Here is a 267271-nt window from a genome sequence, read left to right on the forward strand (position 1 = left end):
TTTGTTGTTGTTTGTTGGAAGAAGAGTTTAGTGCTTATAAAAGCACATTGGCATTTACCACTGTTTCTATGTTTGATGCATCTGCATATTCAGACTATCAAAAATAATATTCCTATATAATTCCTACATGCCAGTGAACATTATGTAATATTAATGTACAGTATTGTACACTACAGAGTACGGCCTGTATGTATATGCATATGATTTCATTGCAGGCAAACCCTGTTCCTCACTGTCCACCACAGAACAACAGCCTGCTCTATCCACATGACCACACTCTGTTGTCTTCTACTGGAACAACTCAATCACTATGCTGTAGGCTGTGTTGAAATTAGTTTTAGTTATTATCTCATATGTTACTGACAGAGATAAAGATCATAAAAGGCTTTCAATAGTAGCCTCACACATAGAGCTCCACAAGGCCAATTCTTTTTTGAGTTCTGTGATTAATATATTTAAATTTGTGAACAAACCACTTATTTTTGTCATGTCATGTTCTTGTCTGACCAAGAGGGAACAAAGAAAGAAAAATAAATTCTGGTTTGCTGCGTGTAGACTTCCTTGTTAGCGTTTCTATGGCTACCGGTGATGACTTTTAGAAGTCCCTCCCTCCAGGTTTGCTCCGTCAGTGCTCAGTCAAATTCCTGCACTCTCACCAGTTGACACTTATAAACAGAGAACTTCGCACAAAGCGGATAAGGCTGTTAGAGCAAGTCAATGAATTCCTCCGAGCTGAATTTCACTTTTACCGGTACGTAACCAACTTTTGTTCCCTGCTGGGCCGCTGGCTACACCAGTGAGCACTTTAGCTTAATTACCCTGACAGCCTGCTCTTTGCTGTTGACGTTAGCCTGACGTTACAACTACTATCTACTGGGTGTTTTAGGGAAGTCCTTTCTGGGTAAAGTTAACTTTGAGTTTATGTAAAACGTGTAATAGCACAATGTCAAAGAGGCTTTATCTGTCATAGGAAGTTTCACAATAGAATAAAAAGCGTGGCTATAGGGAAGGAAGTGGACGTTTTATCCTGTTACACGTGTTTTGTGAAACTGGAACCTGTGGCCCTCATCTGACTATTGTTTTCCTTGTCACATGCCGTTCTCCTTCTGCTGATATAATATTTACATGCAAGCACTTGTATTATTTTTATGACATTTCTGTTGTAACAAGTAAGCACTTGACAGGTGAAACTTGGTGGTATACAGTTATTTAAAGGGTGACCCCCGGTAGCTGCACATGACTGATGATTTTTGTCATATGTGAAAAATCGCCGTGACCACTCTCCAGGAAATGGAACTTGGCGACTTGACTTGTTATACCTGAAATACCTCCAGCATGTCAGACAGATGTGTAGTCGGATTAGTATTTGGGTAAAACTTAATACCCTCTGTGCATCATCTCTCGACAGATTTATTGTGCTGGGTTGGATACGATACTGCAGCCCATAGCGTTATGAAAAGCTTGCGCGATTTGACAATAGACAGACACAACGATGACCCACTGAAGTTAGGAATCGTCTAACAAAAGCAAAACAATGCAATTAAAAAAAAGTGTGCGACAACATGAACACGTAACATACCTTTTTCACTAAAGGTGAGTTGAAGAGACAGGTGTCACAGCAGCTCCGTCAGTTACTCTAGTTTTTTCAAACAAAACAGGCAGCATGTACAGAGCGTTTCATGCTTTCTGAACAGCCCTGTCATTTGTTTTCACAGACAGACACTTAAAATCAATTTTCATCTGAGCAAATCTATGCACACTGTTCATTTTTGGAAATAATGAATGCAATGTAGCTCAGTGAGTTATTACAGCTGGTTTTTACTCAGTAGTTGTCTCATTTTTAAACGGTAACCAAACTGATATTTGACTGCAGAAGACACAGGCAGGAGTGAGAGATGGCAGATATATAGATGGCAGATATATAATAGAAATTATGCCATAGAAAGTTGAACTTGTCACTCTTTATTGTTTTCAATAGAGACTTGGTGCAATGGTGATATTTTTCAAGCTGGTGTGGTCACAGCTATAGACCACAACCTAAATTTGTTTCTCTGTAGTCTTCACCACAATGTCAGTTTCTACTTCAAATACAGCCACTCACCTGTGTGTTCAAATAGACAAGAGAAACTCATATCTGCTGAGCACATTGCATTTCATTTGTGTATAGCCTGTTGAATGTAGTGATTATTCATAACTATGATTTCACTGCTCCATTAATTTGCGTCATGTTAAACACAGTTTGAGTTTCTGTTTGAACTCATTGTGCTTAGCCGGTAAAAACTGCAGTAGCTCTAACAGCTGTTTCAGGTCAAACCCTAAAACAGATAAGGTAACTGTATGCAAAGCGGTGAGCTCCAACATTCAACCATAGATCATAGGAAAATGAGACATAGTTTTTTTTTTAATGCAAATATTATTTTATTCCCCAAACTTATAATTGACCGCAGTTTAGTAAAGTTAGACCAAATATGTGAATGAGTACTAACTCAACACTACACATGCAGACAGTTTAGCAATAAATCATGTGCGAGGTGTGGTCTCTTGACAAAATGTCCTTCTCTTGTAGTATCTGTGTCAAGGCAAGTATCCTGGCAAACGGCATCTGAGTGTTTTTCTTGTCTGATATCCTTCTGCTGTAATCTTAGGTCACTGGCCACCTGTCTCAACAAACTAAACCAAGTTTTAACAAAGGAGCCGTAAATGTTTGGCTTCTAGCCCATGGAACAGTCTGTAAAGATTAGACAAATATTATGTATTAGAATTTGTCTAACACTACATTACTCTGTCCAAATAGCAATAGTTCCCTTTCTTAAACCCCAGCTGCTTAAAGTTTGAATGTTGCTTATTTTGTGTTGGTGACTTCCCTCGTGAAGTTTGTCATGCTTGTAATACGTTGCACAATGTGCAGGCTCACACTTACAAGCATGACAGATTCAGAAATAGCAAATATTTCATAAAGTCCACATCACTTATACAACAATAAATGTTTACGCCAAACCAAATGTTTTAATCGAAATATTTAATAAACATAAAAATTGATTGATAAAAGTTGATTTTATTATATATAGGTTCAGTACAGCTTTTTAGAAATGAGAGATACAGATAGTAAGATTTACAAGCAAAAGATATAGATTATACTTGTAGTAGTAGCAAAGTTAGAGGGCTTATAGTCGGTTTGTGCACGTGTGTGTAATGTCTCTGACCCCATATTTTCTCCTGGCCTTCTACCTGCCCACATGCATGTCACTTTTTTTCCACTGTTTGTCTTATACCAGTCCCACATGTCTATATTTGCGTGGGTCAACACACACACACACACACACACACACACACACACACACACACACAGATGTCAGATGCTCTTGTTCATGAATCGACTGAGCCAACTCATGATGCACAGCAGCCTCCGGAAGCCAGTCTTCCAAACCAGTGCACAAAGAACTGTGCTGCGTGAGACCCACCACTAAGTGAGTTATATCAGTCAATATTTCCAGGCAGACAGGACCCCTCCTCGTCATACCACAACTTTCTTTTCACTTTTGGCTTTACTTTTTACTTGTCAGATGACATTAGTCTCAGCAAGAGCCGTACCTGAAGTGAAGTAGAAGAGCAGCAGTTGTTTTAGGTGTGCAGCACACAGTGGGCCATGTTTAATATTGCATCTCTAGTTATATCAAAATTCAGATTGATAATGTGTGTGAAAGAGTGGCAGAAAGAGAGAGAGCAAACATACAGGTGCTGTATAATTACAAGCGTATTAACATGCCCTTTTTCAACACAAATGTACTGATCAGATTCTCTTAAGTTTCATCTCATAATCAAGGTTATAATAGTTTTGGAATTTTCATCAGTTTTTACTTTTAATTTGTTTTGACTTTTTGCTTTCAGTTTCAGTTTAGTTTTAGGTTTAGCAGGTTTGCTCGTTTACTTCAGTTAAGTTCACACAAAACACTCAAAAACCCCACACACACTGGAGGTTCCATTTATTTAGAAGAACCAACTCAAAATGAACTGGACTGTCCAGCACTTGCCTAAGGTGCTACATGTACTGGTTGTACACTGTGAGCCAGACATCTGGAAGGTACTGATCCATCTGGCACAGCTAAAAAACTGGAACATAGATTTCATATCCCATACCCAAAATACTGTAGGCTGATGTATGAAATGAACTGACAAACACAAATCTTAAGACATTTTCTCTATAATTTTATTTATTTTTATTTATTTTATTTTTATAAAGCTTTTTTTTTTTTCAATGAACAAAAATGTTTTTTCATTATTTCATTAATTTTAGTTAACAATAATAATATTGCTAATAATACATATGTGTTATTGTGTTCTTAATGTGCTGGAGACTGTACTATATCCTTTATTCAACTATCTTTCTGATTTATTAGGTTTAAATAGTACTATTTGATGTACATACATTTAGAATGTTGTTATTAGCTGTACTCAATGGGCAAGACTGTACTTATTTAAACTGAAGACTCTACTCCTATCTCTCTCCTAGGTTTCATCGACTAATTAAAGAGGTGGTTGCTAAGAGATGGCAATCTGTGACATTGGTGAAAGCGTCTGATGTACAGCAGCCTGAAGCTCGACTTCTCCAGGATCTTTTTCCGCTACACGTCTCTCTGTACCTGGCTCATGTGAAGGACACGGGAAACGCTCTTCTATCAACAGACTCATAAATACCATGGCAGCTTTTACTGCTCCTTGTGCCATCTCCAATACTACGACCTCCACGGTGGCCCCGACTGCATGGCAAAGGCAAGGAAGCGGCGAAGAGGAGGGGAAATATGAGAATGGGGATGTGGGACAAAACACTATCGTGGAGAAAACCCACGAGTTCTTCCAGATGTGTGACATCGAAAACAAGGGCTTCATCACCCGACGTGACATGCAGGTGAGGTTACTGATACAATGATATGTGCTGTGTCTGGACCCATTAAGCTCTTTTTTCTGAAAAATAGTGTGAGGACTGATCTTTGTTTTATACAAGTAATTAAAATTGGAGAACTTTTTGATTTTATGTTAGCATAGATTAAATATAGTGGCATATTACCCTGCAAAGTAATAGAAACATGTTGTTATAACTTAGTAACTTGTGAAGAAGCCTAATCACCAAGTATCAACGCTGATTTTTAGCATCCACAGTGTACAACGAATTACATTCACATTTCTTCATTTTTAGAGATAACATTTATCCAGAATGGACATGAAATACAGGGACGGTTTGTGCACTCATTAATGATTCTGAACAGGACACGAATAGAGCATGTGCACCTTATTCAAAGCAGCATAAAAGAGACCGAGACACAGTGAGCCATACGGCAGCTTTGTCACGCAACTCCTCCACTCACATTATTGTGCAGATTCACTTGTGCTTCAGATGTTCATCCCTGCCACAGCTAATCCTTTGATGAAGCACTTGTAGGCTTTCATTGCGAGGAGCATAAATACATAGAGGGGAGGCTTTGATCTGGTGTTTATGATAATGGATTGGAAATTAGATGGCAACCAGGACAGTGGTGCACTGAACCGGTTGTATAGAAGAGCACAGACTGTAGCAGCAGTTGATACTGTTACTGTCAGTTTTTTTACACTTTCCTTTTGTTGGCCGAAGCTTCTAGATGAGCTAAATTAGCGGTACTTCTTACATTTGTTTGACACAGTATTTTCACAGACTATTTCACTATCACAATATCTTTTGTTGGATCTTCACAGCTTAAAATTTGCTGCACACCATGACCACCAACAGACAAGCTTTACAAGCTTTACTTCTACTGTTTGCTGACATAAGGGATATGTTCTGCCCAGATAACACATTTCACAAGAACAGCAGATAGTCTTACACTGATGCTATCCTCTCCCTGTCCCTCCCCTGGATTGTATGGGTTGCCTCAGTCAACATTTGCAGCAGTGTAAACACAATATAAAAACCAAGCTGCTTACAGAGGTGTGTCTGTGTTGGCTTTTTAAATGGTCCAGCAGTTACTGTCATGGTCACACAGTTTTTTGGGAGGGTCTCACATTGGATTACTGAAGGAGCAGCTGTCACTCCTTTCAAGTGCTATCTCTATTTATCTACTTTGGATCTTTTGTCAAAGGGCTCACTTGAGCCAACATCTGTTCCAATGGAGCTACCCAGGGGTTGAAGACAAACTACACTGGGAAGTTCCCAGGTGTAAATGTGTTAAACTATATGAGTGTGAAGCACTGTGATGCTGAAGAGGATGCATGTTTGTGCATTAAACATTTTGGTTGAAATGAGAGTTAGAAAGAGGTTATTTGGAATATAACTCACGTCCTGTGTTATTAGCGCTAATTTACTCTAATTTAGACCGTCAAGGGTTAAAACTATTGGGGACTACCACTAATTGCTCTGTAGCACATGATCGCCATTGCACAAATGACTGTCCTTATGAGTCTCAAGTAGCAGTTGTTATAGTTACAGTCTAGTTAATGTTCTTGAGGCTTTGTTCTTGTCAATAGCAGCTGTGTTTTGTGTCTTGTTAAACAGAGGCTGAACGGCGAGCTCCCTCTCAGTGCAGAGGACTTGGAGAACGTATTCGATACCCTCGATTCCGACGGCAACGGATTCCTTACCCTCGATGAGTTCTCCTCAGGCTTTAGTACGTTTACAGTCTGTTTCTACTTGTAACAATGCCTCCAGTGTCATCAGTAATCTGATGTTTCGATTGTGCTTTTGATTTTTCTAGGTAAGTTTTTATTTGGCCGGGAGATTTCTGTAGAGGAAAGCATGGAGGACAAAAACCCCTGTAAGAGCCCGTCAGAGGTCCTGTACCAGACCCACTGGGAGGAGAGCCGAGCAAGAGGAGACGAGGATGAAGAAGAGAAACACTTCTGCATGTTAATGGAGAGCCTTGGAGCAAACAGCGTCTTTGAAGAGTGAGTAGTGTGTGTGTGTGTGTGTGTGTGTGTGTGTGTGTGTGTGTGTGTGTGTGTGTGTGTGTGTGTGTGTATGAAATGCGAGCCTTGGTAGGTCTACTTCATATCTTTGCACACTTTGTCAACATTTCCTACAGTAGACTTTAAGCCTGAGACTGTAATCAGCTGTGCAAACTACACAAGAGTTGGCAGTTTCCACCAAGCTGTTCCTGTGCTCCCTCTGTGAACAGTCTACTTAAACTATCAAGTTTTTTTGATAATGTTGCATTTGAAACATTGAAATTTCTATTTAAATCTGAAGAAGCTTTACCTCTAGAAAACATTCACCCTTAAAACACCTTCACAGGCTTCTAAATCATTACTGTGAACTTTCTCTGCGTTGGTATTTCATACAGGTCATTAGTAACTCTCCTTGAGGCCTGTTTAGACATTACTTTGTTAGACTGAAAGATATAAATATATAATAACAGGATCTTATGAAATGCATGACTAGACTCACCTTTAACAAACAACTCCAACTCAATATAAGTAAACAGTAGAGGAGGTGGATGCCAGATTTACACATCCTATTGGCTTCCACCCACCTGGTTAGAGCCTGAGATGACATTTTAGATCAGATCAGTTTGTGCACCACTAACTGATATTGATGCTGGCCAGACTTTAAGGATAAGTATTTGTAACTGTTGAAAAGGCTTTTAGGGATTTGTTTGATTTTCCTTACCTTATCATAGCTCTCAGCCACATTACACCGTTTCTTGTGGAAAGATAATTACATCATTGTTCCATTTCTGTCATCACACTGTTCTTTATGTCTTGCAACTGATTTGAATGCAAATTTCACAACTTAAATCATTGCTTATATCCAGTGTTTTACTCGTGCTGTCTTGTGAGTGTATTGGTAGCAGATCTTGGAACACAGAAAAGCAGTCATGACTAGTGCCAGATTGTTTATACTGTGAAGATTAATTGATTTTTCAAGGCAAAGAACATCATGTCTTGCTAAATGCCACTATAATCTGGTAGCTGAGCTACCCTTTGTGTTTGTGATTGTGTCGGATTGTGCTATAATTGTGCTATAATTTCCACCAATGTCCTCACCATATTTTTTCTACTTTTATGCTAAAATAGGATCATCAATTCAGAGTGAAACCCTGTGACAAAGACTGCAAATGCCATTAAAGAAATTGACTGCAATGCTGCACTTAGTTACGCCTGCTCCTTCATTCTGTCCCATCAGTCCTGCTGAGGTGCGCAGTTTGTGGGCCCAGCTGCGCCGGGATGAACCACACCTTTTATCCAATTTTGAGGACTTCTTGGCCAGAGTGACATCCCAGATCATAGAGGCCAACCAGGAGAAGAGGGAGATGGAGAGCGCTCTCAAGAGGTCAGGGCGGGGCATCTTTGTGTATTTGGATAACAGACAGTGTGGAAGGTTCAGAGATAATTAGAGGTTTATTGAATTCTTATGTCTCCACTGAGGAGTATTTGGCTGACTAAAGATGAACTCTGAAGTTACATCATTGCAAATCATCATCATCATCAGAAGTTGCTTTCATGCTTTGTGCTCTTGAATGATGGCTTTCATAGACCTGTTGTTTTTAGGGCATATCAAAGGGATTATTCACCTCTATAAATAAACAAGATTACTTAAATTGTGTCGACCTAGGCAGTTGTTTCAAAAACATGTATTATGTGAGGTAAATGCAGTACATAGCATGTTATCACGTCTGAATTTTATCCATACAGAAAAGCAGCAACACACGATGATGAGATCCAGCGCCTATATGAAGAAATGGAGCAGCAAATAAAAAATGAAAAAGACAGGATTGTGCTGCAGGTAAACAGCTGCTAGTAATGTCAAACAAGTTTTTCACTTTGTTGTTAATTCTATCAAATACTGTACATCTGCTTCCTTCTCACCCTTTCGCTTTGTTCGCCTCTTCCCTCCTTCTTCTATCACTGGACTAAAGGACTATGAGCGGTTTCTGTCTCGGAGTCAAGACCTACAGCTGCAGCTGTCCAGTAAAGAGAAAGAGCTGGAACAGCTCTTCCAGAATAAGAGAAGGGTGAGTGAGATCTATCAAAATGATTTCCCCCAGAGTGCACTGCAGTGTTCACAGTCTATGGCTTTACATGCACACTGATTTCTTTCAGTTTTCCTATGAGGAAATTTTGTCAGACTGTCAGAGCAGCAACACACGTGAGGCACATTAAACAAGATGACAGATAACACAGTGCTGTAAAAAAGCTAATAAAGTGATTAAATACCACTCTAACGTCAATGCACCTATTGAAATGCCATTGAAACACAATGATAAATATGTTTGCCCAATGCTTACTGATACTCAGATAAATTTTCTTACATGTTCAAACTCTGATACACTGTCTAATACAAAACATCAATGAGAATTGGAAGTATTTAGTTATACCAAATGATAGCCAGAGGATCACTGGGTTTACCCCCTAGACTGAGACCAAGCTCGCTAATTTGATATACTTGATATGTTCAGTATAGCAGCATTAACCTTTAATCCTCAATTATATGGTGTTGTTATTTTCAAACTGATATCAAACACAGTGTAACCAATGATTCTCCAATGAGCTTCTTCTGCAGAAGCAACAATAGCTTGTGTTGATAGGTACTGATAGATGTTAATAGGTTTTGTCACAGCTTTATTTACAGACTTACAGTCAGGCTTTTAAGGCCAATTAGTGAACTGAAATGAATTCTGGTCACGCCAACAAGGACTTTTCTTCTCTTCACAGCTCCTTAACACCACTAATTAATATGTCAGCTGCTTGCCAAGTGTTTACTAAGTTTCCTGTTTGTGGAGAACAGTGGTCCATACAGTGGTATAACTGCTGGCACAGCTTTAAAAGTACTTAGTTTGTTGAAAAAGAGCTGTCAGCTGCTTCCAACTTGTATTGTGTCTTGATATCACACTGTGAATGTGTACCACTAGGAGTCGCCCACGTCCGACACTTCTGTCATCCTAAACACAGGGATTTAAGATTAACACAGGGATTTAAGATTAAGAAATACATTTCAAATGTTACAGATTTTATTTATGTTGATGTGATCAAGGAGGCAATGCCTGGCTTATCCAAAAAGTATTTAGGTATCTTATCTGAGATGTCTTCACTTCTCTTGTTTCCTTTTTGACCTTGGGTCTGTCTCCAGCTGGAGCTTCAGTGTCAGGACCTTCACAGCGAGCAACATGTGACCAAAGTAGAGAACGTGAAGCTGAAGCAGACAAATGACGAGTTGGCGCGGGAGCTGGAGCACACCAGCCAAGAGCTGATATTGGCACAGGAGCAGCTGAGTCTGCTGCAGGAGCAGTCCACACGGCTTCATGAGGAGAAGGAGATGTGAGTTATACTGTAGCTAATCTTAGTTACTCAGGTTTCTTTATATCTCCAGGCCTGATTGTTTGGCCTCTCTGTTTCTTATTTCTTTCTTAATGGTTAGGATGCAATCATATTATATTGCTTCAAACAAATAGAGAGGCAGTAAACATGGCAATGTGTTCATACACAATTTATATTGTTAGTGAGCAAGAGCTGAACAGCTACCTTGAAATTTGTGTGGCGTGTAATAATAGTATCAACTGACTCTCACATTTCACAAGTGTTTCTGTTCTCACCACCTGTAAAACTATTGAAATCATTTACGTGTTGATGCTGAGTTGCTGTAACCCACAAATTATTTCTGTGTGTCTCTTTCTTATGATTCCTCAGAGGTTTATTTTCTTGTACTGTCCATCTACATCCTGTTATAAAGACGGGTCTCATGTTTCAAATGCTGTGATACCACGAGTAGGCAAGAAAAGAGCATGTGTCTGTATCCTATTAAATCACTCATCATTTTGCCTTTCTTTGCTCTGGGTTATACTTTCTTGCCAGTTTTTAAAGTGTAACCACTCAACGCACTGTGTCTACTTAGTCACAGTCATTAGTAATAAAGGATGCATTGTTTTTCAACACAGGGAAATTTACAGAGTGACTGAGGGACTGCAGCGGGAGCGAGCAAGCCTCCTCAAACAACTGGACCTATTGAGGTATGATCAGAATAAAAATAGAGGTACGGCTTAGATATTGTAATTGTAATGTTTTTCTCTTCCTTTTTATACTTTGAATTATATGATGAGTTGGGAAGCTTACTCAACAAATTTGAAAAAGTGGGTAATGAGAAAGTGTTTTGTTCCTTAACTTGAGTAATGTTATTTTGTGGGGATGAGGGTTGAGGATGATTCTGACCTTTAACTGAGGGAGGCAGAATAGGTCATACCAGGCATCTTCCCCCTGTAATAGATATTACTGGTGTAGTCTCATTATTTTTGTGACATATTACTTATAGGTGCCACATCATTACAGTATTGGTCAGACTAAATCATCATCATCATCACACCTCAGTGGGTAATTCACCTCATATTAGTGCAGTGGTCACAGCACAAAGCAGGACGGATTGCTTACTGAGCTTAAAATCTCAATTAGAAGGAAGACTTGATGAGCATTTAAGCTCCTTCTCAGAAATGATCTGCTTCAAAATCAATGACAGTGATTCCCACCTGGGAAGTCCTCATTCTACAGCCTATCCTACAGCCTTTACACCACTGACATCATGTCATGATTAGCCATGCAGAGATGTGTCGCTATGAACCTGAGAGAGAGCTGTCAGTCATTATGGCTAGAAAAATGGAACAACAGCAAACAGCATAATTGATAGTGACTTTGGCCTGTCACACAATGCTGAAAATTGTGTAATAGTTCAATAGTATAAAAAGAAGGTTCTCACAGTGTCTTCGGTATCTTTATTTCTTTGTTGTATCCAGGGAAATGAACAAACATTTACGGGATGAAAGGGACATGTGCTATCAGGTGGGTGCCGTTCATCATAGCAAAATTAATTCTCATTTCTGCACCTCGTGTCCTCTTTTTAAAAATGTGAGGAATAGAAAAAATGTAATGTAATAGCAATCCAAAAATGTTGACTCAACCCTGAATCTTATTCCACAATATGAATTAAAATGTCATATTTTATTTCTGCAGAATCCAAAGAACTCCAAGAAAACACCATATTTAAAGCAGAGGCCTTCAATCAGTGTTGTGAAACACACAAACACAAATTTCTTCAAAAGGTAAACCATCACATTCATTACTTTTCTCTTAAGTCACAGTATGTGCTGTGCCTGCTCATGCCTTTATTGGTTTTATCAGATGTATTGGATCTGCTTTGTTTCCATTAGTCATGTGGGCTGTAATATTACTTTGTGTCTGCAGTGGGGATGAGGAGGAGCTGACCTCCAGCTTGATGAGGCAGAACCTAGCCAATGAGTCATGCCAGCCATCTTTCCCAGTTGAGAAAAGAGGGCACCTTCAGAGGATCATCTCCATCGAAGAAGACCACCTCCCACACTTGCTCCAGAATGACTGTCAGGCTCAAACTCCTCTCCAGGAGTGTAGTGAAGGAGAGGAAGCCACTGACAGTGAGGAGAATATAGACTTAGTGATGAGTGACATTTACCCGTGTGCGTCTTCTCCCCAGCAGCAACAGTCAAAGGGAAATGTGGAGAAAAGGGAAACCCCCACATCTCCAAGGGGTCAGCCTGTTGGCAAGGAGACCAGCATAAGTGTAAGCATGTGGACTGAGAATCAAGTAATATACTGCATGTAAGAATAGAATAATAGATAATATTAATAATAATAATAGAATAATGTTTCAATTCTGTTATCAACATTGAAATACTACATTAATACATTTACTGTAAGTCATTAAATGGGTTTCTTTTGTTTATTGGAAAAATAGCCTTTCCAAACAGGTAGTATACTGGAAGGAGACAGGTGTTACATTTCTCAGTGAGAGAAATCATTACCCTGTTGTAGCCTACCTCACACCAATAAGAGCCAGCCACCTGACTGATTATTTAAAGGGAGTTCCTAAAACCTTCTTCCAATATCTGCTCCCATCATTCCTCTCTTTATCCAGGATGAGGGCAGGCCCTCGCCTCCTGATCGCCTCTTCAAGATCGTTCTAGTGGGGAACTCTAGTGTAGGAAAGACCTCCCTACTTAGACGATTTTGTGATGACTGCTTCTACCCTGGCACTTCTGCCACTGTGGGTATGTACTGTACACTGCAAACACACACATACAGAGTCTGAGCTCAACCACAGGGATGAATGTTTTTGATGCTTTGACTCACTTCCTGTGAGCAAAGGCATCAAAACAGCTAGCCCTTTGGTTGACCTCAGACTCTGTATGTGTTTGCCTACAAAAAACTTTATTCTACCTGATGGTTTTAACACTGAAAAGAAAGATGAAAAAAGCATCACGTTTTGGTCCTGCAACCTTGAGCATAGTGAAGTATTTTGTTTTGATCACATATTTTCGATTTTGCATGTAAAGAATATAAATCTTCGCTCTTTTTTAAAACATACAACTGTTTCTAGGATTTAATTTTGATTATGTTTAGAATTAGCACACTTTGTGTTGTATTCATCAATAAAAGCCTCCATTTTCAGTTCTTTAATTTTTTCCATTGATCCGAGCATTATTTTATATGAACATATTCACACTTAGAATTTGTTAGGATTAGCTCATTCAGGTCATTGTGTACATTTCCATTTGGTATATCTTCACATGTCTCTATACTCATTTGTGTCATAGAAATATATATGATGTTTGTTGTTGATTTTCTTATCTGTATGTGCAGGTATAGACTACAGTGTAAAGACAGTAACTGTGGACAACAGCCAGGTGGCACTGCAGATGTGGGACACAGCAGGACAGGAAAGGTGTGGTTTTTCAGGGTTTTCTAATATACTAGTGATAACATAACTTCCTCTTTTGCCTGATTCCTCCTCCTCCCACTGCAGGTATCGAAGCATCACCAAACAATTCTTTCGCAAGGCTGACGGTGTGATTGTGATGTATGACATCACAGCTGAGCAGAGCTTCACAGCTGTCAGACAGTGGCTGACGAGTGTAAAGGTGACACAGTAACATTCGCCACAGAAATACTGAGCAGATGATTATTGTTTTGCTTCAAGTCTCTGTGTTATTTTGAGTCCCTACAGTAGACTGAAATCAGCTCTCTAAGAAACAGAGTGGGTGTATGTTGAATATTTTCCACAGTATAATATTGTAGAAAATATAAGACAAATGTAGGTCAGTTGCTGTATCTATTAACAGTGATGTGTCTATTCACTGCTGACTGGTTTTCCATTTGGGAACAAAGAGCAACAGGGAAACTGGTGGACTACAGTCGTCCTTTAACCACAGTGGACTCTCTAAAGATAATTTCCTTGTGTTCTGTGTTCTTTCCTTCTCTTCCTTTATAGGAGGGTGCAGGCGAGGACATTCCTATTATGCTTTTGGGAAACAAAACAGACAAGGAGATTGAGAGACAAGTTCAGAAAAGAGTGGGTGAAAGACTAGCCAAGGTCTGTGCGTCTGTCTTACTTTGCCTGGCTCAAAGTTCTGGGCAAATCGGTGTCAGTTACAGACCAGAGTCATAAAGTGGTGCTTTTTTTAGTTGTAATAAATGAAAGAAACACAATTACTGTTGAATAGAGTTTTATGTGGAGGCAGTATAATTCTGTGGGTGTTTTATCTTCATCTTTTGTTCATTTTTTTTATTCCTCTAGTCTCTGTTGTGCAGTGTAGTTTCTATGGAGACTGGAAAGAACTCTGTGAATTTACTTAAATGTTTCTTGATAGGCCTACACTCATCAGTGTGTAGTTGAAATTGGTCAGACAAACAGTGTATTTTAATCACAGGAGCCTTTCTCTTTTGTGGTATCGACAGTCATCATTTTCATTTGGCTCTTTTTCAGGACTACCAAATGACTTTCTATGAGTGTAGTGCATGCTCCGGACACAACGTGGTGGAGTCCATGGTGTATTTAGCCAGGTGAGCATGTAGCTGTGTGGTGTGTGAGTGTGTGTGTGTGAGTGAGTTTATGCAACAGGAAAACAAAGAAACAATAATTGTGTTCGTCTAAATATGGAGCAATTGTCTGCTTGAACAGCTTTTAAAGTGGGATTATTTCTGCGCTGAAATAAGGCAATTCATAGAGAGCCAAATGTTTAATTTGTGCTGTGTTGGAGGCACAAAGGACCTTTTCTTGTAAGCTGGTTCTGTAGAGCACAGCAGGAAACAGTTACTCACAAGTGAAAATATCTGGTATTGTTCACAATTTAATTGGTGTGAAGTGCAAAATCAAATGTTCATGTGATTATGTGCACCATATTGTTTCCTCTGTCTGTGTGTGTGTGTGTGTGTGTGTGTATGTCACTGACTTTCTTTAATTACAGACCTATTGTCAAACTGTGGTGCAGTGTGCTTCATTGTTTTGCATTAGAAAGCTGCACAAGTCCCTTATTTAATCTATATTACTGCTAGAACTGCCAGTAATCTGCTCTCACTGGCATTTCTGCATCGAATAACCACACGGTGCTGTTGCAAATGACCTGACATCATGGTTCTACAATGTTTGCTACATGACAAATAACAGCAGGAAGTGCTGCAACTAATCCCTCAGTGAAAAAATGACACTGCAGGGTTCATGCAGACCTGATACAACTTATGCAGGTTGAGATGCAGTAGCAGTTGCAGCCACAAAACACACATCAGTTTTCAGAGCTGAGTGTGTACAAAGGTCAAAGGACATTATGATGCACATTAGGATGTCCTGTCATCGCTGCTTCATGTGTTTATATCTTGTTACATTTTTCCAGAATTCTGAAAGAACAAGAGGACAGAGAGAAGGAGAAGACTGTCCAGCTGGTCAGCATCCCTTCAGAGAAGAAGAGATCCTGCTGCTAACAGTCAAACAGTAAACACATACGCAGTAGCACTACCCTTTACTCACATACACAATGTTAAAGTGTGACCACATGTATCAGTGAGGGAACCTTATTTTAAATGTCAGCTTTTCACCTATTCTTCAGCCTTGTAGCAGTCTGGGTAAACCCAACATCAGAATATATACTGTGACGTGTCACACATGTTATTGCACTATTATAACAGTCTACTCTATATGATTTTCCAAGGTTGTATTTGCAGTTTACAAATAACCTTGAATTTATATTTTATGAAGATTTAATAAAATAATAATATAAACATTAATAATAATGTAAGAAAAGTTCAAATGTTCCCTTTGAGGTTTTGAGGTAAAAATAACTGAACAAATTTGTCCCTTTGGAATCAAACTAAGATTTTTTCATTTTGTAAATGTTGAATACTCTCTCAAATTCTGACTGTAACTCTCAAATATTTATTTAGCCTCCAAAGGCATTTTTACTGTATGTATTAATATAGTCATTCAGTGTTATGTGTAATATTTTTAGCTGTTTTGCTTTTCTAATTTTTGTACACATTCAGTGGGGTCCAAATGCCTTAGACAACAAACTTTTGGAACCCACTGTATATGAAATATATACATAGTCACCTGAACAACTGTAAAATGTAATGCATATTCAAACAGCCGTGCAGTTATCACTACTTTAGTTAAGCTTCTGATGTTGACATTATGTCAGAGAGGTGTTAATTTAATTCAGTGGTTATTTGATTTCTCGTGGTTATGTGGCACTGCTACTGGCTATGCAGTATAAACTATGAATATTGTACAGGTGTCTTCACCTGGTGGACAAAAACACTAACTATCATGCAGCACAGTGCAGAAGCAATGTAGTTCCACTGAATAAACAATAAATTATTGTGGACTTCAAATGAAAATTATGAGCTTCAAATGTAGTGTTTCCTCCCGGGCTGTTATATTTAGTGTTAAATTTTACAGGTGTTATTTTGTCCGCTCTGTAAATTGTACAGTAAGTGAATTATAATTTTGTGTTGTTTTTGTTGTACAGAAGGTTGTTAGGCTGGGAAGTTGGCTCAGCTGTGTTGTGCTTTTTAACAGTTAGAAGACAGTACAGACCAAATGACGTAGAGTGCACAAAATATTTATTTCATGTCACCTTAATCTGCCTCAGTGCCAAGTATTTTAATAAAATAGTGCCACTGTAACATGTTAAGTAAATTATGTTATCTGTATGTTACAGGAGGGTCACAGTTGTAGAAGTTTTGGTAAAACGTTCAGATTTTACTGTTTGATATTGCACTATTATCACTAATAGTGCTTCACTACTGCCAGTGTCTTGCACATCACTTTAATGTAAATATAAAAATGTAATTAGCGTAAAACAAATGAATAAACGCTTGTTTATGTGTATATTATATGTAAAGCACCTGGTGACTTATTCATCTGTTCCTGGTACAGTGAAATTAAAATAAGCTATACAGCATCACCCGGTGACATGAGTTTGGACATTGCTGTTTATTCAATTTTTCAAGTTGACATGACAATATTTGAAACAACATATTCAATATAAGTAATACATGTGGAATCAACATGCCAATTTATTAGAATCTTTATGATTTATAAATTATATGGCAATCTAGATTTGTGTTTAATTAGAGCAGCTTTGCTCCGTCGTGTTTGTGTGGACAGATTCCAAAGGTGCTCTTTCAATACAATTATACAATTATTCTAAATAAATAAGATTACTTACCATGTATAGTTGATTGTAAGTATTAATGACTCTTAACATTGTATTGCTTTTTTTTATTTATTATTTTGTACCAGCCGGTGCCCTGCAAAATGCACAGGATAACAGAAATAGTCAGACTTTCTGCTCAGAGAAAGCAGCGCTCAGTTTGAGACTGCACTTTTTGTTGATTGTTATCAGCAGTAGTTGCTTTCTTTATAAATGACAGTCAGTGTCCACACTGTACATTTTGGTTACAGCCCTGAAAAGATTCAGTAGGGGCTGTGCATGTTGTAGACGACATAAGAACAGAGGCTGGTTCTTGGCTGTTTCTGGACAGGACAATATCATAGAACACACAGTTACAATCTGGAAAAGAGTTAAACTCTTTCAAGAAAAAAAAATGTATTTTTTATTGTAATCCTTTGTAGATATTTGAGGCTAATACTAGGAACATTAAAGTTATGTTTTAAAAGTATTTTCAGGTAGTCTTTGCCCAGATCTATATGTCTTGATTGAAGAAATTCCTTCAGTAGGTACCTTGGCAATGACATTAGTAAGAGCATAGGTGAAGTTGAAAGATTTTTCATCAGCTTCAGTAAACCATGAGACTGCAATACTGTCTGTAAACTCCAAATCCACATCATGAAGCTTATATAAATGGCTCAGGAAACATGATTCCTGATCTCATTAGACATAAAGATCAGCACAGGAATACTGCGGGTCTCCAGTTTTCATCATCTTCACACTCACTCTTACAAGTACTTCCTTGTTATCTGACATCAGAGCTAGTCACTGGCTAAAAAGGCTTAGAAACAAGCCATGTCAAGGAGCACAACGTCCAGGTACAAAGGAATTCATAATATACTTAGGGTTAGAGTGCTTAACGTGAATTATGTCCAGATGTAGACTACAGAAGCTTCATGGCTTGTGTTTTTAAGTAATATCTAGTCTCAAACCAATAAATGTTTGGTTATTATCCATACGTGAAACTATAGAAAACCGCTAAATGCATCAGTGCGGAAAAGAGTTGGGTAGACTTCGGCACTTGGTCAAGGCATTTAGGATGGGGGAGGTGTGTTATTGGCATGTCAACATCACAGCTCAAACTTCCGGAGTCCAAGCTGTGCAACACTGTGAGCTTCGACACCTTCTATTACACACTCACAGAAAGCTACTAGTACACTGACTATGCAAACACGTTACCTTTCACATTACACATACAGTACTGACCTACGCAGGTTTGTCCTTGGCTGTGGTTTTCGATTGTTGTCAATTTTCCAACATCGCTCAATTGACACAGCTATAAATTAGAATGTTTCTCTGACAATCATTCCCTACAGTACATAGTATGACATAAGAACTATGCCTTAAATTCATCATCTATTTATAACAGAATGTGGACAATACAGTAATTCATCGGATGAGCTCTACTGTTTTTTTTAAAAAATGCCAACTCTCCCTCCTTAAGATCCAAGTCATTGTGGAAAATTAATACTGAACAAAACACACAGGTACATCACTCCATCTCACACCACACGTACATCAATAATCTATAACATTCATCGAGACTAGAAAATATTCCTGACCTCTTTTTTTGTCAGTGTTACATTCAGAACTGTTTAACAGTCAGCATCAGTAACTTCCTGCTTTCATCATACACTGTAGTGACAATGGTGATATTGTCAGTGGGGCCACCTACTGCCTGGTCTTTGGCCTGGTCTTCCCTCTTATTGTTGGCCCCTTTTACATTACTCAGTGTGTCTGTCTGTGGTCATGGGAGTGTCTCTGTCTCCCTCTGGTGCTCAAGGGTTGTACTTGATGGGGCACCGAGGTCCCCGCAGTCAAACTTAACGCATCTTGTAGTCATGCGATATGGCTGCTTCACACAGCTGTCCTTTAAAATCCAGCTCGAAGGTAAAGTCCAAGTCACGCTGCAAGTGAAACAGAGAGAGAAGACTAAAAATGGTTTTCAGAACAAAACAGGAAGTAATGATTGAGCAAACATGTAGCCATAAGTGAGAAAAAAAAAAAAGTAAGGTGAGAAAGTGCTCTCTGGTTTTGTATTTTGACCTGACAGCAGAATATGGTATTAAATAAGCACAGATTGTTTGAGTCAGGCACCACCTAGAGGGCTGGGAGAGGACACTGACAAAGTCAACAATAGATTCTGTTGCTATTTGTCTGAAAGTCACTGTAGCACTGCTGCCTGTTTGACCGCTATCCAACACCGAGGAGGAAACAACCTGCCGTGGGCACGCAGCTCAGGAAATGAGTCATTTCTTAGCCGCTTAGCTATATATATATATTAAAAAAAAACATACTCAGATGCTTAAAGGCAGATTCCATTATCATTAGTGTTGGTTATAATTCCGCCGACTACTAACACAATATGAACATTAGCGTGTGCAATACTCACAATGTTTTTCTCATTAGGTTTCATAGCAATGCTGCCAACAATCTCCTCTCCTCTCCGCACCGTCAAATAGTCCTCCAGGTAAAACACGGTCTGCTTCCAGTGGGTGTACGGAGCATCTGGAGCTGGGACAAACGCACACACAGAAACACACTTTTATTAACCCCAGCCATTTCAATCTTTCGCAAAAACTGTACCACTTTCTATTAAGGCAGCCTTTATAAAGGTTTAGAAGTTGTATGTAATAAGAACTTTTCGCAAAGACTAGTAAATCGTGCACTGCTTGACTGATGCTTCACAGATCAGATATAAGCCACTGGATCAAAATCATCTTTTTGAAATCTATAACTTCAGATATGATGGCTTATTTTAAAAAAGGTGCTTAATAAAGATGTCATATTTAGTACTGACTGAGAAACCAATGAGTATTTATTAATGATTACCAGCATTTTTGATTGCATAATTACTAAATAGCACCATTGTATTTTTCTGCAGCCACACAACACAAAAGTTGCTCTCATTAATGGGTTATAACTGATCTATGAAGAAATACCAAACAATTTATTAACCATTTAAAAGGCCATTAGTTACAATATAAGCTCTTACAAAGATTGCCTTATAAGAAAGTTGTACCAACAAAGTTTTAAACTTTGGCAACAAACGAACTAAATGTCTCAGAGGCAAAGCAACAGCAAATACGTCAATGAGGCCTAATTTCTCCACCCAGTTAACCTCCATTTACTGTGGCCAAGGATGTGATGTCTATTCAAGTATAGACTGGGCAGAAGGCGCGGGGGGGGGGGGGTTGGACAGGTTGTCAGGAGGCCAATGAGGAGAGACAATTATACCTATACAGTCTCCTATCTATCTGACGTGAATGGTGAATGCCAGGAAGAGAATAAACAAAATGTACAGAGGAAGGGCAGAGGCAGAGAATAGTCAGTGTGCTTGTTGTGAGGAACAGGCATCTCCTCTTGAGTTCACTATGACAGCACTGAAGTCAAAGGCAGAAAACGCATGACTGCATTCTTGACCTCTCCCCTGCTGCTCGAGTCAATCTGCTTTCATTAACATTTCACGTTGTGTCTGTTGAGCTACCTTATGTGCATTCATCTGTCCGTGTGTGTGTGTGTGTGTGTGTGTGTGTGTGTGCGCGCATGTATGCCTGGAAACACAGGTGGGTACAACGTGAAACCCAAGCCCCAAAACAAGTGTGCGCATTCCCCAGTGGCCTGACCATCACTGATCGCTTGGCCACGATTCAAAAGGTCAGTAGCACTTAAATCCAATTTCTGCCAGCTGTCCTGGGGCAGATTGGTGGCTCTGCCTTTATACACAAGCTCTTTGTGAGTCCATAGATAAAAGAGCCTGCCAATCAGCATGGCTGCTGCACAGGCCTGGCTCTAGGTTTATGGGCATAGCTCAATAAAGACACTGACAGGTTAGATGTGTTTCTTATGCTAATTCAGCAGATGAGATGGCATTTCTACTGTCCAGCATGAATTGTAATCTTTGACCCCCTACCTGCCTTTTTCCCCTTGGCTGAGAGTCTGACTGTATGGGGAATCAATCAAACACTTTGGCTCTTTGTGTGCAAGTTTAGATCCGAAGCTTAAAGTTTTGGCAGTCAAAGACTCTTCAGGGTTGACACTGGAAACCTTGCTTGACAGACAAACTTACAGAAAGAGTGGAAGTGGGTAGGGCAGAAAATGTTGAGGTTAGGAGGTGATTTTTTATATATTTCTTTAAGTGAAAGTGGTGATGGCATTATTCTGAAAGCAAATATTCAGTGGTTACACACAGTTATCAATACCAGAGGGCCAAAACATCAATTGCTCAAACCAGCATTTGAAGCGATTCATTCTCCTTGACATCTCATTTCATTATATGGTATTTTTTTCAAAGATGTTGTTCACTCCAACACCACTAGATGTCAGTCACACACAGATTTTGACACATCAGCTCGGAGGCCAGCCATACAAAATCACTCCAATCCAGCACTGTTTGGATCTCATCAGGAAGCCTGATCTGAACTGCTTCTGATATATGGCGATCCTTGCCTTTAAAGCCTCATCAAGGACCACATCAGAAAACTGTCTTTCATCTATGATTAGAGGTATTTCTAATCATCTCGAGGGAAGATGGCAGAGTGAATTCACTCAAAACATAGCCAGACTTCTTACCTCTCTCTTGTCTAGGAGAAGTAAGCAGCTAACAAGGTTAGTTATTAGTATGAAAGCCACCCAGGCCGGGATGAAACAGAATGAGCTTTGGATTTTTGTTGGGCCACTGTCATGCTTTGCGCCTGTTACTCCCATTTTACTTCAGCTACATTGATACTGCAAGTAACTAATGAAGCTGTCCTGGAACCGGGGGACTGTACTTCAGGCTCCCGGGAGTATTAGCTCCCACATTAAGTGTTAAGTAATAATGTTAAAATGCCGACATTGCTGGACATAAAAGTCCAACAATATATCCTCCCTTGTTCCCTCATTTTGCTCCCCTGCAGCAAGTGTATACTGTAAAGTGCTTGCAACCAGTAGGAAACTGTATCCCAAAATTAACAGCGATGTGATGTTGGACACCTTTGGACACTCTCTCTCAAACTGAGGTTAAGACAGTTCATTAATGTGGAGCCAAAAGCAGCCACAGCTTCAGTAAAGTATCCACTCTACTGTACTGTCAGTGGCCTTCAGCAAGATACAGACTCTGAACTCTGGAGGGCGCTGTTTTATTTCTGAAGTTTCACTCATACCTCTCTTTAAACCAAGTTTGAGATTATCATTACTGTCATTTAAATAGATTTAATGCATCTTTAAGGATGCAGCTGTAACATATGAGAAAGTGTGAGGCATCTTACCGGTGGAAAAACCAGTTTTCTTATGACACTTGGTGAACTCGATGTTGAAGTAGGTGACCAGTGCATGAATGTAGTCATTCCTCTGGATCTGAAGGCAGAACGATGAGGTGAATGAGAGGTCCTCAGTCTTCACTGTGTAGATGTCCACCTCCTGAAAGAGTAAAGAGATGGCCTGTTCTCACACGTCTGGACTACATAAACAAAAGTCTGACAGTGTAAGTCGTTAAGGATATTCTTGTTTGCGTTCTTGCAAAGAGTTGAGCTGAGAAAATACTGCTCTAATGCTATGATGCTTCTGCAGAGCTGCTGGTGCAGAAACAAATCCAGAAGATTTGTGATGTCATGTACAAGACATAAAGGAGACCAAAAGAACGACATGAAGTAAAGTACAACTTCCACCTGCGAAAAAATATATTGTCACCACTAAACCTCACTCTGACTGTGCCAAGATCCTAATACCCATCAAGAATGAGGCCAGTAACCCTTATATATAGGTGGGACAAGGAGTCATGCTTGTGGGAACACTGTTGTCGGACTGCACGTTATTCATGTATGGTGTTTACAAGCCAAATACTGTATGTGTATGTCCCCTGGTTTCAGCCAGTTTAACAGGGTATCTGATACCTCCTCGTCCCTCTAGGCCATGTTCAGAGAAGAACATGTTGTTCTACTCCCTGGTTTGCTGTCATGAACAGCACTGCGTCACATATCATGTTAGCTTTTTTATTTTTTTTATTTTTTTTGGGGGGGGGGGCAGCTCACCTGAAACCATACACTGCGGGGTAAACATGTAGGCAGAGGTGTGATAATCGTGTTTCATGTACCGTCGATGCTAATAGATATTCGCTGCTTGCTCATTGGCTTTTGGTGCCAGATGCCACATTTGCTGTGGAGGAATGAGCCTTATGTTTGTTGGCAATAAAAACATGCAATATTAATGTCAGATTCCCCCTGCTGTCTTTAAAAAATAATTACTCCCATAAACACGTTTTGAAGATATTTACTGTGGTCATGCAGTACAAACTTCTCAAAGTCACATTTCAAAGTTTAATACAGCGATGTAATGCGCTGCAACGTTTACCCTCTCGCAGTTACTCTAAAGGCAAAATAAAAATTTAAAGAGTATTATAATGCAGGTTGTTAATGTTAAATAAATTATTTTCTGCAGGATTATACTGGGTAATGATCCTCACTGAGTATTGTTAGTTTCAAGCAGCAGCGTAATAACACTGGTCCTATGTGTACCATTACTGGGCTGTACACCTTTAATGAGGTCATGCAGTAATCCATTTAAAGACTATAAAGCTTGTCAGCAGGGTAAAATTGTTGTAAAAGTTTAATGCAATTTCTCACTGCATTTAAAATGAAAGTCTGACTGATATGAATGACAACACAAACAATCAGCAATCAGCGGCAAAGACGTGGAAGTCGAGGTATTGTCACGATCGCACAGCAATTTTCCTCCAGGACAGAGGTGAGACAGGCCAGAGCTGTCTAATCAACGCCAGCGATAAGAAGGTCAGTATGACAAGGAGCACAATCAGGACGACTAGACAGGCTGCTATTGACATGCATGGCACAGCTGGCAGATCAGTCTAATCCACACAGTGAGATGCACAGACGGGGCAAAGGCCACACATCAAGGTCAGACTGGGGCCGCAGCATGTCACACAATATGTTTAGCTATCAATCAGTGTCTGTGAGTAGTTATAGTAAAATTTGTGTGTGTGTGTGTGTGTGTGTGTGTGTATGTGTGTGTTTGTGTGTGTTTTTGACCACTGAAATCATGCCAGCATCCCCGCAACAATTTATAATACACTGAGACTATACACTCAACGCGGTAATCACTCGTAATTAGTTACTATTGGCCTAGTTTTCTCTGAAAGTGACAAGTGGACTGGCATCATAAAATGGGGGTGATAATGTGTGTGTGCCATTAGCACCTTGGTAATAATCAGTACTGATGATGATGTTGATCTCACCATGAGGTGCATTCATGGAGCTTTCAGCCACTTTTTAAGTGATCTTGTGGTGAGATTGTTGTCTTTACTGCTACTCTTTTGCATTCTGCTGTAAAGTGTGGGAATACAGTTATATGGTTTAGTGCAGCAGATAAGATAAGCTTGTATATGGAATGTTATTGTGCATTTTATGACAAAAGCATGACACTTTCTTCAGTGTTTCTATAAAATAAACACATAAAACACAGATGTAAAGGCATTTCAGATTTGACCCCTTGGACATGAGTGTGGTCCAGACCAAGCTAGCATGCTAGTTTTTGATGAGTGTTTTCACCAATGTGCTAGCTAGTCATGTAATTCCATGGAACAAAAAGCAGAAGTTGTCAATGTTTTTAACAAGCTGTAGCTACATTAACACCAGGAAATGGTGGACTTTTCAGTTCCCCTGCAAAACTGGTGCCCAAAGCAAAATTATGTTACATGGTGATAGCAGCATCTTTATTAGGTGTTTACAGTGCACTTTTGGCAAAGACATACATGATTGTAATAAAGAAATGTTGCAAAAATATGCTGAAACTTTCATGCTTTAGTCATAAAAGGCACAATTAGTTTTCCTATCTGCCCCACTATTTGTAGTTTACGAGAGGTGATTATGCCGTAAAACAGTTCAGTGCTTTGGATAAAACAGCGCTAATAGGAGGTCAGCACAGTTTGGATCGATAAAAGTTTTTGACTGTGTGATATCCAACGGATTTACCGCCATCAGTATGTAGAGTAGGGCTGAGATGTGAGATTGGATCACCTGCTTTGATGCTTGTATACACATATAAACCCTTGTTCAAGTGTAACAACATTGGGTTTTCACAATAAGCTTGGATTTAATTCTGTGTAACACGGGTCAAAACAAGATACCCTGCAGACTAAGTGGTCTAGGAAGTTGGAGCATAGTAAAACAGCCATTACAGTCTCCATTACAGAGTTTACTACTGTGTACTGTGTGTATCTTGGTCACAGAATGATGGAGTTAACAGCCCACTACTTTATGATATTATGACAGAACTCGGCCTTCTCTCCCCTGCAGCCAAAATATGATCAACATTTTACTAACCTTCACCAAGCAGGAGTTGGTCACCACCTGTTTGTGGTCCACCACGTCCACCAGTGGTTCCTTCATCGCCACGTTACGGATACAGGTCATGTCAAAGCCATATACATTCTCCCACCCTGTCAAATACATCATCATTGAATTATTTCAATATATTTTTTATCTGTTATTTGTCAATTGCAAACATATGACACACTTTTCTTCTGTCCAAGTTTTTATTCAGTTTGTAGGATGGGAAAAGCCACAGGAGGTGTAAGCAGTTGGGCTGCAGCTGCAGTTGGGCCTTTATTTACAGAGCTTCCCAGAATCATCTGATCTATGACCTTAGAGTTAGACTTCCTGGTGTTTTGGAACAGTTTTCATTTTGACGGATGAAAGTCATATTGTATTGATTTGTAAATATGACTCTCCTTGAACACAGAGTCCACTCTTGCCCGGGATAGCCTCGCTGCTCAGGCTAAACCATCCCATACATTATTCATTAAGCTCCTGAAAATAGTGCGTGAGCAAACATCTCTGTTGTGACCCAAACAGAGAGAATTGCTTGAGTGCGTCGAGAGCTGGTGATAATGAACAGGTCACAAACCACCGGGGATTTTTGTAATGTACTGTATTTGCATTTTTTGCTGCCCACTTAACTCAGGCAGTGTGCAGCCCAGAGTAGCACTAATGACCACAGGATGCTCTTAGAATACCGGACTATCTCAGAGGGCCGCTTCTAACTCAGTCTAAAGGTCGTCTCTGGCCATCTGCCTGGAGAAAAAGGAGTATGTGGTCAGTATGTGCACTTGTCTCACCACTCACTTCAGTCATGTGTAAAGTTCTGAAATACAGAATAATGGCAGACTAAATTGAAGTATCCAGACGTGATAGGAAAGCCTGCGACGCAGCGAGACAATGTGATATGACTTTCTGCGGATATTATCTGGTGCGGTGTGGTTGTATAATTTCCCACATGTATGGGGGAGTGTGAGTAGGAGGCCCATGGGCTGTGGTTCTGTTTGCCTTTTGTCATCTAGGTTGTGCACTGGCTTAACATTGACTTTGGCGCTGTTCTTATGCTTTGTGTCCAACAGCAAAACATCGCCCACAGTCCTCCTGGCGGGTTTTAGAGTGGGATGATACAGAGATGGAGAGGCTTGTTGACTTATAATATCAATTATCGCCCCCAGTGTTATGCCTGAGGAAAAGTTCAAAATCATTTGCAGTGCTGGCAAGGCTGTGTACTGTATGAGTGCGCCCACAATTGTGTGAGTGCAGTGCGGAGGTGTGGATGATGTTCTACATCCATGGTTCATTTATAATGTAGAGACATAATCTTGGTTATAGCCACCCAAGAGCTGCGCCGAGTACACCCGGCACAGTACAGGTAAGTGGCATCTCACAGTACAAGTTCACCTCCCACACACACTCACACACTCACACACTCTCTCACATTGAACTTACAATGTATTTTAAAGTCTTTGTACTGCCTGTCCTCGATGGCCACCACGTACAGAGAGGCACGGTCAGGAAACATTAATCCACCGGGTTTCTGTTTGACAAATGAGGCGAGGAAATAACTCAGCAATTAATCCTGAACACATTATAAAATGTCCACATTACAGCACTAGTGACATTTCATTCCTCAACCAAGAACAAATTGAAATTATTGAGGTGTTATTGTTCCGACTGTGTTCACTGTTCATGATTTATAACTACAGGACTATAATTATAACTGATAATACAAATTATTAAGCAGAAACACGAGGTAGTAGTTAGTAATAATTTAACATCCCAATAACATTATATTAATGTAATAAAATCTACCATTGCATTGTTTTATTTCTGTAATTTTTGCACTATCGAGTTTAGCAATTAGTAATGAAGTTAACTCATCTCTGCTTTTAGCTGTAGCATCATGTAGCTAATGAGCAACCCTTTAAAAGCAGTGGTTCCCAACTTGTTGGTCAGCACCCTGCACAAGATCAGTTTGGGGGGGTCGTGAGATGGATTATTCATGTTTAAGGAGAAATTCTGGTACTTTTCAACCTGGCATATTTCCCATAAGTGTGGTCACTGTGGCTCCTTGGGTCAAGCTAACTTTGCTCTCATCTCTAAATCTATGAGTTCTTAATGACATCATACTAATTACATACAGTTATCTGAATATTAGTGAAAATTTGTGGAAAAAACATTAAGAATAATGATAAAAACCTTTATTTTGAAGTGGCAGTAATCGGCTTCCTTATAAACAGCAAAGCAAAGAAGTAAAAAAAACATTTCTGCAACAAAAGTTGAAGTTATTTTAAACTTTACTGATTGTTTTTTTGTCTTGGATAATTTTTCATTTTTCGGGGAAATTATTCGCATTCAATATGCATGAAAAACACTTTTTGCAAGGACACAGTGCTTCTTTTCAAGGGGTCATAAACTGAAAAGGTTGAAATTCTCTGTTTTAAAGAGCCACCGCTGCTAATTGAATTTAGACTGTTATGAGGTTATCAGTTCAAATTTTTTTTAGAGCTAGAAATCTTCAGCCAAGAAGCCTTATGTTGGGGGGGGTTATGAAACTATTTGCTAAAAAAAAACAAAAAAAATCCATTTATGGTTTGTTTTGTCCCAGGGAGCTAAGACCCTGATGTTATTACAGCATACATGAACAAACAGTATCATGCCACGCACTCACACAGACTCCATACATCATACCAGCCACTTGTCCCTGGCAAAGATGACGGTGTTGAGCATGGATTCATAGAAGAGGCAGTAGCCCATCCACTCAGATATAATGATGTCAACCTTCTCCACAGGAAGCTCCACCTCCTCCACCTTGCCTTTGAAGATGGTGATCACTGAAACAAAGATTGTATTTTTTAAAGCATAATTAGCGCTCATATTTTGGCATGAAGAAAAGAATCTTTACAAACCAGATAATACTGAAATTCAGGACTGATCAGGCCTAAAAATGTGAGAAAGAAAGAAAGAAAGAAAGAAAGAAAGAAATCCGTTGGTACAGTATGTGCTACCATGGCAGCCCTGCTTTTCTTATGGTAATCAGCCCAGCTGGGACCTACTTCACAATGGAGGAGTGGATCTTTGTCCTGCCTGTGATTAGCTGACTTCAGCTTTGTTTGCTCTGCTTTGGCAAGAAGTTACTGAAGAGTTTCCCTAGTGATACAAGTGTCTGCTGATTGCTTTTTGCTTATTCACTGTCCAAAACTCGGACTGAATCTACTGTGAACTCTACTCTCAGTTACTGTTATTTGGTAGATGCACAGTCAGTAGCTTGGCTGTAAATTTGTTTTCGAACTTGCAGAGGTGTTATATGATACGACATACGCTTTGAAGTTCCATAAGTTGAAAGCGTGTTTATGCAAATGAAATACAAATGAGCCGGCCCAGTGCAGTGAGGAATGGCAAACAGACTCTGAATTTGACCGTCCCCTCAGATCAGATCCTGAACGGTGACCACCCCTCCTCTTCATCTCTTCATGCATCTCCTCTGCCAGCCTTCTCTGCTTCCTCTTCTTCCTTCCCTCTGTCACTACCGTAACCTGGACTGTTGCTCCCTTCACTGAGGATGAAGTGCAGTGTCATTAAAAGGGAGAGATGAGGAGCGGCTCTTACCGCTGTCGAGGTGGTTGGACTTGATGATCCTCTCTGAGTACTCGGATATACTGGAACATTCAATCTGGAAGAAAAAAAAAAAGAGAGAAAAACCAATTCACTGATTGTACACGAAGAACTGTGATATTTCGGGAGGAATATCTTTAACGGCACATCATGTCTGTCCAACACTGCAGCCACCCATGAGGTGAAACAAGATCACCTTTACTTTGTCTCTCTCTTTGCACGACTTCCAGTCCAGTCCTGAATACAGCACCGTTGGCCTGCACCCGGTTAGAAAACCTTCGACACACTTTATTCCTTTAAACCGAACAACTGCAAAATGGAAAACCGGGCAGCTGGATGTTTGCCAGCTGGTGGAGGTGAGCTAATGAGCCGTGTTTGATGGCAATAAGCAGGTTTTTATCGCTTACAGTACGTTTGTGACTTGTGAGCCTGAGGGCAGCAGGGGCTAAGAAAAGAGGGATTATCATCTGGCATCCTGCACTGTGGTGAATTGAGAAATGCATGAAGTGTCCTGGAGTCAATTTGAAAATAGTGGATGGTTTAAGATACAGGGACGGAATTCACACTATCACTGAAGCTGAAGCGCTGCCACAGCATTTTATTCAAATGTAATTACAATGACGATTAGTCACTGCTCATCTGCAACCAGCCATTTAGCTCCAATGAGACCTTCAACTTTACTTTCATTACTCTTCTGACATTTTAAATTCTTTTAAATGATCCTTACCCCACTGCTTCTCTCCCATTTCTCTCCTCCTGAAATGTCTGCATCTCTGTCACGTTTTCCTCCCTGCTCTCTCTTTCACACCTTTTCTTTTCTGCCCTCCCTTCTCTGAATCCTGAAATCCTTGCCTGACATTTTCTTACTTCCTGCTCTGCCCACCAATGCACAGCTCATGACTGATTTATTCAGGCGCCAGCAGTAACAGAGTTATAAAAAGAATAAACTCCGGACACTTTCGTAAGCAGTGTTCAAACAAAATAAGGACATGATTCAGCAGGAGGCATTTGTGAATACCAAGCTTTTACATTATCAGGCATAGTCAGGAAGAGGGTATAGATTTTCACCTGAGTGTGTACGCTCTGCTCCACTTTCCCCGGGATTCTGTTTGTCAGAGGTGTGTGGACTTATTCGTGCTGCCATAGAAATCCATCTGGTCGTAATCAAGCAGAGGACTTTTGAGTGAACTCTAGGTGCTCTGGATCATAAAAAAAAGCAAAGCCAGGCTGGGACCCTTGTCAAGAGAGCGGGCTTGAAAATTGAAGCGCTCAGCTGTGCCTCGGCTTTCATGGAAGAATGAGGTCTATAGGGTCTTTTATTTTGGGGGGCAGGAACTGATTAGACATGCTTTATGGGCAACACACCGACTGTGAGCCAGACAAATAAAGGGATCTTTCTCGTTTTTGTTGCGCGGTGCATACTGAAATTAACCTGAGCTCTCTAGCTGAGGTCTCCAGTTTCCCCACTCAGCATGCATACAGAATGCAGGACTTCACATTAGCTCTGCCTCCCTGGAGCAGCCCTATTCTCTGCTGCCTATTAGCAGAGGACCGGTCAGGAGGCTGCTGGTGGCGCCCACAGCCTTCTGACACAACACCGATGCAGCTGCCCATTAAAAATCAGGCTGTGTCAACTGTGTAAACAAACAGCAATACCTATGGTTATACCAGCTGTAGGAAAGCGCGCACTCACGTGTGTGTGTGTGTGTGTGTGTGTGTGTGTGTGTGTGTGTGTATTGCTGTGCTTTGATAGTGTGTGATAATAGGGCTGCCAACGCCAGCCCTCTAATTGGCGATGATTCCTGATGTCTTGCTGAATCTCAGTGAGGAGAGACAGCCATTAGCCATGTGTCCATCAGAGTCACGCTTCAGTGGGAGCACTGAAGCCCGGAGGCGTGTTTACAGTCAACACCCCCTCACACGATGCCTCTTGCACCTCTCACTAGTGTCAGGAAGAGTCACTGTCACTGTGCTCATCCCCGCGGGCTCCCACTAGGCCTCCTCTCCGGAGACACAGCAAGTACAAGTTTGTAACTTCACCCAGGTGTCATGGCATTTCTCTCCTCGGTCTGAGCTGTTAACCTGCGAGTCACACAGTGTGTTGGGAAAAAGTAAAGTAAGAACAGAGTCAGTCTTGTATAAATCATGTGCTATAGCCAAAGTTGTTTTCCACTAAAGCAACACTAGAGTGAAGCTATAGGAGCCAATCGGGCTCATTTGCCTAATGTTACATGCAGGAGAAACAAAACCTCGGGAGCTGTGTTCATCTCACCTCAACACATTTATGGTGTATCACAAGTATCTGGCTCTCTTCACTGTTGCCAGCTATTTTCAGTGAAAGCAGCTGAAGCCTACTTCAAAATTGTCTGTGTGTTCTGTGAGTGGAAGAGGGCAGAACCCGCTTCAGAGACACAGCCGCGCGAGAGGACACACTCGCTGAGAAACGCTGGCGACGTTCTTCAAGGCAGAGGAGTTAATGTCTGCCCAAAGGAGGTCTTCAAAGTTACAAAACCTGGTGAAAGTTTCCAAACAACGAGACCCTTTAACTCCAGTGAATGAGCTGCAAAATGATTTGTTGAGCCAAGGCTGGATCAGATCCTGTCTGTAAGCACTGCAAACAGGCATCTGAGCCTACCCAGTACATATTAAACCACCTGTTTAAGCTTTGGTCCACAATGATCTTAGCCTCCTGGTTGCCCCTGGGTGCTGCGCCTCTGGTTCTGAGTCCTTTTGGGTGTTTTGACCCTGATAGACCGGCTTGCAAGTCTAGTTGACATTGGTTTTCTATGATTTCAAGCAAGGCAGGTATCATACTGTATACTACAGGCTGTCCACGGTTTTCTGGTGACTTAACTATATGGACTGACCACGCTAAACACAAATGATTTACTCTCCGTACTCGCCTCCTTGCTACAGGTAAGTCCTACAAATGAAGCCTAGCGAAAGTTCCTTCATCTCTAAGTTACAAGCACCGTTTCCCGCTGTCTCTAAGCTCCACCAAGCTCATTCTTGTCTTCATCCAATCACAACCTGACATGCTGGCCTTTAGCCAATCACTTGTAAACTGTCAAACTTTAAACGTGTGATCTCATGTTGCTGTAATTTCAGCACCTTGAACATTTCGTGACCCACCTCCACCCCTCCACCACCTCAGGCGTGGATGCCTGACCATCTGCGATCAAACCATCCCGTCAGAAGTTTCCCTCTCACGAAGATGTCCCCACCCTTGAGCTCCATTCCTTATCACGAGCCGCAGTGTCTAGGCTCCAGGGGAAGTTTCCTCTAATTGGAAGGAACTTAAACCTATGGACTGCTTCCCATGGCCATCCACTTCCTACCGGGGGGGGTAGGAGGGTGCCTTCAAATTTCTCATACTGTTTTGATCCTCTTATTATTCTCTCCTGATTGAAATAAAATTAGCATCAGCAATCGGTTGCATGTACTGCAGATTGTTTGAGTGCAAATAAGCAGTATGTTTTACTTCCACGCTGTTGAACTTGGAAATTTTCTGTTACGTAATCAAGGAGAAAATAAACAAAAACAAAAAAGATTGCTTTAATAATATCAGTTTTTAGGTGTTATAAATATAAATGAGTTTTTATGTTAATCATTTACTGATGGGATACAAATGTGGGCTCATAAATGTGGGCATAGTGTATCAGGATGTATAGCTGTCTGACATATGGAATTTAGTAGCACCAAAGAGTCTTTTATTGCTACTCTGTGGATCCGGAATTGAAGTCATCACTTTTCTTTGGTCTCTAACGACGTCCATATGACAGAATGATGTTCCTGTTGGCCCGGGGCCCAGTCCTTCCACCTCTCAGGCCCAACGTTTATATCAAGCTTTATAAGCTTTAGGTATGATAAAGGTATGGGGTTTGGCGCGGACTTAAAACTGAAGGGATCTAAGTCGAAAGTGAACTAAATCCCTTAAATCTTAGTCCCATTTACGCTGCTAAAACCCTGCCAGACGGACAGCAGCAACACAAATGTGAGCTAAAGCCTAAACTGAAGTGAGATTTCACTTTAAAGTACATAAAGCAGGAGGAGAGAGAGAGAGAGAGAGAGGGAGAGAGAGGGAAGGAGGCAGGGAGGGAGAAAGTGAGTGAAGCAGCAGAGGAGGGAAGACAAACAAACACAAGACACGAGGCGAAGTCACACACACATAAACACATAATGTCAAGCAGTAGCTCAGGACAACTCTCTTGGCAATTCCGAGTAAATCATTCCTCCCCTGAAGCAAATATGGGCTGTCTGAAGCAAAAAAAACTAAAATAAGTTCCACGTGGTTATCCCAAGCTACTGGTGTGTATCCGGCATGTATCCTCAGACTAGCAATTACTTCTACACGATAACAGTGAGAGCTCTCAAATCGCCACGGCTCGGGCCTGTCAACCTGCCTGAGAGGCCACACAGTTTTATCACCTGCCTGTCAGACGAGAGAGTCCTTGAAGACGTAGAGGGCATCTGAGGCAGATTGGTTCAAATGCGTGTACAGATACACAAAGAAACCGGCCACTCACGCATCCTACATGTGTGAGCAGCTTGTCAGGCTGGTCTCTCTGCAGTGATCAGACCTTGATGCTTCAGCATGATAACACTCCGCTGTAAAGAAACACGTCTTACCCCATACACGTGCTTTGCCCCCGCCTTGGCCGCGAACATGGACAGGATCCCAGTCCCGCTCCCAACATCCAGCACTATTTTGTCCTTGAAGACGTGCTTGTTGTGGTACATGGAGTTCCTGTAGGTGAGCGTCCTCACTTCGTCCTTCAGCATCTCCTGGTTTTAGCATATGACAAATAATATCATGAAGACGCTGGCACGGCTAAACCCTGAGGAGAGTGACAATTTGTTTTGTTTAGAAAAAAAAAAAAAAAGGTTGGCTGGACATCGGGAGTCTGGATTTGCTGTGATATCTGCAGTGGAGCAGTGACAAATAACACACAGGCTTCGCCTAATCTCATCTCAGATATATGGTTCTACATTCAAATCCATGGTTGGTGTTTCTGAATAAGCCCCATGAGCCTGCAGGATCAGCCTGTCTGCACCTGTTTTTTTTTCTGTCTCTGCCTCTCTCTGTGCATGAATGTGAGTGTGAAAAATGTTCAGAAATGACAAAAATACACCTGACCTACATTCCCAAAATATAAAAAATTCATTTCGCAGGTCACACGAGAAAACGTGTTTCTTTTTTATGCCGCCTCGAACACCTTCTCTCTCCTCTCTTTAGACTGCTGCTGAACCCTGAGGGAGGAGGCGACCACATAGAGACGAAAATATCAGCTCCTGAATGGTGGGAATGCGAGATACATAAAGAAAGGTGTTAAATAATGTCTCACTGTTGAAAAACTTTCAGGAGTTTTGAACAAGCGCCAGTCTCCAGCCACTCTCCGCCATGCCCACACTCCGTGTAGAGCTTAAGCATGGCATCTGCCCTGAGCTGAGCCTCCCAGGCAGAAACTTCTCCCAGACGGGGGTTCATATCTCCTGTCCTTTGATGGGATTGGCTGACCGAAACCCCAACCACGGCCCTAACCATTTATGACATAAAGCTCTTGGTTGTTAGAGGTTGCTGGGGCAGTACATATCAAGAGGGTGAGCTAAAAGTCACACATCGTTAAATCACCATCAGAGTAAAACAATTATGTCTAAAGGAGGAGGAGAAACAAAGGAGAAAAAAAAGACGTGGACACCAACATCAGCATAAAAAGAAGGTAAATATTAGTGTTGCTTTTACAACATCTAAAATCTGCATTTGTATCTGCATGTGAGTTACATTCATTTTTCTTTCTTTTTCTTTCTTTTTCTTTCTTTTTGAGCTATTACAATTTTAGACATAATAGACATAGACATAATCATTATTTAGCCATCACTCCTATTGGTTATCATGATGACATCTCATCCACAGAGTTCATAGCTGTGATCTGCAGTCACTGTGACTCTGCGAGAGGTTCACTGAGAAGCCAAACCAGTGATCAAACAGGAAGTCAGAGGTCTAACTGTATTATCTGAGCCATTTATGGGGGAAGCGCAGAGGCCATGTAAATGTCAACTACATCTGGTTCAATGTTAATCTATTGCGTCCCCGAACAGAGTTTTATAAATGCAACGCATGAGAACAGGTGCATTCACTGCCGTTGACTGATTCACAATGTGAGAAATAAGTAGTTGGCACTATGACACTGCTTCAGTGAACATCTGTGGCATACAAGAGTTTTAATTTTGACTCTATGCTGTTGCAAAAACTCATAGTTTTATATGGAGCTGTGTTGACCATTACTTGAGTGTGTCAGGGAAGATGCATATTCCACATGGTCAAGTATTGTCTACAGGTGGTGCGAGAGCCCATGAAAAACAGTTAGCATGCATGATTCACGTCTGTCTGTCACTGGCGATAACAGATACAGGAATAAGGAGAATTCTCACAGTGATAGGACGTACAGGCGTACCTCATGGATACCAAAATGAGCATAGGAGTCAAAATAGTAGTCCCGTGAGGTCATCTCCTCTGGATTAAGGAACTTGGACATCTTGCCCCGCCCCGGACAGCTTGGGAGGCTGGCGGCGTGGGGCGTGTGCGGCGGGAGAGGAGGCCGCGTGGCATGCTGGATGGAAGGCACAGGCTTGGGCAACGAGGTGGGCTGTGCCGACTGGGATGGAATTATGCGGATTGGCTGCGGCTGTGGCTGCGGCTGTGGCAGCTGGAGAGGGAGAGATAAAGGAGAAAAAAAGTCTTTATTAAGGCTGGAGACCCTGGACTTCAGTCAGTCTAACTCCTTTTGGAGTAAGAAGCAAAACAAGGATGTGACAGCAACACCTCAGAGGGTGTGGTTTGCATTCAAGGACAGTAATTGGCTCAGACTCATTATCCATTCCCCTTAATATTTTTATCTGCTCTCATGCCTCTCAGCTCATCTGTCAGCTCGCTGCTCGGCCAGACCAGAGAGTCCAACTGAGTCTGGAGGATCACTGATCACTGACATAGAGTCTGTCAGCAGAAGGCAGAAAGCAAGAGTGCTCTGCTCTGCACAGAAGGTACATCCATAATGCCCTGATTATCACCTCTAAAGCATGCTGGGAAGGTCTAGTCATGGAGTGTGTGTGTTGGTTTGTGAGTTTGAAAGAGAGAGAGAGAGAGAAAGAGAGAGAGATGGAGAGAGGGAGAGAAAGAGAGAGAGAGAGAGAGAAGGATGGAGAAACAGCATCTCAGTGTTGAGAGCCAGGAAGCCGTTCTGGTGTTTATTCTCATTCCAACTTTCACGCTTCTAAAAATACATAAAGGTGGACAGAAATATGTGTTGCTGGACAGTTAACAGGGATATTGCAGTATTACAACAGTATATATATTGATATCCTATCTAGAAGATAAAACATTTTAGTTCCTGAAAGTGTGGCAAAAACACATCTTTTCTTCACATCTTTCTACTGTTGTTATCGCCTCTTCATCTCGCATCTATCAGCCTGATCTTGCAGCGCATTATGTAACATGCTGCTGCTAGAATTTAAAGCATTTCTTGCATGATTACATTTTGCTTGTGTACTTTTCAGAGCTGTGTTTTATGTGTCGCACATATCGTCACCTGTAAATGAGGAATTCCAACTTGTCTAAGAGCAGCTTCATTCATTAGGCTGCGGCTGAAGTGCTGCAATTACAACAATAACCTGCGGTAGCAAGTGAAACCCACTCTGATTTCAGGAAGTTTCAGTTAATTGTTTCGGTTTCAGTTAAATGACAACATTTGTCATTTATTCTTCAGTTTAATCTAATAGGACTGACATACAGCAGAGTGAGTGAGGGGGGCTTCATTAATGGATGAAGTCGTACTGCTGTGATTTGCAGCAACAGCACTGTGGCACATAGATCTGCTGGACTTAAAGCCAGATTTCTGTCAGTGGAATTGATTTTTCCTTGTGCAAGTCGATTGCTCTTCTGTTCCCCCTTCTTCTCCTCTCACCTCTATCTATCTCTTCAAAACAACCGTCACTGAGTATTTATTTTCCTCTTCCTTTTTGCTGCAGCACAGACCGGGACATGGTGACCAAGAAAATGATGCGTGAAAATACCTGGTCGCAACATGGTGCATCCAGGCTGCAGCTGACCTGTGTCAGAGTAGAAGCCATGCTGTGTGTAGCTCTATGGCGATGTCTGTCTGTTGGTTCAGACTGGAATATCTCAACAGCTATTAGATGATAGATTACAATGAAATCTGATGCAGACATTCATATTCTTGATGATCTGTGGTCATGTTGGTGATCCCCTGACTTTTCATCCAGCGCAATCATCAGGTCAAGATTTAAATTTGTCTTTGGATCATGAGCAAATACCTGCATAGCTAAAGACATCAGCCTCAGATGCACTTTGTGTTTAGTGGCAAGTAGCTGAAGTAAAAAGTGAACATGGTAAATGTTGCAGCTGTTAAACACTTCTCACTGTGAGCATGTTAGCATGCTGACATTAGCATTTACTTTAAAGCACCACTGTAAGCGCAGAGCCTGCTAGACTGAATAAATGAATTCATGATTGAATAAATCAATAGTGAATAAAATCATACAAAATGTAAACCTTAAATTGTACAAAAATTCTATTTGAAGTTGACTGGGATGAATAACATCAGTGATAAAGCATCTGAACATGAAAACTTTTTGAAAAAGTCACATGAATGCAGAGTAACATTCACTCTTTAGCAACCAACTGCTGGGAAAAGTGCTCGGTAAAGTTCAGAGTGTTGTGATGGTTATATAAAAGATGACACACTTAATGAAGGTTTGACTTTTAATTTAGAAGCAAAGACCAACTGTTGAACTTCTCCTAATCCGTTAAGCCATGGTGATGATCTGCGGAGGCTCAGCACACTGCAGCCTACAGTATTAACCCACTATTTCTGTTATAGATATTCACACAACATGTTAATCACTGGGGTCATCGAGGTAACTTTAATGTCACTGCCTGAATTTGTGCTTTAATTGATGCTTTTAATAAAATGTTTCCATTGAGCAACTCATCTCTAACCCGGGTGTAAAGACCGCAGATCAGATTAAATCTTGGCATCTCTAAAAAAACAAAAAAAACAACTTACAACAGCAAAAGCAATAAATAAATAAATAAATAAAACAGCATTTGACAAACAGCTGGCAAGAAGCCAACACTCAGAGTCAATAATTACAAGACAGGGCCACCGAGGAGATGATTAAGGATGCCAAGTTTAATACAGAATCAGAAGTTGCAGCGCAGAGAAAACAAAGTCACTACAGGGTGTCATTAATGGATGGATTAAAGTCGACCTGGGGAGCAGCTGCAGTGAGTGTAACTGAGATGCCCTGACACAGGACGGAGAGGGTGGCGCACGTCCTTGCTGCTGACCCTCAACACAGATCAACACGTCTGAGGTTCTATTTCAGACTGGATCCTCATCTCCACGCTGAAGTGAGACGTGTTATTTGAGAAGGACATTGACTCGGTACTTGTCAGCGTGAGGGGACACACTCACTTTGTAACTGTCTGACTGTTGACGTTGACCCCTCCTGTTTGTGTATTGTTAATTCTGAAGTCAGTGGTAATGTCAGGGGTTGGATTGTGGGTAAACTCTATGTCAGCGCTGAAGGATGTTTAGTATTTTACTGCAACAAAAAAAAATCACATACAATACATATTATGGCCTTCTGTGGGGAAGGTGTTTTCTTTAGTAATCAAAGGAAATTGGCATCTTAATTTTTCATTTTGGTCCTCTGCCATTACACCTCTTAGATGGTTCTGACAACCCCAAACAGCAGACAACAGCAGCAGAAGAGAAAGCTTCATCCATCTAACATCCAACCAGTGTCCTCTTATTATCATGTATCAGGTTCCATCTGCCCTCAGATGTATGAGCCTATTGATAAAACACTGAGAGTTTGAGGTGGAGGGCTTCTGCCATGAATAAACTTGCTTTGAGGAAACGTTTTCTGATGAATAATGTATAAGGAAGCAACACGAGGCTGTCTACAACTTCACAGGGTGTTTGAATCCTCTAAGCAGTACTTTCAAATAAATCAGCAATCTCTCCTCCAGTATCCAGCCACATTGTGAATACAGATGTGGCACAGGACTCAATAAAACATAGGGATCATGTTGTGCTGTGCTGAATGTACACCCCCCCACCCAGCACCCCCCACACCACCACCACCACCACCAAAAAAAGAAAGGAGCCAGGGTGGATGGATTCCTCGCTGTGCATTTGGGGAAATTGCAGTACAAGATTTTGGGATGGAGTGGCTGTGAAAGCTGGACTTAAACTAGCACCTCCCTCCTCCCGGGGATCCCCAATTTAGACCTCCCATCGTGTCCATTTGGGAAGCCAAAGACACAGCACGTCTTTTGCTCACCCTACTTTCTGCAGAATTGCTCTCCACATCAAGTCCCTGCGCTCTCCGCTCCCTCTGCAAGGTGCTGCAGTACCTTGGACAGCGCAAGGAATTCCGATCTCAGCGCAGCGTCAGGCAGCAGCACTCCCTCCCGTTCCAACACATATTTCTCACAGGACACTCCTCATTCAAACTGCTTCTTTTTCACGTGCTTTGACCGCAAATACATGTAGATGTTATGAGACCTTTACAGAGGGATCTCTACCCCGAGAACGGATGGGAGGGAAAGCAGATACTTTTTTTGTTCCATCCTGTCACTGCTCTGTCTAGTAGAATAAAAGTGAAACCGTAGGCTACTCCTCCTCCACAGCATCCTAACCTTGGGAGATACACGGGAAGAGAAAAAAAGAACAGCAAGACTGCATAAAAATTTCTAAGTGCACTCGATGTTGGGAACACTCACTTCTCTTGCGCCTGCTCGGCACAAAATGCCTGTTTTGTCGAAGGGGCTAAACATCCTTACCGAGACTCATTACTCAGATTGCTGTCTCACTATCCGGACAGTCAGCATACTGCATTTTGTCCGGGATGCAACTTCTGTTAAAGGTAGGACACTTGCTGCAGGGTGCATTTAGGAGGACTCCAAAAAAAAAAAAAAACCCAAAAAACCCAAAAAACCCTTAGCTGTCATTTTAATTAGGGAAAATCAAAGGTGTCTGTCACACTTACCTCACTGCTCTCAGACTCCGCCATTTTTCTCCTGAGGAGCATGCAGCGGGACGAGTGCTTAATTCCCATAAGAGCCAGCGAAAAATGTGCTTGCACTTGATAGAAGAGAAAGAAGAAAGAAAAAAAACCAACACGCGCCTCCCGATTCTCAGGCTCTTTTGTTCTTTATCATCAAATAATTCTCATTCACATCCCAAACTGCAGTGTTCTTTAAAAATTATAAGACTGTGAAGAGACACTAAAGTACAGGAGGTCCCAAAAGCATTGCAGCCACTGTTGCCATAAACTGTAGCGTGTCCCATGGTGCAAAAGTTTGCAGTCCACCGGTTCCTGGAGAGCATGAGAGGAAAATGGATCATTAGGCATCAACTGAGATTAAGGAAAAAAAGATATAAATGTAGGCTAACGTCCTATCCCATGACCTGGTAAGCGCAGATAGGGATCTCAGAAGACTGCAGCACCAAAGCCGATTGTCATGAAAACACTGTTTTAGCCCCAGTTTGATTGATTCCTCTACCGCAACATTGTTGCTAAAAATAGTACCAATGCAGCCGCTGCTGCCTCACACAGTGGAAAGACTTACTGCTGAGTACATGCACAGAAATCTGATGACTCTCAAAACGTGCCCACGGATTTCTTATCAACACATGCCACCATTAAAGTCTTCATGTGCTCATCATCTTTCAGTGGGACCCCTCTTTGCGCCATTTATTCGCTCTCCATCTCCGCAAAGTGCTGACCGTCGCCGGTCCAGAGAAAGTTGGAGTTGGGAAAAATGAGGACGCTCTGTGCTCAGGTTGCACACACACACACACACACACACACACACACACACACACACACACACACACACAGAGTGTACAGGGGAGTGACCACTCCTGTCTCACTGGCCAGAGAGGCATTATCAGTGCTGGCTGCTGTTTGAACGCCAATTCTGTGGCTCACCTGCTCTGTTCACTCCAGGGATGAAGCAGGATATCCTCCACATACACATACGCACCCTTTTCCTTGATGCGTCTTTCTTCTCCCAGCTGCTACATCCATGCAGTATCTCTCTAATGAAAATCTCTCCTTGCACTTCACTCCACTGTAATGTGCTGACGTGGTATTATTCTTTGCAATTTTAATCTTTCTTGTTTGACTTTTACTCAACCAGAACGATCTCTGGAGATCTCTTTGGAGCACCTATAGGATTCTGCTCACACTGCAGTGGTTGTGATTTTGTAAATTACTGCAGAGTGCCATCGCTGTCAGAACTGTGCTACTGTATCTTGTCTCTGAAGTCTTCAGCTTTTGCACTGGAGTCTATTTTGAGGAGAGGCCATCCCTCTCTACCACCCACACCACTCACCACTTGTTACATTATTCAACAGGGAGGGTAGGCAGACACTCACCGGGCAGTAAGCAGGCACCAAGATAGAAACCTGCCCCGGTGCTCTTTTTGTTGCCTACACATTGTGCCATCTTATATGTTAATACACCTGTTACATGCACACATGTAATGCATGAAAATATGCATGTACACATGCACTGTAGAAAAATGAACATGGCAGCCTCACAGAAAGCATGTAGATTGCATGCAAGCAAATAAAACTGCAGCCACATTCGGTGGAGCTCTAAATGCTCATTTTAGCATGCTAGCATGATAGGAATGAGAATGCTTGCATGTTAATGTTTATTACCAAATGATTCATCATCTAAGGGCCATGAATGTATAAAGATTATAGCAATTGCAATCCATCTAAAAATAGTTGAGATATTTCAGTCTGGACCAAACTGGTGAACCGGCACTGACATCATCTCTACAGCCACGCTGCTAGCATGACCAGAACATCTGAGAAGCCCACAAATTCTGGATCTTACTAGAGCATGAGGATCAATATTTCATCACACAGACAATTGATCATGCAGTCAAGCAGATTACTGCTAAAATGTTCTTTGATCTCAGTGTAATTACTCTCCTATAATGTGCGGTATATCATTTTCTGACGACTGTGGATGAGTTGGCTCTCTCACTGGGTCATCGCTCCTTTTCTGTCTTCACTGCGAGAGGATCAGAATCTGAGATGCACTGAAATCACTTCAATTATCTCGTTTTGGCTCCCTCTGATGTGTATCTGATGTGTCTTTTATCATCGCACAGCTGATTGCCGCTGAAAATACCTTGTTACTTTTTTTTCTGATAAAAGAGCAATGCTAAGATCAATGGTAATAGCCCATTGTCCATAGTTACAATAATTGCTTCCTCCTCTGGTGTAGTGAGGAGCTGTGTTTTGACTCTCTCAGTGTATGTGTGTGAGGAGCTAGTCATTATCTTTGAGAGGGCATTGCAGCCTTGTGAAGCTTAATTAGGCAATTCTGCATCTTTCATTTTAACATGAACTTCCTGAATTGTAGCTACACACTTACAAACATGCACAAGTAACAGAAGCATCAAATCACTTGGACGTCATTAACCTCAATGTAAAATGAGAGCCACAGGAACAACTGTCAGATGCTTAATTATACAGTTTATGATTCAGCTTGGGCAGCTGTAAAAAGATCAGCATACTTGTATTTGCCGCTTTACTTATACATTCAGTTCACGGAAAGTCAACTTTAATAAATATTCAAACTGTATTCCATTTACCCTGCACCCGCTCACCCTCTCTCCCGTGCTCTTGTTTGATTTCGGCTTAGCATTTGTTCTTTCTATGTCTGTTTATCTAGAGTTCACGGTGGGTTCATCTTCAGCTGAGTGAAGGGATTTTTCAAACTGCTTCACATACATTTCCTGGTAGAGAGTAAATATACATTTTCATACATGAATTGTGGTGCTGTTAGAACATGGAGCAGATGTTCCCCACAGGTTTACATGTCTGGTGTAACTATGGAGCTTTAATAGAGAGTGCTGAATTTTGTCTACTTTTACAGTGTAGAGAAAAAAGGTTGGCTTGGCTGGGAGCTTTTTATTTTTTATTTTATTTCAGTTAGTTGTCATTGTCATTTCCCATTTAACCTAACATCTCTTTCCCAACTGGAATGCTATTTCTCTGATTCAGTTTTTAAAAAATAGCCCAAGGTCTTATGGGGCTATTGATGTCCTTACAATGCAAAAGCACTAAAATTACAGGCAAGCAAAATTTGTTGGAGGGTTACCAGTTTTGACAAAAAGGAAAAAAATATAGGATTTTAAAAAGACACTGAGGGCTGTGGACCTGTAGATGTGTAAATTTCAAATGTTTTTCGCCCCCTACCTAGCTTGAATACCTTTGCTGTAACGTGGCTTTGATGATAACACTAAGACTGAAACACAGTGCCATGCATGGTTATTTATACTGTTTAACATTATAGGGAAATGATAAGATAATGAGATAAAGAGAGGGCTTATGTAGAGACCTGCAAAATACACCTAAATAACAGTGTTTTATGTTTTATGAATATCCGGGTGTCATTATACTGTCTTTTTTCTTGTAATGCTAACATTAGGGTTCATTCTTTTCATACATATTTGTTAACCGTTCTTCTTCTATCCTATTTTACTTGCGTTTTATGGCCGTTGTTTGCCATTTTTAACGCTTCCGGGCGTCCCCTGATAACCATGGTAACCCCGTGTCGAATGTCACAACGCTATGAACTTTGGGTAATACCCTCAGGCAAAGTCTGCAGAAATGCGGACTTACGAAAAGTCTGCATAAAGAGCTCAAATTGTCTGCTAGAGAGCCCTCATGCCCTCCATGGTTTGACAGTGGGACAGCCCTAAGCCCTCACCAACTCACCGGGAACGCGCCTCCAAGTCTGTGAGTCTGTGAGGGGTGGGGCATTGGGATTTGGCCAAAAATAATTTGTTTCGGGAAGAGCTACACTCTTAGCCAATCGGAGATCAGCTTAGAAAAAATATAGGTAAGGAGAACGAGGAACACATGTTGAAGAAGAGAGGTGCATCATAGCCAGCGCAGCGGTGGAAACTAAGTGTCTTTTCGCGGTGATTAATATTTGTAGACTAAAATACTTCTATAGTATCGGCACAAGTATTATCATATAACGTGTTTTCCCTACGTTCAAAGTGAAAGTGTTGCCAGGTTATCCGCGGTTTGTTGTTTTCACTCGCATTGTAAAAAGTGTAATTTGGACTGTAAAACATGGACGTTTAAGCTAGCACCGTCGTGAGGGACAGTCAGCTGTAAACACCAGCCTCATTTTTCGCTGAGGACTGGAAGGAAACGGACGTGCTGGAGCACCGTGTTAATTGGCATCTGTTGCTACTGCTTGTGAGGACAGACTCAGCTACTGCACCAGCATCTGGATACAGACAACTAACTACCTGTGCACCTCGCCTGCTGCTACATCATCTACCAGCTAATGGACTCTTCTGAACTGCATGTATTGTGAGTAACTGACTGTGTCAGCGGTGTGTTACGGATCTACAGATTTAGTTTCTTCTTATTTGCACCAACTAATGGGCCCCAACAGTTAGAAATCCAAGTGCTTGGTAATAGTCAGTACTGCTCTAAAGGTTGAACGGTCTAACCACAAATTTAATTGATTTATACTTTTCCATTGTGGTGAATACAATTCCGGTTACAATATTATCTGTTTGATATGATTGATAAATAAGCTCATTCACACAAATACACTCTCACCAACACACACACACACGCACCTATACACTGATAAACATACACATAGGTTTTTGGTTTGTGGCATATTTTTCTGTGGGAAAAAAAAAGAAAAAATGTTAATTTTGAGGTGTGTTTAGTCTAAATCTTTTGTTTATTAAGTATTTTTCATAGGGTCAATTAAAGTTCAAAGGGTACTTACCTGACATTTTATTTAATTTTACATTTTTGTTTAATTGCTCTGGTATTGATGTTGTGTTTATTAAATATTGTGAAGCAACAGAAAAGAGGTGTATTTTTAACATAATCTATAGCACTTTGAGAGAGTACCAGTGAAGGAAAGTATTTTTGAATACAAAATTACAGAAGAGAAACTAGAATAACAAAATAAATATATTTTTGTTATACATTTTTACAAATTTCCCTAAGGTTTATTTACATTAAAGATACTTACCATTGTTTCTGGGGGAATACAAACATTACTCGTAATATATGAGTGACATAGTCCCACAGTGGAAGCACTGCACTATTTTTTATTGAGATTGTTTATTTTGTGGTTACATATGTTTGTTTGTTATAAATGTTAGGATCCTGTGTATACAAAAGACCAGTTTAATATTTTACATGCAGTGGGGTGACGTCAGAGCGGTTACACTATTCAGCCATACAGCGCAATAAAAAAAGCAATATACTCTGGTGTGATGCTGCGTTCATGCTGTATCTGGGTTATCATGTTTAACAGTTTCCAACACCTGCCTCTGAAACCCACTAATATCTGACTTGATTCCCTAAAACCAGGCGGATATGGACGTGTCATGACAGCCAGCATTCAACATTCAAATCCAACATTCAAGGCAGTGAAACCCACTTAATGGATATAATGCTTTATTGTCAATTCGGAATATTTCTTTAACCCTCGCATGACCTGTAACTCTGTAATCATATAACCGTCTGGAGTTTTGTTTCGTGAAGGCTCGCATCCACTCCATATGACATGAAAGCAGCATAAGGTTTCATATATCATTATAACTAAAGGAAGTCATACTTTTTTAGATTCTGCGGCCGTGATTTCCCACACATGAATTCTGGGTCAGCCACAGGAAAATCATGGTCATCAAACTGCTGTAACTGCTGCCTTTTTTATTTTTTTATTTTTTTTTATTTTTTTACAGATTACTTTGGAGGAACATGATTCTGATTATCCACTGCTGGTCTGAATTATACTGTAACTATTTCCTGGAAACTGGAAAATATGACTTTATGAGAAATCTTATGAGACTTCATGAGAAATTTGAGGCTTTTGATTAGAAACTAGTTAATTTTACTATGAACCATTGGTTGGAGAGGCTTGACTTTGATGTTGTATTGCTGCCAGTGGATCTGCTAATTGCAGTGTACCGTATTTCTGTGTGTTACAGTATGAAGTCCAACATTAAATGGCAGAGCAATGGAAGTAATGACTGACTAGCAATGTTGACCATGACTATTTGTATAATGCCAAGTATCTCTGCAAAAATCTGTCAAAAGTAATTCTTTGACATCTCCACCAGAGACTTTCACAGCCTCTCCTCTGAAATATTTCTCCCTCTCTACTTCTCAGTCACCTCATGATAACAACATTTTCACTTTAACTTCCAGACAACTCACCCATCCCTCAGAACACATCTCTCTTTTGAAGTATTTGTTCTGTGCATATCCCCGTGTCATCATCCGCTGAGGGCAGATGGGCAAGTTCTGCAAAGATGTTCTTCACATTTTGATCATTTTCCAACCTTTATCAGCTGATCAGTCATTAACATGTGATGGTACCGCATATGTCATCCAATTATGTTTGCCATTCATTGGCTTTCTTCCCACCTTATGTAGCTGATTTGATTTGGTTTGGGATTGAGATGCAAATAGCTTCCACTTTACCATGCTACTGTGTAATTTCCACCAGAGGAGGGTAGCACATAAACAGCCCTCATCCACTTTGAATCAATCAAATATTTTGCATATCTTATTTCATTCTTTCAACCATCTGCTTATAAATAAAGTTGAAAGTGCACATTTGTTTGGTCTGCCACATACACATAGGCACACATAACTATCGTACAGTACCTACATGACTCCTTACCCAGACAAAGTCAAACCTTGGGCAGTGGGCTCACAGCCTGACAGGTACCCAGGTGGATCATTGGCCTTAGTGTGGCAGGTAAGCCTGGGACCTCATTACTGCTAGTCATCACTGTGTTGTTTTTCCACCATGAGGCCCCAAAAACTGATAGTGTTCTTTTCACAATTCATCAATCTCTCCCTGACAGTTTGCAACACAAGCCTTTTTATTTATTCCCCCCTCGCTTTCCCACAAAAAAACACTGATAAGACAAGAAGCAACAGTAGACCTGATAGCTTTTATTAAAAATTTGTTCCCTTGTAGTGATCGTCTGCAATGTTTGCTGTCAGTCATTACAGTGTTAGGACAAATGCTGAATATTTTCACATTAGTGGTGATGAAATACAAAAGATAGATACAAAATGCTTTCATATGCTACAGTTAAAGGCTGTGGCTGTTCTTAGCATGGTAGCTGTGCTGTTTGGCTCTTTTTTTGTTCTATGTTGATTAGACCCTTGTGTTGTGAAATGAGGCTGAGGATAAGAACGGATGTAGCTGTCATTCATGCCTACTACAGCACAAAATGTGATGAGATGATTGACAGATCAAAGGTTGACTGGGAACCTTATTGTGTGTTGTGGTTAAATTTTGCCTGATTGTACGAGGCTGGCTGTAGCTGGTTTGTTAGATACCCGGCAGTCATGGATTGGTGGCGGCGGCTTCTGATGATGAACTGTGTTTACACAGGCATTTAAATGAGTCATGGTGATGTTTGTGGTTTACAGCAGTTGATTTAGCCATTTGCCTTTGGAGGCTAAAGCATTGCATTGTCCCTAAAAAGGGCTTGGTGTTAAGCCAGAATCCTTAAGTTGGAAAGGGTAATTAATCAAGGCGTGTATAGTTATTATACCCCGATAGAAGTTAGATAACATTATAATTCAACCTCAAGATTAACTCCCAACAAGACGGGGATCGAATTAATGTGAGAAACCATAAGAAAGTGATAACCACATCAATCATTCCGTACACTCAGTGATCATTGGCTTGAGGCACTGCGAGTACGAGCTGCATGCTGGTGTATTTTTGTATTCCTCAGACAGAGAACTTCGCCAAATTATGTGCATCATAGTTTCACAGACTTTTGCTCACATCAGAAGTGTTGTTTCAAAGAGAAAGCCTTGTGTTTCCGCCTCATTATCAGCTGCTCCACGTAGCACTCTGTGGGATAGGTCTCTGCATTGGAAATGGATCAAATGGAGCCAGCTGAATTAATTCACTGTCGTGTGTGTTTTGACTTTGATGAGGTAAGGTGGTAGTTTCAGCAGATTCACAAGGGAGCAACAGGAAAGCATGTACAGTCCATGTTTGCGTACTAATAGACAGGCTCACACAAATACTCCTCATTCCTTACCATTCTCCCCCACATTCGCACATACACACACATTGTCATTCCAGTGTCATTCTAATATCCTTTGCTGTTGCCTTTTTGAAGGGACTGGAAGATACTTGATAAACTGACAGGCTCTTTGTTCCATGTGGCTCTGAAGATAAAACAAACAAACCTGCTGCTGTCAAATCCATATGACTGACAATATGTGACAATATAATAGTTAAAATGGAGACAGTGACGCAGAAGAATATTGTGTACCAATATTGTTTTCTCTAACACAGTATTGTTTTTCTTTTGATGAGGTTATTGACATGAAAGCGAGGATGAAGAAGTGAGGTACAGTGAGCAGAAAAATGTAATCAATTAAAATTTTAAAAAATGGGCTATTACTTTAGTAATTATTCAATAGAAAAAGTAATTTGTTACATTACTTGTTACTCAGCACAGCTCTGTCAAATATGGCTTTAAACAACTCAAAAGATATGTACTGACCAGTAACAGCTAGCTCAATTAATATAACGCCATGTTCACATTATTTGGGAGGAAAGATGACGATGGGAAAGATTCCCATGTTTATGATTTGCGACTTCGGTCATCACTGTGTTTACAAGACAAGATATTATAATACTCCCTCTGAGCATTGCTACTTCTTCAGGGCAGATTGGAAGCTACACTGAGTTGCTACCAGAAAGTGACGAGATCAGCCAGGGCTAGCTGGTTAGCGTGCTAACTTAAGTAGAAGAAAAGATGTGATAGAGACAAGAGTTAACATTGACATTGCTCTCCACTGCTGGAGACCGCTCTTGGTGAGTAAAGGAATGAAGTTTGATGCTGAACTCACAACGTTTCTTCTGGACTGGTACATAAACAGCTGTTAATGCTACCACTAACACTGGCTATGTAGAAATAGCAAAACTTACAAATAGCTCCTTTTAAGAATACTGTGCTTGTTCAATATAGTTCTGTAACTACTAAATTTCAATATTCAATTACCTATAACATTTGACTTCAGCAGCACTCATAATTAAAACTCAGATGTTGACGCGAATGCTCTTTACAAGAGGAAACTGGTAACATTAGCCCTGGTTACTGAAGTTAGCAGCACCCCCCAGTAAAGCTGCATTGTTAACACACTCTCCAACTCTGACCCAAACCATGTGATTCCTGAATGTAGGCTTACCTGTGGCTAATGTTATCAGGAGAGCTAAGACGACACAACATGGAAGTAAGACGCTAGCAATACCAGGAGTTACAGTCCTCCTCCTTTAGTAGAAACTAAGCACCCCACGTGCCAAGCTAATAATTAGCCTTTCAGAAAAGCCTTACACCTGAACCAGGTCAACCTCTTGTCAAACTCCCAATGAATCAAGGAACAAGCCAAACATTACTGGGATTAGTAAAAGTAATGTAAAAACTGAATTTCAAATTTTATTGTAAATTGCTGCATATTGTGCTAACTCTTTTCTCTCACTGTCTCTTAAGTTTTTAAACAACTGACTTGTGCCGCAGTCACAACAATTACAATGGTTGTGCTTGTGCGAATTGAACTGTGAGGTTAAGTGGCAGACACATTTGAGATACATGAGACATCTGAAATGACAAGACTTAATTTAGTCTGTATACTCTCACCACAAAGGAGACACAAGAACCTTATGATATGATCATTTTTATATAAATTCAGCAACAAGAAAAAAGACAAAATCTCCCAGAAATAGATACTCAAAAGGCTGAGTCACTCTGAGCAAAACCACGGTCACTGTTTCTGTCTTCCCCACAACCCCGCTCTGCGAGAAATTGAGGTTATGCTGAGCGATGAGGGGAGTAATCTTATTGTGTCGTAGGAGGGCGTTGGGGGCATGGCCTACATCCTTTGGCCTAGAAACAAACAACTTGAGGGTCTTGAGGTATGAAAGATTTTGAGTAGGAAGATCATCAGATGTCACATGTCATTTCTGATGATTTCACTCCCACTAAAACTGTAATCACTCCACTGTCCTTTGTCATTTAAGTATCATCTTACAACAGTCTTAGGATATCTGGCACATATCAATGTGTTTCATGAGCAACTGAGTAAAGAAAATTGAAAACAGAGACGAATATTAACACAAAGCATAAAATAAAGTCCACAAAGGTCTTGGTAAATGCGAAAGATCAGAAGGACTGCAGTGTAATGTTGGTATCAAATCTTGCCAGGGAACTGAGGGTTAAATGTTTGTGCCTTGTTGCAGTTTTCTTGCACTCAGCTCTTGCTCTCTTTTTTTTTTTTTTCCACCCTCCTGTTTCCCTCTCTCCCTCAAGTTCCTGCAGTTGTGACATTCTCTGGGGAGAGGATCCATATTTAATGACCCAGCAGAAGCTGCATGGAAATGGGCCACTCTGGAAGCCAGCAACAGGCCCACCGGCTCTTTTTAATGCAGCACAGATATTTTAGGAAGACAGTTAACTTTATTAATGTTAATGAAAACACATCCATCCCCTGGTGGGACAACTATGGCAGGGTGCTAACTAACCTTTTCAATGGGTCATTGACTTACATTGCTAAACAGCTGAGGAGTACATAAGATGGGAGACTTTCGATGTTATACTTCTGTTGTTAACCACCAGAGACAGTGTCCGCATATGGGGACATTACATTCTGGGTTTGATGCACCTTGCATTTCATTTTGCTTAACTTATACTTGTTGTCCTCATTAGTACACAGAAGACAGCAGTTTCACAAGACATTGGCTCAGGCATACTTGAGCAAGTGGGTCAATACAGGAAGAGAATGCACACCTGGTCAGCCTGAAAAAACCCAGTGTGTTGCAGAGAAAAATGCTGCTCTAGGAAATCAGTGTGTGACATGTAATCTGTGCCTATGCTTGCAAACTGAACGCATCTGTTTTGCAGCATTTCACACAGGCCGATAGGTGTGACGAACAGTCCCTACAGACGAAAGCACATTCATAGTTTATAGAGTATGGAGCAAGGAAATTTTATAGTTACTAAATTTTGAATAAATCACAAGGCTTTTACATGTGGTGCATTGTTTGCAATTTTGTTTTTGCACAGCCATGTTCAGGCATTGAAATAAAAGTTGTTTATACTTTGTTACACACCGGTGACTTTATAAAGTATAATGAATAAAGTGTCCCCATATGAGTACACCATTTTTTTTCAAAAACTACTTCCTGTTCAAGGACAATGCTTAGTTTTTATACTTATCACGTCCTACTCAGGTGCCAATTAAGCACAAAAGTCTGGACCTTCTTGCTGAACATGACATGACCTAGTTTATCCTGATGCACTGCATTAGGATATTTGTAGGCTGCTCAGGTGCAATTTTCCTCAGCCACGTCTTAGAGCTTCTCTTGACTGGCCTGTGTTCGCATTTCAATCTGACAATCCTGCTGTGCCAGAACAAGACATCCATGAACCAACGCCAAAATCACTACTGGCTCCATTTAAAAGACTACTCCACCGATTTAGCATTTCACCTCTGTAACATTGTCGGACTCTGATTTTACCTGATATTGGATTTTGAAACTATACACCCTATCCCTAGATGTCCTTCAGAATAGTATAAACTGGTAAATAAAGAGTTATACTTTTAGTCTCAACTTTTATATTTTTTTATTTTTTTTATTTTTTACAAGCCCTGAACAGAGCCCATTTGGCTGTCGCTAATGAAACTATCTGCCTTTGTTCTTGTGATCATTTTTGCCCTCTTGAACAAAACTCTGAGATGTTCAGTTCCCAACCTGCAGGGACTACAAAGAACTATGCCCCCTGACAGGGCGACACTGATCTTCATCACAGCTGCACTGTATTTACCTACAAACAGCTCCAAGACAGGCAGGTGAATACAACCTAATGAGGTCATCAGAACTATACTACATTTAACTTTCAGCTAGAACTTGTAAGCTGCCTCAAGCCAAACAACATATTTCCTTCATTTGTGCTCTTTTGGTTAACTGGTGATGACTCGATTCTTAGTGAGGAACGGATGATGTAGACACTCAAGTTCTGCATTTCGTAGTATTTTGTGCAATTAATCAACTACAGAGTAGACAATGTTGTGCATGCCCAGTGTACATGAATGGTCATGTATGTATTTGCTCTCAGGTATGTTAGTATGGACGCAGATTGTTTTTGATACGGAGCTAAAATTATTGTGTGGATGGAGATAGTTTTCGCCTTTAAACAGCGTTTCAAAATGAAAACCCTTTAGTGTGGCCATAGCCTCAGTGGACTGGTACTCATACTATATGATTTGTCATTCGGATAACACTTGTATTATTTCCAACTTGTTGAGTGGATGAGATTGGTGAGGCAAAAGGTTGACTGTTCATCACTTTTCATATCTGAAGTATAGTAGAAATAGAACCTCTACAGCTGCCTCACTGTGCTGACCTGTTATTGTTATGAGTCTTCATAATAAAGCTCATATCACTCCCTCATTTTCAATAAGAGCTGTCGTCTGCGCGTGTGTGCGCGTGTGTGCGCGTGTCTCGGTCACAGCTGTTTGTTGTGTTAGCCCTATCATCGGCGATCTCCAACTCATTATAAGGAGCCCAGAATGATGCACAATGTGTCTTTTAAGCTAATGTAGTGAAGCAAACGTGTGGTGGCTTGGATCACAGGCAGTCTGCAGAATATGAATTGAACAAAACACTACACAGAAAACATTTAACTAACTAAGCAGACACTAAACTTTAAAACCAGAAGAACCACAGTTGCAGAATTAAAGGTTAGCCCACTGGTTCACTTTCTTTGTTCAGAGCTACATATCTTTATAGAGGCTAGAGGATTTCGACTTTGAATTTGTGTCATGCAATAATGCAATAAATCATTTTGTGGAAAAATTGTTTGACAGTGATCTTGGCCACATCTCTCATGCAAGATTCATCAAGCACTTCCCATGAATGTACACAAAGAGACCATGGAATAAAATGTGTATTGAATTAGTATTTATTGAGCAAATGTTATGAGTGATAGAGCAGCTTAATCAGTTCTAGTGTGTTTTGTATGTTAACATGGCCATTATTTACTATCCTTTGATTTTATTTCTGTTTTATTTTTTTCTCAAACTGATTAAATTTCCATTTTTGAAACACTGGCATTTGGGATTTTTAGCCTATAGGTTGGACACAGCACCATTTAGTCCATGTGTGTGTGGGTGTGTCTGTGCGTGAGTGTGTAGGTTTTATGTATATGTGTGTGCAACTGTGCATAAATCCTTCCAAAGCCCAAAGGCGGGCTATGAAACCTATTTCACGTATTCAACAGAGCTTGACGGAGCTGCAGGCACTCGCCATGTTTGTTATAACTCCTGGTGGAGTCATTTAGCATTAGGCTGAAACCTTCCTGTTGCGTCCTCAGGCCTAACATGTTCCCTTTAAGATTAAATGCAACAACTTAAACATTGAGAAAGGCAGGAGTCATTCCAACCACCTCGCCTATCACTCAGAATGCCACAACTTGCACAAGTCAGCCTTTGACTTTTAACATTTGTCTTAACATAACATATGTCTGAGCTGGTGTGAAAGAGCTAAGCTAATCAGCTTTAATTTAGAGTGTGATTATCACCCTTTCAACATGGTGTAGAATCTCCATCAATGTACACGGACATCCATCAGGCTCTAAGAGGCCATTGGCCCTGCTTGGTATGCAGGAGTGAGGAGGGCTATAAAACAGCTCATTGCAGGTGACATCCTCCTGAGGGCATTCTGCCAATATAAAGGCTGAAAACTCATTCATTCTGGAGCACCAATTCATATTCATTAGTCTCTCACATCTGCGGGAACATGACAGATTGATTGAGACTGCCCGGAAATGCAGACCCAAACAGTTTCTCGGTTAGCCAACTTTCAACCAGCAATAACTGCATTCCTGTGTGACTTGATTAATTATCGCTGGTGTCTCGGGAGCACGGCATCAACTGGAGGGGTCCTGGGTGAAGACGGGATGAGAATGACGAGGGTGAAGATCAGGCCACAGTGGGTCATCCTCAAAGGGGGGTAATGATAGCACGTACAAGACCGGGAATGGAAAACTGTGATGGAGAAAGAAAGATGATGAACAATAACTTATTCACTCACTTGCATTTAATTACAAGTAAACGTCTTGTAATTGGAAGGATTATTTCAAAAATATTCAGAAGTAAAAGTAGTGATTTGTGAGTATAATATTAATATGTACAATGTTATTGGATTATTATTACCTCCACCAAGTAAGGTTATGTTTTCACCCATGTCTGCTTGTGTGTTTGTTTGTGAGCAGGATTACACACAAAGTACTGAACCAATTTTCACCGAACTTGCTGGAGGGATGGGTCATGGGCCAGAGAAGAACACATTACATTTTGGGGCACATCCGGATTATTTACGGTTAGAAAACTTTTTTCTCTAAAGTCTGGTGTCGATCATTTGACATTGGCTTTGGCAGAACATGAAATATTGAATAAAACTTGAAATATTGCAAAAATTGTGATACTTGGCTGAAGTGGAAAGGTATTGAGAAAAGTAAAACAATAAAGTGCAAGGAAACAGACAGTGAATTAATCATGACCTACATGAACCATGTGACTAAATGTCCACTGAAGCTTCCAGTCCACTGGAGAGACTGAAAATAGAGGCAGAGGAAAACATTGCGTCTTTGTGGAGCGATGAGGAGACCTGAAATTAATACCTGAAATAAATATAAACCCTCCTCTTGTGCAGTGGTTTAATGGCACCTGACTGGAGAATGAGCACCATCTGTTTATCTCAACTGGCATAACAGTTATTTTATGGATTGTATCGCAAACTTTTAAACTTGCACTGAAGTATAATACTTCAGTAAATGTAATTAGTTACATTGCACAATTGTTAGACTGTGCATCTGAAGATTAATAGCTCTACCACATATTCCACTTCATTTCCTGAAGGAAAACAATTACACCCTCTGAAAGTTTTTGTTTAGGGTTTGATGATATAAATAAAGCTAGAATGCAATAATACGTGCTTTGGCTGTAACATCTGAATACATGTTTTGACGATAGAGATCATAAATCCCGGTTAGCGACAGAACCACTGATGTGTGTATTGATGGGACTCTGTTTGCCCATGGAGAAAGCGAAGATGGTGGCTGTCTATCTAGGCCCAGCTGTGTCTCAGCAAGATAAGAGCTACCTCGCTGCTATCTTCCCGACTTTGATGACTGTCAATGACAGGGGATGATGGACAGCAAACCTTATTATGGATTTCACATTCAGATCAGGGGGATCAGAAGTACAGACGCACAGCCTCAGAGGGCATTGACCGAGGCCGTCTGCGGTCCTGACTGTCTGCTTGAGCTTTGCGTTTGTATAACAGGGCTCTGCGCTTTGCTTCAGTCACATTGTCACATTGTTCATTGATTCAGATTTCAGTGATATGAGGCCACACAGACAAAGTTAGTAGGTTTTGTCAATGATTGAAAATGAGGAATCTTTCATAAACGCAAAAGCTCACTCTTCCAACAACATAATGCTCATTTTATAAATTTGATTGTGAGCATTATTGCTTCTCTCTGGATATTCATATTAATATAGTCAGCAGATGAACAGCATGAACCTTCTTTCTCTTTCCCTTTCTCTTTGTTCTTTGTATTGGACTGCACAGGCTTGGATATAAAGGATTTACATGAAAGCTGGTCATTCATCTTGAGGCATCAAGATGCCACTCCATGGCTCTTAAATCTGATCTTGGCACTGTGGGCTTTGAAGATAAAGGCCACATTCCTGCCAGGTAACTGTTCTCATAAAAGAAAAGTAGAGCCTGTGAATCAATGGTGGTAGCTCCAAGGACACCTGACCTCAATCGTCTAAAAATAAGTTGATATTTCCTCCTCTGGTGACACTTTAAGAACTTCCCTCATAGTGAGATGCATTTGGCAGGGAATTGGGAGGTTAAAATGATAAGGAAGTTGAGGCTATTCAGTCAGCCTGACTTAAAAATGGAGGATAGGAACACCGAACTCTTCCTAACTTTGCTGTCTCTTTTGTATTTGACATCAGTGTGATATCCACTCTTTAGAAAAATCCAAGACTGAGAAGACACAAATTCTTATCTGCTGTTCCCTATTTTAAAATGTGCATTATTCCGGGGCATTTTTCCACATATATTGAATGTTAAACATATATTTTTCTCAAATAAAAATAGTGATAGTAACCCTATATCACATACTGTAATGTACTAGAATTGTAAGTTCACAGTTATAAGTAGGTTTCTGCAGACTGGATACTGTAAGAAATTTATTATTTGAGTTCTGCAAGTTAATTTAAAAATGTCAGTTTGAAACTCAACAATTGATATTGAGCCTCTAGCCACTTCATAAATGGTTTATGGTGAGGTAGCCTAAAAATAAAAGACTAGAGTCAAATATTTCATTGTTTTTTTTACAGTGTTGAAAAGTAAAGCAATAACTACTTGTCAATCAAGGTAAAAAAAAGAAGAAGAAGAAAATATCACTTGAACTTCAGTTAGTTCTGTTGCTGACTTCTGGGCATCTTGAGAAAATTTATTGTTCACTACAGAGAGCCGAAATCATGGCGTCACGTCCGGGCAAGCCTATTCTGTTAGCATCTTTAGCCCAATGTCTCTCATTCAGCATTTCTTGATTGGTCTTTTTGAGAAAATGACACGTGATACTGAGGTTTATTTTCCATATTCATAGGATTCATACATAGACAAAACTACAGCTTGCATTGAAAAAACTACAAGCGAGGCAGTTTGGTTATTATTATTTTTTTTAACTTTCTTCAGCTGTTAAAAGCGACTTTTGCCTAATACAAATGAAAAGCTGTTTTATCTCAGAACCCCCAGTTTCAAATACTGGATATCCTTGACATGCAAGAATGAACAGCTTGACAGGCTTAGCAATAGTAATTAAAGGGGCAGGGCATAAGGAACTTCAGTTACAGTCGTCCATCTTATTAAGTGTTAATGGCAACATCCTCTCTGTATTTTGCATTTTTCTTGCTTTGTATTTGTTGGTGGTGATGTGAAAGTTAAACCATGAAAAGGACTGATCATTCTGTGCCTCCCATTAGTCCTTAGTACACCTGGAGGCAAGCTTTACAGCAGTGCATTGACATAACCACAATTCTTTTCTATACGCATATTGTCCATCTGGAAGTGGATTATTTTCAAACAGACCAGAACCAAAACATACTGTTCACATGTAGGCACACATGCAAGCATGGGTCTTACTTGAATTGGACATTAGTATCCAAACCGTAACCGACAGAACCCCACTTCACCCTCGAGTTCACCCTCCCACTAAGGATTGTTGGTCTAGACTGAATCATCAGGCTCGAATCAGCCCAAAAGTCCACCCTGCTGGTCTTCACACACACACACACACACACACACACACACACACACACACACACACACACACAGACACCCACAGGTTCTTACAAGTTAATTAGAAAGTGGTTCTGATGGGAAAAAGAAGAGCTCTGAGGGCTGTTTCACCATCAGTGGTTCCTAACCAATCTTACCAATCTTCTTTAATCAGGTTTAACCCTGTCAGCCTGTGAGGGGGAAAAGGAGATGGTGACGGTGAGCTTGTGATTTCTCAGTCAAAGCACTCAGACTGAGTGCTCCTACTTCCCCTGCTACCTGCTGAGGATAATGCACTTTGTTTGTAACATGATTAAAGCTCAGGGAAAAGCTTTGAAGCTGCATCTGAATTCACTCTGTGGTTGGGGGAAATAGATCCTAACTCACACCGGCTGTGGAGCAGACCTTTGTGTTTCAGAAAATGGGTATTGAATATTTCACAAAATTGGTAATTGTTAGAGCTCATTGCTCAAATTTAATGTAATACTGTACACTCCCCGAGATGTAAACAGTGAGATGCAGGAGATTATTGTTTTAAAAGTGGAAACAGCACATAACATGGATATTGACTTTTCTTAACAAAATTCGCCTCACATGCTGCAAGACGCATTTAAATTCTCACAGATTACAGTAGATAAAAGCAACACTGATTTTTGATTTAAACTTGTCACACATGCCTTATTTAAAAAAAAACAAAAAAAAAAAAACAATTTGACATTTTCTGAAATATGATTATTCCTTTTCTTACTGAGAATTAGTTGAGAAGATAGATGACGCTCTTATATAGTCCGTTATGAAACTAGAGCTAGGGTCACGTAACCTAGCATAAAGGCTGGAAGCATGAGGGAAATAGCTAGATAACTGTAAAACTGCAACTTGTCATTACATGTTGGTTTTTGTACAGTTTAAAGAAACCAGATTTTATTATCTTTGGATATGCCCAAGCTAGCTGATTCCCCACATTTCTTGGCTTTATGCTAGATCAATCTAACTGCCTGCAGTTAGCAGTTAGCTTCATGTTTAGAACACAGATTTGAGAATATTATCAATCTCCTTATCTTAACTCTCCACAAGAATGGAAATAATCATATAGGCCTAATCATAAAATAATTACATAACTGTTCCTTTAAATACCCTTTATTTAAACAGGCTCTAAAAGGTTCAGCAAATGATTATCTTTCATTTCATTTCATTAAATCTGTTCATTGTGATACTTGCTTTGCAGCACTTTGGCCGCAGCATCTGCCAGGGGCCACTGGGTAAGAGGGGGGCAGGTGGCTCAGAAGACCCGGTGGTGGTGGACGTAATGTTCGTCGTGTCATCTCCATGTTGATGCATCGCTTCACAGGACGCAGCCGCCGTCTGCTGAGAGGAACAGTTAGGGTACGGCAGATGCTCTCTCATCTCCACTAACAGGGAGGACTTGCCTCAAACACACACACACACACACACAGACACAAACACATTCACACACATACAGATTTCCCTCAGCTTTCATGGCTGCTGTTCCGATAACTCCTGCTAAGTTGAACAAATCCATCAGACAGAAGTAAGTGAAGGGATGACAGTGGCTCATTTGCTGCGACAGTCATGTCTGTTTGCCAGAGTGGCACCATCACACGTTGATTTCACAGTAAAGTCAACAGGAGAGAGTCTGTGATGCATTCCGTTTATTTGAAAAAACACAGGACAACCCAAATGACACTGTCTGAATACATGATGAAAAAATGAAGATATGTTTACCATCAAACAGAGAAAAAAATGTTTAAAATGATTTCACAGTGCATACAGCAAAGACAAAGCAAACTGTTTATTATTTATGGAGATCGCAACAGCTGAAGCAAACAGTTAACAATCAGATTACTGCGGTTCCACAATAACTGCGCATTTGTCACATTTCTGACAATAGTGATTAACTTTTATCTCACGAGAGAGTGCTTTTTAATGTTCACCACCAAGAGGAGGAGGAGGAGGAGGAGGAGAGGAGGAAGGAATCCAATTTCCATCTTCTGCATAAAGCTATTTCCAGAAGTTCTCAATCCGTTACTTTTCTAATTAATCTGAATTTATTGCAACGTAAAAATAGAAAATGTGTGTGTGTGTGTGTGTGCGTATGCGTATGCGCGCAACTGTGTGTCATTGTGTGCTTAACATGAGCAGATTCGTTTAACCACATCTTATTGCCATGAGCAGCTACATGCTCTCGTTGTAACATATTGGTTTCTGTTCTGCTGTCATGGGGTATTTGCTTGCGCTGTGGTCCCAGCCACCAGTGTATTTATGCAATAAAATAGAAACTCTTTCTCCAGCTGACCCAGGAGTTAATGGTAGTGCTGGACTGTGCCGGAGTTTGGCTGCACCAGAAAGCCTTCTGTCAGTATTTGTGGTGTGTGTTTATGTGTTGTGTATGTGTGTGCGCACATCCATTCCTGTTTACACCGCGTGGAGATATGAAGGGTGAAAGATACTTGCAGCATCATTAGAGACACTCGGATGACAGTCGTAATGAGTCAGCCATCACTCAGCGATTAGCACCATTAACCTCTGCTGCTGCTGTCGCTTCTTCAGGCTTCTGTGGTATTTCAGACATGAATTTTTGCTCTGGAAAGAAAAAGAGTTTCCCATTTTTATCTTTGTTTATTATATCTTCCACACTCAATAGCAGATAGTAACTGGTTAGCATTATTTTGCATATTTTGGAATGACTCAACGTTTTTGAAGAAGAGTTCTGGTTTAATACTAAAGTCATTCTGTAGTTTAGGGCACAATATCAACTCTTTATTCAAAACATATGTATAGGCCTATGTAAGGGTTAGGGTTTTGCCTAATAATGTCACAGGGAAATGGTCAGGACTTTGACACTAGAGACTGGGATTCATATCTGGCATCTGGCAAAAATGATAAACTGTACATAGTAACATCATTTTGATTAAATGTTAAAAACATAAACATGTCCTGTATCATTATTCAACTGTATGTTGGATTATTCTGTATTTAATCTTGCCTTAACCAAGCACCTTGTTGCCTAAAATAATCATAAGAATGTTAATCATGCTTCAGCTGCCAGGAGGGAACACTGAGGAAAATGGACAGTGGTTTTTTGCGGATAGCGAATTTGCAGATATATTCATTAAGAATCTTCCCTTATTACACTGATAAAATCCAGGTGATCCAGGTTGCATTACATTCCTTTCAAAACATATTTGCAAATCATTAGTATATGAACATATTTTCGGCAATGGGGTTAATTGTGTATATTGTGATGATAACTCACTGAAGCCATTGCTGAGAAAGGAATATGCCAACAGTATCATGTGCGTAATACCTCACTGTGCAAGTCACTTGCGCTATGGCAAACTTTCTAGGTCAAAATTGAACAACTGTGTGTTACACAGACTTGTTCTGTTCCAGATAAATCGACCTAAACTGTAATTTTCTATAAAAACCTGTATGAGTTTTCTTCTTCAGTCTGATTTCTTTTCAGCAATGTTGCCACGTTCCCAGATCTCAACAGCTATTCTGGTGCCTCCAATTTTGTTATTATTAACAACAGCAATGATGGCCGAAGCTATAAAAATAGGATTAAGGCTGTAATAAACCAGAATTATCCTTTAATACTTTAAACCTGTCCAAGATCTAATTTTAATTTTTTGTTTTTTCCCCAGAGGGTAGGGCAGATTCTATGTTATCTTTCCTTACTCATGCATCTGCCTCAGGCTTTTCTCCCCCAGTGTGTCTCATCCATTCTAACCTCATGATACATTCTCTTAGCACATTGTTTGCCACCAGCTTTGCCCAGAGATTTAAGACCCTTGGTCCGACCAGAAGGTGATGTCCACGGTGCCTGGAGCTCCCCATAAACACTGACCACTCATTCATTTTCACCCTGTCCCCCAAGCTCCACGCCTGTATAGCAAGAACCTTGACAGACAGACAGCCAGGGGCCTGGTCTCAGGCCCTAGGTCCCACAGCATCAGCCGCTCAGCCCTGATAGCATAGAGAGCTGCACACGGGCTGCCAGCTGATAAATGAGCTGACAAGCCTTCTCCCCGTTACTCATTTCCCTCCTGAGGGAGGTACAGAAGAGAGAAAAAATGGGAGCATTAGAAAAGGGAGAAAGGGAAGAAAAAAAAAGAGAAAGACGGAACGAAAAAAAAATGAATTGACTTTGCAGCAGGGCTATTTTTAGTAAGCCTGTAATGTGCTCCATTAGTTTGAGAGGATACAAGAGGGAGAAGAGGACTGAGGGGGGGGGCTAAGGAGGGGGACAGGTGCGAGACAGGGATTGAGTCGAAGATAAAGGGACAGAAAACGTGAGGGGCAGCAGTAAAGAAGAGAAGAATGAGATTGATGCAAGAAGGTGAAAGGATAAAAAGACAACAATGAAAAGGAAAAGGAGAGATAATAACAGGCATATAAAAAAACCACAGACCAAGATAACTGTGCACATGACGAGAGAGTGCATTGTGTTTGCTTACAATCATTTCTTGAATTAATCGCCTCTATCTGCTGCTCCACAGTGACTCCATCTGAGCATCCAGAGTCTTATTTTTCCTCTCTTGTTATAGCTGAATTCTAATTTTGTGCAGCATTGTGCTGTTGCTGATGTATGTAAGGAGTGTGGTAAATAGACCTGACAAAAAAATAGCTGTTAGGTCTGTTATCTTCCATGGCAGGTAATTACAACAGACAACCTCTACAATGTCTTGCGTAAAGTGTTTTTGTGCATTGTTCTGTCAGTTTCCATTCCTACACTGTCAGTGATTTGTCTGCGAAAGCACAATGTTTCCGTCAACAGAAAACCTAAATCTTTGTTGGGTGACTCTATACAACTGATTCCCTTCAGTGCAACATAGAAGAACAGTTTTGAATGGCAGCTGGCCAGGAATCTGTGACCTGACACTAAGTGGTTTTAAAGGACAGACAGGTTTGACTTCAATCTGCCTGATACTTTCCTAAACTTGCTGTTAGACCATGATAAACCATGTGGCCCCAGTCAGCCATTTTGGCTCTGTGCAGCCTACGTGCAATTTTACTGGCAGCCAAGCACTGCAGACACATTAGCAATAAATAATGTGTCATCCTCGTCATCCTCTTGACTCCAGTGGGTCTTAAAATGGGAGTCTTCATCGTCTAGGACTCAGTAACATGGGTGAAACAATCCTTTAAAAGCGCTTCTCATTGAGATAGGGAGAGGTCAGGAGAAATTTATGCAGGTATCGAGTGAACTTTAATGCTTCCCCAACATCTATCATACCGGCTTTTACAATACGCACTAGTTACCTATTCAGGGTGAGAGGAGAGAGCTTCAATCTGTTAACAGAAGGCTCCACTCCCTGCCCTCCACAGCCACGCTTCATCACCACAATTCATCTCACAGTGGAAGGAGTTTGGACAAACATATTTGGTGCCAGTTTTACCACCCCAGCCACAATTTTACAGCTTTACTTTGATCATGTGTGTTTGAATAACTAGCTGCCATTCCTATTGTTTGACCACAGCAGTGTGTTTAGCTGGTAACAGAAAAGCAGTGGGTTGAGGGAGAGGAAAATTGAAAGAAAGGAAAAAAAAGAAAATCTGCTTATGTAAGATGTTTTCAGTTACAATCAGGCACACAAAGATGTGGTGTGGTCTGCTGCCCACAAACACAATGCAGTAACCTGTCAAAGTGTCAAAAGCTGGATGTACGCAAACAACAAGCAGCCTCATGCTCTAATGAACCTGAATGAAAACACATTTCTCACAGTGTTTCTATCATCACTGCAGGATGCAACAGGGTTCATTTAACAGCACCAGGAAAATGAATTTCTAAATACTTGTGTATTTTATCTACATATCACGATTTACTACAAACATGGGGCCATGCAACTTCATATTCCATTTACAATATTTAAACCTGCATTCATCAAAGTTGGTACATTAACGGCCCTGAGAGAAATGATTTTTCTCAATTTATCTTTTATCTTTTACTATGATTGATAGGCTCTTACATAAACACATTATGTGTTCCAGGTAGAAAACAGATTTGGTCATTTCACATTCGAGTTTTCTGTATTTGTGCTTTTGTCCTTGCGTTTCTCACTGATATGACACGGGCGTGATGACGTGTTGACAGTTGGTATGTTGCTTGTTTATATCGTGACTGCTGTCGATGCGATCAGATCAAACCACACCCACACACTCGTAATGAAGCAGGTGAGCTGAGTTTTTGAGTGTTAAACTTTAACAGTGTGTGAATATCAACTGAGGATATTTTTGTTTTTTTTCAAACTGTAACTTAGATTGTTTCTTATTTAGTCATGAATATCTAATCAATATCGTTTTAAGTGTATGCTATATTTTGAATATTTTCACCGCTTGTCACCAAACAGCCCTTTCCTTTGGAACTACATTTTCTCAACCGGCCAACTACTGTATTCCTCCGCCCAAGCGCTTTAGTGTTTTTGGTACCACATAAGAACTTGGTCAACTAGACCTTAACCCTATTGTTTTTTTTTTATTCATAGTTATTACACTATTTATTACACCGTCACAGAGGTGTGTTGTTACACCATTGTAAATATGTTACATCTTGATTGTGATATCCAAAGTATTATGAAATGATATGTGCCAGCAAATCCTTCCATAGGTAACACACATTAACATAAAGTAATGGAATAAAATCATTATTCAGTAAAGGGTTTCCATTTTAATATTTTAAAATGTCTGCTCTTTTTTCTTTTTGCTCTTCTTGACAGGATAAGTCCCTTGATTCTCTCAGCCAGTCATCTATTATTACAAACACTTCTGGTTTCTGAGAGTTACAGATTAAATGTTAACACCCTTATTTATGTTTTTCCTTTAGCCAGCCAAGAAACACTAACTTGTTTCATTTGTGGTGGTTAGGACAGTGTGTGTGTTAGTCAGATTACAATGGCTGTTGACATCATGTTTATCCTTCTCTCCTGTAACCATGGACTTCTCTTTTATTTTGCCCATATTCGACCCGCAGCTTGGCGTATAACGAAGGAGATTTAAAGAGTCATTTAATTGTCTGTGCAGGCTGGAAAATTACTGTCAGTAGCTGTGTGGAACTTTTGAGACTGCCGGAGTAGAAAAGGACAAAAATCATTCAGGATCTCGATTAAATGATGATCTTGCAGGGCCTTTGTAAGTAAAAGCTGTTTGTACATGTTACCAGATTTTCTGCTGCACTGCGTAAAAGTTAGAAATAAAGAAAAAGTATTTTCTGCTGCTCCCTCCCTCGCTCCCTTTGTATTTTCTTTACATCTTTTTGCATTTCCTAAATTAGTGCAAAAGTGGAGATCAGTCCACCCACCACCATAGAAAGCTGCACCATGAAAGGCATTTTACTTTCTCCTGTAGGTGGTGTGAATTATGTATTTCTAAACAGTGGAGGTAATGCTGTGGACTGTTGGACACTAACAAGCAGTAACCCCTACAGGGTGGTGCAGATGGAACTGGCATCATGGTCATCAAATGTGTTTAAATTGGACCATGAGAACTGACTGGCAGACACACAAACAGAGAACTGGAAGGACGGGTTTGAATGGAGGGTATGGAAGAATGGCGGACTCTGGGGTCGGCGCAGTGTAAGACCAATTTACAGGCTGCCAGTTCAGCAGTCTGAAGTAGCACAATGAAAAAGTATATTCATCATCACAGCTTTAGAACAATGACCTTTCCATTGATTTTTCCATTAAGATATTTTGGTAGACATGGAGTATAGTTCAGCTCCCTGCCCTGAGCATTATATTAATGATTGGGTTTGGCAGAAAATCATTTTTGAATCAAACAAAGAACATATCATTTCCAAAAACCCATCCTTATGTAGCAGCTGGTGAAATCAAAACCATGGAATACCTTGAAACAATGAAATTTCAAATCAGAAACAGGCTCAGACACGTGTCCTCGAGAAGAGAATACAATTCTTTTCTCAGTTTACCCTCACAGCCACGATAAGACCCATCATCAACCCGTCCCCATTCCCTTTAGCATCACCTGGTAGCCAATTTGAAACACATTGTGATTAAATCTGTCCTTTATCCTTGCTATTTCCATCCTTGTTGCCACACCTGTCTCCTCCTCTCTGTTTCTCTGTCTTTGGTGTGCTCTCTATTTTCTGTTTACTCAGACTATCCAGCCTTTTCTCTGTCTGGCACGTGGGATGAAATACTAATGTAGCAGTCTGGATCTGTGTCATTTGCTTTGTAAATGACAGCACCATGTGTCACTTAGGTGGCTGCGCAGGACTGGGAGAAGGAAAATATTTCTTTTTCAAGTTGTTCATTAGACACATTTGTTGGTGTATGTTTTATGGTGTTTTGATTTTCACTGGTAAGAATCGATGCACAGATATACCTGCATTTAAACACTAGTCAAACATAACTAATGATATGATAAATTGTGTCTTTCTGTAGGCGGCATTTCACATATTTCTAATGAGCCGAGGTACAAATGATCTTGCGCTGCTGGTTTATTGGCTGTTTTCATTTCCTTTGTGCTGGCTGGCTGGCTGGCTGCCTCTCTGTGGTTTGCTCGAAGGTTATCTGAAGCGCTGCCTAATTGGTACAATGGAAACAAAAGTGGTGATGGAAATTTTATAAACAACAAACAGTGGAAAATAAGACCAATTTCCTTCGTAATTCCAGATGGCACTTGAAACATACATTTACAAGTTTGGACTCACAGTTGATTGCAGATTCAAACATCCACAAAATCCATGCATACACCAGTTTTCACCACTTTTCTCAGCTCAAGGAGATACTTTTAAAGGTTTTAAAAGCTCCAAAGGTGAAAGTATTCTGGGATGAGGCAGAATCAGGTAATGGAATTTGGATGTGAGATGCTTTGACCAAAGTACTAGCCTGAAGCACACAAGAAGATTTGTTTCTGAACTGATGGGGGGCAGGTTCGGTCTGCATTTAGAATAATGCTGGAAATTATAGAATCTACTTCAATTATAGTACTTTATGCAACTCCATCCATAGAGCCTTGCATTAATGTGCTTCCTTAAATCATTGCTGGGAGAATTCAAAGCATTGATAAGAGCTGTAATCCAGAGCTGGGTTAGGTGTTAAACAGCAGAGCTAAATTTGAATTTGCTATTTTATGATGGCCTATTCAGAGGGGAAGATCTGCATTATTTATAGCCACCCATCAGCCATAGATGAAATGTTTTCTGTACCACAAAGAACTCTAGGAATACGTGCATAATCCTGAGAATGGCATCTGTGGCATTATAATATCTCTGTCTATAAACATGACAGCCTAAAGTAAATTGATTTCAAATTAAATCTGTCCCTGTGCAAGAGGGTTGAGACGGAAACAGTGTATGAAGCCATATTTTTGTTGAAAATGTAACTGCTTGTAGTTGCAGAAGAAGTTCACCCAGACTTATAATCTACAGCCATATAAGCAGCTCTGTGAATGTCGTGCTTTGGCACCACGTGTGCTTAGAGCTAAAAGCTAACTTCAACATGTTTATGTGCTCAGGTTTGGCATAATATTCACCATCTTAGTTTACTGTTTTAGCATGCTAATACTTGCTCATTAACACTAACACACAAAGTCCAGCTGAGGATGAGGGTATGATTGGTCTTTGGTCATGATCCTAGGTATTTTGACCTATGTCACCAAAATTATTACAATTCATACCAAGGGGCGCATGTATGTCTGTACCAAATCTGGTGGCAATCTGTTCAGTGGCTGTTGCGATATTTCACACAAATGTCAACCTCATGGAGGCGCCACAGGAAAGGTCTGGGGATTGCTAAAGTCAATAGGATTCATCCTTGGAACCATGAATGTCTGTACAAAATTTAATCGCAATCCATCTGGACCAGAGGGGTTCTTCCAAAGGATCCATGTGGCTGTCATGGCTAAAATAGAAGTATGGGAGGTTCGAGTGTTATGTCGCTTCATTATAGTAGTTTCACATGACACACTAACATGACATGCCAGTATCCAGTTAAAGGGAAACAATATGCTTCATTATCATTACAAAATATTCAGCTATATGCCACATAAGGCTGATAATTGTATTGATGCCATGTGTATATTATTATTACAGTAAGTAAACAAACCTACAGACTTGCAGGCTATGTAGACCATATTGACAGGAGCAGGAATAAGAAATGACCTAGAGACAGAAGTATTTAAATCAAAATGCAAAACATTTATTAACACTAGCAGCCACTGTCAGTTGTTTTAACCAAACAGGCAGCAGAAATCAGGAGTAATATCCACATGCTAACAGGCTGATAAGCACTGCGTCTCCTGTGACTCGGGTACATGAACAAATCTGGCAAACCTCAAAGCTCCCAAGCAGTCTCTTTGTCATTCTTTGGTGTATGAGCTGCAGAATCACGTCAAGTCAAATACACTTGTTTGTAGCACTGAATGGTCTCAGCAGCTACGGTAAGCCCTGAGGGGAAAAACCTTAGTCAGTCATCACCTGAACTGCCTAAAGCTAAACTTTGTCACACAGTACTCAAGTGAATTAGTCACACTATTTGAATCTGTAATGCTTTCACTGATGTGGCTGGCAGTTAGCTTGGTAACATATGAAACCAGAGTAGACAGGAGACTTTTGTCACAGTGGACATGCAAGAGTGTGAGCATATGGCTACTTCCTGGAGGCATTACGTACCAGAGCAGATGCTCTATGTATAAACCTTAAAGAAATACAGAAAGTGCGAGTTTTAATGCTTTTTTTTCCACAGTTAAAACTGGTTGTTATTGAAATTCATTGTAGCTGCCATGAACACAAGCTAACCACAGCCTGTCTTCTCCCCGAGGAAGCAATCTACAAACATTTTACAGCCTTCTTTCAAGTCTAGGGAGTGAGTTTTTTTTCTTACTCAAAATGTTGATTTTGGGCAGAGGATCACAACTCCTGTTCAGTGAATTCGTATGCATAGAAACTGAGATATCCGTCTTGTTCTCTGGAGTGTTTGGCAGCTGGCTAAACAGAAAAGTATCCAAAGCCATTCTGTTAGACTGTGTTTATGCTTCTAGTTGGTCATAGTGTCGGACTTGCCTCCAGGCTCCACTGGAGCTGCTTGGTTTTCTGTGCACTCCAACATCATACAGCTGCTCGATAAATATAGCAGCCGGGGCTCCGCTGGGTCACTGCAAGGGCGACTGCAGACAAGGAGCTGCAATGCCAAGCATCTCCCTCAGCCTCTCCCTGCCTCTCCCTGTCTCCCCTGGACTACCACTGTCTCCAACTGCATCCTATAGTCTATTACTGTCCCCAACTGCCTCTTCCTTCCCCTCATCTTTCTGTTTCCCCTGGTCCATTGATGCCTCTCCCTGTTTCCAGTCCTTCCCTCACATCCCTCTGGCACCGAATGTCTGATGCCTGTTCTTGCTACTGTTTCTACAGTGATTCTGCTGCAGCTGAAATGTTCAAATTGCTGGCATATGATCCTGTTTTGAATCCACAAGATAGATTGGAATTTGGGTCAATTAACCCCAAGTAGATCACAATTAATACTTTGAATTTTATGCAATAATAAACAGTTTACCTAACCCAACCCCTAACCCTCCAACTCAAGGTTGAAAAGATTCCTTGTATTTCTAAGCTGATTGGCATGTGTACTAACACAGGATAATGGTGTATACAGGTGTATTTTGTGTACAGCTGCACATGGAAAAAGCCTGTTGTGCTGTTATACACTTGTGTAACCTCATCTGTCAGACAGGAAGAGAACCGTTGCTTTAAGTGTGGAATAAATCGTATGGCGAAACTCCATTCACGTGGATGAGTTGGGTGAAATATCTCTGTAGCCCAAAGCTGTGTCTTTATCTGAAGTATTGCACCGATCTTCACACGGAGCCTGTGGGGAGAGCAAGACTTTTAAAAGGAGTGAAGTGTCTTTATTATGGAGCAGGAGGATAAAGCCAAAGAGCACTGACCATGAAGAAACATATGCACATTTTTCCACATGTATCATGAAGTTTAACTCACACTTTTCTTTAATGAGCTCCAGAATTCGTGTTTCAACTTGGTTCTTAAATGAACTATGTGGTCTGTCACATATTGCCTGTTAAACCCACTGTACTTTTGAGACAATAAGCTAAAAAAAAAGAATATCTCTACAGCACGCTCACATACTGCAGATCAGATGATATTAATGGAGTTTAATGGCTTTGTAATTTATTTACATTACGCCTCATCAGCCTCAGAGAAAAAGTGAGTCAATCTAGGAGGCCCCATGTGTAAACAGATACATTGCTGCTGCGTATGCAAATGTTGTATGAGTGCAGAGTTATGAGCATGTGTCTTTCTGTTTGTGTGTGTTGCTCACTGTTTGAACAGTCAAGTTCACTCAAAGCCTAATGGAGGGTGACTGTGTATAGTTTGTGGAGGAACTCCCAAGGCTCTCATTACACAGTGAATTTACAAAATGTCATAGTCACTCACACTTTCATAAAGCACAGTAATGAGGTGGGTCGAGGTAAAAATTTAATATCCCTTATCGCTTTATCTTACTGAATCTATATAGTTATACGGACATATAAGTTGGAGATGTAGACCAAGAGAGACGGACGATTCAGAGAAAAGCTTTTACACTCATATGAGACTCTGGTGGGAAATGTAGAATTTGCTAAAATACATTATTAAGAAGATATTAAGATGGTAGCAACATGGCTCTAGAGATGCCATTGTCAGTGTGTTGGTTTGGTCCACACTAAAATATCCCCAAAACTGGATGGATCACCCTGGAGTTCAGTACAGATATTCATGCTCCCAGAGGGTGAACTCTTTTCCTATAGCACCACCAACAGATTATATCTTTTGGCTTTTTAGTGAAATATGTTGACAACTATCAGCTGGAATCGCCACAACATCTTGTACAGACACCCACTGGGGCCCCCGACGATAAATCCTAACGACCACAGCAAGTTATCTGAGTTATCTTCTAGCAACATCCTGAGAAGGGAATGTGGCTTTGAGTGAAATGATAGCAATCCGACGTTAGCACTGAGCTGCCTCACAGAGCTTCTAGCATGGCTGTAAACTCTTCGTCTTGTTATAATATTTTTTGTTTTTCTGTGAGAAAGTAAAAGAATAATCCTAAGAACTTCACAGAGCCTGTTGAAGCCTCTTGGATGAGAGTTAAATCTACAACCAAGTTGCCGTCGATTCAACTTTTCTTGGATTCACAGAAATGGCTCATTATATGTAATGCCCAAAACAGTATTGTGGTCCACAATAATACAAACAATACTGTTTTGATTTGTTTGTCGGATGTCAGAGGGAGTTTTACTCTAATAGAAAGCCTGGCGTGAATTCTTGAAAGTATTTCTCGGGTTTCAGAAGGATTTTTAAGGATTCTCTCACATCCCATAAGACTCCTCAGGAGATGCCTGACATGCTGAACTGGACTGCTTTCCTTTGCCTCTTCTTTCTTCTTCTTTTTGAAACCAGGATTCGCTAGAGGTTATAACACTCTCTTCTCTAACAGACCTGAACTCCTGTTTGGCCTTTATTAGGCCCTTAAAGACTTTTACCCTCTAGCACTTTAATGTTTGTCAGGTGATATTTCACTAAAGCTAGTTATGATTACTTTTGTGTTTCAAGTGTTCTATTTTTGCTCTCAGAGCTGCCTTGATCTTATCGTAGCCCGCACCGTTTCATTAAACTGATGTGAAGCAGTAGGCTTCTGGGTTCTTTCTATAGTGGTTGTTTTTTTTAATTGTATTAAAAGTGTCTGAAGGGATTCATTGTATATTAAATCACTTTCTAGTCCTATATATTTTAGGTTTTACTTTTCAGCTTAAGTCAGATGGAAATTGAATATGCTTGCCTCTAACGCTTCTGGATTATACACTTCAGGTAATACCATGGAGAAAAAAAACAGGTCCTCTGTTTTTTCAGTTTTGAATTTACACCCTCTTGGCTGATACGGTGATCTTACAGAAATGGCATATGCAGCCATTTTGCCTCATATAGCCTGTGTTATTACCCAGGTGATATGAGTCAGACCACTTGAAATGGAGGAGGTTTAACCTAGCCCTCTCTTCCTGGCCAAGTCACATTGCCTGCCAGTAACACATTTTAATTTCACATCCAAATGACAATAGGCAGCAATGTGATATATGGAAACATGCACTCACTGCTTCAAGGTTGTTTTCCTGCAGCCTGGCAAGTGGCTGCGCAAAGCAGTCATCAGCATTCATGTCAGGAAATTAGAAAACTGGGACTGTCTCGCAGCATTATGAATGAGAGAGAGCAGATTTCTCTCCATGGTAAATACTGGGCAAGGGAACCATAAATGTTGACAGACAGAGAAAAGAGAGAAACAGAGAGAGAGAGAGAGAGAGAGAGAAAGGCTGAAGACTATGCGCTGGAGGAAAAGCTGTGAAAGAGTGGCTGATTACCAGTGCAGACACTGAAGGGCTAGATGGTGTTGGGACGATAACACAGTGAGTGAGAGGGAGTAAAGCAAACATGGGCACAGAAAGCAGACAAAGAGAGAGCTGAGAAAACAGCTTCGGGTCCAGAGGTCTTTGTTACTAGAGACCCAGAGCTGTAGCTCTGTCAGCACAGACTGTCGGACCTGCTGGCCCACCAGCAGTTACAGCCCTCACCGGGGAGGTAGCCCTCTCTGCAGCCGGGGTGAACTGCCACTCACACACATGCACAGCTAAACCTATAGGGCCAGGCAGGGAGAATAGGTTTTTTTCATAAAGGGACATTCCAGCTCTTTATATGCCATGTGTGAAATATTTAAAGACAAGTGCATGTTTCTTTGATCATTAGTGAGGTAATACTGAGTTCACCAGCTCTTCTCCTATTCGGGCTCATGGCAGCGTGGTGAAAGATGAGAATACTGTGAGGAATTTAAAGGCTTAATCTGCAGGATGTCACAACATATCAGTGTGAGGCACAGTATATTGACATGAAGCCAAATGAGAGGAGTAGAGTTATGTATGGAAAAACTATCACACATAAAAAAAAAATCTAGACCTATTTCATTGTAATGTTTTAAATTATTTGTGACATTAGCAGAAAAAAACCAGTTAATTCAGAATTAATAGATAATTAATAGAATAGTTTTACCACATATTTAAAGATCTCCAAATCAGTTTGTGAGTGAGCATCAGTTCAAACCTTGTGTTTAGATTTTTGGAACTGAGGACAACTCTTTTGTTTTGTTGTCTTTTTAAGGATAATGCAGTCTATACATTTACAGAATGTATATATATAGAATAATAGTTAGTGATCATGTTCAATAAAGTAATTCCTCCCTGCATACACTGATTAAATACATAAATGATTTAAAGGCATTTTTTAACATTTTGGGATATAGGCTATTTGCTTTCTTGTGGAGATTTAGATGATTAACACCATCTACTGTATAGCTGTACAGCAAATATGAAGCTATACTACCAGTGACCAGCTAGCGTAGCTTAGCACAAAGACTGGAATCGAAAACCCCCCTAAAAAGCATTGGGCTGCTAGCCAACCCTGGTAGAGTGGCTACAGCCAGGAGTGCAGCATCACGCGATGCACACCTGACTGTTTTCCATACAAAATCACACAACACAACTTCTTAAATACAGCCAATAGATGTTCAGTGTCACAAACACCTCCGAGTCTAGTCCGGTCTACTCTGAACTCTAAATCAGTCATTATTTAAAGTGCTTGAAAGGAGAGTAAGGGCACCCTGCAATGAATGAGGAGCCTTCTCGGAACATAAAATTGAGTTTTCTTAATACATCAGTGTTGGAAACAGGGGGAAACAGCTAGCCTGGCCCCGTCCAAAAGTACCAAAACCTGCCAGCCAGCATCTCTAAAGCTCACTAATTAACACCCTGTATTTGTTTATATGATATGAGAGAGTGTAAAAATGGCACTTTCACCCACAGCGTTCATACAGACATGAGAGTGTCAATCTTCTCAGCTAACGCTCAGCAAGAAAGTGAATAAATGTACTGGGAGTGTGGGTTATTTATATCAGAATAGATGGACATATCAGTTTTGGATGAGAGCACCATAAATACAAAAACTGGAAAATGTTACAAGACAATCCTATGTAGCCTGTGAATTTATATACGTTTCTTGGAAAATAACACCAATGGACTTTCTCCTCACTTTGTTTTTTTCTTTTGTCAAGGACGTTCCAGTAAAGCAAAACCTTGAGCCATCTGGTCTTCAGCCCTTAGCTGTGGGCAGCCTGGTTTGACTGTAGAGCCGTCACATGGCAGGTACAGTCTATCACACAGCACTGCTGGATACAGCGGGCTGTTTAGCAAAAGACAGCATGCAGACAGACAGTTATGTATCTTCCTTTTCTCGACTCATCACAAGTAGAGCACGATAACTTTTACCAAAAGACGTGTAAACAAAGTCGTTTTCATCAGTCAGCGTTTTAAAACAACAAAAATTTACGACAGCCTGCAACGTAGGTGGAACAACCTAGTCTCATTCAAGCTGTTAATAGGTTTATTTACTGCTCTGTAACAATCATGCAGATGCTCTCGCACTCAGCGTTGTAAAACCTCACTGTGGTTGGAAGCTCTTTCAATTCTGTACTTACATGATTAGATGTAATATTCAGCACACAGAAAAAAAACAGAACCATAAAACAGCTTTTATTATGGAAAATTTGCATCCAGACATAAGCTGACACCATTTACTGAATCATTAAGTGTAATTCATTTTATTTTATTTGGTAAAAAGCCAAAGTGATTGTATTTTTGCTGTTGTTTCTTGAACAAAGTGCGCCTCATCATTGCATATTGTAAAGGTAAGATTACAACTATCTCTCTGACATAAGACCTAAAATGTGTGTAGATTTATTTAATTCAAATACTTTTTGCTTGATTTTTTTTTTTAATAACACAATGAAACTGAACTCGTAGTACTACTACGGTGGTCTGTTACCTGTTGCAAAAAGCCAAGTGAACAAAATTAGGAGAAAAAGTGTTAACAGGGGTGACTCGTCTCTTTTGATTGTTTCACAGGTTTGACCCATTGACCCCATTCAAGCCTTATAGAAGCATTTCACAAGGCCAGGTCAAAGCACTCATGTTGTTTTACTCATCAGCTCGACCATCGGCCTCTGCCCAGTTAAATTTGTCAAATTTCTCAGGTTTCACTGTCCTAAGAGTTCTTTTCAACAGCAATACATTGACTTTGATTGAAGATACAATATCACATCCTGTTGTCTGTTTGTATCTGAAATAAATGAGTGCTCCTGAAGATGGATTTTAGTAGTTTATCCAGTGTGCGAGGTCGCATCATCATTCACATCAAATCAAACATCACAGACACTGCTAATAAAGTTGAAAAAATTGACATTTGCTGCCCCAGCAGGGTAGCTAACAGCATTTTTTATGTTGTCGCTTAGAGCAAATAAGAAATATCATAGTTTTCTGTCACTGAACAAAGAGGAACATTGATGTTGTGTTCATACCACGAGGGTGCAATCAGTCACGGACAGAAAGAAGACATCATGATTAAAAGAACACTGGTTATATTTCACTTTGAACGCCTGTCTCAGTGCTCCTACAAAGGATCAGAATGAGTTTGGATAAAGCATTTAAAAATACAAACTGCGGAACTGTTTCACGAGAAGATCTTTAATTAAGCCTTAAATCCAAATAAACCTTTAGCCAGGCACTGTGGCTATAAAGCAGTCAAGTTATATGAAGTGGATTTGCTTCATATCCAGGGTTAAACCATGGAGTTAAGTCTGGCTTAAGTGATCTAAATTTTGTAAATAAATCTACAGTAGTAGTCTTCAGAGTTATATGAGAAGATTGATGCTACTCTCATATTTGCACGCTAAATCTGAAGCTATAGGAAGCAACCAGTTAGCTCAGCTTAGTTTAGCATAAATACTGGGAAGCAGGTGGTAACAGCTAGCCTGGTTCAGCCCAAACTTTGAAAGAATCTGCCAACTAGCACCTACAAAGTTTACTAATTGCCCACCTTGCATCTTGTTTGCTTAACTGGAGACTCTGTGAAGTAGCTTGTTTTCCGTCTCTAGGCTGTATGCGAAGCTAAGCTAATCAGCTGCTGGCTGTACCTTCATATACAATACAGACACCAGTGTGGTTTTAATCTTCTCATCTAACACTAAATAAGAAGAGACAGAAAGCATATTTACCAAAATGTCAAACTATGTCTTCAACAATCCTGTCCTGCGTAAAGGTAACCTTTACCTTTGAAGAACAAATCCATTCATATTCATGTGATTATTCACCTCTCAGAGCTTTTGCGGACAGCTCCGTATTTTATTCCACCAAGGTGAGCAGCGTGGCCTTTTTCGGCTGAAGGTGCAAAAATAAAACTCTTCTTGGAAGGCAATCTCTCCCATATGTCTCCACACTGATTCATCATGTTGATGTAGATAGTGTGGGCTCTGGCTGGCATCCATGTTGTTTGTTATCAAAACTATTCAGCTCACATGGATTCAATTAAAGGCCACTCTGTTCCTCAGCAGGACTTAATGCTCTATTTAAACTTTTAACAAGCGACTCTGTGGATATGAAACTGCTTGTCAATCTGATCGTATTCTTCAGAGTGGGGCTAACAGCCCTTAGAGATGACAGCGAAAAAGTGGAATAGATTTAGCGATGATAAAGGCATCTCCACACTCCGGTCCAAGGTTTTGCACGTCAAATTCATCTGAAATTTGCGTGTTTGTATTTTTGTGTTGATGGTTTCCACATGGAGGAGGAGACCATGTGGAGTGGCTGGTATGGCATTGGACGACTTTGTGGGGGAAGGGAAGCCTGCTACTTCTGTCTTTCCTCTGCTTGGCTCTGTCCCTCCAATAGCACCTTTATCGCGGTAAAACACACACTCACACACACACACACACACACATACGCCGCATCACTGTCACCAGCAGATGGGAGCTGAGCAGCTTCATTAATCCTACTCCAGTAGGATCAGATAATTAGACACCTTAATTGGAGTGTAAAGACTTTAATAAGTAAAATGCCACTTTTCGTCTCCCACATCGTCCCTGCTGAGGCAGTTCGCGTACTCTGTCCTAGACCGTCTCATTCTCACACTCTCAGCGAACGACTCGTCTGGCGGGAATGGAGAATGAGCTGGTTGATTAGTTCCACATTTATCACTGAGAGCACTGTTGTTGTTGTGATGTATTTTATTACCATTAAAAACATAATCTTCGAACAATAATACTTAGCAAATCCCAGAAGGCGATTTATGAGATTAAACAGGGTTTAATGTGATTCAAATGCTCGTTGTTACACATTCTGTTGAGGGCGACTCGTTTGCCAATTTGTCCATGGTCTCCTTCCTGTCAATCGGAGCAATTTAAACTTCCATCGTAATGAGTAAATAAAATGGAGGATCACCTCTGGTGTTGTTCTTGCATGCACAAGAGCAGAGATACAAAGGATTAAATGAAGAGAAAAGTTAACAGACAACCAGAAAAACTTTCTTCCCCGCAGGTACATGTTAATACAGGAGCAAATATACTGCAGGCTCTATGTGTTAGCTCGCTATTGCTCCCTCTGTATTGACAGGGGACCTGGAGGAACCTCACTCTGCTCTCTGGTAAAAGACAGCCTCTCTGCATATTACACTGAGACACTCCTTCAACAACAGAAAGAACAAAGGAAACAAGTATGACACTGGAGGACAGAGATTTTATGGTATATGCATAATGTGACTGAATACAATGCAGTGACAAACATAACTCCTGTTCAGTTCATGCACTCAATTTATTTTCACTCAATATAAATATAACTATTTGCCATTTACTCGAAGTGGCTGCTGCCACACTAGTAATATTGATAAGAATATAAAGCTTGGACTTTTTTATTCATTTCTAATTTTTTTTTTATGCATTCATCATGGTTTGATGAATGAGATCCATTGACTCACACAGGTGATTGATGGCATTGTCACTTGAGAGGACATATAAACAGACCTTTGTCAGACAGTGAAAAATAGCAACTCATATCCCTTTCATGTTGATCTACTTCACTAATCCCTCCTGCCTACATGCTAAAAGACTATTTTAGAGTATCATCATCTCATTTGGTTTCATTGCTTTGAGTAATTATATGTAATATAATTACAGTGCAAGTAAAATGGCTCTCAATCAAGTATAAAAATGTATATTAAATCAGTTGATTTTAATCACCAAGTGGCGTTTTGAGAACTTATTGCAATTCTGTTTAGTTCTGATAATCATGAAACTGTATTTGAAAGTGAATTAGGCATCCTGCTTGTTGTGGCAGTCCATTGCTCTAAATAGCAAACAGTATGTCAGATTTCTACATCTCAATATGCCAGCCGGTTTAGAGGAACAGAGTAATGAGATACATATTTAATAGAGTAAATACTCTGCAGGAATCAGAATGCAGCCAGAAACCATCCAGGTCCGCTAACAGCTCCTCCTTTGTGTGCCAGAAGTGTCTTGATTTGAATCCAGCTGACATCTGCTATGTCCTGAGGTGAACGCTGCGTTCATGCAGTTGTTTGGTGTAACTTAACCACAGTGTCGTGCTTAATACAAATGTTACTGCGGGTGGGGTGGGTCTGCACTAATTAGCAATGGGGGAGTGGGGTGGGGGGTGTTAATATATACCAGAATTAATCAGCATGGTTGTTAATTTTTTTGCACTGTGCATGACACTTTGGCAAATACACACCATTGTGCACACATGCATTTTTATTGTTACTTTCAAAGCAATGTACGCACTCTTTTTTCATCTCACTGAAAGTCATATATATGCATGGCAATCAGATGTGACTCAGTCGTTTGTGATTACACTGGTGTCCACTGCTGCTCCAAAATCAATACACAGTTTACCCTAGCAGGAGCAGAAAATCTGCTTTGGCAAATGGTAGTAATTGTTAATGATGTGTGTAATCAGCCGATCACTCAGTGTTGACATAACTAATGACAGTGAGCAAAGGAGTCTTGGAGATGATTAGTGCATGTGATCATGCAGGTAATCACTAGCATTCACTGTATCAGCAAGGTCTGTGTCGAGCCATGTGTCAATGTTTAAAATCGAGTTTCCAGATATTAATGTGATGAAAAACAGTGCAACATGTGGAAGACTGTATATGTGAGACATAAGGGAGATTTTCCAACCCATTTGCATTGTCATAAAATGAGTGCCTACTGACATATATAACTGGTTCTGCACTGTTATCAGTATGCAACAGAAGTCAAATTGAATTTGTGTCCATTTCAAATTTTTAGAGCAGCCCAGTGTGTGACATTGTCACAAATCAAGCAAATCTCCCAAACATGCAGCTTTCCAAATCAAGTAAAGAACAGTTTATTTTTTTCTATGGGCATCTAGTAAACACACAGCTAGGGGTGTAATTCAGTTTGCAATAGACAAGATAGCTCATGCAGGCTTTGTCTGCCCAGTTTACCACAACCATTCACACCACTGTTAGCAAAGGTAATTCTATGTTTGCCAGATTCCATGTTCAATCAGTGCAAATCATGAGATACAATGAGTATTTATTTATAAGTAAGTTTTTAGGATGGTGAGGATTCTCTGTGTAATCAACATGGGATTATGTCAAGCAGTCAGTTCATGCAGTCATAAAAAAATTGTGTTTATTGTCCTACAAGTTACTGTAGTAACTTGCACATAAAATTATTGCCTTTGCTCACTTGCATGGAAAACACGGTGACAAGGATTTCAGTGTCGCCTGAAAAATGAATTCAGCTTCAAAAGATACATCATCCACGCTTGCCAAAATTTCTGAGTGCAGTGTATTTGCATTTTGACGTCTGCATATTTGTCCAACTGCCCAACAAGGACTCTGTCTAGTAGGAGGAACCCTCTGGCCTCTTCTCTCTCTTTTACAAAAATGTACAAAAGTCAGCTTGTTATGGCAGGGAGCTGGGCTGCTGTTCGAAGGGGTGAGAGGAGCTGATTGGCTTGGCCCACCTGCTGATGGTGTATTGCTTCTAATGGTGTATTCACCCTGCTCCTTTCCCATTTTTTGATTGCTCTGACATGAACCACAAGAGAGAGGTGCACTTGTTCCTGAGTTTGCGCTTTTGCCAGGCGCTGTGAAAAAGAAGTGTGCTCTGTTGATAATTGCACCTTACCAGACTGAGAGGAAGAGGGGAGGAATTTAGCATCAGAAAAATGTTCTTGAAAGCCACAAGTACGAAGGAAAATTTACATTATTGTTGGTTGTGACAGAATTTTTTATTTCTTGTTGTGTTGGGAGGACAGAACTATGCTAATAAAGAAGTGGGGAGATCAACTCTACAGCTCTACACTCTACTCTACTGACATACAGCACTCGCCCAGTAAGTCCTTATTGGTAAGTTTTCTCTGCCGCCAAACATGTTTTTTTGCTGGGAGGGGATGGTGATGATTGTCGCTTGAAAAGAGCTTTGGCCATCGTTACGTTTCCAAAACGAGGTTATGATACGCCCTCTGAGCAGTGCTAGATTTTAAGGGTAGATTAGAGATTACAGTGAGTTGCCATCAGAAAGTGATGAGATAGGCCAGGGCTAGCTGGATAGCGTGCTAACTTCAGTAGAACAAGAGATGTGATAGAGACAAGAGTTAACATTGGTGTTGCTTTCTACCGCTGGAGACAGCTCTTGGTGAGTAAACGAATGAAGTTTGATGCTGAATTCGCAACGTTTCTTCTAGACTGGTCAGTAAACTGCTGTTAATGCTAACATTAGGTATGTAGCAATACCAAAACCTACAAATAGCTGTTTAATATAGGATCCACTTCTCAGACATCATAAAGCAGTAGACCCTCTACAGCACCTCCGCCGTTCGTCTGTCCCAAACACTGTTTCAAAAAGCCTTTTAGCAACCATCCATAAATAGGAGGAGCTTAGTCTGATTGAGACTGTAAAGAGCTCCACGACTGTCACTGAATCAAAATAAACACTGTCATGCCAGAAATGTTCAAAGTGCCCCTCAACTCAAAAATGTGTTTTGCTTATTGTTACTTCACTTGGATGTTTCTCCTTCACTGTGCAGAATGATCACATCTTGTTCGGAAGCCAGTGACCTCTGTTATGTTTGCTGTTCATTGCTGAAGGACATTGTGACCTCATCTTCCCTAAAAGAATTATAGTTTTACTCTTCAGTTCTGCTCTCGTCATTAAACCTAACAATATTTTTAGTTGAGAATCCCATATTCCTAATGTGTTATCCAAAATCAATACCTCTTTAGGTCATTCTGCAGTGTATTGCCAGGCACTGTGTAATATATTTCTACCATTATAATGCTATTATGAGTCTGTCTGGGCTCTAATGTGCCTAAACTGAAGGTCTTGAGTCATGGGGGATTTCTACAGTGTAAGAAAGGCAAGGGACAGCTAATCCTGTCCTGTTACAGAAACTAGGGGCAGATGATTTGTTGTAGCCTGCAAACCTTGGCCTTTTATCATCACGTTTTTAACTACCGATGTGGACAAGTCATATATTATGTGATTCTTTCCTAAAAGTTTCAGGACAACATCCTGTTTTGTTTTTTTTTTTACCACTGAGTTGCTTTATAGCTACAGCCCCTCCAAGTCTTTCGCTATGTGAGAGATTAATCTAAACAGACGAGCTCTGACAACTTATTATCTGGCCGCGCCATCTGTATCAAAGACATGGAGATTGTATGCTGCCATCCTCAGGCTGTAGCAGCAGACTCATTACGGCTTACATATACACTACTGTATGTTTACAGAGGGTGATTAGTGGGGCATGGCTGCCAAGGTACACCCCTGTGTTCCAGATGGCTGGGTTTCAGATGCTCCTTATCATGTGCACTCAGACACTCGTCATAGGGGCCCCTGCAGACAGACAGACAGACAGACAGAGAGACACCCAGGCAGCGCTCTGACGATGTCAGCCACGAGGGATCCTTCTCAATGCACCGTAGATGTTTATAGTATTTGCATCATCCCTCAATTTGCAGCACAAAGAGATGGAAGTTTGGTGATAATGTCACAAAATTATTATCTAAGATAGTTCAAATTCTGCCCGGGAGCTTGATTTGAAAATGGTTTCATAGTGATGATGATCTCAGTTTCAGTGTCTTGAAAGTGCTTTGATGTGTATTTTATGTAAGGTGGATGGTATTTACACCCGGGGTGGATAACAAGTGTGGCTATTTACACCTAGATTTTAAGCTGTCCTGGACCACTTCAGTGAGTCATAGAAGAGAGTTCTAGCAGGCTTTCTAACACATGGTGTCCATTGTGAAAGGGTCTATTTTAACCCAAACCACAATCTTTTCCTAAACCTAACCAAGCAGTTTTGGCGCCTAAACCTAACCAACCTGCAACTGAAAATACTATATACTGTGTATATTTCATTGTTTTTATTCCACATAGGGAGTCAAACACAGGTCTCATGGAGGAAAGACCTGTGTTTGACTTTGTTGCTATTTATATTATCTTACCTGAATTCCTAAAGCCTTTCTGCTATAGTGTTTAATAAGCGCCTGATGGCAGATGTTTAGAACGCCACCTGGCATTTGGCGCCTATTAAATGCCGCATTGCAACAATTTGTGATGTCCTCTACACTGATTTTTTACAGTTCAAAAAACTAGGCGCTTATGGAGCCATTGGGCATTCCATACGGGTGTAAATAGCTGAAAAGCTGCCGTGTGACTATTTTCACCCAGGTGCAAATAGACATTTATTTAATTTGATGGTTCTGCAGCATTTCAAATATTATTTTTACAACCATTCTGTGGGAAAATTTTCATTTCCTTCATTATGGCAAATGACAGATGTTGCATTGCCTCGAGTACTTGATGTGCTTAAGCTCTCCTGTCATTCTCAGCTCTCCCTGTGGTTAGATTAGCTTGTTTGCTGACATATAAGAAAGAAGACAGAGCTGAGATGATCAGGTGAGTCCTGAGAAGGCAATAAATGAACAGTGGAGCGTAAACTGCAACAATCTGTCATGACTCCTAATTAGCCCCGCAGTGGGAAAAGCAGGTTCACCCTTCAACCCTCACCTCGCACCATAATTGTTCTAACACGTGAACATATATGCACCACACTGCTCACGCCTTATGTGTGTGTTCACCACTCTTTCTTTTCTCCTTAGTTTCTCTTTCTTAACAACCTAATTACTGCTCCACTGGAATAACCACAGAGTCCCAGTTCCCATAGTAACTATGATGTGCAAGCTTTAACGCCATAAAAAGTCTCCCCGGTCACCCACCCACCTCATTTTATGGAGAACGCTGGCTTTCATGGCGATGTGATAGAGATCAAATTTTACATGGAATTCATGGTGTGTTGCTCAGGAAATACATGGAGCTGTTTTTACAGTGGAGATGTTATAGAGGAAAACCTGCTGGGTTCAGAATCAGGGAGCTTCAGTAAGCTGTATGATTCAGCTGACTTAACCTTGTTGGCCTCACACTTTGTCTCCTCTGGAATTTGACAAAATGCTGAAGTTTCGAACAAACTAAACCTCTGTCATGTGGGTAATTGATATTTTAGATTCCTTGTTGCTGAGTCTCTGTTGATCTATCAGACAATTGATGAGCCTAGTTAACATCTTCAGGGAGGCCGCGTCCTGCCACAAGACAGAGTCACCTTGCCAAGTCATCTGTTGTTTAACAGAAGAAACAGTGTCCACAGATGATTGATGTTGATGACGCATTTTAATTACGTCTGAGTCATTATGCTTCTCAGAGCATCTTTACAAGGTCTCCAAACAGAGAGCTGAACCTCTGCTCTAATTGCACAACGATGGTAGAGTGGATGTTTGTTTATTTGAGGGCTGGCTGTTGGAGGGCTGAGATGTGTTTATTTGTTTTCACTCAACCTGTGTTTATATCTTTGCAGTACCATGTGGTAGAAATACTGTATCTCATAAAATGTGGATCTGTTCATTACCGTGACTTTCCTGGCACTTGCAGGAAGAAAAATAAACAAAAAAACTTTGCTTAAGTCATTTCACATCACTTGTCTGTAACATTCAAAACTGAATCCGGCGTCAAAAAAATAAACAAAAATAACCATGTCCTGTTTTGTGGACACCTTTTTGATGCAATTATCATGGTGACAAATAGACTACATCGTGTTTCATGGTTAGTTTAGCCAGCAGTTGGAAATGTTTGGCTAGCATTAGCATTAACTTAATACAGTTACAATATAGCATTAGGAAAGTGAACAGCAAACAGTTTGGATGATATAAAATTAAATTTTTACAAACTGCCCCCATGATTATTGTCACAAATCAGAATGTGATACCTTATTTCCTTATTCCCAGTAAAGCTCATTGTAACGATCACACCAGCAGAGTTGGAATCCGGCTCATGGTCTACATACTGTAGATTGAACCTCTGGGAAATTCTTGATCTTGACTCACTGGGCTATAGTTGAGAACCAGAGACCTTGAGATGCTGCCTGTCCCTCTGTCTAATCTCACTCACAGTCAGTCCGTTTTCGCTCTGCTGTGTTTCAGTGCGCCAATAAGCCATGAAAGAGACGCCGCTGTGCACATACTGCAATAATAAGCTGAACAAACAGCCATGGCTGTTCTGTGTTCCTGTGTGAAGGTCAGAAAATTGCAAGAAAACAACCATTCACGGAGGTCTCAACTCTGTTATTGCAGTTTACGGAATAGTGTCTTACCTCTCTATGACAGCCCGCAGAGGATCATTGTTAAACAAACTCTGCTTTCCGCATCAATTGCCGTTCATTTGCAGGTGTTTAATGGTGGCTTACGGCTGCTCAGAGGTTTCTCTCGAGGGACAAGCCTGTTATCCCCAATCAAACTCTGCCACCAACTAAGCATTTCATTCTACTTGAAATCAGCTTTGCTGTTTAAAGTGGAGGTGTCAGTAATTGCAGGTAAAAGCAGGTAAATTGTTTTAATTCTGTTGCACTCACCTGAAGCTGCATTAAGCGATTTTGTTTTTTCAGCCAGGCAACAAAAAATAGACTCCAAAACAAACTCACAGCAACAAGGATAAAGTGTGTCAACTTAACAGAATGTGTCCATTGCACACTGAGTGGAATAACAGATCGACATGGACATGGAGCCCACTTTACTGTGACCATTTTTTTATTGAGCATTTTGGTTCAAATACAGATAATAATGAATCGGTTGTTGCCAAATGATGTGCTGTATTCACTTAGCGTTACATCACTGCATGAAAAACACTGCAAACAGTACAACACAATAAATTCAAGAGATAATCCCACCTTGCTGCCTAAACCCACCCAAATACCACTCACTCACATTCCTTCACATTTGTATGATGCTGTGAAATATTATAGTTGTAGAGTTCAGATTGTCTTCTCATTTCAAGATGCGAGGTTTGTTTCTTACAGCACCTAAACTTAATAATAGAAACCTTTCAATAATTACACACTTGCATGACAATGATGTTCTCCACGCCCATCCACCACCCTGACTCCTACACTTTGATACATACTGTAAAGGACACACTGCCTGCATGGCATGAAGCTCTGGCATTGGACATAAATCGTGAGTGTCAGAATTGCCCAGTATTCCTACGATACTCGGCTGTAAAAAAAAAACAAAAAAAAAAAAAACAAGCAAATAAAAATAACAAAAATGGTCAAATTCATACAGTACAGGGTTCGTAACAGGGTTCGTAATGAGAACATAGCTCAATCATTTGGATTTTTTGCTAACATGGAAAGCAGTAGGTAAATATGAATTGAGCCCCCCTTTATTTTCCACATGTATCAACATTAACATGCGTACTGAAACAAAACAGTTTCACTCTTTCTCTGCTGCCAGCATCACATTTTTTTATATTCTGTCTGTCCAGCTAAGTTGGCATCCTAATGCAGGATCGGAGCAGGTGGCTGGTGCAATGATGAAAACCAAACATTGGATGGACCGAGGTCGATGGCAGAGGGAAACCAGGAGCAGATGCAGCATCTTTATTTTCTTTTTCTTTTTTTTTTTTTGCTTTATCATGCGGCTGGTGAAGAATTTATCAGCAGTTTGCCACATCGAGATCCAAGTCCTTGACCTCTCAGCTGGACTTGACGGCTGGCCATTACTGCAGCAAAATGAATGAAGTAGACGCTCATTGCGAGTGGTGTCACATCGCTGGAAGGCTGTCTTCGGGAGAAAACGGTTTGTTGCAGTTATATGTGCTGTTTGACTGTTAAGCTGTATGTCATCTTTTATTGCCTGTATTAAAAACACTAGTTTAGTGAATGTCAATTACACATGTTCTGAAGCCCAAAAGGCATATAAAGGGCCACAATTTTCACTTACCTCAGGGCTCATTTGTGACCATGATGAATGATGTGTATTACTGTAATAGCTTTTAAAGTAGCTTCCCACAGTGGGAGTGTCAACTGTGAGCATATAGAGCCTCGTTGTTCACAAACTGTTGGATGTTAAAAAACCAGCGAAATGCGGCATGTAATCTAATATGAGCAAAGCTATTTAGGATACTATATGAGCTGCCATGGTGAGGTCCCTGTTGAGATTTTGAGTCATAAAACCAAAGCCCTTTTCCACCCTGCAATCAACAGTTAGAGCGAGCGTTTCACTACTGGGTGAAAGCCCTGGGCCCTTTGATCCCCAGGACACTCCCAGAGAAGGGAACACTTTGACATATGGACATGCGGAAAAGCCAAGTATTTGCAGCAAAAAAAAAAAAAAGAATGGATGAAAAAGCCCATCTCTGTTATTTTTATGAATTGATGCTGTCACTTTCTCTGTGTGACATTTGCATAGCTAGTTAAGAAAGTGAAGTATGTGTTATTATTTGTCCCCGAGTTCATCTCACAGACAATTACACCGCTGGGGTGCTCAGCGCCACACACTGTGCTGGAGACCTAAATGTGTCCTGAGCCCAGCTGTGATTCTGTGTCCGTCTCCTATTGGACACTGCAGGAAATCTTCAGCACTGAGGGAGCTGATAGACTATTGACCCATTGATTTGCACGCCACCCCGCAGTGACCAGTGAGGGCTGAGGGCTCTTTTCTCATTCAGCTCTGCTGAGCGAGGGGCATGATACTGTTTTTGATGTGAGAAGCTTGTGCTGCAGATACAGACGTGTTGTTTGAAGGGCATTGGTTTAGACAGCTGAGGTGTATCGGTAGCACAAGGCTCAGTGAATAATTTATAACAAGGTTTCACTGAGGCTTTGATCCATTGCCAGTCGCACAATGTCATGTCAGATAACAGTTATTTGGAAATAGTGCAGTGTTTATTAAACTGAACCATAGGTCGTATTATCCTTTAAAGTTTGGTCTATTAAAATAGCCTACATTATGACCCTGCATATAATTCATTTTAGTGTATAAGATTTTCTTATTTAAATTGAACCAAATATTTTTTAGAAAGTGAAATGTCTCTAGAAAAATTGTTTGTTTTTTGACCTTTTAGAAAAACAAAACCAAGGGTATGAGCTTGTCTCCAGCCACACACCACATTAATCTCACAGCTATCACTCACCAAATTAAAACACTCCTCAGCATGCGAGAAAGCAGCTAGGACTTAAACAGAAACAAGACAAATAGCCGAGCATTAAGACCTGAGCAGAGTTAGAACTCAAGTGTCTCACCGCAGTTTGTTCAAGGTCCCCTCTCCTGTCTGCGCTCTGACAAAGCCGGTAAGAAGATCATCCACCTGCACAAGCCACCAGTCAGCGCTGACGGTCCTGCAGCTACAACAACAAACACACTCTGATTGGACAATGACTGACTCTGAATTAATGAGCTACACCTAACGAGGTCTGATTAAGACCATCGGCTTGTATCTGTGGAATCATTTACTGTAATCTGCTGATGTGTTCTGTGAGTTATAAACATCTAAGTGATGTGAGACAAAGGACTGAATGTGAGTTCTTTCCAGACTGGTATCAGAAATGAAAGTCTATGCATTGATCTGATACCATAGAATTTACTAATAAACTTTATAGGCAACGTTTTAATTTCAAAGGGGTGGCGCTAGTGTTATAGGACAACTAGTGTAGGAACTGTTATTTATTCCTAAATTTATAATTTTATGACTGACAGTAAAATTCGATAATAAAAGGCAGATTCTATGGCAGTTGTGTATTTGTTCATGTTTTAGGGTTAAGGGTTTAACCTGAGACTTGCCAAGCAACAATGACAGCAATCATATCACTTCCACACGGGGTTAATGGGAAACAGCTGTTAACATTCCTTTAACGCAATGGTATCGGCTGATACACGAGTTCAGGTGTATCGGCCAGAGAAGGAAAAATTGATTTTGCAACGTCTCTAGCAAAAGCCCATCTCACCATTGCAACACAACTTTGTTCCTTTACATATCTGAAGAAACAAATTGGGCACTTACAGCATGTACATGTATTACCAAGTATGAAGCAACAGACAGGACAGTTTTCCTAGTGTTCAGTGCTCCATTTGACACATATTTCAGAGCAAGTATACATTGTTAAGTTCAGCAGTAAAATGGACAGATGATGACGGATGAAAAAAAATAACACAAGGATTCGAGGTGAGACACTGCCTGAGCTGCTTTTGGCATGAGCAATACTTGTTCCAACGAGGTGTTTTGAAGAACATTGTTCTGTAATCATCATTATCTAGTCTTGAGTCTTAGTTCTATAATGATAATAATATCTTACAACTGCTGTTTCTGCTGTTCAAAATCTTCCCCACGTTGTCTTATACCAAAACCAGCAAAGTGTAAATTACACATTTGGAAAAAAAATCACATTATGATTTTTTTTCCATATTTGCAGTAATGAATGACTTATGCCATTTGCCAGACATTGAAATGATGCCTAAAGAGAAATCCACACTCATAAAGTGATCGACAGAGACCTTGTGTCAGGTTTCTCCAATGTCTGAATCCAGTTTTCCCAGCATGCTGTTCTGTTTTTTTTTTTTTCTTGGTGCGAGTGATTTGCACGATAGGCTTCACTGATTATCACGGGCGTGCAGGTACTGTAATTAGTTCAGGTCTGGCTCTCTTCCAGGTGCGTCCCATGCTGGCTATTAAGTCATTAACCCAGCATGCTCCACCTGGGCTGCTCTCCCATGCTGTATATATTACTGCTGCTGCGAGGACAGGCCAAATGAGAGTCACATTATGACCCCTGCTGTGATGCAGATTAGCAGCCATATCAAGATGCACAGTTTTTTTTTTTTGTTTGTTTGTTTTTTCCACTGCATGCTCTCCCCTCACTCACTATAGGGAACGACTGTGGAATGCATGATGCATAACTCTGGGAATTGTCATTCCTGACTCAGAAGGATGCCTGACCAAACCCTGGCTGGGAATGTTTGTAAGCTGCAGTGATTCCCGAATTCATGAGATACCAGCAGAAGGAAAGCAATTAGATACTGGACTTTAAAATGAAAACCCCTGAGCTTAGTGTCACGCGTCTGTGGAAAGTGTTTGCTTGAAAAACTTGCAAAAATGGGAGCAGAGTTCTCAGCAGATTTATAACACTTTACAAGATTTATAATAATGAATCTACTAGTATCTACATGAGATCATTTTGATATCTACAACAAATGGATACCAAAACAGTAAACAGAATTGTTTGACATTCTGGGACATACACTTCTTCACTTTCTTGCTGAGGGTTATATGAGCTATAGTCTGGTTCTGTCTGAAGGTAAACACAAAAGTAAAAGTGACAATGTGCTGTTTTAATTAATTTCACTTCGATTTGCATGTCAGTTAGCTCTAGAGGTGCTGTGAGGTGGATTTTGATACCATTAGACAGAGCCAGGCTAGCTGTTTCCCCCTTGTTTCCAGTCATGACGCTGGGCTAAGCTAACCAGCCTCTGACTGTAGCCTCATATTTAATGGGCATGTATGAATTTGGTGTTAAACTTCTCACCTAACTCTTTGCTAGAAAGCGAATAAAATGTAGAACTATTGACATAATAGTAGAATTACTACTAGATTTTAAACAACGCTGATGGGAGAGTCCAGCACAGAGAGGAGCTTTTAAGTGCAAAGCCATTACACGAGGTTTAAACACAGAAGAAGATCTGCTTTCTGCTCAAATGATCCCATCCATCAGGGGACCAGCATGTGCAGTTTAATGATTATGTCTTTTAAATTGGTCTCAATAACACTCAGTTAATAGCAATGTAATCATGACAACAGGGGGATCCACAGACACTCATGATGGCTCCAAGTTTTCCCACCCATACACTACAGCAAGTTTTTCCCTTCTCCTGGTGTTCTGTATAGAAAAGTCTCCGTCTAGAGACATACTGACACACGTGCATGAAAAACTGGATTTTAATGGATAAATAAATAAATGGAAACTTGAAATAGTGGGAATGAGTGTTGCCAGGTCTGCAACATCTGTGTGTCTTTTTTTCCCCCACAGTATTTCCTTTTTTCGTTTTCTTTTTTTAACCTCCTCCTGTCCTGTACTCACAATAATAAACTTGCCTGAACAGACTGTGTTTATATGTGCTTCCTCACTCCAGTCAAAGCGTTTCCCCAAAGGAGGAAGAGTTTGGGCTGACATTTTGGCTTTGAAGCTCTCTTTGAATTTCCTCTTTATACCTTCTGCTCACTTTAATCTGATAATTATACACATGGCAGCAGAGGGAGGAAAAATAAAAACCGGATGACTGGCTAAAACACCAAGCATGTTTGTGAATTGGACACATGAACGCTGCATGGTCTTGTCTTGATAGTGATGTTTTCTGGCTGCTGCTGCTCTAGTGATTCATGAAGTAATTAAAAGAGACATCAGGGAGTGAAAAATACCAAATGCTGCTTAAAACCCATCGGTGAAGGATGAATTCCTGCAACCGAGCATCAACAGCTAGTGTCCACATTGAAATGAAAAAGATTTATTGATGCATTGTAGCCCCCATTTGCATTTTCTTTTTTTTTTTTCTTTTTTATATCAATTAAGAGGGAATTAATTTTCCCCAAGGTATTAACATTACACTGGTCTCTGTGGTGAGCTGTCAAAACTTACTTTTTTATAACTGCCAAATTATTGTAATATAGTTCAACCTCTGAGACTAATGATAATAAATCAAACTGCTTTCAGTTTTTATGGGCTCTGTGTAATTCTCCCATAAAGATCCGAGGCTCTGACGCGCCTGTAGGAGTCAGTAAGAGCCCCCTCTTCTTCTTCTCCGTCCTCAAACTTCATTTCCTCCTTGTCCAACCAGAAAACTCAGTCCCCAATTCATCAGCAAACAGAGACATAAAGCGGGCACCGAAAGTTGTCAGGAAGAGAAGTCCGGTTTTTTGGAGGAGGGTGCGATCCCAGAGAGGCTACTTTTTGTTTTTTTATTTTTTTTATTTTGGCAGGACAGAAGCGGAAAAGAAATCCAAACCCGGTCCGGCTCGAAAGTTTTGGGAGGTGTGTGTGTGTGTGTGTGAAGCTGTTGCATCGAAGTTGGGTGGCCGTGATTGTCTGCCCTCCCCCCCCCCCCTTGTCGACTGACAGGTAGCAGCCACTGAGCAGTGAAGTTACCTCACAGGAGGACGCTGAGCAGGTAAGAAGCTGTTTGTTTGTTTGTGTGTGTGTGTGTGTGTGTGTGTGTGTTTGTTTATTGACAGAAGCCATTTGTTAGTTTGTTTGTTGCCAGGCCACATTCAACGCTGCGTGATGACACCGTCACCGAAGTTTAGTGTGCCCGTCAAACTCCACTGTGACTGTGTGTTGTATTAACGTGATCTTTTTTTTGCTGCTTGTCCCTGCTGGAGGATTTTGACATGACTACCTTCATTAAAATGAAACAACCACGACATGCTGTCTGTATAATGAGCAGGGGAGTAACCGTTGCAGTAGCGACCTTATGGTGTTTTAACTGCTGTGGGAATATTCCTGTAATAATAAGTTGTTGCAGTGTGTCTGTAGAGTTTTAAGTGGCTTTGATATCCTTTATAAACTCCTGTTAAGACTATCATATTCCCATTACTGTAATTTTATGACCATCAGCTACTTATTTTTGGCAGGGATCATGACTGTGTCACATGCCAAGAAGCTTTGAATGTGAGCTTGAATGGTGACAAAATTTAGGCCTCATACAAAGACATAATTTCATCTCTTCATTCTGTCTAAACACGTATCAGCAGTTGCTCTATGACACCGACAAAGTCCTTTTTTGTGTTTTACTTTTTTAAAATGAAGTTACTCTGTTCCTGTTCAGTATCAATGAAACACTTGGCATTCTGAGCCTGTACATTTCCTGCATGAGTTACATTATAAAGTTGATCTCGTTTAAGCCTGACGGAATGTCAAGAATCAAAAGCACATAAACTCAGAGTCCTGTCAGAGGCGACAGCTGAATGAGATGCTGCTGTGATCCTTGAGAGCGACACGCCTCGCTCAACAATAAGCTCATCAGCTCAGCTCCTCACTGATTGTCCTTTCTCTTCATCCTTGTTCAGCGTGCGTCTGTTTGAGCACAGACGCTCTGATGAGCCCCGATCACCGCGACTGTGTGTGTTTGTGAGTTCAGCTTCACCTAAAGGTGTCTGGTAATGTGAATTTAAACCTGATCACTGAGGAGTGAAGCTTTTTTTTTTTTTTTTTTTTTTTCCTCCAACCACAGACCTCACCTCAGCGCTACCAGCTGTGTTTCCAGTTCTGATTTCAATTTCCTCTGAGTTGGCCACCGTGGTTAGAAAGCTCCTGTAGAGCAAGAGTGGTGACTGAAAGTGAGAGGTGAGTCACGTTTTGTGATGCATCCCGTTCTCAGATGGATTGACCAGATGCGGAAAAGACAAGGTGTTGTTGGCTCATTTCATTAATTATGATTTGACTTGAAGTCATAAGTTTCTGTCCTCAGAACAATGACCACTCTGTCTTTTTGATTTATATTTCTCACTGCCCCGGGGGGAAACTGTTGAATTCACAGCGCACACATTTTGAAAGAAATACAACGCTTAGACCCAACACAGAAGTCAAGTGGGGCCATATCAAAACAGCAGCTCCTCACTATGGTGGAGTGCTGTAGATCATGTCTATTCTGGTGTGTGGGACGGTCTTGCACCGTCTGACCCCGCATTCCTGCTTCTCTCGTGGCATGAGGTCAGTGCCCCACCACCCCCTTCTTCTCCAATGACCTACTGTTGCAAAGAAATATGTGAATTTTCCTCCAAATTTCACTCTTGTGGTTGATTATTTTTGCCAGCTTTAGAGGCTGAATTGCCTGCTTGGCTGAACGTGCCTTAATCATAGAAATCTGTCATAACTTACTTTCTTACAAACAGGGGATTTCAGTTGATTAGATATTTAAGTGCTGGGTTCATTTCCCAGCAGGCATATCTACTAGACGTGCCCACCAGCAAACTTCACTCACTCAAAGGGGGGGGGGTGAGTGGTTTGAACCCTCAGCTGCTTCTCATTGTGTGGAGCCCTTCTGCGAGGCCTCGGTTTACATAATGAAACCACCACACAGTCACTGACATCAAAGGTTGCCAACAACAGCTAACTTTCTCTATGACTATTTTCAATCAGTAACAATCACGACCTTTGTCAAGAGGTTGTTTTTTTTTTTTCCTCCGGGACGCACTGGCTGATTCTCTGCGGTGGTAAACAAAAGCAGCAATGTGAGCCTCCAACTGTGTTTACTTCCTCAGCTTTCTCTCTCTGTCCCACACAGTCACCATAGAGCTGGAGCTCTATGTTCTGTCCCTTCATGAAAGTTCCTATTCTGTGGGACGGGGTGGTGGTGTGTGGTGGTGTGTGGTGGTGGGGGGGGTTGGAGCACGACTGTCCGTGCTGGGCATATCTCATTCCACTGGGCCTCACAATGGATGAGCTGTGCTGCTATATCAACATTTTTTTCTCACTTGTCCCCCCCCCCCCCCCGAGCCCCATCTTTCTTTTTCTGCTACTTTGATCACATCCCTCCGGGCCAATCAGAAACAGGAAGAGCAAGGCTGTGTGTTGCCGTCTTTGTCTGTGTGAGATATCTCTGGCTGACCAGTGGGTGCCATGACTCACTCTGACTTTGCATCTTGTGTCAGAGAAGCCTTTATTGCACCCCTTACTTCAGGCTCGCAGGGAAGGCAGGCTCCCCATTTTTTTTTTATGTGGCCTACTCAAGCTGTGCATTCTTGACATGCAGCTCAGATATCTAACTCTCAGCCGTATATACACTGCTAGCAGAACATTCTGTGCCTATATTTTGACCTTGCTGTGTGACTGACAGGCGGTTGTTTACAGTCAGGTCTATTTCCGAGCTGGGATCCTGTCTGCTCGGGCTGAGAGGTGTGGCAGATTTCTCTTACCGAAAGTAAATTCATGCCTGAATCTGTGTGAGCAGCGGCAGGTGGTAATCGATAATTGATAATTGATAAATGTTTGTTGATCCGTACAACTTTTCCAAGACAGTAAAAGAGCCACTGATTAAAGAACAGAAATCAAACTCAGTGTGTGGCATGTTAGAGTGCATGCCATACACGTCCTCTTGTCTGTATATGTGGAAGTGAGGTCTCGACTGCTGCTCTCTGCTCTGCTTTCACACTCTATCATGCTGTTTTGTTTAGGTGCCGTGCTGGATTTGTAATGTCAGACTTGTTGACTTTAGCTGGCAGAGCTTCCTCTCCTGACGCCCTGTGTAACTGCGGCCTGTGTCGCATGCCTTTGTCTGTGTTGTTGAGGCTGTTGGTGTGTGGGAATTCTATTTTCCATATGATTTTTATGACATGAGCGATCAATGGTGGCAGTTTAGAGAGCTTTGCATACCAACATTTTCTCCAAGAGGATGTCCCCTCAGTAACCTGTAAACACTGCGTAGAAATGAATTATTGGCCAAAATGCCACTTTTTAATTCAGCTCAGCCTTGCATTACTACAAAAAATATTCATAGAATATGTACTTCGGCATGTGATGCGCTTTTCCCGCCTGTCTTATCAGATGATGTTGCACTGGGTCGTTGTGTTTTCACAATTAAATAAAGTGGCCGGGGGCTACAACATTTCTCTTCACCACTAACTTATGCAAATGGTGCAGCTCAAACTGCAGCCCTATAGGTCTCCTCCAACTTTATGCTTCTCTGTATTTTTGTATTCTTTAGATTCCTTCAGACGTTGCAGACCTGAATGTTTTTCTGAAGCATGAGAAAGAGAGAAGACAGTCAGCACATGGTTGGAATTAATGAAACCTTTGTCTTTTTGAATCGCATAAATTCCCGGAGATATGGTCCTTGTCCACTTCAGTCATAACCAGTGTTGTAAGTCATAGTGTGAGTGTTGTAGCTGAGCTGAGCTGAGCTGTGCAGAGTTTCCTCTTGAAGGGAATGGATCACATTACTGTAGCCATATAGCACGCTTGATGGGATGGTGTTGATTTTATTCATCATTAGTTACTTTAAATTTGGAAGGACTCTTTTACTTGACTGCCCATATACTGTATTTGACTCTTGTGGCCTGTTAAAAATACTCCTAAAGGTCCACAGCTGCATCTGGTCCAGGAGTGGGGTGGATCCCATTATCCTGCTCCAGACCATTTTGACCATTATGTGTCATCATAAACAGGACTTCACAGAACATCTTTGTACATGTGATGTCTTCGCTTTCAGCATTTTAACTGTATAACCACGCTGCATAAAATGTGACAGTGTTGACGTCATGTTCTGGGAAAAGGGACCGAGCACAGGACACTCAGTTGTTAGCAGCACAGGACTTTCTGGCATTTAGAATGTATTACATTAGACTGCACTCTATTGTTGTTGAAAATTTGGCTTTTATCACAGCTATGTTCTGCTTCACACAAGAGGGAACAAACATACATCAAATGCATACAGTTCAAGGTCTCACATACAGAGATACATGTCCACCAGCATCTCCCTGAGTGCACCAGCCTTAAAAGGCCTTATGAATAACTGCACATGACCTGTAGAACAATATTAGCTCGCTTTTTTTTTTTTTTTTTTTTTTTTTTTTTTTAAACAGGAAACAGTTCTGCAGCCTGTTATTCTAACTTACGAAATCCTAAACGGTTTCATAGAAGTCATTAGATGATATAATCCATTCCAACACCACAAACTAACATTAAAGATAACCAGCCAGTTGAATCAACAACTTTTTGACGAAAGCTTCCCTGCTTCCCAGATCATAATTCACAAGATAAATTATGATGAGGGAAGCAGGGAAGGTAACAGCTCTGTTTTTTCTTTCTATTTTTTTTTTGGTCATTTTGTGACCAGAAACATTGGCACTGCAGCCGTGAAAGGTTTGTTTTGGAAGGATTACACTGTTATTAGGTGTGACAGAGGCTGGCATCAATCATTCCTGTTTAAATCAGCTCCTCTAATCCTCCTCAGAGGCAGTGCTCTTCTGTACAAAACAGACCGTTTTGTAATGGAAATTCTAGAGGAACTCTTTTCTCAGTGAGGCAAGGTGCTAATGCTGTATATGAAATCACACATTATCAACGGTGAATGAGGTCCTTCTTTATGTTGAACTGAGGTTTACGTAGCATGTGTTTAATGATGTGTGTCGACAATCCACACATTCATCTGCTCTTTATCTTGTTGATAACATATCTTGCAGTGGATAAATTCAGCTCTTTAAATGCAATTTTTGGGAAAACTTTCGGTTTGGTTTCAGAAATGGGGGGACAAAATTACGGAAAAAAAAAAAATGATATACTGTATATATTCTCTTGCATGATTTTCAAGTGAAAAGAAAAACTTAACCTGTATTTGTAGTTACAGTTACTTTTTAATCAGTCTAGCACATAAGAAATTATGAAAAAGTTTGTTGTGTTTTTCCTTGATAGAGATGATAATGTTAACAGTGTTAACTTTTACTCTGTAGGCACTCCTTTCAGGCTGCATACAGCCCCTACAGCCTTCACCAACAAGGTAGAACGGCTAGTGTGCAGCCTGAGAGGCAAAATCTAGGCCAGTACATCTAGCCCATGTTGACACGGCAGTAAGGGAACACTGTTGAAAGATTTTAACTAAAAACCATAAACATGAGGGTGACAGAAGTAGGATTTTGAAAAATGTGGGGTCACATCACCCCTTCCTCAGTGGATGGACAGTACACTAAGTTGTTGCATTCCCAGCAGCCTTAGGAAGGAAGTTCAGAAGGAGTTCAGTGAATTACCGCAGTGACATGGGTAAACAACTTTAAAGTATCTGGAAGATCTTTGATGGGGCTGGGCGTCCAGTCGCTGCTCCATGTGTTCTGGTGATTAGCAGTGTGGCTATTTGGAATCATTATGTGTAAATATAGTCACATTTGCCTACATACTTTTCTGTCTTTGTGAAGTCCTTTCATGTGTGTGTCTAATAAAGGGCCACACACTATAAATTTAAGAGAAAGAAAGACAAATGGACCAAACCCTTCAATTTAAAGGCTGCAGATGAAAGACCCACCTGTCCTGCCACCCACAGACAGCCAACAACATTTTACCAAACCAATAATCCTTTGCACTAAAATTACTGCCGCACCTTCCTCTTTACCTCCCTTCACGCTGCAGTCCAGTCACTTTCATGGTTAGTCACCAAAATGCCAAAAGTGCGAAGGCGGGAAAGCAGCCTGTGCTTGCTTGATAAAAAACATCTCTTTTGACAGTAAGCCATGCCACGTATACCGTTATCACTTCAGAAAACTGAGCCCATGGGATTTGTGTTAATATAAACCCTTGCTACCAACCACATGACATTAATTTTACTTAATAAATGATCCTATTAACAGAACATGAATGAAATACTGATCATTATATTGACTACCAGCAACGCAGACCTTGTTCCTTTGGGGGTTTAAGGCATCTTTGGATTTTACTTGGAGAAGCACTCCAAGTTGCACCAACCTACATGTTCTTTGAGAGAAAACAAGAGAGAAAAGAGAGAAAAAAAAAAATCAATGGCACATTTCCTGTTCTGACACCTTTGCTGGCACAACTTCGGGGGGTGGCCTCTCCTGCCCTGTCATGTCTGATCTCCTAAATGCTTGTTGGTACAATAAAAAAAATCCCGAATGACTAATTCGTTTACCAGCTTTGAACCTGCTGTGATTAATTGCACACAAGGGAACCTCATTGGCAAGGCAGATCCAGCTCTCCTCTCGCCTCATGCCAATGCTCTAATCAAAAGCACCTTTGTAAGTCACAACAGAGCCTGGTGCTTCTCGGATTGAGACCTCAGCATGGCAAACATGGTCCTCTCTGCTTTAGATGCTCAGTGGACACTTCACTGGAGACATACTGTTTTGAAACCTGGCTCTTCCTTTGGTCAGTGGTAAATCATAATAGGGAAGAGGTCAGCAATAAGTGATACGTCCACTTGTTACTATATATGTTTGAAGTCAAAGTTAAAATGATTCTTAAACATGCCTGATGCCTGATACATATACAAATATGGCTTATTAAAACAAGGAAACCGCAATGTCCAATGATGCAGTTAAGCTCATTGCATCCACAAACTTTCAAAGGCTACTAAATAATGTTTGCTTTTGATGCAAAATCCATAACAACCATCAAATATTCCATAAAACCTGGAGTGAATTTCTGATTCAACTGTGTCGTTAAAACGCTTCTGTATATTAGACTGCCAACACACTGAACACTGAGGAAAACATTTCTCTGTGCTGCCAAATGCTCTGTTTTAATGATACATGAAAAGATCCCAGATGGACATAAAAATATATTGGACGTAGTTATTTCAGAGCATCTGGGGCCATACAGCACTGAAGGCTGGATTTTCTCTGGCCACTCTATACCATCAGCGTAATATAGGCTTGTGTCTCATGGGTCATTTAGTTCTCAATTTCACTGATTTCTATTCATGCCATGTTATGGCAAGTTGAACTTGTGTTGAAATCATACATACTTCTGCACCTTTTTTCGAGTTGACTGCTCGTAACAAGTTGGTGGAATGATGCAATCATGCACTGACCAAGGCTGCTTTTCTTTCTCTTACTATTAGTGTTTTTTAAGTCACTAATTTTGGTTCAGACATTCATGGTTCCCAGATGATGAATCCTGATGACTATGGTGTTTCCCAGTTTTTTCAGGGATAGACTTCCTGATGGACCGCAATGAAATTTGGTACACCAATAGTCGTGTCCCACTTAGAGTGAATTGTAATAGCTTTTGTGATCCTCTGACTTTTAATGTATCGCCATCATCAGGTCAAAAATTTAATCTGTCCAATACTTTGGTTTGTGACCAAATTCCAGCAAATCTAACATCCGTCCCAGTTCAGTTGTGCTTTGTGTTTGGTGCTAATTAGCAAATGTTTTCATACTAAAATTCAAAAGCAAGATGTTTGTATACTACATAGTAATGCTGGCTTTGTGTTGTAATGTTTAAACTGCTAGTATTAGCAGCCAAATGAGGGGGGGGAAAACATTTAAGACACCAACAATATTTCCCATTTGGTGAAAAGACATGTCAACAAACTGTTGGCACCACCACTGGCAGTTATGTCAAAATAGAATCTAATATTAACATTAATACAAACCATTCAGCTCATTTTATAGGAGCTGTAAACTGGTTGTATCTGGTTTCTCTCAGTATCAAACTGCTCCAAATATGTGACACAACAAAAGTCACTTAAGTTTAGCATGTAGGACTAACACCTTGGAATAATGTGAACAATCCCATGTTGGAAAGAGGTGTTTTTCCTGTTCTTCTCTTTCTGCTGACATTGTGTGAATGCAGCATAAACTTTAGCATTGAGTTGAAAATACAATCGTGCCTGCCTAATCACAACCTTGTGGAACCACTGAAGAGTCTTCTCTCTCTCTCTCTTTCTCTGACTTGCTCAGTCCTTGTATGACCTGTAAACATAGATGCCCTCATTTCCCCTCAAAGGATTCTCAGTAAATAGTTTCTTAATAGAGATCACTTGAATCCTTCTCATTTTCAAGTGTCTTTTGTGTACATGTATATGTCTTTGATAAGGGAGACAAAGGGAACAAGTATGAAACAGAATCTGAAATCAGCACAGAATGAAAATGAAAGCATCTGAGACTTGACATGTGAATGATGTATTTATTTACCCAGTAGAAGGTCGCAAGCAAATCATTTGGTGAAGTTATTCCTGAGCTTGCACATCCTGTAGCCTCTGACCTCAGAGACAGGAGACATTGTTTGACAACTATGATGCTCCGATGAGTCGGTGACAGTTTACTCAACCTTTTACCATTAGAAAAAAATGGGGCTTGACGTGGATATTTGATAGGTGTGGTATTTTCATCTTGCCATTAAAGCTGACATGTTTTGAAATTCTCTGAAAAGCATCAGGGACGGAAAACATTTCCCCAGGATTAACTTAAGTTTATATTTATCTGTGCCATGTTATTACATATACAGAGGTTTCCCAATTTCCTGCTTAGTTATTTGTATTTACACAAAAGCTACTCAAAGAATTTGAAATGTTTATATAAGGAGAAAAGAAAGTATTTTTGTAGTTCACTAACTACATAATAGTCCAAACAGACAGTTTGGGGGTATTTGAGGTCTTTGCTTCCGAATGGAAAAATGTAGTGACTCAAGAAACATCTGTGCTACAGCTTGATTAGTGTATCTCTGGACTGATTTTGAAATTAAAATCTTTATTTTCACATAACAGATATATTCTACATTTGAACCTTGAAATTTACCTGGAAAAAGTATTTGAAAAGTATTATTGTAATTTTTTTTACCTCACCCTTCTTTGTTTTCCAGGACAAACTTTTTGTATTAACTTGTATCACCCAGGTCTGAGACCGAACCCTGAGTAAGCACCTGAAATGGCTCGAACGCAGAATAGTATTTGAGCAGAAACACAATAGTCACATACTGTGTGTACATTTTGGCCACGTTGTTGACAGGCACGCTGATTTCTGAGTGTTCAAAAAGTGGATATCTCAGTTTCTTTTCTTTGTAGGAATGCATTCAAATCTCAGAGTGTGAGTGCTATTTTGAGAAGCAGTGATGCCTGTCGATTGAGGCCAATGAACCAGAGTGCAGTGTTGAATAACTGGCACTTTCTTCACAGTGTTGTTGCAAAATGAGATTCTTCAGCCAAGCATGCAGGGGTAGCACATACAGAAAACAGACAAATTGCACTTTTAATGCTTGAGATAGACACGCTCTCAATGTGTTATTATGTTGTGTGGAATGAAAATGACTGAGGACTCAAAATTGCCAACCCGTTAAATCCCTTTTACCTTTTTGCCAAGGACGTTCAGGACATCAGAGCATGCTTAGTTATCCAGAATGGTTAGGAATGGTTGATTTGGCAAAGAGTACAACCTCCCTCTCTCAATAAAACAGTACCATTATAATGCATATTGTGAAAAGCTGCACTGGGCAGCTTGCACACTGTTAACCATAAATGGTGGCCACTGTCATTGTCACTGTTTGAGAAACCTGACTTTGAATTGCAAAAAGTCATGTAACGTAATTTCAATAAACTGTAAGATATTTAAGGAACAGGTGATTTAAGATCTAATGCTAACGAATGACGTTTGTTGTATAGGTTAAGAATTTGGGCTAGTTGAGTAAAATGCAACTAGTCAATGTATAATGTTTAAAATTGATATATTAGGTCAAACATATTGTAAATCATAGATTTCAACATAATCAATTTAAACCCACATAATGCAGTTTACCATTGTGCCACCAGGGGGTATTGAAGCTTTATTGATGACGACTCTTCAAGTGCCTAGCTAGCTAATGTATAGTTTCAAGCTAGCTAAGTTGCTAGTTTAACTGATTGAAAGGAGAAGCTACTGCTCAACCCTAGTGCTCCTGAGGTGGTTACGCTTAAAATGTTGATGTGATGTCTTTAGTTTAAATGTGAAATTTCACAGTTGCTACCTAGCTAATGGCTATGTCTTGAATGAGGCTAGCTAGAACCCTGCTAACAGCCGGCTCACAGAGTGAGATGGGTGTTTTTCTTTACTTCAAAAAACTGTCTCTGATCTAGCATAAAGTTAGACACCAAGTTTGATTTTGTAATTTAGCTAACTCACTGAAATAACCCTCTACTGACCTTTAACGGACCTTTTAAGGAAGTTTAGTAAAAAAGAACATTATTAACTGATATTAATAATCTGTTAAACTAAAAACACAACTTAGAGATTCTTTTAGTCAGCAGAAATGTGTCTATAGATAGGCATACATAGGCCTGTAGGGAGAACAAAGTTTCCAAACCTTGGTGTAAATAGGCCTACAGCTGTCCTTTCACAGAATTTCTTTTTTTTTATCAGAAATCAAGAACTGCTTATACACACACCACAACTACAGTTGAAACAGTTAGCCAATGACTTCATGTTGATTGAAAAAAAATTAATCAGCTAGTATTCTGATAACTGTGTAATTGTTGAAGTTATTCAAAAAAAACCAAGTGGTGCCATGTTAAAAATGTCATTTGCGTTTTGGACATATAAATCCCTGAAAACCTTCGTTGTGTGATATGAGAACATTACTCGTGCCTTTAGGGTGCTGGTGGTGCTGGCAGGTGTGTCATGCACACAGGACGTTCTTGTTCTTGCTGTTCTCGCCCACAAACTGCTTGGCGTTTATTAAAGTGACGCAGTCTGCTTGACCCATGGACCTCTTCCCTCCTTCTCGCGTTGCCTTCTCTCCAAACGCCACTGGGGGGCGGTAACAGAGGAACCCTCTGCCCCTGCTCTGAGCTTGTTTGACACATGCATTCACATATTTTGAGAGGTCCCCGTTTAACTTGCAAATCAGATGGACTCAGAGCATGCATGCTGAATAGACTGGCTTACACTGAGCTCACTGAAGAAAGCAGTTTTCAGGTTGACGATTGGGGCTACAAACGGGACAACCAGTGAATGAATGTGCTCATTGAGGGTGTGCGGACACTTGATGAAGTATAGGCGAGATTCCTTTTAAGATCTGTATTTTCCTTTTTTGGAGAGAACACAAACGGTAGCCACAGCAGGCCATGCAGAGTGGCACTGGTTTCTGCCTGAACTGTGTGAAAGTTCTGGACTGAGAGTTTTTCACTGATGTATTTCTATGAGCATTGTTCTTCTATTAGACACTGTGGTCAGGAGCGATATCCCTTGTGTCTGGCTGACCACACTGACTAAAGCTCTCAGCTGTGAGAGTGCTGCTTGTCCAAGCTGTGACTGATACAGCCCATGTGGGATGAGAGCTGTCCCCTGCTGTCTGGCTCTTGTTAGTGTCTAAATGCAGTAAAGACAAGGGATAGTATATGTTGTAACTTTAACATCTTTCTTGTATTGTGTTACTTAAGTTTCTTCCCAGAAAATTGTAATTGTAAACAGCCTGATGTAGCACTGACTGCTGCTCTCTCTGGGTTTGAGATTTAGGGGATTGCCTGTGAGCATGAAATTGGTTCTGTGGCAGGCCGGCCCTTCTAATTGTATATCAGAGGTGTTTGATTTCCATTATGATCATGAGGCCTGAGAAGAGATAGCAATTACAAGAGTGTGTGCAGAATTTATGCTTCTATTACAAGTCAGCTGTCACACATGAGAGTCTCCTCTTAATATTTCTCTCCACGTCTCATAGAGTTTCCATGGTAATTACGTACAGAGTACTCACTGATCTTTCCCAAGCAAGAAGCTCATACAATTCGCTCTTGGTGTTTGGAGGCAAGTCCAGCTTTGGTGAAGCAGTTTGAGTGATTCAACGGGAGAAATGTTTCTCACGAGAAGTTCACAGTGGGAGTGCTGTTCGAAGAAGTGATGTTTACAGATGTTTTCACTAGCCTCTATTTCACAATCGAGCTGTGATAACTCATACAATCAAAGGACATAACTGGTGTCATAGAAGATGCACTGCTGTGAGGTTTTGCACAATAGCACCCCTATCAGTTTCCACTGCTGACTTAGGTTTGATCTGATGATTGGGTTTGTGGTAGAGTCAGGCTGCTGTTATCGTCACAGCCCTCACTGAAGCCTGTGGTTCGGGCATAATACTGACACACAGGCTTATGAGTGAGAACTTTTCAACAACTACGCCTGTCCGTCCAGGGTAATCACTGTGCTGTAATAATACCCTAAGGAGGACTTGACTCAAGACTTGGCTGCTCCTGACTCTGTAACTGTTAATGCCCTGTGACATCAATAGGAATTCTGATCACTATGTGCATACATGTTCCCATGTTACTGCCTAGGCTCACTGTTTATTATGCATCTAATGGGATTTGGCTGCTTCATATTCTCAGTGCATTCATAGTTACATATGTTATTCCGTCTGTCATGCATTATTATATTTATGTGTGTATGTATTGAACACTGAGGCATCATTAGTTCCAGCCAATGTGATCGACTCAGCAATTTTTAACTTTCACACTTTTTTTTTCTGTAACAAAGAACTGGCAGCTGTTGTTTATGAACTGCTTTTCTAGAAGAAATTTTGGATTTGTGTGTTTTTTATTTGCCATATCATTTTATCCGAACATGTTCTTCTCATTAGCGCTCATTTCTGCTTCAGATTTGGTTATTTGAGTTTTTTATGGTAAATACTTTCATAATGAAAAAGAATAGGCACACCAACAATATTTTGCAATATAATTCACTTTTTGTGCAGCTATTATTGAGCTGATATTGAGCATTATACAAGTGAGCATAATACTGAAGTCATCCACATTGTAACACACGGCAGTTACGGAAAATTTCCATTACACATTAGATATGGACTCTAAATTATTCCATTAGTGCTTGTGTTGCAAGTTTGAAAAGCTGTTAATAATCATCATCAACCCTTTAATCACCGAGTTGTGATTGTTTTAAACGAATCTGAAGACAAACTTCCAAGTTGTTGAGTCATGAGGTTGTTGACTCATTAAATTTTGTTCCCATTAACATTAATGCTTCTAATAAAAAGCTCATATTAACAAAGATGCTACAGTGACAAGCTCCGGGTGTGAGATGGAAAAGAGGGAGAAGCAACACTCACTCGACAACACTCTCAATTGTATGATACTGTATCAATCACATTTTATTTTCTTCTTAGGGTTTAACAGCTGATGATTTGTTAATAGATTTCATCCCATCTCATGTCAATATTAATTACACACCTTTTGCAAACTAATTCCAGATCAAAGCTACAAAGAAGTCATCAGTCATTTTTTTTTTTCTAAACATATTTAATACAGTGTAAACAAGTACCAAACATTCTTGTCATTCTGTCCCGTTTTCACACAGTCTCTAAAAAACAGCCCAGAAACTGATGGTATGATACTGTGTAGATGTGTAGACCAGCCAGTTCTCTAAGTGCTTAAAGCCTTTTTATAGACACACCCACTTTTGAAGGAGAGCCCAAAAATAAAGTGCCTAAAATAAAAAGGTTGTTGTTCTTCAATTGTTTTGATTTGAGTCGAAACCCTGGTCTCCTTTGAAAGTTAACTCTTTAAATTTTACAACCAATGAGACCCTAACCGAAGTTACAGAAGCGCAGACATGGTAGAAATGCACCTTTTTTGTTAGTTTGTTTTGCCTTGCCTATTTTTTTATTTTTATATTTTATTTTAGCATAAAAAGATAATGTAAGGCATGTATAGAAACCAATTTACAGCCTTAGCCACAAGTCTGAACCAATGCTGCGTCAACAACTGTTGCAGTGTTATGGGGATGGTGAAGCGTTTTGCACAGATGGAATCAGGAGACTTAGAGCTTCCAAACAAAGTATAATTTGTCATGGTTGTGTGAAGTCAAGGATAGGCCAAAACACCTAAAGTAGGACTGCCAAGGACAAAGGATCCCCCGGGTGGGAAGGTGTGTGATCAGTAACAGCTGTGTGACATTTTGTATGTGTGTGTTTGTGTGTTTGTGTGTTTGGGTGTGCGTGTGTGTGTGTGTGTGTGCGTGTGTGTGTGTGTGTGTGTGTGTGTAAGTAATAGGGGTATGATGATTGGTGCAGCCTGTTGAGCTCTCATTATGTTACCAATGTAACAAAACAACCTTTTTCACTTCACAGTTAACACTGTAAAACAGTCAGTTTAAAGTTGTGGCAAACATTTTGTAAACATTACACATCACACCTATTTTATTGTCTTCCAACTGCATCTGTCATGTGACCATTTTGGTCACGTCATGATCAAGTTACCGCACCTGCAGTAAAAGTTCAGTTAGTGTTATTGGCTCATGATGGATAATAACCCTGAGATTGCAGACGCCCCCCGACATATTCAGGTCAGCAGTGTGGGAATATTTTGGTTCAGTCAGATCCTGGAGGCCTAGATAGAAACATTGTTCACAGAAAGCAAATGAAATGCTGAGTGACGCACCAGTAAAGCAGAGGCTTTTTACAGTGAGGAGTTCAGATGGACCAATCAGGTCATGTCCCGTCAGGCTGACAACAGAGGCCACGAATGGCTTCGGGCATCAATTAGGTATTTCCTGTTCACCCTTCAGACCTGCTGTGACCCCGTCTTGTGTTTTTACTTTTCCTTGCCCTCACACACACATGGCTGTATTAGACAAGCTCAGTGTGTAAAGTAAAGCTGCAGCAGCAGCATGTGATCCAAAGGGCCATATGTACAGAGGAAAGTGCAGTTTCTAAGTTTAGTTATTGTATTTCTCTAGTTGCACTCTCGGCATCATGATCAATTATTAATGGAAAGCAAATTTCCAGTAATTGATCTAAGTCGTATGCCGCTCGTGTGAGTACTTATAGCTGCCAAATGCTCTCATTGATTGATCACCACCACATTTGTGTTGGTGTTCATCCAAAGCTGTGTGTGTGTCCAAGCCCCCTCTCCTGGCGTTGACTGTGTGTCATTAAAATAGAACGCCTGGCTACTTGAAAAAAGCTGTAACCGCTGCTTGAATGTAAATCAATGTTTTGTGCTTCCTTTGTAGCTCTCCATCGTATAGCAACACACACTCTGCGACTCATACTGTTGAGAGTGAAAACTCAAACGAGAAATGTAGCTGTGTGACTGTGATGTTTCAAATTCATGGCTGCTGTGCATAACATCATTTGCCCCGTACCTGTCGTTCATCATGTTGCGGTCTGATCAGGATGCCTGTCTGGGAGAGTATAAATAGAGTTTTATCTCCCCTGATTCAGTCTTCCTGTTTGGACTCTTCCTGAGGCTGGAGGGCTGTCTGGCTCAAGCTGGCCGCACTGCAGTACTTTCTCAGGGTAAAATTTCACTCACAGTAACCTCAGATGTGCAGGCAGGCTGGTGGTGCTCACAGGGACTGATGCAGATAGTTTTGTAGATGGGAGAAGAATACAAACACAGTGGCTACAGAACAGTAGATGAGCGGGGGGGAAAGTCAGGCAAGCAGGCAGGTAGATATCTCTTTCAGTGAATCTGTTGTGACCACAAGACCACATTACACAATGAAAGGCCTAGACCAGATTTACATATTGTATCCAGCTGAATGGAGGAAAGAGAATCATGATTAAAGGGAGATACTACTATATTTTCTGTGGTTACTGTCTTCCTGTTGCTATCACACTTTCACTATTTGACTGATCAATGTGCAGAATATGTTCAGGCTGCAAGTAACAAATTCGGTTCAGTCCTTCTACATTTACATTTTTATTATCAATTATTTTCTTAGTTAATAGTTAAATCTATAAAATATTAAAAAATGGTATAAACTGCCCATCACAACTTCCTAAAGACTACTGTGACATTATCAGATGTCACATTGTCAAACCAACAGTGCAAAGATTTTCAATTTAATATCAAGTAAGTCAAAGAAAAGCAGCAAATCTTTACATTAGAGAAGCTGGATTCAGAAATAGTTTGGTGTTTTTTGCGTGAGAAATGTGTTCAACGATTAATAGATTATCAAAATAGTTTCTTATTATTTTTCTGTCAACTGATCAAACAATTTAGATCTCAACATTTTAGCTCTAGTGCGTATGTCTACCAAATAATTTAACTGAGTAAATGAAAAATTTTACACTGTGATCTACAGTACAAAGGTTTGATAATAAGTCTACACAACACTAATTCATCCGATTGTATTGTGAAGTTGTAAAGTTCGTCGTAGATGGATTGAAACACGTCACAGACAAAAAAAAAAAAAAATACTGATATTCAGTTTCCTACTCTTCCCAGTTCTTTATGTAGCTCAGGTGTTGTGAACCCGTGCTGTCAGATTCCAGTGTCACCGGGAAATTGAAAAATAAAAGATTGATGGGCACAGCCTAAAAAAGACGCAGTCCCCTGGGATGTAGACAAGGGAGAGCAGGGAGGCAAGAATGGAGAGCCAGCACTAAGAATATACTGAAGGAGCTTCTCACGCTTTTGCCTTTATCACAAGTAGCTACAGTCTCAGGGGGGAAAAGCCAGCGGACGTACTGCAGCCATCTATACTGAGAGATCAGGGGTCTGACTTTCAGAGTGCTGTTAGTATTAGAAAATCACAAGCATCTCCATGTTAGACTCTCATGTCTAATCTTGAAATATCAGCAATAATTAGTAAAAGCGTAACCGAAAGTTAGGCTTTGATATCCAGGCAGATCTGACGTGTGATTTGCAGACGGTGTAATTATAGCAAGAGTCACGGTGAACCTTGAGTCGAGATGTGCTGCTGCTCGGCAGATAAACTGTCAGGGTCGTTCCTAACACATCACACAGTTCGATGTGGATGCCAAGTGAACACTTACAGTACACAGCCTCAGGGCAGGTTTTTCTTGTCATCTGAAGTGGCTGTTTCAGATGTTTGACTTCAGACGTGTTTTCCTTTTTAATATTTTTATTCTGAATTGGTCCCCAGTGTCAGATATCCGAGATGGTGCATTGATTCACCAACCAGAGTGACTTTTAAAAGAGAAAATATCAGCGCGGTGCTGTGTATCATAGAGCCACGTTGAGCAGTAATTGAGTTTTTTTGAGATCAATTTTTGTCCCACAGCCCCTTAATGAATCAGCTCACAGAATCTAGATTAGATGCTGTTCACCGAGGTCTGCTAAGTGCTGGCTCCAGAAACAAAAGCAGCGGAGTGTAGTCTTTGTTCTTTGAGGAAAAGAAAACATTTTTTTTTTTTTTTTTTTTTTTTTTTTTTTTGTTATCACACATGGAAGATTGGAAATGTAGAAGGGAAATGTCAGTTCCTGCCCTTATTACTTCTACACCACGAGCTTATAGTTGTGAAACCACAACAGAAAATGAAAATGAATGAGTTGTTGTTGACTTTGCGTTTGGCTAAAGCCACAGCAAAACTGAGTATGTAAATGCCATGTCTCCAGCTGGCATTTGCTCCTTGTTTCATTTTTTCCCCCTGCCTCTTTTCATCCTGTGCGTCCCCTCCTGCTACCCTTCTCCTTCCCCTTCATTTTATTTTTTGTCCTCCACTGATTCTTTCCAGTCATCCATCTTCCAGCAGACCCAGACAGTTAAATGTTAAGTGGAGCATCTGCCTTGGCTTTGTGGCGAGCAGGTTGCAGACCCCCTCGGCAGCTTTGGAGGCCACTGGTTCTGTTTTTTTTTTTTTTTTTTGACATCAAGCGAGTTCCACAAGAAAGCAGACTGAGTGGCTGTCTGGTTCAGAGTCTGTCACAGCAGACAGTCGCCCCCGTAATCTGTGGTTTAGCGTGTGCTCATGTGTGTCGTCTGTGCCGTCAACCTGCAGTTTCCACGTAGACACACGATGAACACAGCGTCCTGCCGTGCTCATTGTGGGTCACCTAATGTATGAAACGCACTGTGATTTACACGTTAGCATGCTTAAAATAGTTGTCTATGTCTGAAACTATGATTATCAGGCAGTAGGACTATTTGATGTTGTGACAGTTACTCATATCCATAGTGGTGAGAAATAGTATCATTGGGAAGCGCTATGACGTGAGCTATAATTTTCCTGTCTGCTCAGTTTATGCTGTCATCATCTCCAATGGCAAAGATTTGTCCAGAAACTAAATGTGTGGTCAGTAGTAATGACCCTGCCTCACAAGGAAGGAGTCATATGTCTTTTTCCATGTCTTGGTGTGGCATTGTGTTTCAAAGACGTCTTTTTCATGGGAATGGAAGTCGTGTCGGTGTTGTTGCCGCTGTGGTGTTGAAAAGCATTCACCGCTGTGCCGCTCTGTTGTTCGCAAGCATACATAACCGTATAGAACTGTCACTTAGCTCGCCCATTTCTCCAAACATCTACCTTTTAACAGCCCGCTTTTTAGCTGCATGCTGTGTCAATAGTGTTTTTTTGTTTACCAATTAGCAGACGATCTCTTTCTCAGTCGCTGTTTTTCTTCCTCTTGTTTGACAGGCTGTCACAGGCGAGCCAGAGAGCCCACTGCCTCCGTTTGCGACCACATCTGAGCCGGTGAGAAATTGTGCCACGTTCCAGCCCCACTGCGGTTTATACCCTATCAAACTGCAAGTAATTGTTTGTTTTCGAAAAGGCTTCTGTCAAGTGAACCATTTCCTTTGGGCCACTCAGTGTAACGCAAGGTTTGGAGAATCAAGAATGGATGACATCATGGAATTCAGGAAATGAAGACGTATTAAGGAATAAGTCAGACAGCTTTGTTCCCCTGTAGTGTGTCGTGGTGGGCGTTTTCCCAGTTTGCTCTGGGGTGTTCGAACAGAAAAGACAATAGACGTCCAGGAAACACGCTCCTGGGACTAAATTACAAATTGTTCAGAACTGACTTGCTGCTCTGGTATGGGTGTACTTCCTGCCGGCCTACCTCCAAACATTGGAGTGGATGACTGCAGGAAATAGCCCCTTACACATACACACACTCTCACACACACACTCCCACACAATCCTTACGCCTTAAATTTCAATTTCAGTCACATAACCTGCATGACCTCCAGTACTGCCTGCCCCAGTAATTGGTTATAGGAATAAATTATGTCAGACTATAAGGGTTGCAGACACACATGGAAAAGCAGCCAGAAGTCTTCTTACAGTATGTGGTCATAGGGTCACTCAGTGTCAGCAAGAGTAGTGAGTGTTAGCACTCATTTGCTTAAGTTTTAAGTATGCATATGACCGAGCCATTTCTCTGTAAGCACTGTTGAAGTTACATCGAAAAAGAGTTTTCAATCACACCTGAAAACGTATTTTACCAAGTGCTTACTACACAGGATTTTGCTGTTTCCACTGTAACACAACAGCAGTGGCTCTGCCTTGCTAATATTTCAGCATGCGTCAGAGTTTGTGGCATGAGTGTTGCTTGTGTGAAAGTGTGCAAAGATAATATTGCATGTACTGTCTGTTTTCTTTCTGAAAGACAGCTGGTTGAATAGCAGACCACTGTTAGGCTGCTTGTATCTGAATGTTTTATATGCGGTGCACTTACCTCATATTAAGAAGTCTCGCCGGTTCTGTTTGATCAGCGCCTTCCAGCTCTGAGCTGTATAGTGCTTGCAGAGAGAGAGAGAGAGAGAGAGAGAGAGAGAGAGAGAGAGAGAGAGAGACACATACCTGAGTATGTTTGGAAGCACACATCAGTAATACAGCGAGACATAACACAGAAGATCTGGCCTTTAACTTAAGCTGAGCCAGCCTCTGGTTAAAAAAACGCATACGACATGTCATGGTGGCTTATGGCAAATAATAAAGACACCATTGAGTGTAGCAAACATTGGTTAGGCTGGGTGGCTGGCTGGCTTTGCAACATCTGATCCATAACACCTAAAGAAAAACCTCAGTATAATACATTTCAATCCAACAACTCCACTTACAAAGGACTAAAGTTGTCATCTCAGCAGGTACTCAACATTTCAGTGTGAAGTAGAATTTATTGCAGTGCTGTTGCATAGCATCACAGTACCGGAGTTTCCCTTTTTTTTCTTTCTTTTTTTGGTTACCCAGTGCATATTATACGAAGGCTAAAGCAGGGTAACGACATAAGCTTATGACCTCTTTCATGCTGCGATCCCGAGGCTGAATGAGGCGTGTTAACATGAATCAGGAAGCACTCTGGATCATGACTATCCATGTAAAACGGGCACCACCAGGTGCCAGCCGGCAAAGGGTGTGAAAGCAGGCTGCTGCTTTTCACTCTGTCTCACAGTGTTCGGGACGAAGCGCTCTGGCAGCACTAAGCAGCAGCGAAGCCTCTAAGGATCCTTTGCTCTAAAAACTCTGTGTTCCTTAAACGTCCCGAGCTCGGGTCAAACGCTTTGATTATACTCGGGCTCAGCGTCTTCGGCTGTAGTCGGTCAGTGACGATTGCGGACTGTGCAGTGTGGCAGCGACCTCTGGCAGGCGCTGTCGGCTCTGCACTCAGTCGTATGACATCTACCAATTTCCAAATGTGTGGAGGTGTAGTTGCAGAAGTGTTGTACAGTTTTTAAACTGTTTCTGAAGGAGACATATCATCCATCCAGACTGCAGAGAAAATCTTCATAGACAGCTGCAACTGTAGAACATTGCTCTTTTCTATTTTAATTCAAGGGCAGCAACATCTGGGCTCTAAATTAGCTCAGAATACTAAAGAAAGTGATCCATGGTCCATGGAGACTGGTTGGTCTGAACAGGCTTTTTCTGGAGGGAAAAGGAGGAAATTAATAGCCCAAGGTTGTCACTATAAATCCCTGTGAGGCAGGCTAGTTACTCGGCTTCAGGAGAAGCTCTTTTTTTTTTTTTCTTTTTTGTGATGCTTATTCGCTTTGCTTTTTAAATTCCGCTCACCGTTTTCTCTCTTGTAGAGGGTCCAACAAGGACAAGAGTGAAGTCGTATTTTTATATTCAAGCTGAATTCCATCACACTGCTGTTTTTAAATTGGCTCGCTCTCTCATTTGCTGTAATAAGGGAAATCCTTTTTTTTAATCTTGTTCTCCCAATGCAGTGCATCGCTGAGACTATACTTGGTGAACATCTTCAGTGATGTAATTTACATTCGTTTACACAGGTGCTTCACACTGTCTGTGCCTCCGCTGTGCTTTCAGCTCGCGTTTCATTTTGTTTCATTTGTAAGTGAGACTTCCAACAGATGCTGCACAGAGCTGAGAGGTGACAGCACAGGTTAAATGAGGATTGAATTGTGAGCTTTCTCTGATTGGAATCCGTTCGAAATAGTTGATTGAATTGTATGTAAAGGATATGTGATGATACTAGCCAGCGCCTGATTGATGGGAGCTTCCCTGTGTGTATATATATATGGTGCACAGCTTGTCAGGATCAGCTGTACATCCTCACATGCTGCTTTACTTTCATCGCTCCAGCTCAGCATCCATCCTCCTCTCTGCTGCATCTGTACTTTGTCAGCTTCAGTTTTTCATTTCTTCTGCGGCCTAACATCGCAGCAGAAGTTGATAAACTAGCTCCTAAGCTAGCACACCAAATTATGGCTAAAGACTTCAGACAGCTGAAAGTGAGAAAGTACAGCTGGCACTGGTTAAAACAGAGATAAAGCAGCTGCTGTGTTAAATTGTCCTCCAAAGGCCACTGTAGCTGTGTGAAAGTTCAAAATGCTGCCTTCTGGTCCTTTTAATCAGGAGCACAAAGGAAAGTTGTTTTGTTTTTGTTTTTTTGCTGAATTATTCATGTTATGGTACAGGTTATTTTTTATTCTGACCCAAGCTGAATTCAGTCCTTTCAGTCAGTGACATTGCTAAGGGCGTCCTCTGTCTTTTTAGTTTGAGGAGTAACAGGTTGAGCTGAGATGATGAGTGTTGAGGGCTTTCAGGCAATGCCACTCAGTACACAGTAAACCCTGAGTGTGGAGAGAGGGTGTGGGAGAAGAGGAGGATGAAGCAAGCGGAGGTTGAAGGAGAGGGAAAAAGGGCACTCTATTTCACAGCCCTGGTTATGTTCCTTCTGTAAAAACATCAAGGCTCTGCTTCACTGCGCTTCACAGCACGGCTCCCCAGCCTCCGTGTTTGATGGCTGTGTTGGCACTCCACAACACAACACTCTTTGCTTTGGCGGGGTCAGACGGGTTCAAAGAGGATCCTGGCCTTTAATCAGACTATAAACGATGGTGTTGACTGCTGACAAAGATACGTCTCGATAGCACAAAGCCGGTTCATGAGATAACATTTCAATTTGATCTTTGAGAGTCTGTGGAGTTAAGTGATGCATGTTTGGATCTGTCATGGCTCAATGTCAGGGGTGTTCCTGTGATTTTAAATTGCTTGTCAAAGGTAATTTATCTTAGGTGACCTACTGACAAGAATATTTTTAGCCTGTAGAAGCTCATAGAGGTTGAACAAGTTGACCTTGAATTGAAGAGTGTATCTTTATTCTGATGAAATTGGACATTGACTTTTTTATTTGACTGTGTATAGTTCTTTAAAATGTGCTTATGTCACTTTGTTTTTGGTAAAGTTCTCCATTTTCCTTACATACATCAAGAAAAGCAAACATCAGTTTGTGTCCTGCTGTAAATAGCTCACTTGTCCTACATTATTCTGCTAAAATTATATGGAACATAAAGTACATATCAAAGTTTGCTGATGTTGGTTGATTCACAAACATCAAACTGGATCAAACCAGTATTTCTTTGCACTGTTGGCAACTTTAGATGATGATGTAATGTAAGTAAGTTATAATTCCATATCTTCAAGCATGCCTAATGAGCTCTCACAATGGACACAGATGAGCAGGTAATAATCTCCCTCAACTGCTTCGGCTAATTTTGTTTTTTATCAAGTGACTGATTATCTCTCGCTTCCTCTGCAACAGAAACAGTTTGCTCTTGAAGTGCCCTCTGCAGATTTGACTCCAATTGGAAAGAGTGTTTACAGTTATGTGTTTCAAAAAGCATTTAGGGGAAGATTAATGTCCTGAAGGAGGAGCGATAAAAGACTAAAGCATATATAAAATGAATGAAATAATATAAAGCGGATGCGTTTAAATTGACTAAACTGTCTATTAAAGTTTATCGTTGGCCAGTGATAAACTTTAGTGGTGCCTCTTCCAAACTCGGCCTCTGGAGACTTCCTCTGACAGCTTGTGTGCCAGCTGTGGTTGTTCAACATTTAGGCTCGGTCCCCTGTGAGGACCTGAACAGCAGACGAAAGCCCCAGAGTCACTGATGAGTAACGTTTTAGTGGCTTGTGGAGAGCTCTTAACAATACCTACGAGTATTTCTCTCCTGCTCTCTGTCTCTCGTTTTTCTCTATCTCACTGCGGTAGAGAGAGAGAGAGAGAGAGAGAGAGAGAGAGAGCGAGGATTAATGTTCACGCTGACTGTGTCACCAGGCCTCCTGCACATTGCCTGTAAATGCTAATATTGCGAGCTTTGCTAACCATGACCTAATGGCTCTGCTGTCTAGTTCTGTGAGAGTCTCAAATTGTGATTAAACCCATTCATGTTTAAGACACTGCTTAACCGGTCTAACTCCTGACATGCTATAGCAGCAGAAAAGCTATAGATTGTTGACGAAGCAGTCCGTGTTGAATCCTGCTCTCCTGACCGGTTTCTTACCAGTGGCACAAGCTTAACTGAAAATGGCATCGGAGACGGGGTACAACAGAAAGCTTATAATCAAATCTGGCCCTAACTATGCTGCATGTTGTTACAAGATTCCACCCAGACAAACAGGGAAACAACCATATAAATAACAGTCTTACTTAAATTACACGTGGATCCTGAGGAGGCAACTCCTTCTAATCAGAGACATTCATAATCATGCAGCCTCTTAGCGAAGAAGTTACTGCTCCGAATCATCTGGCAATATTACTATAACTTTGCCATCAGCACTGCCATGCTAATGTAATTATGCCCACATTTTCTGGTAGACTTGACATTAATAGTGCTGCAAGCTGAGTGGAGGAGACAGCCCCTCAACCGTGGAACGATGACAACCCATATATATATATATATATATATATGTATATATATGCACAGATTCTGCTGTGGCCATGTTGATTTGTACCAGTCACAGGACAATTTAAATGGGCCAATGTTAATATGTGGTTGACAGACCTTTCTAATAATCACAGGTCTGCAGAGAGGAGAGAAATAACTTCGTACCTCTTAAGTGCTCAAGGTGGAGATATGAGAATACATGTGATATAACTGATGATTGGGCTTGGAATATTTGGCCATATTATAGCAAACCTGATGTTGAAGGAACAAGAGCACTGATTGTGTTTCTTTGCAGTTGGCGCCATCTAGTGAATCTTGAGAAATACAGAGACATGTATGGATTTTTCCAGCATAACTAATGGCCTACTATTTCTGTGGCACTGCTTTTGCTGGTATGTACCTCATTTACATGATGACTATATAGTAGATTTTTTAAACATCCATCAATGCCTCTCATTATAAAAGCACAGCACAAGCATACAGACATAATTGGAAAAAAGGGAAGGCAGTTTACAGAGTTAAATAAAGAAACTCTTGCGTCATGAGCAGCATCTCTGAAGAAATTCGATTTTCAGATGCTATCCAACCCTCGAGGCTCTGAAGTTGTTGTTTAAAAATATCTCGTAATGCACTCGGCACCAAACCTCCAACTTCATTAAAACAACACCAAGAAGAGGTTACACTTTGATCCTCCCCACTGAATAGAGTGGCTCGAAGTCCTGTCAGGGTTTTGTGGTAGGTGTAACCCACAAAATCAATAATGTTCAAATAGACAATTTCTAAAGGTATCTTAGGGGAGAGATGAAGTGGGGGAGGGGAAAAAAAAAAAAAAGAGGGAGACTGGGAGGGGTGGAGAGAGCGAGGGAGAGGAAGAGAGAAAGAGGTATTGTTCACCAGTGGATAATTGGAAAGCAGGGAGGCTGAGACTGCAGTTCACATGGTGTTGAAACAAGCCGTTCCCGGCGGCCATTTATCCATATCACCTGAGAGGCACTAGACCAGTGTCACTGACTTAAAATCAATTTTCTGATGAAATTACTTCAAGAACAAATTATCTCTCTTTCATGGCCTGCTGTCATGAGCCCTGTGTTCCTGTTGACACCACTAGAGGTCAGTGTGACCCTGATGTGCGCACATGAGAGAGGGAAGATGTCATGTACCCTCTGGATGGGTAGGAGGGGAGTTTGCAGCATGCTTTATGGTCATGTCTGCAGAATGACTGCATGGTGCAAAGCTTTGGTTGTTTTCTGCTTCCAGCGAAATCGCTTTCTCTCTCTTTCTCTCTCTTTCTTTCTCTTTCTCTCTCTTTCTCTCCGCTTGCTCTGTTTCCTTATCTGTCCCTTCCTTTGCATTTCAACCTGGGATGTGTTCAACCTGTTTATGCAATTTGCATAAGCTGGCTTCAGAAATCTGTGCTTACCCCAGTGTATTGCTCAGTCAGAGTGAGTTGGCTGTTCAGAGGGAATAGCTAATGACTCCATTGCCCTCATTGACGCATGTCAGTCTATTTCAGGCTCAACGGCTAACACTCTCATACATGGCCAAGTGAGAGCTGATGATCTGCGTGCTGGATCAGCCCTGTGATGTCAGCCTGCCACTTGGTTAGTGTTTTTTTTCAGCAGAGCGTTGCACTTTATCCTCATGCCTCTGAACCATCACTGAAGTGTATATTCTAGCCTCGTGTCACGCTGCTGACAGCACTCCACCGATGGAGGAGACGTACTGGGATATCAAACATGTGATTTGACCTGATGTGGTTGCAGTGGCATTTCCTCACCCCAATCCTCCTCCACCTCTCTGCCCATAACAGGAGCCATCCTTCACCCCCGTCGCCTTATTGATCCCTATTTGGCTGCCGTTCATTCCCCCTTCTCCGTTACCCACCATCAGTCTCCGACCTAAGCTCGTCCGACGCTCACCCCTGCTCTCAGGATGAGCGGAGCTGTAATTGGAGGGGAACGAGGTTGAGAAGGTAGGGGTGGGGGTGGGGGGTTGAGATACAGCCATACAAGGGGCGAGAATGAGCGAGGAAGAGTATAGATGAAGAGACAAGAGAAAGTGCGAGAGAGCGATTGGGCAGCTGGGTAGAGACGAATGGCATTAACTGGACTGAATGTTGAATGCAGGGGCAGGAAGGGCACTGCCAGCCGTGGAGGCTTGTGGCCGGCTTTCACATGACTCTCTGTATGCTGGGACGCAGGAGAGTAATAGAATCCCAACGTGATGTGCCGGGATGCTTGTGGAGGAGGGATTAAATTTAGCCACAGCCGCAGGCAGGCAAGCAGGCAGGCAGGCAGGCAGTCAGTTCTGCAGGGCTTGTGGGGGGGGATGTTCGCAGCTCTGGGGCCTTCTCTGGCTACCCCCTCTCTGGTCCGCTTTACCCTTCTGAAAGAGTCATGGAGGGCACTGCTGCAGTCACAATATGAATCACCTCCTTTCCATACCTTAGCAGGCTTAATGGCCAAATGGTGAGATGTATCACATTGCAATGTGATGGCAGTGGGGGGTAGGGTGGGAGATAAGTCAGCCACAATTTATTTGCAGGCTCTGTTAGGGTAGCATCTGTTGGCTTGTGCAGCTATTGGGTTTCAAAAGCAATAGTGCATGTCATAAACTAATGTTCTATGATAGAATAGATTTTACATGATAGATTTACAGATGTTCCTCTGATGCCAGTCATTCAGGCAGTTAAGTTACAATGAGGCAATTTTTTTTTTGCTACCAAACATGCAGCAAGAACAACTTTACCCTTGTTAATACCACCTTAAGCAATATCAGTATCAACAGAGGACATGACTTTGGAGTGCTTGTGTCCAAGTTCATGCACATATGTTGTGCACTCTTCTCTGTACAGAACCATTCAGTGTGTGGACAGTTGATCATTTTTAACGCTCTCTCAAACGCTGTAAGTGATTTTGATAGATTTGATATGAATGTGATGAGGAAACATTTATTTGTGAACTAGGTTTCTACAATAAACCATTGCTAAGGAGTGGCATGCCAAAATAAATGCCTGTTGTCACCCAATTTAAAGGTCCCATGTTGTATAATGTGAGATTTCCATGTGTTTTTTGATTATAAAGCAGGATCTAGGTTCTGTATTAATACTGTGAAAGCATCAAAGCGCACAGTCCACAGAGAAATGCACACAGCCCATATTCAGAAATTGAACCTTAAAACGAGCTGTCAGGACTTCTGTCACTTTGTGATGTCACATCCCAAGCATGGCCCACCTTGACCCACCATCCAACCTTTGAGGATTTGGTTTCTGTGAGTGTTTACCTGAAATCTGCTATATTTTTTTTGTTTTAGAAAACAGTCAAACAATCAGAAGGAAGGCTCAGAGCCTTCTCACTCTCTTCTGATTGGCTCACTGACCAGTTTTTGCCGGAGCTCCAGAGAGAGGCCTGAGAGAAGAGATGTAAAACTACACTGAGATTGTTTTTGTTACTTAAAACCACAAATGTATCTTCTTCTGTATATCAAAGCTTCAAACAAAACATTGGAAAATTGTCAAATATGGAACCTTTAAGTGTTGTAGTAGATTTCTTTTTTTCTTTTTTAAATCTGTTGAGGGAGGTTAAAACATACTTTGTTCAGCTCCTTAAAGAAGTCAAAGCATGCACCTCACTGATGCAGTAAACATTAACAAAAAGCCCATAATTAGCTCAGAGAGGTTTTCTCCTCGCCAGTTTGTATTTTTTTTAATGATCATTTATCTTTACGATTAAGCTTTAATTACTTTGCTGAAGATCAAGTAGCAGAGGAGGCGATAATATTTCCCTCAGTGATAGCTCTTATCACATAAAGCTGGCAGTTTAACAATCAAACATGTATCATTTTTTCAAAAGATTCCTCAAACTATAGAACATCTGACCATGGTACTAATCAAGTCCTTTGAGACGGTTACCGTTGTGTTCATGCTCTTAATAAGATTTCCATTTGTGGTCAATCATCCCCATGGTATTCTTTTTCACTACCCATTGGCAGGATGTGATGCTTGCTGTTTATAATAGCAGGTTTATGGTATAGCTATATTATCTCAGATGAGGGCTGCAGTGCTGAATAACAAAGATTGGCCATCTGTGCAGTTTGTCTCAAACTACGGCTCAAACGATTTAGCCATTCACAGCCGATAGTACTGAGGCCGTAAAAAGTAATTCAGTGTTAACCAAATGTTCCCCACTCAGAGAGGTAAGGATTCGGACGTTGAAATGGCTCGAGGTTTAGATGAGAGACACTGTGTGTGTGTTGTGTGAGTGAATGCAGTTTCAACAGCATGCTTTATTTCGGTTCTTATTAGTTTTTGGCAGGGCCGAGTATTTTCTTCCTTGGCCGGAATCTTAATTTCAAATATTTGTGACAGCACTGAACAATAGCCAGACTTGGCTGTTTGGAATCCCATTCATTCATTTAAATACTGGCAAATTCTTGTTGGAACTAAATGATCATGATTTGGCTTTGAGAAATAATGATTCAAATAAAAGGTAGAAAGTAAATCTGAACTCCGCCTGCATTCTGTTGTAATACACAGCCATGACTGATTTGCTTGTGTAATGTCCTGTAATCCAGTTTTGTGATGAACAGATGATGCAAACACTTAATTACAGGTGGATTGAAGTATCTGGATGGGAAAAACTAAATCCCCAGTCCACAAGAAACACTTTTTTTGATGGGTTGCGTTACCACTAATCTACAATATGTTCGCTCACCAGTTTTGCTGCTGTGTTTTAAATTTGTCTTTAGAGGGTAGGATCAATTAAATGCAGAACATCTTTCAAATATTTTCTTATTATTCAGATCTTTTAATAACCCACAACAACAACATAAAAAAAAGTTTTGACCCTCAGGAAATAAGTGTAATCTCTGCCTTCCTCAGTGTTTGACACATTTAGTCCGAAATAAACAACGCACTGAGTGAAGATAATGCATTCCAGATGTTCTGAAGATGCGTCTTAAAGTGTTATTTCCGCAGACCAGTGCTTGTGTTCAATTCTATTTAGTGACAGATGCATAGTGATTAAAATCAGTCTGCGTCTTTAGGAGTGTGTCTTTGGTGTGTTCAAACCCTCTGACGCTGCATTATCAGTCATACTGACACATCAAGCAAGTGTTGAATGAGTGTTTTCAATTGCGTGCAAATGTTGTTAAGAGCAGACATGCAAATTACACAGAGGCAGTATAGTAAACATAGTATTATTCCGTCTCCATTTGACCAGAAATCATGTCATTGATTCACTTTTACATCAGCCTTGTCAGCCCAGCCAGTTTTTGCGGCATTATTTGTTGAAGTGATGCTTTTAGCCTTTTTCCTAATGCTCCTGAACATTGGTCTAAGCTATTCAGTGTTGAATCTTTTATGCATCATTTTTTTTGTTTTTAACAGAAGTTCTAAACCGTGATTCTAAGCTCTTAGTGTGTCTCATTTGTTTGATCACCAGTGAGATGTATTTTTAAACATAGTGCAGACTGTCTGCTGTGTCTATTAGGACTAATCGGCTCCAAAGTCCATAATGTGTTTAGATGGCAACACAAGATCATCATTATAATATTGTTAAGATGGAAACTCCTGCTCTTCAAACGTGACGAAGCGTCTAATTGGAAATAGTTTAGAACTGCAGTGTCATTTTCATGTTGATTATTGTAATATGTTCTTATCAGTGGGAATATAACACTTGAATTCTTGTATCTTGTGCCACACTGGTGGACCCAGTTGCTTCCAACCAGATCTGAGTCATCAGTCTAACTAGTGGGAGGCCGTCGCAAAAGCTGTCGTAGAAGCCGCGATTGCACAGCTCATCATCAGCTGCCTTGTTTCTGCTTTTGTCCCTTCCATCACACCATAAGACTGGCTAATTCCCCTAATAACTCATTGTCTAGACTGACTCATCCAGACTGTCCGTTGTGGCCTACACAGCTCTTGAGCCACAGGTGTGGTTGACTCTTTTTTTAGACGTCTCCGGCTCTCTCCACTGCCTTGCTGCACACGGTATGTGGTCAGTTCCTGGGTGGTCAGCGATGGTCTAATTGGAATGGATCATTGGTTTTGAGGACTGTCCTTAAGATGCAGCACAAGGCTGTTCATTATCTCTCTGGAAGTTAAGGTTGCAAGGCCGGCATATGTTTTGATAGCATTCACAAAGTCGATCAAAACAAACCTACAGGAGATACTGACCTTTTTATGTCCTAGCGGAGTTTGTGAGCTTAGTTTACAAGCTGAGAAACATGAAGGTTAATGACAAGCAAACAAGTACTAGACTGAAAGATTATTCACAAAAGCTTTGGCCTTTCACAAACAGTTTTGACTTGGTGTAACCTCTGTTTGCTTTTTTGACGAATCACTTGGTTCCATTACAGGGGCGACTGATCAACAACACAAAAATGCTGTAACTGGAAGGAACCCAGGCAGCATTTTAAATGTGTTGTTATTATCTGCTTAAGCTTAAGCCTGTTTTACACAAGGACGGGAAGCTTTCCATGCAAACCTCCGTCTTATTTTTAACAGTTTGGCCCCCAATCTCTGCCTTGTGTGTCAGTGCCAGACAGTGAATTAATATGCATTAAAGCTAAGCGCTCAGGTGTGGAAGAAGAGACCTGGCACTTTGTGGAGAAAGTGGGCCGTGAGTGATGAGGGATGGGACTCATCCTGACACTTGGAGTCAGGCTTTATTCAGTGTGCAACTTCTGTCATCATACACCCGCCACTTCTTTCATCTCTGTCACGCACTGAATGCCATAACTGCGTTACTGACACCCACAACAAATACAGTCGGGTCCTCCCTCAAAACGCACACATGCACTGAACTGTGTGTACCTTTCAATACAATTGCCTAACATCTGGGGGCCACTATTGTATGGCGTTTTAATGGATAGTTGTAACACTGTGATTTACACACTCGGTTCTTTACTGAATTGCCATTCAAGAGATCCTCTAATAGGTTGTTCGTGGCCAAACTCTAGACCTCAGAGAGCATTTCTTGTCTCCATATGTCATCTTAACATTCATTTTATTCCCTCTTTTTAATGGCTCCAACAGGTATTTTACCCCCGAGGCTTTCTCTTACCATCACCTAGGAGAATTTGCAGGATACAAGACAGAATGATGAAGGTGACACTTGGCTTGACATTGAATCCTTTTCAATGAGAAAAACACTTCCACACGCACACAGACGTGCACATCTGGAGAAAGAATAGTCAAATGCTAGTAATAGTCCCAGTGCTGCACAGGACAGTGTATGTAGAGTAACCCCCCTCTCCCCCCCCCCCAAGCCCCTCTGGAGCTCAGAGAGACATTTTTAGTCACCAGGACACCTAAAGGACAAACAATGGCCAGGTGCCAGGGAGACGGCAAGGCGCCTAATTCATCTCCCTGCTCCTTGCTGAGCGACACACTGGAATGACACTCGCATAGAGTTTGCGGCACACATGCTTTGTCTCTCCACGTCTGTCTCTCATTACATGGAATGGCATGGAGAAGGCTAACATGGCAATATCGTAATTAGCGGGGCACATTAAATACGCCACCGTGAAGCGTGTCATTAAAAAATCCTCTGCTGCAAGCCACCTCCGTCTCTCCAAACTCCCACATCCCAAAACTGAAAGTGCTCGCAGAATCGCTGTGGATTTATCATTGCATCACTATAATCTGTTCCTCGGCCTGCTTTCTCTCTGTCTCTCCTCTTGCGGGGGGGGGGGTGAATAGGCAGCAGGACTGACTTGACTTGGGCCTATCAGTCATTCTGTCAATTCTTGAGGGGTGATCAAAGCTGCGGGAGAAGACCTGTTCCACCCGCAACGTGATTTAGCCATAAGAGGGAGAGGCTCCAGACATCTCTGTTCTTCACTGGGTCTGTCAGTGCGCTGATACATAAGAAGGGACGGGAGTGTGAAGGAAGAGGGTTTGAGATGTGTCATCTCTGTGGAATTGTCTTATCCTGTGACTCGTCTTACGAATGGATAGTAAAAAGATGAGGGCAGAGCGAGAAAGTGAAAATGCAAGACAGGTTTTTAGTGATGATGTGCGGACATGCCTAAGAATTGGATTTCCCTCAGTCACAGGGCAGCAGCAGCAGCAGCAGGAGTGGATGAATGTCTCTCTCACTTTCTGGCTGCCTGCTCAACACTCATCATCAAATGATGTAGCTCTCCGTCACCTGACCTTCCACATGTGGTACTCTCCAATTTCTCTCCAGCTATCTACCAAGCTTACTGCAGTTACTTCCTCTTATCCTCTTGTATCTCCTACCCCTCCGTCTTGTCCAATTATTACTTTTTTTCCCCCCGTTTTCCAATTTTGAAGGGTAACATCGGACCAACCAGTAGTGGCTCCAGTATTAATGTCCCTGCCAAAACAAGCTTCCTCAAGCTATATCTTATTTCTGCCCTTATCAATTGCAAACCTAAATAATGCCAGGATCTTTTGAGAGACTTGACTGAGACAAAACAAACGGCTGGAAGCCGATGGTTCATGTGCCTCTGCAATTTGTCAGGCAGAAATTGTCCCTCCAATGCACAAACACACTACTACAAATAACACTGACGGGAAGAGTTGTTCCCATGTGTCTTTGCTCTGCAATCTTTCTCCACATCCCGCTGGTGCTTTGTGAATTCACATCAAGTCCAATCGCCCATTTGCAGGGGAAGACTCGCAGACTCGTGGTCGTCCCTGCGGAGGGTTCAGGAGATGGGACCGTATTTGTTTGTTTTGAGAGGGCAGACTTAACATGTCTGACCTGTCCTGTTAAAACCCTCCAGAGTCGGCTTTGGCGCATAGTGCAACACGTTACATGTCAAGGGTCACATATTACCCTCTTTGTAAAATGCCAGTACTCATACAAAAGGCTTTTTTCTTTTCCTTCGCTGCCTCTTGCCCTCACCTTCCTCTCTTTCTTGCATTTTTCCCTCTGAGTCCATTTCTCACCCCAGTTCCTCCTGGTTTGTGTTGTTTTTACCCTCGGTTTTCACACTTGCTGCTCTCTCCCTTAAATCCCCCCTCTCCTAAATCCTTCACTCTTGTCTGCATGCACTTCATCTTTCCTCTCACATTCTCCCATGTCTGCTGACACAGTGCCGAGCGGATGCCCCACACCTGGGGTTGGCAGCATTTTCTTTCCTGCCTAGCAATGGCATGGAGAGGAGAGGGCCTCGTGCCCCCGCCTCAGCTGGGACAGACCAGTTGGGATTTGAACACCTGCAGGGGGCTTGAGAACATTGCCAAGAGGGAAACACACACACACACACACACACACACACACACACACACACACACACACTTCAAAACCAGGAGGGCAGGCACGGACACACGTTGTCCATACCTCCATATAGTGAGTATGCAAACAGTAGTTGAACAGGGTGACAGACCAATGGTGTAGAAATGCTCACTTACAAAGTCAGCGTTATATTCTGACAGTGAACGGTAATGACAGTAGCCTACTACTGATGTGAACATCCAGCTCACATTAGGAATTGTGGCTACATTAGCCTAAACAAGCTAACGTTAGCCTTTGTGAAAATTGTCATTTTGTCAACATGTTGTTCATATAAAGTTACCTGAAACTCACTCCGCCTGAATTCTGTGTACAGATGTGGACGTCTGTCTTTGAGCTGCTTAGATAAGTTTGAGGTGTTTCCTCCTGTGGCACCGTTTGCATGCTGGCTTTAGTTTGTCTATAACTTGTCTCCGGTGTCTCTGACATACACCAGGCGTGGTACCTGTTGCAGCACCCAAACTCGCGGCTGCAATCCCACATGATGTTGTGCCTACCTTATTCTTCTCTTTGAGTTTGATGTCAGACTACAACGCTTGTAGTGTCATTATACTGCCTTCTTCAGTCCCGGAAGAATCACATCTCCAGGACCTATGCGACATCTACGGTTCCTTCAGTACATGTAGAAAAACAATTACGTCACATTTTCAGAATTTTGGCATCGACTTGGTACCAAAGTATCGGTTCTCGAGACACCTCTGATATGCACACATTCACATAAAACCTATGTGATATTAACCTGATATCGTGGTGATAATCCATGAGCCCTTCATGAACTGTCCGTGCCCTAACATGAGCTGACCACATGCAGAAGATGATTTATAACAGGCCTCTGCCTAGAGATAACGCAGAACATCTGGTTTCACTTGAATATCCCTCAGCTACTCTTGCCCTCAAAGAACAGAAACATAAATTAATAAATGATAAACACATGGTTCATATTCGTTTCAGCTGTCACAATATCCATGATAAAAATGTACATGCTGCGTATCTGTTCAGCCTATCAACACCTGGTGTCAAAGGGGGATTGTAAAGCTTGTTAAATAAAAGCAGCTCTGAAGTGTATTTGGACCACAGGGCTTTCAACTGCACAATGAGAGAACCACACTCAGTGGAATAAAGCAGTCTGGATGAAATAGTGATCAATGTGTGTTGTCTTCTCTTTTCAACACTTCAACCATGCCCTGTAGTGCTACTGCAAAACTGTGTGAAAGGTTTTTTACAGCTACTAGCTGTGCACATAATCCCCTCTCAAGATGTATAGAGTATTAAATGGAGAAATTGTTACATTGCATTAGTCTGCTGTATCTGTTTGACAGTCTGTAGTGGGGTTTTTGTCCTCTGCATTAGAGTGGGATAGGAGTGTATGACAGCCATTTTTGGTAATTATGTTTTCCAAGCACATATTTCATCTGCTGCTCACTGTTCCCTGTCCGCACTTATCAAACCCCCCCAACCTCCCTCCTCCCCGTTCATTCTGCCCCCCGTTTTAATTCTCTAAGACTGTGCCACCAGCTTGTCTATTACCTTAATTTAAAACTCAGGAGGGGGGAGGGGGGGGGGTGAATAATAGAGGGTTTATCAGCAATAATTCCAGTATGGCATTACTGAGAGCTGGTGACGTTAACGTTCACGAGCGATCCGATTCTTTTCAGCAGCTCTTTGGTAAAGGGGAAGGGAACTGAGCTGTACTTGGAGAGAGTCTGAGAGCTGTTCTTTTTATCCCAATGTTCACTTCCTCCAGTGAGTGTTTCACAGATAAACCGAGTAACCCCGCTCCAATGAAAAACAAGACTAGGTAATAACTTTTATGTGGCGGATTCGTGTATGTGTCCGTGAAACCGTGGTCAATTTGTTACCAGGATATTCTGTTTAGTGTGCGACAGACCAATGGCGAAACTTCATCAGTCAGTTACTCAGGGACAGACATCCGCTTTCATATGGCTGCGACCACTGTTGCTGTCCGGCCAAGAAACAAGAAAGAACAATGAGCCGTTATTTTTGAACGGCTCTCAGAAGGAAAGGAACGGAGCCATAGCATCCGGCTCCCTTCAAAGAGTCTTATTTCCCATCCAACCAGAGCACACAGGCTCTCTGGAAATTAACATGAAGGATATGAGCTGTTAATATCACATCTCATGTCAGACTGATATGTTTCCAGTCGTTCATCCAGAATCTATTCATCCATCTCCCACTTATTCTGTTACCCTGTCAGGGAGGGTAGGGCACAGAGGTTGTGGTACTGCATTTTAATTTTCTTGTGTTTGAGTCTCACATCAAAATCGTTCATGCATTTGATACAAAAATCAGGAAGAGAACAGACTCCTTCAAAAGTATAAAAATGTCCTATCCAAGGAAAACGCAATCAATCATTCCTCAAATGTCTCAGTTTTTTTGGAATCCCAGGCAGCGTTTGAAGTCCCGAGCTGAGCAGAACAGAAGGCTGTGAACTCTGCCAACTGGTGATGATATTCCTTCACAATGCTTTTGTCAGTTATGAGGTGGATTTTGTTGGGTCATGGGTGCTGACAGCTAACCACAGTAGCGGTGGAGCATTTGCTCACTTCCCAATCCCCCTGTATGCAGGGATCTCTGATGAGCGCATTTCCAAAAATGTGTGTGTCTGGGTTGATGGGTGCACAGCTGCACCTCTCCCTGGCATGAGTGCATCCGAACAGATGCTGTTGCATGTCTGTGTGTGTGTGTGTGTGTGTGTGTTTGGGGGGAGACAGAAGAATTCTGGCAAAGTGGACACTGCAGATGCCTCTGATTGCACGCTGGATCAGGGAGGACATTCCTCCAGGACGAGGACAGAGGATCAACAGCTAGAGCCTGCTGGGCCAGCTTGGCAAGGCTTCTGCGGTGAGCAGAGGCAAACCATATCAACATGGGCAACCTAGGCACAAAAGGCGCACAGACACTCACCAAGGAACCTCAGACCTGGATCCAGTCCAAACCTCTGGTGATGATTGTACACGATGGCTGCTGTTTATCTACTGGCTGAGGTGATAATCTGCTCTCATGACTCCCCTGAGACTCTGAACCTTCTCTTGTGCATTATAGTCACGGTTGGCCAGGGCCACAGGGGATAGTGGTATGGCGGGCTTGCAGAGTAGAAAACTCAGAGATTATTTGTTGAAGCAGGGCCTTGGGGAAAGGTTGAGTACCTTGGGATTTGTCCAGGATTGAGGAGCTCTACAGGCCTAAATCTCTTCATACAGTTGAGTGGGAGGATCAACAGGACCTGAATTCCCAGGAATCATGTCGGCATTTTTCTTATATAAGCTGCGAAAGCCTTACTTTAAGGCGGAGACAAACATCACAGATGTTGAGTAGGTTGCAAATATGATTTGGCCGTGATAACTGTTGGGCCCGATCTGTTCCGGTCTGGGTTAGTTGGTGTTGACAGTCGACAGATAAAACTATATAATGTGTGATATGTACAGATTTAAATCTTAAGTCTTAAAATCCAATTGCTGCCAGATGTTCTCACAAAGATTTCTTGTAACTGAAATCATTGACTCATGATGCCATGAGCTGGTAAATAAACAGCTTTACCTGTGGCTTTGTTTTACAGAGTTTATTCGCCCCCAGTTTCCTCTATTGGCTCTAGAGTCCACATTGTGCCTTTATCCAGCTTTTCTGGCCTTGTCATTGCAAATTGCGCTGCATCTAAACGACACTGTGCTGTGGAAAAACGAGCAAACGGGTCATTTGTGCAGCAGCTTTTTATGACCCATTGCTACATTTTGTTGTTAGGCAACATCCAGTTGGAGGACTTGTTGCTCCTGCCGCCGGTAGGGGCGCTATATTAGGAAACACCCCTCTAGGTTGTATCTGAGGGTTGGAACAAACGACCGACTTGTTGATCTAAACAGTGCAAGCTTCCGGTTCATGCCCATATCTGTTTTGACATTCCTGTGGGATTTCCAGGGTCGTCTACCACCAGAACTGCAGTCGTTACTGAACAGTTGTTTGTTGTGCTGTCTAGTGTATTTACTCACTTGTAAGGTTCATTCATGCTCCTTCCTAGGTCCTTACTTCTGGAGAATAATACAATTTGTAGGTGGGGGGGGGGGATCAGCCTTGTCATTGCAAATTGCGCTGCATCTAAACGACACTGTGCTGTGGAAAAACGAGCACTGTAGCACCACAATACCTCATTTATGGTATGATGTGACACATTTTACCTTTATGATTTTGATATTACACTTGGTCATATTACAATTTCGATAATATTTCAATTCATTGTTCAGCGCTACTCCTTCCTTACTGTTGAAGATTAGTTGGTGGAGGGAATCTTTGTGAGCGGTTTGTCCAGCCTTTGTAGGTTTTAGCAAGTCTTCAAGTACAGTATGTCCCTAGCCCTATAGGCCTTCATCGGTGCAAGCAAACTACAGTAATTCCCAGTTCACTGTTGGCATTAAACATATGAACTTAAAAGCAAAGTATTGGCTGTGCCAGCATATTATTGCATAGGATAAATTGGCATTTGACACTGGGAGCCTGGGAGCCTGGGAACCTGGCAGTGGGATGGAGGTAAAGACAGAGGACTTGAAGCAACATCTACAGCTCCAGACAAGCTAACACGGAGGACAGCTACAGTTTGTCATCAGCAGTCTGCAGGCTTGCACACCTCCCCTGTGGGAATACAGGTCGGCAATTATAATACATTAGTATAGTTGTTGAATTCATTCGATAGCACTGGGTTGTACAAAATACTGCATAATTGATGAATTGTGATGCATGTGGAATGAGCATATGGCATATATATCTGGCATGTACATCATGCATGAGTTCCAAACAAATTACTCCAGAGAATGGGATTAATGAATTTCACAATATTTCATTCAGCAGCAAATTTCTGTTGATATAATGACTTTGTCTGCTTCTTTTTTCGGAACTTTTTCTTTTTTTTTTGGTGCATGTGTGATTGCGATTTATTTAGCATTCCGCATCCCTCCCTCTGAGTCCATCTGTTTATTTAACTCCCACACATAAACTCATCTCAGACACCGGCACCATGGAGAATTAAGGGAGAAGGGATGGAAAAACAAAAATATTTATCTTGCAGGCTGTCATCATCATAAACACACATGACCTTGGGATATGTAGGGGCTAAACGTTTAAGGGGTACCTAATAATTTGCTCCTCCCTTAAAGATGGAGACTCATAACAGACCCACAAACGGCAATATCAACGTTTTCTCTCGTCTCTCGTCTATCGTCTCAACACAAATACAGAATTATATGTTTCAGAGAGCTGTATAGTTGCAGGGCTGCTGGATTGGATTGAATTGGATTTCGTGAACATTCTAAGTGTCAAAAAAAAAAAAAAAAAAGAGAGAGAGAATAGAAAGCATTTACCACTTAAGCAGCTCTTGTCGTCCGAATGACAAAGCAGAACCTTGCTGCAGGGTGTACAGGCCGGTCATAATGTTTGAAGATTTGTTTTCCTCTCCTCGCCCAATGAGAGGCTAATCGACGACAATCACGACGAGCTCGCCCGAGGGCCTTCATACAGTATCTCCCACTTGTTCTAACTCTCATTTTCTCCTTGCCACATGTTTCCCCAATGAGAGAGCCATCTGTTCCACCGGCTTCATGCACATTCTGCTGGAAACCTCAACTTAAAGGCAGTTTTAAAGACGAAGCGTCTCTCCTATAAACAAAAGCTTTATTGTTTAAGAACTGTTGCAGATAAAGCTGTGAAATGTTTTTTTTTTAACCAATTTCTCAAAGCCGTTAACCATAAAAAATCTCTGTTCCATTAAGTTTTATTCCCTGTCCTTGTTTGTGTCTTGCGCTTTTTAATTTTTTTTTTTTTTTTTTTTTTACGGGAGTCTTGCCAGACCAGGAGCTTTTAATTGGCTCATTTTAATTTTAATCTTGTTCCTTTTGGCCCCATCCATCTCCACTCCTTGGCTGTTAGAAGGAGCCCACATAAATTCAGCAATACTACACACACTCAAAAACACACACCTCATACCCAGAAAAAAAAAAAAACAACCTTATTAACATTACTCTGACCTGCTACATTAAATACGTTTGGCGGTGGCTCATACTTCTTATCATCTCAATTTGTGGTAAAGTGGTAAAGTAGCATAGCCGCAGCGGTGATTTTCCCACCCATGGCGTCGTGTGGCTTTCACGGATAAATGATGCTGTGTGTGAGTTGTCTGTCTGGTCGCTGAGATGGAGCAGACCTGTCATAACTCTTCCTCAACAGAACACCATGAACCTTAGCACACAGCTGACCCCAGAACTCTTTCTAACAGCGCCATTTGTGTGTGTGTGTGTGTGTGTGTGTGTGTGTGTGTGTGTGTGTGTGTGGGTCCCTTTACACAATACACAAGGAATGAAAGTGTAGAGGCAGTTCCTGTTGTCTAAATTGTCTGTTCTAGAAGAGCTGACAAATTGTGACTCAAGGTGAAATAGTGAACTGTTGAGGCCGATGATTGCTTTCTTCATACGTGAAAACAGTGAATGGAAATTTGAAGATGTACCAGTAAGCTAAATGGAAACAAGCCCATTATTACAATCACCTTGACAACCCAAACTCTATTACCTCTCTGTTCTATTTCCAATTGAAGACGGGCTCTGTACTGTAGCTATGCTGGCAGCTTTTTTTTTATTATTTTTATTCTCCATGTAGAAAGTAATTGCATGGTTAAAGCTGTCCATTGAGTTGTGTCCTTCCTCTTATGATTCAGCTTGTGCGGGAGCCTCCAGGCATGTATCTCATCATTCAGCAATGCCACACAGTTTGGCTCACTGCCAGAGCCTACAGTAGCTCCCCCGCAGCCCCCCCTACTTAACTTCCACACACATCAGCCTGCAATCAGAGCATGGCCGAGCCGCCCACAGTTTTAAATTACACAGCAATTCACTGATAAGTACCTACGCCTTAGTCATGCAAATCACTGAAGAAAGTCTCAACAGGGCTGGGAGAACAGAATAGTAGAGCCAAAGTTAAACCATCTGCCCAGCCTAAGATCCCCCTGTTTTCCGTTTTGTCGTTTTCACATCCCCGTGGTGCCAGAAGAACTTTGTGTGTGTGTGTGTGTGTGTGTGTGTGTGTGTGTGTGTGCGCGTGTTGCATGGCCGCGCATGTTAGCTCAAGCATCCACGCTGCTTGTACGCTCCGTGGAAGGGGATCTGCTTTGGCTCCATGCCAGCATTCCTGGGCGGAGGCGTCATGCCCTCTATGCATGTCCGTCCTGCTGTGAGCGATCGCGTGAAGAGGTGAAACTGGGTGAGACTGAGGCACGACGACAATGCAAAGAGACGAGGGACTGAGAGTCCGATCTTACCGATGCAGCTGTCGAGGATTTGGAAAGTGAAGTTTTCTCCCCTTCAGCAATGTAGAGCGGGATTAAAGCCGGACAGCACTTACTGTGGACAGGCTTTGGCCTGAGAAACCTTGTGCATGGGCAGAGGAGAGGAAACAGGGAGGGAGTGATGGCGGGAAGAGACTGATCTGAACAGACAGATATGGAGGGACAGCTGTTGGTGGGCAAACATCCTATGGAGTAAAAAAAGAGAAGGGAGGGAGGGATAGAAAGAAGAAGAGCGAGGGGGAAGGTATGCGGAGTCATTTTTATAGATGATCTTTTGGATTACCCTTAGGGCTGTGTTAACACAGCAGAGTCAGCAGTATGGCAACTGCAGTATACAGTAGATTTCTTAAACCTACCCTCAACACACAGACACACACATGCAGAGAGAGAGAGAGAGAGAGACGGCGCTGTGAGACACTGGTGAGACATGTATTTGAACCTCAAGGCTTATAGCCAAGGAGCAATCAGTAGTCTGTCAGCTCCGTAAACGAAGGAGTGATACCTTCATTTTGAGCAGGATGTGCTTCGTTCCACGTCCTGTCGTTTCAATTTCGCTGTCCCCTACCCAAACTGGATATGGAACAGAGATTAAGCATTGTAGTGTCTCGATTCATGTATTTGTGCAAGAAAAGCAGATTGAGTGTGGAATGGATGCGGTGCTCTCTGCAGCATGTTGTTCATAATCCTTACAGGGTGTTAAACCTAGGATGGCATGATTCACGGAGGCACATTAAACCTCACACAAAAAAAAAAAAGCCACAACAGCATGCGTCACACTAATTTCAGTCAATTTGTCGCAACTGGACTTTTGGCATGAGAATTAAAATATCACTTAAATCCATCCCATCAGACGAGTCCGCAGCAGAGCCCCCTGGGGGGATATTGTCAGCCAATTGTTGTCCAGCTTTAAGACTGTGTAAATTCTTTTAATAAAAAAAGCTTTTATATTAACATTTAATCTTGAACATTTTGTATTATTATCCAGAGCCAAATACACAGTAGGTTGTGCCTGCAGACTTATCCAGCAGCGCTGGGTTTCATGAGCACTTGTCTTCCTCGGTGAGAGGAAAGCCGGCCGTTGTCAGCTGACTTGCCGATGTGTGCCAGCGCTGGCCGACGCCGCCTCATTCACAGCTGTGTGAGCTCCGAGTACGCCACAGCTGCAGGGCGCTGCTCTCTCCCATGAGACAAATGATACCCCATTACCACACACAGCACAGCAGCGGCTTTTCAACGCCTCTGCCCCTGCTTTTTTATTAAAACAAGGTTATTTGTTTTTGCGGCTTGTCATTGCAAGGCCGAATATTGTACTCCCAGTCTGTGAGAAAATCCTATAACACTTATATAACACTCAAGCCAAAAGTTTTCCTCTTAATTTGAAATGTCTGTTTTTTTTTGGATAGTTGATTTTTCTCACCCTCGAGAACAGAGGCCTGGTTGTTGGAATGCCAAGGTCAGCTTTCCTCCCCGTGTCAGATCTTGAAGAAATGTTTGAATGATATCATGCAAACACCCACAGAGCTGTGAGAGGACTCTCTGTGTCCACAGTGTAAAAAAAAAAAAACAGAATGTGAATGTCATGTATGGCCTCTCTCAAGAAAGCTAGCTATCATCGTGGTTGCTGCAGGATCTCACTGAGCACAATCGCTTGTACACACGTGCCCCACATGCTGCATGCAAACAGGGTAAAGGGCCACAGATGGTAAATATAGCTCGCTGGGAGTGAGCGATCACATCTCAAGCCAAATTACAGTCTGTTTATAGCCATAGGAACATCACTAGCTCTGCTGCATGATGCCTGATGACCAGAAACCAACATCTATCTCCTGAGCGTGACTTATCGTGGAATTGTTGTTCCACCGCTCTGCTAAATGAACGCTGACAGCCATCTTGTTTTTGTTTTTTTCCACGGCCACTGTTTAGAGTTGGCTGTCCGGTTGGCTGTCTACAGCCCCCCGGGGAGCAGGAAGGAGGAAAGCTTGTAATGATGAGGAGTAATGAAGTAATGTAATTATATTTGTCTTGTTACACAGTGTGTCAATGGAGGCCTAATTAATTCTGCCCGCTAATGGGAGGAACAAACTGTCTTGTTTTTGCCGACTGTGTCACTCTATGGTTTGTTCTGCTTCCATTCTGTACAGTGGTTGGCACATTCCTGCTCTATTGATCATTTGTATTTTTCTCTCCTCTTCTCTCTTGTTATCTCTGTTTCCCTATTATCTATCAGTCCGCACCTTCTGCCACACTCGTACACAAATATCATGCTCATTCTCCTCTAACTACTTACCTTCTTTTTTTGTCCTCTGTGTGTGTCTCTCTCTCTCTCTCTCTCTCTCTCTCTCTCTCTCTCTCTCTCTCTCTCTCTCTCCATCTCTCTCTCTGTTGTGCCTGCCCACCCAGCCACACACTGCTTTTCCCTCCATGTCTGACCTCAGGTCTTTTGTCGTTGTATCTTTTGATAGAAATAGAAAACCCTGAAGCCAATTCATTCTGTCTTGTCCTCGCCTTTAAATCCTTTATACGATAAATGTGTTTGTACTGAAAAGAGATTTTGAAAGGGTGGGGGTTGGGGGCGGTCGCAGAGTAAGACAATCCTAACCGGCAAAGTAAGATTCACACCTGACTGGTAGGATACAGTGTGTGCACTCACTGCTCCCTGTCAGTCAGGTTCAAAAGAGTCAGACACTGCACTTGAGTGGACATTGACTTTGATGCCCCCCCCCCCGATAAAACCTCGGAATTTAAGAAATATATAACTACCATCACTATCCTTGTGGGGAACATGATTTTGCCATTCAGAAGTGGCCATTTTGGCACTCGTAGTGGCCACTGTCCTCTGCCGAGCTTTTGCAACAGCTTCGACAACAGATAGAGGGAAGCTTTAGCCACCATTCCTCACAATAAAATGGAAATGAAAGCTTTGGCTGTGCCCTCGTAAGTCATCCAGTGGGGAGAACAGTGACCCCTCTTGTACGAGACTGAGGCGCTAAATCAGACTGCAGACAACCACCCCGCCACCGCCCCACCACCCCACAACCCCACCCTGCTCCTCTCATCTGAAGTTGCTTCTGGAGAGCCATCATTCATGCTGGAGAGCAGGAGCAGCACTTTGATATTCTGTGTACCTTGCCTTGGCTGTGCAGCTCTGTGTATCCATGTGTTTTTTGTTTTTTTGTGTACACCTGTGTGTGTGTGTGTATGTGTGTGTGTGTGTGTTTGTGTGTGTTTGATCTCAGTAGCATGCTTGATAAAGACAGCGCTGAAAGATAAAGAAAGAGACTCGCATATGTGCACTGCTACGTAGGTGCGAAATGGACAAGCGTTATTTTCTTTGAGGACTTGCCCTTTCACCTCGACATGTTGCCCCAGTGTTCGTGTTGTGACTCTGCTTTCTGCTGCAGCGTGCAAGGTCACACTCTGATGTTTTATTGTCTTGACTGACTCTCACACCAGCTGGCCAACCGTTCTGTAAAATCACAGGGTACTGCTGTGTAAACTGCTGTAAACACACTGCGCCTGAGGTTGCGCTGTGGTCGCTCTTCAAATTTTAATAACAACTCCGGGCTGGTCGGATACAAGCCTTAGTTTTTACATCCCTGTTTTATTGTTTGAATAAGCTTGTTTCTCCAGGACGTTGTAATTCATGGGAATGGGTGAAGGGAAAACAAGCTTGTAGTAGGACGTGTGCTGGTTGACTGATTTAGTAAATGAAGGGGTAAATAAATAAAAAGCAATGAACATCAGAATCATATTCCAAACACAAGTTTTCCCTGACAAGACCAGAACTCATTCACTGTTTGCTTTTACAGACTTTTGACCTCCCCAGCCTGAGGTGCACAGACAGTCTTTCTTCCTGCTTCACGCCCTCCGAGGAAAGGTAAGATATCTGCGTTCACCTGCCACACCCCTCCTCCATCTGCTGTGACAATCTGTTAACATCGCAGCAAAATGAAACTGAGAAACCTTTAATTACCCAGGAGGATGTAATGGCATTCCTCCTCGAATATCTCTTGTGTATTGCTGTGTTTATTCAAACAAGCCCCCTTTGGATGGAAAAGTGCTTCAGCACACATCAGTTCAAACATTTCTTTACTTTCAGCCCACACCGTTGCACCTGGGACCGCTCTGCAAACAGACTTGATTAGGATACAGATGTAACAAGGTGAAGATTGTTGTCCAGATTGTCCAGGTTACAGTAGAGATTCATAAAGCTGAGGTTGAATCCCTCTCCCTGCAAGTGTAGGGGGGCACATTGATAACCACCCAGAGCTCCCTGCTGCACGGTACCCGTGCTTCAAAGAGAAGCGCGGCTTAAAGTGGCTAACTAAAATTAGCTGGGCAACAGATAACCTGTGCCTTGAGATCAAAGCCGGGGCTGAACTGTCAGGCTCTTTGACGGCGCCTGTGGTGGCAGAGCCTGTAGAAGGAGGAATGTGGAGCAGGAGAACACAGAGATGGGCAGAGAGCGAGCGAGGCTACGGTGCTATTCATGCAAGGGATGAGTGTTAAAGAGGCCCCGTATCGAGGTGTAAAGTTCCAGGGCAGGAGATTATTTATGGGCGCTTTGGATTGAAGGGGTCAAGGTTTCTTGTGTTGCATGACACGCTCTCACTCCCGCAGTGCATCTCTGATCCCCAGAAATCTAAGCATCCTGCACTAGGCTTTACAGTCAGCAGGGTGGTTGATCATTATATATTTGTATGTTTTTGTGTGTGTGAGTGTGTATGTGTGTGTGTGTGTGTGTGTGTGTGGGAGAGAGACGGACAGCTCTTTCCCAGTATAATGATTCTCTAGGGAAACCATGTCTCACTGTTTCTGGAATATTTTTCAGGATGATCATTGTATAGTTAATGAAACTAAGGTGGGCAAATATTTACTACTTTTTATACGTACTTCTGAGGAGCTTAATCTATATCAACTTGTTATACTTTAGTTGTTGTTCATACTGTATGTTTTCCATGTAAAATCTGCACCTATCGAACAATTTAACCATAGCTGTCAGATAAATGTAGTTGGATAGAGGCATGGATATACGTATTCCTCTATATATCCTACCACTGCCAGTCCTAGCTGCTCAACGAAACTGAGCTCCACTAACACTTAAATGGTTTTAAGTAGCCTTAATTTCAGTAAATCCCTTTTTTATGATCAAGTGTATTTCTCCTTGAAGGGTCAATATACTGTTAATCATGCCATCTTCTTATTGATTTCCTGCTGTAATTAAGCGCTGGCAGCAGATTACCGACATCCTTTTGTAGCAGATCAAACAACATTTTTAATTGAATTAGTCTCCTAAATTGCTAAAAATCGAGCAAATGCCAGTTCCATGTTATTCTAACATTTCTATTGTGAATAAAGGATTAACAAGTAATCATTTTTATGATCATTTTAATTGAAGGGGCTCTCCGCCTGCCTCAAAGTCTTCCATGTTTGCAATGCTGTCTGCAGGGTAAATATTTTATTTTCAGTGGTGTGCTGTTCACAGTGCTGCTTTTGTCTTTGACGTCCCCGGTGTTACTTTTTTTTTTTTACGTGTCTTTTCGGACGGTCTGAAATTGAATCTGTATCGACATCTCTGAAACCAGCTCTATCCTGCTTGTCTCTTTCCCAGCATGGAAGGCTTTAGAGAGTTTCTGTGCAGCAGAAAAAAGATAGAGAGGAGAACGTGTGGCTTCTGAGGTCAGTTTTCGTTGTGATGAAATGTGCAAGAAGACAAAAAAAACAAAAAAAAACAACAGAGCATTTTAAAGCAGTGTTGCTTAGAAGCGTGTATCTTGTTTTACTTTCATAAATATTACATCTAGATACTATTTGTGTGCACAGGGGCGTGTGTGTGTGTGACTAAATAATGTTCTCCTCAACAGGCCATTCACTCATATTGACAGACAAGGACACACACAAGCCTTTCAGCCTGGGGTAACTGCTCTTTCGGGCCTCTCTGACCACTAGTGGCCTTGCAGCATGGTACAGGGAGGTTAACATACTGGGGTAGACTTGTGTGTAGACTTGTGTGTAGACTTGTGCGTGTGTGTGTGGGTGGAGAGTGTTATTGATATGCCTCCTGTTGTGCTTGCTGAAAGATACTGACTGATGCTATTCTGCCGGTGAACCATTTACATATTTATTTCCCTGGCCAAACAGCAGCACATGCACTGTCGGCCACCGGAGACTGTAGTATATGCCTGTCTTTAATTGGCTATTGATTGACTCTGCTACGGCAGTGGGAGACAATAAATTACCGCCTGCTTGAGAGAGAGAGGTGGCACACAAGTTGGGGCTGTCAGTGTTCCAGAGTGTCAAATCTGTGGTTGTATTATTTATACATCTCTCGTTTTTATTTATGTGGCAAGTCGGTGACGCAATACGCGATGGAACAATCGCAACACCGGCTCCCTCTTGGACACAGTTTATTTGCATAGGTCACTGCACATTGGATCTGTTTGGAAAGATGGTGTGAGCATGCAGAGAGAGGCAGTGTGTGTTTGGGAAGGCTGACCAATTCAGCGTTTCAGAGTCTCCATTTGACATGAAATTGCTTCCCCTGCTACAGTCTTGTTTGTCAGCATAAATAATGTAACATTATGTGCAACTCTCTGCATGCGTGCTTGCATATAGGGGTGCATGAATTGGTTGTCTGGGCAATATGATAATCTGCTCTTTTGAATGAATATAAATGAGAAAAATAGAAGTACATTTTCTTTAGGTTGCACCTGACAAATGTTCCACAGCATTTGCATTTCATTGCAGTCATCTAATAATGGTGTCTGCACTTGACGGTAGGGAAAGAGATTCTCCAGCCAGGTCGGTAATTATTCTGCCTATGTGTGGAGCACAATGTTGAGGAGCTCATCAGACCTTTATTGCAAAAAAAAAAAATCCATCTTAACCTTTCATCCAATCTCAGTATTAAATCCCCAAATCCTTTTCTCTGAAAACAAAGGAAATAAAGGAATATGATTTGTGATTTCAAACTTTTTTCAACTCATTTTTTAAAACTTCCTTCACAAATAAATCCAAGGTTATACACAACTACTGTACTGTACTGTGAATGGATCCTAACCTAAAGCTTTAACTGTCACTGCACATTCGCACCTAATGGAGCCGCACCACACAATCACAGCACAATGAGGTGTCACTCACAAATTACCACACACAAATTCTCCCACAGAGGTTAATCGGCCACCCTGCCACACACACACACACAGACCTCGCAGACACTTCAACCCCTTGATTGTTTCTTCAACCTGTTGCTTTGTTTCGGTCAGTCAGCCAGTTCGTCTCCTCGAAACTGCTTAATTTAAATGAGCCGTTGGAGCCAGAGGAATCTGTGAGCAGAATTCCACTGCTCCGTCATCCTCCAACCACGCTGCCTCTCTAGGCTGGGAACTATCCCGGGAATGTCCCCTCCTGCCGTGTTGCACACATCCAGGTCCTGTTCCGGTAAATGCCAGCTGGCTCAGATGGACTTTGATGCTAGGCTTGCATGTGAATTTGTGTGTGTGTGTGTGTGTGTGTGTGTGTGTGTGTGTGTGTGTGTGTGTGTGTGTGTGTGTGTGTGTGTGTATATGTGCGTGTATGTGGGCTGTGCGAGCGTGTGTGCATGTTTGTGAGAATTCTGATAGGCAGCCAGCTCGGGTATTGATCTGCAGCCATTCCGACTGGAGCCCAAAGGGCAGGCTGTATCATCTGTCAGTCTACTGAGAAGGGCATTACGGCCGCACTGATCTTAGATCACTAATCCCAGTCAGAGAGATAGAGATAGAGAGAGAGAGAGAGAGAGAGGGAGGGAGAAGAGGGGGTGAGGGAGCCGGAAAGATAGAGAGCAAGAAAGATAGAAAGAGGCTGAAAGCATGAAATAAGTGTTATTAAAGATATAGTGTGTATGTTAACAGGAGTGTGTCTGTGCTGTGCCTGTTGAGTGGTAAACCAACAATCCATACACTCCTTTGCGGCCTTTGTTGATTGAGACAAACAGATCTTCTTTTAGGACCCGCGGGTGAGGACAACACTCAGCACTGACCTTTTCACCTCCATGACCACCCACATGCATCAGCACCCCCGCCGCCCCCCCCCCCACCCCTCACCCAACTCCCAGCTCTGTCTCTTTCTCTCCCAGGAGCTCTTTCCACACATCAGTGACAACACAATTACACATCACACGGACAGCATACAACACAGATACACATCAAGTAAATTACACGCATAGACAGCTGTGTGTGTATATATATTTATATATATATATATATACTCTATACACACATGCGCAAAGCCTTAGGGACAAATAATAAATCATAATCAAGTGTGGAGCGTATCGCAGCTCTGCTCATAATGACTGCAAAGTGACTTCAAAGGTTACAATATCTCTTGCTAAGATAATCTAAATGCTTTTTCCTTCTTAAGACCTTAAGTCACTCTGTTTTTTTTTATCTTCGTCTAAATTCTATTTTTTTTCAGACTCCCTCATTGTTGTTGTCTTCATTCACAGGCCTCTGGTATAAAATCCATCCATTGTAATCATGACTGTGATTGGTTTTGATTTTAAGTTGTCTGAAAGGCAACAAGCCCTGTGTTGTTTCGAGATAGACACAGCTGATTGTATTGACAAAATCCAAGGTCGCCACAACTAGTCTTGCATGACTCCGCTCCGCCGTGCTCCTTCACAGTGATTATTCCATTACTCTAAATCTTCTAAATCTGTTCCCACCACACATTTAACACGCTGATGGCTTTCTGTGTGGCTTCAGTTTAAATGTTTCATGACACCAACCTCAGAGTGTGGGAGCCGCCGAAACCCGTAAAGCAGGAATGGTGATAATGGATAGACAGAAGCCCATTTGTATTTGTTTGTCTGTTACCTTTTTACCCCCGTAATGGATAAAATGTCTTGTCTGTGCACTGACACATGCCTTTGTGGCTCAACTTGGAAAACTAAATATGTTGATAAATGGAAATTCCCGTTTAAAGGCGGTTTGTTGTTGTATTTGGTCCAAATACTTATGTCACTGTCACTTTGGTAAACTTATGCAATAGCTGCTTACATTAAATCACTTATGCAATAGCTCAATTGTATATATCTCAAGTTGCACAAAAACACAAAACAATCTAGAAATCTTTGGTCATTCCATGAATATCACACTCAGAAATACTGTAAGTAAAACTCCAGGAAATTCATTAACTGAAGTCGGTTCAGTACCTCTGAATTAGTCAGGGCCCAATTTGTATCACTGTAATAATGTCAAATTCTTTATGTTGCCCACTAGCATGGGTTTTAATGTTGCAGTGTCAGTCATTTCAAAGGAGCTACTTAAGTTTAGATATTGCTACATAGCTAAGCATTAGTATTAACAGCTGTTTACCTACCAGTCTAGAAGAAAAGTTGTGAGTTCAGCGTCAAACGTCATTCTTTTACCCTCCAAGAGCTGTCTCCACCAGCGGAAAGCAACCCTCTTGTTTTGCATCTATTTCTATCACTTTTTTTCTTGTACTGGAGTTACCATGCTAACCAGCTAGCCCCGGACTGGTCGGACTTTCTTGTTACTTTTCAATACCGAGTCACTGTAGAGTCTTGAAGAAGTAGCACGGCCTCTTGTACTGTAAATACATCGATTACTGAAGCTCTTAACAAGACTGGTATGTAAACAGCTGTGAATGCCAACGTTAGCAACAGCAAATCTTACAAATAGCTCCTTTAAACGATGGGCTTTTTTAATAATAAATTTCAGATGAAAACTCTGCGAGGTTTGATTTAGCTTCACTTACGTTAGGGAAATTAAGGTGTTTCATATGAGTCATTGTTTTCCATTTCTCATGCAAAGGATTTATCCAGTGCATCCCCAGTGATAGATGTGGCTGTATACTGTAACTCAATCAATTCTCACTATATATGCCCCCCCCCCATAACACTTAACGTGATTACAGCTGTATGCATATCAGCCAGCATGTCTGTAATCACGCTGAGGTTGTACTTTATATTACTTTTATCTCTACCTACTTCAATTTCATCTTTTCTCAAGTGGTGGGGAGAGGAGCATGAATTATAGGCTGCTATAATTCATGCTCCCCTCTGTTGTAGCTAATCACCTAATTAGCTGAAATAGAAAAATGTCTCGTATCTGTCCGCAAATAATCCTGCATAATACAGTCTGTGGTTTTTCTGAAGCAAGCACTGATAACAAAAGGTTACTTCCTTTTGAGGTAGATTGTACTTTTTTCACACCAAGTTACCGAATCAAAGCCATTTCTTGCAGGGAGGTATCGACCGAAGAGAAGACTGAGATGAGCAAGAGTCTTTTGTAAGAGCCTCACTAACCACTGAGGGATCAACAAAGATGACACGTAATCCTGTTTTTCACAGAAATGCCTGAGTTGATTGATTGATTGAAGAGCACAATATAACCTATTACACATTACTTATTTTACTCATATTCAGTGAGATCTTGCGCCAACTTCAGGAAAATGTATATACTGTAAGTATATCTGGAATAAATGATTAGTTCAACCCCCTAAATCCCTTAAATCCCTCAAATCCCTCAAAAATTTCCATTTTCACACATTATATAGTTTTAAGATGTGTTTGCTCATATGAATGTGTTTTGTTGTTTAAAGTATGCATGTGGCTGGAATAAAGTTCCAGCGTTTCCAATGCAGCTTTGCTTTTTCAGGAATTTCAAAAGCAATCAGTAATGTCTTCAGGCAGAACCAATCAGCAGACCAGTTCATTAGTTTACAGAAAATGACAAAAGCAAGTGCTTGAAACAAGCTGATTTGAATTTGAAGTGAAATTCTCCCTATCTCTACTTCAATTTTAATATTTATTTAACTCCTCTTAAGAAAAAGAATATTTTAAGACTCAACCTGTGTAGTGGTTTGTGAGCACTGGGACTGATGGACTAAGTGCAATCAAATTGGACACAATTTTTGGACCGTGTGTGTGTGTGTGTGTGTGTGTGTGTGTGTGTGTGTGTGTGTGTGTGTGTAAGAGAAGGAGTGTGGGTTATGGTTTTGCATGGTGTCTAAACAGATCTGTGTGTCGCCATGGCGAGGTGATAGGGCAGCCGCCATGTAGTCGCTGTGTACTGTGGATTTGTGTGTGTGTGTGTGTGTGTGTGTGTGTGTGTGTGTGTGTGTGTCTGCAGTAGAGTGGTGTTTAATGTGCAGGGCTGGAAGGGTGAGTAACGATTAATGCAAGATCTCTGTCCCCAATGATCCCGGGTATTTTTTCTGTTGGAGTACCCTCTGTCAAGCCCTAATGGCGTGTGTGTATTTGTGTGTGTGTGCGTGTGTGTGCGTGTGGGTGTGTGTGTGTGTGTGTGTGTCTATCTATGCTTCCCGATGTATATCTGAACATGTACCAATTACAAACCATCTTTCAGTCAGATTCATGTCTGTTTACTGTAAGTTGTATGATGGTTAGCACTTCTGGATCTGAAGCTTTATCAGTATGATTGTACACTCACCTCTATGCTAATCCTCCGACAATAGACACCATATTCATAGTTTTATCTTATTACTGGCACAAGCTTACTTCTATCACCATCGTGCATCTAAATGTAATACTCTGTGCTGAATAATAACTGATATAATCTCTTTGATTCTTTTGATGAAATGCCATCCTGTGGAGGATGTTGACGCTGTTGTGATGTGAGATGCAGAAATTCTTTTAAACAAAGGATTATGTGGTGATATAGGTCTACGGCTGCTTTAATTGCTTACTGGGTGGGAGCTGTGTTCGTGTGTGTGGGGGGGCTTGGTAGATTTGAGGCGATCATGCTCTGAATCCCGGAGGTCTGCATTCAGGCTATGTAGACAGGCAGATGGGTAGTTTGTAGTGATGCTCTTGAATATTGCCACTAATGCCAAGGATCAAAAGAGATCAGAGGCAACCTTTCACCTCAGAGGCAAAGACTCGGACAAAAGGAGGCTGACCTGGATGGTAATGTTAAGGGCAAAGACGGGGTCATCCTGAAACCTTCATATCAGTATTTTACAGCTCTACAACCTGATTTTTTTTTTTTTTTTTTTACAACCAATTCAAAATTATGGTTAAGGTGAGCTCAGACAGACTGTGAGAAGAATTTGGAGTCAGCATCATTGCATACAAAGTCAATAGGACATGAGTGGGCGCAATTAGATGCATATTCATGTGGAGCAATGCAAACTGGCACAAAGACATAACAACACAAGTTGAAAATGTTTCTCAAACTATAGCAAAAAAAAAAAGTACAGTTATCCTGAGACTACAAATCTACTTAATAATATTGATACTAATAATAATATAAATGTATTCCTGGTGAGTTCTGAGTTCAGTCAGAAGCTGAAGTACCACACAAACACACATGGTTGGTGTGTCCCTCTCCAGCTAGCTCACAGCTAACGCCTGTGCAGTTGTTACATTGGCTGCTTGGGGCAAATGAAGATGGATTGCATAAATGGTCCAGCAGGCAAATTTGCCCGGATAATTGGTGTTCTTTCTCAGCGCATTGCAACACAACACTTGGTTAAGGTTTGGGAACGATTTTGGGACGGGACTTCAACTCAGAGTCAGTCATGTCACATGCTCATTAGCCACCCTCTGACCTCCTCACCCATATTTTCTGCTACACAAGCACACTGCTTCTGCAACTGGCACTGAATGTTGGTATTGGGCTTAAATCATGAGGTGTACAATATAGACAAAAGTCCTAGTGATACTGGGCTGCAGTTTTGCACTACACACACAAAGAGATACAAGTACATTTTCAAACAAAACATAACCTGAAATATGTGAATTGAGCGTGTTTCCGTCATGAGATACTCAACATTTGAGTGAGGTTGCAGATATGTGACATTTGTACATCAGAAATGAGAACTATATATGTTTATAGACAGTCTGTGGTCCACACAATTACACTCTCTCCCAGGCCCCACCCATGGGTGTCTGCCAGGCCCTTTCAGCACCTTAAGGGATTTACATGGTCTGTTTATGAATAGGGAGATTATGCTTGGGGGTTGGCTGGTGTTTCCTATTGCTGCACATTATCTCCTCATCCTTTCATTACATGTGTGTTAATGTTTTGTGTTTTGTGTTATGTCAGTGTTGGGGGGGGGGGGGGGGGGGGGGGGGGGGCAGCAGCTACCCCCATCACAGAGGACAGAGTTAGAGTGGTGGGGATCTTTGCTTGTCCCTTGCAAGGTTCCCTTTGTCTGGAGATCATCTACTATCCCAGCCCTAAGAGGATTACCACATGTTATGACATTAAACTGGAAGCACAGTTATCTCCTCCTGACGCCGAGCCTTCCACCACATAAGCGGACTACAAGCAGCTATGCATTACTGAGCACATGTATTACAGTTGACTGCACCCTCACTTTACCTGTGATGTTTGATTTATAATATGTGTAAACAGACCTCTGTGCTTGGCAATCGCTGTCAGTCATTCCTTCCTTACGTATGCATTACCCTCTGAAAACGGGCCATCTTGTTATTTAGATTTATGATGTGCATCCACTGCTCTGTCTCTCTGGTGAACAACACATCAAGGTTCCTCCATCGCCTCCTGTGCCTGGTCGAAGCCTCACGCGCACCAACACCCTTGTTTTGTTTCGCACCCCCCCCCCCCCCCCGCCCCAAAAAAAAAAAAGCCGATGGAGAAGGACAGAAAGGGGAGAGATGAAAGGGGGGATTGCAGGAATAAAAGTGGGATGAAAAGTGAAAGAAAGGGCAGAAGAGGGAAAACCAATTGGCAAGTGCAGATTCTTTTCTTTCTTTTTTTTCTTTTAGTTTGGAGTGTGTCTACTCCATATTACCATGAGCTGCCACATAAACTGGAATTGAAACCCCAGCTGGCTGTGAGAAATCCATTGTGATTTTTTGATTTTCTTTTTTCTTTTTTTCTTTTTTTTTATGTTAGTCTCCAACTTTTTTCTACTCCTACTCCTGTCTTTTCAGGTAGACTTATTATTTTCTTTCTTGGTCTTTCTTATACAAGTCCTCCACCCTTTTCAACCTTTTTAAAATATGTGTGAAGGCTTGTGGCTTGGTACAGAATGAATTTTTGAAAGAAAAAAAAAAGGCCCTGGTATTTCTATAAATAATGGTTTGGCTTCTCCCTGGCAACCTTCGAGGCTGACTGCCTGGCATATAACAACCCCTAAAGTGTCTTCAAAATTTATCTGGTCCCGCACCCAACAATATTCATCACAATGTAAAATGCTGCGCCAAAGCAATACATCACAGTCCGGCCACAGGGCCACCGTAAATCAAAATCACAATGCCCTTGACGTCTGCATTAGGCCCATAAAGCACTTTTTTCTCCTTTCAGGCCCAGTGGACGTTGCGAGATCCTCGTTGACCACAGCATCCTGTATGTGTTTGAGCATGTGTGTATGTAAAGCTGTAGGCAGTTGTAAGGGGTGTTCAGGGTAGTATTACAGCAGGTGGAGACTGTCTGCGTGTATGTCTGTCCCTGACTGAACAGTGATTTATGGGCTCTACCTGCTCAGTGGCTTTGGTCCAGGCTTTAGTGTGGTCTCTGCACTGCACACATCTTGATGAGTGTGGTGTCTCCTCTGCTACAGCGTTCTTCCAGGCCCTCATATACATGCACACTGTAACGCACAGTGACGGCCAGTATGTAGTGATTTGTGACTTATTTAAACAGATCGGGCACGTGCGCAGACGTGTGCAAAGCACATTGTGGATGCAGCGTTGGGGGAATAGTTTCCGATGAGGGCATTTGCTTTATTAGTATTTAAGAGCGAGGAGTGAGTGTGTTTGACTTTTAGATTGACTTAGCAGCTACAAATCAGTGGTGGGGCTCAGATGTGTCCAGCTGGTTTCCACATATGCACCAGCTCTGTCTGCGGCACGTCCGAGAGTACTTTGTTCTCGTCTAGTCTCCTGTACTGTTCACAGATTTTGACTGAAAGTGATGTTTTATAAATTGTTTCTTTTTTTTCTTTTTTTTTTTTTTTACACACAGCAAGTCCTTCACCTCCCAGAGAGGAGGGTTTTTGTGCTGTGTAAAAAGCAGTGAGCATGAAAAAAAAAAAAAGATTAAACTTGCTCTCTCATGTCATTTGTATGCTTGATGGGAGACTTTTCTCTCTCTCTCTGGCGAATGCAGAATAACTTCTACAACACTCCTGTGGCAGTCATTAGCCCGTTGAATAGCCCACAGTGAGACAAGCAGCTGAAAACCTGCAACAAGCGCTGGGGTGCAGCAGCTTTGGCAGTGGATTAAATACAAAGCCTTGGGCGTATGGAATAAAATGCTCTAAATTGATTTGGCCTGTGCTATTTAAATGGAGAATGCTGCTAATAGCTTTTCATTAACACAGGTCCATTGCCTGCGTACTTGGTGATAGTTCAGTAGACCCCCGTTTGACAGAAGGCATATTCATTCACTTTACGGGGCTTTAATATTGACACGAGTTAACAAGGGTTGTGTAGATGTTTTATTTGTAACGCTTTCGGTGATTCCAAGTTTGAAATGACCGTGATGTGTAGTGAGTTTGTGTTGTCCAGAATCACAACCAAACATGGACAGAGTTTTGGAGGATATATTGTGGTGTGACAACATCAATATACAGTACATAAAGCAAAAAGGAAAGCAATACAGTACCGAGAAAATCATACACTGGAGCTCATTCAAGAACATTTTTTATATTCCTATCTTAAATATCTTACATTTTGCATGTTGGGTTCCATGTTGGATTCACCAAACTGAGTGCCACAGGTTCATCATGTTCATCAGGAGGTGCGTGTTTGTGAAATTTGAACATTAGCATAGTGAAATGCTGCCAAATTGCCTTATAATATTCATTGTTCCTCTCGGTATGTGGGCAAGTTTCATTCACAAAAATATCACTCAGGTAAAAAGAATAACACAGCAGTGGAGCTTGATCTTCAAGTTTTGCTGCTGGAATTCAGCATTCAGCAGCGGCAGATGTCATATGGGACCCCAAAACATTAAGAATAATATTAATACAGCTGCCAGCAAGGTGCCATCGGAGCAGCGCTCTGCTGTGTCAGAAATAAAGGTGGAGTAGTTCGACGTGAAATTAGATGCTAAAAAAACATTTTGCTCAAACAAAGTGGCCCATGGCTTAGACGGGAAGTGGTCAAGAGGATGTCATGTCAACGTCATGTAGATGAGTGAGAAAATGTTTCCCGCAGGTGATGTTACACTGTCAGGTGCAACATGAGGATGATCACCTGCAGTGAGTTTCATAAAGACCCTGAGGCAGCTGACAGAGTGAGAAACCTTTAGCAGCTGCCGAACTTCACAAGTTGGCATGTCAGAATATGCAGAATACTGCAATTTAAAAATTTAATTTGGCAAGCCATGATGATGGTGATGGTGAATGAAGTTTATTTTAGTTATTTATTTTTTTATATTGCATGATCTCAGCAACACCCCCATATTCATTTAGATTAAAGGGGTACTCTGGAGCACAGCGGTGCTTTGAGCTAAATGTTGTGTCTAACATGATCCCAGTGGCGATGCTATGATGCTGATATTAAGCATGTATAACTAACATTTGCTAAGTAGCACTAAACATAAAGTACAGCTGAGGAGGATGGGAATGTCTTTGTTTTTGCTCGAACAGTACTGTACAGTACTGAAAAGTCAAAATTTTGACCTGATGATCCTGCAAGATGAAAACAAGAAAGGGGATCACCAAAGTTACTGTAATTAATTTTGAGGGGTGACATGAATGTCTTTGCCACATTGTATGGAAAACCACCCAATAGTTAATAAATATTTCAGTGACCAATCTACCGACGACCCAGTATTTCCATCCCTAGATTTGTGTCGCTAGCATGGCTAAAAAGAGTGATCAAAACTGAAGGAGAAGATTCTGAGAGGCCCTGACTTTTAGTCCCTAGCATGGTTCAATCTTCAAAAGTGTTGGATCCTACGATTCCCATAATGCCACTCAATAGCATCTGTTATGACACCATCCGTTAAATGCCTTCATCTTACAAATATCATTCCTCTGATTTATGACACCCTGATGACATCATCAGGGTTACTTTCTCAGACTTTAGAAAGCTGCCTCCAGAGCCACAGAAAATATTATACAACTGCTTTCACCTACTGTATACATATGTGTGTAAAATCAGTGGAGTTCCCCATTAAGTCATTATAGTTCTTAGTTTGAGTATCCCCCCCCCCTTGAAGAAAGATAAACGATCCATAAATGAGACAGGTTTGCACTTATGAATTTTGTTGTTTTACCTTTGAGAAAATCCTTATGGGAAAACGGGTGATTGCAACGAGTTTGGCAAGTTTTGTGTGTTTCTCTGCCACGAGAGTATCTGCTACAGTCTTTCTGCCTCATGGACAACGAGCCTTGGTGTTCAGAGCCTCAGCTCTCATGATTCCACACTGTGTTTTCTATATCTCGACCACCTACCAGCACCACACACAGCACAGAATTCACACATCCTGCACACACACCTGCTCTCCTCTCAATGCTCTCAGCAGGCCTGCCACCAGTCTCCTCAGCAGTCAGCCAATCAGTCACTGCTTTGTAGCTCAGATCAGACGGTGCTCCCCTCATTGGGTGACTCGGAGGCAGACAGCCAGAGCGGCAAGTGGTGGTTTTGTTGTAGAATCAGACAACTCATATTCAGGGCATGGCCGTTTCATTAGTTTAATGCTTCACCAGGTTAGAGGCTTCATTAGCTAAATGCACCCTTTCGTCTCTAATCAGATCAGCAAAATCAGATCAGTCTGTGTCATCGGCTACCTTTTTCACATGAGGCGATCCCCTTCTGTGCCAAATATTGGGAGTACAATTGTTGTCCCGTGTGATTTTTTTTTTTTTTTTTTTTTTTTCTCAAACTCTCTGTCTGTCCCACTCTCTTTTTTCCTCTCTTTCTCTCTCTCTCTTCTTCTCATTCAAACACAGTTATTGCTTTCTCCCAAAAAGATTGTGCATGCCAAATATGTGAAAAATTGCTTTTTCTTGTGCCTCTGTTCACTTTGCATTCAGTGCGCTACTACATCTGTGTGTGTGTGTGTGTGTGTGTGTGTGTGTGTGTGTGTGTGTGTGTGTGTGTGTGTGTCTTTCTGTTTCTCATTCATTCTAACCCACTGCTGCAGTCATGGCGAGGGATGAATCCACAATTGGCCCACAGTATTTCTCAGAGGGCTAACACCAAGGAGAAAACTCAATCTTTTAAAATGTTTCAATTCTAAAAAGGCAGCTCAGGTGACATGAATACAGCCTGCAATGTTAGGCCTTGGATTTAGTAAATGGAAATAAGTTTTACACAGAATACAGTAGATATCCATTTTTTCTGCATAACTCCAGACCTGCTCCGGAGTGCTGAAGGTGCAGGGTAGCTCCTGTACGGTGGGCGCTGTACAGCAAAAATGAAAGAAATTTCTCCATACTGTCATGGAAAGAATCAGACGTCTGACAATAAGATGAAAGCACCAGCAGCTGAAGCTCTTTTTGGCCTCACTTTATCTCTTTAATGCCGAGCCCATGGGTAGTGTTGAACCTCTGACCTCACTTTCCTCGGTCCATGCCTTTCTTCTCACATGCCGCCTCCGTCCTCTGGGGAGACAGAAGTGAAGCAAATTGATGAGATCTCCTGATAGATAATTTTGTGATGTTGCAAGCTCCTCAATTTTTCCCAAGCAGCTCGCTCATACTTTCATCACTTGCCTCTCTGTGTTCGTCATCACCCTCACAGACATGTGATGCAGTGCAGATTTGCCTGTTATTTGTGTACAGATTTTTTTTGTGTGTGTGTCCATGAGGATACTGCATGAGGATAGTTCACAAGCTTCCATTAGTCTGCAGTTTCTCAATGCAAAACCTTTCTCAAACCCACAAACAATGCCAGATTTATAAGGCTTAGTACAGGTATTTATTCTTTCCTTTAATCATACATTAAATTGTCTCCTGTATCACTTGCTGTCCTAGGATTGATGAACTGTTTTTGAGTAATTGATACACATTAGAGAGTGGACTCTAAACCATCCAGTTTTCAAAGTGGATATGGTACAGTTATATAAACACCCAAGGAAACTACATAAAAAGGGAGGAAACATTGCATTCTATTTGCATAGTAATTCATTTTTGGCCCTCTCATGTGTTCATAAACCTCACATGAGTGCATCTGCAAAAGCAGAGTGATAAATAAGTAATATGAACTAAGGCTGCTTTCCTCTGCTCTTTGGGGAGCTGGTGTGTTTATGTGTGTTTCGTGAAGTGAACATGTTACATAGTAGTCAACGGTTACAATTTACCTTTTCAAACACAACCAGATTCATTTGCTATATTTTCCTTTGTTTTGCCAAATTTAAAATGCAACAGAGTTGAATTCTATACTTTGACACCTCTGGTGCATTCACACATAGTGCAGTCAGAAAGTGTTAGGACAGTGATCTGTTTTCTGTTGTTTTGCTCCACTTCAGCCCACTAGATTTAAGATTAAACTTGACTATGTTAAAGTTAAAGTGCTGACTTTTAGCTTTATATGTGTTTGAGGTTGTTGTCATCCATACTGGGTGTGCAATGTAAGAATCATAGCCCTTTCTATACTACCCTATACGTTTATGACAATGCATCAAGACTTACTGTGAACATGCAGTAAGCAGCCGTGAAGCAATTTTATGGCAAAGCAGTGAGAGGTCCTTGACTGGCCACATCACTCATCTGACCTCAATTCAGTTGATCATGTGTTTCACTTGCTATAGACCAGACTGGTCGCACGAAGCCCAAACAAACAAGAAGTGAAGCTGAATTCAGTATACAGGCATAGCAGAGCAGTATCATGGGAAATACCAAGTGTCTGCATATGCATGTGGGTCATATACACAGTAAGTTAGTCACTGACTGCAAGAAATCTGCCACCAAGATTAAATATGACTTTACTGAAATTTATGTTTTATTATCCCATTTACTAAGACACACGTAGACCTCTTAGTTCCTGTTGCTGTCATTTGCTTTCTGTTCTCACACAGAACAGTTTACAATGATAACAGTGGTAGGTTTAAAACTCGAAATTCTTATTAATTTCTCAAAACAGTGGGTTCCTGATTTCAGACAGAGGCGAACAAAAGCAGCCTTTTTATTTCTACTGTCAATTTTCTGTCTCTGAAATGAGCCACTGGAAGATGCCATTACTTATAGCTAACTAGCTAATTAAGCTAACATTAGCTGCATGAGTTCTACCCTGGAAAAGTTATTACATTAAAACTTGATGGCTATTGTGGTTGCTTACTTCCTGCAGCACTTTTTATTTTCAATTAGTATGTTTTCACTTTTAATATTACAGCGAAAAGGCTTTTAGGATAATGACTAATCAATGTTTTAGGCAGACGTAACACTATATCCCCAAATCCAATAAAGAGCAGGACAGAGCTTTTAAAGTTACGTAAACTAATACCAGTGGTGGAATATTACATGGTGGTTGTGCTAGTCGTGAATGGGGCTTTTTTTTTAGCTTCTTTAATCCTACATACTAATGTGGTAATTTACTGATACTGCTCTTTAGCTTTAGAAGTAAGGTCTTGTTACTTCTCTAGATCGCTAGTTAGCAAGACATGCTAACATTTGCAATACAAAGAACAGACAAACACATTGTTAAAAAAATTTCTTATACTTATCTGTGTTCATTTGAACATTTTAAATGCTTGGATGAACTACAACCCAGCCCACATTGCTGTGCCTGTTTACAGCAACTGCACAATAGACTTCCATTGAATAACATACTAATTTTTAACATGTTTACAGCGCAGACCCCGTTAGTAATAAAATGCTGCAGCCCCAAGGAGAATTCCTTTTCTGTCTGATCAAAAATAGGTTCAGGTCATATGATGCTAATCAATAACAGAAAATACACAGCAGTTCACCCAGAAACCACAGAATTAGGAGGAGCAAAACATCAACATGTTTTTGGCATTCTTCAGTGAAATTCTAATCAATATAAATGAAGAGACAGAGCTCTCTGTTTTGAAGGACAATACTTGTGTCACTTACAGCTAGTTTTACCAGGCACTTATTTTTGTGTTTATATTGACTTTACAGTGTCAAAACTTAGCTTGAAATCAAATGCCTTCCAGATCCTCTGAAAATGAGAGGACTTGTACATAACAATAAGATTGTGAGGTATCATGTTTCTTAGGGATTAATTCCTAGCAGAGACTCACAGGTTCTCCCTGTGAGTGTCAGGTGACTGGCAGCAAGCAGAGTGTAATGTAATGCACGCACTGATGTGAGACCGTTCCATTCTGGGAACAACGATGAAACCAAAACTTTTGACAAATCCATACAAGGGCCGCATGTTTACGGTAATAGATTGTCAAACTGGCTGTTTGGTAGTGGTGTGTGTATTGTGTAACGCACTATACAAAAATTAATGGAACCAAATGGCCTTGACTGTCATTTTCAGATATAATGACAGTGCAGACAGGATGCAAATTGGAACCAAAATCCCAGTCTCATTAATTACAAAACTTCATTAGACAGCACTTTCTACAAATAAAGACACCTATATTACTAACTTTTCAAACAATCTATTTGTCATACAAACTGGAGCACATGGCAACTTATTTTGGGCATCTTTCCTATTATTGTTTGCTTGGACTGCAGGGATATGGGTATTTCTAGCAAGATATATTGTAAATTTTTATATAAAAATAACACATGAAACTGTGTAGAAACAAAATTGTATATGGAGGCAGTATATGGAGGCACTATGGAGTACAAGGAGGCACAGAAATTCTTCTTCATCCCCAGTGGGGTTAGCTCTCAACACATGGCTCATGGGCACAAATTACCCTCCTCTCTTCCTCTGGACTCTGTTGACATTTCAAGAGCCAGGTCACGGCCATTTTCAAGAGTGAATTTTCAATGCAGAAATAATAGTCTTTAATGTGGCTAGAGCTGACCTGGAGAGTCATTTAAATACAGTGACATCAGAGTGGGTCACTCTGAGCTGCACTTGTGGAGCAATGGGACAGAGCACGTTCTCTTACATGGTCGTTACCTCTGGAGCACAAGGTGAAACTGCCTGCCAATCTGACTAAGGCAGTGCAGGACAAATGAGAGGACCTAGCAGTGAGGCTGGCATAATGTTGGGATTGTAGGGCTGCCAAAGTGCCTAGAGAGCTGGTCCACAGTCACTGTTTATACACTGCTGGAGAGAGTATTCATTCTGGATGAGGTCCCACCACTGGACAGGTCTCACACAGTGCCGCAGCCAAGCAGGGAGACCCACTGTGTGCCACTGGGACTGCCGGGAGTACTGCCACCATCCAGCACGTCATTAGGAAAAAAAAAAACAATACATCAAAAGGAACAGAGTAACTGTTTATCCTAAGTACCCTGCACATATGGACTGGGTGCAGAAGGCATTTAACAGTAACAAGCAGCAGCTCCAAAGGGGAGGAGGGGGTGAGCTTCATTACAATATCTGAAGTGCGCTTTAGATTCTTCAACAATACCGTTTTTTTTATTACTTATAGCATAGAAAACATAAACATAAACAAGTTCAATACACAGCTGACTGCAGTACTAAACCTGCTGACCTTTTCATCGCATTCTTCCACATATCTTACAGCACGGCTAGATGAAAAACAACTGGGGTGAATGGTATGTTAATTTTTGTTTACCTCAGTATGTTGACTGACCTAAATGTAAGATTTGTTTACCAACTCTTGGAATAACTTCTAACAAGGGAAAAAGACTGAGGACTGTACAGCCACGCTGGCAGCTTTGTGAGGATGTACTTGGGTACAGCGGATGAAAAACCAGAGGATTACTGAGAGGGACATGTCTGTAACAAATGTGGAGACATTTCACTAAAAACAAACAATGTCAACCTCAGGGTGGCACAAGAGTAAAAAAGAAAGATCCTGAAAGACAAGTATTTATCATCAGGGGACCATGAATATCTGTACTAAACATCATAGCACTACATTTGATAGTTGTTGAGATGTTTGGGACTGAAGTGCTAGCGTTGGGCAAAAAGTCTTTTTAAAAGATTTTAAAAATTTCTTCTTCTTCTTTTTACTCTCTTAAATGTTTGTGTCCCAAGTTTTTTCAGGAGGGCTTAATGAATCACTAGAAAAATGCCAAGACTTATCTGTTTTGTGGTGTCTACACTGGAAAGAGCAATGAGCAAAGGAGGTTTAAATATTAACCTACTGATGAAGATTGCAAATCCATACAGAAACTCGACTTTAAAAGTATTCAGCCGTGTTGGTGCGCTCTGCAGTCATTAACGGCATGAAGCTGAGTGGGTGGTTGAAACAGAGGATAACACTTGTCGAACAGTTATACCATGTGATTTTTCCAGTGTGTGGAGTCACATCCAAATAAACTGCTAATTAATTCCAATCATGAATTATTGCTAAATGTGGGTTTCAATAAACAATGAATGTTCACTTATGTATGAATAATTTTGCCGTTGGCATGCATGAGTGGAACAGGCTTTTCTAGCTACAGTTGTTAGTGAGTAAAGTGGGGTTGGGTTTGTGTTCTTTGTGTAAACTGATAAAACCACTTGGTGTTTTAGCTTCTTTTTTTAATGTAAGTTTTTAATGCAGGGTTGTTTGGGTTTTTTTTAATTTGCAATGGTGGATTTACAAGAGGCAAACCAACAGAACTCCAGTCTGTTTCTTTGTGCAACTTTTTGCTTTGCTGCAACAATGTGTCGGACCCATTGTGTACTCGACTTTGCCTTGTTCTCAATCTTGGCACTGTAAAATTGAGCTTGTTATTTTCTTTCTTTCTTTCTTCTTTTCTTTATTTTCTACCTCCACAAACACACTGTGGGACTATACAGAATGTTTACTTTTATTATGAAGTTTAACCATCCAAACTGTTTGTCCTCTTGCAATGTTTGGGAGATCCATGTAGTACATGGTGAAAATTATAAGGTGACACACTGGAAACAGAATGAGCTGTACATTTCTCATTACAGCCTTGGAGTCCAGGTTGAACTTTCACCTCCCCTGCATGTTTTAACTGGGAGTGGATACGATGCTTCATGTAATTACAGTGTGTACCTTGTGGCCTTGGTCATGTTTTTGCAGCAAAGGCTCATGTTGGTAGCAGGGTACAAGTCTGACAAAAAGTATCTCTAGATCAGGGTGCACACATTTGCAGTGTAAAGCTGCAGTGTAATGCTACTTTAAACAACCCTCAATGGATGAAAACAAGGATGGAGGGAGAGTCAGAGAGAGAAATAGTTAAGATATAATCTTCAACTTTTATTGGCCGCTCCTTATCACCTCAATTAATCAGGATCAGTCATTGATTCAACAAGAGCCAAATTGGGATTTATCTTTTTTCAATGAAAAGATTGATAAGATATCTACCAGTTTCTGTCTGCATGACACCCCAAAAGGCTTTTTAGCATTCCAGTCTTTTTTTTTTCTTCTTCTCTCTGTAGTCTAGCTTGTTTAAGAATCCATGTCCCATGCTTTCCCCAAGGTCCACTTGAACTGCCTCTTGTATGGACTGAGTCAGGACTAAAGCGAGGAAGACGTTTGCCCTTTGAACCGTGTCTCACCTTAAAGTAAGAGAGTCACTTAGAAGCAAAGTGTATAGCTAGCTGCGATTGTCTTTACTCACAGCTTTAAAGCGTTTAAAGATTTTTGGACTCCAAGCACATCTCCCTCTTTGCCGTCATCTTTTTTTTCTTTGAGGGGAATATCCGATATTCTTTTTTTTTTATTATTCCACTGTAGTTCATGTTTGTAGTTTTCCAGTGTTGCAGGCAATAGGTACTTTCATAAATAGCTGATTAAACCTCCTAATATGATTGCAATTACAGAACATGTGGACTCTGTTTTAGCCTGGGTTAACCTTGCTGATTGCAGGGCTTGTTTTACATTGCAGCTCACATCATTCAGAGTAATGGGTTTGGAGATGAGATTTGGCACTTGGACAGAACGGTAGTGAATCCATCCGTCCACCCGGCACTGCCCCTAGGAGAATGAAACACTGCAATATGAAAGGAGAAGGGAGGGGGGAGGATGTGTAATAGTGGTGAAAGTGCAATTCTATTTCCTAAAAGCTTCATCTGAAGTCGCTTTACTCCATGTTTTACCCTGTGATTGTGCCAGCTCCAGAAAGTAGATCAGTCCCTGCCCTGAGCTGACCACAGAGGAAATTTTAGCACCACTGCCACCAGGCCTTCCCAAGCCTGAGATACAAATTGTCACAATCACACGTCCCCTTATGTCACAAGCTCTCAGTCATTATATTTTATAAAACTATTTTGCCATCAGGGGGAATAGATGTTCTTACTCTTTTCACCTTGTAGAAAAAAAATCTCAAAAAGTCCCAGGAAGCCTGTGACTAACATGACGGCACACGTGTGCATATTTGATTGTGTGCATGGGCATAAGTGGATGTCTGTGTCTCCTTCCAAGTCTCTAAATGAATCTGGACTCAGGTAACCTTTCCAGCTGATAGGTATTGGGAGGACGTGCCGCAGCATATCTTGTCTCTTCAACTCAATGTCCTGGTGTCACACTAGCCCTGAAGACGACTGTCGCTTCTCATTTGTCACCAGCTAAATAAGAACATGATTATCCTTTAGCCTTACTTTTCCTACATTATTGACTACCCACCCTGTAGCTGCTCTTTATATCTTATAAAAAATACATCTCATGATGAGCGAGTGTCATATCTATGGCTTTCACATGACTTAATATAGTGTTTCATATAGATGCTCTGGTACTACACACAGTATATATGCTGCTTATATAAAACACAACCGTCCTGGTTTTCCTCAACCTGGGTCAAACCAGGCTTTGATGAACAGCCATTTTTCTTTCTATTAAGGCTGTGATTGTAATTTAATATTATAGTCCTAAAACATTTGTTTTCTGCCTCATCTAAAAAAAGAGTCAGAGGCAGACAGAGAGAAGGAGAGAAAAAGAGTGGGTGAGTGATTGTGCCCACTGCTGAGACTGAAACTTTATTTGGTACTTATGTAATGTGATTCTGTGTAATTCTGTGGGTTAGCAGTGATGTGTTTGGAACTACGGCGTCAGACTGGAGTCTGTGTGAAGGCTGCCTGCAGTCTCATATGAAATAGTCCAGCCTTCGGTGGATCCACTTCATGCGTGCTCACACACACACTGACACAGACACACACAGGCATGCATGCGGTATCTTTGCGATTTGGTATTGCATTTTATTGCTGCATTTGTAATGAAGACAGTGGGGAAGCGGAACAAGACTACATTAAATGGTAGCAGTGTGTGCAATAGAGAGGAAAAAGGAGATTTAGCCATAAGCTCTTTCACTGTATCAAATTTACCAAGCCTTGTAGATCCCTTGTCAAGTGAGCTTAGTTCTTAACCCAGATATAAAAATGCATTTCTGTTCAGAGCACGGAAATGATATGGTCATTGTTGGATGAGGATGTAGTTATGTAAATATGAAAGAGACAGGAGGAGAAAGAGAGACGGCCTCTGTGCTCATGTCTGCGCATCTGTTGAAGCGCATGTGCCTATATAAATGTTCTGCACCCTCTCAAGTGACTTGATGCAGGTTAAAAGCATGACCCATCATTTTTCATTAATGCAGTGCAGGCTCTTGCAAACCGTGAAACAGGTGTTGTTACAAACGATATGAGGTGATTGGGGTCTGGTTTGGTGTGCACACGCATCTCAGGAGTTGTTTTTACTTCATCCATCACGCCAATGTCTTTTTGACAAACCAAAACACCTGCAAGAATTCCTGAAGAAGAAGAATTCTTGAGTGTTGAATAAAACCTCTTGCGCTCCATGTTTGGAAACTCTTGGTGGTGAGTAACACACTGAGCATTCGGCAAAGCCAAGTCAATGCAGCGTATGCTAAACACTTAAATACCAGGATGTCAAGATGAAATGTTTTTAAATGAATCATGACTGATAATTTCCTCATTTAAAGCTAACTAGAGAATTACACTGTTCATCTCCCCTGCGAGACATTTCCACTTGACGTGCTGCCATCTCAAAAGCGTCAGGAAGAAAATGTGACTAATTAAATCACTACGACCAAACAATGTCTGCAGAGTGAGCAACGTTGTTGTTGCATCCCTGCAAAAACTAATATTTGGCTCTGATGCGGAGCAAGCAGCGCCAGCAACACCTTAAAGCCAATAGCTCAAAATCACAAGAGGGATGAGGGGGAGGATGCTTCCCCCTCATCTTCATCCCCTCTAACCCTTAAGGGCTTCATTGTTCCCAGGAAAGCATGTGGAGGTGTCGGAGTCCTATGATGTGCCAAATGTTTCTTCTTCCTCTGGCTGCAGATTCGTTGTGATAGTTATTCTCTGTCTGCAGAGAGGGCAGAAAGCATGCATGACTTGCTGTGGGAAGGCAAGATTTTTTTTGTGTGTACAGAGTACACAGGAGGTAGGCAAAGTGAGCCTTCCAAATGTGACAGTATGGGACCTTCCAGGCACAGACAGACAAAAAAAGGAAAATCCACATGGATGCACATGCAAATCCACAAACACAGTGGTTAAACAAAAAAAGTAAAAAAATATACACAATACACAAGCAAGCACGCATCTCTCTCCCTCTCTTGTATGCACTATCGTACACACAAACACACGCAGCGTGACACGCTATTTGTTTAACTAGCAGTTCACATAGGAGTAATTAAATTGAGTGAAGTTATGGCAGCACAGAATAATGAATCATTAAGTGTAAGCAAGAGAGACTTACATCTCACAGTGTTGTGCACTCACTTTTCACATTAGCAGCCTCTTACAAGCCGTCAGACAGCAGGACCACCGTCTTTCATCTCCAAACAGAGAGGACACCAACAGAGCTGGCTGGAGGGGGAGAGAGAGGGATACCAGGAGAGAAATTGGGATGCTGAAAGCAGTCAGAGGAGATGAGAAAGAGGCTAGACTTGGGTGATATATTTTGAGGAGAAATTGGGTTGTACAAAAAGTTAGAGGGAAGAAAGATGAAGGGAAGGATGGGAAGGGTGGGAAGGCACAAAGGAGAGAAGAGAAGGAATTAGGAATGGAGGGCGTAAACACAGATGGAGAGATGAGAGGAGATGTTAGTTAAGAAGCAATGATTTTGTTTGGTTTGCTGTGTGCCAACCGAATGCCAGCGACGGTGGTTGATGTATTGATCTAAGTAAGCATGTCTGACAGCCATCCACTTAACTCAGTGACCTCTATCACAGTGCAGGGCCACAGCCACACAATCCTTTAATTGGCCAAAAGAAAGTTGCTCATCAGCAGGAGCACTGTACCTCATCCAACACACATACAGCTCTCTTCTTCACTGGCAAAAAGCTGCAGCGTGATGACTGCAGGCCTAATTACCAGGTCATACCCTTGTTTGACTATCCTTGTTTGAGTGTGAGGAGAGTATTAAAAACGAAGGGTACAGAACAACAAACGGTAAACAAAAGATAATTATGCAGAGTGCGGGGTCAGTTGTTGCTGGTTTTAAACTGACAGAAAGATTTTCCACATTTCCTTTTGAGAGTCCCAACCTTTTAACAGTTTAGTTTTTCATCATTTGATTTTACCAGAATTGTAACATTATCATTTTGCACCAGTGCACTCTCGCAAGCATTTCAGCCAGACTGTTTCTTCTACTGTGAAAGTAATTTTCTTCCCTGTCTATAACTCATTATCAAACATAAAAATACTGACTAGTTGCAAAAGATTGCTTCTGCCTTTCCTTCGCACTTTGTTGTTTAAAAGTAGGTTCTGCTTCCAGTGCTGCTGTTGTTGTTGCGCTCTGGGAGATTGCTTCTTTTTAAAGAGATGATCACCGCTTTGCAAATTCTATGTTCTCTGTGCATCCAAGCCATCATAAATTTATAGATCTCCAGTAAAGAGCTACCTCCCATGACCCTCATCCCACCAAAGTCACTGTCAAATGGCACGGCAAGTGAGAATGGTAGCACTTCAGGAACCCGTGGGTAGCACAGAGGGAAGTCATGAAATTGTTGTGTCCATCTAAGACACGTATTGAAGCGTGGTTGTCTATTTTAACCAGCAGTATGATGCTTTATTGAGAGGGTAGCTGAAGGTATTGGGAGAAAGGAAGAAGATGGAGAGGCTAAGTGACAGAGCGGAGCAGCTGGATATGAACTATCGAGCCACTCTAAAAAGCTGCTCGCAGTAGGCCACTTAACAGATGCCCTCCTCTTGTCAGAAGTTGATTTTTAAGTGAGGTTGAGGAGTGTTCAACTCAGTTAAACTTTGCCATAAAGTGTACATCAGGGAAAATGGAATGACATTCTTATGGAAGGTCTTGTGTATGATCTCATTTTCATTCTCATCCATTTGTATATTTAGATAAGTTAAAAAAAAATCAAATAAACCAGAAAAGCAAAAGTGTATACTGAAAAAAAAAACTGTGTTTATCTGCTCATCTATAAGTTACAAACCTAGGCTAACTCAGGCTAACTAGCTAACTTGTAACCAGGCATTACTTCCAAGCCAAGGAGGATATCATTACCTAACCATATTGCTGTGTAGTATTTCCCCATGGGGGAAACTGTGGGAGCTGATCCTGGATGCTGAGATAACAGAGTTCACGCTAACCGTTCAACCTCCAGAAACCCAGCCAAACCTGCTACAGAGTTAATCAAGAAATTGTTCAGTCTTCGTCCTCAAATTTCTTTTTTCTTGCGACAGTTTAAAAATACAAACAACAAAGTGTAAATCTAATCTGATGTTACTTGGTCAATTGTGCTTTCTGTAGTAAGCCTCCGAACCAGGGTGATATTAGCATTAACGTTAATTAGCTAATGCTAGCTTAAAGAGGTGTAGCAAGAGCAACTGGGAGGGCAGGGCTTATCGAATGGTCAAATATATATTAAGAGACAAAAAATTTACTTAAAACATTATAGCTATCCTTAAAGTCGCTGTGAGTGGTGGGAGACAGCTGGAGAGCTATCCTTCTGAAAGAAGCTAGTTGACCGGTGCTGGAGGATACATAGACTGCTCAGTGAGCTGAGGGTTTGATAGACAGATATCGTAAATATTTAGCAACTGAGAATAGCATTGCTAAACCTCAGGCTAAATATCAAGGTAAAATGAGAATGTAGCAATGAGGGGAATTGCTAGCTGAATAGCTGCCTTTAATTCTTGGAAATTTGTGACGACACAGACACCCCTCAGGTAGGTAGGTGACTCCTAAGCAATGAAGCAACAGCTGCTTCATGTCTACTGACTAATATCATAGTGGGTAAAGCCATCAAACATATTTAAGAGGTAAATTGTCAAAGAAATCAGGCCAGCTTAGGGCAATTTACCCTCTTCATATGCTGTGCAGCCTGTTTCACTTTGTACGCTGTGACTAAAGAAGAAGATTATATCCTCAGCCAAAGTATATTAAAGACAACCTCATGAAAATGTAATCATGTGGGACCTTAAATAGAAAATGACATTTTCCACCCTGCCTGTACCATTTTCTTGACATGCTGTCTGGTGAAACTAGACTTTATTATTCAGTCTTTCTTTCATGCGTGGACAAAAACAACACATCTTGATTATTTTACACTGAAGTTCAAGTCAACACAGACTGGGGAGAAAATCCAGAGAACTGTATAGAAAGCTGCATTGCAGTGTTATGGCACAACGGGGTGGGGGTATTTTTCTGTCATCTTGCATTTTCTGCGGAAATCGTCGATACCTGGGTCTTTAGGGGGCCTAAGATCTGTGTGCCAGTCTTGAGTAATGAGTATCCCTTGGGCCTGGACCTGAGCCTGAGCTCGGAGCTGTGTTAAGTGTGGATACGTGGATGGGGAAGGGCCAGCTAAATGAAGGTCCTGGCAAAGAGCTCTTGTCCATACAGTAATCACAACTTTATCTGGCACTGCATGCGCAATGTGCTGAGCTCAGATGTCTCTTATCAGGGAAAGCATAGTCCAGAGGGCAGTAGGCTCAAACCCATTCATTAATCCTCCCATGTGGAAGAGAGCTCAATCTCCACTGATGGCACTTGCACGCTGTGATCCCTCTTAGTTTGCTGTGATCATTTTGGCTTAAATCCTGCGTTAAACATTTACCTTTAACCCAAAAAAACAAACAAACTTCAAATGTCAAAGTTCTGCTTCCTGAAAATAATGAGAGCTACCCAGGTTAATGTGTGGATGATGCATTTTGCCGTTCTTGCAGTTGCAAATACTCACAATGCAACCAAACAGACACGCTGTTGTATATATTTGCAGCACATTTGTGTGTTTGGTTGTTTTATGTGTATTTTGCAGTGCATGTGTTGTGTCAAATTGATGAGGATGTTTTCTTAATTTGCATGTGTTTTGTTCTGAGGTCGCGATGCGTTGAGCTCTCTGGGCCACTGTACAGCACAGATCAAAAGGCTTTCTCTATTTATTCAGTGTGTTGCTTAAGAGCTGTTGTCTCCTGTAACAGCTGTTTACGTCTAAACTAATAAATCATCTCTTAACTCGCCACTCGCACTACATCTGTACCGTGGTTAACCAGCCCCAGAGCACAAAATCTTAGCACAGATCTACTGTATTCTCACCTTGTGTCGCATGTGCATGTATGATCATGTACGTATACACAACAGTTTTAAAGGGGTAGGTGTGTGTTTATACTGTTACATAATATAGTCAGCTGAGTAGACAGAAAGTCTCAGGTAATGAATTGTTTTGTTTTTTTTTGTTTTCAAAATCCACTACTAATATTTGTTTACGAATTAGAACCTATTTTTTTAACGATGTATCTCAATCAGAAATTCATCCCTAACAGCATAATTTGCTGAGTAATCCCGTTCCTGCATTTCCTAGTATCTGCCGTATCAAATCAGTGTCACATTGAGCATCTTCTACATTTGTTTTACTAAGCAAAATAACTATGCCCTGCAGCTATGTTTACCCCTGTGGAAGCACTGTATAGAAGAAATCCACAAGCAGGAGGGGGAAGAAAAATGTGTATAGGCATCTTTTTGAAGAATGCTTTCTAATTACCGATGCTGCTTCGTGTTACATACAGTAGATTACTCTGGACTCCCCCAGTGCTCTTGATTATTTCAAAAGCCTTTTCTGAAAACAAAATAACACGAGAGAACTCAGGGAATATGTTTCATTATCAGAAATGCCTTCAACATGATGCACTTCCATTATCACAGATGCCTCTAGCATAGCAGTGCCCATTTCTCTTTAATGACTTGATTCTGTTTTAGTACGTCGTCTTCGTGCTCTACGTTCACATTGTCTGTTTTTGCATCGTGCAGCAAGCCTACTACAGATGGAGGAGAGGGTAAGGTCTTTGTCTGTGTTTCCTACTCTTTGTCAGCACATTTCAAAGCTAATACGATCTGCTCTGTTTGGTATGTTCCTCATACGCTATAACCCCGCAAATTCAGTCAACGTTTGAAAAGGTGCAACCATAAGCAGAAATATGGCAGGGTTAGTCAAGAGGCCTGTCAGAATACAAAATGGAGGTGTGTGTGGTGTAAAGCTGCAGGCAGTTGTGGATCAGACAGGGAGGCCCTCTGACCCTGATTTCCAGGCTGTCACAGATGTTGACACCCTGTGGATTCAGCTTGTCAATGTAATGCCGACATGCAAACCCTCAATGTCACTCTGTCCCGCCTGGAGCTTAGGACGCACCTAAATCTAGGCACAGATCAGGAATGCATTAAATATCTGACTGTGGAGCGAACGTTGGTCATGTGACCAAAACGGTGATCCCAGATCAGTTCTGCTATTCCTAGAAGCTTCAAGAATACAACCCTAGAGACTCGTTTAATAGTGTGTATCATATATCCATTAAAGCTCCTCTTCTGAATGTGCCAGCTGTACTGTGAGTTGTGGAGACAATCACGGCTCACAGAAGCTGCCTTTTTGATGATTTTTTATTCAAAAGCTGAAAACATAAAAAACTTAAAAAACTTAAAAAAAAAAAAAAAAAAAACTAAGAGAAAACATCACCAATCGAAGGCAAAAATAGCATCTATTAATGATAGAGAAATAGAGAAATCATAATTAGAATTCATGCCAGTAATACACTTTACACGGGAGCTCTGAAGCTACAATATTCCCTGTATTTTCACTTTCCTTGGTTAAGAGTGTTTGGGGATAAATAAAGTATGAAACCTAATGTTTACCAGCACGAGCTATTACAGCAGATTAAATTTCATTTAGCCCTACAAGGTTGAAAGTATTGTGTTGTGAATATTTGCTCACACATTATCCTCAAATACATGTTTGCGCATCCCCCCTTCCCTCTGCAGTCACCTTGAGTAACAAAATGCTTGGCTGTAATGAATTGCAGTATGAAATTTGAGCTGATATTATGAATATTAATGTGGATGCAGCACAAAAGCCAGAGACAGTGGAGGGAAACTGTTGAACTGGAAAGTCAGGTATCTGCTGTCCCCGCTGCCGAAAACGTAGTTAAGATAAAGGGCAGCGAGACCTTTACCTCCACTCCTATTTGTTCTGTTGCCTTTTTAGAAGCTGGCATGAGTCATAATGCAGGACCTGCTTCCTTATGTGTGTGAACAGCCCACATGTCTCACCTGGTAGTATTATCAGGAATACCAAATGAATGTGTGTGTGCAGCCTTATCAGTGAAATCTGGACTACTCTTCCTCTCCCCTTCACTCTGAATGCCTTAAAAACTTGTTAAGCTGATGGCCATCACAAGCTGGCGTTCACTTGTCATTATGTGAGGTGCAGCGCTTGTTAAAATCGATGATGACCATTGTGTTTTATGGTGGATGAGTGAAGGATGAAAGACAGTGCCCCCCCCCGGCGCTCTCTTCTGCTTTAACATTCTGTGCAGTGTGCAGTTGCTCTTTGCCTCCACCTGTGATGTGGCAGGAGAACCACAGTGGAGACAGACCGGAGCCGAGCGAGGTACGGACAGGCAATAAAACTCCTGACGAACTGAATTAGGAACGGCTGACCCAGCTAGCCCAGATTCCGCTTTTTTACGCCGCCACACAGACAGACAGATTAACCTCACGTGCAAAAATGGGGCACAGAGTGACATTAACTGCACTTTAACAGGTTAATGTGAAGGTCATGGTCCGATAGTGGTTATGTCAAGAGAAATGACATATACCCGGCCTCTACAACAGCTAAAGGAAGAGCATGACTATCAGTTGTTGAATCATGTTGAATTTTGAGACTTGCCACTTGACGCTCTTGTCCTACGAAGGTTGACCATTACTTCTGTCTCATTCTTATTCTTCCCCATTGAGTTATAAATGCAGTGTTAATGGCTTTCCAGGTATACATGATGATTAGTTACCTATCACTGTGGAGTAAACACTGGATCTTGTCCCTGAAAGGACAAAGTAGATTTTTTCATTTCTGTGTGAATGAGTAGAGTAAAAAAGTAAGAGGCTGTTTTCCCGCTCAGCTGAAGGTCAGTCTGTGAATAGGAAATGACAGGCTAGAGAATGTGTGAGTGTGAGTGTGAGCGTGCGTGTGCGTGTGTGTGTGTGAGTGTGCGTGTTTGTGAGAGGGGCCGAGAGAGATGGCTGTATAAAGTATACATTTGTGTGTACACTGAAGGCAGAGGGAGAGAGGAGATACTGCATTAAATGTAGTGAAACTCTGCAGGCAGACACCCTGCGCCTTAGCCCATATCTGGTTTCCTATATGTGGGCACATAGAGTTAAAGATCTCCTGTGTTCCTGCCGCACTGTGTGTGTGTAACAGTAGAGCCGTGCTTTGGGAGTGATGGAGTCTTTATATGAGGTCCACTGTCGCCCCTCTGCAACAGCTGCAGAATATTAGTTTGTACCTGGCCCAGTCTGCGAGGGAACATTATCAGATGTAGCCGGGCTCGCGCTTGCTTAACAAGCAGCTATGTTAGGTGTCTCGAAAAAGTGATAATGTTGTGAGTGAGGTCATTTGTGCCGAGAACCGGGTGTACTCTAAAACATTTTTTGCAGATACAGTGTATAAAATGTCATTACTTTTCTCTTGCTTCAGAAAATGAAATGACTTTCAGACCTATAATCTGTACCTGCTCCGGTGGCACAAACACTCGCCCTCAGGAACCTGTTTTCCATGCAAAACCTCCCATTACATGAAGTAACGTTACTGTTTGATGTGTGCCGATTAGGATTTCAGCAGTGGGGAGGAGAAGCAGATATTATAATCCATTGCCATGGGTGATGGGTCAGAGGAAAGCTATTTTCTGGCCTTAAATCATTTTCAGGGAGACCTTGTGCTCTTGAGAGTGATATAAAATTGATGATCGAGTGGCAGAGTGGCTCACATTTCCCTCCCAATGGCCTCTCTGCTTCTGAAGTTTTTGGGGCATGTCATGGCTAATCTTGTTAGAATTCATATTCAATCATTTCCTCTGAGAAAATACTTTCATTTACCCTGCTTATTTACATAGTGTATATTTATATGTATAAGCACACAATGAATAATGTTAAACTCATTAATGCTCCGCATAAATTGCTTTTGCCTTCTTCATTATGTTGTGGGATTTGTGGTGAAACAAAAATTATTTTCATTTCAATCATCTACAGGCAATTTTGTTCCAGTATCGCGCTGCCAAAAGCGTGACATGGGGTGTGAGAATATTGAGTTAATTTATAATCATCAGTCCTCAAAGGGAATGTGCAGAATTGGGAGCCATCAGCACGAAATGTCTAAGTAGGTGAAATCAGAAAAGTAGCCGGAGCCAATTTCAGCTCGGACTCTGGAGAGACTTACTGTCTGCAGACTTTAATTAAGTATATTTGGCAGCTCAGCAAATGCTCTCTATCTTTGTGCGTAACAGATGTTTCGGTAACAGATATTCAGAGTAATAGATTACTTTATCGGTTGGTAAACTTTAAAATTAAAATGTTTTATTACAGCCGCCGACATCATGTTGCTGGAGGGCTGCGAATTTCATTTTCTGCTTGGGGAGCCTAAAAGACCATATGGGACTTCACAGGGAATTGCTACTATATGTATGAGTATATTATGGGTTGTCTGGTGTGTGTGTGTGTGTGTGTGTGTGTGTGTGTGTGTGTGTGTGCGAGCACGTGCAAGCGTCCACCTTTATAATTATATATTTTTGTGTATCTGTGTATCCTTGTGAGATTGCACAACAGTGAGACTCTGTGTGTGGATCAGACAGCGTGTGTCAGTATTTAGCAGATGATGAAAGTGACTCATCGTGCTTTTTTCCCACACTGTAGACTGTTTTCATTCTCCCAGCCATGGAGGTGAAGAGGCTACGCATGTTGCTCTATGTTGTTTACATAAAACATCAATCAGCTTTAGTTTGTTCTCCTCTCTTTGCTTTGTGATATTGTCATCTGTTTAGACAGGAGCGCTGTCTCTTACATTGCAGCAGGGATTTTTTATTTTTTTTTAATGGAAAACAAAGAGATGCTCAGACGTTGGCACGACTTCCAAGTGTTGTGATTTTTATGTGGTGTGAGGCTTTATCTGTTGCTTTACCAGCAGTTGTTGATTCATATCTGGAGCTTGCCCCACAAACACAATGACATGGCAGCTGCTTCTTTAGAGGAGGGCATTAATCCGCAGCAGGGCAGTTCCTGTAAAAGTGAAGGGATCCAGGGCATTTTGCCACAGCCTGCTACCTTTATCTCCTCTCCTCTCCTTTCCTCTCCTCTGTGATGTGTCTTTTTGCTCGTCTGTTGCCCTGGCTTTCTCTGGATGGCAGTGACAGAGCGGCTGCTCATGAATGACCACGGCCATATTGACAGTGTCTTCTGTGCCAGGGGCCAGACCCCATGTCCCTAGTTCAAACACACATAGACACACACACACATACACACACACACTCACACATGGACTAGTCAGGCTTGCCATATTGTGGGGAGGTGCTACCCAGCTGGTCGGATTGGAGCTGCTCTTGTGGGCCATTTTCTTCTCTCTGCAGGTTTCCACCTTTCCATACTTGGTTTAGTTTTTTTGGGTTTTTTTTTTTTACTCAATTTCTCTCCATGCCCACCTCTTTCTCTGTCTCTGTCTCTCTCTCTTGTTATATGTGGGCGTCCAAATATTGTTTTATGATGAGATTATGTTAATGAGAAAATGGTATATGTCATAGGCAGCTCAAGATCATGCAGTGATCGGTACGCCTGAGGTAAAACAACAGTGTCAGAGATGGAGATGAGATGTGTTCGTGGTGCCCGCAATGGTAAAGCTCCTCAGGCATTGTGTTGTGCCTTTAATCCATCCTCGCCTTTGAATCCTCCGCCAGCAGCCGCAGCGCAGAGGAGCATGGATCGCAGAGAGATGAATGCTTTGCCAGTCTGTGCTCCATCTTTCCTCTCGGATCTTATATCTCCAACTCCCTTCTTCCCGCCTCTCTCCATCTTCGTCCCAGCACAGCGGTGCAGCTCACTCCACCTTTGTTTGCATTTCAGCAGCGGCCAACTAAAATATTGATGAACCCCGTCTGACCTTTCATCGCTGTGTCAGCAGCTTCTTTAACGTTCCTTCAGAGAGGCACCATGCTCATCTGCTTATTGACTATGCTCATATTGGACACACTGCAGCACATGATGCAGACATGTGCTCTGTGTGGCGCCAGCTGTTTCCCACCCTCCTGTGGGTCAGGAACTAGAGATGAAACCACGAAGTTGACCTTACTCCCTGCAGGGACTGACTCTTTAATCCCACTGGATGGGTAGACAGATCATACACTGTATTTTGTCTCAGACAACATATTCATAGCCACCGCGGCGCAGCACTTCTGACAACACATTAAGAGAAATGGCATCTCTAACTGTGACATGAAGGAGGCACTGGGACCTCTGTGAGTTCACACCACATGCTGAATGCCTGATTGTCTCTAATAGCCCGTATGTTTGTCTCCCTCCTACTCCTTCTTTTTTAAAACATCTCCTCCCTTCAGTACCCACAGGACATTTTTGTCTTTAAGCTGTCCAGCATGCCTTATAACCTGTTTCCCTTAAACACAAGGGGAGATTTAAGCTTGTGTTGGATTGCTTATCAGGCGCAGCACAAACACAGTTCACCCATAAGGCTTTGGGCTTTTAGAGCAAAGAAAGATCTGACCACCATATATTCCTGTTCCTCCACAGCCTTAAATAGTGTTTATGTTGTGCCAGCGGCATCCGCAGGTTATGGAAACTTGAGCTCTGAGTGGCATTGCTTCCACTGCGGTTGCCATTTTTTCCATATGACCTGGACCCGTAATGATAACTGCATCCTCTTCATCCCATCTCTCTTTCACTTCCTACCGCACATAAAAGACCAATCAGCTGCTTCCCTTTTGGCTCTTGGCCCGTGGTGTCAGTGATTGTAACTCACACTGTGCTGCGGAGGCACCTCATTTGTACATCCAAGAAAAGTTAGTGCTTCTCCTCATCTTTCTTTTTATGTTTCTTTCACTTTAATGTGTTATGACTACCACTTTCTATGCGGCGGGAACAGTGCCAATTATTTTCTTCACATTCATCACGTAAGGCATGAAGTATTTTGTACACTGTATAGATTTGCTAATTATGTGTGTGATCTCACCTACCCTCAAAGCAAAGGCTCTCCACCACATTGAATGTGTTGTTCCTGCAGGCAGAAGGAAAAACCGCTGAGGTGATTGATTGAGGTGAGGGGAGTTGATTGCGTGATGCTATCTTCCTGCCTCACAGTCGATCAGCAGCTTTGTATGTATTTACCAGGAGGGCTATGTGATGTGGTGGAAATCAATATCACAGTGTTAATAATCTTTTGGACTGGTATATCAGCTAAAATAAAGCTGGTCAAAATCTGATCCATCCAATTGCTGTACTCTACTGTGTTTTGTCCCCTCCAGCCTTCTAGTGTTGCAGCTCCTCTTCTATTAAGACACCCAGGCAACAGCTCAGCATCCCGCTGCATAAGCCTGGGAAAATTAGAATGTGTGAATGTCAAATATTATTTGGGCGCAGAAGCGAGTGACTCTGAGTTCAGACGCCGAGGTTGAAAAATACAGAATCACTAAGCTTCGACGCCAATAATCATTAGCAAAGCATGTAGGAAACATTCAGCCAGCAGCTTCTCATTTTTAGCCGGGTGCTGAGCGTCGCTTTCGGCGCTTAAAGTGACAAATGTCACCGTGTCAGCTGTCACTATTAATTAATGTTAATTCTGTGAGTAACTTTATGACGGGTCTAAATTAAACTTTGCTGTTTTTGGTTGGTGTGCTCTATACGGCGCTGTCAGTACTTGTCAAAGACAGTTTGTGAGGGAGGAAGCTTCTCTTTAGTTCCAACAAATCCAACAGAGTTAGATGACGTCACCATCAGGGGTGACATTCTCCCAAATATCAATAATTTAAGCTTATCAACCATGACCTTTAATATTTGGATCAGGAAGCTCATAAAAAAATAAGGAGTGTTAGATTCAGTAATCTACACCTCTGTTATTTCAGTGTGTCAGATACATCAATCAACATTTAAGTACTCTAAATGTAAGTATCTGATCAAACTGCATCAGCAGATACCTAAAATGAAAGGACTTGAATCAGGACATCCCTGGTAAATAATGATATTTTCTGATATTTATATATACAGTACATGTGACATAATCAAACTGAAAGCAAACACTGATCACATCACTGTATAACATCACATTTGTATGAAACAAAAGCTAAAGTAAAAGCTCTGAATCACAATTTGTTGCGTGGAAATGCAGATCTGCTTAATCTGTATGATTGTTTTACAGGTTTTGGAATAACTGTTACCCATCTACAATATTTGTAAAAACTGAGCCATCTCAAATCCAGCACTGAAGAAATTCAGCGTACTTTTCAAAGACCCCCAAGTCAAGTTTAATTAACTCAGAACCAGTAAAGTGAGAAACGAGCCCTGAACTCAGTGACTTGCTGCACACATTTCACACAGTTATGGTTCTCTTAAATATTACAAATGTCAAAGAGTCCACACTGGTGAACGACTCTTCCACTCCATTGATCAGCATGATCAGAACACTGTGTCATTTCTGATGTAACTGCGAGGCTATTCTGGGATTCATACATCGTGCTGCTCCAGACGTCACAGGCATTTGACCCCTCTGCGACGGCCCGTATTGAACCGGACTTTACTGCACTGTGATAGTACGTTGCATTTCAATGGCAAGGGACACTTTCTGATCTAAATGCTAATGTAGTATCTTTAAGATGGAGTATACTCACTTTACTTGTAAAACCGTGCCTGTCTCACGTGTCCCACCTTATCTCCCAAAGCTCTGATGGACGTGCCTGCAGGAATTAAGTTTAGATTGGGGCTTGGCTGCAGGACTGGCTGCTGGGGCTTTGGGGCTTTATGTGTATTTAATTTTATATGGGTGTGTGTGTGTGTGTGTGTGTGTGTGTGGGCGCCCTGTGTGCACCCCCATGTCTGTCTCTAGGTTTATGGATGTCATAACTGCTGCTTTTTCGCTCAAATCCTGACAAGAGTCACAAACATCGATCTCTGGTTCTCAGCGGTCTGCTCCTTTCTCACACTGTGAGTGTCAGGGGTTTTCCCCACTGGAGGCGGTGAATAAACATACACAAAACTGTTTAGTGAGTCGGTGTAAAGCACATGAAATACGTCCATGGGAACAGTGTATTGCTTTGTTGATGGTCCATCAACCCCAGCTTGATACTCCCAAATGTGGTCAGTGTTTGCAGCATTTGACCTTGAGGATCAGCGCACGATCCCCCTTCCAGCTCTAGCGCCATTATCTGGAGCCCTCACATGCTATCACAGTTGGGTGTTTAGAGGAGCGTGATGTCATAAATTTCCTAATTAACACCCTTTCCAGACACCTTTATTGACTTTTGGTTGCAAATCACCCAAGAATGACTGAAGAACGGCGGCACTGTCTGGCCGGCCTCCTCTCAGAGGGTAATATTCAGAGCATCATAAAAGGGCAAGATGGGCCCATAAATATCAAACCAGATTGACACCTGATTTTAATTTGATTTTGGAGATGAGGCAGACATCAGAATTAATAGCTTGTTAGCTCATCCACACATCACAGCGTATTCTCTGACTAGAAGTCAATGCAAATATGTCCTCATCCTCTTGTAGGTTTAGTTTGTCCTTTGACTGTTTAAGTTCCTCAACGTCTACGGCTGTCATTGGCTGTGTCATGTTGTCTGTGGTGTCTGTTTGCGTCCACAGCAACAGACTCGACCCAAACGTTCGGAGGATCTAAGGGCCACTGGCAGTGACATATTGTGTGGGAGGAAACCCTTTGTAGTTTTAATCCTCTCCTTATGCTCAGGCCTTGATCATGCATTCTCACCAGGATCATGTGCTGTCGCATGTCATACGCTGTACGTCTGCAGGTCTGACATGGTTTCAGATTGACTGGTCAAAGATATGCAGCACTAATTCCTTGTGTAATATGAGCAAAGACAAATTAGCCAGTAATTATCTAGCAGGCATTCGTTTTGTCTTTGTTACATGTGTGAGAAGCAGCGGTGCTCCTTTTTCAACGATTGAATTATTGTCTCAGAGAAGACACCAGTTCCACCTTCACGTACTGTCATTTATTTAAACATCACACTTTCTTAAGATTTCCTGGATTGACTGATTTTATTGAAGCCTGTGTTTTATTTTTGGGATGCTGTCATGTGTGAGGTGACCTTGTGACTATGGCTGTGATTGTCATGATTCAATTCCACTCAGTAAATTAGAGACATTCAGTCGCAGGCTATCAAAGAGATCAGGAAGAAAACAAACATAAACCAACTGCCATTCTCCCCATGAAAGACATGAGTGTGTTCATTAATTCAGCTAAAAATAATGGGCTTATGTTTGAATTCCTCCTAGAGGCATCTTGGGAGATTTGGGAGTCTGATAGGTGATTGGATGAAAACAACTGTTCTTTATCAAATTAAAAAGAAAACTTGATTGAATCTCTCTTGTACTAAAAACAAACTTGTTGAGGTCAAGAACATTTAATCAGCCACCAAAACACCAAAGTAGATATTTTTGAGAATTCCGTATCATAGCAGCCGAAACACGTTAAATCACCTCCACCTTCAAACGTTAGACATTTTCAGAAGTAGAGCGCTCCCGTCATCTCATCTGTTTTGAAGTCTATAGACTTTTATCCAGTGACATTTTGTGGAAAATTAGTTTCATAGATGAGCAGGGCTGCATTTAATGATTTCGCGATGGATAAATCTATCAATTAAGCTTTGATTAAGAGACTGATTAGTCATGCAATCTATAAAATGTCAAAAGTAATGACAAAAGATACAAGTAGCTAGAGCCGGAACAAGCGATCATATAAAATCAGAGAACAGCAAGTGTCAAGGAATAAAATCAACCAAAAACAAAAACATCTGAAGTAATGGCCAACAGCTAAAGCCTTCAAAAAGACACGCATGTGCACACTCATACACACACACACACACACACACACACACACACACACACACACACACACACACACACACACACACAAACACATCTATACATTCTTACCAGACAGTCATATTTTATGTTATGGTATCAAAAAACATTCTCACAAGCAAACTCAGCTTTCATACAGACAACCTACTCTGTCATTTATTTCCTGGCCACAGATGAAGTGCGCCAAGAACACACTTTGTCAAAATGATATTTCAGCTCATAATACAAAGCACTGTATAACACGAGTGGGTTTCTTTCTTTCTTTCTTTTTCGTTAGCGTTCCCCATTTATATTCTGTCCGTCTGTCTTCTTCTGTTGTACCTACTAGCTGAGTCTCTGGGTGTAGCTGATGGTGTGCAGCCATCAGAGTTTATTATGCTGTTTATTTATTATGTAAACTTAATATCACGTTGTAATGGATATCTCTAAACTGGACTTTATGTATTGATAGAAAAGAAGTATTCCAGCTGCTCGTCTAACAGTGGTAAACTGGCACAAATGACCAATAAAGTCCCAGCGTTCAGGCGGTAACAGACTTGTATTGGGTGCAGTATTTTTGATGTGGATTTATGAAGGGGATTTCACCAATTTTACACATAAAGGTCAGTATAGTTGTCATGAGACTCATATTCTGAAAGCATTTGTAGGGTGTGTTCTCTGTGGCTCTGCAGGGAGCTAACGTCATCAGAAAAATTGGAACCTGATAATGTAATAGTGATCTTATCAGGGTTGTCTATGGGTGACTTCGACTGACTTGATGGTCAATATAAAGACTTCAGTCAAGTCAGACATATTCTATTTCCTGTAGCATCTATGACATTGGGGAATCTCTGTTTTTTTATTCCAAAAAATATGAGTGTTACTGTTAACCTCAATATGTCAGACTTTTTCTCAACATCTATACGCACCCTTCACTCATGTTCTAAAACATTTTCATGAAATGAAATCTAAGTAATATTTTATTAAAAAAACATGGAGGAAATGGGTTAAGGTGCATGGGGGCAAAATCGCACATTGAATACCTGCTAGGTATGCTAGGCATTTTTTTATTTCTTTCTGTTTTATTGAGAACCACAGACCTTAGCATACAATCAAAAACGCAATAGCCATCATATTACCAGGAGGGTGAAAAGTAAATAAATCTGAAGGATAAAAAATGTGACCTACAAGGGCATTACTTCTTTTACAATAACAAACTCCTGGTCGAAACTGTTTTTACAGCTGGAGATGAAAACTATAGTGTTAGTGCCCATGTGTAAAAAATGAGCTGCCAGAAGGAGGAGATCAAATAAATTGCGTCCCCTTTGGCAGACATAACGAAAGGCGATAACGTATCTGAGGTTCTTAGAATAAAAATGTAGAACACGTCAAGCATGTCAGTGGAGCCTGAAGCCAATCAGGACAAAAGTTCTGCCGCCCCTGATTCAGAAAACTGCATCCACCTTGCTCCAGTGAGGTTTTAATGTCATGTGACACGGTGAACAGCAGAGAAAGTTGGTAAAATAATTTCTAACCAGCATGCATTGTTTTAAGTCCAGCATGCATCACGTTAAGTCAGCGCTGTTTTTGGAGAAACTCTGCAGAGCTGCCACAGTAAACTGCAATAACAGAGTAAATGCAACTTTACAATTCAGTCCCCATAAAATATACATACATTTCAGAAAGTGCCATAAATCATCCTGTTGACCAGCTACAACAGAAACTATGTATGATATATGATGATAAGGGAGAAGATAAAGTCACTGTAAATTAAATCATTTAAGATAGATTTAAAGCCACTAAACCCTGCCACATTCTTTGTAGGGATGTTAAAGGGAAGATTATACAAGGCTTGAAATGATGTAGTAACTTAACACCATACTGTGGAGAAAAAAAGTGTTTTGGTTTTTTTTTTTTTTGTCACAATATTCTTTATAGCTTTTTCCTCCAACATAATCTTCGTCTCCGTTATGAACTGAACCAGCATGTTATGAAGTTTATTTATCAAGTGCCATCTATTTAGTTTCTCTAAAAAGAAACCTCAAATATATCCCTCATGTCTAATGCAACCCAAACAACAGAGACATGACTATTAAGACTGCAGGTTACTGATGGTGTGTAAAATTAAGTTTTTCATCTAGTCCTAATGAATCACAAAACACATCTCCTGCTGCCACCATAACAAAGAAACATTGTCATCTCTAACTCATTTAAGGTTTAGATATCATTTGTAGGCACAATAAAATTAGATTAGTTACATTTTATGGATACAGTGCCGGCACATTTCTTTATTTTGTGGTTGATATTGCAGTTCAGTATGAGTGCAATCTGTTTCTAATGAATGATTTCTACGTAATTATTTAACTATACATCAACAGTACATTTCACTTTATCCCCTACTGTTTGCAGGTTGGGATGTTTGTTATCTAGACCACATACTGGACTGTAGTTGCATATTTCTCCTTGTTAGTGAATAATTCTCTGACTACTAATCTTAGCCTCTTCTTCAGTGGAGAAGTTGGTTGACATACACTCCTGACACCACTCATGTGTCATTATTTTTTCATAGTGCCCTGATTCATGTTCGTGAATGTTTGCTTCCCATTACCTTCTGTAGAGTGTTATCTAAAGAGCTGTACGAGAGTCAAAAGTCGGCTGCCTCTGAACTCCAATCTCTTCCTCTTGTCTGTACTTACAACATACATACATTAACCCGCTCTCTCTTGCTCTGGTCTTACTCTGCCGCTGCTCCGCGTAATTTTCATCTTCTCTCCGAGCCTCAACTCCTCCGTGTCATCCCTCCGACGTCCATTTCTCCCGAGTCTCGCTTTGTCTCTCTTTCTCCTCTGTCTTTACCCCCTCAAACTATAATGCAGCAGCAGCGCAGAGGCCCGTTCCTCTGGATGGATGTCGACTGATGGATCTATGCGTGGCTCAGGAGGGAACAGGCTTGGATGTGTCCTTCAGGGTACTTGAGGAATCAGTAACATACACACAATGAGCCCCACTGAGCTCTGATAAATACGTTTAACTCCGATAGAGAGCAGCACTGACGCAGATTGTATTGAATTTGGAGTTAAGGGCCTGAAAGCTCACTGGACAGAAATCGCCTGGATTCTGACAGTCTTTGCAGCTTTTCACCTTGTCGCTTTTACCTTGTGAGCAGCTATTCTCATCATGCGTCATCAAGTCTACATTGTGGTTGCTATCTTGCTATCTTTTACAGATAATAGATTAGATAGAACCAAATGAGCTGTTAAAATACTAGTGTCAGATTAAAGTCTCTTTCAGTCTATGAGATTCTGAATCTGCTGTAATCTTCTAGTTAAAAAAAAGCTTTTCAAAGCAACATAGAAACCTCAGAAAATGCATGATGAAGATGAAAAATAGACACACTTTTCATTTGTTCCTGAAAAGCGGAAAATATCGAAATTGTGTGATTTTTCTCCTTACAATTGCAAGACTGTTATGGCAAAGTGATGGTTGTCAACTGTGAGCTTCTGTCTCTATACAGCACCTCAAGAAAAACTTGCCCTTGAGGACAGTTTTTTCAGGAACAAATGGTTTGCAATTCTTTGACAAAAGAGAAAAACATTTATTGGTTTTCACGCCAAGATTAGTAGCACTCTGTTGTTTGTGCGTAAATGCAAGGCTACGCACGGTAACTGGTTATCTTAGCTTAGCTTAGCTTAGCTTAGCATGAAAACTAGACAACGGGGGAATCAGCTAACCTAGCTTAGTACAAAGGTGATAAAATCCACCTACCAGCTCCTCATTAACATTAACAGATATCTGATTTTTTGCCCCAAAGTGCAGAAACAAGAAGTTAGGGTGTTTGCGGGTTAGGTGCTGGAATATTTCTTGGCTTACAGAGTCGTTGCTGGTTGGTTACCTTAAGTGGGTGACAAAGTAGTTGGACATATGATCCACATTAAAACACACTTTTTTTCACATTTATTAATTTGTGAACTTTGGTCAGACTTACCGTTTCCCCTTGTTTCCAGCCTTTATGCTAAGCTAGGCTAACTAAATTCTCCTTGTAGCCTCATATTTACCATAGAGACCTGAGAGTGCTATCAATCTTCTCTATGGCAGAAAGACAATTAACACATTTACTAAAACGTGGAACAATTCATTTAAATGAATACTGCTGGATCCAGGTGTAAATATGATTTCACATGGAAAAGATTTTTTCTCTCATATTTTTTAAACATCAGTCTTTGAATTGTGAATTTCTGTGCTTTTCCAACCACAGCTGCATGTGCCTCCTCAAGGCAGATTTTTTCTAAAATTCTACAATGGTGAAACACAAGAGGGTTGGATTAGGTTGTCTTTGTCAATTGGGTATTACTGGGTTTACCTTTAAGACCATCGAGTTGAATCTCTTGCTCCATCTGTCTGGAGGCTGAGCCATCACCGGCACTCAGCTGACAGAAGACCATTATCGCAGCAGAACAATGTGCAGTCTAGTGGTAGACCTGTGGTAGCTAGACACTACTGTAGAGAAAGATTGTGGGAGTCAATAAGGGCAATTATACTGTTATTCTAATTGTCACGGTCTAGTGAGGGTAAAATTAAGCTCTGGCACTCTCACACAGATAGATACAGCCTCACAGTTGCCTCACAGTCACTACCTTGACGGTCCATTGTTCTCTGATGTTATGCACGTGTTTGGAGCGCTTGATAAATTTAAAATCAAAGCTCTGTAATAACTTGTCAGCTTGGTGTGTGAATCAGCAGGACTATTCAGCATTTGACCCTGGCTTTGCAACGAAGAGTGTTCAGCATCTCAAAGCCACTATCCCCTTTCCATGCTTCAGATGGTGCCATAATTCCAAAGCCTGCACGCTGCCAGTCACTTTGGTCCCCTTACATGGACGTGGGCGGCGCAGCGATGAGTAAGGCAGTCACAGTGTGACCAAACTGCTCGGCACTGTCACCACCAACAGCAATCAGAGGAGACGATTGTGATCATTGCCTGGTGTTTCAGGCTGGCTTTCACAAATATGTGTATTTTTATATACAGTATATATATATGTATTTCATCAATCAATGAAATTACAGACCATATATTAAAACAGTCTGAGTAGTTATACTGGCGTGTGAGAAGTCGCAGGTGTCTGTTTTATCACCTGCAGTCAGACTGACAGTCAAAGCTCTTCGCATACAAAAGACCCTGCCTGCAATTTCACACAATCTAGCACACACATACACACTCACACACACACACACACACCCACACACACATACACACACACACACACACACACACACACACACACACTCACACCCCCCAACTCTACTACTCCACATACAACCCATTACTTGTCCACAATTACCTTGACCCTACAAAATTATTATTTGTTTGTGTTTGTTTTATTTTGTAGAAACTCATCTCTGGCCTCTCAATTCCCCTGACAGCAGAGATGAAATTACTGAACATGTATAGTCAAAGCAAACACAGTGATGGGCTTATTAAAGACACAGAGAGAGTGGAGAGGAGGAGCTCGGGTCTGGCTGCAGCTGCTGCATTGGCTGTCTGCTCAGCAGTGGGGAGGGGCTGAGGGAGAGAGAGCGAGCGCGCGCGAGAGAGAGAGAGTTGGGGGAGGAGGGCAGTGCTCTTGTTGGGAGATAGGGAATGCCCGTTAGTTGCGTCTGCCGATAATAGCACATCAGCCAGAGCACTGCTATTGGGAGAGCAGAGCACAGGCAGTGCGGAGGACTGAGCCGCTGAGCACAGAATGGTACACTAGAGAAGACAGGCACCCTCAGAAAGAGACAGAGAGAGAGAGAGAGAGAGAGAGAGAGCAAGGGGAGGCAGAGCGCATCAGAACACGTTGAGAAGAGGAGGACAGAGCAGGAGGAGAAGAGAGTGAGGAGGGGAGAAAAGTTACCAGGTCAGCATTAGAACGTGGAAGTGGAGCAGCTGAGACTCACTGGGGTCTCTCTCCCACCGGAGCAGCCCAGCACAGCAATAAGCAGCAGAGGAGGAGAGTGATATTACATGAGGGGATAGAGGGAGTGCTGTAACTTCTCCCCGGAAAGACAGTCCTGTCATAAGGTGAGGCTAATGCCCCTCACAGGACCCTCCTGCACAGCCACTTCAGGACTATCACAGCAAGACAGCAGCAGCACGCAGAAGACACTTAAACCTGGCAGAGGTGCCTGAGCAGTGCAGTTCTACTCACTTCTACACTGGAGACTTTCTGATCCAATTGTGCACTTTGAAGTGGATGTAGTTGTGTTTCTGTTTTATCTTTATTTGCTTCAGAGTGTGAAGCGGTGGAGATTTGGAGGGCGAGTTGTTCTGTCCGCTCATCTCTGAGACTATGGTAGACTGTGCGTCAGGGAGCCCTTCATCAGCAGCTGCAGCCCTAGAGCATGGAGAAGTCCAGCAGTGAGGAGTCAGCCATTCACCGTAGCCCTTCCGTAGATAGCCGTGACTCCGACTTTGCTCAAGCCTCCACGTCTGGCCGCCCGTTTGGCGGCCGCGGGTTCACTGCCGGTGCTTTCTACGGCTCCACGGGGCCGCGCAAAAACGCACAGCAGGGGCAGGCTGGAGCAGCTGGAGCTGACGCCAGCACAGGAGACAAGTCCAACAGCAAGCACAGCTCACCTAAAGGCAGCAAATACGTTGTCTTTTACCTGGATCTATCCTTTGTGTTCCTTTTAGAATTCAAGAAGTGCAACATGGCAAGAGGCTGCCTGTGCTGCTTGAAGTACATGATGTTCATCTTCAATCTCATCTTTTGGGTAAGTGGCTCATTATTTTTCTTTTGATTTGTGTTTTGTCCATCATACTTGTTCACAGTCATTTAGTTGATGATGTGATAGCCAATGTGAAGGCTCAGTGTACGATAAGGTTTTTGTTTTAATGTTAATTAGGAAACATTATGGCAAAGTGATGGTTGTCAGTGCAATCATGCGTTTCTAATTATTACATCAGGGTGTTTATGCCCGCTCCTCTCTGTGCATGTTGCTATTCCTGGATGTCATGACAGAGTCAGTGGCATTGCACCAGGTCTCCTTTTGTATGTGACTGGTGAGGTTGGGAGGGGGGTTGGGGGTGGTGGTGGGTGGTGGGGGTGAGTGGGGAGGAGGGTGTTGGATTGTGGTGGTAAGGAGGACATGGGTTCATTAGGGTCGCTCATTCAGATGGTTATATGATTTACAGTGAACATGAAGTCGAAATGCTGCTTTTGGAATGCAAGTGAAATAGAATATGCTTCCACAGTGCAGTTACATTGATGAGCAACACAATATGCACCAGGGGGATATGAGCTCAGGTTGTCAGCAAGAGTTTCAAGTGATTCTGATTTGTGGTTCATTTTATTATGCAGTCTTTTAATGAGGCGTCCGTGCTCTTGGGTAAAACTATGATCAGCAATGTAGGAAATTGTAATAATCACCAGCCAATGTCCAGAATCGCTGTAACTGTTGCTGTTATCTGTATTTGATGGTGTAATTATGTGTATTTGATGTAATTTGGTGTAACAGTGTTCCCTGTGCCCAATCTACACTCAAATAGGTGTCACCCAGAGAAACCTGGCCGGCGTGTGGCTGCCTGTGATTGGTACTCATGCATGGGCATTTGTTGTAAAAGTGGGCACCCCCTGAATGAATGTTTACAGAATGGATTATGGGGCTTATAGGTTATGGGGCCAAGTCTTTTGTGTGGATGCAGCCAAGCGTGAAGCGTAAAAACATCCCAACACTGGGGACTCCAAGCAAGCACGGCCCACCATGTCACTGGGTTGTGAGCCCTGCTAACTGGGGCAACAGAGTGGGTATTAGCTGGAGCCCAGCTGTGAAGCGGCCAGCGTTTAAAACAAACACACACACACACACACACACACACACACACACATATACATGCACCACACAAAGCGAGATCTATCTCACCGTCCGCCTCTGTATATGAAAATGGACAGCTCTGCTAGTGGCCAACCTCAGGCTGGGAGCATGGAAGGTCTCTCTGCTGCTTCAGGGCAATATCTCCATATCATTCTCATATCATTACTCAGTCCACAAAGGCAAGGGCGAGACTGATTGGCAAAGACTTAGAAATAGCTCAGGGGCTCCTCTGTGTGCCTCTCCTTGATGTGAATGTTTGTTTAAGGGAATGAAAGGGTCAGAAAAGCTTAGCTGGTGTTAGATTCATTAATGCAGACATTGACTTATTTGATGTGAGCACCCCTTTGGAAATCAGTCAGTATATGTAGAGTGCAAGTAAGCACTCAGGCCTTGACATTACTACTGTTTGAATTAGGGATGGAAATTTTAAGCAGTTTCCTTTATCGATTGCTGGCCAAATAAATGATCAATCAGCAGTGACTCAATGTTACAAAATGCATTCATTTTTCCTCATTGAAAGCTTCAGTATACAGATGAAATGAGATATTTTTATAGCACGGCCAGTAGTCAGCAAATTATGATAGATCAAGGTCTTATTAGAGTCTACATTAACAGAGTGACACTATCAGTGTCCTGTGTGTCAGCTTGGCTCATGTAATAGATCAGAAGATGCCTCAGTGCACAGCTATAGGTCAACCTTTAGCAGAGGTCATAAGGTCATTATTATCTGCTCTCTTCTTCAGGGGCAGACACAGGGGATTTGCTTGAAGGCATTTACGTTCCAGATTCTCCCCGGGCTCAATTTGTGTTTAACCCTTTTCAGTGGTTGGAAAAGAGGCTTTGGATTTTTAATGCAGGTGTGGGGAGAGGGAGAGAGAGAGAGAGAGAGAGAGAGAGAGAGAACAAGCTCTGAGTTTTGAGGCCTCTCTTTCTCATCATGTGTGTGTGAACGTGCGTGCGTGTGTGTGTGTGTGTGTGTGTGTGTATGTCTGTGTGTGTCTGTCTGTGTGTGTGTGTGTGTGTGTGTACACGGGGCATGGGGACCTTAAGTAGCTTTTGGACCTTCCCCAGCGCAGCACAACCCCTGCTGTGCAGTAATTGAATTTTTACTCTGCTAATGTTCACTTAATGAACACCCGCCATGCGTATTCCCTTATATTACTGCAGACTGATACTCTTGTTTTCTCTCCAGCACTATATCATTGTAATAACAGTTAATTCAGTGTCCCGTGGGAAGAGAGGTTGATGTGTGGGTTATTATGCAGCATGCGACTGGTGGGTCTCCAGTCCATCAGAATGTGACAGCTCGAGGCTCGCCGGTGGCTGGAATGCTGGGGCAGCAGTGCGGCCAGTTGAAGGTTAGAGCTGGGAATAAAGGATTCACTCATCATTAAGGTGCTGGAACAGGGTGCCTGGGCATTGGGAGATAGAGGTAGGTAGGGTGAGAATCGTGTTGTATCTTGACACCCCTGGGACTGCACTGCTCTACCTCTGACACTCCAGGAATCACAAGGTTACTGCAGCTGGTAGGGAGGTTTGCCTCTGAAGCTCTGAAATCTCATCTCGAGACTGAAGTGGGGAATGGCGCGCTGCAGTAACCTGACACCAGGTACAGCAGGGGTCTCTTCTTTCTGACTGAGCACACATGCACGAGCACACTTGCCGCACACACACACATACTCACACACACATACACACACACAAACACACACACACACACACACACACACAAAACAGCCATCCTTGGAAGTACACTCACCACCCACACACCATCCGTTCCACAGGGCTTACAGTGGTAACTTGAAGCACAAGGTAAACAGCGGCAGGCACTCCAGGCATCTTCATACATGCGCTCATCCTCAGCCCCCCCCCCACCCCCCCACCCCAGCAGTTGTTCACGACCATCTGGCTTCTCTTTCTTATAAGGGATTAGAAGAATCTGAGCTGCAGGGGGAGTTTCAGGCAGATTAGAGCAGTATTGGGTGGTGCGGTTAGGGATTGAGAGCATGGCTCCTTCGGACAGCGCTATGCTAAAACCAACAATCATCAAAGCAAATGGCCTTTATGCTGTGACAATGTGTTACAAAGTGAGCGGTTTAGCAGGGAGGGCGGGTGGGGGTCTTTGTGCTCACACACAGAGACACACACATGCTCAGTGACTGTTTGACCAGCCTGATAGGGTGATTGATGTTAAGTTCTATCGGTGTCAGCCTTGTGAGCGAATCAGTGTAGGTGTTCTCGCTGGGGGCAAGGATTTCAGCCTCTTACTCTGCAGTGTGTCCTCTCCTCGCAGACTCCCCCGTTAATCTTTTCCCATTCAAGATTCAATTTCTTGTCCACTGCTGTACTTATCTATCTTGCCCAGTGAAATTGAACACCTTTTGAAAAGTGAAACAAAACAAAAAAAAAAAAAGGCCCTGGAAACACAACACAAGGATTGACTCTGCCAAATCACCAGCAACATCACACATAAACTAATTTTCTTTGTACAGAAGCGAAACAGGCCCATCCCAGTTGTGCCATTATCATGCCATATCAAAAGCTACAGCCTCATTTGATATTCGTATTTAAAAGAAAAGTGTCAGCTCAGCAGTCTTGTCTTACAAGTACAAGAGGGGTGGTAGTATCAAAGCTGCTCCTTTGTTAGAGGAGAGAAAACCAAATGTGTTTAGCATTCATGAAATCCTCTGCTTACTTAGGGGATTGCTGCAGGATTTATAAACCATTTGGTCCAAGGCAACAGAAGATTAGTTTTCCCATCGATTTAATCACTGAATTTGACATTTAAGGTTTCAAATGTGCCCGCGCTCTGATGCAATAAAGGCAAGAGTTATTGACAGACTTAAGGTGGTTTGTAAGAAGTGTGTGTGTGTGTGTGTGTGTGTGTGTGTGTGTGTGTGTGTGTGTGTGTGTGTGTGTGTCCGTGTGCGTGCAGGTGTGTGTGTGAACGTCTGTGTCTGGGTGAGTGGAATTACATAAAGCTGTCCCTCTCTCCTGGGATTTCCATCTAAGGTGCTGAAGCAATTTGCCTGTTTTTTTCATTCTGCATATCGGCATATGTAGAGTTCAGTCATCTTTCTCCTCCTCCTTCCTCCTTCCTCTTCCTCTCTCTCACAAGAGGCACAGCTGAACTCCGTCAGGCACCGCCAGGTGAAACAAGGACTGGGGCACAGGAAAATAGATGAGGGTTGAGGGCCCTCTGCGAGATGATGAAACAAGCTGTATGTGCTGCGCTGCCACATGCATTTAATTCCATCAATTCGCCATGAAAGGCTGACTCCTGAATAGGCTTTGAGTTTGAAATTGGAGGAATGCAGCATCAGCCTCAGCCAGTCTGTCCACCTAAATTTTTGCGCCTGTGGCTATGACAAGATAGGTATTCAGTGGATTTAATCAATCATGGCGTGCATGGGTGCCCCTCAGCTGGTCAATTACAACCCGTCTCAGATTATATGTCTTTAGAATCATCTATATCCATATCAGGCATTTAGACTCTATAATATGCTCAAATTTCATCAAATATACAGCAGGCAGTGTTTTGCCTGAGAGCTGCTCGGTAACATTTACATAGAGAACATCACTATATTTATATGCATTTTAATCATTTGAAGTCTTGTAATTAGCATCCCCTAAAGATCGTTGGGCCTTGATTCAGATTGGCTGACCTGCTTGGTAAAATATCTCCATGTGTCTGCCTTTGTCCAGCGGAATCGTCTGGGGAGATCCTTCTAATTTACACGTCTCTCTCCGACTGCTTCGATTTCCCGGCCGTGTTGTGTAGCGCCGCTGAGCTCATTAGCTCATGTTGCAGATCAACTGGAATACGGCGCTGCTGTGCTTCACTCTAGGGGGTCGAGGTAATAGAGCAGTAAAATTGGAGGTGCGTTTTTTTGGCCTGAACGCAGAAGGTAGGTGGTGCTTTTGCTGGGGGATTAGGTCTCCCACCCCATCATTCATCACTCTTTGGATGGGATGGACTTTGGACCTGATGAGTTGTTGTTTGGTTTTGTGAAAGGGTGATTATGAGACTCACGAGAAACAGAAACCTGCAATGTTTTACTGGGTTAATAACTAATGACGGCAGTGATTAAATAACCTGCCTCACAAAATAATAAAGTCACATAAACCCCCTTCGGAGAATTTGGAAATAAATTGAAGTTCGCTACTCTGCATAAAGCAACAGGGCTGCAGGTGCAGTTTTAACCCAGTTGCTACGCTGTCAGCTGTGTGGCACTGACGCGTAGAGACAGATGGACATCCTGGGAACAGATGAAAAAACAATAGCTGCTAGGTACAGGCATTGCAGCACATAGAATACAGTCTTTGGTATGTGCCATTCAGCCTCTTCTCCCTTCCTCATTCACATTACGCACCAGTGTCCCTTTCTTTGGGAGGTGCATATGGAGCATAGGGAAGCCTGCATCTTCTCTATCTGTCATACCTGAAAGTCTCCTTAGTGCCGCATGAGAAAACACACATTCGCAATGACAGAAAGGACCTCAGCCCCTGATATTCATCATCTTCTCTTTGCTCCAGCGCGTGAAACACAGAGATCTTGCTTTTCTAAATATAGGCCAGAGAGAAGATGGGAGAATGAGGGGGAAAAGATGAGTGTCATTAGTTCTGCATACATAAGCAGAATCTTTTGTAATGACTATGTGCCAAATTGTGCACCTCAGGCAGTAGGATAGGCAGCATGCAGGTTTCACGGTCAATATTGTGAACTGAAAAATGCTAAATATACCCATTGATCATGTTTTTGAGTTATTAATAAAAAAAAAAAAAAGTCTCATCCATTCTTTTTTAGTAGCTCTTGTATATTTGAAAACAGATCAAACAAGGCATTTAGAGGCTATTGGAAGAAAAATGTTCCCAAAAACAAGCCTTTTCTGAGCCTCACAGCTGCACAGATTTCATAATGGAATTCAATTTGGTGCAAAGTGATTAGTATGATCAAGCAAACTGTGGTACAAAAATGCAGTAGTCTTGCTAAATCTGTGTTAGAAAATAAGTCCAATTATTGTAGTGCTTCAGCTGGCTTTGAACATTTCACATATTATGTAGTGACAGTTTGTAGTGCCTGAGGACTTGTAGGGGTTCAGTATAGCTGTGAGCAAAAAAAAAAAAAACAGACACACTGTGGTATTGGTTTTTTTTTTTTTTTTTGAAGGGCTGTTTCCGTGTCTCTCTGTGACAAATATTTGTGAGTGTGCATCGCCTTCATACTTCTTTGTTAGCCTTGAGCAGATGTGCAGGAAAACCACCATTTTTACTTGACTTTGTGGTCCACAGTATCATTTATTTATTTTTGCTGTAGCAAAACATGTTGGAGCTTTCAGTCGCTTCAGATGAGAAATGCTTTCAGCGCTACTTTGTGTTCTTGGGCTGCAGGAGGGGCTGTAAACTACTGTAGTATCTATCCTCTCCTTCCATATTCACCCCCAGGAAGACCAATCAATGCTAATCTTCACCTTAGCAGTGAATTAATATAGAATGTTAGAACAGCTTGCTAGTTCAACTACTCAGCATTTTTTCTGACACCTAAAGGCAAATCACAGTGAAATCAATGTTTCCCGGTGAGTCTCCACCTCCAGCTCTACTGAGGAGGCTTAGAGAATATCATTTTCTTGGTCTTCCTAAGCTAGCACATTTCCTGTTTGATTAGCCTGCTTATGTTTAATTAGTGTGTATTAGTGTATTGGATATATGCATATATGACCAAACTGTAAGTGCACAATAAAGTTGTCTTAGCAGGGCACAGGTTTTGATTTCCTGGTGAAACAGTCATGTGGAAAGGGGGTTTGCTTGGAAATGCTGGGAGTCTTATTGAGTTGCAGTTCAGTCCATCAGAAGATGGTCTTCAGTGTCCAGGGTCCAGCTCCCTAAGTTCTCCAGAGGTTATCAGCTGCAGGCTGAGGATGCATCAATGACTGACCTATTTCCCCAGGGCTGCTACCTCAATTGATTCAATGGGGCCTGATTCTTTTCCCACCATGAACCCACTCAAACAACCCACATAGCGTGTTTCCACTCATCTATCTCCACTTCCACTCTCTAAACAACATTTGCAGGCACAGGACACACTGGGCATGCAACAGTGCCACGGTACACTGAAAATGTGAGCAGCAGGTTGACTTTGAATCTGTGTATTTTAAATGTGTCATTTTGAATTTGGGTCAGGGACTCAGAAATTCACTGCCCAGGACACATCTTCCAGCAGGGCTCCGACACGCAATGAGGCACACGCTCACCCTCGTTGTTAGCCATGACAAACGAGAGACAGATTTATGCCTTAAACATTAGAGCATGTATTGATTTATTTAACTGAACTGCCGCAGATTACTGCTGCGTTATAACTCAGCCATAAAATGCAACATATTGTAGCTTTGTAGATGGAAATGCACGAGTACATACGCTGAGCAGATGACTGTCTGCAAGTGCCTGGTGTGTTTTTATTGGTATATTTTTAATGGAGCATTTTCATGTCGCGTGTACAATATAATATACAACTCAGACCATCAGCCAGTGTATTAGACTGATTGTTGTGATTTGAAATGGATGCCTGTCTTGTTGTTTTCGGAGAGCGAAACCCAGATCTTCATCAGAGCAGGTTGTTGCAGTGCTCTCGTTACGTCTGATCCAATTTGAGCTTGACTTTTACTCGACGTGCATGAGGTGTGTGTTCACAACCAGCTCTGATATTCTCCCTGAAGAGGGGAAATGCAGTAACTACTCAAGATCCTTCACTGCTACAGTGGCAAGATAACTGTCTGGCTGACAGACTGTGTAAACCTAATAGGGATTATTGCCATTCTCCTTGCATGCAGATTCATCCTCTCCGATATTACAGCCGAGTTTTAAACGGTCCCCTTGACTTTGCCTGAGTCTTATCACACACCAAAAGCAAATGGTTCTGCTTGTTTATTTTACAGCAATTTGCAGTTAGTGGTCATATTCCAAGACATGAAAAAGCATTTGCTATGTGTATCTGTTCTGTTTCAGACGATATCAGGGTTTTATGTGTCCTGAAATCGGAAATCTGAAACAGTCTGGTTGCCTGCAGCATGCAAAGTCTTATATAAAGAGGAAGCATATAAAACCGTCCTCGTTCCATCACTTTGGTATTCTATCTGGGGCACAGAAGGATGTCTCACATCTTACTTTTTAGAGAGGACTTGACAGTTTTATTACATAGTAGAAATGCAAGAGCCATACAGTAAAGTTGTCAGTACTTGCAGATGTTCACCTGAAATGATGAATGATGAGGTTTAGGGTGCTCACATTCATGCTATAAATTCCATTTGTCCCGAAATAGGAGTCATTTAGAAAATGCAGCAAACATAAATAACAGGAAGTGCCTGCTTTAAGCCCACGTTCATTCATTAATCTTGACCTCATTCATCTAATTCAATCAATAAAATGTATTTCAAACAAATCAATGCATTAGCCGCTGTTATCTATGTATACCATTTCAAAACATAGAATAGAATTTCAGTTTTAATTCAATGTGTTCAACATTTTTTGATTAAAAGCAAAAAGATGTTTCTATAAATTGTTTATGTACACAGTTTTGTTCATTTGCTATTGCAGGGAGTTCTTAATTAGAGATCAAATAAAATGAGAAATTGGTGGAGAGCCCCCCCCCCTCTCTCACCATGTGTCATCTGCAGTGCCCGTCAGTAGTCATTATTTCTGCACAGATGTCTCCATTTCTTTTATTAAGCCACCCAGGCTTCAGTAATGGGCGACTTAGGATGGTGGTGGAATACAAAAGAGTAAGTCCGAGTGGAGCTCAGTGTGGGCAGACCAACATTAGGGAAAGGAGTCTAATTTGAGAAGTTGATTATGGGGTCAGTGTCCACCCTCAGTGAATGATCTCATTCATTCACAGTGAGCCAGAGTAATTATTAATACAGACCTTTTGCCTGTGTGTGCACTCATCAGTGCAGTGTAGTGAGACAAAAAAACCCATCACTGTGTTTTTCCAGTAATAATATCAGCAAAGGACACAGCGGCGTGTTTGGGGTCAGCCCATTAATGCCCCTTCCATTTCATACAAATTTCAACTATTTCAGGCTTCGCTTGTCATCATTGTAGATCTCCATGATGACAGTGTTTTGAGTTTGCTCACACTGGTTGCACAATCCCTTCTTGAGCACAAGTGCTCTGGGACAGATGGGTCCGGCCAGATTTTTCTCCCCAGTCCCCTTCTGAGAGGACAGATTGGCAGGCCCAAAATGCTCTCCTTTTCATGGGTGGGAGGAAGTGAAGCATGAAGGCAGAAAGGGAGGGGAGGGACTTCTTCCCAAGAGCAAGAGAGGTGAACGCATTGATGTTTGATGACAGTCCCCTGAGAGGTGAGTCACCCTCACTCTCAGATCCCGCTCTCCCTCTCTCTCCCTGGCATCCCCATAATGTCATTTTTGTTTTTCCTCCCGGGGACAAACTTGAAAAATCATTTGGTCTATTTCAGGAAGCTTAACCAGTGAAAGCAGTAATTGTAAAATTTAAGCTAAATAACAAACAAGAGAGTAGTGTGTATTTACCCTGTGCTCTGGCTTGTTTTTCATTTAGATGACATGTCTGCGTTTGATGAATTGCCACTTATCAGAAGATAATTTGCTGCATAACATCAATTATTTGTCATCAGGTAAAAGTTCACTCTTGATTCAAGAGCAGCTCCACTGTAAATCTTTTATGATGATGGAGCAGCGTTGCACTGACCTCTTTGGATTAGTTGCACCCCTGACCACATGCAAAATCTCTCCTATACATACATCCATGACCCTAAAACCTAGACCTGAATCTGGCCCCTTCCTGCACCTTTCTGACCAAACCCATCTAGTGCTATCAGATTTTTGAGATCCAAATCCGACTCAAGACCGAGGCTATATTTTTTTTCTATGTTATATGTTTGCTTTAGAGGGGCTATCTCACAAATTATGGCATGGTAGTCCACCAGCACAAACCATGTGTCACTCTACCAGCTGATCAGCCATAGTTTTAGTGGCAATCTCACGCATTGCAGTCAACGACCAGCATGTAACGCTATAACATCTCAAAATAATGGCCTTTCTGGTTACTAGTTCAAGATCACCTTCTCCTTACATTGGCTTCATTTTGCTTCATTTCATCCATTGCTGTCCGCTAGCTCTCCAGTGCTAATGGAAGGCGTCAGGTCTCTGCTCCGTACAGTGTGGATGCAGAATGCTGTTAACAGCTAACTGCTAACTGCCAGCACACACTGAATATTTAGCATGTGCGTAGTTACTGTTAAACAACATGTATGAGTTGTGGAGTAATTGGCATTAGTAAAAATACCCACTGGTCGTACTGCACAGCTGTAGTGTTATATATAATTTAGTGGAAAAAAATACAGCAATAGAGAGGGGGAGAGAGAAATGAACAGATGAGAAGTGAACAGGTGTACCTAGAGAGCAGCAGTCAGACAGTAGTATTAAACTGACTAAATAAGTAAGTTGCTTTTTCTTTTCGACAGCTCTGAACTCCCCAGCCTGATTAGCGGTGCTAAGCACATACAGCGGAGTTTTTTGGTTCATTTTCTTCATTATTCATCTATAACACATGGGCTTCAAAATTCCGTAACGCTGTTCGGGGCTTTATGAGCGTAATTAGCCAATCATAATGGAATTAACAGACCTGCTTTGTTTATTTATTCATTCATTCATTCATTCCCTGCATATCTGTGTACTCATGCATACATAGAAAATGCATGTACATGTACAGCTGGAGTGTGTCTCTAGATATTCATATACATGCTGTAGATGTGTTGTAATTCATGGCCGTGCAGGATGCGCGAGCAGCGGAGCAGCCGTGACTTCAGATCTCTTGCCTGGGACGAAATATCTGTCTGATAAAGACAAGGACAGTGGCAGTGCTCATCTCACATGTGAAGGCTGACGTGTCTGTTTGCTGCCTGTCTGTCAATATTATTGAGAGCCCAGTAATTGGCACATAAAAGCGCATCTCTGTTGGAAAGCGTTCCTCCATCTTCAAAAGCCTTCCCTCCCTACAGTTCATTTTTCATTGAAGTGCTTACCTTGCAGAAGAGATGTGAGGGGAAAAAATATTATCCTGAAGCATGCTCTCACTCTGTCTTTAATTCTTTCACAGCCTGTTGGACAGATGAAGGGAGTTCTCTATAGTTTTGTCTTTTTTTTTTGTCTGGCAGGGTTTATGAGTCTTTTCATCATAGACACCTGTGGCAGGCGAAAACAACAAGTAATTGTAACATTGAGGATAAATTTGCCAAAGTCAACCATCTTTTTAATCTATTACGCCTAAATAAGCAGAATTTTAATGAGGATGAGTCACAAGAGGGCTGTGGCCGTCATTATAGCGAAAAATATTCCTCAAAAGCAATCACATTTCATGCTGGCTTACATCAGAATGGCTTTATTAGCCTGGTTTAGCTGTTGATCCAATATCGCCTCAGAACGCGCTCTAGCTGAGGAATCTGGCTGTTTTTCATATTAACTGTGGTGGGCGGTCAGCTTTATCGTCCATAGAATTCCTCCGTGATCAGCAGTTTCCATTTTCATCCGTGAGACAAGAATAACTTCATTCAAAGACGTTTATTTACAGAGGATGGGCTCTTGTGAGGGAGAAAAACAAAACATCAATATGCTTCCAGTTCACCTCACAGTTTCAGTCTGCAACAGTGCTGGTTACAGGGAGATGGGGGAGTGCGGCCGCAGCGGTCCAGATCCTCATTATATCAGAGTCCATTTCAGATGCTGGCTGTTGTGTCCACTGAGATTCGCAAGTGCAGGCGTGGCGGCAGTGCGGGAGAGGATGGGCGCGGAGCTGCCTGCAGTTCGCTCTCAACATTTTTGCGTTTCTGCATTATGCATCTCGTTGACTTCCAGTGTACTAAGAAGGCAGCCAAGGTCAGAGGAGTGTAGCCCATGTATATTCATGCCTGTGGCTTGGTATTCATGTACATTTTGGTGTTTCATTTGCTGTTTGTACTTCTCAACATGAAAAGAAATTCCCAGTTAATGGCTTTGCTTAGGTACTGCCAGGCACTGACAGACACCCCCCCCCACCACCACCACCACCACCACCACCACCACCCCCCACCACCCCCCAGCCCAGCTGAATGTGCATCTAACCATTTATTATAGTCAGTCTGATAATACATCTCTGCTAGTGTGCTGATCTCCCATTGTTCTCTTTAGTGCGTGATTGACAGTGCAGCACGCTAAACAAAAGCTCCTTTCAGAGAAGATGTGTGATAGGAGGAAGGTGAAAAAAGTCGGATGCCTTTAAATGGGGACCTTTTCACGGCGCAGTGTATTTTTCTCATACAATTCGGACTTTTGTCTCAACCTCACCGATAATATGACCTATTCTTTATCGGCACAGAGGACGTAAAGTGGTCACAGCTCAGAGACAGAGAGAAACTGAACTTTGTTTTCTCCAAACATTATTGAGCAGCATGGATAAACTGGGTGAGGTGGGTTTGACTTCGCCATGTTTTAGTCTGCCGCGTAAAAAACCACTTGTTCGGGGGTTTGCATTTTTTACAACATGTCATCAAGTTGGTGTTTTTCAAAGGAAATGTATCCTCTTCTCAGTCGCTCTTTTCTTTCTTAGTGGTTGTTACTAATTCATTTGCTGTCATCTTCCAGTTAGCATAAGTTGCCATCCTGCTATTCTTTTGGGGAAGGCTCCAAGTAGTATGTGATTAAAGTTGGCAAGGACAGTGAGGGCTCAAGATGCGAATTAGTATCACAGTGGCTGTAAAATCAGGCCAAAGTTAACAGATAAGGTAATGTGAGGTGAGGTAAAATCAGGAAATAAGGCGAGGAAAGTCAGGGTAAGGAGCCAAATTGTGTTATCTTCAACTGCGCAGTGGCTGAGCCAGTTTCTTTCCAAGTCATAAACACTCATTATACTGCAGATACCCGGTCACATATGGGTTGTGCAGTGCACACAGTAACTCAAGCAGCTCCAGAGGAACAAATGGCCCTCATCAGCAGCCGACTAATAATACCCTCTAACTCACAGAAACTCATAGAAATGCAAAGAAACAAGAGAGTCTGTGATGCATGTTTTTTTTTAGATGTAATGGAAAAGTAAACAGCTCAACATTTCCTGTACACGCAAGGCACAAATATTGCCACAGAAGCAGCTAGTAAAATCAGCAGACCTCAATTTGAAATGGCCTCTGGACAGAGCGATAAGTCATGGCGGCGTGGATCAGCTTTAGCTCTATCTTCTGCCTCATTTGTTCCTGTCTAAACGAGATAGGCCCGCTTTCTGTTGGCAGCCGTCCTACGGTGACACAGTGACAATACGAGGGGCTCTTTAGAAGCATCACCTGTGTGGTACATGTGCAGTGTGGCAGACTTGTCACTCCACCATCATCCGGCCCAAACTCCCAGGATGGAGGACAATTAGAGGACAAAGCAGACGGGGAGATGGGTACGCTAGAAGCATGTCAAGACAGCAGGGAGCCACGGAGCGAATTAACTGAGCCGACATGTTAACTGAGCCTCGGATGTTGTTACCGCGGTTTTCGACAGGTGGACAGGCAGATAGTCTTCCTCTTGAAAATGTCCCTGTCTCTTTGGCAGTCGCATGGGAAGCGCGTAAGACGGAGCAGGATGTTTATCGCCGCTGCCTTTCAGCGAGGAGTGCTCTCGCTAAACCCCTCATTGTATCTGGATCCATCTGAGGTGGCCTGCTTGAGAGACGCCCCGCACAGCACTTGTTTAAATGCGTGTGTAATCTAGAGACATTCCTTGGTAAACAAGCCCGCTCTGAGGAGGGTTATTTGCATGCTAAAGCAGAAGAAAGGGAGGAGTGAGGGGGGGGGGGAGGAGCGAGACACCTGTTGCAACAGTGGCTCGTGGATGTCTATGATGTGCTTTGATTTATGAAGGAAAGCAGTCTGGCTCAGTCTCTCACCGCTCCTCCTGAGATTTGACTGCTTTTCATTGACTTTCAAAAGACTTTTTGCTGTTTCCTTTCTTTTACGTTGCCTGGGTGTAGTGAGTGCAACAAAGCACAGATAAAGCTGAGCAACTAAGGACTCCAGGTATACCTAAGACAAAGTGTGCGCCTTCTTTGTGTTTGTACTTTCTGCTGATTTCACACCATTATAATAGATTTTCACTCCACCAGTCCCATTCTCGTTTTTTCCCACCATTAGGCAGCGCTTTGCATTTCGCAGCCTTCAGGAACTCTACAGGTAAAAACTCCAAAAATGTCAACATCTGCACTAAAGACCACTGTTACACTGTAGTCTCCTGTAAAGGTTAACATTTGCTGTAGATTTGAAAGCTCATGAAAGCTGTGGCTCGGACTAGGCGGTTTCTTAATCTGTCAAATTGTGCTGGAGGTCGGTGGTTGAGTATTAATAGCACGACAAGCAAACTGATATTTTCTGTGGCGGGCCTGAGTGCAGCAGCCTAGGTTATCAGCTCCAGTAACCGCACAATGTAGCAGGACCAGACTCAGCAGTAGCGGCAAATCTTCTGATATAATCCACATCTCTGCACAATCTACTCACCGCAGGCTGTTCCATTACACTGGAAATGAAGAGTGAGAGAGGTCAGGGCAGTCAAATAAACAATTTTAGGTGGAGAATTTCATTATGTGGAGACCGAATAGAATGGTTTGCTGAGAGATTTGTTTCCTCAACTAACTGCTGCCTGCGGCTGCAGATGGTATCTTTTTGTTTCCCGGCTGCAGTAATTAGCATGTAGAAGAACATTCGTCACTATCAGTGAACCTCTGCTTTATTCTTGGACTTTTAACTCTACGTTCTCCGCTCAGTAGGCCTGCTGTTCCAAGACCAAGGGTTAAGCCGAACAAAGATATTTGTTCAGTTACTTGTACTGTGGTTTGTGCTGTGTTTGCCATCCTTCCTCCTCTTGTTAGCTCCGCAGTCTTTGGATCAGCGCTCCCTCGCCACTACAGCTTTTCCTCGGTGTATGTTTGTTTGCAGCGCGATTGCTTTGTTCTATGTCTTAACAATATTTTGTGGGAGAGACATCACACTGTACCTTGGAAGTTCTCAGATCTACATCAGCTTGATTCTGAATTTCAACGCCAAGCTTCACACGCAGCTTCTCTATAACAAGCAGACAGATGTGGACACTCACTAACCCACTCCTATACTGTATACACACACACACACACCAAATGTTGTATAGCCTACAGGCTTAGTGAAGGCAAAAAATAGCTTCTTTTTTCTTCCTGCTCTGAAGCTCATCTTATACAGTAGAAATACAATATTCAAATAGCCACAGCTTCCTTAAGAGAGATGTTTGAACTAAGAACATCAATCTAAATGCTAATTTTATCCATCCATTTTGTGTCAGCTGTATGTTTTCCTAACTTCCTCATCAATCATCTAAAAAAAAAAATCTGTAAATTAGTTGCATAATTAATCAAGGAAAAAAGAATCTTGAGAACGGATTATTGCATTAAACCATAAGTGGTTACATAGTTTAATCAGCAGGAGAACATGTGTTGCAAATCCTGTTTACTTTTTGACTGTTGGTGTGACGGCTGGTCCACCACTTTGGTCCAGTCTGAAATTTCTCAGTTTCTCAAGTATTGGATGGATTTCCATAAAATTTTATACAGAAATTCATAAAGAGGATGAATCCTAATGACCCTGGTGGTCCCCTAGCTTCTGTTCCAGTGGCAGCAATGAAACAGACATATGTAGGTAAGATTGAAATATTTCTGGATGGATTGTCATGAAATTTGGCAAACACATTCATGTCCCCTCAGGATGAATTGTAATAAATTAGGTCATCCTCAGACTTTTCATCCAGGGCCACCATCGGGTCAAAATTCTTATTTGTTGTGTGTGACGAAATACCTGCAAAACCACTGACAGTTCCATCAGCCTCAGCTGGGATTTTTCATTTACTGCCAATCAACAACCTTTAGCATGCTAACGCGCTAAACAAAGATGGTTTGATTATGCTTGCCTAGCATCAGCATGTTAGCATTGTTATTGTGAGTATGTTAGCATTTGAAGCACTGCTATGTACATGCTCTCGCTCTTCGTCGCATGGCTGTAGACTCTTTGTCTTATTATGAGTCAGTTAATGTTGTTATTTTACTTGTTTTGTATTAGATTGTAATACATGTCATAGTAAATTGAAAATGTTGAGGTTTTTGACTGTTGGTTTAATAATTTACCTCATGCTGTGGTATACTGCTTTTGTATTGTCTTCTAATGTTTAATAGACCAAACTATTAATCAACAAATTGAGAAAATAATAATAAACAGAACCATTAATAATGAAAATAAATCAGTTGCAGTTCCAGCTGTAGCTAGTTCAGCCACGTAGAACCATAATTAGTTTCAACCTTTTTTCTCAAGATTTTGCAGCATATTTAATCAAAAATCTGCTTCTTATTTAGTGAGCAGTGTTTGATTAAAAACAATGAATCCCAAAGCCTTGTGTGATCCTCCTGCTTTTGTTTGGAGATCTCGCCAAAATGTCAGATGTTGTTTACCCAGGACAGCCACGTGAAGCCCTGGGTTTACTCTGTGTCTGAATGGAATATGAGATGTAGCCAGAACTGATAGCTACTGTAGTGAAGCAGCCTGCGCTGGATGATGAGCTTTCTCTGTATGGAGAGAGTGGAGGGTGGAGCAGACTGCTGAAGAGACAGGTGTTTACAATATGAATGTGGAGGGGAAGCAAAAGAGCTATGTGAGCATCCGTCGGGAAATAGTGTTTACAGCAGCCTCTTTCTCGGTCAAATCTATTACCAGTCGTCGTTCTGCTTTGTATATCTCTGTATTTCGCTCTGGTGTGCACCGCATTATTGGTTAAACACTGCTGACTGTGTCGTGATGGAGTACAGAGAACCTGGATCGGATTAGAGTCTGCTTGAAAATCGACAAACACCAGCATCATATTTGTTACAATTATTATCATCTTTACCTCTGGGTGACTTCTTCCACTCTCATTTGTTAGTGAGATTCTCTCTGAGTGATTGCACACAACGGATGGAGAGAAGTATTAATTTGGAGTACCAGCTTTCATCAAGAGCTGGCGTTATTTTGAAATTAATTTCACAGCTATTACAAAAGCATGTGTTCCCCTTTCATGTTTTCAACAGACACACCCTCATGTGGTTCTCACATGAGAACGTTCTCCAGCTGGATGACACATTTATTAAAAAATGGTTCATCCTGAATCATTTAAAGACATTTTAACCTCTATTTGTTGTTCAACCTTGCATATCTGGTTTCATTTTCTCACTTGGTGCCATATCTTTTATATTCAGTAAATATTTAGCTTTTTTGTCAAAGATGACAATAGTTTACAATGAGATATCTGCAGCTTCATCTGTGTTGAACAGGGCTTTTTAATTATTTTTAAAATTTCTAAAGCATCAATGCTAAGCGTCATCGGTGTACGTTTTTCAAAATCAAAGAGAACTGGCCTCTTTTTTTTTTTTTTAAGATATAACCTTTTGCTCAGATATTTATCATCATTAAAAAATATTTTTTTCCAAAATGCAGATAGAAGATTCTTCGCTGATGGTAACCTTGATAAATCAGAATTACAGCACTGCTACAAATAGGGGTTATGTAATGCAAGACCAGCGTTCACCAATGGCAACATTACAAAAAAAAAAGATTGGGAAATATTGGTTATTCACTTTCTGGCCGAAAGTTGAATGAGGACATTGAAATCACTCTCAGGTCTGAATATTGAATATGAAGCTGCCGTCAGGAGTGGGTTACCTTAGTTTAGCATAAAGCCTGTAAAGACTGGGAAACAGCTAATTTGGCGCCGTCCCATCCAGGTCAAAAGAACACTGCAACACTTTGACCTGAGACACTGCTGTAAGTTTCCCATTTCAAATCCACAGGCAACCGTTCCACAACATTTACTGTCTTTATTACTGTAACCATGACAATGAACATCTTCTAACCTTAACAAACTTATTTTAACCCAAACCCACAATCTTTCCCTAAACAAGTAGTTTTTGGGCATAAACTAACCAAACCAAAAACTTAACTGCACGTTTATTATTGTAACCATGACGGCTGATGTCAGTATAGCGCACTAATTGATGAAACGCTCCTATGGGCTGTATCTGAGCTATCTGAGTTCTTTTCATTTCAGAGAATGCCCAATGCCAGATTGAAATTACTATTTTATAAAAGTTGCACTTCAAAATGTTAAGCTGTATATATTTATGTAAATTGAACTTTAATTTTCATCCTGTGGCCTCACTATCCCAGAAAATGTCTTTAACTAAACTGAAAACATTCAACTTTCAGTGGCTTGTTTTCCATGTTAGCTCTGAAATCTTGTCAATAGAGATTTTTTTAAATTGTTAATGCTCCTGCACTGAATAAACTTTACTCCTGTCTGATAAACACTGCTCCACAGAACAGTTCCTACGTTCATGGCCATTACTCAAACATTTGTCCAGCGGCATTCAAGGAAATGATGAAATCATTAAAGTAAAAGCACAAAGACAAAAAAAAAAAATACTTGGGGGAAATGGTTGCACCAAAAGAGTAGATTACAACCTTTTAATGAAAAAAAAATGCAATTGACAGTCTGATGATAACTGATAATTTAAGAGAAAATATTTTTCTTTCAAGCCCTACTTCCTGCAAGGCCAGAAAAATACTGAGCAGCTATTTTTTAGTTGAAACTGGCCTTTGAGCTTCCAGAGAGTGGCATAAAACATGACCTATTATTTCCATGTATCCTGTGTCATAGACTACTCCATTTCTAGTATTTCATATATGATAATCTACCTCTAAAGTTTGACTATGTCTAGAATTTCATGTGCCCCTGACATTTCCTAACAGAGACACAGAGTCTGGGTCATGTCACCGACTCAAACTTCTTTCTCTCTGACTCAGTCATCATGTGGTTTTAGCTAACATGCCTTACCCTCCCTGCGTCACAGCATTTACTGTTATCACACAGCACAGCCCTCTGTGTCACTCACAGTCTCAGACACACACACAAAAAGAGATGTAAGTGGATGCATATATTCAAAAGATAATTTCTCCAACCAAGGATCCTTTTAATTCTCCCGTGAAATTAGCATTGTCAACCTTGAACTTTTGATTTTGACAGTCGCGCAATTCAAATCACTCAAAATTGGTTTCGATAAAGATGATTATGTGTAATTGAGAAATATTTAAAGCAATACAAAGTATTAGGCATTCATTTTTTCCGAGGGATTTTTCAGGCCGTCTAGAATAGAAAACGTGCTCTGACACAGGGATAATTGAATTGACCACCTTCACCGCCCACTGCTATCCGCCTTCGCTTCACACCTCTTCTGTGTCGGTGCAGCGGGTAGTGATTTCTTTTGAGCTTCAGAGAGAAAATAGTAAGATGGGAGTGTATTGATCATTCTTCTTGAGAGTGGAGCTTCACAGATCACTGAGTTTCCCAGGCAGCCAACATTTTTGCACTAGAAGGGACGCTCCTCACTTCCAGCCTCTGGTTATCTCTCACTGAGGGAAGGGGCTGCTAAGAGGCTTTACCTTATCATTGTCCAGAATATAAATCACCTTTTATATACCCGTCCTCTTGTGAATGAACAAAAACAGGGCGATATGAGCTACCAGACGTCTGCTTCTTTTTTTCTTGCAGACTCATCACTCCAGCATAATGAAATTTGATAGGAATAAAGTTCAAAAACAAAAACGGAGCATTCCATGCAGCCATCAGCTTCCTGTAGTCCATATTGTGGTAGTTGTCCCGCAGTGGAACATAACAAGGCAGGGGCAGAGATACGATCATTAATTATTGACACCCATGCAGGTAGACAGCAAGTAGAGCACACCATCGGTGGAGGTAAGACCTGCAAGAAAAGTTGTGGTAATTAGATATTTTTCACACCCTTGATTTCAGTTACTATTTTTACGTCTTGGTCTCTTTTTTCTCCCACAGGAACAGTCTCTGGTTATTTATAATGACCTGTTAATATCAAGATGAAACCGATCTGGCAGAACAACAAGGAAAGGTTTCTATTGCGGACATTTTCGATTACGTAGCAATTTACATCACATCATTTAAATGAAAGAGCCTGAGAGCTGCAGCCTACACTCTGGCCCACACTTTGTTTACAGGGTCTGGCCTTTTGCTGACACATACAGTAAAGACTTCATGCATCTATGGAATATGTAAATGTGTCCGGCAGTCATGTTTACTGAGGCAAGCTCACCCCTCCCTATTGACAAGGCAGTTTTGTTTCTTTTTTTAAATCACAACAGTGGATGTGATCAGATGAAAGGTTGAAGAACTCTGAGTGCAAACACATGTGGTAACACAATCCTTACCTTCCTTTTTTTGTCCCTTTTTCAGCACTTTCTTGAATTAGCAACGTACAATGGGTTCTAGCCTTAATATTTCAGAAGTGAGCAGCTTGGCGAGGCACCATCTCCCTTTGGGCAGAATATGGAAACCAAATGCAGTGATGTGTCAAAGCAAGTTCCTGTAACAGCCCACTAACAGAGGGATCTGTGTGTGTGTGTGTGTGTGTGTGTGTGTGTGTGTGTGTGTGTGTGTGTGTGTGTGTTTCAGTTTCTGCGTGTGTGCGCATGTATGCATCCATCTGTGTATGTTTCTTGGTGTATTTATTAAACTACTCTCGATAGTCAATCATGCAGAACCGCTACAGCATAGCATTGTTTTCCCTCATAGCCCATTTCCAGCGGCAGTACGCCGACTTGAACACTACATGACCTCCTATAGTGTGTTCTCATCTAATTACAGCCCAATTATCTACACTGTGCAGCTGTGATCAGGATGCCACTGAGAGGAATGGAGTCTTGACATGCTGACATGGATTGTCTGAATATTCTTTTATACGCACCATATCTTCTCCTGTGTGTGTGTTCGTGTGTGTGTGTGTGTTTGTGTGTATGTGTGTATGTGTGTGTGTGTGTGTGTGTGTGTGTGTGTGTGTTTACAGATGCCTACTTGACGGTAATGGCTCAGTATGAGAAGAGGGCCATGTAGGGTTGCCAGGTCAGATACACAGATTAATAGCACTAGACTTGAGGGTATTTGTCTGTTTTAATTTTAATCTGGTCTAACAAATGCACAACAGGGGTGCTGGTCAACTGTTGATTTGTCAGCTCTAATTTCCATTTTCATCCTCTATGGTTAGTCCAACCATTTAATTCTCATTGTTGTGTCCCAGGGGAACTGATTATAGTGGATCTCATTATAACAAAAGACAACCACCACAGTAATGATGAGAACTCCCGCACCCACACCAGGCACCTCAACATCAAACCAATTATTTGTATTTTGAGACCAATTCTTCCTTCTTCCCTTCATTCGTCCGTTCTTGCTTGCTATCTTTCTTTCACTTCTGCCTCAACAGCCTGCGTCATCTCCAGCCTCGATCCAGCCGACAGACTCGCATATCAGCTCTGTTACACTGAATCTTCTTCCAGGAATCTAAATCACAACACCTCTCAGCCTGGCATGATAAAGATAGAAGAGATACGAGAAGCATGAAATAAAAAAAAGAAACAGCAAGGTTCTGCAGCAGAAAACAGGCCAAAGATGCCAATTTAGATGTCATTTTGTCTTGTTTTGATGTCCAGCTTGTCTAATAACCGCGGAGGGAGGAGATGTAGCAGAGAGCAGTAACTGACTCCAGTGCCTTATCATTCACTGTAGTACCTAACAGCTGAATGTGGTGAATCCAGGGATTGGAGGGACTGTTAGGTAACAGCAGGTGATTCTTCATCGGGCCACACTGTCTGCTCATTGTTTGGCATGCAGGCAGACAGGCGAGCTGTTTCAGAATCCCAGCCCACGGTTATCCAGCAGAATCCTAATGTGCATGCCTCTGCAGCACAAAGGCAGAAATGAAACGGGAGCTGCCTCCTACAGCACCACTTGGCCTCAGTCAGTCCTCATATAATCATGATAAGGTGCACTGCATGTTTTATTCATAACCATAAAGTTTCCTGCCCACAAAGAGACCACAAAAATACTAACAAAAATCATTTCTAAAAATTCTGTTAATTAACTGAAAGCTGAAGTGTGTGCTTGGCCCCAGAGGAGCGACTGGCTCCAGTGTGCGACCTATTTTTTTTTTTATTTTTTTTTTTTGTGCCTATTTTCCTCAGCAATCGTCCTCTGCCCATAGTGTGCCACACTGAGGTTGGGAAAGCACTAATAGGCATGCTCAATCAAGAGGAAAATTAAGTGTGCACAACAATGCCAAATGGAGTGTTTCACTCCTGTAATGACTATATAAGTCAAGCTGAAATGACGCGGTATGTGACTAATGGATAGTGTGATAGTTACAATGCATTTCACTACACTTATCACCCTGAATTGGATCTTCTTTTATTGCATTTTTTTTTTTTTAAATTTAAAAATAGAGGCTGTTTGTTCAGACACGTGTTAGTGCCCGTCTGTGGAAAGAATCCATTATTCAATCTCTTTGTGCATCTATGAGCATCCTCCTCACAAGGTATTAAACCAAAACACTCCAGTTGAACTAGTGCTAAATAAGTTTAAAGGCCTTATCAAGTAGGAAAAAAAATGAAAAATGCATCATTAGTTTGAGAGTGTGTTGGCGACAGATTCAAAAATCTCAGTCGATGTTTACACATTGAGATGGAGATGCAGTAAATTCAATGTGTTCAAACAAATATTTTACATCCTGCTTGTTTCACCTGTCTCACAAGAAGAGTTGACAGTCATTCATTATTCATCATCTGTCAACTCAGCTGCCTGTTGGGAAGATGAAGGGGAGAGACACAGAGTAATATGTAGGAGAACTAATAAGATTAGAAGAGAGAAACTGACGTGGCCATCTGAGGAGGTTTCTTGACAGAAGTCACAAGGTTCAATTTATCCCATGTGGTGTCTCTAAACTAAGAGTCTTTATTTTTATCTAGCCCTTCAACTTTCCTCATCGCATCATAATTACTCTTCCTTTTCTCTGAGCAGTCGGTGTGTGAGCTACGACCCAAACAGCCAGCCCGCGGCGATAGATGCCATCTCAAATTGGATTTGGAAAAACCCCTAAGAGAATATATTGTTCAGGTGGTGACGAATACAGAAGGAGCTTTCCGTATATACTGCGGGGGCTTTTTAGCCCAGTTCATTTGAGGATAGCGATACAATAAAAGCTCCCTCTCTCTCTCTCTCTCTCTCTCTTTGTCTGTGTCTCTGCATCCCCTTCCTCACTCGTTCTCTTTCCCCTTCCATTGGGAGACTTGACTCTGCAGATTTTCAATTAGCCAGGGCAAAGTTGTCTTCATTAATTACACTACATTAAGATGATGCAGGAGGATTTTAACAGGAAAATTATGCAAGAGAATTACGCAAGGGGTCCCCGGAGTGGACCTTTTTTCCTGTTGCTCGGGCTGAATGTCCCTCATGTTGCACTTAGCTGGAGCTGGAGCTAAATATGGGAAGTATGAGTATGCCTGAGCTGGGTCTACAGATGTCTGGTTCTTAATGTCAGACCTTAAAACATCACTTAAGACCCACGGGCTCCTCGCTCCGACCACTTCATAACGCCGCCTCCTCTGCCGCCATGTTAGAAATCATGCTGTATGATTGTCTGTATCTTTTGTGAGCCCAGCAGTAAGCACTGTGCACATCGATGTATTTAACTATTACCGTTTCTCACATTAATCACTGCCTTCCCAGCAACTGATGGTGTGAGATTCTCACACCTCCTGTTTGAACACACACAGCTGCCTTAGCCCTTGTGATTATTTAATTGCAGGTTCAAGGTGAGCTGCGCGCAGCTGCAGCTTTTTTCGGTCCTGACCTGAATGTAGAGCAGCATTATGGTTCTTTTTTTTTTTTCCTCTCATATTCATGACTCCCCACTGTGAAGAGGCTTTTTTGCTTCTCTAGACTCAAATTCTTTTTTTCTTTTTTTCATAAAAAAAAAAAGAGGGGGAAAAATTCTTTCAACAGCCAAGCTGCTCTCTGCCTTGCTTCCTTATGGGTTTTAATTAAAATTACAGCATGGATCAACAGCCAAGTACACTCTAATGAAGACGAAGATGGGACGGGGAAGTAAACAGGCTAGACAGTTCTCATCAGACGAATAACGACTCCCATAAAACAATTTCCACGACTCCAACAATATGGGCATCTCTCTCTCTTCCTCCTTATCTCTCTCTCCCTCAGGAGGACATTTTATTTGTAGCCTTTAATTTTCAGTTTTCCATCAATATCCCCAAAAATCCCAGTGGCTGCCTTATTTCCATGCTGCAGAGTTACTCTATCCTTATCCAAAGGTAATTATCTCATGTTATAGGGCATCATAAATAAGTGAAGCTCTGATGTTCTATAAATTATTCCATGGCAAGAAATCAAATTATGCTGGGAATTAAACCAGTAGCTTCAGCCCCTTGCATATATATTTAGTGCCCTTGTATGTATTTATGACTTTGCACATGCACACGTGTTGTCGCTATATGTATGATGTGTAAAACACCTGGTGACTAGTGTGAGGTGTTGTACATTCATTTGCTCTTGCTTCCCAGAATTTGGGAAGCCATCAGATGCTGTAATGTAGAAGCTGCTGTAATGAAGTAGCACGGGATAATGTAGCCATAGATTTGCAGCGTCATGGAAGAAGAGAGCAAGGGAGAGAGAGGCTTAGATTAGAGTCGGGGAAGAGCGAGGCATTAATGTCAGCTCGCAAATATAGCTCAGGGTTGTAGCACTCCCGGCCACATGGGAGGGATATGGCAGTGTCAGGCCTCTGTGTGCCAGGCGTGATGGATGAGGTGGAGCAACTCGTCAATCATGAGGGCTCCCGTTTCCCCTAATAGATCGGGCCTCACATTGGGAGAACCTGCCCTCCATCACCACTGCCACCGCCTCTGCCTGACATCCACCGCGGGGCAGGAAGCCAGATAACCTGGAGCACAAAAGGGACCGCCTCTCTGACTTCTGAGCAGGAATCCCACCTCGGAAAACAACTAGCTCTGACACACGATCAGTATTTTGACTGTCAACTACATTTTCTTAAGGTCATGAGCATATATTAAAACATTAATCACTTCTCAAAAGGCCTATTTCTGACCAGCTCTGGTTGCATGGTTATCAGCCACAGAATACAGCTCCACTTACTGTAGCATTTGACACTAAACCAAAGGCCAGAGCAATTAACCCGTTTCCAAAGGGTAACGAGAGTCTGTTTCTTAATGCAGATCAGCTGTCATATGGTTAGCATCCGTCCAGTCAATGATACAAGACTCCACGTCAGACAATGTCGCTAATTCTGCTTTCAAGGCAAATATCACGGCTCGTTTGAGGTCCAACACTACAGAATTAATCCCTCACTTTTATTTTTTTATCACATAATTAAAGTCACTCCCTCATTACCTCCAGTGCTTTATTTTAATTTTGTCGACCTGTTTTATATTTCTTTCCTGACCATTTTCTTTTTTTTTCTTTTTTTTTTTTGTGGCACATTAAACTTTCAGCTTCTAAGCAGCTCCACTAGTTTAATGTCTTTCCTAAGCTTGATATTGTTTACTCTCTCTAGCGGTACTTTTATAAAATGTTCTATTATTGACTAGCAATGGCAAACAAGGTGAGACCCAGAGGACCTCACTAACTGGCAGCACGAGGCAGGGTCCTTCCCCTCGAGCTCAATCCCCGTTCCTGGCCGACGTGCTGTGGTACATAAAATTATCTTCGCTGAGCAAGAGATTGAGTAGAGTCTGTAAGAGCTCACCTCCTGCCTGGTTTACCCCAAGCCACTGCAATAAGCGTCATCATACACACACACACACACACACACACACACACACACACACACACACACACACACACACACACACACCGAAATGCCATAATGCTTGCTCAGGTTCCATAAATCCAGTAATTGCACATGTTAAGTGCGTCTCCCTGTGTTATCTCTGTCCTCTGCCCTCAGCACTTGCACCACACAAATCTAATTTTGAAGCTTCCTTCTTGTGATGGAGATTTGGGTTTTCATAACTTTTTTTTTATTTTTTATTTTTTTTTTTACATTTCATTGAAGGAACTAGTTTCATGAGGAATGTGCACATTCAAGGTTTTTTTTTTTATATCTTTTAACTTTTACCACATTCTCTCCACAAACGGAGATGGACTGGAGTTAAAAAAAAAAGATGAAATAAAACCAGTATCCAATATTTTTCAGCAGTCCTCATCCTCTTTCCTCTGTGTCACTGCCTTTACCTCAAACAAGCTCGAGGGTAAACACTTGGTTGCCGGGCCAGCTCAGTGATAACACCTCAGGAAATCTTTGTTTTAATGGATCTGAAGAGTGCATGTATCAGGGGGGTTAAATTTTTGCACACGCCGACAAAACATCACAGCGTTCGTTCATTCAGCAGCACAGCGGGAATAAGAGCGCAGGCATATGTGTTCTGCATACAGATGTGCTCTTTATTTGCTTTTAACATGTGTTGCTTTGTGTTGCGTTCGAGTCCTGTGTGTTAAATGTAGTTTCACTTAATTTAAGACTATAAAAACTGCATATAAGTCAGTCGCAGTGTTGTTACAGTACGACACGTGTGCTTTGAATTATTCAGCAACATCTGTCCTGCTGCAGATGTTAATAATTTGATGTTTCTTTCAAATATGTTATTAATCAGATTAAGTGAAAAGATAAATTGTTCTTTGAAATACTTTAATAAGAGCGGTGCTTTTAGTTCAAGACCCCGCTGCTGAGTGTGGCCAAGGGAATTTTCTGCCAGCAAAGAAAATGTTTGCAGGCATCATTGGCTTTGACTTTTCTTTTGTTTGTTTGTTTGTTTGTTTGTTCTTGTTTTGTTTTGTTTTGTTTTGTTTTGCTGTGCTCTTAGTGAATAAACAAACACCCACTCCCTTATTGATCTAATTTAATGAGAATCCTGTCTGACAACATTCTGAACCTCAGGGACAAGCACAGACAGGGATGCTTGACTAATCACCTTCTCATCGCACCATATTTTTCATTCTATTTTATCGTCTCCGTTTCTCTAGTTGTCTTTGTCTTCCTGTCTTTGTCTTCCTGTCTCTCTCCCTCTCAGTCAGCAGGGAGCCGGTCAAACTACTGTTTAAAAGCCTTTCTCGATCCATGCTATAGATTACATGGGATTGGCCACATGAAGTCCACGGAGACAATCAGATAATTTGAAAGGCCTGCGCTGTCATAATAGCCGCTCTCTCGTGAGGTGACACAGGGGGATGCAGCTTAACCTTTCAGAGAGGTTCATAATGGAGAGCGCTGCAGAATGAAGTGATTATTGCCTTTGGTGGACTGATTCTGCGACTTGGGAGAAAGGAAAGCCGGGGCGAAGCTGCTGGGGAAAGTGGTGTGAAACCACTCAACTTAATTAGGCATTATTTCTTCATAATTTAGCAAAGGGGTCAAGTCAGTCGTTTCCTCTCATGGCGCAGTCTTTCAGCTCCAATCTTTATCCTTCTTACTGATGATGGGAGCAAAGTACTTTCACCAAAGTCTCCTTCTGCACGTGAGCTTTAGTGTCGTCCCTCTCTTGTGAGTCGCTTTGTATAAAAGTGTCCACTAAATGATTACATGTAAATCTAAATGTAGGTGGAAATCATTGCATAGAGGGCTTTTCATCACACCTAGCTGCCTATCAGTACGTTCATTTGAGACACTTTTTTTGGCTCTTGGCAATTTTGGAAATGTACCAAGGGTTGCACAGAGGACATGAGTAAAGGTGAGTTTTTCTAATTATTTTTCTTTTTCTTTTGATCATGGGAAATTTTGTCTTGATCTTACTTATAATAAGAGGTTAACTGTCTACAAAACAGGTGTGCATGCATGTGCAAGAAACCAACAGGAGGACGGACACAGAATAACAGAAATGTCCTCTTTGGCCTTCAACAAATAAAAGATGGGCGAAATTTCTCAAACCAAATCCATTGAGCTCTCCTCCTCCTCTTCCTCTTCCTCCTCCTCCTCCTCCTCCTCCTCACCTGAACTTCACACTCATTTTTATTAATTCTGAATAGGGACCATCAGCTATGTGTGAAATCTCCACAACATGAAAGGCTTTCCTTTTTGCTCTCCCACTCGACTGACATATAAAAGTAGGTATTGCGGGAAGGTTTTCAGCAGCTCGATCATGTACAGTAATGCCCCTTATCCGCCCTCAAGTCCAGCAGTCACAGTTAAGGACTTATCCAGGGAGCATGTGGACTCTGACATGAAGTCTGCAAACTGACCACTCTACTTCATATCTCAGTTAAAGGAATAAAAAGGTTAAGGCCAGGCCTTTTCAGCAGCATTGTACCTTTTCTAGACACAGTCTGCCCAGATATACTCATCCAGCATCATGGAAATATTCATTTTAGATTAACTGTTTGATTTTCTTTAGTGGCAACCAGTATCATTAAAATGTTAGAAGTCTGTTCAGTCAGTCTCTCTTAATTCCCAAGACAGATTTAATCTTTTGGCCGGCCGCCATAACGGTCTTCATTTACTCAATCCCTCCTATTTGTGCTCGGCTAACAGGGATTAGCACTGAAAGTCTGTTTACTAAGCTAACTATGAGCAGCATGGAAGACAGATGTAGTTTAAACTAATTAATCATCCCTGACATTTAGAGAGATGCACCTCTGTTCCACCCCCTCTGTTCCTCTGCCGGCCCTTGCATACAGTATACACAACACACACGACACACACACACACACACCCTCACGCATTTATTATACTCTTAATTTACTGATTGATCACATATTACGTTAGTTTCATTTACTTATTTTCCACACGTAACAAAGGATTGTGGCGAGAGGGGTCCATACAGTTCCTGACATGTAGTGTCACATGGGCTTAATAATGTATGTTAGAGATGGATGGTGTCTTTTCATCCCCAGTTGATTATCGCGTCGCTTGGACAGGCGGGGAAAAAAAAGCTTGTCTAAAGTCTTCTTTGATTAAACACTGATATTTCCCTCTGTTTCAACTTCCATTTTCATTTATGAGTCAGGCATGAATGGAATTTCTTTTCAGCACTTACGCATGAGTGTGCGTGCGTGTGAAGCTCAAGCTTTCCATTTTTGTTACAAAAAGCCCATCAATCAGAATCCCCTTGTGATGCAAATTGTCAAGAAGGAATGAGATGAGACTTAGGTGCAGTTAAAATAAAATATAAACCCAGCACTTACTTCCATCTATAGTACTCTGAACAATGCATTTTCTATCAAAATGCCATCAAACTATGCTATATAGTCTCTCAGACTACAGTGTCTCCACTCATCTTTTCTCACTGTTGTGACTAAATATTTTTTCCCACATCAGAAAAAGTCAAGAGTACTTATGTATATCAAAAAAGTACAAATTTCTCTTTTTCCACAAGACTCCTTCTTCTTCTACATCCATCACTTTATTTTGCACCTTGACTACATTTTGCTTATTGTCTGTGTGGTTCTGGGCAGATTTTGGACTCTTTCAAAAGTCACATAGTCTACCTTTATGTTAAAGTGAATTCGGTCTTGTTAAATGTCCAGACCTTAAATGTTAGCTAGCTAGCAACAGCTGCACCATAACCGTGTGTGTGGTAGTGTGTCTATGTCTGTTTGAGTTCAGCTGAGCCTCACCAGAAACTCTGGCTCTTTCAGTTATTTCCCTCCAGTCTCTCTCCAGTTTCCCTTTGTATCCGTACATTCATGCGTTCATGGGAAACCTTCATGGATGCATCTGCGCATCAGTTCACCTACTACAGTTGAATTAGTATCTAGTCACATCTTTTCATTCACTTTGCATCGAGTAGCAGTTGTCTGTCTTTATAGTGGAATTCGTAAATGATAAAATGCACCACTGGCTTCCTTGGTTTGATATGATAACCTTAGAAAGCTGCTACTTCTTTTAGCATTTACCGTCATCTTGTGATTGTTACTAGCGGGCTCTTGTCACGTTGCTGCTTTGGCATGAGTGATTTTTTTTTTCTTCTGTGACATTGAAAAGATGGTAGGTCTCTTAAACTCTCCTCTAGTGCAACCACGATTAACGTCTCATCATCCTCCATTTATTTTGAATTGAGTCACTTCATCTCCTTAACCCACGGGGGAAATATTGTTCTGGTTTGTGTCATGGAAAAGGGTCTGGCTCCATTACGCCACTGGCTGATTTTAGATTAAAGATCTTGCACTAAATCATAGCAGGGCCTTGTGACTGAGCCCCAGCCTGGTCCCCTGTATGAGTTAGCTTGCCAGTGCTATCTATATATAACCACCTCAATCAGCTCAGTGGCTGGTTGGACTTCAGCTGACCTTACTACATTATATGGGCCAGAGGGACTCATGGTTTTACTGACCTAGCATGTAGGCCTAAGGCCCTTTGTGATGAGTGGCAAGTCAGGCCCTCTTGGGAAACACTATGGCTACCTAAACAGAGCAGGAAAACATGGCACGACTCAGCTCCTACATTTTCAAAAGCTAGTTTCCTTTCTCTGCTCTTCAGAATTTGAAATTTCAACCAAGAATTATGACTTTTGATGATCAATATAGATAAATATAGAGCCGTCGCTGAAGCAATATAGGACCCGAACTAAGGAAAAATGGTAGACGACCTGCAAAGCAAGGGTCATGTGGCCACTATTTGGTAGGGTTGCTGGCATGTCTACTTCACGGTAAGAAGGTAATGAGTAAACGAGCACATAACACAACTCACCTGGTGAAGCACCTCGGTCCTTACTGCAGCGGCCTTGGTTTGAATATGACTCAGGACCTTTGCTGCATGTTTCTCTCACTGTCCCTATATACTAAAGCCAAAAAAAATGGCCAAAAAAAAGCAAAAACTTTAGAAACTCTCAAGAGCAAAGGCAGAAAGTTGGTAAAGCTTGTTAATCAACCTGCTACTTTTTTTTTCATTTTCATTCATTTTCATTTAGTTTTCAAATGTGAAAAGAATGATTATGAGAGAAATAAACCTCTTGTAGCAAAGCAACCATGACATTGTACCCTTCATGAATATTCATACAAGCATAACTTCTAGTTAATTAAATTTTGAAAACCACATTTAAGAATCTGTTGAATATAAGTTGCTTTTACAAAGTACAGTGTTATTATCAAAGACTTTTTCCTCGTATTGTATAATGTGTGAGGGTCTCTCGCCCATCAGAGGATCACAAGCTCTGTTCAGAAAGTCTGGATGGAGAAATATCAGATAATGAAGTGAATTTACAGCAAACTTAATTTTTAAAACAATCAAGTTCCACTGAAATTCATCCGTAGTTACAGCCAAGATCGTCGCCATGTTGACATCATCATTGCTTATACCGTTTGATCCGGAGGGTTGTGTCCTTGCTACATGGCCTCGGTTGAGATAGATTTAATGTTAGCAAATATCAGGTGGATATCCCTGTAATGCAAGGGTCAATCTGTTCCTAAAACTTTCCACTGAACACTGAAGTCCTTTGGCAAATCTACCTCTACCTAAACTCTTTGCCTGACTGGGTATAACAACTTAGGTCAGCATCTCTTAGAACTCGGTGTACCTTCTTTTTTTTCTTTTGGTTGTAAAGAGGAAATAATGTAGTTTCCTGACTCCTCCAAACTCACAGGCTGTACTCCAGGTATTTATTTATAACTGCTTTTCAAAGGGGACTCTCAACAAATGATGAACCCGTCAGCTGTCAACCCCCACATAAAAGCTACAGCCTGCAGCTTCTCCTCCTCCCCGTTCACTTTGCATTTAAATGACTTGGGTGTCACTGCAAAAAAAAAAACCGAAAAAAACGAAAAAAGAACTCAGCCTTACAGGAAATAATACGGAAGGTTTTTTTTGCTTACTTGTGTCATTTTCCTTCCGGGGACCTGACCTAGCTTAGCCCCCTGACACTGACCTGGACCACAGGCGTGCTTGACAGGTCTCTATATCAGCTCGGGGCCGCCGTGTTCCCACGAGGGCACTGTTAACAAAAGCAACCAGAGAGGCTTGAAACGCGCTGTGATAGTCACATACACCTCTCTATTCTAGGAAGCAGGAATGGCCAAAAGGGATTTTTACACATTCAGACACACACACGTGTACATCAAGTAGAGAATAAACAGCAATTGAAACTGAAGATTAGCTGCCCTGCTACTATATGTGAGGTCAGACTTGAATGTGACCTCTCCTGTAATTCTCCTACGTGAACCCACACCCCCTGCATACTAACACTCACGGGCTTGACACCACAGTAATGCAGCGAGGGAGTTGAGAGAGCACCAGAAATACAGCAGTTATAAGCTTAACACATAAAGCTTTTCTTTTCAGCCCCATGAACTAACAAGGTCCAGTTTGAGCAAAGATTACATTGATAATCCCAAGAAAAAACAACTTCCAAGTTTATATTTGTTTGCAGTTTTCATAGGTGTTGAACTGTTGCTCCCTTATACAAAGGCAAGGAGAGGGAAATTGATTGCTGAAGATACAGTAGTGACAGCCATTTGTAAAGGATTTTCCTGTCCTGTATCTTTGTTATCATGTTCTCAGTGACGCAGAGGTGAGGTGAGGTTTGTCTGCTTATGTGAAATTACCCACATGAGAGGCGCTCAGCCTCCATCTCAAGTACACCATCACAACATTTTGAGGCTGAGTAAACAAAATCATCTCATCTTATCTCATCTCATCCTATCTCGTGACATCTTGCCTCGAAAACCCCCTTTGGATTGAATTAATCAACCTTCAACTAGTGAATAAAAGTGAATTTCTCTAGCTTTGCAGTTTGTGCTGAAGGGGAAGAAAAAAGTGAATTTGGCCGACAAAATTAGAATACGAGGTCTTGGACTTTATTGAAACTCCTACATATTTGATGACTTTGATGTTGAAAAGGCTTCATCCCACTTCTGGCTTCTCTGTGTCCCCGCTTTGAGCCTTTTGGCTGCCTTGAATTAAAGAGTATGTGCTTGAAAGTGGTTCTGCAATCATGTGAGTTATTTTTAAGCAAGATGGCAACATTTGTGTGCAGCTCCACTGACTGAAAATGGGAAAGGTTAAAGTCTTTTAGGATTACCATATTTCATATTTGGGGGCGCCCTTGACAAAATGTTACACTCTCCCAGTGTGTCTCATGCCTTGGCTCGCGGCCAAGCCAACAGCCAGCGTGGCGGTGTGGCGATCACGTACAAAAATTACTCACAATATTCTGTTGAAACTAATCCCCCTGTTAGCTTTGTCTTTGAACTCGTGTCTGATGACGGACTGGCCTCCGCTGCATGCGCTTGAATTCTTCAAGTGATGACTGGGGGGTCACTGGGGGCAATTGGAAAGTGAAATACACATATCATGCAATCAGCACATAGATTCACACGTGGCCTGATGCCCATTAATATGTGCAATTTATTTAGATATTCAGTCCACCGTATATATTTACATACCTTGATTTTAACGATATGCTTTGCATATGCTCTGCAGTGATTGAGCCTGTGGTTTTCCAGAGGTGAATAAAGGGTCTTTTTGCTAGAAAGAAATTATATTCCTATGTTGGTATATGAGGCCATCATTAAAGTTGCAGGAACTTTGTCAGACATTTAGTAAGCCAGAGCTCATGTTCTTGTTTTTTTTTTAAATCCACCAGAGGTCATACGAGCAGTAGATGGATTTAGGATTTAACCAAATAACTCATCAGAATGTAGTATTGACACGTCTTCATGAAAAACCATAAAAGATTCAGTGACATGTCAAGATTGTATGACACAACTGTAAAAAGAAGAAATCAGAACTCACACTATAAAAGGAGATGATAGAAGCTGTCATTAAAATGAATGACTGTAATACTTTCCATGCACATATTAACTGCCCCTGCAGGGCATTTTGGAGACATCCATACATAAGTGTTATAAAATATGCACACTTGTGGGGTACGTGTGAGTGAGTGAGTGTGTGTGTGTGGGGTGGGGTGGGGGGGGTGGGGGGGTGACAGCAGCAGCTAAATGCGTGATAGTGTGTGACTTTACTGTAGTTGCACATACCATGGGGGGGTGGGGGCCAACTGAAACAACTGAAACCCCACCCTACTCACAGCCAGCTGACCAAGGGTTCTCGGGTTGCTCCGGCACGAATCAGGCCCCCTCATCTTTCACACGTTTATTGGGGAGTATCACATGGAGTACAGACTATTTGTTTTCTGACAGACTTTAATGTAGATGTAATGAGTATTGATTTATTCCAGTACCGTTCTCTGAGCAGGCATTGATCCATATGTTCCTCTTTCAGTCTGTCATCTATGGTAGTTATCCCGTGCCCTCAAAACACGAGTGCAGTGTCGGTTTCTAAAGAGGAGTTAGGCTGTGTAACCTTACCTCATTGATGCTTTCAACTGCATATCTTTTTTTTTTTTTGTCCTGACCCTGCATTTACTCAGCAGAGCAGGAAGAGGAAGTTGTGGGAGTGTATGGGAGTTTATGACTGGCCAGTGGAGGTCACTGATGGAGTCATATTACAGCATCCTCAATGCAACATTACCGACTGAATGAAGTCTCATTTATTCTCCCTCCGTCCCTGGTTTCTCTCTCTCTCCTCGTCTCTTTCTCTCACATCCCTGAGGTGGGTTATAGTGAATGATACAGCTACTATTATGTCCCAGCATTAACACAGGGATTGATGCTATTATTTAGTGATATATCTCTTTGTGTGGGCCAGTGCATTGAGATCAGGGGCTGATGGGGATTCAGAGGTTGGCTGACCAGAAAAGAGTAGTTACACAGTCCATTTCCCTTCTGTGCTAATTAGCATGTCAACTGTAAAGTTGCCTCCAATGAGCCGTTTAGGGGTGGATTGGAGAGGAGAGGAACAGGAGCAGAGCCAGTCAAGGAATTGTTTCTGTACCATTAAACTGCTACTAAAACTTGACCTTTACACCGGTCAAAAAGGGAAGACATGCATTTATCAGCTACATGGGTTTGGCGGAGGGGGGTGGGGGGGTGGGGGTGGGGGTTGTCATGTTGCGGTCGTACTCAAAGCCTCGATGGTTTGTGGTGCGGGTGTGAAGCAAAAGTGTGTGTTGCGTGTGCATTGAGCGGCAACTGTCAGAGAGAGATTTCACCACACTCTCAAGTGCTAACTGAAGGTCATTTCTTTGGGGAGCCCTCCATGAAAGGTTTCATATCCTCACAGAGCTGGGATGCGCACAATACTTCCTAATTCTCACCCTGTCATCCCACTTGAGCTGTTTTTTGAGTGAATAAAAAGAAGCTATTTGATTCTGAGGGAGAAGAGAGGTATAAAGGGAGATAGCTTCTGCAACAACCACAGGGGACACTGATCAGGGCTTCACCATATGGCAAAAGAATGTAATTTGAGGCACATTAAAAGTTGAAGTGTGACTTTTTTCCCTGAAGAAATAACTTATATTGTGGTTAAAGCTGAAGTATTTCAGGAATCTCATTTTTGTTAATACTGCAGCTGCCAAGGCTTTATCTTGCATCAATAGCTTTTTTTTTTCTTTTTACCTCTCAGTCTTGTTTAAATCAACAATAGCTTTTTTAATAATGATGGATGAAGAGAGTTTTTTTTGGCTTTTACACAACACTCAGGTGCCGTGGCTGTCATGCCAAAGGTGAAATAGAATCACTTCCCCCCTCTGTTCGCGTCTGGATGAGGAGCAGATGCAGACGGAGCGTCATCAAAATTCAAACGGCGCCCACAGAAACACTGCACATCTATGAATACAGATTGGCTCTCAGCATTGGTTAATGTAAGGGCTTGTTTTCACTCCATGTTCTCTCACACTCTAAGTTTATTATCTCCAAAATGAAGTCAGTTGTGGAACACATTCATGGAATAAGGTCAGTTTTCCAGGATTTGTGCTGCTGCTAACTTGTGACTAAAACTAAAAGAAGGGGGGGGGGGCTGGCTGTGTCCTTATTTCAGCAGGTCTGCGATATTCCAAAAGCCTTTTGCTATTATACATCACGAATTATGGCATGAACTATATGCTATATGATGCAACATTCTTGGGTAAAAATGGGTAGAAAAAAACTGCTCCCCACAGCACAAAAAGAAGCAACAGTAGGACAAATAAAATATAAGGGGACATGGAGTAATAAAAGCTTCAGTTGTATACTGTGAGGCCACTTTATCACTTCATAGCAAACGGTGTAATAACATTAGCAAAGCTCTCCCTTCACAGTTTCCTCCCTTCACTCTGTCTTTAAAAGTATGGTGAATAATTTACTATATGAAGAGAAAAGGGTATTATAAAGCCCTTCCTAAGTGCAGGGAAATGGTCATTTGCCCTGTGGCTTGGTATGCAGAGCGACTATTGATTGTACGTCTTTCAATCTGAATATCCTCTTTTCTCGCTAGGCATCCGCCTGGTGCTCTGGTTTTCACTTAAGCGGATGTGCATATTTTGCGTCTTCATCTTCCCTCTCTCCCTTCAGGGATGCATAATGCCTCGCATTGCATAACAGGAGTGTTCCCATTCACAGTACTGCCTGCTCCAGGAATAAACATATGCTTAGATGTTCACAGTTTTACTCTTATGCATTTGTTAAAAATTTGTTCCACCCCTCTGCAAACCATCTCAAAGCACAAACAGTGAATAGACATGGTGTGTTTCTGCACAGCCACAGACTTAGGCTTCACGTCACCCCCTCATATTAGTTTTGGGTTTCCACCACCACGCCCGTTGGCAAATACAATCCCTCCTGTTCATTAGGAGTGTTGGTAAGCCTTTATCACATTGTGGTGAAATGTTATAGGCCATGTGCTTGCGCCAGTGTCTCTAATGGATTTTGAGTGTTCCGGCAGCAGCAACAGGTCAAGCCTTGGTGAGCTGTGCAGTACTCAGACCATCCCTGCAGCAAGGCCACACGCCCACACTGTGTTCTTGCCAAGTGAAATGAGATGATAAATCTCAGCCATCTCATCTAATACATACACATCTGCATGAACACACACCTGCACAATAACACGTACGCAATTACAATCACAGTTCTCCCTGAACAGCACACAGTGAGACCAGCAGCCGGTCTGCTTCTGCACAAGGTAAGACAGACTGACCCTGTAGATAAAACCATAACAATACATGTCTGATGCCCAAGTGTTTTGCTCGTTTCCAAGGAAAAATCCCAAGGCTGCCTTTCACCTCATTTCGGGCCAGCAATTGTTTAACACTTGAAATACATTTGTAACGACATGTTTTGCTCTTCTGGCTGTCTCGAACATAGCCAGCCAAGGTCACCTCGGTTCATGCCGCAGAGTCCCTGTGCCCATTAGGAAAACTAAATTATGCTGCAGTTGTTGATGTTGTTAGCAGAGGTTATTGTTTTGTTTGTGGTTTTCTGAAAGCGGGAGCAAGTAGAGAGATTTGTGTGTATTAAGCATATGGACATCTCTGCCGGGGAACTCTCTGTAGCAGATGCCTCCATACAAGACAATTTAGCTGTTGCCTTCCACCGTTACACTGAGTCTTGGGCTCATTTTGATACTGCAAGAGGTGAGAAGGAGCAGAGAAATGTGCTGAGTGCAACACTCTGGCTTTCTCTGTTACTTACAGCACACTGCAGCTGCCATATCGTGCATTAGGGATTTCCCATTTCCTTGAGCCCTTTGGTCGTCTGCTCCAGGTACTGTGCGGGAAACAGGTCGAATGTCCAACCAGTCTAACACACAGGTCTCTGGCTATGCTCTACCTCTGCTGAGCCAGCATGCTCATTAAGCCCGTCAACTAGTGAAACTCAGTGGGATACTGTCCAACCGTCTGCCCGCCTCCGAGGATTTTCAGCATGGCTGCACTGGCAGACCAGAGTGAGATATTTATATGAGCCAAATGTTTGTGTGCCTCTACAGGCGATGCAGTTTATGTGAAGGAAAACAGCCACTCATAAAAAGGCACTGCCTTCACATAAATAGATATTTATTTTTCTTAACGCGTCAACTTTTTATTGCACGCAAATGCCTCGTAAAATTTCTTCATAAGCACCTTTCGATGTCAACAGCAAGCAGCAATATTCATATTTAATTAGCGCCTTGTGCAAGGAAACCTCTCCTGTTATTTGCTCTGTTTATGTATTTATATCTCATTGTACTCATTAAAACATCACCAGTATTTTTATTGTCCTTCATTTCTTTAAAGAACTGCGTTTCTTAGCATTGGTTCTGAGCTGTCTGGGAAGAGATAGTATTAGGGCAGGGCAGCTGCCATCCGTGCAGCAGCCTCACATCTGCAGCATGAAGAAGTAAAGGAGCTTTTCTCTCCTGTGGCAGTGTTTGTCTGTATTTGGACCAGCGCTTTGGTCTTTGGCTCTGTTCTTTGTACTGTGCGCTTGGCTTGCAGGCAGGCCCCATTTCCCTGTGCATCTCTCTCTCTCTCTCTCTCTCTCTCTCTCTCTCTCTCTCCATCCACGCTCTTACTCTCTCTGACTGACTATGGCAAGCAGAGCTGCCTCGCTTTCGGGCTCCAGACATGGGATGACTTTCGCCTTCCTGGTGCTCTCCTACTTGTTCTCAATGCATAATTGAAGTGCCTTTGGGTTCTTGGGCTGATTGAAGAGTCTTGTTGGGATGGTAGAGATCTAACAGCAGAATTAGTCAGGGATGTCTAATAGTGTTTCTTCTGCCATTGTCCTGACTATCTTTCTTTTTGTGCCTCGTCCTCTGAGGGCAGAGGCTGTTGTCAGGTGTGAAAGAGTGTGGATGTTTGCAGCGCAGACGGCAGGGATAGCTCTGGACAGGCAGAGAAAGGCTTGTCTGTCTTTAATCCTTCCTGGCGCGATTGATTTAGAGTCGCTTTGCAGTGAATGGGCCTCTCAGCTCTTCTTTGGGAGAGAGAGACGGGGAGGGAGTGAGGGAGACATGACTGACCATGCATCGTTGACAGGTGCATCACTGAAGGCTCTCAAAGGGGATAATTTAGGCCCCTTCTTTAAAGTGGCCAGCTAAGGCATCCAACCAGAGCCACCACAGAATTGCACCGTTCTAGATGCTTGGCTAAGCATGTGATGGGTGGTGGGAACTCTACCTCTACGAAACATATCGGCACAGAACTAAAAAGATGAGTCATTTTGATTCATGTGTTTACAGTAACTGGACAGATTAAACACTTAAAGTGTATAGACAATATGTACTTGACCCCATGAAAGCTCAGTTGTCGACAAATTACAGTGTACATGTTCATAGAAAGCTGCATGCTGTGTTATCAGTCGGTATGTAAGGCAGTGTGATTTTCTAGGTAAACTTTTACATTGTGTGAGTCTGCCAGGACTCCACTGGGTGAATGAAACTTTAAACAGGCAGAAATAGCTTTTTAATCTTACACTCTGCATCTGTCTCGGCCCTTTGAATTCATGCGGTGTTTATTCTGAGCCTGAAAGCACTGTTTCCCTCAGCCACCATCACAGACCCTGTGAATTATTTACTTGTTATACAACTCACATCGGCTGTACACTATCCACTGGGGAATGACTAGGATGCCCCTAGGAAGCCTGAAAAGACAGGGGTGGGGAGTTTTACTGGAAAGCTGTATACCGCCTACAGCTTAGCTTGTCTACCATCATCAGGATAAATATTGTGTAAGAAATGTAATGAAAAACATGAGCCTCATAATGGAAGGGATGGGGATTAATTTCCTACTATAACTACCCAAACTTCGCTGAGAAATGTCGATGTTAACAAGTCTGTTTTTAATCATAAATGTATTTTTCAAGCAGCTTCACTTGCCTCAAGTGTTGGATCCATGTAGATATTTTTAATGCGCTTAAGAAAAACAAGATTTCAGTGATAGTCAATATGAATACTCCACTTAAAACCTGTGTTTTACTACCTTGTTGGTTTGAGAAACGTTTCTGAAAAATTTGTAGCTTGAACTTCAGTGAAGAAGTATCATTATGCCCACAGAAACTTCTCAAAACTGCAACATAATCCCTTTCTTTGTTGTCGATGCAGATGCTCACTATGTTACAAATACTTTTGTGTTTTTGGCTGGTCTGCAACAACAGAGCCAGCCCTGTAAACGCAGGTCCATGACTGACTCACTGACTGACTGACTGACTGATAGAGTTGAGTGATCAAGTTACACCATTAGTCAGCTGAATACCGCGTGAAGTCATGAAGTTACACCATTGGTCAGCGGGTCGAGTGTTGGAGTTTCCCCATTGGCGTTGCTCTTTCAAAAAAAAAATTTGTGTTGTTTTTTCAAAAAAGCAGCTAGCGAGTAATTTAGCAACTTTTTGGACAAACTTTAGCTACTTTCCATAGAAGACAGTCTCAAAAATAAGAGATATTCTGTCGCTTCTGGCTTTCTCTCCGAGTGACCATTTCGCATGTAAGCGCAGCCGTTGTCTTCAGTGTTTGGTGATTTTGTGAGACGACGTAAAGGTTATAAAATCTGGATTGTAGCAGTGCAGAGCAGCAGCTTGGAAATGGCTTGGAAGTGACTGCTGGCTAACATGTGGTTTTAATGGGAAGTGTTTCAGTTAATATTTCCTAGCAGAAACAGAAAAACATGAACATAAGAACAGCTTTATTGTCATTAAAATAGTGTATATGTGAACACAGACGGTAGAAGAGAAGCAAACAGATAAAGGGCTGAAACCAGCTGATACAAGGCAGAATGTAAATGTGATTTGATTTGATTGTTTCATTACAGAAATTTTTGTCCTTCAAGAGTCAAGAGTGCTAATGTGAAAAATAATATTAATACTATTTTTCTGTGTCACCAAGGGTTCTGATTTGTTTGCTCAAGTGTGGTCACCAAGGAGGACAGATACAGTAAAAGTACTCATTTATCAGGAAGAAATCTTTAAAAAAAAAAAAAACATCCCTCTCTGACAGGCACAGTCAAACAGTGTCTGTAGAGAAGCTGCTCTTAAAATGACTCCTTTTTCTTTCACAGCATGTCTCAAAAAATACCTTTTTCCACTTGCTGAGAAGAAAATACAAATAGCCTATCTTTAAGGCTTTTTCACTCCTGTTTGATGTTTAGTGTTGCTTTATTTTGACTATTCTTCTGTGATTCTGTTTTCCTCTCGCAGTTGGCAGGCCATGTAGTACTTATGCAGTAACATGAATCAGAGGCTTGTGGGATCACGTGGTGAAAAACTGAAAAATCTTCTTTTATCTGAGGTGAATATCCTCCATCTTCATTTCAGTACAAAATCAATGCCGGCCAAAGCAGAAATTATGCTGTGTGCCACAAGAAAAAAAAAATGTTTTTCTCGCAATAAAAAGAAATATGGAGTTGCAGTAAAGGGCAGAGGGGATCGTAAAGTGTTGAAGTGACTTCATCCTCAAGCAGTGCAGTCAGGTTGGTATTTTATGGTTTATTGTGCTGTGATGGTAGAGGTACTTTAATTACTGAAACGAAAGGTTAGTTTTCAGTATGGCAGAGCTGATGTCTGTCGAAGATTATGATTTCTGTGTTTAAAAAAAAAAAAGACTTCTTTGTTGACCAATCATTTACTCTCAGCTCTGAAACCGTCAATAAACTGAAGTGAAAGACTTCAACCCACACTTTCAGTGAATCCGCAGCAACACACACACAAACACACACACACACAGACATAGACACTCTCACTCAAACTTCACAAACTCATTCACAGGAGCACTAAGCCCTTGTGATGAGAGCAGCCACAGATCACAGCAGTAATTTGACAAAGGCTGTCACTCTTTACGACAGGGTGTGACCTCTCTGAACGCTCTGGCTGTAAAAAGGTCAATGTCCCCCAACTAGTTTCCAGTTTCTGCAGCAACTGATAATTCTCGGAGCCCAGTCAGCCACTCGGACGAAGGGTCAACCTCTATTTTCTTTTTCTTCTCTCACACACATCTCACGTGCGCGCCCAATCTTTCTGGCTCTAAGACGTTCTATCCCTCTTTCACAGACCTCACGGATGACCTCCCTCACCTCTCCGTCCTGTTTGGAGAAAAGAGCCTGACTGTTGCTTCACACAGTATTATTGCAATTATTTTCACCCTGAGCTTGTTAAACAGTAGGGTTCCCATTCACCCAGCTAGATAGAGTCACATCTCATGTCTTCCAATTTCCTCCACCAGAAACCTGGCGTGGCTCTCCTCTGCTCTCCCCTCTGTTGGGCTCCCATTGTCACTTTTTTTTTTTTTCGCAAATGACATTTAGACATTGGACTCCATTTTGCCTTTCCATGGAGGTGCTCTCAAAATATTGCCTAACACGTATGAAAAGGTCACGTATTCTCTCAGCCCGCTCTTATTCTTCTTCATTGCTTTAAAAAAAAAAAAAAAAAAAAAAAAAAAAAAAATGGCTCTGTATCAAGCACAATTACACACACTCAGCAACCCTCCCTCCTGTCAGAAGTGCTGTTAACTTTCTGAACTCGATTCAGCGTTAAGAGCGGCCAGCTTTGTATTCCAGAATGCTAAGAATTTTTCATTACCACAGCAGATATGCTCCTATCAGCATCAAATATGAAACCAACCTTCAATGTGATAAATAGGAGGGAAGCATCTCTGCGCTGCATGTATGCACGGGAGCTAGACTAAACAACAACAACACCAGTGAGACAAAACAACCAGCTTGTTTTGACAGTTATTTTTCCAGTAACTAAATCAGAAATACATATTTGAAAATCAGGACAGATGAAACTTGTTAACGCTGAAACAGTAGTGGGCCTGGCAAGCTGTCACACGTCACCCTCAGTAGCTTAATGATGCATCCGTGCCCTGCAGAGTTGCACATACGTGGATTGAGAAGACAGCGGAAGTAGAGTAATAACCCAGAGCATCCATGCTGGTTGTTTCTATCAGCACTGATAATTGGTGCAGAATCACACTGGGTCAGGTTGCATAGATAGGGACCCCACCGGCAAATAATCTTATGTAAACCTTATGTAAACAGTGGAAAGGTTCGTAATACTGTGGGACATTTGTATTGACTAGCAGATCATATGTGAAGTGTGAGCGCTGGTCTTAGATCAGAAACGTCATTGCATCAGTCGATGTATTGACTTACATCACATCATCCAGACCACAAGACGACTGCATAAAGTATTATTTTTGCAACTTCACGTTGCGAGAAAATATGGTAATAGGCCAATTTATTCCTCCAACCCAAATTTTAATCATAACCCCTAAAGCATCTACCACTGTGATTGATGTTATAACAATGACTGTCTTAATAGTAATCCTTCTCCGTGACTGTTTACAAGCTCTTCACTGTTTGAGGATCCTTTGATCCTCCCCTGCAGATGGTATATGAAAACATGACCGTCTCAAAATTAAAAGAAGATAAGGAGCTCAGCGGAGGGACTCGGAGGGGTCAAGCTCAGTCACACACACCAAGGTCAGATAAAGCAATGAGATCAGAGATTATCGTGGAGGTATTTCCTCTGCTGGCACCAACACATAGATCTGATGAGGGCACGCTGTTGTCGTAGTAGTAGTAGTAGTAGTTGTAGAAATGGTAGTAGAAGCAGGGCAGAGATTAGAGCGTGCTCCTCGTAGGCTCAGATCAGACAGATTGACTGGGGGCTGGGTGGTTTCACAGTCACTAAAGAGAGCGACACACTTGGACGAGCTCCCTTCACTTGAGCGTTTAACACAATTAAGTGAAGGCATTGTAGCGCTGCCCACCTGGGCTCTCGGTGCTCAGGCCTCGCTGGCGGTAAATCCTCTCCATCCATCTGGCCTCTTAAACTTACTATTCCTCCCCTGCTTTCTCGAACCCCTCCTCATGCTCTATATAATCTGGCCTTCTGAAGAGTGTCAGCTGTGATTCCTTATATTAGCCACTATGCAGAGGGACATGACCTTTACCAGCATTTTCAATTGACGCTTTCATTCTCCCATTTTTAATCAGGAAAGCATAAAGGGCCAACGGGTGCCTCCCAGCGAATACAGTTGCCTCTGAATTATTTAGGCGATGGGTGATTGAAAGTCTTTCATGCACCACTGCACCTCTCTCTCTCTCTCTCTCTCTCTCTCTCTCTCTCTAACTATCTATCTCTATCTATCTATCTTGCTCAGGTGCAGCCTTACTCAGACTTTACTTCATCCATATGTGACTAAACAAGTGTCCTTCTCTCTGAGGCTGATGGGCGAGCTCGGCATCACTTTGATTCTGTGAAAGACTGACGTCTAACAAAAGTCTTAAAGTCACCCAGCGCTAGAATGTGGGAACTCTCACACGGGGCTTTCATCTCTCTTGAGTCATTTCTGTACAGTCAAGATTCTTTCTCTCTGTGTCCTCACCTTTAATTGCATCCAGTCTTCTCTGAGTCCTCAGGAGAGCATGTGTATCATTCATCCTATCATCTGCGTGGCTGTGTTCCTGTGTACGTACTGAAGCTCTCTCATCAGTGCAGGTCGGCCTGCACAAAGGTCACAGGTTAATGAGAGTGAGACTGCGCTGTTCTGACACTTGATAGGGGGATGTGTGAACTGAATTTATGTATCCACTGATCCTCTAGGACTCATTAGACCTGAAGCATCTCTCACTACCTCATGAGGGTTGCATTTGAAACTCCAAAGTTACTCTTGCACATCATCACCTAACATCACTGAGAGCCTCTTTTGACTTTAGTGGACTTGTAATGTACTTTAAGTCACTTTGTTTACCTGCAGTGCGACGTAGCTGATCAACAGACTCGCGCCATTAGTCAAACTGAAGCTGCGCTTGTTGTAGAAGTGCTGAAAGTGCAGCATATTTCCAGGTTTATTATCACTCACGCTATTTGTCAGTTAAACTTTGTCATCTTGAGAAAAGAGGCACTGTGTGTGGTGGATTAATCATTTTATTCTGAAGGAGCAAAATCCATAAAATGATGACTGTGTGTTTATACTTATATATATATATATATATATATATATATATATATATATATATATTTATGTGCCCCTGTGTGTGTTTGTTTGCAGGGTTGTGTACATATTTCTGACAGGCATTAAAATGTTCTGGAGCAGTGGTGCGAAGATAAGAAACGAAGAGGGGAGTGGCGTGAATAGATCAGAACTCAGTGAAGTAGAACATGAGGGGGGGGTGGGGGGGGGGTATGATGACTTACCATGTCGCCTTTCCATATTTTACCTCATTTGGGATTTTTTTTATTATTATTATTCATAGCAAGATTGCTCTTGGTATTTCATTCTATTAGGTGCAGCCAAGAATGTCACCATTTAGCTCCTAACCTATATTTCACCACGTAGTGGGCACGTTGCATGGCTCTTATCTCTCATAGATGGACCAACACATCAGCAGGCGGGAAATTGCACTCCACCAATCTGAGCCGTAAACACTAATGCATTAAAAGGCCCACACTGCAGACCTCAAACACATCAGCGGGAGCCTGGCACGGTGACAGGGAGGAATTAGGGAATTGCTCCCTCTAGGTGAAGTTCAAGTCTACTGCGGGTGGCTTTGGAAAGTTTTCATTTTAGGGGGTGGCAGTAATTACATCTCTGTTTGTTCTGGATTTAACGTAATCAGCTCAAACGTGCAAAACCAGCACGGCCCAAGTCCAATTTTTTGCTCTAATCTCTTGCAAAGCTGTTATTGGCTTATCATAGTTGTAATTGGTGTAAACCCTCTTGTTTTTTGAGCAGTGTTTGGTGATGGATGACTGTGTGGGTAATTCCCCAGGCAGCCAGAAGGAAGCTGAGCCTGTTGCACTGGGGTTTTTGGGGCTGGGATTTGTGTTATTTTAGAGCTAACCTCACTCTGACTATTCAGGAGGTCTGTCATTATGAGAAAAATCTGCCAGGGGGGAGCTGAAAATTATCTTGGTTGTTAATCATTTTTGTAGTTAACCTTGAAAAGACTGCCATGTATCTGCCGTTTGTTTTCTCACCTGGTTGCCTGTCTCCTCTTCTGCCTTGCAGTTATGTGGCTGTGGGCTGCTCGGCGTGGGCATCTGGCTCTCCGTGTCGCAGGGCAGCTTCGCCACCTTCTCGCCCTCATTCCCCTCACTGTCGGCTGCCAACATGGTCATTGCCATCGGTGCCATCGTCATGGTAACGGGCTTCCTTGGTTGCCTGGGTGCCATCAAGGAGAACAAGTGCCTGCTTCTGAGCGTGAGTGAAATCTACATACCTATGCCAATACCCCATTGTAAATAAGACGCACGTAGACCCGACACCCTGCAACTCCTTTGGATATTTGTTTTTTGTTTTCTCACTTGCCCCCACATCAGTCATTCAAATATTGGCAGAAATGCCTTGAGGAGTCAGCCTTTCACATATGTGTCTATACACCTACACGCGCTGGTCACAGGCCAGAGCGAAATAAGCAGCATATGTGTGTTTGTGTTTGTCGTCCAGCAGGAGCCTCGGCTGAGCTAGACGACTGACAGAAGGAGTTCAGTCTGCATTGAATCAAACCTCAGGGGGCTAACAAAGGAAAACTAAAGCCGAGCAGTGGGATTCTCCCTCTCCCTGCAAATTAACACCAACACATTCATGTCATTTCCATGGCTTAGGTCACAGCCCAGTGAAAGAGGTGTCAGTCAGGAGGCCTTTTGTGTCACCAGCGTGGCTGAATTACTGTATGTACATAGCAAACTAAAGGCACTTGATAATTTTCTCCTCAATAATTGAGATTGTTCTATTATTCATTACAAAGACTACTCCGTCTTGACGTTGCACTGTTTGCCCAAAGTTGTACAAGTGCTTTATCTTAAGCACAAGTTAATTATAAAAGTTCACCCAGTGGAATGAGGTTTGTTCGGAGAGAGAGAGAGAGAAAAAAAAAAAAAAAACTTTCATGTATAGAAACTTTAAATGAGACGTGGAGTTGGGGCTCTGGGTACTTAACATCACAAACAGCTCAATCCCTTGAAGCTCTTGCATCAGTCAAAAGCCCCACCAAATCCTCAGTATTCGACATGGCTTCCTTCACCTGCCTAACAACTGTGAAGCAGAGAGAGGAAGAGTGCAGAGCGCAGGGAGGGAAGAATGGGTGGGAAAGACGACTAGAATGAAAAAACAGAGAGACTTCATGGAAAATCCAGAAGTTCAGATTTTTTCTTATTGAAGTCTCTTGCCACATCTGTGTGTGGCTGCGTGTCATTTGGCCATTAGAATTCTGTTTAGTGCAGAGGTGTCTGCTAGTCATTTCTCCTTAGTCTGTTTGTCCAGGCGCACCCAGGGGAGGGGATGCAGGACCCAGAAACATCAGAACAGGTTTAGATCTTGTGCAGCAAACAGATCTGAGCGTTTACCTTGACATATTATCTCTAAAGTTACTCTGCCCACAACTCTCTCTGGATTAGTAGTATTCAAAGCCTAGATATCCCTAGCTGTGCATTTTCAGTCTCTCTTTTTACTGCCAAAACTTGTTTACTGAGACAAATTAAAAAAGGAAAAAATTTAAAAAGAAGAAAAAAAAAGAAGTGGGAGAGAAAACACTTGAATATCCAGCTGAAACAGCAGCTCTTTAAAACCTTGAAAGTGTGAATTGCCAGCAAATGAGAACATACGCCCACAAAGCTGCGTATGCATGTGATAACACACACACACACACACACACACACACACTCTCACACATCTCCATCAGCGCAGCAGCACCAGAAGCTGTTCTTTAAACTTTCAGCACCAGGAAAATGTGACAGACCGACTGTGAAGGCACAACAGCGATACGCTAAACTTGAAACCCAGATACTCAACCAACAACAAACTGTTGTGACTATTTCATTTGGGCTTTGACACAATAATTGTTGACTCCCCCTCCCTCCCTCTGAAACCAATTTGGAATTAATGGGGGGGTTTTTCTAAAATGTAGGTTCACGTGCCTCTTTCCGTGCTGTGCACAAGAGCTTGGTAAATATCGAGCTGAAGGGGAGTCAAGTAAGGAGAGATGATGAGATGCAAGGTTGTGCTGGAAATGAATCTTTGGAGGCATTAAACCTTCTTCCCCTCTTCTCACACGTTCACAAACCCTCCAGCACTTTTTTTTTTTTTTACTCCCTCTGTCGCTCCCACCTCATATATCATGTCTCTCTTTCTCTTTCTCCTTAACCCTTTTGAGGGGTTTCGAGTGTTTGTTGTTACTGAGGTTCTGGGTTGCTGTGTATTCGGCTGCCAAACCCAAATCATTAACTTCAACTTTAAAAGGAATAGCTTGACATTTTTGGAAACACATTACATTTGTTTCCTTCTGAGAGTTAGATGAGAAGATCGATATTTACTTGCACACCCTCATGTCTGGACAGTAAATCTGAAGCTACAGCCGGCAGCCGGTTAGCTTAGGTTGGTCTTGAAGACGGGAAACAGGGAGGGGAAACAGCTGGCCGGGCTCTCTCCAAAGATATAGTGGACAGTAGCAGCACGCACAACTCCAAATGATACAGCAATGTGTCAGGTGCACGGTCGTTGCTGTCTAAACAGAACAAACAGAATGTCGGCACTCACAGAAAAAAATGTCTTCTTGTCTCATACGGGGCAAAGAACAAACATGTTTCAGCTATAAATGTGACGATGTATAAAGACAGGTGAGGTTTAAAATCCAATCGACAAAGAGAATACATGGTTGCTACATGAGATCGGTCCGTTAAAGAATCACCCAGAAGCAACACCCCCAAAGAGGGAGGTGTAGCCATGACAACCGCATCACAAGATGACAAACGGCTAAACTAGAAGTTCAAGAACTAACACCCACGCCACAAACCACTACTAAAGAGATGCCTAATAGACACTGGTTAATAAATATGTATATAAATGTATATAAAAAATGGACAATTACAACAGTACTTTACATGATGTACTGCGTGAACATTCATAAAACCTCAATAGAGGAATTGATTTTGAGAATAATTTATGCTTAAAGATGTCCCCAGATGTCTCTCTAAACGTAACAAAATGCACTTAATAGCACCCCAACAGCTCACTAATTAACACCTTCAATATTTATCACACAATCAATTATAGATGCTGTCATCTAACTCTCAACACGAGAGCAAATCAAAGTGTTTCCCAAAATGTGGAATATGAGGGGTAGGAATAGAAAGAAGGAATCGCACATTCGCACGAGGCATTTGTAATAAAAGTATGTAAACTACAGTCATGTCATTTTTGTTCCTCGCATCCCGTAGCACTCAGTAACGCAAACGACCGCAACAGAGGCCCAGTCTCTCAGATTTATGTTCAATTTGTTTTTCAACGGCATGAAGAGGTGAATTTACTATAGTGCTGGAGTAATTGTTAAAACAAGACTCTCCCTCTCTCTGCCTCTCTCTGACAGTTCTTCATCGTCCTGCTGATAATACTCCTGGCAGAGCTGATACTGCTCACCCTTTTCTTTGTGTACTCAGATAAGGTAAGTTCATTTTGTTTTCCCTGTTATGTCTGGATGTTAAAGCTTATGTCTCTTACTGTTTCAGTTAGCTTGCTATATGCAGTCTAGCACTTCACCACAGCTTATCCAGACTCTGTGAGGCATTTACTGCAGTTTGAAAGCTTGCAAACACACACACACGCACAAACACATACACACACACACACACACACAGGACCACACAAAACTGCACAAAGCAGTAAAAGGTGTTAGAGTGATAAACATGTCTATGTTTCAGTTGCTTCCGGGGTTCAGCGTTTGCTCTTTTTATATTTGGCTGTTTCTCAGGCAGGAGGTTGAGTGTCTTCATTCTGCCACTAACCCAGGAGTCAAAGGTTAGGCCCAAAAACAGACTAATCCCCACCAGTTGGCTCCCTGTAATTGGTCCCAAGCGCATTTCCCATGACCCCTGAGTTGGCACGAGTCAGGTGTACGTCTGTGTGGTGACAGCAGATGATGATATGTGAAGATCCGGGGATTATTTACAAGCAAATTATTTTCTGCGCTCAATCAAGTTGAAGTCCCTTCATAAATGTTTCATCCTGAAAATGACAAATGTTTTGTGCAGGACAAGCAATGAAGTTTTCAAGGATACGGCGGTGATAGATAAGTCTATTTATATATTCAAAGTCTCTATGTCGCCCGGCCCTCGGGATGTCGGCTAATTCTCCCCCTTTGTTCTGAGGTTATTGCTTAAACTTAGTCTCTCAGGCAGATAAAGGAATTCATTTAGCAGCCAATCCATTCTCAGATTTGGATCAGGTCTCGCAGGCAAACCCTGTTAGGAGTAAATATGTCTGTTGCCTTATCTCCAAAATATTACCGGCTTAACTTTGAGAAAAAAAAAAAAAAAATTCCAAATGCTGATCCCTCCAGCAGAATTTAAATAGAGAGCCTCTTGACTTCACAGCGGGGCCTTCCCGTCACCTGTGAAGTATAGGGAAAAGATAGCCAAGTACAGCTCAGGATTTCTTAAATGAGAAACCAAATGAGTCTGCATTAATGAAAGACGTTAGTTAGGGAGAACTGCCTCATTCACACCAGTTCCTGCGATTAGCAACTGTGTTTTGTGTTTGTCTCTTCTTGCTAAATCACAGTGTGTTTATCCTAGCTTCTAGCTAATGAGATATTAAACCATGATAATGCTGGTTGCTAAATGCTAAATATATTTCCCTTTATTGGCTTTCAAAATGTAATTGGAAAAAAAAGGCCATTAGACCAAATTCTATTTTATTGGAGATGGCATTGCAGACTGTTTCTAAATAAGACATCCAGCAAAATTGAGGATGTTGTGGAATGCTGTTACTCAGCTGGGATTATATGTTAAAGAACGTCAGGATTAGATGAAGGATAATCGGTGTCCATCACACAAGGCCTTCAGATAATGCTTTCTTTTTTTTTTTCTTTATTCTCTCTCCTTGGCTTGGCTTGCTTCTCTCCAGTGAGATCTGATATGCCGTGTGAGGCTCTCCTCATCCTCCGCTACAGGCTGTGATCAGAGGAATCGCTAATTCACTTCTCTTATTTGATCTCATAATCACAAGGCATTTATTAACAAGTCTGGAAGACGTACAGTAGTTGGCAGCTTTTAAACGTGTATCGACAGAGGCCCGCAAAACAGATGTTTTAGTCTTTCAAATAGGTCATCTTTAAGTCATGACTTAAGTCAGTCTTAAGTCATGTCGCCTCTGTGATCCTTCTAGGTGTCAAGCTGTCAACGAGATGTGGGGAAAGAGTGAATATACTGTACCTGGTTTTGCTGCAGGAACAGTTTTTTTTAACTCCTTTCATTTAGTCACCTTGCCGCCCCCCCCCCCATTATTGCATCTCCAACAGTTTAATTCTTCTTAAAAGGTGCAGCTCTTTTTTCTTAATGGAGAATTTCTTCCTCGTCTTCCTGGTGGCAGCAGTCTTGCCGCCAGGTGTGGCTCATGCAAAGGTACCCCCTCTTTGCCTCCACAGCCCGGTGCTGTTAAGCTCTCTGATTAAATGCCATGTAGAGGCCGTAGTATAATAAAGGCTGGCCCTGCGGTTAGCAACCAGCTGACTACAGCAGATGGCTCGGCCACAAACCAGATTACAGCCATCCGTCTTTAACGCTCTGACCTCGTTGTGCCTCCGTCGACCCAGCACGCCGAGCCGAACACCGCTGAAGGTTTATTAGCTCAGAATGAGAAAGCAGGACCTGGCGAGGAGAGGAGACAAGCGCCAGAGCATGGGCATGTAGGGAGAAGGAGAGAAAAAAAGAAAAATGCAGAAAAGCGGCAGGGGAGGCAGGTGGACACAGGTGAGGGAAAAGAGGAGGTGAGATATCAAAGCCGAGGCAAAAAAAAAAAAAACTTGAATGGGTTAGGAAGGGAGGGTGTTAGAGAAGAGAGGGGGAAGTGGATCAAAAGAAGGCAAATATGACAAAAGTGATGAGAGGTGTCACTGTTAAGTTTTAGAAGAGTCAATGATGGAGGTTAGTCACATAAGAGACTGGTTTGGAGAGCGAGTAAAGGTTATACCACATCCCTGATATGTTGCATTTGTTTACAAGCAGAACTATGTTCAATCCCTGGTCATGCTTTGTTTTTCCAGACCAATTACAGTGCAGTGGTGGGGGGTCCTTCCTCGCTCTGCCGAGTGCCCTGGCCTCAGGCTACCCGGCACAGGCTTCCAGAGCAACTGAGGGAATTAAGTATCCTGTTTAATGATGTGCTGTTGGGGACCTCTGGCTCTGATGCTGTTTCTCTCCACATCATTTATTACACTTTCAGGGCAGTTAGCTAACACACTTGTCCGGAGCTGTGCAGCGAGAGCAACAGTAAAACACTGTTAGCTTCTGTTCTTGGGGTCAGAGGAGTTGATGTTTAAAGCCCTGACAGTATACATATGATCCAATAATGATTGTGTAAGAGAGGATGAGGGAGCTGAAAGAGACACAATAGAGTGAATTCAAAAAATTAAATGTGAAAAAGGGAAGATTCAGTGTGTTGACCTGAGTTTATCCTTGAAGAGAGGATGTGACTGTCACCTCACTGTTTTGTTACTCTCTCAGCTGACTGGAGATAAGCCAAAAGCCCTTCTGTGATCTGACAACACAGAAAAAAAGGATTGCTTTATTTCATTCAAAGAAACAGTAAAATAAGTGACAATTTGTTCTGGCTTATGCAGCTGTTTCGAGACTTCAGAGGATGAGTCATGTTTCAAGGCTGAATATGAGTGTGGGGCAGAGTGAGGTGAGTAGAAAAGGAAATAGATATTTGAAGACTAGTCCTGCAAAGTGTCTTGAGTAGAGTCCCCTCTTTTGACAGTAAAGACGCTTTTTCTGTCCAGTTTCACTCTTGGCATGATTCTGGACGCTACTTTAAAGAAAAACCCCGTAACTCAACGTAAAGGAATACACCTTCATTAATTTAGCATTAATGAGGACCGTACTGTCAACATAACTTAATATAACCACCATAAAAATTGAGTTCGCTCCAGATCAAAGCAACTTGACCTAAATTTAACAGTGTTTTTTGAGTCATAGATGTAGCTGTGGCACTAATAAACTTTCATTCATACAAAGACGCGTGTTGCTTTCCGTGTGATTTCACTTGAGCAATCGTGGGAACATACCGGTTTTCCAGTTTTGTAATGTTGCCTTCCTTCCACCATAACAGCACCAACAGCAATACTTTCTTCCAAACACTGTGGATGCTAGAGCGAAGCCTTCAGTGCAGACTGAGACAGGAAGCATTTTAACATATGTGGCCGAAAAGAAAAAAAAATCATTGCAAAATTATTGTTATTGCAGGTCAAGTTGAGAGGTTTCTCAGTGAGAAGTTAGTGGTCTTTAACCAAAGCCTTGGATGTACTCCAGGTATGTATGGCAGGCTGCAGTTAATGAGAACAGAAGGTGCAGGCAGACGACTAAAAACTCAAATTTTCATCTGGTTATATTTTTATACACTGTATGTACCATTTGTTTTATTTCACAGATGGGCTGTTTTTGCTTTTTTCAGAGTGGTAATATATTTATTGAACCACCTGCATAGTCTTTTTTTCTTTATTTTTTTATGAAATCATACTGCAGAGGCTGTATTTCATTTGTAACATAGTTTGAAAATTGTAATTGCTCAAAGTGATAAATAGCAGTTGGGCAAATGTGAATAAAACTCACACACAAAACACTAATTGCTCTTCTATACACCCATCACACCACCAACTGTAAATGAGCAGTGCTTTCTTGTGTTATGTGAGCATCTCTAAATGCTTCATAGCATTCACCAAACAGCCATCAGAGACACCGGTTGTTAGCAAGTTGTTCTCAGAGGTAAAACGAATGCAAAAGAAATACAAAATGAACAATGGGGAACTTTAAACTTATGCTTCCATGGCAGAATTAGTCACCGATGTGCCCTTTGCTGTCTGAGCAACAACACTGGATGTGTGGTGCACACTGAACACTGAAGCACATGACAAAAAAAAGATCAAATCTTTCAAAGTTTTGAAAATTGGAGCAGTCAGCTCGGTCATGGTTATGTACTCCAATATTGAGTAAGCACTGCGGCTCAGTGTCTGCACAGTGACAGGTCCCACTGTACCTGGTCCCCAAGGTGCTTACATGTCACCAGATCTGGGGCCTGATTCTGACAGTAAGAAGCCCATCCACAGGAATTATTAATATCACCTCACACTGATCCCAGCACAGAGAATACACAAATATTCCCAAGCATATTTCTCTCCCAAGCAAAAAAACATGTTTAGGAGACTTTGGTGAAGTTGAAAAATAGTATTATTCAAGGAATAAAACAAACTGAAAACGCTCTAAAAACTCGCTTTAATATCGTACTAACTGAATGCATCGTATTATTACAGTGACGAGCGTTTATCAGACAATCCACCATCCACTCTCTGCTCTCTGCTGTCATGCACACTGACAGAATACAAACACCAATTTGGATAGAGAGCCTACTCCTTCCTCCATCATGTCATCATGTATATCTGCACATCTCCCTCTCCGCTTTCTCTCTCTCTGTGACTCTTGAGACTCGTGTTTTCCCGGCTGACCGAGTTCAAGCTTTTTGATTTCTGTGATGAATGTGGTGTCCTGTATCGCTGAGCGCGGACGTGGTCAGCCCAGAGGAAAGTGCCATCTTATCTGTGTAATGGCAAGTATGAGCTGTGTCTCAGGGCTTTTGTCGCTATGCCCCACATGAAATATTGCATAGATGCCCTGTGGCAACTTTCACAGACGAGATGTTGCAAAAGTACGGTGTCATCGTCTTGTTTGTGAACAATTTTCAGTACCAGCAACATGAGTTTCAGTCAAGAAGTTAGTTTTCCTTATCAGAAAAAAATAGGCTAATGCAACAAAGGATGTGTTTGTATCTGCTCCTTTCGCAAGGAGAAAATGGGTCAGAGTGTTGCATGATCAAATCCCTGTTTGTTCTGCAGTCATTTGTCTGCCTCTCGTTAGCAGTAAATCTAGATCATTAAGTTTCATTTCAGGCTCTAACAAAGACTTCCACACATGCAAAGGAAGATGTGCAGAGACTTATCGGAGACTCAGACGATGATTTTTATTTGTAGGCGGTGGAGCTGGGGGTGGGGGGGGGGGGGGGGCATCTGCTCTCTGGTGGCTGTGTTAGTGCGAGGAGTCAGTAATGAGCCAGCAGCATCACATACAGATGGAGAGGAGAAGATAGAGGATTAAAACAAAGTACGAGGCAGAGATTGATGATGCTGCTCTTCATCTCATTTTCCTGCACAAGGACAGATATGGTGGGGCCTGCAGCCCGGAGTGCAACACACAGATCCTCTCCTCTGCATCTGCAAAGTTACAGAGCGAGACAGAGGAATGTGATTTGAAATAATACTAATCTTATTTCAAAGGTTTTAAATGATGTTTTAAATTGGTCTTGCATGATTAATGATTACTAAAGCACTTTGTTGCCAAGGAAACGTTAATTACTCAGTAAAAAATATCGGTTTGACTTTTACGTTTGATTCAGCAAATAGCTTTCGTGTGCCTTGCAGCTCAGAAAACAAGGGTTTGAGGCCTTTTCCTCCCACCAATTCATTGACGAGTCACTTAATTTAAAGCTTAATTTATTAATTTAATTTATGGGAAGGTTTGGTCTGTCTCTCATATACAGTGCAGCGTACACAGGTAGTCAAGTAACATTTATTTTATAGAAGCAGGCTGACATTATCGACCAGGCGGCTTCAGTTTTTCTGCTTCTGTTATTTTTTTAAACTGAGGAATTTACCGAGCAGCTTCCAAACAATGTCTAGCTCAACATCAGTCCTCCCTCCCTGAGAAAAAGAAAGTGGAGAATAGCTGAAAGCACCTTGTTGTGTCAGGCACTGACAGACATAATGCCGCTTCTTTTATTGTGTGCAGATCTTTTTTAAACTCCAGGGCACAGTCTGAAGCCTTAAGCTTTAACTATTAAGGCAAGTGCGTTCCTTTTGTTGTGATATAACTTGTATTTCTTGTGATGCCGTAACAGGATGGTTCTGGCAGTACGTGTCATTTTTCCAGTAATAATTACCCTATATCTGAAGCGCCTCTCAATCTGTCCTGGCAGTTAGCAAATCCCTACGGGCAAAGCGAACTGCAGGAGAACTAAAGCTCTGATTTTGTATCTCATTAACACATCCAATGAGATATTAATCTCCATCAGACATAGTACAACCCCGAGCACATTGTTGGGGTTCAGTCAAGAGGAAAGTGATTTGCAAGCTCTGCTGAAGGGCATGTTGAAGTGGTGTGTGTGCGTGCGTGCGTGTGTGTGGAGCGAAGCGACACATGACATGTGTCAGATCTGCAGTCATCATGCACAAAGTCCAAGTCACTGTAGCGGAGATATTTTTAGATGACAAGCGAAAAGGTTACCTGTAAGCTGTGTAGTTGCTGTCAAGTTCCATTGGTTTTTTGGTATCCGCTGGTAATCTGCTTTACATCCTAGCTGTTGCTGTCGCCTGTGTATGTACGCTTTTCATCATGATGAGTCGGTTCACAAAAAAGGAATCCATGATCAATCATACACAGCACTCTAAAGACACTAAAAAGCACTTCCCTGCTTGCCATGGACACCACCATTATCATATACATCTCTGAAGAAGACATTGATAGTTTGAAAAGATCAAAATAATGTGAATACGCCCTTAAAAGTACTCAAGCTTCAACTGCCTACTCCACTGTCAAGACTGTAATTTAATGCTGTAACTCGATTCACAGTTTAAAAACCAGAAGTCCCTAACCAAGGCAGGTGTTTTCTCTTTCGTCTCCAGGTGAGTGAGAATGCTAAGCAGGACCTGAAGGATGGGCTGGCTCTCTACAACTCAGAAAACAACATAGGATTGCGAAATGCCTGGAACATCATCCAAGCAGAGGTAGGCAGATCTCACAGCATTACACGCATTACATCAAATATTAGCAACATTACCGTGGTCGTTCAATCACAACAACAGAAGTGATATATAAATGCAAAGTTTTACTGAAATATTCCAGCTAATGTATTTCCTGGCTTGTAGCTGTGGCATTAATGCAACATTAAAAGTCAAAACTGGCTGTTGAAGTACATTTTGTTCCATTATTGTAGCCCTCTAATGCAAAGGACTAATTACAATACTTGTCACATTAAAGCATTAAATAATCTTGTGTGATTGTGTGATGTGTGTGTGTGTGTGTGTGTGTGTGTGTGTGTGTGTGTGTGTGTGTGTGTGTGTGTGTGTGTGTGTGTGTGTGTGTGTGTGTGTGTCTTTGTGTGTGTTCACAGTGGAAATGCTGCGGTGTGATATCATACACAGACTGGCATGAGGCCCTGAAGGAGAAAGTAGTTCCTGACCGCTGCTGCCAGGAGCATTATCAGAACTGTGGACGTAACTCCACCAACATGTTCTGGAACAGGGTGAGTGCAGATTAACTGTAAGGTAAACAGGGCAAACATGTTTTTTGTTGTGTGTACACTACAAATGATATAAACATGGAAGGATTAGTGAATGGGCCTGCTGGGCACAAAGCTTTTGTTCAAAGTAACAGCTTCTTTTTGGAAAGTAAATCAAATAACTACAAAAAGACTCAAGATGACTACAAAGAGTCAAAACATACTACAGAGAGAAACAGAATGACTACAGACAGACACAATGAATTGAAACTCAAAACCACTACGAAGAGATGCAGAACAATCACAGATGCAAAACTACTACTACAAAAAAAACACAAGACAACTACAGCCAAAAAATTACTACAAAGAGACTCAAAACAACCACAGAGATGCTAAACAGCTATAAAGAGACACAAAACAACTGCAACGAGACACAAAACCTATACAAAGTCAAACAAAACAACCACAAAGACACAGAACCACTACAAAGAGAAATAAAAGGACTACAAACAGACACAAAATGACTACAAGAGAGAGTAAAACAACATCTCTTTCAGTCTGGAGTGGGGGGACTTTTCCCTGGTTGTACCCATTGTCTCATTATCCGTTCATAGATATGACGCTATTGGGATCATAAGCCAAATCCATAAGGTCTTGTTTCATGTCATATTTGAAGATATGTATATGCATATACATGATTTTAAATAATAATTTTGTTACTCCAAGCCGACACGACTGATATTAGTTCAGGATTCTCCAGGGACATAAAAATTATAAATCTTATACATCTTTAATCTTCAGTCCATCTGTTCAGTAGCTGCTCTTACAGGCCTCTGTGAGTAGTTCGAGTAGCTTTTAAGTTTTCCTCGTATTACTGAATTCTGGTCACACTGGATTTTTTTCCATTATGCATGAGACAACAGCTTTTTTTTCCTCTCAAAAACCTTGCAGTTCACCAATCTACCCCCATTACAAGTCTAATCTTCTGTTGGTCTGGCATGTGGTTTGTTAGCAGGTCCAAAGTAGGGGATTAAAAACTGTAATATAATTGCCAAAATGAGAATAGGCAGACATTGAGCTGTCCCATAGGGAAAGCACGGCACTAAAAGCTTGTGTGTAATCCTGCCCAAAGGAGGAGACGGCCTCACACTATATAGTTAAGACTTGCAGGCTGCCTCAGCACCCACACTCAAGAAGGGGCACCTCTTTGCAGCTGAAGCCACCATTAAATCCTTCGCCCCACCTCCCTGCCAGTGAGTGACCTCTGAGTGAACCCAGAAAGGAATATATTTAAGAGAAAGTGCACACGTCCGTCTATATGGCCCATAAGTCTGCATACAGAAGGCATCATTCATGGGTAATTCACATCTTTTAACACCTCACCTGGTAGTTCATTCATCCGAGGGTGTTTCTCATATATAAGAGATGCATTTTTTGTCTGGAAAAGCGTGAACTGGATGGTTTGGGGTTTTTTTTTTTCTAGCTGACCAAACATGCCACGAGTGGCCACTGCGACTGAAGTGACATGATTCTTCTGCCACACTGAAAATGCACCTTTTTTTTTTCTTTTTTTTTTGTGGAATCTTAACAAGCTTTTGTTTCATTTCAGGGCTGCTTTGAGAAAGTGGAGGAATGGCTGGATGAAAACAAGCACCTGCTGGGAACCATAGGCATGGTCATCTTGGTAGTGCAGGTAGGAGGCTGCCTTAGTGATAAATTGTTTTTTCCTTCTCCTATTTTTTTTTTTTTTTTTGCCTCTCTCCCATTTATTTTCCCTTCCATTTTTCTTCTTTTTCTTTGTGTCTGGGTGCATTTGTTTGTGTCTGCCTGTCAGGCAACATGTTTAAAAAAAAAAAAAAAAAAAAATACATGTGCATCCAATGGCCTCTGTGCCACCAATGTCTGCTGAGAAACTTATGAAGCCTGTGTTCAGTGGGCGTTCTGGGCACCCACACATCTTGAAATATTGAAGTCTGCACCCTCATACTGTCTGGGAGAATCAAAGTCACCTGGCTTTGTGCCAAACAGGCTGTTGTCATGTATAGGAGCCATCTGAAGATAAGGAGAGACAGATACTGCATACAGAGGAGAAGGTATAGAGCCACAGATTAAAGGCTTTGTTGAGAGGCTGGAAAGATATTCCTCTGGTCGTACCGTTTCTCTTTTTGTCTTAAACTCTGCTTTACATCCATCCCTATTCATACAGTTAGTGTCTCACTTTCACTTTCTTTGCAGTAGCTTTTCCTCTTCCTTGGGGATTGAGTCCTACAAGTGTCTTCAGACGGAACAAAGCAAAGCACAGCAAAAATGTTTTTCCTCAGGTTTGCACAAATTTAACTCCTGAACTGTTTTTGCAGTCTGTGTTTATTTGCTCCAGACAGCCTGTGATCTGAATGTACAGACGTTAGCTGTAGATAGCTAGCAACATATGCACCGACTGTGTGTGTATGTGAGTAAAAGTGTGTTTGTGTGGCAGCTCAGACTCTGACTGATCTCTTTCTGTACTCCTCCAGTCTCTGTCTGTTTATGAAATGTCATAAATGTGAAGTTTTCGCTCAAGTTGAAATATTTTTTAGCTCGCGCAGACATATTCTTTTTTTTTTTATGTGCAACCACAGTGGGCAGTAATGGACAGAAAGGTCCTGGGTTCATATCCAGAGGCTGCCAGTGAAGAGTTTACATGTGAGGGAATGATTGCCTGTCTATATGTGCCCCGCTGATTGATTGGCAGCCTGTCAAGGGTACCTTTCCTCTTCCCTAATGGAAGCTGGCATAGGCTCCTAACACCCAATAGATGGATGCATGGCTGGACGGATGCATCTTTGCTTCACTTTGTGCTGCCTTGACCAAATGCTTTTGTACCCACTCAACTTCGTATTCACTCATGTTTCGCCTAAAATTCACATCACATTCAGTGTGAATACACTTTAGGAACTCTGCTCCATCCCTGGGTCAGACTCTCTATCAATAGCTGTCTGTGCCCCCTGTGTAAATTCACTTCACCTTCTAATGCTTACATTTCAGCTCCTGCATACTACATATAATTTTAGAGATCTGTTGTCAGTCTAAGTTCCACCTGCTGTCCTTGAGACTTTACATGTCACTCACTTCCTAATATTTCCGTTTATGCTATGTCTCAACCCCCGTGCTGCACTTCCCCTCTTTTCATGCTTTCAACATTCCTCCTTGCTTTATTCCCCCTGCCCTTCATGGCCTGTCGGCGGCTGTACTTATGCATGACAAGTCTTCGGTTGGCTAATCTGTGAATCCATGGTTCATTCAGAGCGAGGTGGCCTCGCTGTGAAATCTCTGTGTTGAGTTTTATAAGACCCTGCACATTTCTTGTGTCCTTAGGGGAAAATGGTGCTTGAGCCTTAGTTAAAGTTCACAGCCATGCTGAGGGAGAGTCGGCATTGTACAGTGTGTTGCCCAACTTCAGATCAATATGTGTTCAAGACAAGATCGCACCCTCTTCTTTCATGCTCACACACTTTTTCATTCTAACCCACCGACTCTTTTCCGACTCTGTCTGACTCTTATCTCTTCCCTGTCTGTTCATTTCTTCTCCAAATACACACACACACACACACACACACACACACACACATGCAAAACATTGACAAATATCTGCCCTGTTTGGAGACTGATAAGGTCTTCGAGCAGAATTAAACACTGCAACACCGACTCGGCTGACATTAATTTTAATGAACTCCCTCTCTCTATACACACACACACACACACACACACACACACACACAGGCGAGGGGCAGGAGAGTCGAGAAACAGACCTTGAGCTGTCAGATTAGTCTCGAAGGCATGGTGAGAGACATTGCAAGTCTGCAATGTTACATAATGTCCAGAGGCGTGGAGAACTGGCTTATGAATGATTTAGACTTGCAGCATACACCGATCAGCCTCAACATTAACACCGGTAACTGGTTTTAATTTTGTGGCTCATTGGTGTATATGACAGACTGGCAAACGCCTGTATGTGTAACTTTCTCCACAATGGTTTCATCAAATCTCAGCAGTCTTTATATATTCTTAAGCATGGACGGATGATTGAGCTTTGAAGAATCCTGCAGGAGCATCTGTCATACTGTCTCGCTCTCCGACTGAATGAAGGAGACAGTTTAAACTTCTTGTGCATGTCAGAGCTGCACTGATGAACCATATGTAAATAATTGGGTTGGTTTTGAAGCATTTTTTTTTTTTTTTTTTATTGTTCCTAATTCCTTCTCAGAAGGATAGCACTTTGTGTTTTGATTGACAGTGGCATAAGGTGGCGTTTTTCTCTGAAGCAGCCGTATGAATTAGGCTTAGACTGAAACCAAAGGAAGAGAATCAGCAGCTTTCCCAGGCTGATCACATACTGTAGAAATCCCCAGTGGAGCCTGTTTGCAGGAAGTCCACGTTGCCATTTCTATTAGACTATGCACCATACAGTACTTTGCGCTTTCCCTGCCATCCAAACTTTTGCCAGATAATGGTTTTAGGATCAGCCTTGTGACTGTGTTTGATGTAGAAGTATCAGGGGTAATGGAAACTTCAAAGAGATAGCTGGCTACTTTGATTTAGTGGCATCTCAATTTACTTCATTGACTTAATGCTTGTGCACGCTGTACATTTTTTCCATCACAAAGATTCCAGAGCTCGTGTTTGAAGGCCATCTCAGCAGAAGAGAGAGTGAACGAAAATGTGCTTGTGCCTCACCACAGGAATTATTGTGCATCAAAACACAAACCAGCCCAAGGCATCAACATCAAAAAGATCACACATGCACATGTATATCATGCACTGACACATACTGTATGTACACTATACATACAGACACAAATTCACTATCTCCTTCTCCTTTCCTTTGCAGCTCATGGGCATGGCGTTCTCCATGACTCTGTTCCACCACATCCACAGAACGGGGAAGAAATACGACGCTTAGCCTTGCGGGGAGGCACCCGATTGAGAGGAGCCCCACTGCCTGATGGGATAAGACTCTTGATTTTAACACCCCAACCCCCACCCACCCCACTTGATAACCTCTTTAGAGCATCCTTTGCCCCCGCGCCACTTCCCCAGACCCTCTGTACAGATTCCAGCTGTGTCCCCGCTCTGATCTGCTCTTTCCACTCACCATTCATTTTGCCAAAGAGTAACACAACTGAAAGAGAAGGGACACCTACTTTTGGCAAGGAAGAGAATCCCATTGGTTGTCACTCCTCTTGAGTGTTTTTTCTTTTCTTTTCTTTTCTTTTTTTTTTTTTGCTTGGTCTAACAGTTTGCTGGAAGAAAGGAAAGACATTGAGACAATGAAGACTTTACTAATGCCCACCCTCCCACCCCCCACCCCCCCACTGAGGCAGCAAACATATGAACTGATAATACCCTCCACCTCTTGTGGAGTTGTTTGTTTTTTTTTTCCTCATGTTGAATAAAGTCAAGCCCCAATTTTCATTTATTTTCCTTTTGTAAATGAAAAATGTTCCAACATGGCATGCTAGTTTTCTACTTCACTGACTTACCTCTGTTGTCGAAATGTCAAACAATTTCTTTTTTTTTAAGTGTGTCATCAACGCTCCTGTGGAATGTAAGTGTTGAACAGATCAGTGCAATGAGCTCTTAGACATGCAGTGTGGTTGGATTTGAAGTGACGTTGCCGCGGAGGGGCACAGATATGGCGGGATGGTGTCTAATGTAATCCATGATTTATGGGTTTTTTTTTTCATTTGGCTGTAGAGATTTGGGTAAAGTGAGCGTGATGGAGGATCGTCGTGTTAGTGTGAGGAATCATCAGTGGATTTATTTTAGAGCAAGTTCTGCAATATCCTCGGAATAATAAATTGTAATACACAAATCTGCCTGTGAACACACACGCACGCACGCGCGCATACACACACACACACACACACACACACAATTTGTGCTGCCACACAGCAGCAGTATTTCCATTCCCTATGAGACAATACAAATGGTGTAAAATGGCTGTTTATTAGTGCTTCACCAGGACTGTCAAGTGAAGAGATCTGTGTGATGAAGTTCCCCCTTTGAGAATACAGAACAAACTGTCTGTATGTCTCTATGTGTGTGTGTGTGTGTGTGTGTGTGTGTGTGTGTGTGTAGCTTTATGGGTATGTTTTATCACGTTGTCCAAGCTGCAAAGCAAAAAAAAAAGAAAACAGAACATAGAAATCCAAAGAAGCACAGGCACAAGGGGCAAAAACAGAGCAGACATGCTGTCTCGCTGCTGCCATCAATTGAGTTAGCGGAGGCGGCTAGAACCTTTCTCTTCTTTCTAGAGCCTCTTCTTTCTCTCTCTGGCTGTCAACTCCCCCCTGCCTCCATCTTTCTTTTTTCACCCCAATTTTCTTCCCACGTGGCAGAATGCGATGAGCTTTTTGCTCCAAACGTACACACACAGTATCTCTGCTGACATTCCCGCTCACCACGCAGACCCATCCCCGGTTTACAACTTCCCTGATTATTCTCAAGCTTCCTTTTCTCACCGCCGACAGAGGAAGGGGTGGTGGGAGTGTAGGCAGATCAAAGCTGAGACAGATAGGTATGGCAACAGCTCTGTAGGACATGTCTGTTTATGTGTGTTTACCGCTGATTCGCTGCAGGAGGCCTATGCATCAGCCTGCCTCCTTAAGACTGAAAATACACTTCACCCGCTGTGGCGACTTCAAGAAAATGCCTTCCAGTGTGTCTGCTCTAGGTTTCTCAATTTCTGTGTGTATGTCAGTGGTGGTGTAGAGGACTGGCTCATTGTTAAAGGATCATTTTAGCTTTGATTTTATCATTGGTTATGATTACATTATACAGGATACAGTCAGTTGACAGGTTGTAAACAACACTCGAAAAGTCAGTAATAATCCCTCAGTCCACAGGAAAACTGCTTCAGCGCGGCTACAGCATGTACAACAGGTCAAAGTTGAACCAGAAAGTCAAGTCTGTTTTCTATATCAGAGGGTTATTGTTTTTGTTTTGTTTAGTTTTTTTTGCCTTCAATCAGCAGTGACTTATCTATCTGAACACATTTTCAGTCCACACAGGTGCAGTAGCAGGTGCGTGGAGCAGTTAACATTTTTCAGTCAAAGACATATGCTGATTTCAAGTCCATTTACACCTGGAACCAACACGAGTGAAAACATAGCATGGTAGAGGTGTAAAGGTGTAAACTGTCTGAAGCACAGTCTGCAGTGCACACACCAAAAACAGTTTTGTAAGTGGTGTAATGGATGTGTGAAAGTTGTTATTTCTGTTACAACAGCCCATACGATTGCATCGATCTCTTCCAAACCTGGTGCTTTTTTTTTTGTGGCCATTTTTCTGTTGATATGGCTGCGTCCAAAATCACTCCCTCGTTCGCTCATTCACTGCCCCCTATATAGTAGATAGTAGTTTAATCTATAGTGAGCAGTAAACTGAGCTTTTGGACACCTATGCATCATCATTATCACTAAGAGGTGAAGCATCTCATGACTAGTTTTTGCATCTATAAACTGACTGTAAACATAGCATACTATATACAAAAAAGGGTGTGATTTTGGACACAGATAGAGGACGTTCCTTTTCTTAATCCAGCCTTCAAAGCTCCAATTGATTCTTTTGTTTCTCTAGCCCTTTCAATTAGTGGAAAAGTCTGGGATGTAGGCGGCAATTCAAGATGTCTAGAATCTGCTTGTTTATTTTCTTGTCTTTCTTGCCCCGTCAGACTTCTTTGTAGAGGTGTTGCCACATTCCCAGATCTCAGAATGATGGCCAAAAGTACAAAAGTAAGGCCATGTTGTAATAATCTGAAATCGTCCTTTAACAGAAGAGGACAGGTGATTGTTTGTCTGCTGCTATTGAAAGCTGAGTAGAGAAATCATTGGGACCAGAAGTGGCTGTCGTTCTAAATTTTATCCAAGGTTGAGAGGGGAGTTGTTGTGTTCCTTTGGATGAAACCTTGAAATTCAGACACTGTGCAATGCTGCTACAGGTACTAACAAATGACTTGGCAAAGAAAAGAAAACCCACCCTGCTTCACTCAGGCTGTTGGCCTCAGAGTATTACCTGAGGTGAGGCATTTATTTATTGGTTTTAAAATGACTTAATATGAGAGACACATATTAAGGACAAGTAGGAGGGGCTTCGTGCATCATCAGGAAACAACAGATTTGGGCTGTGATGTGCAGCGACCCTGCTGGCTGTGTTTCACTGCCTGCCCCCATATGCTTCGACTCCTCGTGTCCACGGGGGAAACATGACAGCTGCTGATGTACAGCCCAGGCACGAGTGGTCACGTCTCCTCTGCTTGGCTGCCTCCACAAACTCTCTACACATCCCTTATTTACTGCCTCGCTCTGCCCTACACACGGTGCTACATATACAGTAACTGGCAGCACCGACATTGTAGAAATACAGTTGTGCTCTTTGAACGCCTCGAAGCAGCTGTGAGGTAAATTCTCTACCCGGGAGAGGTTATTGCAGGAATCGCTGTTACAGTTCTGTAAGTCAGACTGCAATGTATCCTCACTGCAGGCAAGAAGTTCTGAAGAAACACAAGATAAATATTTTTGTTGCGTTGCTTTGTCTTGCATTGGGTGGAAAAGCGTTTAAGAATGTCAGAGATGTCACAGAAAACGACCTAAAGCAAATCCGCTGTCTGTCTCCGAACCTGACGTCATACTTCAGAGACGCAGCCTGCAAACTCTGTAACTCCTTGCCTCCGAATGATCTGACTGAGCTGACATTCTGACATTTTCTCCTCCGTGTGAACTCCCTATCTCAGCTCTGTCACCGTCACCCAATTTTCATGTCAGAGAAAATGTTCCCCCATGTTTTTTAGAAAGCAGGGATGAATGCTATTTTAACAAAAGCTGTTTCATGATGTTATTTTTGTACATTGGTTGTCGCTGTTTTCATGTTTGTTTTTATACGATATACTGTTGTTTTTCTTGTTGTAGGCTGTTTTACTGTCTTTTTTTCTTTTGTATTAATTAATGACAGAGGCTCATTGTCACACATTATGAGAACATAATACTATTAAGCATTTGTTTCGAAGAGGATTAGTCTTTGCGATGTTCCTCTACAAGGTGCAAATATGCCTTTCTGTCTTAACATTGCTACAGGCAGTGAAAGTAATTAAGTCAGAATTGATAGAGAGGGAAACATTTGGCATATAGCATCGGGTGAAGCCCACAAAAGACATACTGCACGCTTGTCGACGTGCTTCTTCGTGTTAAGATCTAGTTTAATTAAATTAGGACGTGCTGCTATAATTTGCGGTATGTCTTTTAAAACTGCCAGTGTAAGGCCCATTATGTATTTCTAGAGCATGTACTATTAGATGACACTGCAGCACAGAGCTAATGTTACTACAGTATCAGTATCAGCGCTGTACGTTAGCTCAGGATGTAAATATGCTCATTTTACAACTGATGTAACTTGCTTTACCTCTGCCACTTATACTCACATTTACAAACAGTTTATTGGCCCTTTTCTAATTTTAACATGCCTAACAACCCACGCTCTTCAGTGTTCATTTACAGACATATCTTCCATCTTTATGTTGTTCATCTTCTCATGTTTGATAGTTTTTCTGCCTCTGTTTTCCTTCAAAGTACAGGAGCAGTGTAAATTTGATGTAAATTTGTGTTTTTGTCAGTATGGTTTTCATATTTTATTTGACAGCATTTGCATCTTGTAGTAGGACACATTTTTCCTTATGTTTTTTTCTTCTTTTTTTTTTGGAAGGAATATTAAGTTTTCCCACTTATCCATGGAAGCACTCCCAATAAGCCACAGAGATGGTAAAGGAAGAATGCACATGCAGTAATTGGGTTTTGTCTGCTGTGAAGAATTTTGAGATATAGAGACTGTTTTTTATTTTATTTTATTTTATTTGCCACCCTCAACATATTATTTCTATAATCTCCTCCTAATCCTTCCCCCGTGCTAATGCTGAATATCTGAGCAGTGGAAATGTATGCTCTAGAAATGGTGTGTTTGATGTTGTGTTCTGCTGGGTGGCACTATCTGATACCTGCCAGCCTTGTCCTGTGGAGTTTTCTGCTACATGTGAAAGCACTCTGAATATCTATACAAGGTGGTGCACTACCTTCTCTTTATTCTCTAAATCAAATATTTTTTAAATAAAGGAAAGAGTGTCACAAAAATTCCACGACACCGTACGCTCATTGCCTTTCATGTTTAATGACTCGACGCTCCTGATGTGTTCCTTTTATATGTCACTGTCAATTATATAGGCGGCATTTAAACAGTGTTTGATGCTGGATTTTTTGGGGGGGGTTGAGAGACAGGACTTGGCATGAACAGCAAAGTGAAGCTGTGTCACAGCAGATCCCATGTTGTATTTAGTAAAAGAGAGTGGCATCGCTGCCTTAAATAGCCTCTTTTTTAAAAAATAACAAAACCTGAGGGACTGTTGTCCTAAAGACGCTGAGATGAGCTAATGGTAGTCAGCCAGTTGCGCAAAGGTTTTTTTTTTTTTTTTGCAAGAGAACAAAAGGAAGATGATGAAAGTGGGAACCGTCGCCAATTTGTCTCATGTTTCTCCAGCATGGGATGAGCAGCAGAGTATTTTTGTGTGGAGCTTTATCCCCATTTTTAACCTAATTGATATCAGGCCCATGTGTGACAGTGAGTGGAGTTTACTGTGCCATTCCATCCTGGCTTTTTGTTTTACATCACTGTTCCTTCTATGCAAAAATATGACCTATTTTAGCCTTTGTACAGATTATTTTGTATGAGTAACATGTATTGAAATAAAGTGAACGGAATCAACGGTGGATACTTTTTTTTTTTCTTAATAGTTACTACAGCATTTCACATTTTTCCCCCCTCATCCTCAGCTGAGCTCATTTCATTGACCTGAATTGGGAAGGCTTTCATTTTGATGAGACTGATTAGTTTGTTCCCACACAACATTAATCAGCTTGTTAGCCTGCAGTGGAGATGATTTGCAGGTTTTCTGCTGCTATCTGTTCTCAATCTGTTGTGTTTCCCTGAGAAAACTTGCTAACTGTTAAACTGCACGGCAGTGTGACTAACACTGGTGCAGGCCACATAGTTTAATAATATTTGCTCTTCTTTTAAAACTATAGTTAGCTTTAAAGATTATTTGAATGTCCTGTCCGAAGTAGATTTTAGTTTTATAATGTTTATACAAATGCAAGAAGTAAGATCTATTCATATTTCATTCATTTCATATTTAAGGATTTTCAAAGGAGTAGTTTCACCTATTGTGAAATGAATTGAGAAGAGGGGGAGGGGAGTGAGTATGTGCCATTGTGTAACCCCCGTAAAACCACAATGTTTTAACTCTTCAGTTTCCCCACTTTCCCAGTTTTTTCGATAAGCTAAGCCAACTATCTGCTGGCAGTAGCTTATACGAGACAGTGGTGTCAGTCTTCTCGTCTTATGCTTGACAAGAAACCCAAAAATTTAATTTAAATTTAAGTTAAACTATACATTTAAAAAATATAAAAGGTAAAGCAAAATGCTGCATGGATAGGACAGGAAAACTCGAGTTGTGTTACGTCTATTAAAAATAAAAGACAGATCAATCTCATTAAGTCTTCATGTACCTCTGGCAAGGAACTGAGGTACCTAAGGGACTTTATGTCCTTCCATCACTCCACAGGAGACACATGATATAATGATTATAAAAAAAGAAAACGCTGTGATTAAGTATTCATGTACAGTACTCCTACTGCCAAGGACAGTATTGCATTTTCATGAGCTAGTGTTTGAAAACAGAGTCAGGGGTGAATCTTTTATACATTTACAGTAACTTTATACTCCTGTGACTTTTCTGCAACCTATCCTCAGATAATCCTTGTGCTCACACTGACAGATGATCCATTTCCCCCATCGATTATAAATGGAGTTTTACATCTAAATCTCATTACAGGATAGGCGGCTTGACATTATTTGCTCTGCGATTCATCCGAGTGTCCGCTTTCAGGGACAAATGGACACAGCACAGCAGAAACATCAGAACAAACTGCCTGATGTCATTTAAGTACATTAGATGTCCTCAAAGATGCCATTGTCCAGCCTCTGTCAACGGTCATTTTGTTTATTCTTTGCAGGAGAGTATCTGTCTTTAAAGATGTAATTTGTAGACTAAAACACAGGCCTTTCAGAAGCAATAAAGACTGGCATTGAAACAAGACAGGATCTAGGAACTTTGAGGTAACACAGAAAGACACAAAGATAGATAGAGCACGAAGGTGAAAGAAGGTTTACCAACTAGCAGCAGGCTGACAATACTCCAAAGCTCATAGGCCATTCAGCTGCAGTCAGCCAGAGATATTTTTTGTGTAATCTGACCCAGCGGCCTACATAGAGAGTTCTGGGCACTACCAGCATGGCGGGGCAGCGTCAAATCCCCAGGCCCCCTTTTTTTTTTTAGCCTACCTTATACTCCCACAGCCTGCAAACGACCCCCTCCACACAGATTCACATGGCGGCTGAGTATGTGTGGGGTGGGGCTGAATCTGAGGACTGTTTTGAAGTAAAACTCAATCTAGATCTGCGTGTTGGACTGTAAGAACACCAACAAACAATGGACAGGAAACTGAATCTGAACCGAGCTGAGACTTTCTCCTTCGTCAACCCCTGGATCAGATATTTTCTCTTCTTCTTCAGCTTCTTATTTTGGGTGAGTAGAGATTTGCACTGTTTAATGATTTTTCTTCCAGTGGTACAGGCCAGTGCTGACAAAAACACAGCTGTTATGCTGTCCTGGGACACCAAATATTCCTAATATTCCTGAGCATACAAATCACCACCTATCAGGGAGTTATAGCTTTCTGAAAGTTCAGATCTGCTAGGAAAGGAAGCAAAACTAAAAAAGTGATAAAGAAAAAAGCTTATAAATAATAAATAAGGCAATATAATTCATATAGTATCCACTACTGCATACAGCAGGGGCACCCGGCCTCCCCACTGCTACCTATTTTAAATTTACAACAGTTATATATGGACACCTACACTGCCCATGTATCACTGTAGTGAATGTTGAGTGGTGCATTCTTATCAAAACAGTTCAGTTCTGACTCATACTGAAGTATAAAACACCAAGTGCAAGTGTGATGGTTTCTATATATTTTCTGTCAGGGACTGTTACTTAAAAGCCGCTGTTGAATGGAGTGTTGGCTGCTGTCATTGCTGCACAAATTTGGAGTTCTATATTATATACAACTTTGATTCCCTAACATTAAAACCCTTACTCCAGGGGGTACTTCTGCTGTTACCAAGGGGAAGCCGAGGCCTATGTGGAAAGATTGTGCAGTAGCTAAAGTAACTTGAGAACAATAAAAAAATTAGGATTTGACGAAAAAAGGAAATAAATAAATAAAAAAAAATCCTTATTTAGAGTCAGCTGTAATACCTGAGCAATGTGCTACCGTTGGGAGTTCATGAATCATGAATGCAGTCGTAGTTGCTAGGTGGTAGTTGGCTAAAGGTAATGGACAAATGGTTACAATACTTAGCTAAAGGTAATAGACATATGGGTAATATTTGGCTAAAGGTAATGGATAAATGGTTAAAATACATAGGTACAGGTAATGGATATATGGTTAATGCTTGGTTAAAGGTAATTGATAAATGCTAATACTTAGCTTAGCTACTATAAATACTTTATACTTAGTTATAGGTAATAGATAAATGGTTAAAATACCTAGCTACAGGTAATGGATAAATGGCTAATACTTAGCTTAGCTACTATAAATACTAGACTAAGCTACAGGTAATGGATAAACGGCTAATACTTAGCTACTAACAGTTCAAATGCATAGTATAAAGTTATGTTTAAATTATTGATATTCAAAGCTAAAAGTAACCGATAAATGGTTAAACTAGATGGCTAAGAATACTCAATAAGCGCAGGCTCAAATTATACAAGCTCCACTGCTGGTTGTTAGTGTAACTAAGAAGCCAGGAGATTTGTACTGTTAGAGAAAGAGATACATAGGTATAGGAGATACTTCGAAGCAGCCATTAAATCATCCATCAGGCTCTTTTTTTCTCATCAGCTGTTACTTTCACACACACATAAGCACACTCGCACACACGGAGTTAAGACTCTCTCTGAGTCTCTTGCTTTTCTACCACATTACTACTTTGAGCACACAGATCACATCTATAGCGCTATCAAGTTCATACATCTTCATCATATCCCTGTTCATCCAATCCTACACAAACACAGCAAGGTGGCAAATACTGTACCGCACTCTGGCTGGGTTTAGAGCCAATCAGCAATAACTGCAGCCCCAGCAGCCACACAGCCCGGCCTGTGTTGACTTTGTTTATCAGACACGGGCTCAGAAGTGAACACTGCAGCCCTAATCCATCAGGCCTTTGTCCCCACGTCCCCACGGCTCAGTTCAGCTGGCTTTCACCTCCGCACACAATCTGTTGGGAGAAGCCTGATTCATCCCTTTGAAAAGCCTGAGAACAGAGCTGGAATACATTCACTGTGTGTGCGCCTCCTGTTGTAAATGCACACTGCCACCCATATTCACATAAGCACACACAGTGGTAAACTGACAAATGGAGCTGCAGGTGCAAACACTCCTACACAACAGACCAAAAAAAAAAAAAAAAAAAGGCCAAAATGTGCTTTCAAAAATCTTAAAAACATTGCAGTTCCAAATAAATGTGCATCATCGATGTCCTTGTGTTTTGTCAGTGATTTTCTTGTCAAGGCAGATTATTGATTGTGAGAGCGATAAAACATTCCATTTCAAAGTAACAATTTACTTCTCCAGAGCACAGATTGGACGTGAAGGCTCCCGAAAAAAAATTATATTAATTATACCTATTGTAGAGCAAATTATGCCATGGACCACGGATTCTCATGACCTCTAGAGATCTGATACAAGCTTTTCAGACAGAGACGAAACAAATCCATGTTTATACAGGCCGAACAAAAGGCATTCTGTACACACACAGGCTCACATAGACACACACACACTATTTACAATCAGGAAAATATCTGTGAATCTGGAGGCTGGAAATGAAAGCCAAGCCATGCAGATTGTTATTCAAGGTGAGAGAAACAATGAAGGAAAAGAGGGAAATTAGTGTTGACAATGCAATCAACAGGAAGCTCTAATTCCACCTATTTTCCAGCCTCTTCACTGTTTCATTGTGCAGCTTCTGTTAAAGTGAACTTACATCCTCAGCAGCTTTACAACACACCCTCACGCAATACCATTACTTACAGTACACACATGGCCGTCTGTGCCTGGATGTTGTCATCTCATTATTCTCAGTATTCTTCCCTTCATCCATGGCACAGTGTGGGCTGCTGACGTCCCTTTTGTGTTCAATATTTTACTCTGTACTTGGAGCTTTTTTTTTTAGAAAACCAACAGCGCAGGTCTCAGACAGATCAACACTCTCACACAGCTCCTCTCTCACACACACACACACACACCACCTCTTGCTTCTCTCTTCCTTTCTGTCTCTGCCGCTCTAGGTCATCGCACTGAAAGAAAAAAATAATTATCTGTAGTCTACAATTGTGAAAATACAAAACACTGCTCAGTAAAGCTTGAGTGGAGAGGCTAATAATCTTGATGTTCTAATCAAGGTCAAGTTGTATTCAACATTGACATTCATACAGATGAGACTCTCATGTAAAAACTGAAGTAGGTTTGGTGAGGTTCTCCTTTAACATTGCAGTTCGTCAGAAAAATGAACGCCCTCCAAATTCAGATGATTAAAGCTGAGATCCATATGTTGTTTTTGTTGTTGTTGTTATGTTTTTCCTGCTGACATCCATCTGTTTGTTTATCGCAAACACACAAACTGGCGATGTTGCCATGGCTACGGGGGCTCTGCTTACTCAGCATCTGAGAAAATGCTCATCATTTCGATCTGATCGCACCTGTCCTGGTTGACTGTGCAAATACAGTCAGTTCAGAAACAGAGCCAGAAGCAACACATTTTCCACAGAACAAGTTTTTCCAGAATAAATCCAATAGGATTGCACATTAATAAGTTAGATATAATTAAGTTGGATGTGGTCGCACAGGTGTTCTTATGGATCCCAGATTCCTACCCAAACTTTTAAAGAATACACCTCGTTTGATGCCAATCCTTAGACCTCAGAGCCAGAGGAGGGTTAGTTTAGGTTAGAATAAAAACAACACAGGGGGAAAAACCTGTGTTTAAAAAAAGCAAGCTTTAACTTATTGTTGAAACACTTTTATCACGGGGTAAACAACAGTCTAACTAACAGTCTTCCGCCTTGCTTGGAATTCTCCAAGAAGAAATTGGACAATCAGATGTGAAGAAACCATTTGAGGAAAAACAAGTCATATGCTGTGCTATTTCAGTCAAGTCTTGATGTGGCTAAATCTCTGAAAAAAATTAATTCTCTCTTTTCCCCAGGTTTTCTCCTTGTTGATTGTTGCAATCGGGGTGTATGCTAAAGTCCAGAAAGCTACAGGTATATGCATAACACTATTTTTACACATTCCGGTACATACAAAGAAACTTTTCCACAGATCTGAAGCTCTACAGAAACTATCTATTATCCTGTGTTACCACTATGGAGGGTGGATTTTTTCTTTATTTTTTCTTTTTTGGTTTGTTTAATCATTACGTGTCCATTCAGCTGCAGCTTTGTGTTCCCAGTGACACTTGGCCTTTTGTATTTGTTCACCTGTTAAGCTACCCCTTCAGGCAATAACATGTCATGTTTAGTAGGTTGGTGAGCTTTAGCTTTATCCTTAGTTCACCTCTGTTATTATTTTCACATTTATTTTGGTAATATACAATAGGCGGACAACAAAAAGGATTAATTTGGGCTCATCCCACTGATAAGGCCTCTACATCCTGTATAATCCACAACATATCATTGATATTTTAAGGGAATGAAAGCAGCCAGTGTAGGAGGGGAGGATGCAAAAACAGGAAAACAGGGTAAGGGAAGAAATGAATTTAAATAAAGGTTAGAAAAGAGAGTAGAAATAAAAATAAATGCAGGGAGGAAAGGAAGTAAAGGCAGGAATACAGGACGATGGACATTTAATCAGGCTGTTATGTTCCTGTCTTTCTGCCAGACACAGTGCGGGACACGTTCCTGATCGACCCAGCTGTCATCCTAATTGTGGTGGGGGTGGTCATGTTCTTCATTACTTTCTGTGGCTGCATCGGAGCCCTCCGAGAGAACATTCGCCTCCTCAAGACAGTAATAGAAATAATAGGCACATTACTAACACTGGTGCTGTGTTTTGGTAGCTGAAGTTACATTTAATCCATAGCCAAGTCTTACATTTCGTGTGTAACAACAAATCTGATCATCAGTTACGATTCTGTGTTAGTCAGACTGTGTTTTTTCATGTGTCTTTTCTGTCTGTAGTTCTCCTTCAGCCTGACACTGGTCTTCCTGACCCAGCTGGCCATAGCAATTCTGGGCTTCTTCTACTCCGATCAGGTATCTGCCTCTTCACTGACAATTCTGTGCACTAGCTTAGATATTTTATAATATAAAGTCACTATAAGGTCACATTTTGTCTCAGTTCTCTTCCACAAGTGACACCATCGACCTCTAATGCACGGGCTCCACTGATTTTGCGTATTCTTTCCCTGCTTTTGGACAGTCTGTACATTTTAAACTACAGTGTATAATACTTCATGAGGCATGGCATCTGAACCCACAGATGGGCTCATTGAGCACACAGGGGGAATGTCTTGTCAATGTGTGAGCCACACTGCATACACAGAAAAAAAAGTGTCTGTGTTGTTGTCTATACTCCCTGCTGTTAAGTGGCAGCAGAACAGGAGAAGTGCAGACACAGGTGAAGAGACAGGTATGAAGTTAAAAGGTTTTCATCGCAGTGCATGGAGGAAAGATGGATTGCAGGTTAGGTGGAAGCTTGACCTGGGAGCTGTGAGCCAGAAAGTAAGGCTGGGCAGGGGCAGTTAGGGGCTGTGGGAGCAGGTCCAGAATGAGATCCAAGGGGATTGAGTTGAGCAGGGATCCAGGGAGGAGCAGCAGGGCGGAGGCAGAACAGAAGGCATGACCAGACGAGGTGGGGGAGACAGATCAGGCATGACCGTGAGAGGAATGGAGAAAAGGATGGATCCTCAGAGGACAAAAGCCAAGAACTAGATGTAAAAAATAGCAAGTGGTAAATTATGGGCTGAAGTATAGCAAACGCTAACTGGCCACAGACTCTACAGATCTGGCAGGGTGGTGGCGGCAGAGCTGGGTATTTGTAGAAGTCTTGATTACATGATAGGATGCAGCTGGTGGGGCTCTGCTCTGACTCTAGCACACCTGTCTCCACTCACACAATCATACACACACACACACACACACACACACACACACAGAAAAGAGAGGGGGAGAACCACTTCTCTCTCAACAGGTTAGGGAACCACTGAAGTGGAAGGCGTGGCAGACAATGTCCCAGGAGCAGATGTAACACCCCCAAATGTATGTCTCAGGTTTATTTTGTTGACTGCCAGAAATGAGAGGAAACCATCCTAATTCTTTCAAGGATGTGCTGACATAAAGTGACTTGACTCTAAAATACTTAATTCTAGTTCTTCACAACTTGGGTCATTCCTATTTGTAATAACAACAGTGTACTTAAAGACCGAGCAAGAAACACAAAGTGTCAGATGATTGGACTGTTTTTTTTAACAATCCTCCAGGTTAGCTAGACGTCGTTGGTGGAGAAAATGAAGGCAAATGATAAAATTATTACCCATACTATCCATTGTTAACATCTGGTAGAGTTTACACACCAACCTCCTGGTTCAACTTTCTATGACCTACTGTAATTGCACATTGTTTTCTTCTGATATTAGGGATTTTTAAACTTTTGGGTGTCCACATTTTTGGGTTTACCTCCAAAGAAAAACAGTTTATATGATGATTTTGAAAGTACTGAATTTATTTGGTAGGTATTACGACCATAGTTGGACAAATCTATGATAATAACACTCAAGTAGCGAGAAGCCAGTCGTGACTCAACATTTTCTTTTCTATTTAATACAAAGCAGTGACCTTCAGGTTGCATGTATTTTACTCTGTCTCTGTCTCAGCGTAACTCCAAGCAGTTTTTCCCCTGTTTACAGCGGTACAGTTACAGAATAATACCATAGCTGAAAAATAAATCAATAAATAAAATTGCAAATGGTGGAGAGACACCAACTGAAATGATACTGAGAAATACTGTGAAAGAAACCAAAAAGGTAAATATTTAGATAGACTTTTGTTGGTCTTTAGTAAAATTTGCAGCTAATTTGTAAACTATAGAGATAAGTATACATGCTTATCATTTAAACACATTCCAAATGCCTCAAGAAGTACAGTTATACAGAATGTAAGTTCAGAGAGAAAGCACAAAGAATAAATATTTGTGTGAAGCACTTTTTTACCCATTTCAAAACTATTAATCATTTTGTACACACTTATGGGGGTTCTGATCCCTATGTTAAGATACCACTGATTAGAAGTGGCTGGGTCTGAATGAGAACAGATAACCCAGTCAACGGCTGCATAAATGTATACTGGTATATATCTGCATGCCTCTGTATCTGTTTGAGCCCCTAGTTACTGATTTAGAGGCTGAGGGGGATGGTAAGGATCCTTCCTCTAGCATCCATTTATCTCCTACAGTAACATCCCATTAGGGTTCCATCGAGAATAAAAACACAGCAGCCAATGGTGGCAACATTCCCTGACATTGGTGTCTCGTGGCGAGGTGTCTGGTGCCTGATGATACCTCTCCTCTCCCTTGTGTTCTCTGTCAGAGCTCGGACTGCCTGCTGCTAAACAGAGCAGTTTAACAACCCTCCCAGCATCCTTCCTCGCTAAATGATTCAAATGCTTCGGCACTTCAAAGTGGAACCAAATGTTCCATTTCAACAGATCCCTTGAAGGAGACTTTGCTGCTAATGACATGGGGAGGTGTGATGGGGGGGCTCTGAGGCCCAAGAGCGTACTGTACCACAGAAACACAGAAACAGAGGGAGGGACGGGGCGAGGGCAGGGGGAACGCTATAAAAATCCAAACAAAATTTAGTAAAACTACTTCAGGATAAAAAATTTGGGCTTTTTTGATACAGCTCATAGTATTTATCAACATAACCTGTTCTTACACAGGCTGTAATACGAACAATTCAGAAAGCCTTCAGCAAACTGCTAACAGAAGTTCATTTCAAGCTTAATAAAATTTTAAAGTTCAGCAGCTTATTAGCATACAGTGCTCCTATTAGCATATATTACATCTGAACTCAGTCTGTATAACCATGGCCCTCCCTGTTTTCATAATTTTTTAAGGATTGAGATTTGCATTAAATACTTTATAAAAATTTCTATTTATATGTGAGAATAGAGAATCTAAATATTAACAAAGCAAGGCCTCATAATACTCTGAAAAGGAATATAATACAATGAACAATGAACGCTAACAGAATTAAGTAGCACATTGTTTTAATGTCTGAATCAACCATTTAGTCTGGAATACTCATTACAAATTATTCAATCAAATCAATGTATTTCATTTATATTTCATATGGCTTTTGTTTATTCAGCTCGAGTGGAGTTGACGAAAATTACCACATTATAATAACAAATGGGAAAGTTCAAGCAATTATATAACACAGCTGAAATACTGGAAAACCTGCGCATGTGCTCAAGGGTTGGTGGTTTAATCATTCGTTATTCTGCAGTCCTGCAGTCATCATATCACAGCAGGAGTTCCTGCTCCTCTGCTGTCTTGTTGAGATACATCACGTGTGACACTCACACAATGGAAACAGCTTTATATGAGCAACAACATCTATTATTATTTATACTCATTTTAATATGGACAGATAACATGAGAATAGAATATTCAATTTGCACTTTGCAATTCTCCATAGATGCAGCCCAAGTAATTAACTGAGCCACAAAACCTGAGAGGTTTCACCATGTCACTGAGCACCTTAGCAGCCTGGTTATAAATTTCACCTCTGGCCATTTAAATGAAGTTATTAGAACTTGGCACTTTTAATTTCTTTAAAAAAGTTGATATTAAATGTTTTATTCACTGAATTAACATTGCCATGTTCTTTGTCCTAGACTCGGGATGCTTTGGGAAAGTTTGTGAAGAAAGCTATTGTGCACTATAGGGATGACCTGGATCTGCAGAACCTGATGGATTATATCCAGAAAGAGGTGCTCTGGCCAATTTCACTTAGCTAGAGTGGATGTGCTTGTGTCTGTTGGTATCCAAATCACAAAAGTCTTCAAATTGATCACAGCTAGTGGTTTATTGAATATGTCTGGGGACTAAACCAAGAAACCACAGCTAATGACTACAGAGCTGTTATGTCTTATGTTTGTTATTCTGGCCTTGGTAAGGGTTTTCCACATGAGAGGCTACATGTAAACATACAGTTCCTGCACTCTGCAAGAGTCTTCATGTGATATTCCTTTTCCATCTGCACACATTGGCAAACTTGCAAGCCTGGGTTTTCCCATGGGAGAAGCCCAGACTGGTAGGATGTACAACGCAATGCAAGACCATGTTTCTAAATATATACCTGTGCTGTGCTCTCCTCTCTCTCTCTCTCTCTTTATCTTCCCATCACTCAGTTCAAGTGTTGTGGGTGGAACAACTACACAGACTGGTCTTGGAACCTGTACTTTAATTGTACGCATACGAACCCCAGCTCCGAGCGCTGTTCTGTACCTTACTCCTGCTGCACTCCTGTTCCCGGAGAGGTGTGTTCTTTTTTATAAAAATGCATAACGCAACAAACTACTACAATTGCTTCATGTGAAAAATACTAACTGTAAAGCAACTTAAACTTCAAAGAAGGCTCTATCAGGTTGAATGCCAGTTAGCTGCATTTCTTAGCTACTATAAAAAGAGGTTTGAGTATGATGTGAAGCAGAACATTCAAAGTGCTCTGTGCAAAAATCTGTAGATGTATCAGTCAGCAAGGACACAAAGTGTCATTGATGTAAAATATCTGAAATCAGGCCCAGCCAATACTATCCAGCTACAAAACTGTGATGTCAGTAATTTCATCGCAGTTCAAGATCCAGAACTTAAGTCTAAAACTTGAGTTTAACCTGCATCACCTACAGGCAATGTATGTTACCAAATTTCTGAATAACATGGGTGACATGCTTCACTCATGCAATGAAAGACGACTGCAAATCTACACTGATCAGCCACAATGTTAAAACAGGTGAAGTGAATAACATTGACTATCTTGTTACAATGACATTTTATGTTTTTATACCTTACTATATTATGATTTTATTTTACGTTTTTATGCTTTACTATACTATGACGTTTTTTGATATTTTTATGCCTTACTATTCTATAACGTTTTATGCCTTACAATACTGTGACGTTTTTTGATATTTTTATGCCTTAAAATAGTATGATATTTATTGATGTTTTCATGGCTTACTTTACTATGACGTTTTTAGTCTTTTTTATTCCTTAGTATAGTATGACATTTTTTTGATATTTTATGCCTTACTATAGTATAACTTTATGCCTTACAATACTATGACATTTTTTGATATTTTCATGCCTCACAATGCGATGACGTTTTATGCTTTGCTATACTATGACATTTTATGCAGTACTATACTATGGTGTTTTTAGTCCTTTTTATGACTTAAAATAACATGACATTTTTTGAGATTTTCATGCCTTACTATGACATTTTATGCCTTAGTATACTATGACGTTTTTTGCTTTTTTGTACCTTACTATGACATGACATTTTTTGTTATTTTTATGCCTTAGTATACTATGATGTTTTTTAATATTTTTAGGCCTTACTAATATATGACATCATTTAAACCTTTTATGCCTTACTATTAGTAAGGCATAAAATTATAGTTTTTTTATATTTTTATGCCTTAGTATACTATGACGTTTTATGCCTTACTATACTATGACGTCTTTATACATTTTTATGTCTTATAATCACATGACATTTTTCGATATTTTTATGCCTTAGTAAACTATGATGTTTTATGCCTTATTATGAAATGATGTCTTTTGCCATTTTTATGCCTTAGTATACTATGATGTTTCATGCCTTACAATACTATGACGTTTTTTTATATTTTCATGCCTTAAAATCACATGACATTTTTTGATATTTTTATGCCTTAGTATACTATGACGTTTTATGCCTTATTATGACATGACGTCTTTTGCCATTTTTATGCCTTAGTATACTATAATGTTTCATGCCTTATATTACTATGACGTTTTATTATATTTTCATGCCTTTACATAACATGATATTTTTTTATGTTTTTATGCCTTACTATACTATGACGTTTCATGCCTTACTATAGAATGATGTTTTTTTATATTTTTATGCTTTAAAATAGTATGACATTTTTTGATGTGTTTATGCCTTAGTATATTATGACGTTTTATGCCTTATTATGACATGAAGTCTTTTGCCATTTTTATGCCTTAGTATACTATGATGTTTTATGCCTTACTATACTATGATGATTTTTTTTATATTTTTATGCTATAAAATAGTATGACATTTTTTGATGTTTTTATGCCTTAGTATACTATGACATTTTATGCCTTATTATGACATGACATCTTTTGCCATTTTTANACTATACTATGACGTTTTTTTACATTTTTATGCTTTAAAAAAGTATGACATTTTTCGACGTTTTTATGCCTTAGTATACTATGACGTTTTATGCCTTATTATGACATGACGTCTTTTGCCATTTTTATGCCTTAGTACACTATGATGTTTCATGCTTTACAATACTATGACGTTTTTTTATATTTTTATACCTTAAAATCACGTGACATTTTTCGATGTTTTTATGCCTTAGTATACTATGACGTTTTTCAACATTTTTATGCCTTAATATAATATGATGTTTTTTGACATTTTCATGCCTTACTATACTATGATGTTTCATGCCTTACAATACTTTGACATTTTTTAATATTTTCATGCCTTAAAATCACGTGACATTTTTCGATGTTTTTATGCCTTAGTATACTATGACGTTTTATGCCTTATTATGACATGGCGTCTTTTGCCATTTTTATGCCTTAGTATACTATGACGTTTCATGCCTTACAATACTACAACGTTTTTTTATATTTTCATGCATTAAAATCACGACATTTTTTTATATTTTTATGCCTTAGTATACTATGATGTTTCATGCCTTACAATACTACAACGTTTTTTTATATTTTCATGCATTAAAATCACGACATTTTTTTATATTTTTATGCCTTAGTATACTATGACGTTTTATGCCTTATTATGACATGACGTCTTTTGCCATTTTTATGCCTTAGTATACTATAATGTTTCATGCCTTATATTACTATGACATTTTATTATATTTTCATGCCTTTACATAACATGATATTTTTTTATGTTTTTATGCCTTACTATACTATGACGTTTCATGCCTTACTATAGAATGATGTTTTTTTATATTTTTATGCTTTAAAATAGTATGACATTTTTTGATGTGTTTATGCCTTAGTATATTATGACGTTTTATGCCTTATTATGACATGAAGTCTTTTGCCATTTTTATGCCTTAGTATACTATGATGTTTTATGCCTTACTATACTATGATGATTTTTTTTATATTTTTATGCTATAAAATAGTATGACATTTTTTGATGTTTTTATGCCTTAGTATACTATGACATTTTATGCCTTATTATGACATGACATCTTTTGCCATTTTTATGCCATAGTATACTATGATGTTTTTCCACATTTTTATACCTTAATATACTATGATGTTTTTTTGACTTTTTCATGCCTTACTATACTATGACATTTTATGCCTTACTATACTGTAATGTTTTTTTATATTTTCATGCCTTAAAATCACATTACATTTTTTGATGTTTTTATGCCTTAGTATACTATGACGTTTTATGCCTTATTATGACATAACGTCTTATGGCATTTTTATGCCTTAGTATACTATGACATTTTATGCCTTATTATGACATGACATCTTTTGCCATTTTTATGCCATAGTATACTATGATGTTTTTCCACATTTTTATACCTTAATATACTATGATGTTTTTTTGACTTTTTCATGCCTTACTATACTATGACATTTTATGCCTTACTATACTGTAATGTTTTTTTATATTTTCATGCCTTAAAATCACATGACATTTTTTGATGTTTTTCTGCCTTAGTATCCTATGACATTTTTCAGTGTTTTTATGCCTTAATATAAAATGAAGTTTTATAAAATTTTCATGCCTTACTATACTATGACATTTTATGCCTTACTATACTGTAATGTTTTTTTATATTTTCATGCCTTAAAATCACGTTACATTTTTTGATGTTTTTATGCCTTAGTATACTATGACATTTTATGCCTTATTATGACATGACATCTTTTGCCATTTTTATGCCATAGTATACGATGATGTTTTTCCACATTTTTATACCTTAATATACTATGATGTTTTTTTGCCTTTTTCATGCCTTACTATACTATGACATTTTATGCCTTACTATACTGTAATGTTTTTTTATATTTTCATGCCTTAAAATCACGTTACATTTTTTGATGTTTTTATGCCTTAGTATACTATGACATTTTATGCCTTATTATGACATGACATCTTTTGCCATTTTTATGCCATAGTATACGATGATGTTTTTCCACATTTTTATACCTTAATATACTATGATGTTTTTTTGCCTTTTTCATGCCTTACTATACTATGACATTTTATGCCTTACTATACTGTAATGTTTTTTTATATTTTCATGCCTTAAAATCACGTTACATTTTTTGATGTTTTTATGCCTTAGTATACTATGACATTTTATGCCTTATTATGACATGACATCTTTTGCCATTTTTATGCCATAGTATACGATGATGTTTTTCCACATTTTTATACCTTAATATACTATGATGTTTTTTTGCCTTTTTCATGCCTTACTATACTATGACATTTTATGCCTTACTATACTGTAATGTTTTTTTATATTTTCATGCCTTAAAATCACGTTACATTTTTTGATGTTTTTATGCCTTAGTATACTATGACATTTTATGCCTTATTATGACATGACATCTTTTGCCATTTTTATGCCATAGTATACGATGATGTTTTTCCACATTTTTATACCTTAATATACTATGATGTTTTTTTGCCTTTTTCATGCCTTACTATACTATGACATTTTATGCCTTACTATACTGTAATGTTTTTTTATATTTTCATGCCTTAAAATCACGTTACATTTTTTGATGTTTTTATGCCTTAGTATACTATGACATTTTATGCCTTATTATGACATGACATCTTTTGCCATTTTTATGCCATAGTATACGATGATGTTTTTCCACATTTTTATACCTTAATATACTATGATGTTTTTTTGCCTTTTTCATGCCTTACTATACTATGACATTTTATGCCTTACTATACTGTAATGTTTTTTTATATTTTCATGCCTTAAAATCACGTTACATTTTTTGATGTTTTTATGCCTTAGTATACTATGACATTTTATGCCTTATTATGACATGACATCTTTTGCCATTTTTATGCCATAGTATACGATGATGTTTTTCCACATTTTTATACCTTAATATACTATGATGTTTTTTTGCCTTTTTCATGCCTTACTATACTATGACATTTTATGCCTTACTATACTGTAATGTTTTTTTATATTTTCATGCCTTAAAATCACGTTACATTTTTTGATGTTTTTATGCCTTAGTATACTATGACATTTTATGCCTTATTATGACATGACATCTTTTGCCATTTTTATGCCATAGTATACGATGATGTTTTTCCACATTTTTATACCTTAATATACTATGATGTTTTTTTGCCTTTTTCATGCCTTACTATACTATGACATTTTATGCCTTACTATACTGTAATGTTTTTTTATATTTTCATGCCTTAAAATCACATGACATTTTTTGATGTTTTTCTGCCTTAGTATCCTATGACATTTTTCAGTGTTTTTATGCCTTAATATAAAATGAAGTTTTATAAAATTTTCATGCCTTACTATACTATGACGTTTTATGCCTTACTATACTATGACATTTTATGCCTTACTATACTGTAATGTTTTTTTATATTTTCATGCCTTAAAATCACATTACATTTTTTGATGTTTTTATGCCTTAGTATACTATGACGTTTTATGCCTTATTATGACATAACGTCTTATGGCATTTTTATGCCTTAGTATACTATGATGTTTCATGCCTTACAATGCTATGATTTTTTTTTATATTTTCATGCCTTAAAATCACATGAAATTTTTTTATGTTTTTATGCCTTAGTATACTATGAAGTTTTATGCCTTATTATGACATGATGTCTTTTGCCATTTTTATGCCTTAGTATACTATGATGTTTTATGCCTTACTATACTATGATGTTTTTTTATATTTTTATGCTTTGAAATAGTATGACACTTTTTTATGTTTTTATGCCTTAGTATACTATGACATTTTATGCCTTATTATGACATGACGTCTTTTGCCATTTTTATGCCTTACTATACTATCATGTTTCATGCCTTACAATACTATGATGTTTTTTTAGATTTTCATGCCATAAAATCACATGACATTTTTTTATGTTTTTAANTATGATGTTTTTTTACATTTTTATGCTTTAGAACAGTATGACATTTTTTCGATGTTTTTATGCCTTAGTATACTATGACGTTTTATGCCTTTTTATGACATGACGTCTTTTGCCATTTTTATGGCTCAGTATACTATGATGTTTCATGCCTTACAATACTATGACGTTTTTTTATATTTTTATGCTTTAAAATAGTAAGACATTTTCTGATGTTTTTATGCCTTAGTATACTATGACGTTTTATGCCTTATTATGACATGACGTCTTTTGCCATTTTCATGCCTTAGTATACTAAGATGTTTCATGCCTTACAATACTATGACGTTTTTCAACGTTTTTATGCCTTAATATAATATGATGTTTATTGGCATTTTCATGCCTTACTATACTATGACGTTTTATGCCTTACTATACTATGATGTCTTTTTTATATTTTCATGCATTAAAATCACATGACGTTTTTCAACGTTTTTATGCCTTAGTATACTATGATGTTTCATGTCTTACAATACTATGACGTTTTTTATGTTTTCATGACTTAAAATCACATGACATTTTCTGATGTTTTCATGCCTTATTAGACTATGACGTTTTATGCCTGATTATGACATGACATCTTTTGCCATTTTTATGCCTTACTGTGCCATGATGTTTCATGCCTTACTATACTATGATGTTTTTTTATATTTCCATGCCTTAAAATAGTAAGACATTTTCTGATGTTTTTATGCCTTAGTANTTTTTTTTATATTTTCATGCCTTAAAATCACATGATATTTTTTGATGTTTTTATGACTTTATATACTATGACGTTTTATGCCTTATTATGACATGACGTCTTTTGCCATTTTTATGCCTTACTGTGCCATGATGTTTTATTCCTTTCAATACTATGATGTTTTTTTATTATTCCATGCCTTAAAATCACGTGACATTTTTTGGTGTTTTTATGCCTTTATATACTATGACGTTTTATGCCTCATTATGACATGACGTCTTTTGCCATTTTTATGCCTTACTGTGCCATGATGTTTTATTCCTTTCAATACTATGATGTTTTTTTATTATTCCATGCCATAAAATCACATGACATTTTTTGATGTTTTTTTGCCTTAGAGTACTATGACGTTTTATGCCTTATTATGACATGACGTCTTTTGCCATTTTTATGCCTTAGTATACTCTGATGTTTCATGCCTCACAATACTATGACGTTTTTTTATATTTCCATGCCATAAAATCACGTGACATTTTTTGATGTTTTTATGCCTTAG

General features: G+C 41.2%; 4 protein-coding genes across 10 annotated transcripts; 3 read left to right on the forward strand and 1 right to left on the reverse strand.

Moving 5' to 3' along the window:
• Nucleotides 1-659: 659 nt before the first annotated feature.
• Nucleotides 660-17413, forward strand: LOC111225190 (ras and EF-hand domain-containing protein homolog). Of its 3 annotated transcripts, none has more exons than XM_022749909.1 (18): nucleotides 660-751; nucleotides 4511-4906; nucleotides 6524-6635; nucleotides 6723-6912; nucleotides 8150-8296; nucleotides 8659-8749; nucleotides 8883-8978; nucleotides 10094-10281; nucleotides 10899-10970; nucleotides 11745-11790; nucleotides 11962-12050; nucleotides 12193-12544; nucleotides 12899-13031; nucleotides 13624-13705; nucleotides 13787-13901; nucleotides 14252-14353; nucleotides 14747-14823; nucleotides 15651-17413. In XM_022749909.1, exons 2-18 carry the CDS (start codon nucleotides 4697-4699, stop codon nucleotides 15736-15738), a joined length of 2190 nt encoding a protein of 729 aa, XP_022605630.1. In that variant the 5' UTR covers nucleotides 660-751; nucleotides 4511-4696; the 3' UTR covers nucleotides 15739-17413. The 3 variants fall into 3 exon arrangements, with proteins under 3 accessions (XP_022605630.1, XP_022605631.1, XP_022605632.1); XM_022749910.1 differs by having other exon boundaries at nucleotides 14252-14332; XM_022749911.1 differs by lacking the exons at nucleotides 14252-14353; nucleotides 14747-14823.
• On the reverse strand, nucleotides 17412-40757 carry LOC111225191 (protein arginine N-methyltransferase 8-B). 4 transcript variants are annotated; one of them, XM_022749915.1, is made up of 10 exons: nucleotides 40490-40757; nucleotides 35869-36099; nucleotides 34043-34198; nucleotides 29408-29471; nucleotides 28490-28632; nucleotides 27248-27335; nucleotides 25805-25920; nucleotides 22736-22886; nucleotides 19879-20000; nucleotides 17412-19393 (listed from the first exon to the last, which is right to left on the reverse strand). In XM_022749915.1, exons 1-10 carry the CDS (start codon nucleotides 40556-40558, stop codon nucleotides 19310-19312), a joined length of 1224 nt encoding a protein of 407 aa, XP_022605636.1. In that variant the 5' UTR covers nucleotides 40559-40757; the 3' UTR covers nucleotides 17412-19309. The 4 variants fall into 4 exon arrangements, with proteins under 4 accessions (XP_022605636.1, XP_022605635.1, XP_022605633.1 ...); XM_022749914.1 differs by having other exon boundaries at nucleotides 35869-36105; XM_022749912.1 differs by having other exon boundaries at nucleotides 35869-36120.
• A 50532-nt stretch (nucleotides 40758-91289) lies between these two features.
• Nucleotides 91290-243589, forward strand: LOC111225212 (tetraspanin-9). 2 transcript variants are annotated; one of them, XM_022749950.1, is made up of 10 exons: nucleotides 91290-91361; nucleotides 109994-110050; nucleotides 135912-135979; nucleotides 181063-181142; nucleotides 227016-227207; nucleotides 230371-230445; nucleotides 237730-237831; nucleotides 238218-238349; nucleotides 239935-240018; nucleotides 243193-243589. In XM_022749950.1, the coding sequence occupies exons 4-10, from the start codon at nucleotides 181080-181082 to the stop codon at nucleotides 243262-243264; spliced, it is 720 nt and encodes a 239-aa protein (XP_022605671.1). In that variant the 5' UTR covers nucleotides 91290-91361; nucleotides 109994-110050; nucleotides 135912-135979; nucleotides 181063-181079; the 3' UTR covers nucleotides 243265-243589. The 2 variants fall into 2 exon arrangements, with proteins under 2 accessions (XP_022605671.1, XP_022605670.1); XM_022749949.1 differs by lacking the exons at nucleotides 91290-91361; nucleotides 109994-110050; nucleotides 135912-135979 and having other exon boundaries at nucleotides 180624-181142.
• A 7307-nt stretch (nucleotides 243590-250896) lies between these two features.
• On the forward strand, nucleotides 250897-260070 carry LOC111225170 (tetraspanin-33-like; the record flags this gene model as incomplete). The annotated part of the gene is made up of 6 exons (XM_022749862.1): nucleotides 250897-250992; nucleotides 254736-254793; nucleotides 255410-255537; nucleotides 255709-255783; nucleotides 259426-259521; nucleotides 259942-260070. Coding segments are annotated over exons 1-6 (582 nt in total), but the record flags the coding sequence as incomplete, so codon positions are not given.
• Nucleotides 260071-267271: the final 7201 nt, after the last annotated feature.

The sequence above is a fragment of the Seriola dumerili genome, unplaced genomic scaffold (assembly GCF_002260705.1).
Source record: "Seriola dumerili isolate Sdu_G_001 unplaced genomic scaffold, Sdu_1.0 BDQW01000147.1, whole genome shotgun sequence".
Taxonomy (NCBI): domain Eukaryota; kingdom Metazoa; phylum Chordata; class Actinopteri; order Carangiformes; family Carangidae; genus Seriola; species Seriola dumerili.

Bases quoted from the DNA above. Each gene is read 5' to 3' on its own strand.
- LOC111225191 (XM_022749912.1), bottom strand. From the start codon at position 40,558: ATGGGAATTAAGCACTCGTCCCGCTGCATGCTCCTCAGGAGAAAAATG. The intron at 27,336-28,489 runs GTATGATGTATG...TTTGTCAAACAG, and splicing joins TTGCCAGGGACAAGTGGCTG to AAACCCGGTGGATTAATGTT. The intron at 22,887-25,804 runs GTTAGTAAAATG...TTACTCTTTCAG, and splicing joins CCAACTCCTGCTTGGTGAAG to GAGGTGGACATCTACACAGT.
- LOC111225190 (XM_022749909.1), top strand. From the start codon at position 4,697: ATGGCAGCTTTTACTGCTCCTTGTGCCATCTCCAATACTACGACCTCC. The intron at 8,750-8,882 runs GTAAACAGCTGC...ACTGGACTAAAG, and splicing joins AAGACAGGATTGTGCTGCAG to GACTATGAGCGGTTTCTGTC. The intron at 13,902-14,251 runs GTGACACAGTAA...CTTCCTTTATAG, and splicing joins AGTGGCTGACGAGTGTAAAG to GAGGGTGCAGGCGAGGACAT.
- LOC111225212 (XM_022749949.1), top strand. From the start codon at position 180,771: ATGGAGAAGTCCAGCAGTGAGGAGTCAGCCATTCACCGTAGCCCTTCC. The intron at 181,143-227,015 runs GTAAGTGGCTCA...TCTGCCTTGCAG, and splicing joins TCTTCAATCTCATCTTTTGG to TTATGTGGCTGTGGGCTGCT. The intron at 238,350-239,934 runs GTGAGTGCAGAT...GTTTCATTTCAG, and splicing joins CCAACATGTTCTGGAACAGG to GGCTGCTTTGAGAAAGTGGA.